This window comes from Lagenorhynchus albirostris, chromosome 1, assembly GCF_949774975.1.
Source record: "Lagenorhynchus albirostris chromosome 1, mLagAlb1.1, whole genome shotgun sequence".
Classification (NCBI taxonomy): domain Eukaryota; kingdom Metazoa; phylum Chordata; class Mammalia; order Artiodactyla; family Delphinidae; genus Lagenorhynchus; species Lagenorhynchus albirostris.
The window spans coordinates 12,231,863-12,520,220 of NC_083095.1; the positions used below are offsets into that span (position 1 = coordinate 12,231,863).

The following is a 288,358-nucleotide window of genomic DNA, read 5'->3' on the forward strand; positions in this document are numbered from 1 at the left end:
TTAGCAATTCAACATTACTAAATATTGCCAAGCACTGTTCTACATGCTAAATGAACAAAACTATATGGTCCTTTGGGGTCATTTACATCCTAATAAGCAATTAGTCACTGCAGAGAGTTGGATCATTACCCTCCAAAATTCAAGTCCACCCAGAACCAAAGACCTTATTTGGAAACAGTCTTTGCTTATGTATTTAGTTAAGTATCTCAACATGAAATTACTCTGGATTAGGATGGAACCTAAATCCAATGACTGGTGTTTTATAAGGGGAGAGGACACAGACACAGAAAGAAGAAGGCCATGTAAAGAAAGAGGCAGAAATTGGAGTTAGGGTGCCACAAGCTAAGAACACCAGGAGCCACCAGAAGCTGAAAGAAGCAAGAAAGGATTCTCCACTAGAGGCTTTGGAAAGAGCATGGCCCTGCTGACACCTTGGTTTCAGACTTCTGGCTGCAAGAAGAATAAGAAAATAAATTTTGTTGTTTTAAGTCACCAAGTTTGTGGTAATTTGCTACAGCAGCCTCAGGAAATGAATAAAATCACATATTTTTCTGAATTAGTAATACATTAATTAGCTCAAAAAAAAAAAGACTAGGGACTCCCCTGGTGGCGCAGTGGTTGAGAATCCGCCTCCCAATGCAGGGGACACAGGTTTGAGCCCTGGTCCGGGAAGATTCCACATGCTGCGGAGCAACTAAGCCCATGCACCACAACTACTGAGCCTGCACTCTAGAGCCTGTGAGCCACAACTACTGAGCCCACGTGCCACAACTACTGTAGCCCGCATGCCTACCTGTGCTCTGCAACAAAGAGAAGCCACCACAATGAGAAGCCCGGAAGCCCGCACACAGCAACAAAGAGTAGCCCCCGCTCGCCGCAATGAGAGAAAGCCTGCGCACAGCAACGAAGACCCAACGCAGCCAAATAAATAAATAAATAAATTTATTTAAAAAAAAAAAGGACCAAAATTGTATACAGTGAAAAGTCTCCCTCCCACTCTTTCCCCATTTGCCTTAGTTCCCTTACCACTCAAACATGTAACCTCTGGGTTTTCTGTGTGTTCTTCCAGAGATTTGTAATGCATATGCATGAAAAAAGAAATACATGTTTCTCTATACAGACACATTTTCTTTAAAAAAAAAAATCAGAAAAACTGGTTTGCATATTTTTTGCTTCATGAGACCATGGTTTCTTTCCCCAGTTAGGCCACAATTTCTTAAGAACACAGACTATTTCCAATACAGGACTGTATTTCCAATACAGGACTGTATATGCAGAGACATTGGATAAATGGTTACTGAATCCTCCCCTTGAGAACCTGGTCCTCGCTGGCAGTCTCCTTTCCTTCCCTCCCACTGCCCCTTCTGTCCCTCTGGACCTGCACTCACCAAGGTCACCAGTGGTCTCCATAGCAACACAGTTCAGTTGGCTCTTCTAAGTCCTTATGTTGCTGGACCTCTGGGCAGCAACTGACACTGACTGCTCCTTGAAACATTTCCTTCCTGGGGCTTCCATACGTTACACCTTCCTGCTTTTCCTCCCTTCTCCTAGGCTATGCCTTCTCTACCCTCAGGGCTCTGTGAGATCCTCTTCTCAGTCTCTTCCTTTTCTCCAAGATGATTATATCCACTCCTGTGGTTTCAGTTCCCTTTTTTACGCCAACAGCTCTCTGTTCTACAGCCAAACTATCTGTCTACATATCTAGTTGTGCTGTTCTTAATCTCTTCATGCCTCAGCTTCCTCATGTATAAAATAAGGATAATAACGCCTACATCAAAGTTTGCTGTATTAAATTCGTTAATACATGCAAAGCACTTACAAGAGTGCCCACCGACAGTAAGCCCTACGTAAATATTAACTCTTATTTTTACACAAGTGCTCAGTATTCAGGGATGTAATGAGAATTTCTGCGCAGGAGGAGGAGAAAGATATTAAATAATTGTATGCAAATGCGATAAAAAGAAAGTACAAGGTAAAATAGAAAACAAAAAGAACATAGAATTCAGGTGGTCCTTATCCAATCCCCCTGAAGCCTAAGAATCCACCGCAATGAGTGGGAAGCGGAGATGATCCTCCACACGGCAGGGGGCGCTGCATCATCCTCCAGCCGGGGGGACAACAGGAAATGGGAGGACGCGCTACAAAGGTCACGTGCTCCGGAGTTTACCGCCCCGGCGTTCACGCCTCTTCGATCCACGTGACTCGCATCCTCGGGGGTGATTGGTCTACACGAGACACGTGGGCGGGGGTGGCACGAGGCAGGGCGGGGCATGCTGGGTGGAGGGGTCGGGCTGGGGGCGGAGCTGGAGGGGGTTGGTTCGGCGCGGGGGCCGTTGGCTCCAGACAAATAAACATGGAGTCCATCTTCCATGAAAAAGTGAGTGTCCGCGTTCGGTGGGGAGCTGTCTGCAGCGCGGTGGCGGGCGTGGGGCGCGGCATCGCTGCCTCCCGGGGAGCTGGGTGGGGCCCGAGATGCCCCCATCCCGATCTCGCCGGGCGGGAGGAGCTTCACCTGGAGGGGAGTTTCACCGATGCCCCCATTGCACCCTAAGGCCCGTGCCCGAGGAGCCGGAGGAGACCCGGGCTTGAGATGTCTGGGAAGCCCGCAGGGAATAAGGGCAGGGCCGGCGGCACGAGAGAGGAGGTGGCTTCCGCGCTTTCTCTCCACTTTCCGTGGGAGTCCTCCAGTTCCTCTCCCCCACTCTCCCTAGGTTCTAGCTAGTCACCTCTTGGACACGTCCCTCTACCCTTCCCAACTCCACCCCGCTCTCCCAGTCCTACCCGTTGGAAGAATTAACTTTTCCTTCTCTGGGCTCCTCAATTCTAAATTGGAATTTCTCATACACTCAGATCCTTCTGCACCGGGTCCGTGAGCATCCCGGGGGCAGGGACCTTGGCTCGTCCCACGGAGGGCGTGACCCTTAGGGAAGTGAAGTAGGAAACCCAGTGCGCCCCTGAACTGGGAAGTCGTCACAAGAGTTTTTGTTATGAGATGTTTGGGTTTCGTTTCTTTTGGTAGTGGCATCTTTCCGGATCAGGAGGCCAGCTTTCTTATTAGGTATTAAGAGTGGGCAGGAATAATTCTGTTTTTGTCTGCCTAGCCTGTTTTGCTTTGATTCTTCCATGACTATGCGCTTGAAGATAATGTTTGTGGCATGTGGAGAAACTCGTCTTTTCTCGCAGTTATCAAATCATTTGGGTGTGAGTGAAACCTTCCTCAGGACAACTTTGTCACATATCTTGTTTCATAATAGTTTCGTGTTTAGAAAGGGTTGCTGGTGAGGCTGTTATTTAGTAGGAGCGAAGGGGTTTTGTTTTGTTAAATACTTGTCCATTTAAAAATACACACACAGCAATCAGATAAAGCAATCGAAGACAAAGGAAGTGCAGTATAAATCTAACCAAATTGTTATGGAATGCTTTTCTTTATAGAAAACATTTCAGAAAGTTTGGTACTAGAATAGACCAGTTTTTATGTGTGGGTGAGGATGGTCTCAGTGTACAGTTATCACCAATCTTTTGACTTGACTGACATGTTATATGAATCCTGGACAAGAGAAATTTAGCTGCTTGGCTAAGGAGACTGGATGAAGAGAACCTCGAGTGGGCATATTTTTATGACTGATTTTCAAAAGCTTTGCTGTAGGACCAGATGGTTCAACACTGAAGATTTTAAATTTGTGCACATCACTTCCTGAGAATTATACAATATATATTTTTTAACAATAATGATTGGTACCTAGTTTGGATAGAGTTCAGCCAAGGTAGCTGCTTAACCATGGGATCAAAAGAAGCTGGACGCTAGCCTAATGAAAATCTACTTACCTGAAAGCAGTCACTCTGAATTATCAGCATGAATGTAGACTTAAACCTACTTCAAGAACACATTTACCCTTATCAACTTATAGATACTGAGCAAATGAAGACTTAAAGTTCTTCAGGCATATTTCAATAGTATGGAAAGCACCTGTAACCATAGGGCCCATTGTCCATCTCATACACTGTCCATTCTGGGAATGTTTGAGCTCAACATGACATTTTCCAGAGTACTCCCTTCCCCTCCTCCACATACATTTAACTCTAGGTCCTGGGTTTGGAGAGCCGGAGAACCAGCTTTGGCCCTAGGGAAGCTGTGCATGTAGGGTTATCTGACTACAAAGGACTTTGCAACCACTTCCTCTTGGAATTTTGGTTTCTCCATTTTCAGAATTGTCTCTTGGAGTGCCCTTTGTTAAATTAAAATGTAAACTCAACAGTTGTTTATTGATATATCCCCAGTGCCTGGCACATAGCAGGTGCTCAATAAATATTTGAATGAATCAAGAGTGTTCCTTGAGCATCTAAGATGTATATGGTGCTATTTATCTAAAGTAAACAAGTTTTTCTGTAAATATTTTATTTTTTAAAATAGGATTTTTTTGGGCTACATTGGGTCTTCATTGCTGTGCGGGCTTTCTCTAGTTGCAGTGAGTGGGGGCCACTCTTCGTTGCGGTGTGTCGGCTTCTCATTGCAGTGGCTTCTCTTGTTGCGGAGCACGGGCTCTAGGCTCACAGGCTTCAGTAGTTGCGGCGTGCGGGCTTGGTAGTTGTGGTTTGAAGGCTCGGTAGTTGTGGTTCGCAGGCTCTAGAGCGCAGGCTCAGTAGTTGTGGTGCATGGGCTTAGTTGCTCCGTGGCATGTGGGATCGTCCCAGACCAGGGATCAAACCCATGTCCCCTGCGTTGGCAGGCAGATTCTTAACCACTGCGCCACTAGGGAAGTCCTTTTCTAAATATTTTAGACTTTGCAGGTTTTTTATGTTCTCGTGTGTGTGTGTGTGTGTGTGTGTGTGTGTGTGTGTGTGTGTGTGTGTGTGTGTGTGTGTGTGTGTGTGTGTGTGTGTGTGTGTGTGTGTGTGTGTGTGTGTTTTCCCAACCATCTAAAAATGTAAAAACCATTCTTAGCTCCTGGGGCAGGTTGAATTTGGCCCAAGGGCTAGAGTTTGCCAATCCCTAACTTAAACCCTAGTGCTATATGGCCACCAACTGCTGGAGTTTTTTGTTGTTTGGGTTTTTTTTTTTTAGTTCTGATGCCTGATTTCTGTCGTTTTTGTTATCCCTTCTGTTGCTGACTGCTCTTGGTGAGGTTACTGTGCCATCTGAATTGGTACTTTTATGTGTTTACAGCTGTGAATGATGGCCAAACTTGTTGGGATTATATTTAAAATTAGTGAAAATACTGGAAAGATGCTGAGATTTGACTTTATGACATTCGTTATACTTTTTTTGTGATTGGTGGTTCTTAACCATCTTCAGGATATTTGAAGTTTAAGAATCACCAAGTTCCAAATAAGTGGCTTAAGGAAGTGGTAATAGTACAGACTTGAAACCTCTGCCCGGGTTTGAATCTCAGCTCTGCCGTTTACTACCTGTATGATCCTGGGCAAGTTACTTGTTATCTCTGTTCTCCAGTTTCCTCCGCTGTATTTGAGGGTTTTGAAGTGTCTGTCTCAGCGTTATGAGTGCTTAGAATGCTACTTGGCACATAGTGCTGGACAAGTGCTGGCCACTGTTGTTATTCAGATGCTTGTGCTTGCCAAACTTCATAATAAGGGGTGGGACCTTATTCTTACTAAGATGAGATGAACAAGTGCTGCTAGGTTGATTGTGTGGCCCCAATTAGGCCATTTCTGAGCACACCTTTGGGTTTATGCCTAGTTTCAGTTGGAGGCAGTAGTGTCTCTGGGAATTTGAACTAGTTTCAGGGAGGTCCTGAAGACTCTGGGGACAGTGAGGGAATGATTTGGTTGAAGTTACCCTTGGTGGTTTTGTAAGATATCTTGGTAAAACTGAAGATGCATTTTGTTCATCCTTGGATCCCAACACAATAAAGTCTGGGCTTGAAATCATGGAATTTCAATACCACTGAACTTTGACTATAGCAAAGTGAACTTCTGTCCAACTTTGGTTAAAGTTTGATGAGAAAGAAGTGGTTGGGGGACTTCCCTGGTTGCACGGTGAAGAATTCACCTGCCAATACAAGGGATGCTGGTTCGAGCCCTGGTCCTGGAAGATCCCACATGCCGCAGAGCAACTAAGCCCGTGAGCCACAACTACTGAGCCTGCGCTCTAGAAGTCCGCAAGCCACAACTGTGGAGCCCACACGCCACAACTACTGAAGCCTGTGCACCTAGAACCCATGCTCCGCAACAAAGACAAGCCACCACAATGAGAAGCCCACGTACCACAAAGAAGAGTAGCCCCCGCTCACTGCAACTAGAGAAAGCCCGCACACAGTAACGAAGACCCAGTGCAGCCAAAAATAAATAAATAAACTACTAAATTAAAAAAAAAGAAGAGAAATGGTTGCGGGGACTTCCCTCGTGGGCCAGTGGTTAAGACTCCATGCTCCCAATGCAGGGGGCCGAGGTTTGATCCCTGGTCAGGGAACTAGATCCCGCAACTAAGAGCCTGCATGCCACAACCAAAAGATCCCACGTGTTGCAACTAAATATTCCACATGCCTCAACAAAAAAGATTCTGCATGCCGCAACTAAAGAGCCCGCACGCCGCAGCAAAGATCCTGAGTACCGCAACTAAGACCTGGCATAGCTGAATGAATGAATGAAGTGGTTGGGGATAGTTTAGGGGGTGGGATGGGCAGGCAGGGAAATGCATAATCTTAGATGGGACCATTTTACCATTTTTTTGGTCCATGTAGAATTTGACTCATCTTGTGACTTTAAAAAATAATTTTATTTAAATTTGACTGTACAATTTGTTCTTTCCTTCTATTAAATCATCTTAGAAGTACAGAACTTGATATAATTTCCTAAAGCAATACAGTATTACTTCAATTAGGTTTAATTTCAAGTGCTTATTTTTTGTATTTTAAAGCTAATTTTTTATAGAGAGAATTTTAAAATCAAATATTTGGATTCACTGTTTCTATGTATGTTATTACATATGGTGACCATAGTCTGAGAGCCCCAAACTGAAGCATGTAGCCTGACAGCAAACAGAAAATTCCAAGATAATCCAGTGTCTGGTCACTGTATTAGGTAGCTCTTAATGTGAAGTACCTGTATCTTAGTAGAGACTTTTTTATCGTTGTTTGAATTTTTTATTAAGGATAACACGTGTAGGCGCACACAGATCATAAGAGTATAGCTTAATGAATTCTCATGAAGTGAACACAAGTGTGTAAATAATACTTAGATCAATTAACAGAACATTTACCTGCATTTTATAAGCCCCCTTACATCGTTCGTCTTCCAGGATACTAACTCTCCCTCCACCCCTGCAAGGGTAACCACTACCCTGATTTCTAACGTCATCGATTAGTTAGTTTTGTCTGTTTTTTGAAGTTTTGTAAATGGAATCATATAGAGTGTACTCTTTTGAGTCTGTCTTCTTTTGTTTAACATTGATTGAGTCATCCATATTGTTGCAGGTAGTTGTAGTTAACTCACTGTCATTGTTACATAGTAGTCCTTTGTGAATGTAACACAATTTAGCCATTCTACTGTGATGAGCATTTGGGTAATTTCCAGTTTGGGGGCCAATACAAATAGTGCTTCTATGAATGTTCTTATACATGTCTTTTGATGAACACAGGTTTACATTTCTGTTGCTTATGTTATGTACCTAGCGGTGGGATTGCTAGATCATAGGGTGGGTAAATGTTAAGCTGTAGTAGATATTTCAAATAGTTTTCCAAAGTGGTTAAACTAAGTTACACTTCCATCAGTAGTATATAATAGTTTTGACGTCTCTAATCGTCTCCAACATTTTAGCCATTCTGGAGTGTGTAGTAGTAACACATTGGTAGTTTTAATATAGGTTTCTCTGGTGGTTAATGAAGTTGAGCCCCCCTCTGTGTTTTTTATCCATTTGGCTATCCTCTTGTGAGTTCTTGTTTGTCTTGCCCACTTTTCAATAGAATATAAGTAGACATCTGTGTATCCCTCCAATTCACATTATATTGTTCAGTGAGACTGGCTTTCTGGCAGGAGGAATACAGTAGAAGAAAAAAGAAGTGGAGACAAGTACTCTCTCACCATCGTAGTTATGACTTGAGGGATGGATAGTGTCTTCTTTACTTCAGGTTACTTATTCTGTACCAAAATATGAAGATAAACTTGTCTCAGCCCCCTTTCTCACACTCAGACTGTCTCAGTGCTGCATTCCTATTCCATTATATGCATATATCCTGTATCTTCTTCAGCAGCGGAATTTTGTTCCTAGAAAATTAACTCAGGAAAAAGATGTATCTTGCAAGGTGTTGGTCTTTGGGGTCTGACCTATTGTGTGACATAGCTCGAAACAAACTGCAGGATGTTAGACAGGTTGGGTTAATGAACAGACGTTACTGGGGAAATGGAGAACTTAGAGGGCCAGAGTTATTAGCAGGAGAAGAAGGTGTTCTCCCATCTGCCATCATACTACAGAAAGACCAACCCGGGGCTGGGTTCACTGGGAGGGATCTCATCCACCCATTAGTCTCCCTTATAGGGAAACAGGAAAGCAGCAGTGTTGAGGGGAGAGGGGTGATACACGGGCTGCTTAGTTGGAGGAAGCCTGGATTTAGGTTTCGGGTGCCAGTTGTGTGAGAAAGCCAGCTGCCCAGCCCGCGAAGGGCCTGTGGGAAGTTATTTTCTCCCCACCCCCATAACAGGAAGCCAGTGATCCCAGTTCCCAATTGGAGAACTGAGCTTGGATGCAGACCCCTTGCTGTTTGTCCAGAAGTGAACTCCAGGGGTGGTTTTTGGACAGTTTTGCTCATGCACCAAAACTGTGTACATTATCTGCAGAGTTCTTGAAGAGAACCTTGGCTCTGTAGCTATAAGTCTTCATAAACATCGAACATCTTACTATATCAATTCTTGAGATTCTTCATCTGTTCATGGATTTGAAATTCCATGAACGAACATTTAGATGGATTAGAGATTATCTTGTTAAAAGAAAAAATGTTCTAGGGATTAAAATTCCTTTTCAGCATTAGTAATTTACCATGGAATCTCCAAAAATGTATTTATTTTGGCCACTGAAAACAAAGGAGGCTAAATGTTTATTATAATAGAGTAGTTTTTAATAAAAATCGGATTTGGTGTGTTTGACAGATGATGTTTGTTTAGTATAAATCATTCTTAAATTTTTGATCGTATAGCTAAATAATTGTAGTTTCATTAATGGTAGAATTATAAATGTTAACAAATGAAAATGCATGTACCCGTGTTAGTCATGCTTGTCTAAAGCTAAAAATGTTTGGTTTGGCTGTGTTAAATTAATGATTAAATTTCTGTTTCGGGGAAGATACTGTACAAATCTGTTTTACAAATCCCATTTGAATTTTTTCTTTTGGAAATATTAGCAAGAAGGTTCACTTTGTGCTCAGCATTGCTTGAATAACCTGTTACAAGGAGAATACTTCAGCCCTGTGGAATTATCTTCAATTGCACACCAGCTAGATGAGGAAGAGAGGATGAGAATGGCAGAAGGAGGAGTTACTAGTGAAGACTATCGCACATTTTTGCAGGTACTGATTTTAAACTCACTAAATCACACTTCTTAAAGAAATGTGGGTGCTGTTTAGAAAAGGATGAACCGCTTTTCCTATGGGGATCTGACTTGTTAATTATAAATCGGCTCTCGTCTTTGTAGATGGGAATGCACGAGATGTTACTTTAAATATGCACACTAATGACACTATCCTTCTCTTCCCACCCTCAACCCCTGGCCCAACTACCTATCCAAATTAAACAGCAGCCTTCTGGAAATATGGATGACAGTGGCTTTTTCTCTATTCAAGTAAGTAGTCACAGGCATCTACTAAGTGTTGTTTATGTCCCAGGCACTGTTTAAGCTCAGGGTATGCTTTTCACAGTCTTTCATAGTCACTGTAATGATGTAACCTTCAGAAGTTCCTCCAGTAGATTATGTCTAAGATTCTATACCAGAGTACTAGATTTTTATGCAGATAAACATGACAGTTAGGATGACAGGATCTTCATCTTAGAGGAGGGCTTCCTCAAAGGAGGTTGTTAATTTGCATCCGGATGCTAATAACCGTAATTCCAGTAAGTCGCAGGATTTCAAACTTACCATCTCCTGTGTAAATTTGAGAAAATACACTTTCCTACCTTCCATTTAAATCAGCCCACTAGGATTGGATTCCTTCATTATGGTCTGTGGCTTTTGCCTTCTTCCTTTTTTAAATCTTATCACTCCCCTTGAATTCTGTGGCTGAATATATGTGTACTTGTGAGATTGATTCTTTCATCCGTGGATCTTTCATTCCATTTCTAACACCTGTGAGGCATATCCAGCGTTCTTTAGAACTTCTCTTGGGGGAACGTTTTCTGCAGGTATCTCTGCTGTGTTCTGCTGTGCTGTCCTCCTGGACTCCTCAGTCACCAGCGTTTCCAACCAGTGCTTTATTGTGGACCGTTCCAGGTGACAGCTACTGCACGGCTTGGAGCAGAGGCCTGAGCAGGCCCAGTGCTTGCCATTTCCTGTTTGTGCAACGCTGCTCTTGTTTTTTTGGTTGTACCACGTGGCCGTGACATGCGGGATCTTATTATACTTCCCCAACCAGGGATGGAACCTGCATCCCCTGCAGTGGAAGTGTGGATTCTTAACCACTGGACCACCAGGGAAGTCCCTGCAGCGCTGCTCTTGGTGCCAGTTCACATTTGCGCACCTCATAGCCTTCACTTTTTGTCTGTATTCGTGCCGGGTTCACTTACTGCTTTGTTGGCTACCTTGGAGGGAAGGTAGTGAATTTTCAGAAATTTCCCTTTTTTTTCTCAGTTTGAAATAATCAGGTTTATCTTTTGTTTTTTTCCTACAAATCACAAACCCATGATAACAGAAGTTTAAAATTTATGAAAGCTTCAGTTTAAATCCCCAGAAATAACTCATTTTAATAGACATAAAATTATCATTATTACATATCAGGTAGTGAGTTGACTATCAGTTTCCTAAAGCAGGACCCGTAGCAGCCAAATTATCACATGTTTGCAGTGGACTAGTTTTAAGAGTAGCACTTACTGGATAGAAAATACATCTGGGGTTTTGAGGCAGTTTTATCTAGGAATTGTGTGGTTCTCTGGAACATTCCAGAAACTTAGTGTAAAAAGTACTCTTTTAATGTTACGTTTGTATATTATTTATGGACTTAGTGATATATTTAGACACACACACACACTTTAAAAACCATAACCTTCTGGGGAAACTTATATATGAACTACAATTGTGTATACAACTAACATGGCTACACTACTTAAATTTGGAATTTTTACAAGTTGTTATTTTTTTATAACAGGTTATAAGCAATGCCTTGAAAGTTTGGGGTTTAGAACTAATCCTGTTTAACAGTCCAGAGTATCAGAGGCTCAGGATCGATCCCATGTAAGATTTTATTTTGCCTTTCCTACATTTGATTTTTAAATTTACACTTTCTTAAAGGAGAAAAATACATCTTGCATGCTTTTGTTTTGATATTGCCCGTTTCAATCCCTCAGGTTTTCCTAGTTCACCTTTTGCGGCTGTCTGTGAACATCTGCCCACTGAGCCCTCCTGACCCCTCAGTGTCTGGCAGTGCAGAGCTGATCCTTGAATGGGGTGTGGTGCCATCGCTTTTGCACGGCGTCACTTATCTGCACAGAGATTCATACTGTTTTGTAATTTTTTAAAAATCAGTGATACTTAAAACTGTGAATATAATCCTAAATCCTCATAGGTTTTGTGTAATACTTTCCAATAGACAAACTAAATGAATATGAACTCTAGTATTTCAACTTAATATTATGTATGTTTTTTTTTCCTGTTTCTAGAAATGAAAGATCATTTATATGCAATTATAAAGAGCACTGGTTTACAGTTAGAAAATTAGGAAAACAGGTAATGCTTCCCCTCTTCCCCTGTCTTTTTCCTCATTCTGTAGCTCACTTGCAACTGAAGTGTAAGGGATTTGTGCCTTCGTCTTTAAGGCACCTGTCCCTTTCACTTCAGTTGCAAATGAAACTCACCAGTAATGTGTGTATGTGGCCTGGTTTCAATAGAGAGAGGACATAAGTAAAATTCTCTATTTAATAAGAAAATACAGCCGTGGTTACTTTTAATATGTTTATGAGTTTTTATGTTGTAAAGATGCTCTGTCAGTTAACTACTATTTTCATGGGTTTGTATTAAGCATAGCAATGTCACAAAGCCTGAAATAGTGTCTAACATGAATAAAAATTTCCAGTCATGTTTGCTTTTGCTTAACAAGGTTATTTGCATTCCAAAATGCCATGTAATATATGTATCTGCATAAATCATTTCTATTTTTTCTAAAAAAAGGACATGGAATGTGTCTTGAGCAAGGCTTTTTCTAAGATCAAGAAAAGTACCTAAAGTGTTATTTTTTAAAATAATTGCCAGTGATCTTTGTATACAGGATACCATTTTTGAAACAGAGTTAAAGTCCTTTTTCTTAGAATTTTGACACTTTGAAAGAGGATTATTATTATTTTTTGGCATTATTTATTTATTTGTTTATTTATTTATTTATTTATGGCTGCATTGGGTCTTCGTTGCTGTGCGTGGGCTTTCTCTAGTTGCGGCGAGTGGGGGCTACTTTTCATTGCGGTGCGTGGGCTTCTCATTGCAGTGGCTTCTCTTTGTTGCAGAGCTTGGGTTCTAGACACGCAGGCTCCATAGTTGTGGCACGTGGGCTCAGTAGTTGTGGCTTGTGGGCTGTAGAGCGCAGGCTCAGTAGTTGTGGCGTATGGGCTTAGTTGCTCTGCGGCATGTGGGATCTTCCCGGACCAGGGCTCGAACCCGTGTCGCCTGCATTGGCAGGGGGATTTTTTTTTTTTTTTTTTTTGGCAGGGGGATTCTTAACCACTGTGCCACCAGGGAAGTCCGGAAAGAGGATTATTGAAAACAGGCTAATGTAGTAAAAAGGAATGAATTATTGATACATGTAACAACGTGGATGAATCTCAAAATAATTATGCTGAGTGAAAGAACCTAGACACAAAATACTACATACCGTATTGTTCCATTTATATAAAAGTGTAGAAAATGTAAACTAATCTATAGTGACAGAAAGCACATTGACCAGTGGTTGCCTGGGGATGAGGAGGGCAAGGAGCAGTGAAAGAGGAGGACTACAAGGGGCGCAGGAAAGTTGGCAGTGACGAATATGTTCACTCTTGGTTATGGTGATGGCTTCATGGGTATATACATATATTAAAACTTTTCAAATTGTATACTTTAAATATGGCCAGTTCACTGCATGTCAATCATACCTTAATAAAGCTGTTTTAAAAAATAAACTAATACAAAACAAAAAAGGAAATGAAATCAAGAAAGTTGAATTAAATCAATACAAGATAATTCAAAAACAAAAGCCCTGCTATTATCTTTTAAGTCGGCTGCCTAGAAGCAGCTTCATCATAACTGATTATTTCTTAAGGTCTCTCCTGGGGGGGGCAAAGAGCAAGTAAGGAGGTGTGGTGTGATGCAGGAAAGACTGACCCAGGTGGGAATCAACTCTGGGAAAAACCAGGGCAGGACAACTGCCAAGGTTATTTAACCTCTGGGTTTTATTTAGATCTTTAAAAATATGATCAAGTATTCTTCACTTTCAAGATCTGAAGACTTAAATTCTAGAAATTCCTTTGTATTGATTTGCATGTAAACTTACGTTATTATTTTGAGGAAAAAAAATTTTTTTTTGTATTTCTTTATTTACTTTGGCTGCGCCGGGTCTTCTTTGTGGCACTCGGGATCTTTGTTGCAGCATGCGGGATCTTTAGTTGCGGCATGTGGGCTTCTTAGTTGCGGCATGTGGGCTTCTTAGTTGCGGAATGCATGTGGGATCTAGTTCCCCAACCAGGGATCGAACCTGGGCCCCCTGCATTGGGAGCGCAGAGTCTTACCCACTGGACCACCAGGGAAGTCCCCTATTTTGAGAAATTTTTAAAATTTTAGTTCTTCAAAATTGAATTTACACATTTCAAATTATCTTTGACAAATACAGGAAATGTCGAAGTATGGCTTATCATCTTTGGTTCTAATTTGTATTTTTGTTTAAAATTGTATTTTCCCCTATAGACTCTTGTCTGAGGTCCCTGTATAAAGAAAAAGATGACTGAGAAAAATATTATCTCTGTGAAAATCCAGGAAAAGTAGTTGGTCATGTTGCTGACAGTAACTTCTGAAACTTTTGTACCTTGTGGGTTAAACTAGGAGGCCCATGAAGTAGTGACCAAATGATGTTACTTACATGCAGTAATGGCTTACTTTTTAAAATGAGTTGGCAATTATAAATTCTCTTCCTGGAATGTCTGGCTTTCTCTCAATTGAACTATTTTGACCAAGATTATCAGCAGTGGGAAAACTGGGTAGTTTTCCTTTTTCTTCCACCATCAATATAATATGATTAGATGAGGATTTTGTTGGGCTGTTCCTTTGAAAAAAGATTTAATTGTCGCTATCAATAAAGATACTTTAAAATACTGGCTATCAGTTTCTTTTCTTTTTTGGAGGAGGGATTTAAAGCTTATGGCTTAAAGCAAACTTTTAAAACATTTAATAGTGATAAATTTGCAACATTCTATTTCAATTTTTTAGAATCACATTGTTTAATTACTTAAAAAAAATCTTGATTTGACATGTTTTCAGTCTTTAGACAGTCTTACTAAGTTTAGATGGGTTATATCTATTCTTAACATGTGAAACTTCCTTATTACTTACATGTGCACTAACTTAAACATTGACAACTTTTTTTCCAGTGGTTCAACTTGAATTCTCTCTTGACGGGTCCAGAATTAATATCAGACACATACCTTGCACTTTTCTTGGCTCAGTTACAACAGGAAGGTAAGTAAAGACTGAACATTTTATGTTACCTTTTGAAGTAGCCAAATAAAACTATTTCCTTAGAAGTGAGTGTAACAAGGGGCTTCCCTGGTGGTGCAGTGGTTAAGAATCTGCCTGCCAATGCAGGGGACACGGGTTCGAGACCTGGTGCGGGAAGATCCCACACACCGTGGAGCAGCTAAGCCTGTGCGCCACAACTACTGAGCCTGCGCTCTAGAGCCTGCGAGCCACAACTACTGAAGCCCGTGTGCCTAGAGCCCGTGCTCCGCAACAAGAGAAGCCACCACAGTGAGAAGTCCGCACACCGCAATGAAGAGTAGCCCCCGCTCACCGCAACTAGAGAAAGCCCACACACAGCAACGAAGACCCAACACAGTCAAAAATAAATTAATTAATTAATTTTTTTAAAAAGTTAAAAAAAGGAGTGAGTGTAACAATATTGTTTTCATGGCAGCGGCAGGGATATAATTTTTATGTTTTACGTGGTGAGCTTTAGGCTGTGATTTGGATGATAACTGCTCATTTAGCATTCTTGCTGACACTTGGCCCTCCCCTGGGGATGCTGATTCCTTTGCAGCCCTTCTACAGTAATGGTTCTTTTGTCTTCCGTACCCCACATACCACAGAGCCAAGGGGAGGTGTAGGTATTCTTCTTGCTCCTCTTTGCCCCTTCTTGGCCACTCTTCTTCCCTAAAAACTCCAGGTGCTTTGAAATACATGTCGCGAGATTAAACTCTACCCCATGCTCCTTTGTAGTCTTTTGCACTCTGATCTTCCTCCTTTCCACTGAAGATTTTAGGATCTGACTCACTGTCATCTCTCTACTTCAACTCCTTTCATCTTTCTTGGTGATTTCTACATCAAAAATCAATCCAGTTCAACCTCTTCTTACTTTCAAAGATCATTTTCTTCACTCTTGCCTTGCCATTACTAACTACCACCTTCAAATCCCAGTTATAAGCATCCTACTCTTAGACTATTGCCTCCTATGTTTACACCATATTTTTGTTTTTTTTTTATTTCCAACAATTCTTTAAACCCTACTACAAACCTAAACATTCCCCTTACATCCTAAAATCCTGTATTACCCTGCTTATTTCCAGTAATCCATCATTATAATAATTCTGTTGCATTTCTCAACTCCTTTGTCCTTCTCTCCCTCCATCATACTTTTTTGTTTTTGTTTTTGCGGTACGCGGGCCTCTCACTGTTGTGCCCTCTCCGGTTGCGGAGCACAGGCTCCGTACGCGCAGGCCCAGTGGCCATGGCTCACGGGCCGTGCCGCTCCGCGGCATGTGGGATCCTCCTGGACCGGGGCACGAACCTGCGTCCCCTGCATTGGCAGGCGGACTCTCAACCACTGCGCCACCAGGGAAGCCCCCTCCATCATACTTTTAAGACAAAATCCCAACCCTGGTTAAAACCCAATCTTGGGCTTGTGCAGTCTTCCATCAGAACAGCTGAACATGACTAAAGATAAAATATGATTTATTTTGCTTTAAATTTATAATCACAAATTTTTTTTTTAATTTTTATATGATCACAAATTTCAAATGAGCCTTTAGTGCTGCTTGACATCCCTACTATGTTCTCTCGGTTAGTTCACTTACCACTGTCCAAGGTGATGATTTCACAACTTCTGCCTTCAAACATCTAACCACTTCCCTCCCCCTTCCTGACTCCTAGCTTATGGCCTTCCTTTATATTCTACTACGAAAACAGGAGCAACTAAAAGAGAACGTCCTCATTTTTCTACCAGCAATCTATCACCTTGTTTCTATCTCTACCTGTGCTTTGAGCCTATTAAAATAGATGAATTGTCCCCTGTTCCTAACCAAGACCAACCTCTCCACTTTGGGGCTAGATCCCAGCTCCTCCCACCTACTCAGTATCTTTGCTTCTGCTTTTGTCACTCCACTCTCCTGTGTGATTAGTTTCCCCCTCTTTTCTGTATTATTTCTATCAGCAGAGAAATACACTTTTTCTCTCCATTGAGTAAAAAGAAAAAGCATCTTTAACACCAGGAAACTCCAGCTGTCTCCCATTTTTATTTTCTCCTTAGAATCATCTCTAGGGTGTTGTCTCCTATTCATGAACTCATTCCAGTTACACTGTCATAACCAATGTGTCACTGAAAACCCTCTTCTCAGTGTCACCAATGACCTCCACATTTGCCACTGCCAGTATTCAATTCTCAGTCTTCCTTTGACCTCATCTTTTTTGAGGGTATAGTTGATTATATCCTCCTTTAAACAGAACAAAACAAAAGTTTCTTACCAAGAATGTCAAACAAGTATAAAGTATGGAAAATAATGTGATGGATCCTCACGTACCCTTCTCCCCGCCTCAACAAATATCTCATGGCCAGTCTTGTTTTACCTTTACCCTACCTTTTCCAGTTTATTTTGAGAAAATACTAATTGTCTTATTATATTCTTTGTAGGTGTCTTTTTCATTAAAATCTTTAAAAAAACAAGGACTCCTTAAAAAAATATATAGTCACAATACTATAATGACACATAAAAATTTAATTACAGTTCTGTAATAACATCAACTAGCCAGCCAGTGTTCAAATCTCCAATCTCCTTGGTTAATTCTTCTGGTTTTTTTTTTTTTTTTTTTACAGTTGAAGCAGGTTGAAATAAAGTTAATTGATTCCATTGGATTGCTTTGTCTCTAAAATATATCTATAGGTTTCTTCTCCTCTTTTTTCCTTGATTTATTCTTTTGAAGAAAATGGATCTTTTCTTCTCTTTCCCACATTCTAGATTTTGCTGGTTGCATCCTTTTTTTGGTCTGAGCCCTGGATGCCCAATAGACTGGTCCTTATATCTAGAGGCTGGATCAGATTCCGGTTGATTTGGGGAGGACAGAATTCTCTTTACAGATGGTGGTGTCAAGTTAGCTCTCTTTTTGTGATTTGGGTAGCTATTGATGATCAATGCCTAGTCCGTTATTTCATTGAAGACTGCAAAATGGTGATATCAGATTCCTGTCATTCCTTCATTTATTAGTTGGAGGACTTCTATACAAATAAACTTTCCCTCATCAACTGTTTGGTTATCCTGAAGTATAGTTCATATAGAAAAAGCAGGATAAATATTTCTTTTATCAGTTTTTTAAATGAGTCGGTTTCATAGTATCCTTCCTCCAAAGGTAATTGGTTTGTTTCTGAAGGGTCAGTGTAAACAAATCCATTAAAACCATAGTTCATTTGGTTTAGTCCATTGTAATTATTATTCGTGTTGATACACAAAATTGTCCCATCTTGGATGAGTGGGAACCTTTTGAACTTGACTCCCAAGCTTCTGAAATGACCACTCTAGCCTTTTGAAGCCCTTCTTTCTCATATAATAAGAATTTTCAGTCTTATCTTGTATATTTCCTGCCCTTTTAGTAATGGTGGTTAGAGATCACAGTCTGGGCACTAGCATGCTTATTGCTACCAGGTTGGTTGTCATGTACCTCTCTCCAGTTTACATGTAGGATCATAGTGTTGTCACTTCTTTGACTTTATATACTTGTATCCCTTTTCTTTTATGCCTAAAACCTTTGTTCCTAGCTATATCCTCCCTTCTTGAAATACTGTCTACACAAGGCTTCCAGGCCTCTATGGAGGTTTACCTGCTGCTTGGCTGCTTCTTTCAGATTCCTTTTATGGATCTTACTCTTTTCAATCTCTAACTAATGAAGTGACCCAGAGTTCAGTCTTTGGACAACTTCTTGACTGCTCTCCCATTATTTTAAATATCATCTCTAAATAAAGTCTATCTGCCAATAATTCCTTAGACTTTTATCTTCTGCCTAGACATCTACACTGAACTCCAAACTCCTAACTTTAACATCTCCACTCAGAAGTCCAGAAAGCATTTTAAACTGAACACGTCTACAAAAGACGTATTTTTCTTCTCCCCATATATGCTATCCCTCAGGTTTTCCATTTTAGTAAGACCCACTCTTCTTGCACACTGGTTCCTGTATATTTTGTGGATAAAGCAGCCTAGAGTGCTTTTTAAAATGTAATGCACGTGATGGCACACCTTCATTCGTCAACCCTTCAGTGGCTTCCTAGCACACTTAGAATGAGATCTAATCTTGAATGAAACCCAAGATCCTTACAGTGCCACCTCCATAAGGCAGTTTCTGCCCTTCCTGATACTCTTCATGGAATAGCATCGCGAGCTGACATAGTTTATTCTAGAATCTAGAAACAATTTTATTGGTGTAAAACATGTTAAACCATCTGAACTCTGAGCACACTTGTCCTTGTGAGAAACAAATGTTAAGTGTATTATGATTTACTCTTTTGAGTTTTTCCGTTAACAGTCCTTTTCATCTTTGTTCATTTGTTTCATTATCTGTTAATGTTCACAAAGAATATCCATAACAAGCACCAAAGTTGAAGAAAATTTATGGTAGAAAAATGTAAATTGAGGGACTTCCCTGGAGGTCCAGTGGTTAGGACTCTGCACTTCCGATGCAGGGGCATGGGTTCGATCCCTGTTCGGGGAACTAAGATCCCACATGCCACGTGGTGCAGCCAAAAATAAGAAATGAAGAAAAACATAAATTGATTAGAGTGACTTAGGTGTAGCCCACCCTTATTTAGCTATTGTGTGGCGTATCCAGCTGGGAAAACCCTGGCTTTCTAGAATCGTATTTATAAAAAATTACACTGGGCCGGTGTAAGTTTTTCAAAACATGAACTGCATCTTCTACACCTTGACTAGATTTGGGATATTGGCTTTCCAGCTCCTGTTTTCAGTTTGGAGGGATGTGTATGTGTCAGTGTCAGGGTCAGGGGCAGCTATTTCCACAGATGACTCATTTTACCCATATTACACATTATTACACACATCCTCTGATTGTGTCCTCAAATAGCCCTCCGAGGAAGGTACAGTATAATCTATGTAGCAGTTGAAGAAACCAAGACCTAGATGGGTAAAGGGGTTTACCAGAGGCCAGGCAGCTAGGAAATAGAAGAGATAGGGGATTAAAACCCAGGTCATCTGATTCCAGATTCCTTGCTCTTCCTTATTCCTTTCCTTGCCTCTCTGGTGTCATTTAGTGTAACCTACTTGGTCAGGCACTGTTTTAGTAGATCCCTTCACGGATTCGATTACTTCTCATAGTCACTCTGTGAGATGGCTCTTCCCATTCTACAAGTGAAGAAAGCAAGGTTCAGAGACTATGTAATTTGTTCTAGATCACCCCACTAGTAAGCGTAAGAATCATTATTTGAACCCAGGTACTCCTGACTCCTCAGTCTGTGTCCTCACTCCACTGTTCTGTGCTGCCTCTCTATCTGCTGTCATTTTTAATCAATTTTGAATCACTTGCTAAGTGTTTTAGTTTATTTTTGCCTTTTTTTTTTTTAGGTTATTCTATATTTGTTGTTAAGGGTGATCTGCCAGACTGTGAAGCTGACCAACTCCTACAGATGATCAGGGTCCAACAGATGCATCGACCAAAACTCATTGGAGAAGAATTAGCACAACTCAAAGAACAGAGGTAAAATTGAGCTTGCAGTATGGAATATATGATAGTATTTCATTACAAAAATTAAATTTTCGTGCTTACACTGAAGATGAGGTCCTTTTATTATTGGTGATTTTTTTTAGACCTTTATGTTTTAGTGAAGTTTATTGGTTTAACCATGGATCAACTCTGAATTATTTAAATATACTTAGATTCACATCACAGTAAAACCTTTATATTATTAGACCTTGTCTGCCAGAAAATGTGTAAGTTTTGACTTACATAAAAATCTTTGGTTTATAAATGTCTCTGTTATATCTAAAATAGAAGAGTGGTCTGCAGTTATTTTTAGTGCTTTTTTTCTTTAGAGTCCAGAAAACAGATCTAGAACGCGTCGTAGAAGCAAACGATGGATCAGGAATGTTAGACGAAGATGAGGAGGATTTGCAGAGGGCTCTGGCACTAAGTCGCCAAGAAATTGACTTGGAAGATGAAGAAGCAGATCTCCGCAGGGCCATTCAGCTCAGCATGCAAGGTATGGACATTCCGACACATACTTTATTCATTGTTGAAGAACTGATTCAGATCATTCTTAGTTCTTCTGGAAGTTAATGTACTATTGGTAGAAGTTCTTGGACAATCACTGCAGAAGCAATAGCTATGTACAATCAGTTATTGTTTTTTAGATTTCTTTTAAAACAACTTTTTACGGCTTGTGTTATATTAGGACTAGTTTTATTTTTATTTCTGGTTATTCCACTTGGTTATAATACTGTGCTAACACAGTAGCAAACTGAGGTTAATCATTGTGAGGTCAGTGGGCCCTTACCCAGACCAACTGTTCTAAAAATGTATGCTAGTGCACGTGAAGGAAGGCCTGGACAGAGAAAGTAAATTGATTTTACAAAACTCTAACAATTAGTGGCTGTGCAGCTTACAGCTTAAGCCCACTTCGGTGAGCCCACTTTTTTAGTGATACAAGCCCATCAGCTGAGAGTAAAGATGCATCCCTCAGGGAATCCAAGCTGAGGGAGTTGTCTGGGATGTTGTTCAAAGGGGCTTACTTAAAAGTGTGAGGGGTTTTCTTTTCTTTTTTTTTTTGGTAGTTTTGTTTTTGTCTAATGTGAATTTGCCTTCTACTTTCTAATGACATTACTTGTCAATTGAATTCCTTAAATATCTAAATAAGGAATTCACAGGTGTGCCAGGAGGCTCATGAGTGGTCCATATGGTGTGCAGGCCCACTTTGGATTAGTAGAGCCTTGCTAGATTAGCCCAGTAATGGACAGACACCAGTTTTAGATATTTCTGTGTACTTTCCTTTCCTTTCCACTTTATTTCAGTTTGTGCAGAATCTCTGATTGGTGCAATAATGAAGTAAGAACATGGAAACATACTTAAGTTGTTGTAGTACCCAAATGTTTCAGGATAGAGGGATGCAGAGAATGGGTTTGTTTTATGATCATCCACTTTGAGTTGCTTCTAGGAATTCTTTGCCTTTGAAAGTGCAGATTCATTTCTAATAAGAGAGCACACAAGTGTGGCGTTAATTATTTCTCCTACCAAGTTGGTCGTTGGGCTTACCTCCTCACATCCACTACATCACAAATGGGTAACAGCTTTGGCTGCAGTGGACACAGGTTAGATTTGAACTGCCTTATTCAGATTCTCCCTGAGACTTTCCAGAGCCTTTCTTACATTTACAGAATGGTACAGAATATTTTTGAGAACAAAACTTTTTTCAAAAGTTCCTTCACATAAGTATAAACATATTATTGCTTGAATTGGTAAATAAAATAGCTTTTTGTTCTGTTTTATTTTGTTTTCAGGTACTTCCAGAAATATATGTCAAGATACTCCACAGACGTCAGGTACACATCTTACTTCAGAAGAGCTACGGAAGAGAAGAGAAGCCTACTTTGAAAAGTAAAGTAGTTGGTACAATATTAAAATTGCATATTTAATATTTACCTTGGCTGTTTTGTCTATTTGTAAACATACAGCTTTGACTTAAACCATTTATTTTATTGAGGGTTCTCTCCTTTTTTAAAATACTGGTTACTGCCTGACCCTATGAGCATTTGAATGTATTTTTTAAAAATTTGTAGCTAGGGCTTCCCTGGTGGCGCAGTGATTGAGAGTCCACCTGCCGATGCAGGGGACACGGGTTCGTGCCCCGGTCCGGGAAGATCCCACATGCCGTGGAGCGGCTGGGCCCGTGAGCCATGGCCGCTGAGCCTGCGCGTCCAGAGCCTGTGCTCCACAACGGGAGAGGCCACAACAGTGAGAGGCCCGTGTACCGCAAAATAAATAAATAAATAAAAATAAAAATTTGTAGCTAATAAACTGTGAAATCAAATATAGTTTTAGGGGAAAACTTTGCCCCAGTACTAATTAAATTTACATGAAATAGGGTGAAGGAAACCCTGTAAAATTCGTCATCAAAAGGAAAATGGAATTGGGTCAAGGCAAGAGCAAAGCCTAATGATCCTTTGAATGTACTTCTTGGTTACTTGGACCAACCCTGCGAAGTTCTCCTGTGAATTAATAGGAAAAACAGCATTTGCGGTAGGGGAACACACCCCCAAATAGAAGTGATGGTTAATTGCTCCACTCATTGCCACAGTAGCGGGGTACTGCAGGCCCATCAGCATCAGGGACATGAGGGTAACCATAAATCTGAATCATCAGCTCCTAAAACCAAACTTTGTGCCCAGGTTTATAAGTGCTTTCAAAATAGAAATTTCACCTATAAAATTATCCTTTCCAGTAACTGTCACTCACGTCTTCATCCCTTTTTCTTTTTTTAATGATATAACTTCATCTTAAGATCACAAGATCTATAATGATACTCAGATCCTCTGATCCCAGGGCAGAAAACAAAGGCCAGTGGCTGAGTCTGGCCTATTATTTACTATATTTCAACAATTCTAAGGTGCACATTTTTTCACGTCAACATATCTGCAATTCAGAAGACTTGTACACATCAGAGTTGGTAGTACTTTAGTAGTATATAGAATGTTAGAGCATTTTACATTTGATGGTATAATGAAGATAATATTTACTTTGTTTTCTGTTTTTTTTTTTTTAAGTCACAGCTCAGAAGTGTATGAAGGAAAGTTCTGATCAACTGACATCCTCTTAATGTGAGATATTTCTAGTCTTTATTCAGTGATAGATTAATGGATTTAATTATGTATAAAATTTCAAAATAGTGCTTATTAGTGCTTGTCACTCCCCTTTAAATTTTAAAATTAACTTTTTTTATTTTTTAATTATGATAAACTTCAAATTTATATAAAAGTAGAGAAACCAGCATAAGGAACCCCTATTTATCTGTTGCCCAGATTTAACAGATATCAGCACATGGGCCATCTTGTTTTTTTTTATGCCCCCATCTCCCATGCTTTCTACTCTCCCAGCCCCAGGGTGGGATTATTTTGTAACAAATCTAAATCATCATACTGCATCTGTATTAATTTCTGTGTGTGTCTCTAAAATATATGTTTTTTTCTTAATATAGCCAAATGCTCTTGTCATACAATAATGGAATAATTATCACATGATGATTATTAATGGTAGTTCTATAATATCATCAACTATCTAGTTATTGCTAAAAATAGCTTTAAATGTTTAATTCGATAAAAAATATTTTGGAAATTTTATTTTTAGAGATATCTAAATTAAAAAAACATAATCCTACCTTTAATAACTGATGTGAGTGTTTTGGCGGTCATACGCTTCTAGTCACACAAACGCCCATATATTGTATATCAGTTATACCCATTTTCCCATGATACTAAATATTCTTTGTAATAGTCTATGTTATATTTCATAAAATGAACTTATGTATCGCAGTTTATGAACCTTTTGATTTTTGCTATTATAATAATGCAATGAACAATCCTTGTATTGACCTTATGCCTCAAATCTCTCATCATTTCTGCTAATTATTCTGAGAATTTCAGATTACTAAGTTAAAGGACATGAACATTTTTAAGGCCTTGGTACAGATTTCTAAACTGCTCTCCAGAACAGTTACCAAGTGATACTTCTGCCGTGCTTTTTTTCAGACTTCAATTTTTTCCAGAATAAAATGGTCCAAACAGACATACTTTATAGAGAAACTATAAAATTCACAAGTACGTGTAAGAAAAAGAAAATGTCTTTAAAATATAAAAACAAATCCCTCTTTTTTTTAAAAAAAGGTTTTTAGATTTTTTTGGATTAAAAATGTAGAATTTCCAATGAGTTAAGCTTTTTAGAATATGAAGGATAATGCAGTAACATTCCATAATGACTAAGTAAGTTATAACAAGCGCAATGCCAGCTATAACTAATGCAGGTGTTTTATTCAACGTTGCACCCTTTTTTAAATGTTTGAGTCTCCTTTCTGACTGGGGGCAGTTGATTGGGTAAGAAAGTACTGTGATGGTTTCCAGCTTCGTCTTACTATCCTCTGCCTCCTGGTTTGGCCTTGAAAATACTGGTGAGAACTTGAGTAGAACTAGAGAATATTTTACAGTTACTTGTTGCTGACTAGAGTTAAGAGCTAACTTCTTGGGGTTTCTTTTTAACTTTGGCTAGCATTCAGAATCTTGTAGGACTCATTAGTGAAGGAGCTGAGAAACTAATTTTTGCCTTTCAGTAGAATTCCTGATAACTACACCTATATGGGTCCTTGTCTCAATACCTTCTATTTTGGAGAACTTGGCTCTAAGGTTATGGAGCCGTTTCTTCCCTCTGATTCTTTCCAAACTGACCCTGGTGCTAATTTGTTTTTCATTGAAATGTATAGGTTGTTTTTTTTTCCTGTAGAGTGTTTGAAGCTTCACACTTAATATAGTAGCCACAGTGTTCATGCATTAAGCATGAAAATGCTGTTGAAAGTCTACCTGTTGCAAATTCATAGTTTATGAGTAAGAGTTGTTAACTGATATTTTCGTAGCCATGATATTTTTTCCAGTGGTAATCTCCAAATCCATGGTACCTATCATAAAACCCTGAGCAAAACTCTGCTGTGTCAGCTATGTCATTGTAAAACCTTAACTCACATGTTATGTGCATCAGATGAGGCAGTGTGTAAAACTGTTCTGTAAACTGTGAAGTAGCCTACAGGTATATGTCAGTGTTATTAATGCCTTCTCCAGCTCTGAATACCACAGACCCGGACCGGGGTCCCTCTTAATCCTGTGTTTTAAATATAAGCAACAGGGCTTCCCTGGTGGCGCGGTGGTTGAGAGTCTGCCTGCCGATGCAGGGGACACGGGTTCGTGCCCCGGTCCGGGAAGATCCCACATGCCGCGGAGCGGCTGGGCCCGTGAGCCATGGCTGCTGAGCCTGCACGTCCGGAGCCTGTGCTCCGCAACGGGAGAGGCTGCAGCGGTGAGAGGCCCGCGTACCGGAAAAAAAACAAAAAAACCCCGAAATAGCTACCAGTGACTCCTTTTGTACAATGTATTATTTTTGTGGTGAAAATACCTACCCATTAATTCGAATTTTCTAAGTTTTCTAGGATCAGAACTGTGATGCTTTTCAGTAATTTATATGAGACTGATTGCTCTTTTTTTTAAATTGAAGTATAGTTGATTTATAATGTTGTATTAATTTCAAATATAGAGCAAAGTGATTGAGTTTTAGATATATATATTCTTTTTCAGATTATTTTCCATTAGAGGTTATTACAAGATATTGAATATAGTTCCCTGTGCTATCCAGTAGGATCTTGTTTATGTATTTTATATATAGTAGTGTGTATCTATGAATCCCTAACTCCTAATTTATTCCCCCCCCTTCCCCTTTGGTAACCATAAGTTTGTTTTCTATCAGACTGCTTGCTCTTGCCTTCTTTTGTGGTGTTCATGCCAGTGACTCTTCTGTTGTGTGGAACCGTTTATTTTCCACGTGAATATTTTTTCTCGTGGCATATTTATTCTTAGGTTTTGTTTTTTAAATACACATTCACTCTTGAATGTTTCAGGCAGCAGCAGCAGCAGCAGCAAGATCCCCCAGGACATCCATGTGAAAAGCCGAACACAAGTTCAGGAGCACTTGACAGTGATCTAGGTACGGCTCTCTGATTGCATATCCCATTTGTTACCTGCACGCTCTGTTTGACACCCAGACTCCATGTGATTTTTGGCTTTATAGGCTTTTTTTTCTCCTCGCTTTCATTATATTGAAACTCTTGAAGGAATTGGTAATGTACCAAACCTTCTTGGCTTAGGGAGTAGGCTAACTCCTTAGTGTGTATCCTTAAGTGCCCTTGAAGCACTTAAGCAATGTTTTGCTTTAAAATTGTAAACATCACTTGCAACTTCACAGTAATTCGTACATTCTCCAAAAGTTTCTCAGAGATAATGAATATTAGTAGGTGGAAAATAAGTTCATTTTACCACTGGGAAAACTGAAAACACCTGAGTGTAGTCCAGATTACAACAAAGAAATCTAGAGTTACTCCTCAGGCCTTGGTTTAATAATAGGTCTTAAAGTTTGGCCAATTATTGGTAGAAATCGAGTGAGAAGGAAACTGTACATGACAAAGAACTTTTAAGTAGAATATGTAAAGAACTCTCAAAACTAAAATAAGAAAACAATTCAAAAAGATGAGTGAAGGATTTGAACAGACACTTCACCAAATATATGGATGACAAATAGCACATGAAAACATGTTCAACATCACTAGTCATTAGGGAAATGCAAATTAAACCCACAATGAGACACCATTACACAACTACAAGAATGGCTTAATAAAAAATTAAATTAACAATACCAAATGCGGCAAGAATCAGAGCAACTGGGACTCATACACTGTTAGTAGGAACGTAAAATGGTACAGCAATTTTGGAAAACGGTTTAGTATTTTCTTAAAAACTTAAACGTACACTTAACCATGTGATCCAGTAGTCGCACTCCTAGGTATATAACCAAGAGAAAAGAAAATTTAGGTTCACACAAAATCTTGTACATAAGTCCTTACAGCAGCTTTGTTCGTAATAGCCCCAAACTGGAAACTGCTTACATGTTGTCCTTCAGCTGGTACATGCCACAGAAACTGTGCTACATCCAAACAGTGGAATACTATTAGCAGTAAAAAGGAATGAATGGGTACTTTTTCCTAATCATTCTGCTAAGTATAGCTAACAACCCCAGACATTTGTATAAAACAAATATAAGAAGAATCTGAAAGGTAGAAGACAGACTGGCTGAGAAGCTCAGGACTAGAGGAAGACATAGTGGTCAGTATTCTGGATTTTCTTTTTGCCCCAAGAAAAGCCTGCTCTATGGAGCCAAAAGGGACTACTTGGCAAGACAAAAACTTTTAGATAATAAACACCCTAGTCCAGCCAGCCTGGACTAGGTAAATAAACTGGTCCTACTGCCACCCTACCCCATTGACAAAGGCCAAGTAACGTAATGAGGCACATCTCCCGCCTCTCTGGGCCAGAGTGGTGTCAGAAAAAGCCAAGTGGAGAGCTGGGATTTTCTTTTCCTCCAGGAGACAATGATGCCCCCTTTCCCATGGTGTCAGTGGTCTTAGGGAGCCTGGACTTCCACCCAGCAATAAAGAGGCATCCTTCTGGCTTGTCGCCTGGGTGATGTTAGAAGAGGTGTAGTGGAGAATCAGGCCATCACTGATTTGAGGCAGTAATGAGGAGACCACCCCCACAGTGCCAGTGAGAAGCAGTAACGAGGCATTCCAACCCCTCCCAATCAGGCAGGTATCAGTGGGAAGCTGGAACTCCCACGGATGTTCAACAGTAGTGGTCACACACACCCTCTCCCTATCTGGAAGCAGCGGGGCACCACCCCTTTTCTGCCACTGGTGCTCATGTCAGAGGAGGCCTGCTGAAAGAGGAGATTTAAATAAGATTCACGGGACTTGCCTAGAGGCGCAGTGGTTAAGAATCCGCCTGCCAATGCAGGGGACACGGGTTCAAGCCCTGGTCCGGGAAGATCCCACATGCCGCAGAGCAACTAAGCCCGTGCGCCACAACTACGGAGCCTGCGCTCTAGAGCCCGCGAGCCACAACTGCCGAGTCTGTGTGCCACAACTACTGAAGCCCATGCGCCTAGAGCCCATGCTCCACCATAAGAGGAGCCACCACGATGAGAAGCCCATATGCACCACAACAAAGAGTAGCCCTCGCTCGCCACAACTAGAGAAAGCCTGCGTGCAGCAATGAAGACCCAACGCAGGCAAAAATAAATAAATTTATTTATTTATTAAAAAAATAAGATTCACATTCTTATAAGATAATACCCCAAATATCCAGGATTCACTTAAAAATCACTTGTCATATCAAGAGCCTAGAAAATTTCAACTTGAATGAGAAAAGACAATCAGTAGACACCATCACCAAAATGACACTGATGTTAGAATTATCTGGCAGGGATTTTAAATTAGCAGCCATCATAAAATGCTCCAGTGAGCAGTAATGAACATGCTTGAAACAAATGAAAAAAATAGCCTTAGGAAAGAGATAGAAGATATAAAGAAGAACCAAATAGAAATTTTAGAACTGAAAAATAACAATAACTGAAATTTTGAAACTCAGTGGACAGACCCAACACCCAACAGACCTTCCTCTGGAAGGACAGAGAAAAGAATCAGTGTGAACTCGACAGAACAGTAGATATTACCCATTCTGAGCAACAAAGAGAATTAGACTGGAAAAAATTAACAGAGCCTGAGACCTGTGGGGAAGATCTAACATTTGTGCCATGAGAGTTCCAGAAGGAGATGAGAAAGAGGGTATAGCTGAAAGAGTATTTAAAGAAATAATAGCTGAAAATTCCCCAAATTTGGCAAAAGGTACCAACCTACAGATTCTAAAAGCTGAGTGAACCTCAAACAGAATAAACCCAAAGAAATCCATGCCAAAACACATCGTAGTCTAACTTCTGAAAACTGAAGACGAAAAAAAAAATCTTAAAATCAGCTAGAAACAGCTTGCCTACAGCAAGTTGCGTGACATCAGATTTCTCATCTGAAATCGTGGAGGTCAGAAGGAAGTGACAGACATTTTTCAAGTGCTGAAAGAAGAGAAGTCTCAACCCAGAATTCATGAAATTTTCTTCAGGAATGAAGGGGAAAATAATGGCTAAAGGAAGTTCTCTAAACAGAACTGTTAAAAAGTAATTTTGAAACATCAAGAAGGAAAAAAGAACAGTAGAAAGAATAAAAATATGGGTAAGCACAACAGAATTTCCTTTTCAGTTTTCTAAATTACATTTGATAACTGAAGGAAGAATTGTAACATTGATTTGGTTTTTAGCGTAAAATATAGGAAGTACTTAAGGCAGTTATAAACAGGGGAAAGTAAAGGGAGGTAAGACTTCTAACTTTCATTTGAACTGGTATAGCCACTCTGGAAAATAATTTGGTAATTTCTATAAAAACTGAACATACATTGACCATGCAACCAGCAGTTATATTCCCATTTAATACCAGAGAAATGAAAACTTCCATCCATGCAAAAACCTGTACATGAATGTTCATAGCAGCTTTATTTGTCATGATCAAAAACTGGAAAAAAACAAACGTCCTACAGTAGGTGAATGGTTAAACACGCTGCGGTACCTCCATACCATGGATACCACTCGGGATTAAAAAGAAACCAACTGTGGACACATGCAACAGCTTGGATGCATCTCAAGGGCATTATGCTGAGTGCAAAAAAAAATCTCAAAAGATCTTATACTGTATGATTCTATGTGTGTAACATTCTAAAAACGACATTTATAGAGATGGAAAGCAAATTAGTGGCTGCCTGCAGTTAGGGAAGGTTGAGGGGAAGAGAAGTGGGTGTGACTAAAAAGGGATGGCAGGAGGGAGATCTTGATGGTGCCGTACAGTTCTCTGTCTTGATTGTGGTGGCGGTGGTTACACGAATCTACATGTATAACGAAGTCCCAATATTCAGATTTAGGTTTGAGCTGTAGTTATGTAAGATTTAATTATTAGGTGAAATTTAGCCAGAGTGTACACAGGACCTCTCTGAACTATCTTTGCACCTTCCTGTGAGTAAATAATTATTTCTCAGAACAAACTTTTTTAAACTAATTCATCATCGATAGACACAAAGTTAAAATTTCTTCCCCTTAGCTGAATGCTTTTAAGTGAAAGATGCCATGCTGAAAGGCTACATACATATTGATGATTCCATTTGTGTTGACATGCAGGAAAAGGCAGAACTGTAGGGCAGAGAACTGATCAGTGGTTGCCTAGACTTAGGGCTTGGGGATTGACTACAAAGGGGCAGGGCGAGGGAATATTTTTGGTCAGTGGGACGGTTCTGTAGCTGGGTGATGATAATGGTTATACCACTCTATGTATTTGTCAAAACCTACAGAATTATAAAAGTGGATTTTATTGTATGTAAACTTTTAAAATCAACAAAGGAAACTATAGTAGTCAAACAGTTTCTAAGAGCTTACCTTTTGATGACTTTGGAAATTTTCTAGAAATTTCTAAGAAATATGTGTTTTATCCCCAACAGGTGATGCTATGAGTGAAGAAGACATGCTTCAGGCAGCTGTGACCATGTCTTTAGAAACTGTTAGAAGTAATTTCAAAACGGAAGGAAAAAAATAATACCTTTCACAAATCATTTAGATATTCAGTCTTTCCAATATTGTCCTGTGTGTTTACAGCATAGGGTCCATTTTGGTAATGTGTCAAAGAGAACAATTTTCAACAGAGGAAATAAGACTTAGGTGGTTTGCAAACAAAAAGTTGAGAGGGTGAAAAATACATCCGTTGTAGGACTAAATAACGATCCTCCAAACACTAGCCAAAGAGGCATTCAGCAATTAAAGAAATTTAAAATAGTTTTCTAACTGTTCTTTTTTCTTTTTTGAGTGTGCAATATCTAACATGTTTAAAATTAGGGCATTTTTCTTGGCTCTTTTTGCAGACCAACTAATTATAACCAGCTATTGCCACAGAACTTTTCCCCCACATTTTATCTTCTTTTCCTCCCTTCTGCATAGGGAATTTGGCTGACTTTCATCATCTAAAAGTTGCTCTTATTTCTCTTTAACCAAATTAACCTTTTAGGACAGTGTCTCCTCTGTGTTGATTATAGTAACAGTTCCAGAAGGATAAGCTGTTTACCCTCTGACTATGTATTGTGCACTTGGGTGTTTTCTCATGTTATTTTCTCTGATCACAGTTTCTCTGCTACGTGGTTTTCATTACTTTCTACAACTCTTTTGAAAGATGGTAATGTTTCTTGAGGTTTTGCTTTTTAAGCCCTCTAAGATGGGATCATTATTTCATGATTCTGGTGCATTCCTAAACTCTGAAATCAGCTCTGCACAAGTATTTGAGAATAAATGAGAATTTTGTTAATGTGTGAGCACATCCTTTCCCAAATGCTTTGTGAATGTCTTCTCAGTTATGTCAGAACTGTATAGGTTTGCTGTAACCCTCTTTCCTGCACCTTGTTATTTCCTTTTCTTTTCCAATTGAGAAAAATAGGAGAAGCATAGTGTGCAAGTTTCCTACTGTTATAAAACAACATCCGGTGCCCACCATGAATGTATGATAGATAAAATTTGGCCTTCAATTTTCGTAGGAGTTTCATTTTATTTTTCCTCTTGTGACTGGAGCTGTCTGTTCTGTTTACAATTGAGTCATGAAGTGCAGATGTCTGCTTCTGCTGTACATCTTTTAGTAGGTATAGTTTGCCAGAGATAATGATCTAGAACATGAAAATAACTTACCAACAAAACTACATTTAAATTTATACTGTGATTTAACACGTGCATCATGTTTAAATAGCTTAGAATTACAGAAGTCACAGTACTTACTGGGTCTGTAAATAAGAAAGTCTTTAGTTTTGATAAACATTCTTTAATTGGGATGCAGAGTTTCTTGCTGGGTCAATGCAGTGGGGTGATTTCAGTGAAAATTAACCATGTCTCTCTGAAATGGGCCTTTTAAATTCTGTCATCTACTCCCCTTCATTCTCCATCCCCTTTTGAAGCCCCTTTGAATGATGACTTGTTCATAAGCTAAAATTTTAGAAGAAATTTCAGCGGACAACTTAGAAAATTAAAGTATGATATGTTGCCATATCCTGGTGTATGGCTACACACATTTTATCAGGGAAAAATTTTTGATGTAGGATTTATTGCTAACTGAAAAGAGATGAAAAACTGCCTTTTATTTATGATTATGAAATAGCTTTTTCTTGGATAGAGACAGATTTTTTTTAGTCATTATTTTGTGCCAAGTAAGTTTTCTGAAGTTTCCCTTACATAAAATTAGATGGTTTTCTTTTAAAATCTAAAGTTTTCTTTTGACAATTGAAAATGTTTTAGAAGAATTACAGAACTTTAGAACTACAAGGGATGTTGGAGTTTGGTACTACTCCCTAGTACTCCCTATGATTTACAAACCAAAATATTTTAAGACTGAACATTTCTGTAGTTATCCCAAGGATGCCAGTCATATTTTCCATGGATATTCGGCTTGTATCTTTTCCCATTGAAAAATTATGTTAAACTTTTCACATATTTGAATTGATGAGCTACCTAATAAAAAATGAGAAAATGAATATATATTTAAGTTTTAACCTTAAGAGTTAGGGTTAGTTCTTATATTACACACCCTTGTTAAAGCACTTAAAGAAATGTGGCATGTTGACCTTCGTTTGTTAGGGATTTTTTTAAAGCAGGGCCGAGCACACACTGGATATATTTGAATGTGTTTATTTAGTTGTGAAATTGTTATATTTGGCAGGCAGATTCAGAATCACTAGTGAACTGCCATCTTGTGTGGATTGGCATATATTTAACTGAACATTTAGATTCCATTTCTTAATCAGTTGGCCAGTATGAAAAGATGCCAGTGCTCATAACCACAGTAAGAAAATTTTAAATTTACACAAAGCTATAGTTCACACATCAGGAAGTGCTGTTTACTTTAAACCACCTGCAAGTCAGGAACAATGCAATTCACTGTCCTAAGAACTTTATTTATATAAAGATTTCCATTCTGTTTTACCAATTGGGAACACCTTAATGTTTAATATTTAAACTATTGGTATCATTTTTCTAATGTATAATTTGTATTACCGGGATAAAATACGTACCATGACAATGCTAGTATTATAAGTAAAGTTTAAACAATCTTTGGAAATAACACTTTCATACTTATAGATGTCATAGATTTAATAAGTAGTTATTTATGTTTTAAAAATTCAGAGAAGTTAACATCTGATCTAAACCATCAATGTACATTTTTATAGTAATTAACATACGAATATTTCAGTAATGTAAATTGTTTGAGGGGGCTTCCCTGGTGGCACAGTGGTTGAGAGTCCGCCTGCCGATGCTGGGGACACGGGTTTGTGCCCCGGTCCGGGAAGATCCCACATGCCGCGGAGCGGCTAGGCCCCTGAGCCATGGCCACTGAGCCTGCGCGTCCAGAGCCTGTGCTCCGCAACGGGAGAGGCTGCAACAGTGAGAGGCCCACGTACCACAAAAAAAAAAAAAAAAAAAAAAGAAAAATTGTTTGAAAAGGTTGCTGCAGGTAAACTGTATATCAGCTCTAAGATCTTGGCCAAATAGTTTACAATTTGCAGAATATTTAAGGAGGTGCTTTTTTTCTTTAAAACTTAATTTTTCTTAATTAAGACTTTATTCATGCCAAAGTTAACGAGGAAAAACTCAACTAGTTGAGGATCATTATAGGCAAAACTACCCATAGTCTACATTGTTTCATTTAATATTAAGTCAAATAAAGTAAATTTTATGCCAGTAAGAGCTTAAGTCACATTTTTAATGTCTGCATGTTTGATACTATTTTTAAATAGTATCAAGTTAGTGCCAAGATTTACTAAATGTCTTAAAATTGGCCCATTGGACCTGTGCAAATTCAAAAAAGATTGATTCTCAGTGCATAAGCAAAATATAATGATAATAATTGAAATAGCCTAGAATGAAAACTAAATCTTGATGTTTTAAATTCTTAAGAGGATTCAATTATTAATATTGATGACTTTCTATTAAAAACTTTATCTGCAATTGGAGAGGTCTATGGCCACTACTTTCAAAGTAAATTGTTTGTTGTAGCTGGACCCTAACAAGCATGGAGATGTTACAGATGTGACCTTAATTAAGAAAACTCAGATTGATTAATCATTCCAGCAATCTAAGTAATTTTTCATATTTTCAAAATAAAAACTTTGCTTCATTTCTGGTCCATTTATAACCGTCATCTTTTGCTAAAGAGATGAACCAACTTGTTTTTTAAAGTCTTATACATAAAATATTTTTGTTCCATTTTGCTCTCATGAATGAGAAGATTATTGACATGGTTGGTTAATTCTTGAATTTTTATCTTTTTGTTTTTTAATTTGAAGAAAACCTCTGCTATTTTAATTTTTTTGCAAAATGGTCTGGCATTTTAAGAATTAATGCTAGTAACCACTTCTAAATTTATAGCAACTGGCATGTTTAATTATAATAGTGTATCAATAAATATTTTAAGACTATGGATTCATAGACTAGGAATGGGAAGCATTAGTGAAATATATGTGGAAGTGCCTGATTCATTTAGGAAGCACTTCACTTGGCTCCTTCATATTTCAAAGGTGAATGTTTTCAGGAATTTTTTTTAAAGAGGAAAACATACATTTGAATGTGATTATCTAATTTCTACAACACTGGACTACTAGGAATAACTTTTTAAAAATCACTGTTCTGTACAAATAAACTTTGAAATTCAGCTACCAAAAAACATCTGAAGTAAAAAGCATTCTTTTGGCCATGACACAAGTGCACTGTGGCAGTGCCATTTCTCAGGACCCAACTCTGCAGCCCTTCTGTGTGTGCTCCTCTGTCTGAGTTGTTTTGCCGTTAATACACACACAGGCCTTCCTGTCTGGTCCTTAGAAAAGCCGGGCTTCCAAAGCACTGTTGAACACTGAGGATACTGTTGTTAATGTGGATGTTCGATGAGTTGTATTTTAAATATCAAAGATTATTAAATAAAGATAATGTTTGCTTTTTTACTTCTGTTTTTATTTGTGTTTATTGTTAATTTATAGCTTTGCATTCAAAGTATGGTTGGAGCATCTACACCCTCAGAGCTTCTGAGAAATGCAGAGTTTCAGGCCACACTCCCACCTACTGGATCAGAACCTGCATTTTTAACAAGATCCCCAGGGGATTCACATGCAGAGTGAATTTGAGAAGCATTTTTTTATGGCTGTGGTGATGAATGAAGCAGGTCAGGGGAAGCCACTGATTCTCCATTCCAGCTACAGCAAGTGCTGCCGGAAGGCCCATTGTTACTGGATCCTCTGATCTTTTCTAAGAGAGGCTAAGAAGTCTGTATTTTTATTTGAAATCTGATTTTAAAATGTTGGCTCAGTTGCTTTTTTAACCCTGAGAGCCAAGCAGAGCACATTAGTGACAGTTTTAAGCGTGCCATTTTTCCTCATTTTATCTAACTCCGGACACCAGACTAACAATTGGAATCCACCTGGACTGATTGAGGGTTATAGAACCCTCAGGTTTTATAATGAGCGTTGTATATCCATTTTAGCTTTACTTAGGGTTGGGCACGAATTTTGAAACAAAAATTTCAAATTGATCACATGCATCTTTTTAGCATAACTTCATAGCTTAGTCCTCAGATGGACCAATCCATTGAATTTGGATGCCACCAAATGACTCTGATGTCATCAACATCACCTGTGGGCCCTATGAAACGTACAAGTTGATTTGAATGCCCATTTTATGGTTAGCTAAAACTTTTATAAAGGATAGGCAAACTTTGGGTTGTCCTTATCCTGAAGATTTGCGTGTTTCTGGATCCTTTCATCCATTTTGTGTCTGCATCGCCAATGCTCATTGTTTAATTTTATAGGTAATTCGGGTCCAGCTGACCTCTTACGCCTCTACTCTTGACATTTCCCCTTTTCACACTATGGTCCTAGCAGGCCTCCTTATAGGTCTTCAAAGAAGCCGGGTTCTTTCTCACCCCCAGGCACCCTAACACTCTCGTTTGCCCCTTTGCCTTTGCCCCTTGGGTATCCCTGTCCCTAAAGGTCATTGGCCTGCTATGAGGACTTTCTCTTTCAACTGGACTGCCACTCTTCTCTGGACCTTATTCTCTCAAGATTGTTCCAGTTCTCCCTGGGTCAGGATCCCCAACCACCCTTTGTCTCATGGGCTACAAGAGAAAACCAATTCCTTATTCATTCACTCACTCAGCAAGACCTGTGCGCGTTCACCATGTGCCTGGCATGGTTTTGGGTTCTTGGAACAGAGCCATGATTAAGATACTCTGCTCTGCTGGTGCTTGCATTCTGATTGGCCATTAGGCAGAGGAAACATCTGAATTACTGAGCATGGCTTCATAACATGTTAAGAGCTATGCTTGTTCTGTGAGATAGGAAGACAAAATGATGATGTGATAGCATGTAACTGGGAGGGAGTGCTGCTTCAGACTGGTTTCAAGGAAGGCCTCTGCAGAGGTGCCTTTCAGACACCTGAAAAATGAGGAGGCGCTATACTGCCTGGGGAAACAGCAAAAAGCACAATGACTCGGGCAGACAGAGGTGGTTGCTTGTCTCTGAAGAACAGAGAGAGCTGGAGAGGCTAGCAGGTAACGAACAAAAGCTGGAACTGGGATGTAGGCAAAATCTTATGTACAGTTTTATAAAGATAAGTTTGAACTGTATTTATATTTTATTACACCAAACAATCTGATTCTAGAATATTCTCTCCTCTAGAATATCCTAAGCCTTTTTTAAAGAAAATCTTTTAAAAGGCCCATTAACTACATCTTCTACCAAAGAGCCTTCCATGCCAGTGTCCACCTTAAGCAACCCGAAAAACTGAATTTTTAACACTAAAGGTATATTGCTTAACCTCTCTCAGATCAGAATTTTAGGCAAGGCTCCCACTTCCCACTTGTGCATTTTGTTTTCCTTCCCGTTATATTTATGCAGTATTTTTCATCACTGTCAGAAACTACCGTTTTGAAAACTTAACATTGTATTGATATTTTGCTAGTCAATCCACATCATCAATTGTAGTGATTAATATCTGAGGAGCTCCCTTTGGTCTTACTCAGCCACTTCTAGTCCAGGACATCATCATGTCACATATAAGCATGTACCATAAAACCTTACCCGTTCACTTGGCCTTTGGCCTGTTTTTGAAACCAGCTTTCCCACAGCTCTTTAGGCCTGTCACTCCCATTACCTTTAAGTGAACCTTCATTACTGTCAACATGTTATCGTATGAAATGATGTGTAAATATTGGGAAGGATGATGCCTAATTATTTGCTGATATGATTGTACACCTAGAGAACACAAGGAAATTAACTGAAAAGCTACTGGAACTAATGAGGGAGGTCAATAAGTCAACAAAAACCAATAGCTTGTTTGTATACCAGCAATAACCTGGTAGAAAATAAGACACAAAAGTACCACGCTCAACAATGTCTAATCCTTGGAGCACCAGATGGGTCCTAAGTTCCAAGCAAAGGTGAGTGGAATGGCCTTGTCTCAGCCCCAAACCACACATTGTCACACAGGCCCTGAGAAGCTCTGCTGGTACCCAGAGTCCTGCTGAGTCTCTCAGAAAATCGTTCAGTGGGTTCTGGTATTCACCCCTCTAAAGTGGCTCAAACCCAGTGCCAGAGGCCAGGAAGGAGCTGATCCCACACCCTTCATGCCTTCTCCAAATAAGATATGTTTTCTCCAGAAGCTGTGTTTCTCTTCTGCACAAGGGTAGCCCTGTCTCCAACACTGAAAACATTCTCAGGCCCAAAGCAGATTTAGCTTTTTGGAACAATCATCTGAATCGTCTCCCAGGGACTTTTAGTTAAGTGCAGAGGATTACTGTGTGATTCTACTTATGAGGTCCTTAGAGCGGTCAAATCCATAGAGACAGGAAATAGAATGGTGGTTGCCAGGGGCTGGGTAGAGTAGGAACTAAGGGGTTGTTATTTAATGGGTACAGAGTTGCAGTTTAGGGAGATGAACAATGTTCTGGAGATGGATGGTGATGACTGCACAACAATGTGCATGTACTTAATGCCACTGAACTGTATAATTAAAAACAGTAAATTTTATGTATATTTTTTCACAATAAAAAATACATAGGATTGATCACTGTATTTACTCCCTTCCAAAATCCCACCTAAATGAAAGTAAAGGGACTTCCTTGGTGGTCCAGTGGTTAAGAATCCGCCTGCCAGTGCAGGGGAAACGGGTTCGATCCTTGCTCCAAGAAGATCCCACGTGCTGCGGAGCAACTAAGCCCGTGCACCACAACTACTGAGGCCATGTGCTGCAACTACTGAAGCCCACGTGCCTAGAGCCTGTACTCCGCAACAAGAGAAGCCACCGCAATGAGAAGCCTGCATACCACAATGAGTAGCCCCTGCTCGCCACAACTAGAGAAAGCCCGCGCACAGCAATGAAGACCCAACACAGCCAAAAATAAATAAAATTTTAAAAAAAGGAACTACATAAATGAAAGTAAAGAAAAAAATATAAACTCATAAGTACAGAGAGACCAGCAGAAGAGATGAATTCATTAGATTAGATTTGACTGTCATAGAAAAACCTAATATAACAGTGACTTTACATGCTACAAATTTTTTTCTCTCTCATCTTCAGGAAATGTAGAGATTGCCAATCCAGGGCTGATAGGGCATCACACAGTGTCAGGAATCTGCTTTCTGTATTCTTGCTTTACATACATGGCTTCCATTGCTAATGTCAATTCATGGATCTAAGACAGCTGCTATGGTGCCCATGCTTACATCTGCATTCCAGCAATCAGAAAGCAAAAGGAGGGTGGGAAAAGGCCATGTGCCCTTTAAGGTCACCTCCTTAAAGTTGCACACACCACTTCCAGTTATATGACCCCCAAGGATAGGTGTGCATGAAAACGGTAAAGGGGTGACAGCCTCAGAAGGGGCACTGGCATCTTTTACTGTACCACTGTCCAGGTAAAAAGTGACAGTTCGGTCTTCCCTGGTGGTGCAGTGGTTGAGAGTCCGCCTGCCGATGCAGGGGACACAGGTTCATGCCCCGGTCCGGGAAGATCCCACATGCCGCGGAGCGTCTGGGTCTGTGAGCCGTGGCCGCTGAGCCTGCGCGTCCGGAGCCTGTGCTCCGCAACGGGAGAGGCCACAATAGTGAGAGGCCCGCGTACCGCAAAAAAAAAAAAAAAAAAAGTGACGGTTCAATTACTATGCCCAAAGGGGAGAACAGACTTTGGGGAACAATTAGCAGTCACTGCCAGTTGAGGCAACAGCAGAAGAGAAATGCGAACTTTTCTCTGGAAGACAGAGAAAGTTGATACAGGAATGAGCAGAACTGAGGAAGGTGCATACCAAGTATTAAAGAGAAGGACATCCAGCAGTACCCAGGACATGAAGCAACACCTATCATGGAAGGTGGGGGTGAGATGTGGACTGAAACCAGGCGGATTGATTAAAAATAATCCGAAAAACAGCTGTTTCCCTAGAGAGGGGCCATTCATCAATAAAAAGTATTTAAAATAATTTGCATAACTAAAAGACATGGTTTTTGAAAGGATTTGCTGAGTCCCCAACATAATTAATGAAACAACAAACCCACCCCAAGGCACATCATTATTAATTTCAGAGCATCACAGATAACGGGAAGCGTCTACGAGGTTCCAGAAAGAAAAACAAGGCCCAGAGAATAGGTCAGGGGAGAGTGGAGCAGGGAAACAGAGGACTCCGGGTAGAAAGGACTGAGTCTAAGCAAATAATAGAATTCTTGATACTTTCTTGAAGAATTAGGAGCATGTTTTACAATTCTGTTGCTAAGTTTTAGAAGGATTAGTGATTCTGTAATAACATTGTGCAAATCTAAAAGATGGAATTTGTTAACTTCAGGAAGAACAGAAGTTTGAAAAATAAAGGAAATGTTATCTTAGCATACCATGTGGCTCAGCAATGAACAACACTTACGTAGTCATATAAAGTAAACTTTAATTAGTGATGTTACCAATAATTACGATATCACTCTATTGGGAGCTCAGAAGGAAGGGAAATAGAGGCATGTGGTAATACAAGACTGCTAAATCTTTTATGTTCTGTAATAGAGAGAAGGTAATGTCTAAAATTAATGAGAAAATGGCAATTATAAGCATAATATTTAGAAATTCAGAGGGAAAGATCAGACTAATATTTTAAATTCTACTTTAAAAAATGTGTTTTTTTTCCTTCACATTTGCATAAATAAAACATTTGGATGGTTTCATCAGAACAAAGGAACTGTTCTCCCTAGAGAAGTATTGGTGATGCTGCCTCGAGAAATGGAAACCAGTTTGCAGTTGGTAGTACTTTTTGTTGTTGTTGCTGTTAGCTTTTTAAAAAAATCTTCTACCTGTTGAGGTTACAAAAATCCTAAGTTCAGAATTTCAGCTGGGCAGCCTGGATCCCACCACGGGGAGCCATGCAGGTTCATGGGCTCTGTCTGATGTGGTATGTTTGATATTGCTGGGCTGATTTTGGTACTCATTAAGTGATGATGAACACCCTTATTAGCTACAGGGGTTTTGGGTAGGAAAAAGAAGAAGTGTCTTCAGCCCAAACTTCATCAAACTTGTATGTCTTTCAACTTTTGATTATAAAAACTTTCAAATCTATGCAAAAGTAAAAGACCACTTTAATGAACCCCTATGTACCCATCACCCAGCATCAACAATGATCAAATCCTGACAATTCTTGTTTCACCTACCCTGTCCCCATTTTTCTGAAGCACATCCCAAACATCATATCATGCTATTTATCAGAACCAAACTTTAAGTCTCTCAGACCATAGTCCATTGCACTATAAACAATTCCCCATAAGGAGGACTTCAGGATGTAGCTTTTATGTTAATAACTTAATACATGATGTGAAGACATATATTTTGTTTGTTTTCTTCATTAACTGCAGTATCTTTATGGCATAACATGAGTTTATGGAAATGGCACTCCAGAGAACTTACACCTGTAGGAAATAAGAGCTTGATTTACACTAAACTTTTCACTGTCATCCAGGAACCCAATTAGGTCCTAAGTTCACGTGGCTCCTTTTCTCAAAGCAATCCCTCAACCTCCTCTAAGTTCCTATACTGGCTTACCAGGTCCTATGTGATCTGCCCTCTCCTATTCTTACTCCTTGGTCCTCACTGCTTACCACCATTCCCCAGCCCACTCTCCTCCAGCCATCCTTGCTTTTTGCTAATCCTCTAACCTGGCAAGGATTCTCCTACCTCAGGACCTTTGCATCAGCTGTTTCTTTTGCCTGGACTGCTCTTTTCCAGATACCCACATGTCTCACTATCTTATTTCCTTCAAGTCTCTGTTCGAATATCACCTTACCAGTGAGGCCTTGCCTGACCACCATCTACAATATTACAAGTGCCATTTCTCCCCACATCCCTTCCATATCATTCTTACCCTGTTTTATATTTTCCCCATAGCAGCCATCACCACCTGTCTTATATTTATTACATTTAATTTCTCATCTGTTCCTTCCCAGTAGAACGCAAGCTCCACGAGATCAGGGACTTTGTGTGTGTTTTTTCTCCTGCTGTATCCCTGGTGCTCAGAATAATGGGAGACACATTAATAACTTGCAGGTCACCTTTATGTCACAATTTTAAAACTTTACACTTAATAGAACTCACCACGTACCAGGCACTGTTCCAAGCACTTAAAAATTACCTTACTTAATCCTCCAAGCAACCCTGCCCAGTCGATACTATTATTATCATTCCCCATTTCACAAATGAGAAACTGGTACAGAGAGGTTAAGTAACCTACCCAAGGTCATACAACTAATAAATGAAAGATCCAGGCAGTCAGGCCCCAGAGTCTGCACATCTAACCCCTGGGCAATGATTCCTTTCAAAAAACTACATGGAAAACATTTAATAAAAACTTCCAGAACGAGATGCAAATTTTATTTGAAAAGCATTCAGATTTCTGGGAGGGCTACTATTCCTATGTGCCATCAGAGTTCAAATACTGGAGGCATTCCCAATGTTCCACTCACAAATGAAATGAAATGAAATCTGTGGCGGCCCCTGCTGTGAATAAAATCGAAGAGAAAGATGCTGGTATATTTGGTGCTATGCTTAAAAGACCTGCAGACCTATCCTGCTCTTTTCAAAGTAAAAATTGTGGCAGTCTCTCTGGCCAGGTAGTGTGTGTCCACATACCACTGCAGCAAATGCCTGTAAGTCACGTGACTTATTTTCCTTTAGGGAGGAGACCAAGCAATTCAGGACACTGGTGTGTGCACCAACTTGTGTAACTGACGGCCGTGGGAGGGGTGGGGCCTTGCAGGGCTAGTGCCACCAATACCTTAGGAGAGTTCACATTAGAAGAGCTTTCCTTCTGTATTAAGTTGGCATACTGTCCTCTAAAAAGTTATTTTTAAAAGAGATTGTCTGTTTTTTCAACTTAATGGGTTAGGTCGGCTTCATGAATAAAGCTCTTCGTATATTAAAGAAGGCAGGGTATCAACTGTGAGCTGGAAAGCCAGCAGAGAACATTTCCATTATGAAGATAATCTATGTAAGTATGTTTGCTGCCTGGACACTTGAATTTGCAACCCATCCCTTCTGTGTATCCTTAGTTAATACCGTAGTGCCGGGCACAGAGCTGCCCTGGACAGGGTGTAGAATAATCGTTACTGTATACGTGTGATAAGTTATGTAAAGTCCACTTCCTGTCCGGTGGAGGGTCTCCGCCCAGTCTCCTCGCACCGCTGCCTTCGCGAGTGTAGTCAGAATTAAAGCACTCAGGTTTCACCAACAGAGTAGGAGTCCACGGGGTTCCCTTCCCAGGCCACGCCGGCTTTGGGGGGCACCCACCGAGGGTCGGCTCTACCTGAAATCCAGCCGCGGTCGGCCGAAAGCGCAGCGTCGCAGCAGGTTCCGGTCGCTCTTCCACCTGCTGCCAAAGCGGGCAGGCTACGTGGAAGACAACCTTGTCCTGGGCTGGAGGCAGCGGCCACCGCGGCCGCATTTGGTCCTCCGAGATCCCATGTTCCCTTGCGCCAAGGAGACGTCCGGCGGCTCCGCAGGGCCTTTCTACGCCATCGCAGGGCCTTTCTACGCCATCGCGGCGCCTCTCTATGGTCCATTGCTGCGTTCAAGGTGGGTGTCATGGTTGCCGGCGTTGAGTTGGCAGGAGTTGCCAACGGAACTGGGGAAAGTCACTAAAGCAGAGGAAGAAGTGGCCTAACCCGGACTGTGGGAAGTCGTGAGAATGAGCGGAGGCCCCGCGGGGGTGCCCATGTCACTGGAATTGGGCCCCTGGTAAAGTCCCAGGCCAGGCCTCTGCGTTTCTAGTCAGAGCCCGGCGGTTGGTGGGGGTCTCCGAAGCCGGCGTTGTCTAGGAACCCCTGTCTTATCAAATCCTGAGTGTTGTGATTTGGACCAGTCCCCCGGAGACAGCGGTTCAAGGACATTTGGCGGGGTCGTCCGACGACTCTGGCCGCCTTTCTCGGAGCGGAGCAGGTTCTCTAACCCGCAGCGATGTCGTCCTGGCTTGGGGGCCTCGGCTCCGGCTTGGGCCAGTCCCTGGGTCAAGTCGGGGGCAGCCTGGCTTCCCTCACTGGCCAGATTTCAAACTTCACGAAGGATATGCTGATGGAGGGCACGGAGGATGTGGAAGGTAACCGCTGGGGCGATGGGAGGGAGGGATTTACTGGGACCCTGGGAGCGTCCGTTTGGTCCCCAAGTCCATCTGTCACGAGACGCAGACAGGTCCAGAGGAGTGTCACTCCTTTTGCCTCTTGACCGATTTTCTCTAGTGAGAGACCATGGGGGTCGGGGGGTGGGGGAAGAGTTCTGGTTCTTCTCCTTTGAGTACCCAGGATAGTTCAGAGCTGTAGAAACTGCCCCTACGTCGCGTAGTTTATTTTTGTTTGGTTCATCCACGCCCACCTCTTCCTTTGCCCTTAACTTGGGGGCGGAACTGATTTTGATCCTCTTCCTTTATACTGACACAGTTTAAAAAATTATTTGTGTATGACACGTCACTTTTTGGGGGTTTTCTTTCTTCGATTTTCGTTAACAATTGAAGTAACTCATAATTAAGATATTTAGTGACTCTTACTCTTTCTCACTTGAATATATTGTTAGTGAAACATGGGTATGGTTTTCCTATTTTATAGTTTTGCTTATTCAGGTGACACATTACAGCGTTCCAGCTGAAAGTGTACTTTTGTGCCTAATTGCCCACTGCCTCCCCCCCCACACCATATTTCTACAGTAGAACAAGTAAGATAACCCTGTTCTTTGGGTACCCTTAGCAACCTTCACTCATTTTTGAAGTCCTCATTTTGTTTTACTAATGAATAGTGACCCAGAGTTACATGGTAATCGTTGATTAAGTTAATTACTCCTTTGATTTCTTGATATTTCTTTCAGCAAGTAGTATTTAGATCAAAAGACTTTTTAAATTTCATTGTGAGTCTGCCTCCAGAGAGATAATGGGTGGTCTTTTGATGAGAGCAGTTTCTTTGGCAGTTTGTTGTAAATAAATTAGAATTCTGGTTTAATTTTTTAATACTGATTTAACTGAGTTTTCGTGTTTATTTGGTTGAAATAGAGAACGATGGTTTGATTTAGAAAAATAGTATCTATATTTAGAATTTCTGTGGGGTCTACTTAGAAGGGAGGAAGATTGGGGAGCTGCCGAAATCCATTTAACTGCTTGGGGGTACATCAGGTGGGACAGGTTGGGGATGGGAGTTAAAGGGATTCTTCCTGTGTTCAGGAAAGGCTCATGTGACCCTGAGGGCAGTCAGAAGCAGAGAAGGGCTAGATAACATGGGAAATGCCAAGTCTCTCCTTGTTTCCTAGATAGGGGAAAACAGTTGACTATTCCTTTGACCCTAAGCCAGAAAATAGGCACCCCGCCTCCAACTTGGATGTCCTACAGGCTTAAGGTAGAATTCAGTTTGTTCTTCCCACCAAATGTGCTCCTGTATTCTCAATTTTAATGGTTTCACCATCTACCCATTCTAAACTTGGAAATCTTTGTCACTTTGTTTTGCGACTTTCTTTTTTTTCTCCTACTTCCAATTAGTCACCAGATCTTGTTCATCCTGTGCCTGAATTGTTTGTATTTGTCCTTTCCTTATTATTCCTACTTCCTTACTTCAGATCCCCATTATCTCTCCCACACACTATTTCTCTTTCATGTCCTGTCACTTGTTTCTCCTTACATTACTCCATTTCCTGTTGTGTTGCCAATTACTTTTCTAAAAACAAATGTGCTTTAAAATCTCTTGACTCTGTTACTTACAGGATAAAATCCAAGCCTCTCAATTTTGGGAGACCAGAAACCTATCCTATCTGGGTTCAACCTACCTCTTCCAGTCTTACCTCTTGTTCTCTCCCCTTTTCTCCCAATAGCCGCATATATGCACATTCATATACACAAGCATGCTTACACCCAGAGCTTCTGCACAGGCAACGTTGTGAGGTACCTACACAGCTCCAGGCCTTTGCATGGAAAGCCCTTCCTTTCTACTTCCTCCACTACCCTCCTTTGCCTGGAAAACAGTTTTTCCTGTATGACCCTGTATGACTCACATGTCAGGTACCTGGTGAAACCATTCTCACTCCATGGCAGGGTGAGTTGTGTCTAACAGAACTTTGTGGATCTCTCTCTGACAGCTCTATTTTATTTATCCTTATATTACCAGCATGTGGTCCCTTCCTTGGTACATAGTAGATGCTCAATAAAAAATTTGCTGAGTGATTAAAAATCTGCTTTTATTGTTTTCCCTTTGCATTAAAATAGGACTTGCTTAACATCCAATTTATTGATTTTGTGACTCATTTAAAAATAGGGTCAGAGTGCAGTTCATTTATTCATTCAACAAGTATTTATTGAGTGTCTACCCTGTGCCAGCAGTGAACAAGAACCGTTCCAAAATAGCACTGTTGATACAACTTGAAAATTATCCATCTTTACAATATCAGAAAGTTGCTCTTTAACCAAACACTATATTGATTTAGGAGCTTGGGCTTTTAAATCAGACATGGATTGAAATTCCACTTCCATGTGTTACAAATTGTGGGATCTTTGGAAAATTATTAAATACTTAACCTTTAAAAAGCAGAGTGTTCTTATCTGTTAAATAGGGATAATTATACCTGTCATGAAGTTGGGAGGATTAAATGAAATCATGAGTGTAAAATGCATGGCACTGTGCCTAACAAATAGTAAGCATCAATAAATGATAGTTGTTATTTTTGTTTTCCCTCATTGAGGAAAACTTTTTTGGTCTGCATAACATCTCCCATTTATTCTTAAAAAGACCAGGATTTTGTGGGGGAGGCTCTGGGGGGAAAAGTCTTCATGACTTTTTTTTTTTTAATCCCTCTTTGAAACAACTGCTGCTTCTAACAATGACCTTCCTAAACAGATTAGATTATAATTTGTTCCCTTCTGAATAGCAATTAGACAATCCTGTCAGAATTTCAAGCAAGATGTATAAACAACCACCCAAGCATCCCCACCTGATGATTTTCAAAAGAAGAAGAGTGGGTTTGTCACTGTTATTTATTGGATGCCACTTGTATTTTCTTTTGATTTAAACTAATTCAGAGAAATTATTTTATAGTATTAAAGGGCTGTGAGTAATGAAGAATACTAGTACTTAGAAAAGAAATCTAGCTCTGTGGATGATGATTATCTGGCAGCATCAGCTGTGCCATTTTGGTACTGTGGGCCTTTGACTTTCCTTTTAAGTGAAAATGTACAAAACAAGACTGAGCTCATTCACGTTTTAAATAACTTGTGTCCACGTTACTTGAAATAAGTGTTCTTTTGCTGCATTTTTATTCTTTGTTTGTAGGTCATTAATTTTTTGGTAGTATTGGGAGTAGAAAAAGGCCCTCTAAACCCCAGTTTCATAAGAGAAATACATCCTTGGGAATTCCGTGGTGGTCCAGTGGTTAGGACTTGGCGCTTTCATTGCCGAGGGCCTGGGTTCAATCCCTGGTCGGGGAACTAAGATCCCACAAGCCGCACGGCACGGCCAAACCAAGAAAAAAAAAAGAAAAGAAATATGCCCTTAAAACCCCAGCTGCGTAAGTTTCATCAAAATTTATACTAAGCCAACAGAGAGAGATTAATTTTCCATAACAAAATTTTTTTTTAATTTATTTTATTTTTGGCTGCTTTGGGTCTTCGTTGCTGTGCGCTGGCTTTCTCTAGTTGCGGTGAGCGCGGGTTTCTCATTGCGTTGGCTTCTCTTGTTGCAGAGAACGGGCTCTAGGCTCACTTTTTCAATAGTTGTGGCTCGCGGGCTCTAGAGCGCAGGCTCAGTAGCTGTGGCACACGGGCTTAGTTGCTCTGCGGCATGTGGGATCTTCCCAGACCGGGGCTCGAACCCGTGTCCCCTGCATTGGCAGGCTGATTCTTAACCACTGCGCCACCAGGGAAGCCCCATAACAAAATTTTAATGAACACTTCCATGGGGTAAAGGTAGATGCTCTAGGGTATAGAAGATAGGCAAAGAATGACTTACATGACGATAAAGAACATTTGTGACAATAGAAAGTTGTGATAACAATCAAGTGATGTTTGTCTTCTGAATTTGTTCTTAGATCAGCATACCATTCTGTTTAAAGCTCAGTGAAATATGCTTCCCTTAAAATGCCTGTTTACTTCACATGGTGTTGACTGAGTATATATTCAGTATATGCTGTTTCTTTTGTAGCAGAATTACCTAATGCTAGGAGAAAGGAAGTTGAAGCCATTCATACAATCTTAAGATCAGAGGTAAGGAAACGTTAAAGATTTAGATTTTTTTCTTTTTTGAAGCCATGAAAGTTATTCATACTTTATTTCAGTCCTCTCTTTTTAATGCACTTTTTCTCTTTCCCTTTATCTTAATTTTTTTTTTAAGCCCTGTCATCTTCATTTGATGAAGAATATATTTACATGTTACTGCACTTTGTTATTAAATATTCCCACTGCTGCTTCTGAATGCTGGAAGAAGGAAATCTGCCAAATTTAGAAAATAACATTGGCAAGTTTATCATTATCAAGGATTTACTGTGTTTTATTAGTATGCTAAACTGCAGTAGTACATTTATTTAAGTATAATGTGAAGAATGCAATTCTGTTTAATCTAGAGCTTTTTAATCCCCTAACATTAAAAAAGTGTGATATTTGTATACAGAGAATGTAGAATATAGGAGTAGCAAATTAATTTTACCATTTTTTTCATTATTAGTCAGTGCCTCATGGTAACTAGCTCTGGACATTGTACTTAATAGGGATGAGGAAATGTTGGAAAGTGTTCAAAGGAAAGCCGTAAAGAAAATGAAAGGTTTTAAAGTGGGATCTGTTGTAAAGTACTAAAGACACCCAACTATTTAGCCTTTGGATAAGAACAGCAAGGGAACACTTAATAGTATTTCAGCAAACAGTATTCTTAGAGGACTGTGGTAAGCATGTTTTCCCTAAGCCCATAAAAGAGAAAATGGAATTTAAATATAAGAAAATACTTTCTGACTGAGCTCTGGTCTAGATTATCAAGGTCAGATTGTGGAATTTGAAAGTAGAGGGATCTCTCAAGAGGGACTATTGAAGTATTCTGCCTCAATAGAAGATGGCAATTTGGTGGCACTTAAGAGACCTTAGCTGTAATTACCTAATTAGTAGATACTTCAGTGACAGATGAATGTAATAGCTTCTTTCTTTGTAAGGCTGAGATAGGAAATCGTCCCTATAGTCCCTAGAGAAATCCTTGAGAAAGCACTCAGGATGGGCCCACCCAGGAAAATTAGATGGCAGAGATGTGTGTAATGGTATTAATTAAGCTAAATTTGCCAGTATACATTTGGGGGAGGGGGAAAGCAAATGGGGTTAACCTGCTTAATGAATGACTGCTCTGTACTGAGGTTGAGAAGAGAGATAGAAATCTTCTGTCCCTCTGTTGATTTCAACTCTAGTCTCTCTCCTAATTTTATCTTTGGACTGTGGCAAGTATGGTTCTAGTGTTCAAAAATATTTATTTTTGGTATAACACATCCCCAAATGAAAGCCAACTTCCTTGCTTGGTGCTTATTCAGAATACCGTGAGCTACTCAAATACTGGGTTGGCCAAAAAGTTTGTTTGGGTTCCCGGACAAAGTTTTTGGCCAACCCAATACTAGAGGAAAACAGACTATTGGACTTTCCAAAGACTTTATTTTCTAAGGTGATTTTGACTATACATGATTCTTGCCTTCTATCAGCACATAAGCACTTCATAAAGGTAATGCCTTATGTGACTGCAATAGGAGAAAGTGAACATATGATTGAAACCACTAGGAGATTACAATAGAAAATTCTATTTATTTAGAAAGTTTTAGTATAGACAGAGGGCAGTATGTTTTCTAGAGGAAATTAGATTTGCTTACAGATGTTAATATTTGAAATTGACTTAATTAGTTAAGTTTCCTCAGTTGCAACTAATGGCAACCAATCTAAGCTAATTTAACCATCTGTGCCAAGAAAAAGTCTTCACATTTACCATCTCGATCCAATGTACTTTTAATTTTTTTGTTTTAAGTTATTTTATAAAAAATTTACAGAAGTAAGAATAAAGTGATAGTGAAAAACTTTATTACAAATTTTAATAAGAACTTATATATAGCAAATTCAGACTTTTATTCCATGTGTTTCTGCTTTTGAAAGCATATATGCTCAGAATAGGCAATGTTCTTTGAATGCAGTTAACTGCTTATTAACTCTTTTTGTGAACTGGAATGTATCTTGTGAATACTGATTCCAGATTTCAATTACATCTCTAATAGATTTTAACCTATTATTACTTCTGGTTCTTCTTCCTGACTTGTGTCATTAAAACCAATACTTATGAAAACTTTGACGGCTTATGATTTTGTTAAATGCATGGCTGTTTGCTCCATAATTACAAAGCATTTTTATTCTTAGATTTATAAATACCAATTAGAGTGATCAGTCCACTGAGTTTTTTCATTTTTATGTCATCTGTTTCCTCCTAGTCACCTGTGTATACACCTGCCTTCAGCATTTGTCCATGTAGGGACTGTATCAAGTAAATGCTGGTGTACAAATGTGTATAATGAAAGAATACTGTTACATATCCATTTAGTAAAGTGGCATGAATGGTTCAGGTTTTTGTCACAAAATATTGTGAGATAAAATCTTTTCTTATAGAATGACTAACTTCATGAGAACACCATATTTCCTTTTTGCTCTTAGAAATATGTTGTTCACTCCTCAGTTCTTGAGTTTGAGAAATTCATCTAGGATATTGTTATTCGAAGACTTGTCTGAGATTTTGCTCCTACATTCATTTTCACCATAACCATTAGACTCTAGAGTCTAATGCTGTTTTCTGTCTCTTTGCATTTATCTTCTCAGTTGTCTAATTGTGGAATATTTTCCTCTGTCAGTTTTCTTCTCTGTTGAAAAGTGAAAATTCTGAATTTTCAATTGTGTTCAATGAAAGTGAAAAAAAAAAAACCTCCCCCCAAAACAAACAAAAAAACCACTGCAAAGATGGTGTCTCCAGATTGGCTTTTTCCTTTTTAAAAGATGATGCAGTACTTTGGGTAATGCAGTCAGAAAACTGGTTATTTCACTGTTGCATCATTCTTCTAGGTGATTCCATCAGTTCTTCTGTTTTCTTAAGTCTTTTTTTTAACATAGTTGTAAATAATTGATGATTAATGATTAATTCTTAGGATGATAAAATAGCAAAACGTTTCAAGATACAGAAAAAACAAGATCATTGTGACCTCATGATTATTCTTAGATTTATATTGTAAAAGGGCCCAATGTACCCTTATGGTAATTGCAAGATAGAATGAGTTTTAGTCTTTTTTTTTTAAAGTGTATTTTCTCTTTGTTTGTTGGAAGACTACTAGGAAAGAATAAATGTTTTAAATATCAGTCCTTAATACTACTCAAAAAAGAAACTCACAAACTAAAATTGGTTCCAGTAGACCTTGATGATATAACAAGGGTTAAGCACAATGGAATAATTTAAGGATATGAGTATCTCATGGATTCCAAGGCATAAATTTTAGCCAGTCTTTAGGAAAGGGCTTCAACCAGAACTGGATGCCATCAGGAATCCATCTGTCTCATTTTTATTCCTCTCTGTTCTTTGTGTGTGTTTATTCTTTTTTCCTTTCAGACCAGCCCCCTCTGCTTCATATTTCATATAATAGAAAATATGACCACGGACAACTCCTGGCATGTTTTGGGTCAGCCACATGAAGAGAATCTGTCCTTCATATGCTTTATCAACCTGACTCTTACATGACTAGAGAGATGAGGAAAGACAACCAATTAGTTATTGGCCAAATTGAAAGTTTTCCAGTTCTAGTTATTCATCAGCGTTAAACAAGTAGCCTTAGGTATTTTTATGTGAAAAAGCCTAGAGTGGTCTTTACGACTAGGTTTTGACTTTAGTATATTCTCTTGCTTCAGTTATGTATGGTATTTTCATGTGAACAGCTCACAGAAAATCGTGCAAATGCAGCCAGTACATTAGAAGGTAATTAGTTGTGTGACCATTGATCCTGTTTCTTATTCATATTTCTGCAGGATAACCAAGGTCTGTTAGATTTCTGGAGATAGACTCCCAAAACTAGAGTTTGTGTGTGTGATAATTTTTCCTTTATTTTACACCATTGATTTTCTCTGGGAATTCATTTAATCTCCCTGGTTCATAATTTTCACATATGTTGATGTAAGAAATTCCTAGAATCTAAGAAGAAAACAGATGACATCCTCAAAGTGAAAAAGTCTTCACCTTCTAGCGGGAGCTTTCTTTCCCACCATGAATCTCCTTATTCTCAGTTATCATTGTTAAACTCTGCTTGCAGATACATTAGTAGAATTCTTAGTATATTATTATCTGTAATAATTTGTAAATTCCTTTTTGCAGAAAGTTTTAGTGTCCGTTTCTCTTGCTCCATTATACCCTTATTCATTCAAATGTCAAAGGATGATATTAGGTTAATAATTTAATACTTAGGTACATAAAATTTAAGTAATTTTTTTCAGCATCTTAAAACAAAAGACTGTGATGTCCAGATTCATTGAATTATATTTAGAGTATTTTTTGTACTTCTAACTGTAGTTTTCCAAACTGAGTTCTATTAGTGGTTTTTAAAATGGATTTTTCAGAGGTGCCTCACTCAGGAGCCTAGGGTTCAGTCAGACAAGTAATGTCAGTTTTTGTCCTCCTACCTATACGTCAGCCATAAGTCTTTTTTAAAAAAGGTTTCTTTAAAAAACTTCTACTGTTCAGGGAGAAAACAAAAGTTTAAGCATGTACTCTAGGTCATTCATTTACCAGACACATTGCCTACTGTATGCTAGACACTGGGTGTACAAAGATGGGGGAAACACTGATCAGTGAGTTTTCCTTAGCAGAAAATCAAACTGATCAAGATTTTTAAAAAACTTTGGTTCAGAATTATGCATAATCTCTATAAACATGCTTATTGCACTTGTAACTTTAATTGAAATTGTGGTTTAAAGGTCAGAATTCTGAGACCTACTATAGTACATCTTTTTTGTGCATGAAGCAATATGTTTTTCATAATGCCCTGCACATAACTGTTACTAACATGTTTTACTTTTAGTCTTTTTGTTGAAAACACTTTTTTCATTGCTTCTAGAATGAGAGACTCAAAAAACTTTGTACTGATCTGGAAGAGAAGCATGAAGCATCAGAGCTTCAAATAAAGCAGCAGTCTATGAGTTATCGAAATCAACTGCAACAGAAAGAGGTAAAGGTTATTACAGTTACTTCATGTTTACTTCACTGTAATGTATTTAGGATGGTTTCTAAGAGTTATAATATAAATCAAGCTCTGTTTAGATCCATGAAAATATCAAAAGGGTGTTGAAATTAGTAATTTCCAACTCAGTATGATATCACTAATTTAACAAGAACTCTGAAAGCTTTTACGTTTATATTACATAAACTAACCTTTGTGGAGTTTAATTTCTACTTTCCAAAAGAAGAAAAGTCTTTGTGTACAATATCTTCAGGCATTTGTTGCTTATAATTTCTGATTTTATGAAACTTATTTCTCATCTATTTACCTAAATTTGTTTTAAATCATTGTGATTGTTAATAACATTTCTTTTTAAAAAAATGATTTTAACTACAAGTGTTAATATATGCTTACTAGTGTTTACTTGATTTTCCATGGAAAAACAGAATATTAGGTATTTTATAGTTGACTTATACTGTTCTATAATTTTTCCCCCTTTAGTTTGATAGAAATGGTTATTTTGGAAGTAGCTTATCTTTCCTTTGCAGTTTTGATAATATTATATAATTTAACCAGTGTTACTACAAATCCTTAAAATAATAGACTATGTCCCTAATGTTTCATTCTGTCGTTGAATTCTCTTTAGTGTTTAGTATGTAAGTGGAATTCAGTAAATGATTCTGTGGAATTGAGCCACAGAATTTCTTGTTTAATTATCCAGATCACTGGGGTGTTCTTCAGTTTGTTGATTAAATGTTCATTTCTACCATCACTTTATATTTGGGTTTTTAAAATTTAGATGCATTGATTTCAAGTTCTTTTAGTGACATACTAAGATGAAAAATAAACCACATTGAAGATAAATATAAACATTTAAAGAAGAACTTAAATTTCCAATCTGGAATTGATTTCATAAAATACAATAAAAATGAATAACTACAAAAATAAAATGAATGTAAAAAAGCACAGTTACAAGTTCAAATTAAAGTTAAAAGCCCACTTTTTTTTTGTAAAGATTCAAAAGATGTAAAATTACTCTGTCAACTTGCTTTACTTTTTTAAACTTTATTTATTTGTTTATTTTTGGCTGCGTTGGGTCTTCGTTGCTGCGCGCAGCCTTTTCTCTGGTTGCGGCGAGCGGGGGCTACTCTTTGTTGAGGTGCGCGAGCTTCTCATTGCGGTGGCTTCTTTTGTTGGGAGTACGGGTTCTAGGTGCACAGGCTTCAGTAGTTGTGGCTCACAGGGCTCGAGCCCGTGTCTCCTGCCTTGGCAGGTGGATTCTTAACCACTGCGTCACCTGGGAAGCCCCTGTCAACTTGCTTTAAAAGTCTTTAAGCCTTACTCTTTCAGTTTCTTTACTTATCTTGTCATGGACTGGTAGCAAACATTCATGGCATTGGTCCACAGACCACACTTTGAGCAGCACTGATTTACAGATACTCCAATAGAGCAGTAGCTGAATCACCCAGGGGTTTACAGCTGAATCATAAAAAATACACATTGTTAGGTCCTCTAGGAGATTCTGATTTAGCGTACTGGGAAGGGGCTCTGGTATTGGTATTTTTTGAAAATCCCATAGCTGATTCTGATGCTTACATCCTAGTTGAAAAAACTGCTGTGGAATAATCTGGCATTTTATTTTCTACTTCACTATGGATATTAGAGGGCAAATTAAGAATTCAAGTTTAGGAATACGTCTTTGTTAGTAGAGTTTGTACTTTTTAACTCTACAACTTGATATAAATGTCTGTTGTATAATGAGAACTTTCTTTGCATTATAGCTACATTTGAAAAGAATTGTTGATTTCAGTACTTTTTACTAGAATGAAAGATAATATATACTTTAGATCTGCTATTTTCTGAATCTATTTGTTGCTCTCGTTGTGATGTTCATACTGCCCAGAGATGCAATTTGCCTCATGTCATTTATGGGAAAATAAAATTTGTACATTATTGTAAATCTCCATTAGAGAAGGGGCTCTGATACGAAAAAATGTCTGTTTACTATGACATTTAACATAATTGTATTTGGTTTTTGTTTGTCTAATTGCTTGACATTAGAAATACTGTTACTTGCTGACTGTCTCCTCAGTATCAAATTTTCCTCCGTTGTGGCAGGTTGTCTTTTGGACTAGCTTGAGTATTTTACAGAAAGCTTATTTCAGTTTTCTCTAGCTTGCTTTTATGTTTTGAGTAATCTTTTACTTGGAATGGATGTGGCATTATGGTAAGTCCTATTTTTATAACTTCTTTTGGACATTGACTTGGTATTGCAAGCCTTCAGTCAAAACTCTACTCGGGGTTTCACGGTTTTTATACTGTTGTCTCCCTGAATAGAGTCAGATTTTCATGGGCCTTTCTTTGCCAAGGCTAAAGCCAAGGCCTCTTTCAGTGCATGATTTCCTTCTAAGGCTAATGGGCTATTAATCATAGGCTTACTGTGAAGATCGGATTAATAAATCAAAGCTTCCTTCTAGCTGTGTTGTGTAGACCAGTACAGAGTTACCTGATTCATGGTGCATTTTAAGCCTAAATCCAGCCATACATAATCAGTTACCAAAGACTCTTCCAACAGGTGTTCTAAGGAAGCTTACAGTGCATAGACTGTTGCAGCTTTTATTTTCTCATCTCTTGAGGCTTGATAATCACAAACAGAACCCTAAGAAATTGCATATATACTATACTACCTGGTATGTAGAAGGTGGTAAACTGATGTTTAACTGAGCATTTTATTGCTTTAGTTAATGTATGAGTGGAATTCTGTTGCTCATATTAATCGGAACATTATGCTCTATGGTAATCATGGTTTTGAAACAAAAATGTTATGTTGGGGTGTTATAGACAACTTGGATTCAGTTGATGGAGTACTGTCGTTGGGTAATCTTAAACTATTATAACTTTTAACATTATGAATGTATAAAAGGGTCAATATGGTTATTTTGAAGTACCTTCTCTAAAATATGGATTATAAATATAGGTAGAAATCAGCCATCTTAAAGCAAGACAGATCGCGCTGCAGGATCAGTTGCTGAAGCTACAGTCAGCTGCTCAGTCAGTGATTTCAGGAGCTGGTGGTGTACCAGCAACCGCTGCATCTCCTTCATTCAGTTACGGTTTAAGTCATCATGCTTCAGCGTTCCACGATGATGACATGGATTTTGGTGACATCATTTCATCACAACGAGAAATAAACAGATTGTCAAATGAAGTTTCAAGACTTGAGTCTGAAGTTGGCCACTGGAGGCATATTGCTCAGGTAGGTAGAATTTTCATGAGTTTTTGAAAACTGTGAGTGAGTAAAAGTAACGATGCTGTGTGTAGAAGTCTTGGTATCAGAAAGAACCCTGGACTAGGAAGTCAGAAACCTGTATTCTGATTCAGCCAGTGACTTTTTAAATGGTTTTAGTCAGGTCATCTTTCTCTCTCAGCCTCAGTTTCCCCTTCTGTACAATATTTGGAAGAAATTTCCAAAAAATTTAAAGCAAGAGAACCATGCTTTAAAATAAAATTAAAAGCTACAAGTCCAGCACTTAAAGGAGACAAAAATGGAGTTGCTGTGGTTGAACCAGCACCTCTTCCCCTGGAGTCCCTGAGACTTCTCTGGTGGAACCAAGACACCAGATTTGAAACTACTTGCTTAGATGTTGTCTGAGGTTCTTCTTTGCATTAATTATATGTAAAATGAAAAATCTGATAATTGGTATTATAAAACACATAAACTATTATGTGTTGTTGCTCACACATTAGAATAGAAATTAAGTCCTTCCTATTTTGGGCTGTAAACTTTCTTCCAAGGATCCCTTTTTTGTCTTCTTTATCAGATTTTATTTATTACTGAGGTTGCCAATACACACGAGACCTGAAATAAACTGGAACATTGTTCATATAGACTTTATTCCATCAGTGTGGAGAAAAATAAAGTACATAAGTAAAGAGATTATTTTCTATCTTTTTGTGAGTGTAATCTTGTTGTGTAAAGGAGAAATCCTCCCAATTAAAATGACCTCCTGGGCTTCCCTGGTGGCGCAGTGGTTGAGAGTCCACCTGCTGATGCAGGGGCCGCGGGTTTGTGCCCCGGTCCGGGAAGATCCCACATGCCGCAGAGCGGCTGGGCCCGTGAGTCATGGCCGCTGAGCCTGCGCGTCCGGAGCCTGTGCTCCGCAACGGGAAAGGCCACAACAGTGAGAGGCCCACGTACCGCAAAAAAAAAAAAAAAAAGATCTCCTTTCTTGTTGAGCCAAGAAAAATATTCTGTGGTGTTTTCCTTCTTATTTTGTAAAAGTATTGTCTTCCCTAATTAGTTAACAAACTCTTGAATGGTATCTTGTATTTATTGTGTATTAGTCACTATTGGACTAGGTTTTTTAAAGGGTGCTTGGCATTCTTTAATAAGAATTTGGGAAATAAATGCCCCCCATTTTTTCTTACTTGTTTTTTAAATTTTTGTTAATTGAAGTATAGTTGATTTATAATAGTTTCAGGTGTACAACACAGTGATTCAGTATTTTTATAGATTACACTCTGTTTAAAGTTATTATAAAATATTGGCTGTATTCCCTGTGCAAATGCCCCTTTTTAAAAAAACGTATCTTCTAATAAAGTTAGTTTCTGACTTTCTCTTTTTTTTTTTTACATCTTTATTGGAGTCTAATTGCTTTACAATGGTGTGTTAGTTTCTGCTTTGTAACAAAGTGAATCAGTTATACTTTACATATGTTCCCATATCTCTTCCCTCTTGCGTCTCCCTCCCTCCCACCCTCCCTATCCCACTCCTCTAGGTGGTCACAAAGCACCGAGCTGATCTCCCTGTGCTATGCCCTGTGCTATGTGGCTGCTTCCCACCAGCTATCTATTTTACGTTTGGTAGTGTATATATGTCCATGCCACTCTCTCGCTTTGTCACAGCTTACCCTTCCCCCTCCCCATATCCTCAAGTCCATTCTCTAGTAGGTCTGTGTCTTTATTCCTGTCTTACCCCTAGGTTCTTCATGACATTTTTTTTTTCTTAAATTCCATATATATGTGTTAGCATATGGTATTTGTCTTTCTCTTTCTGACTTACTTCACTCTGTATGACAGATTCTAGGTCTATCCACCTCATTACAAATAGCTCACTGACTTTCTCTTTTATAAGAAAATCAGTACAACTATTTTCTAATTGTGTTTTTCTGATCTAGACTTCTAAAGCACAAGGATCAGATACCTCTGATCAAAGTGAAATCTGCAAACTACAAAATATCATTAAGGTAAGGTGGATTGTTGGAACAGTGGCTGTTATACATCTAAAATTTGCTTATTAAAAGTATAAGCCTAGGGGCTTCCCTGGTGGTGCAGTGGTTAGGAATCCGCCTGCCAGTGCAGGGGACACAGGTTCGGGCCCTGGTCCGGGAAGATCCCACATGCCACAGAGCAACTAAGCCCGTGTGCCACAACTGCTGAGCCTGGACTCTAGAGCCCTTGAGCCACAACTACTGAAGCCCATGTGCCTAGAGCCCATGCTCCGCAACAAGAGAAGCCACCGCAATGAGAAGCCTGTGCACCTCAACAAAGAGTAGCCCCCGCTCGCTGCAACTAGAGAAAGCCCACGTGCAGCAACAAAGACCCAACACAGCCAAAAATAAATAAATTAAATAAATAAATTTTTAAAAAGTATAAGCCTAAATTAATAAAAGGCTCAGTTATAAAAGTATTTTATAGATTATGATATTCACTTTTTTTGCTGTTTTTATATCTTCTCCATTTTTTATGGCACCTTAAGTATATAATAATATCTCTCTTTCCAAAATCATTTGGTTTTGAATATTTATTAGATAGTTTATATTTCATAAGTTTCTATCTTCTATTGTATCTCGTAAAACAGTCTTTATTAAAACAATTCTAGGGTCACTGAAATATCAAGATACTGACAAAATACAATGTTAATATTATTTATTGTAAACAGTTATTTTCCCTTCATGGTGGAATTTTGCTAGTTTGTGTCAGTTATTTCCTTCCAGAGAAGTCTCAGTTACATATACTTAGCACGGCAGTGAATTGTTTTTAGTATGTAAATTATTGTTATGTTAGAATTTTTTGGTTTTTGGTTTTATTTTTATTACAATACCAGTGTGGATGGGTTCCTCATTCAGACCTGGCTTTGAATCCTGGCTGTACTAGTTACCAGCTGTGCTGCTTTGGGCGAGTTACTTAACCTTTACAAGCTTCTGTTTATCATCAGTGAAGTAGATATCATAATACCTCTCTTGTAGGATTGTTTTTGAGGTTTAAATGTAAACTTCCTTGTCAAGTACTGGCACATAAGTAAGTGTGTAGGACTAAAGAATAACTTTATTTCTCTTCTCAGGAAATAGAAGCTAATTTATTGATTAGGATTCTTGGCTACAAGCAACAAAAACGGTCTCTGGCTAAGTAAAGCATAAGAGGGTTTATTAGAAGGAGCCAGGTACTCTGTCCACAGGATTGAAGGAAAAATTGAGCATTTTGGCCTCAGGAAGGGTAGAAATTAGACCAGCATCAGAGATCTAGGTAGCGGGACACAGTGGATAGGCTCTCCAGGGTGCAGCTATTATAATGCTTCTGGTCTAACCAGTTTCCCTCTTTGAAAGACGCAGCTGAATATCCAGGTTCCTAGGAGAGAGATAGTGGTCTCAACTTGGGTAGCGAGATACCTTGGTTGACAGTTTAGGGGTCCTATCAAAACTGAGAGAAGGAAAGACTGAGCAAAAAGATAGGTATAATAGGACAACAGGAACAGATTGGCCAGAAGGTGGACACTGATATTGGTGGAATATGTCATTAGCAGAAGTTCATGGTCACAGATACTAAAGAGAAAAAGATATTTTTGCTTGCATTTTGTTTCAGTTGTTTATTGCTGGTGTTCCCTCATTAAAAGTAGAAAAATTGCTTTTAAGGCCCAAGAAAGGAAAGGGTGGGGTCTTTTAGAATTGTCCAGATTTGGGGCCTGTACTTAAATTTTTTCAGCCTGAGCATGTTCAGAGAATTATTTTTAATAATATGGACTTTTGGACAACAATGAAATAGTTTAGTTAAATTGATTTATTTTAAATATGGTTAACTTCGTTTTTATTTTTTAAGGAACTTAAACAGAACCGAAGTCAGGAAATTGACAACCATCAACATGAAATGTCAGTATTGCAGAATGCACATCAACAGAAATTGACAGAAATAACTCGTCGGCATCGAGAAGAATTAAGTGACTATGAAGAACGGATTGAAGAACTGGAAAATCTGTTACAAGAAGGTTATTAATTTTGTTAGTTTAGTGTATTAAATGACATAATTAAATGATAGACTTAGCTGATGTAAACTTGGTCAAAGTTCTAAGGAATGAGTAAATGACTGGTTCTGCTCATCTGCCAGAAATTTACAGCGGCACCACTATTGTCAAGATTCTGCAAAAATGGAAAAGTCCTTTTACCTTTGTGGTAAATAGTTATAATACAGAGATCTCTTTGCATTGTTTGGTGTGTTTTTACTTTATTTCAAACTCAGATACAAAGGCTTCTTAGTATTTGATTCAAGTAATATCTTTCCTTAACTATTTATTTAAAAATGTTTTGTGTATTACGGTAATTTAACTTTTTTTTAAAAAAAGACTTTATTTTTTTAGAGCAGTTTTAAATTTATAACAAAATTGAGGAGGTACAGAGATCTCCCTTATACCCCATTCCCCCACATGCATAGCCTCCCCCACTATCTACATCACTCATCAGAATAGTACATTTTTTTACCAAGGCACATCATAGTCACCCAAAGTCCATATTTATCTCAGAGTTTACGTTTAGTGTTGTACATTCTATGGATTTGGACAAATGTATATCATCATAATATCATACAGAGTATTTTCACTGCCCGAAAAAACCCTCTGTGCTCTGCCTATTCATTCCCCCCATCCCACCCTTAAAACCACTGATCTTTTTATTATCTTCATTGTTTTGCCTTTTCCAAAATTGTCATATACTTGGAACCATATAGTATGTAGCCTTTTCAGATGGACTTCTTTCACTTAGTAATATGCATTCAAGTTTCCTCCATGTTTTTTTTTAATTTATTTTTTATTGAGGTGTAGTTTTTTTTTTTAAATATTTATTTATTTTAGCTTAGTTGCACACACGGGATCTTTGTTGCAGCATGTGGACTCCTTAGTTGCGGCATGCATGTGGGATCTAGTTCCCCAACCAGGGATCGAACCTGGGCTCCCTGCATTAGGAGCACGGAGTCTTACCCACTGGACCACCAGGGAAGTCCCTATTGAGGTGTAGTTGATGTACAATATTATATAAGTTTCAGGTGTACACTTCCTCCATGTTTTTTCATGGCTTGATAGCTCATTTCTTTTTAAGCGCTGAATAATATTCCATTGTTTGGATGTGCCACAGTTTTTTTATCCATTCACCTACTGAAGGACATCTCAGTTGTTTCCAAGTTTTGGCAATTATGAATAAAGCTGCTATAAACATTCTTGTTCAGGTTTTTGTGTGGATTTGCTTCCTGCTCCTTTGGGTAAATACTAAGCAGTATGATTGCTGGATCATATGATAAGAGTATCATATTTGTTAATTTTGAAAGAAATCATTAAACTCTTCCAAACTGGCTGTATCATTTTGCATTCCCACCAGCAGTGAATGAAAGTTCCTGTTGCTCCACCTCCTTACCAGCATTTGGTGGTGTTAGTGTCTGGATTTTGGACATTCTAATGAGTAGTTTTATCTCACTGTTATTTTAGCTTTTCTTTTTAAGCCTTCCAAGTTCTGAAGTCTGTTAAATCTTCAGTTGTATACAGCAGGCTATTTGTCTCTTGGTACTTGACATTTGATGTGTCCCTGATTTTATGTTTATGTTCTAGGTGGCTCAGGAATTGCAGTAACTGATCACTCTAAAATCCATGAGATGCAAAAAACTATTCAAGTTCTACAAGCTGAAAAAGTAGAGTCTACAAAAAAAATTGAAGAACTTGAGAATAAAATAAAAGGCATAAATAAAAAATTATCTTCTGCAGAAAATGACAGAGGTGTTTTGAAGAAGGAACAAGAACGACTAAGTGTGGAAAACAGACAATTACTTGAAGAATGTGAAAGCTTGAAACTGGAATGTAGTAAATTGCAGCCTTATGCTGCGAAGCAAAGTGATACTGTGACAGAAAAGGAAATAATTCTTCCACACAGTTCTTCAGTAGAAGAAGAAGTGTTCAGATTGCAACAAGCACTGTCTGGTATAAAATGTTTGGAACTTATTTCTGATTGGTGTTTCATTTCATACTAGTTGTTTTCAGAGACAAACACTTGAATAATTGAACACTATGGAAATGACTATGTGGAATTTGAATAGAATTGCTTGCTCTGGATTCAGTGCCATAATTAATAGATCACAAATAGGATATTTCTACTAAAAGGGTTAAGAATCGGCTAGGTTTCTTTCAGCCTCCCTTCTTCATCCTTTAAGTATTTACATGGAACTCATTGACTTAGGATATGTAGATTTCTGAGAAATGTTTATGTAAACATTTGTTGCGAGGAGGTTACCAAGTACTTCCTGTAACTCGTTAGGGCCCAGACCCTCCAGTTAGAGAATGCAGTCTATCTTCTTCAAAAGTCTATATTACCTTTCAAAATGATCTGTACCTAAGCAGACCTAAGAATAATAAGAGCCGTAGGTCTTCCACCACTTACTATGCTCAAGATGATATTTAGTTACCGTACCAGTGTTGTAGCTTACAAAAAAAAAAAATATTGAATGAAATAGGCCTAACACCAGTATTTATTTATGCCAGGAAAACATAATGGGAGCTCTTCCACTGAAAAGATGCACTTTATTTTTCACTCTGTCCTCTTCTCACAATATGAACTTTCACTTTATGAACTCATTCCTGCTCTAGAGGTTTCTAGCCCTTATGTGCTTGTGATACCCCCTGCCTGCCCCTTCTGTGTTCCTTACTTAGTTGTTTATTGTGAGCTCCTGACCTGGAGTAAATTTAGAGTTAGGCTCAAAGTAGAGTGACCCTCTTCCTCCCCTCTTCCTTTCCCTACCTCGGTGATTGGTAGCATTTACCACTCTCCCAAAACAGAAAACTTGAAGTTATCACCTTGCAAGTCCTATAGGTTCTATTTCCTTGACTTCTCTCTGGCTCAGTGCTATTTCAGGATTGTGTCCCAGAGGAGCTCTAGGGTTTCTCATAGGTGCCTCAGTCTTGGGACTGCCATGAAGACAAAGGGAAGGCTGTGTGGTGGGGTTCTGGATGACTTTGTCATTTGGCTTCAGAGTAGCTCTGTTCTTCTCAAAATAAATTTATTTTCTTAATATATTGGGTGATCCATATGAGTTTATTTGCTTTAAAAACAAACCTGCTGCCCTAGTCCTTCCCCTTTTCTCCATTTCCACTGCCACTGAATAACTTCAGCCAATTATAATTTCTTTTTGCCTGTTTAACTATAGCAGTCTCTTAGTAGAGCAGAATAGCATAGTGGTTAAGAACATGACTAGGTTGGAATCCAGCTCCAGCACTAACTAACTGACCTTGGACAGTTAATTAACATCCCTATACTTTGGGTTTTTCATCTCTGTGGTTGGGATAATAATACTATCTCATTCGTGGTTGTAGTAGTAGGATTTTATGAGTTACTAGCTGCAAAGTTCTCTCTAGAACAGTGTCTAGCCCATAATAAGCATTATAAAAGTGTTACCTATTATTCTCTGGTGTCCATGATTCCTTCTTCAATCAATATGTTTTCTTTCTGCAGCCAGAATGATTTTTCAGAAACGTAAAGCAGGTCACTTCCCTGATTTTAGTACTTTGTGGCTCCCTGTGAATTTCAGGATACAGTCTAAACATCTTAGTTGGACATACGGTGTCTTTCATGATCTGGTCTCTGTCTACCTCTGCAGTTTCTTCCCATTTTCCTAACATTCTAAGCTTTAGCCGTGTTGAACTTTCTCTATAGCTCCTTAAAGCCAGCAATGTTGTCTCTAAGCTCTGTTGCCTTTGCATTTGTTGCTTTTTCTGTGTGGAGTGTCTCTGTTTTTTCCCCCCACTAACTCTTAGTATATTAAGCTTCAATAGAGGTGTTGCATCCACCGGGAGGTACCTAGCACTGCTGCTTCCCTGACCCCATTCACCCCACTCCCCCGGCCCTCCTAGTTTGGATGAGTTGTTTGGCCCTTTTGCTCTGGTAGCACCTGTGCTCCCAAATCACACTGTACTGTTCTCATGTGTTTCCTTTTTTATCTTCCCCTCTAAATTGTAAGCTTCTTGAGAGCAAGCATGGACTAAATTTTTCCATCTTGTTTAGCAACTCACAATATTTCTTGAGTGAACATGGAATGAATTACTTCAGCTGAACTCATGGTATTTTGTCTTTGTGTTCTTCTTCTAGAACTACTTCTATTTGTGGATCTGTCTCTAATACCAGATTGAATGGTCTTTTTATTAGTAGTCATGTCTAAGTCACTTTAGAAAATTGAGAGATTATTTTATTATTGTGGTATAACATACATATAGCATATTGGGGTGTAACATACCAATATGTGGTATAACATATTGTGGTATAATATACATTGTTTTTTCTTTTTCCTAATCTTAGTCCTTATACTATTTCCTGATACACAGACTAATCAGCTCATTTTGAAATGCAGTTGTTGTTAATGTTTTTATCCAGGCAAGAACTTATGACTCATCCAGAATACAGTTATAAATTCTTTCTTATACTAGTCCATAGAATTGGATTTTAACATAGTTTCTGACTGACATTTATATTATGACTTCTTCAGTATAGTCAAAATAGAAATACAAAATAGCAAAAATACATTTCACTGTTAGGGCTTGCTAATTATGCTTATAAATAACATTTTAATTGGATTTCATTTGTGAATTTAGTATAGGAGATAATTACTAAGTTATTTTAAAGAATTTTAATGTCAGATCCATTGTTGTTTTTACAGATGCTGAAAATGAAATAAAGAGACTGAGTAATTTAAACCAGGTAAACTAATTTTTAAGAGAGAAGGCTTTTGTCTTCGGTTTACCAAGAAAAAGGATTTTGGTTATTTATAATTACTTATTTTGTGTTTTTTACAATTCATGTGAACTTACCCAAGGAACTTTCATCTTAGTAATTTTATGTTTGCTGATTAGTAACAGAATCTTTTTGCATCATAAATTGATATAATTTTAAAAGTACATAATTGAAAAATGCAAGTATATTTCTTTGAAGGTTAATTTGACAAATGATACGTATGTGTAGACAGTGGAAGCAGATCCTCTACCAAAGTGAGGAATGCATTTTGATTTCCCTTAAAGAATTCAAGGAGTTTCTTTTTTTATTTTTTAAATGATTACAAGTTATTTTGTAAATATATTTACATATTTTTTCAAATATAATAAAGAAATCCTCTTTAAGAATGTCTATAAAATGATTGTTTTTAGATGGTCCAGTGTTTTATGCTTATAATTTTTATATATCACTGAAGAGTAGAAATGCACAATTGTATAGCTTGCCTGCTTTTTTGTAAACTTTAAATTTCTTGTTATTTGAAAACACAGTGTTTTAACATTTTTATAGGATAACAATCTTGCTGAAGACAATCTGAAACTTAAAACGCATGTCCAAGTTTTAGAAAAAGAGAATTCATTACTGAATCAAGAAAAGGTGGGTACAATAAATATGGAGGCAGAATTAAAATTGTAGGTCATAGCTAAGGGCCAGTTTATATCAAAATGGAATATTTATTTCTTGAGAGTCCTGAGGATAAAGCTGATCTCATTGATGCTGGTCAGGCCAGGTTGAAGTACCTGGGCAAGGTTCAGAGTATGAGAGGCTGGGCAGAGTTTACGTTTAAAGATAAGCCAGTAGGCATACAGATATGAGCAGAAAAGATAGGTAATAGCTCTGTTTTGGTTTCAGATGAGGTCCTATCAGCAGCAACATACACAGGTGGGTCGGGAGTCTGGAGTGGCATACTGTAGTAACTATGCACTACTTATATGCCCCAGAATATGTCGGGTGTAATGGACAGGAATTTCTTAATGGTGAGAGGTAAAGAGGGACATTCTCAGTGGTAGAAATATGTATACTAGTAGCAAGGATGGAATAAGATTCTGTAATGCAATGTTGGAAATGGGGAAAGATATTTTTATGTTTGTACCATTTAGGGGGTAAGTCCTTGGTTAAGGCAGCTTCTTAAATATAGAACAGTTGTAAGCTGGTGTTATTTATTATTATTACAGGCCAGTGTCTCAACTCAATTTAAAATCTTAATTTTTAAAAAAGTAACACATATTTCCTGATGTATATATTCAGTAATGCATCCTGAAAAACTTCAGACAGTACAAATATAGTATCCTTCACACTTCTGTTGGTTGGTCTCTTCCTCAGACGTGTTCTTGCTTACCAGTTTCTTGTGTATCTTTCCAGACTATATCTATGCATATATGATTTTATATATATAAATATCTTTAAAAAATACAAATATTAGCATACTATATATACTGTTCATACATACCTTAATATTATATTTTCAGTATCCTTGCACACTAGTATAGAGGCAGTGTTTCTCAAAGGGGCACTATTGGCATTCAGGTGGGAGAATTCTTAGTTGTGTCCTCTGCATTGTAGGTTCCTTGCCCCACTTTTTCTACCCACTAAATGCCAGTAGTGTCTCCCAGTCATTTTTAAATTACTATATTATATGTTTCCTCTGTTCTTTTCTGCTTCGACTGCATTCTGCTTATTCAGTTATTCCTTTCTCTAACTGGTCTAAGTGTATTTTGTAGTTTGCAAATCTCTGCATGTATTCTGATAGGGCCTGTAACCTCCTCATGATAATTTTGGATTCTGCAGCTATTCCCGATTAGCTGTTTCGCCTTTCTTTTGATGTTAGGTAATCCATTGCAACTCTTGCTTGAATTGTGTTTGCTATGGGTCTGCTCACTGGTTAAGAATGCCAAAAATACCTGCAAGGTCATGTGCATTCTTTTTTTTTTTAAATATTTTATTTTATTTATTTATTTATTTATTTGCCTGCGTTGGGTCTTTGTTGCTGTGCACGGGCTTTCTCTAGTTGTGGCGAGCGGGGGCTACTCTTGGTTGCCGTGCACGGGCTTCTCGTTGCGGTGGCTTCTCTTGTTGAGGAGCACGGGCTGTAGGTGCTCAGGCTTCAGTAGTTGTGACTCTTGCGCTCAGTAGTTGCGGCTTGTGGGCTCAAGAGCACAGGCTCAGTAGTTGTGGTGCACAGGCTTAGTTGCTCCATGGCATGTGGGATCTTCCCGGATCAGGGATTGAACCCGTGTCCCCTGTATCGGCAGGCAGATTCTTAACCACTGCGCCACCAGGGAAGTCCTGGTCATGTGTATTCTTAAGATCCACATGACAAAAAATTTTGTGGTTCTCTTCTTAGAATTTTATTTTTTTATTTGTTTATTTTTGGCCACGCTCCACGGCATGTGGGATCTTAGTTCCCTGAGCAGGGATGGAACTTGCACCGCCTGCAGAGGGAGCGCAGTCTTAACCACTGGACCACCAGGGAAGTCCCTTTTGTGGTTCTCTTTTTTTTTTAATTTTTAAAAATTATTTATTTATTTATTTATTTGGTTGTGCCAGGTCTTAGTTGCAGCAGGCGGGCTCCTTAGTTGTGGCATGTGAACTCTTAGTTGCGGCATGCATGTGGGATCTAGTTTCCTGACCAGGGATCAAACCTGGGCCCCTGGCATTGGGAGCAAGGAGTCTTAACCACTGCGTCACCAGGGAAGTCCCTGTGGTTCTCTTACTTGAACAGATAACTCTAGAAAGGCATAAGAGAATGATATTTCCATCTTTCGTTTGCGGTTCAGAATAAACTTTTGAATTGGAAGAGAATGAGAATTGTAAGGCAGATGTTCTAATATAGTTTTCATTGGTCTCTTTTGTAAGGTATATATTAGACTACTTATGAAAATTTGAGATTCTTATTTACTTTAAAGTAGATTCCATAGAAGTTTGCTTTTAAAATCTCTGTCGGGCTTCCCTGGTGGCGCACTGGTTGGGAGTCCGCCTGCCGATGCGGGGGACACGGGTTCGTGCCCTGGTCTGGGAAGATCCCACATGCCGCAGAGCGGCTGGGCCTGTGGGCCATGGCCGCTGAGCCTGCGAGTCCAAAAAATCTCTGTCAATGAAAGATGTCTTTACAGTGATAGAGGGTTTATCACAACCATCATAGTGATAGAGGTTGAAATAATGTTGAAGCATAGAGAACTGTCCCATGTCTGAGATTTTGGAGGAAAAGCATTAAATACAAATAGAACATAGAATGTGCTTTAAAAAATCACATACAGGTGTATCTTTAGGAATGTTAGGTCTGAGAGAGGGGAACCTAGTCTGTGCTTAGGTTAGAAGGTAAAGGAAGGAAAGGAGGGTTCTTTCTTGGGTCAAGAAAAGGTTTCATGTTCTGACAAGCCAGTTATAAGGGAAATTACTTTTATGAGGGAGAAGAAGCCTTTTATTTTCTAATTAGAGAGGACAAACTTCAGAGCAAATGGATATGGATAGCTTACATTTTTGCCTGGGGCTGTTGGTGGTGATGTTAGGGATGGAAGTGAAGGGAGCTGGAAGGCTCGGGATGTTTTGAAAATTATGTGTGTTGTGTGGGGGAAGGAGGAGATGGAAGGGAAGCAGCAGTGGGAGTGGGAGTGGGAAGGCTCTCAAATGGGAAAGTTTTTGTGTAAAGAAGTTGGAGCTAGAGGACAGACTTACAGTTGTTGCATCTTGTCTAGGACTATAGAAATGTTTTACTTGAAGCTGCAAATAAAATTGTACATGAATGAAGGCTGTGGCTTGTTCAATTTTATGTATTATTGCTGAGGTATTCTTCAATAATGTTTCCAACACAGAGCATCTAAAAATACATTCCCAAGTTTTGCTTATATATGTATATTTTTAAACTTTTGGTGTCTCTTCTTCCAATTGATAGTATGTGTTGTTTTTTTCCCCTTTTTTCATTTAAGGAAGAACTGCAAATATCACTTTCAAAATTGAACAATGAATATGAAGTAATTAAAAGTACAGCTGCAAGGGACATGGATTTGGATTCAGAATTATGTGATTTAAGACGTAATTTGGAGGCAAAGGAACAAGAACTCAATCAGAGCATTACTGAAAAGGAAATACTAATAGCTGAGTTAGAAGAATTGGATAAACAGAACCAAGAGGCTACAAAGGTAACAATATATTAAATTATATTTTATGATATATATATATATTTAAATTTATTTTATTTATTTTATTTTTGGCTGCGTTGTGTCTTCATTGCTGCCCACAGGCTTTCTCTAGTTGCAGCGAGCAGGCTTCTCATTGTGGTGGCTTCTCTTGTTGCGGAGCACGGGCTATAGGTGCACAGGCTTCAGTTGTGGTGCGCGGGCTCAGTAGTTGTGGTGCACAGGCTTAGTTGCTCTGCGGCATGTGGGATCTTCCCGGACCAGGGCTCGAACCTGTGTCCCCTGCATTGGGAGGCGGATTCTCAACCACTGCGCCACCAGGGAAGCCCTGTTTTATGATATATTAAAGACAGTGCAGCAGCATGTTCTACTCAGTAGACTGAACACTGGATTAATAAGCAAAACTGGCGTGATTTAATTTCGGTGATTTAATCAATATTTTAGTTAATTGATGCTCAAGTTGTAGAGGTTGGCAAACTTTTTTTGTAAAGTGTTAGATAGTAAATATCTTTGGCTTTGCAGGCCATGTAGTTGCAGTTGCAGCTACTCAGCTCTGCTGTTGTCATATGTAAACGAACGAGCCTGGCTCTGTTCCAGTAAGAATTTACTTACAAAAACAGGTGCAGGTGTTATTTGGCCCATGGGCTGTAGCTTGTTGTCTCCCTGCTTCAGTGTTTATTTGCTTTTAAGTTCTAATCTCTAAAACAATTAAATAGATTTGCTGTAAGATAATTAGTAAATAATTTTGTTGGGAATTTTTAAAAAGTTCCCAACAAAATTAGAAGGATTAGAAATGTCTGAGGATTATTCTTGTATTATGTGTGATATTTTATAAAGTTTCCTTTAGGTACTAAAATGAGAGAATGTTTTAAAGTTCATGCAAATTAATTTTTCTTTCAGCACATGATTTTGATCAAAGATCAGCTATCAAAACAAGAAAACGAGGGAGATAATGTCATCAGTAAACTGAAAAAAGATCTAAATGATGAAAAAAAGAGAGTTCATCAACTTGAAAATGATAAAATGAACATTACTAAAGAGTTAGACGTGCAGAAAGAAAAGTTAATTCAGAGTGAACTGGTACTAAGTGATTTACATTTAACCAAGCAGAAGCTTGAGGATAAAGTAGCAGATTTAGTAGATCAGCTAAATAAATTGCACACAAAAAATTTAAACATCCAGAAGGAGAACTTTGAACTTCAGGAACATATTAAACAAAAGGAGGAGGAGCTCTCTAGAGTCAGGGATGAGTTAATAACGCAGTCTCTTAATCGAGACTCTAACAGTAATTTTAAGGATGACTTACTTAACGAAAGGGAAGCCGAGGTGAGAAACTTAAGGCAAAATCTTTCAGAAATAGAACAGCTCAATGAAAATTTAAAGAAAGTTGCTTTTGATCTCAAAATGGAAAATGAAAAGTTGAATTTAGCATGTGAAAATGTAAGACATCAGTTGGAAGAGTCTATTGCTGGTAACAATCAGATTTCTCAGGAAAAAAACGCTATTGTGGAGGCTCTAAAAATCGAGAAGGAACAGTTAGAAGGAGAATTGTGTCAGGCTGAAAAGAGGCTGTTGGAAGAAGCAAACAAGTATGAGCAAACCGTGGAAGAACTGTCCAATGCACGTAATTTGAGTATCTCTGCTTTACAGCTGGACCATGAGCGTTTAATTAAACTCAGTCAAGAGAAAGACTTTGAAATAGCAGAACTCAGAAAGAATATCAAGCAGATGGATACTGATCATAAGGAAACGAAGAAAATTTTGTCATCTAGCTTAGAAGAGCAGAAGCAATTGACCCAACTTGTAAATGAGAACGAAATTTTTATTGAAAAACTTAAAGAAAGAAGTTCAGAGCTTCAGGAGGAATTAGATAAATATACTCAGGCCTTAAGAAAAAATGAAATTTTAAGGCAAACCATAGAGGAAAAAGACAGAAGTCTTGGATCCATGAAAGAAGAAAACAATCATCTGAAAGAAGAGTTGGAACGACTCAGGGAACAGCAGAGTCGAGCTGCACCTGTGGCTGAGCCTAAAACCCTTGATAGTATTACAGAACTAGAATCTGAGGTGAATCAGCTGAATATATTAAAGGATAATCTTAAAGAGGAAATAAAACATCATCAAAAGGTAATTGAAGATCAAAACCAGAGTAAAATACAGCTGCTTCAGTCTTTACAGGAGCAGAAGAAGGAAATGGATGAGTTTAGATACCAGCATGAGCAAATGAACGCCACACACAGCCAGCTCTTTTTAGAGAAAGATGAGGAAATTAAGAATTTGCAAAAAACAATTGAACAAATCAAAACCCAGTTGCAGGAAGAAAGACAGGACGTTCAAACAGAGAATTCTGTTATTTTTCAAGAAACAAAAGTTCAGGGCCTTAATATAGAAAATGGAAGTGAAAAGCATGATTTATCTAAAGCTGAAACCGAAAGATTAGTAAAAGGAATAAAAGAACGAGAATTGGAGATTAAGCTTCTAAATGAAAAGAATATATCTCTAACTAAACAGATTGATCAGCTTTCCAGAGATGAGGTTGGTAAACTAACTCAGATTATCCAGCAGAAAGATTTGGAGATACAAGCTCTTCATGCTCGAATTACTACAGCTTCCTACCCCCAGGATGTTGTTTACCTTCAACAGCAGCTGCAGGCCTATGCTATGGAACGAGAACAGGTACTAGCTGTTTTGAGTGAGAAGACTAGGGAGAATAGCCATCTAAAAACAGAATATCACAAGATGATGGATATAGTTGCTGCAAAAGAAACAGCTCTCAATAAGCTGCAAGATGAAAATAAAAAATTGTCCACGAGGTTTGAAAATAGTGGCCAAGATATGTTTAGAGAAACTATTCAGAATTTATCACGTATCATTCGAGAAAAAGACATTGAAATAGATGCATTAAGTCAGAAATGTCAGACCTTATTGACAGTTTTACAAACATCCAACACTGAAAATGAGGTTGGAGGTGTTAATAGTAATCAGTTCGAGGAGCTTCTACAGGAACGCGATAAGTTAAAACAACAAGTAAAGAAAATGGAAGAGTGGAAACAGCAGGTAATGACTACAGTACAAAATATGCAACACGAGTCAGCCCAGCTCCAGGAGGAGCTTCATCAGCTTCAGGCACAAGTTCTGGTTGACAGTGATAACAACTCTAAATTGCAAGTGAACTATACTGGCCTGATCCAAAGTTATGAGCAGAATGAAACCAAACTCAAAAATTTTGGGCAGGAATTAGCACAAGTTCAGCACAGCATAGGGCAGCTTTGCAATACCAAGGATCTTCTTTTAGGAAAACTTGATATTATTTCACCTCAGCTCTCTTCTGGATCGTCGCTTACTTCCCAGTCAGCAGAGTCTCTTAGAACAATTAAGTCTGATGTATTGAGTGAGTCTTCTAAACAAGAAGTAGAAGAGCTAAGAAAATCACTGCAGGAAAAAGATGCAACAATTAGAACTCTCCAGGAAAATAATCACAGATTGTCTGATTCGATTGCTGCTTCCTCAGAGCTAGAAAGAAAAGAACACGAACAAACTGATTCAGAAATTAAGCAGCTCAAGGAGAAACAAGATACCTTACAAAGGTCGCTTAAGGAAAAAGACCTCTTAATCAAAGCCAAAAGTGATCAGTTACTTGCTTTGAATGAAAATTTCACTAACAAGGTGAATGAAAATGAACTTTTGAGGCAGGCAGTAACAAACCTGAAGGAGAGAACATTAATCTTAGAAATGGACATTTGTAAACTAAAGGGGGAAAATGAAAAAATAATAGAAACATCCAGGGGAAAGGAAACAGAATATCAAGCATTACAGGAGACTAATACGAAGTTTTCTATGATGCTTCGAGAAAAAGAGTTTGAATGCCATTCATTGAAGGAGAAGGCTCTGGCTTTTGAGCATCTACTGAAAGAAAAAGAGCAGGTATGTTCTGGATGGCGTGTTGTGGAGGGAAGTTTGGGGTGGAGGAGATTTTTTAGTGTGCTACTTTATTGATATTCTTTGAAGGGGAAGATGCATTTGTTCATTTAGAAATATTTATTTCAAGGTATTGTGATTCATTCAAAATAAATTTTCCTCAGAGGCATCTGCAAGTTTCTCCCCCAAATTACTAGATATTTCCAAATATTTTTAGTTCTAGATTAATTTTTTTACAGTCTAAGTAGAAAAAGTTTAGAAGCAGTTAATGTTTTTCTTTAGAAAATAGAAATGTGATATAAGAACTCTGAGGTTACTGCAGTTTAATCACATTTTAGGCATATTTCAGTAACTGCTGGTTTTAGAGGTTCTTATATATAAAGGGGAGCTCTGTGAAATACATGCTACATCTTTGACAATGATCTGAAGTACGAAATACATTTTACATTGTGACACAATAAGCACTTGTGTGTGTGTGTGTGTGTGTGTGTGTGTAAAACTGAAACAAAAGTTTCAGGAATCAGAAATTACCCTTACTACATGTGATGCTCTCTTAAAAGAAGGAAGTGCTGGGTGACCCATTAAATTGATTTTTATGAATCATTCACAGCCTGGTATTTGAAAAGCGTTAGCTATGAATAGTACTTTTCACATAAGTAGACTCAATAAATATTCTAATCCCAGTTGTGTCATTGTGTGACTTTGGGTGTGTTTTGACTTCATTGGTTTGTTTATTCACCCATAAAAAGGAAGGTTGTATTGGTTAAAAGTGTCAGTAGTTTTGATATATTTAAATGTTTACATTCAGTTGATATTTGATTTTGATAAGAATGTTTTGAAGACCCAGTACATCATGCTGTGATCAAAGCTATGGGCTCTTTTGATGTAGTGCCTTTTTACTCTTATTTCTATACTTTTAGTGGTGGAAATTTAGCAAAGAAATGAGGCAGAACAATGGAATGTTAAACAACTGCTTCTTTTCTTTTCTTTTTTTTTTTTTGTGGTATGCGGGCCTCTCACTGTTGTGGCCTCTCCCGCTGCGGAGCACAGACTCCGGACGCACAGGCTCAGCGGCCATGGCTCACGGGCCCAGCCGCTCCGCGGCATGTGGGATCTTCCCAGACCAGGGCATGAACCTGTGTCCCCTGCATCGGCAGGCGGACTCTCAACCACTGCGCCACCAGGGAAGCCCCAACAACTGCTTCTTGAGGGTTTACATGCTGCGGGGCACGAGTTACAAAATGATTTAACTTCTTTTGCCAATTAAATTCTATTTTAAAAGTCTCGGATTAAAGTTTGTGAATGCTTGATGTAGTTTTCGCTTGATAAGAAAAGTCTTGCCTCATTTTCCCCTTCTTTGTCATCTGATTAAATAGGTACACTGATGTATTGAGTTGTGCTCCTCCTTTCAGGAATAGCTTCTTAGCTTCTTATGGTACTGATATATATTCAGTATGAAAAAGACTGGTAGAGGGTAGAAGCTTTCTATTGCTCACTAGCCAAAATTGGGTGTAGCATCTTAGGGCTTGTAAGAGTATAATGGAGGAGAGGAGGACAATAAAGTATTCTTTTTATATGTTTTTTCCTATTCTAGTTTTAGCATCTTGTACAGTCTAATTCTATTTCATTGACATTTATAGATCCAAAGTGTGCAGATTTAATTAAGGCTCACCTACCTTTCAGGAAGCTTTCCTAAGTTAGTTAAGTTGTACTTAAGTATTGTATTACTTGAGGGTAATTGGCATAAACTAATTGATTTCTTATAATATTCTATATAATTGAAGAATACCTTTATTTTGAATATAACAGCATTTTTCTTTAGGGAGACAGGAGTGTTCTCAACAGGAGATCTTCAGCTCTTTATTTGTCAAGCATTTCTCTGATATGAAAAAAATGTTTAACTGAAAAACTGTTTGGATGATATTGGCCTTCTTTTCCAGGAGGGGGTGTTGAGATAAAAGGAACAGATGGTTTTATGTTTTGGTTTCAATGATTTGTCCTGGGGGACGTGTTATATATTCTTAAAGAAATGGAAAGTTTACATGAAAATGTAAAAATGATACCAATCTATAAATAGATTCAGACGATACGCACTTCTCAAACACAGAAAAGAATTGGCTGTAAACAGTCTGACACTTTTTTGTGCTTTTTAGAATTCTAGCTGTCATCTTAAATTCATGGCCCTACTTCTGCAATGAAAGGTTATCTTTTTTTTCCTGCCGGCTTTAATATATTGTTCTTGCATGGAAGGCATTCAGGAATAAATTTTCCTAACAGTCTTAGAAAGATAACATTCCAGAGTTGCTTTCATTAAATTGTTGCCAAAATGTTCTTTTAAAATAGGCTGTGCATGTGAAATGACTTTCCTTTTTCTCCTGTGACAGCAACTCCACACTGTTACTTTCCCTAACAACAGTTGCATATGCCTGATGAATAGACACACACACACACACTCTCTCTCTCTCTCTCATTCTCTCTCTCTCTCTCTCTCCCCCCCTCCCTCCCTCCCTCTCTCCCCCCTCCCCCTCCCTCTCCCTCTCTCCCTCTCTCCCTCTCTCCCTGTCTCTCTCTCTCTCTCTCTTACTTTTGGGTGATTTGGGGGTTTGTGTATGCTTTGTTGTGTAGGGTAAGTTTGAAGAGATTGTGTCTTTTGAGTTCTTCTTAAAGCATTTTAAATAAACTTTTCCTTTACGAATACTTTCAGATTATTAGAAAAGCTGGAAAGATAGTACAGCATTCCCATATACCTCACACCCTGTTTCCCTTTTAACATCTATGTTACTATGGTACATTGGCAACAACTAATGAACCTTTATAGATACATTAATAGTTTCTTTGAATTATCTTAATTTTTTAGCAGATGTCCTTTTCTTGTTCCGTGGTCCCATCCAGGATACATTATAGTTAGTTGTCATTGTCTCTTTAGGCTCCTTTAGACTGTGATGGTTTCTCAGACTTTCCTTGTTTTGGATGACTTTGACATAGTTAACTGAATTTTTAAATTATTTAATGAAGAAATGTCTTTTTTTAAATGTGTCTTTCTTTAAAGCTAAAGTTATTTCTTTCCGAAAGGGCAAGACTGGGGAGTTAAATCAACTTTTAAATGCAGTTAAGTCAATGCAGGAGAAGACAGTTATCTTTCAGCAGGAGAGAGATCAAGTCATGTTGGCCCTGAAACAGAAACAAATGGAAAACACTGCTGTACAGAATGAGGTATACTTTCACTTTAAAGAAATAGTGATTCAAACACTTAAGTCTAATAACTCTTAAATAAGAAAACTATAAAGATTATCAATTAAAATGAATTTCTCTTAGGTGATTTTTTTCTTAGTCTTACTCTGATGCGCTTTAGTAGGATTTTGATCTCCCAAAGTGCGTTCTGTTTCAGTTTTCAAGCAAAAACCATGATCTAATCATTATGTTTTATACCTGAAATTAAATTATACCTCAAGAAAAGAAAAAGATGGCATATCTTGGATATAAGAAAAATTTCCTACCCACAAAGTATGAAAAAAATGAGATTTACTGAAAAAGTGGCCTGTCACAAAAAGCCTAGTACTTTGTACAATTATTATAGCCACAGGGAATGAGATCTTACAAAGTAAACCTTCCAAATGAATATTTAAGATGATTTCAGGAGCCTTTTCTCTTAGCATAAATATATCTTAGAGTATGAGAAATTAATATACAATTAATACACTTCAATAATGGGGAAAGACTTGATAACAGAGTGGCTTGTAGGAGGGAAAAGGGGGAGCATTTTATGGAAGAAAAATAAAAGAAATATCCTCTACCTAGGTTCAACATTTACGTGACAAAGAATTACGCTTAAACCAGGAGCTAGAGAGATTGCGTAACCATCTTTTAGAATCAGAAGATTCTTACACCCGTGAAGTTTTGGCTGCAGAAGATAGAGAGGCTAAGCTAAGAAAGAAAGTAACAGTACTGGAGGAAAAGCTAGTTTCATCCTCTAATGCAATGGAAAATGCAAGGTAACTTTTTCTTTTTTCTTTTTCTTTTTTTTTTTAGTATTAGCGTTAATTAAATACTTCCTGAGTGTCAGACTCAGAATTGTTCATATGCTACCTTATTTTATTCTCACAAAATTCATTATCTCCATTTTATAGACTAAGAAACTAAGGGTAAAGAGGTTTAATAACCTTCCCAAGGTCAGGCACACAAAGTGCACATGTAGGTTTCACACTTGGGTTTGTAACCCTTATCCAGATCTGGCATTCAAACTGAGGTTTCTCCAGATCTTAATTGTTATCCTAGATAATTGCTTCTCATCATTTTAGGAGGCTAGACTTAAATTCTTACTGATTTAATTAGCGTTGCCAGGTTCCCCAAGAACTAATTTAATTTATGTGATTTAATTTTTAATCAAGTGATATAAGGTTGAACAAAGTTTGGATATTATAAAGGAGAGAGTAAAGGAAGTAGCAAGGGAAAGGCCTAGGTCAATGTGAATTAACTCTTGGCTTGTTAGAACTTTTGAGTGACCAGGTCCCTGCTTATATATTTTTAAATTTTATTTCTCTCAATAAAATGTGTTGTTGTTTTTTTTCTTATTACAAAAACATATTTTCCACTTCAGGAAACTCACATAAACCAAAAGAACATAAAGCCACAGACTCTCTCATCCAGAGATAATCTTTTTTTGTGCCTTTGTATGCTTCTGTATATGTGTGTATATATTACATATTATTTTCTTAAAGCAAAATTGAGATCATACTATTTATGCTGTTTTGTAACCTGCTTCTATCAGTTAATAATATGAATATGAGTACACATTAAGCCATATGTTCCTGCAATATCATTTGTGGCTGCATAGTATACCATTATTTGGATTTGCCATAATTTCTTTAACCCACTCATTTATTATTGGACATTTAGAGTGTTTGAACTTTTCAGAATTACTAAGAGTGCTGTTTTGTTTTTTATATAAGTTTTATTTTTGGCTGCATTGGGTCTTCGTTGCTGAGAGCGGGCTTTCTCTAGTTGTGGCGAGCGGGGGCTACTCTCTAGTTGTGGCGAGCAGTGCACAGGCTTCTCACTGCGGTGGCTTCTCTTGTTGTAGAGCACGGGCTCTAGGCACGCGGGCTTCAGTAGTTGTGGCACGCATGCTCAGTAGCTGTGGCTCGTGGGCTCTAGAGCGCAGGCTCAGTAGTTGTAGCGCACGGGCTTAGTTGCTCCGTGGCATGTGGGATCCTCCTGGACCAGGGCTCAAACCTGTGTCCCCTGCATTGTCAGGCAGATTCTTAAGCACTGCGCCACCGGGGAAGCCCAAGAGTGCTGTTCTGATAACCCAAAATAGGTATTTTTGTGTTGATGACAGATTATTTCCTTAGTGTAAATTTTGAGAAATGGAAATTCTGATTGAAAGGCTGTTTTTAAAACGTTTGAAATGTACTGCCAAATAATCTTCCCAAAAAATCATGTCCATTTATCTTCCCATTAGTTGTATGTGCATCTTTTTATCTTTTTACTTTTTACTGTATGGTGCTGAGGGAAATATAAGGATATAGTAGATATTATCTCTGCAAAGAGATTATAGGCCAGTAGAGATAGTATTTCTGAGGGTGAACTCCTTACCCCCTTTGTAGGATGTATTATTGTACCTTCAGACTCAGAAGAACTTGTTTAAAATGAGAATCAAAACAGTGAGTGAACATTTGTGTATGTGTTTCACATTGGCAGAAATAGCAAAACATCCTTAGTCTATAAGATTGATCATCTTTCCTTTCAATTTTCAGGCCCTTATTTTCTCTAATTGAAATAGTTTCTAATCTCTGCCTATTTTTGTTTACTATTCATAGTATTCATAATAACTGCAGAATAACCTTCGGAAGGTAGGGCTGTGGTCTTGTTTCTCCTTTTTTCAAAACCAGGTTAGACTGTCATGATTTGGGCCCACTGTTTTTCTGTTAATCCCACCTATTCTTCAAATAGCACTTCATGATGAATTATTTGTTTAGCACCCCACTCCTCAAATCCAAAATCAATCCCTAGTGTGATGTTTTTCCTTTGAACCTGCATAATATTTTGAGTCTTTCATAGGGCACTTGTATTTTTCTTAGGGGTATTTGTAATTGTTGAGCTGTTTTACACTTTCTCCCACCCAACGAAGTGTAAGGCCACCAGTGGGTAGGAATGATGCCATTTATGTCACACTCTTCCCACAGTATACATTCTTACACATAGTTTCATAGATGTTCAGTAAATATTTGGTGTATAAGTAACTCAAATCTACAGAATCAGATTATGGTGTTTTGAGCCCTTAACAATAGTAACATCTTGTTGTATTTATTAACTTTTTGAATGACATCACAGTTCATTTCATCCTTACAATCACCCTTTGAGTGATTTGTTAACCAGCAAAGTTGAATAAAGTCCAGGGACATAAGAGGGGAGAGTTAAGTCCTCTGGTTATCAGTTTACTGCCTTTTCCAAAAGAGGGTGCTATTGGGTAAAATTTCTTCAAAGTGAGCTGCTCTTAATGGGTTTTATTGGCCTGCTCTGAATAAAAACTTAACTGGATATTAAAAACCCAGGAAGGGCTATTGCAGTATTTTGTATGTAATAATTGTACATTAAGGAAGTACCTCGGTGACATAAGCCTGGATAGATGTTCTGTAATTCTCTTAGGGATCTCTGATTTGGGACAGGTGTAGGGGTTATTATATTTAATGTAAGCAGAAAGAAAGATGACAGTAAAAGATGGGATAACCTTTGGAAAGTTGTGAGTTCACTAGGATTGTGAGTGCCAAAAGCAAGGCGGGTATCAGAATCCATTGCTTGTTGGGTTGGAGCTGGACAAAATGACTTCCAAGATCCCTTACAACTTACAAGTTTATGATAAATTACGTCTTAGAGTTTTAGCCTCGAAACACAAAGTTGCAGGCTATTTTTAAATTTTTCTTAAGCTGACATACCTTGTTTAGCCCAGTTCTGTGTTTAAAATGACTGCCATTTGTTCAAAGTCACCTTCACAGGAAGGATGATTGAATTAACAAACGCAGGGAGGACGAAGGTCAGAGGAACTCTTCAAGTTTCTTTGAAATCTAACTTGAATTTAATGCAATAAAATGTAGGGAAGGTCAGATTCATAGAGACAGAAAGTAGAATGGTGGTTACTGGGTGGAGAGGGGGTTATTGTTTAATGGGTGTGGAGTTTCGGCTTGGGAAGATGAAAAAGTTCTAGAGATGAGTGGTCGTAATGGTTGTACAGCCATGCAAGTGTACTTACTACCACTGAACTGTACACATAAAAATGGTTAAAATGGTAAATGTTATGTGTATTTTACCACAATAAAAAAAACATAGGGAAGAGGTTTCATCTTGTTAAAGTATCTAAATACTTTGAATATAACTTGCATTTAGTGCAGTAAAATGTAGGGAAGGTATTTCATCTTGTCAAAGTGTCTAAATAGATAGAAACAGTTTGACTTTTATTCTTTTTGTTTAAAGCCATCAGGCCAATTTACAGGTAGAGTCATTGCAGGAACAGTTGAATGTGGCATCGAAGCAAAGGGATGAAACTGCACTACAGCTTTCCATGTCTCAGGAACAAGTAAAGCAGTATGCTCTGTCACTCTCCAACCTGCAGATGGTCCTGGAGCATTTCCAGCACGGTCAGTTGTATGACCAGTCTTTCATTGAAGAAGAGTTATTGTACGGTTGACCCTTGAACAATGCATGGGTTAGGATGGATGCCTACCCCCCATGCAGTTGAAAACCCATAACTTGAGTTCTTCCGAACTTAACTCCTAATAGCCCACTGTTGACCAGGAGCCTTGCTAATAACATAGTCAATTGACACATTTTTTTGTATGTTATATGTACTATATACTGTATTCTTACAATAAAGGAAGCTAGAGAAAAGAAAATGTTATTAAGAAAATCATAAGGAAGAGAAAATACATTCACTGTACTGTATTTATTGATACTGTAAGTTTATGTCATCTGTTTACAAAATGAATTGTCTATTAGTACCTACATCAGTATTCTCTTATATGATAGAAAACCCTGTAGATATTATACATATTACTAACACTAGACATCAAAAATGAAATGTGTGAAAAAGAAATTCATATTTAGGTATAATGATTCGTGATTGATAATGAAGAAGTAGCAATATTATTGCTTTATGATAGCCTAACCTTTACACTAATGAATGGTTATAAAATTTTTATGGTATACAGTAATATAGTCATATTCGTAATATAGTACTGGAAACGTTACATTTTTTTAAAAAACCGCTTACTTGTGATGATAGGCTGATATGCAGTTTCTCCAATTACAAGAGAGAGAGGCATACCTTATGGTAATGTGATTCTTTGGAAGCAAAGTTATAAAACAGTAAGAAAACTAACATATTGTTAAATTTATATTATCACTCACCTTCTGCCTATGTTAGGATAGACTAGTATCTATATGTATTTCAAGCATTCGTCACATAACCTTTTTCTTAATGTTTTTGATATTTCTAGTCTATGTGGTTCATCTGCTTTTTCAAATTGTCTCAAATCTCCAAAAAATGTTTCCAGTATATTTACTGAAAAAAATCTACATATGGTGGACCCATGCAGTTCAAACCTGTGTTGTTCACAGATCAGCTGTAGTTTTGGGAATTTTGGCTTGAGTGCTGTTTTAGATTAGGCATAGGGAAATCTTTGAAAGGTTACCCACTTGTAGGGGGAGAAGATAAGTAGCCATCAACAAATTAGACTTTTCTTACAGTTAAGAGTAGAGAACATAAACTGTATATACTAATTATTAAAAAAATTATTTTAGTGTCATATTATGATACTTTAGTTAAGGCGAGAGGTGAGGGAAGTATGAGGGTAACATAGTAAGGATCACATGATAAAGGGGAATACAAAGGAAGAGAGAGGCACACATAGGAAAAAAAAAGATAGGTGTTGAGATGTTGGTTGGAGGTTGAATCCACTAAAGAGAGTTAATCATCAGTAATTACTCTTTTGAAGTATTGATTAATTTGTTCTTAGCTGTTCATCTATACTTGAAGGTAACTGCATTTTTCTAGTTCAGGTGGAAAGTACTCTTCTAGGCACATAGTAATAGTGACCAGAGCACACGTACCCCGATAACCAAATATGCTTTTTCACATCTACCTCCCATCATCAGATTTACCCCCTTTAGATCATTCACCCATCCATTTGTCAACTCGTACATTCTGTAATTACTGGCAATGCATGAACTGCTAGTGAGGGGCAGGCGGTTAGAGGATGTGAGGCTAATGAAGCTAAAGAAGTTACAGTTAAAAAAAAAAAAAAAAAAAGAAGTTACAGTTTTGTGCCTGAGCAAAACTTTACATTTGTACATACGTACATGTCAGGGTTACTCCTATGGTTGAAATTTTGAATTTTACACGTAAGAATTCTCTAGGTCTGCTCTGTATAATACTAGAGTAGACATGTGTACAAAATAGTATGGTACTGAGGCCATAGAGAAAGCTTTGCTAAAGAGGAAATATTTGAGTAGAGTTCTGAAGGGAGGGAAAGTTTGCAAGATGGACAAGGTGGAGAAGGATTTAAGCAGAGGAAAGTGATCTCATTACTTTAATTCCAGTTAACGTCATCACTAAGGCATATATAATTTTCTTGTTAAGACATTTGAACTATTTTTGTTGAATTATTAAAATTTCAAGTGGTTTAAAATTCTAATTTTATCACACAATTACAAAATACTAATATAACTTTTTTTTCCTCTTTAGAAGAAAAAGCTATGTATTCTGCTGAACTAGAAAAACACAACCAACTTGTTGCTGAATGGAAGAAAAAGGCAGAAAATCTGGAAGGAAAACTTGTATCATTACAGGTTGGTTGAAATAATTTACTCTTGTAAATTTTATTATGCACAAAACAGTTACTTGTAGAATTTTTGTCTTGGAAATAATCTCCTAAACAGTTAATTTTTTTTTTTCTAAACAGTTAATTTAGTAAATATTGTCACTGAGGCATAACAGTGAATAAGATATTCAGGATTTCCCTCATGTTACTTATAGTTTAGAATAGACACAGCAAATACGAGATTTAAATTTTTAGCACAGGTGGGCATTTTAGAGATCACTAAAAAAAATTAGTGTAAAATTTTAACTGTATAATTTTCTGTTTTCAACAAAATATATTGGGTATTTTATTTCACATGGATTAAAATAATGTGTATTATCCCATTAGATCTTTTTCTTTTGCACCCTTAATTCTTTTTTTTTTGCTGTATCTTTTTTTTTAACATCTTTATCAGAGTATAATTGCTTTACAGTGTTGTTAGTTTATGCTGTATAACAAAGTGAATCAGCTATATGCATATGTATATCCCCATATCCCCTCCCTCTTGTGTCTCCCTCCCACCCTCCTTATCCCACCCCTCTAGGTGGTCACAAAACACCTAGCTGATCTCCCTGTGCTATGCGGCTGCTTCCCACTAGCTATCTGTTTTACATTTGGTAGTGTATATATGTCAGTGCTACTCTCTCACTTGGTCCCAGCTTACCCTTCCCCCTCCCCGTGTCCTCAAGCCCATTCTCTACATCTCTGTCTTTATTCCTGTCCTGCCCCTAGGTTCATCAAAACCATTTCTTTTTTTTAGATTCCATATATATGTGTTAGCATATGGTATTTTTCTCTTTCTGACTTAATTCACTCTGTATGACAGACTCTAGGTCCATCCACCTCACTACAAATAACTCAGTTTTGTTTCTTTTTATGGCTGAGTAATATTCCATTGTATATATGTGCCACATCTTCCTTATCCATTCATCTGTCGATGGACATTTAGGTTGCTTCCATGTCCTGGCTATTGTGAATAGTGCTGCAGTGAACATTGTGGTATGTGACTCTTTTTGAATTATGGTATCTTCAGGATATATGCCCAGTAGTGGGATTGCTGGGTCATATGGTAGTTCTATGTTTAGTTTTTTAAAGAACCTCCATACTGTTCTCCATATTGGCTGTATCAATTTATATTCCCACCAACAGTGCAAGAGGGTTCCCTTCTCTCCACACCCTCTCCAGCATTTATTGTTTGTAGATTTTTTGATGATGGCCATTCTGACCAGTGTGAGGTGATAGCTCATTGTAGTTTTGATTTGCATTTCTCTGATGATTAGTGATGTTGAGCATCCTTTCATGTTTGTTGGCAATCTGTATATCTTCTTTGGAGAAATGTCGATTTAGGTCTTCTGCCCATTTTTTGATTGGATTGTTTTGTTTGTTTGATATTGAGCTGCATGAGCTGCTTGTGTATTTTGGAGCTTAATCCTTTGTCAGTTGCTTCATTTGCAAATATTTTCTCGGATTCTCAGGGTTGTCTTTTTGTCTTGTTTATGGTTTCCTTTGCTGTGCAAAAGCTTTGAAGTTTCATTAGGTCCCATTAGTTTATTTTTGTTTTTATTTCCATTTCTCTAGGAGGTGGGTCAAAAAGGATCTTGCTGTGATTTATGTCACAGAGTGTTCTTCCTGTGTTTTCCTCTAAGAGTTTTATAGTGTCTGGCCTTACACTTAGGTCCTTAATCTATTTTGAGTTTATTTTTGTGTATGGTGTTAGAAAGTGTTCTAATGTCATTCTTTTACATGTAGCTGTCCAGTTTTCCCAGCACCACTTACTGAAGAGGCTGTCTTTTCTCAATTGTATACTCTTGCCTCCTTTATCAAAGATAAGGTGACCATATTGCACCTTAATTCTTTAAAATATTTTTCTCTTTATTATTATGCTGTATTTCATGCCTATAAATATTATATATAAGAAATAAATAAAATGAACCCCATGAAGAGACACCACAGTGACTTGCTGTTTGATGTAGGATAAACTTTTCTGAGTCATAAGTAGACTCTGGTGATAGCTGGTAGAAAGTAATAAAATTTATGTATCTGTCGTTAGAGGTGAATATGCTGTTTAGGCATATTAATATTCTAAACAATTGAAGACATACTTCCATAATGTTTTAAAATTTTTACTAAATGTTGAGTGACTGGAAAACAATATTTAGATAATACGTATAAAATATAAGAACAGCAATACAGCAAATACCCACGTACTCACCACCCGGTAAAAGATTGTCACCCTTTGAAGTTCCGTAAGCACCCCTCCACATCCCTTCTCCTTCTTACCACCTTTTATGTGTTTTACCCCCTTGTTTTTCTTTATGGTTTTATCACATAGATTTGCATCTTTTTACAGTACATTGTTTGGTTTTGCATATTTTTAAACTGTATGAATGGAATTCTGAACTGTATGTAAATGGAATTCTTCTGAGGCTTGCTTTTTTTGCTTAGCATTATGTTCATGAGTTTCAGCCGTAACTGTGTAGTTACTGTGTTAGAAGTTTCATTATTTTCACTGCTGTATTCCTTGTGTGAATATGTAATTTATTTACCCATTTTCCTGGTAAAGGACATTTCCCTTATCTGCCATACAAACAATGTGGTTATGAATTTCCTTGTTTATATCTCCTGGTACACATGTATAAGAGTTTCAGGTGTGTATCTTGATTGGAATTGCTGAATCATGGGATATATATGGGCAATTTCAATTTTATTAGATTTGGGGGCAAATTGTTTTCTAAAGCACTTGTGCTAATTTTCTCCTACCAGTGGTACTAAGAGTTCTTGTTCTACATCCTTGGCAATGCTAGCATTATCAGAATTTTTTAAAGTGTTTGCCAATGTGGTAGGTGGGAAGGGCTATCTTATGGTTTTAATTTGCATTTCTAGTAATGAGGTCAAGCATCTTTTAATATGTTTTTTCACCATTTATGCTTACTTTCTCATTAGCTCATTAACACATTAAAAAGACATTTTATTTGACGCGCTTGTTTTCAGTGGGCCAAAATATCTAGCCGGTCATACTGTTAGAAGTCCAGATCTTCTTTTTAAACTAGCTCTATTTAAAAATTTTTTTAATGTAATATATATTTAGAAAAACAACAGAATAAATCAGAAGAAACTAAGAGGGAATTAGTAAAGGTAAAAGTTGAAATTAGTGAAATAAAAAGCAAAAATGTGGTAGAAAGAATAATTAAATCTAAACGTTAATTTTCAAAAATGTCTTAGTGTAGTTTTTTTAAGCTTTACTTATTTCTTAAATATAAATGCTATGAGGTTAACAAAGTCATTTGAAAGTTTATTTAAATTTCCTTTACACTAAATTTAATCTTGTTGCTTTTGTTTAAAATTTTTTGTTTCAGTCTCTCTTTGTATCAGTTAAGGTTCAACCTGAGAAGCAGAACCAGTAGGATGTGTATGTGTGTACACATATGTACACATACACACATACATATACATACACATATACATTGATGTATATACCATATATGGATACCTGTGAGGTTTGTTACAAGGAATTGGCAACATTGTGGGGCCTGGCTAAGCAAGTTAGGTAGGTTTGGCAGTCAAAATGGGAGGATCACATCATAGGCAGGCTGGAACTCATAGGCGTGGGCCAAAGCTGTTGTCCACAGGTGGTTAGGAAAAAAAATCACAAGCAGGATGGACTCTGTGGGCATGGGCTGAAGTTGCTGTCCACAGATGGAATTTCTTCTTTATGGAGAAACCTCAGTCCTGATTTCAAGGCATTTCAGCTGGTTCAATTAGGTCCGCCCTGATTATCCAGGATAATGTGCCTTCCTTAAATTCAGCTGATTTGAGCTTTGATTACATTTGCAAAATACCTTCACAGCAATACCTACCTTAAGTTTGACTGGATAACTGGGGACTAGCCTATCCAAGATGATACATCAAAAAAGCTGTCACACTCTGATTCAAGATGATGAAACTTGACCTGACATTTACGTGGGTGAATCCTCTAGAATAGCCAAGAAAATTGTGTGAAAGAATAATGATGAGGAGGGACTTGCCTACTAAATGTCAAAATAGAGCCATAAATCAATACCATATTGACTAGATTAGTGGAACAGAAGGAGAATCCAGAAATGGAGCCCAGGTTATATTTGAGAATTAAATTTAAAACTAAACCCTAAACTACTTTCAGTTCAGTGGGGAAAAGGGTAGGAGGTTATCTAATAAACAGTAGATACAACCGGCTGTCTATATGGAAGAAAATGAAATTGGACCCCTATCTTACACTATATACAAAAGTAAATTCCAACTGTATTAAAGCAAGGATTCTCAGCTGGGAGTGGTGCTGGAAATCTGGGGGGTCTTTTTGGCTGTTACAGTGACTGTGGGTGGGTCTTCTGGCGTTTAGTGGCCAGAGGCCAGGAATGTTGAAAGAACTCCTACTGAGAAATACTATTTTATAGATACAAATGTTAAAAAAGAAAAATACATTCCAAGAAAATCTAGAAAACCAAGTGTGCAGTTCAGGGCAGGGAGGAGCCTAACCTAGACTAAAACTCAAGAATCAAAGTAGGACATGTGTGACTGTATTTGTAGCGCTGATGACAAAGGGTTCATATCTACTATATAAGGTGCTCTTACAAACTGATGAGAGAAAGACAGCTCAATGGAAAAATGGGCAAGATATGCAAAGATTTTTGCACAAGAGCAGATCCAGCTGTCCTATTAACATGAAAAATTACTCAAATTCACTAGTATGTATTATAGTTAGAGAAATAAAAATTAAAGTAATAAAGTAATAATGAAACATCACTTTATACCCATCAGACTTGCCAAAATTAAAAAAGAACATTTGTTGGGACTTCCCTGGTGGTGCAGTGGTTAAGAATCCGCCTGCCAGTGCAGGGGACATGGGTTCGAGTCCTGGTCTGGGAAGATCCCACATGCCATGGAGCAACTAAGCCCGTGTGCCACAACTACTGAACCTGTGCTCTAGAGCCCACAAGCCACAAACTACAGAGCCCGCGTGCCACAACTACTTAAGTCTGTGCGCCTAGAGCCCGAGCTCCACAGCAAGAGAAGCCACCGCAATGAGAAGCCCACGCACCTCAACGAAGAGTAGCCCCCACTTGCCTCAACTAGAGAAAGCCCATGCGCAGCAACGAAGACCCAACACAGCAAAAAAAAAAAAATTTGTTGCTATATTTCTTGACTTTTTGTATTTTTTTTGTAGTTTTTATTCTTATTATTGTCATTTTTTAAACTTTTGTCACCATGTTGTCTTTAAATAGCATTCTCTTTTTTATTTAGTTTCTCTGAAAGAGACATTATTGTGTTGTGAAGTGTGGGTTCTATCTTTGATACTTATTAGTATCAAATGAACTTGCCCAAGGTCACAGAAATACAGCTTCTTTAGCTGAAAGGGGTTGACTGACGTTAAGATGTCTTCCAGCCCTATAGTTTGTGAAATAGTTTTTGCATGCTGCTTTTTAATGAACTTTTCTTCCTCAGGAGCGTTTGGATGAAGCAAATGTTGCGTTGGATTCAGCATCAAGACTTACAGAACAGTTAGATTTAAAGGAAGAACAAATTGAAGAACTTAAAAAACAAAGTAGGTTCTTTTCCTTTTCCTTTTTCCCCTACAACGCTAGTATTGAATCAGATGTAGTTTCCCCCCATGCATTGGTACAGTCGAGTGAGACCAACTGCCATTAGTTTGTGACTTCCATTTCCATCTCCCATGACCAGTTTGCTTTGATTTCAATCTGGTCCTAGTGAAACCAAAGTCATAAGTTGGCCCTGGCTGTCCAGTTAGTTTTCCGGAATATTGAGGCAGTCCAGTTGTGCTGTCTGTCACCCTGTTGACCATCAAAGGGATTGATTCGACTGACTCGACTTGTCATGGTATAACTTTTCCCTGTTCAGTCCGTGGTCATCTTGCCTAAAGCTGTCTGATATGCTAGAGAAGGCAGTGTTCTCAAGTAAAAGAGTAACTTTTTGTGGAATGAATGTCTGGCTATAACTAGCTGTTTATGATTATAGATGGTGTTTTACATGCAGGCATGTATTTTTTGATGCTTGTAAATTATCTCATAGGCCCTGTCAATTCCCGAAGGTGAGTCCTGTGTTTAGGATTATCAGTTGGGCCTCAGATAATCAGGTGGTTCATAGTGCTCTGGTAACTCTTAACTGCTGACAAAGATGGCATGCTCTCATTTAATCTCTGATGTAACAGTCCCCAGGAAGTTGAAGCTGTTCTAGGGCTACATTTAGTAGATAATGATTAAAGGTTATTGGAAAGGTGATGGGAACCTAGAAATGTGTCAACTTTAGGTGTCTGGGTTAGGCACAATAGTACCAAGGCACGTAATGAAGTAATTAAGAAGTACCCCCTAACATGAAATAGAGTTAGAAGTAGGAAAAAGTAGGAGATGGTACAGCACAAATACCGTCAGACAATAAAACAGGGACTTGGACATTACAGAGGCAAGTAGACAAATCACTGAAGTGTGGATACCAAAGGACAAGCTGAGGAAGTTGGCCTAAAACCAGCAGGAGACAGGAGATGAGAGATTGTTAGGAATAAAAAATAATAATAAGATCATGTGAGGTATTGTCCTCAAGAAAACTTGATTCTGCGGCAAATTAGTGCCCAACTAAAAGTCCTCTGCTTTGTAAGATTCGGCCAGCCTTAGAACTCTAAATGTAATAGAGGGGCTGGAAATGGACAATAAGGAAACTATTACATATTGAGTATCATGGGCATTTTATATAACATATACTGTATTATTTAGTCTTCTCATATTTTATTTACTCTTTACAGGAAACTCTAAAGTAGGTAGTATTAGTTCCATTTTATAAGTTAAAGAAACTGAGATTTAAACTGATCTTTTATCCTTGACCAAAGTTCATAATCTTTTCATGTTACTGTATTTCTTCTTGTCAGGAAAACAGTTGTTTATAATCTGACTTGTATTTTGTTCTGTATATCTCCTTTGAAGATAGGACAGTATCCACTGTGCTGTGCCCTAAATATTGAAATGGTTGCCCTTACCCGCAGGCAGTGTTTGTTGGGAAAACAGTCTAGTTAGGTTGAAAGCCAATGTAACTACAACATTATCTGGAAGACATACGGGCAACCTGGAGGAGACGTACTGAGCACCCAAGGTTTTAGCCAGGGAATTGATATCCTAGGGAAGGGCTAGACTAATGAAGGTAAAAAGGCAGTATTCTGAAGCAACTCCTTGGTCTGTGACAAGGTTGCTATATATGTCATGTTACTGTAATATTTAAGTTCACATACCTTTTTAGACAACTACCTGTGTCATTCCCAGTAGATGATGGTAAGATAAAAAATTCTATGACTTACTGTAGTTGCTAAATGTTATCAGAGTCCCTGCACTACTTAGTAAGTTGTTTAGGCACCCATTTAAATCCTCAGTAGTAGAATATTTTTAGATTTTGATTGTAAATGGCAAGGCTTAGGTGGCCTAGGCCCCTATTCATGTAAAAAGTTACCAGTAATAATTCATTGTAAATACATAGGAACTTTGGACTCATTTTGTAAAGTTAATATTAGCCACAGAAAAAGCTCTAATTATGCTTATACAACTGGTATTTGAAAGGGCAGGCGAGAGGCCAGTGTTGCACAGACAGGAAGTGGGGGTAAAAGGACAGACAGTTCTGTTATGTCTTTAAGTCATTCTTGCCATTTAAGCTCTTCTTAACAGTCTGTTTTATTTTATTACCTAAGTGCTTAATATTGCTTTTAGATCTCTAAACACAAATGTGATTTTATTTTATCAAAGCTGCACTCTTGATTTGATAATATAAATAAAACTTTGATTGGCTTGGTTGTTTCAAAAGAATCACTGTATATTTTCTTTCATAGATCATTAAGTACTTTAAATGTTGATTGATGTTGTAATACTGTACTTTATTTTTAATGCAAAACTTGGCCAGACAGCAAAAATATTTGCCAGGAGAAACAATTTTGAAAAAGACAGATTGGCTTTTGTTGCTAGAAAGTACATAGAGACTTGAATCGTAGAGGCAAAGTATTGTTTTATTTCTAAGCATCTGTAGACTGTCGATGATTAGTTGATATGCAGTTTCAACATTTAAACAATATTAGGAAACTCATTTTAAAAAGTGGTATTTTATTTGAAATGCTTGATTATGTAATTGCCACCAGAGATGAGATGATTCAGTCTGGTCAAACATAGGAAAAGGGAGTTATTGCTTATAACACCAGTATTAAAATAGTAAATTGTCGATGATTTCAATCATTCTTAGAGTCCATAACTGTCAGTGCCGTGTATGTGCAATTGTGGTTTTGAGTTCCAAGTATTTACAGACTTTGTATGAAGAGTATGAAGATGCCTTAATCAGGCATTAAATACTTAATGAGAACCAACTACTTGGCTTCATGTTAGATGCTGTGTGGGAGACTAGATAGGATCCCTTTTTTTTCAAGGAGCTTAGTTAACGAAGTAACACATGACATAGATACACCATAGGTTCATAGTTTAAGACAGTGGTGCTCAACTCTGGTCAGACAGTGCATATTTAGTTCTCCAAGAATCCCATGAAGGGTTAGGGACATTCCATGGAGGAAAGAAACTTGAGCAGACAGAGCTCTAAACTAGTAATAGGATTTTACTCCCCAAATGTAAGTAGTTCTTTGTCTTCTCCCCCTCATCCCCCCTGACCCACACACCAAGGGAAAGTAACAATGAAAAGAAACCCTAAGATCCTATAGGTGCTACGAGCTTCCCTGGTGGCGCGGTGGATAAGAATCTGCCTGCCAATACAGGGGACATGGGTTCGAGCCCTGGTCCAGGAAGATCCCGCATGCCGCGGAGCAACTAAGCCCGTGTGCCACAACTGCTGAGCCCGCATGCCACAACTACTGAAGCCCACACGCCTAGAGCCCATGCTCTGCAACAAGAGAAGCCGCTACAGTGAGAAGCCTGCGCACTGCCAACTAGAGAAAGCCGGCGAGCAGCCACAAAGACCCAACAAAGGCAAAAATTAAAAAAAAAAAAAAAAAAAAGATCCTATTGGTGCTATATTTTAATAGATAATGTTGGCTGGTAGAAGAATTACTCCTTCCCTTCCTTTTAGAAGTTATTCTTTCAACATTTTACCTGAAAGTCTTCTTTTTCAGTGTAGTTCCAAAGACTTATTTCACATGCCATCCTATATTTTATTAATTTTGTTCAAACTTAAGACATTCATTAGTCCTCTATGAAGCAGATAGGACAGTGCCTTTCATTAACTATTCTGAGTTGATCAGAGTGCAGAATTTCTATGGAATTGTCGTTCATGGGAAAATATACTACCTGTGGAAACCTGAACCATGAAAAGACATGTTATCTTCCTATATTCATGGCCAAATTTAACATTTTCTTTCTTTCGCTTATTATTCTCTAGCATCATCCTTGAGATAAATTCCTGCTTAAGTGAAAACGATTGGATAAAATTGAAATAGCAAGCACAAAAGAGTTACTGTTTTGATAATGACTTTTCAAAAGGGTGGTAAATTTTATGGCACACCAAGAAAACTAAATTTTCATAAGAATACAAGTTTAGCTTGTGGCACTGGGGAAGTCTTTTGGTCTGTGTGCCAGTTCATAGCCATATCTGAGGGGCCCCATCACTGATTTTTTCTTATTTTAAGAAGGTTCGGTGACTGCTTTTAAAAAAAAGTCTTCTATGAGTTCAGAATGGAAAATTTCTTTACAGTGTTTTTTTAAAGAAAATCTAGAAGAATGTATAAAATAAGCCCCAGTAAACCAACTGTAATATGAAGCATAAAAATGTATTTTAAAACTACACATATAAAAGAAGCTTAAAATGTTTTTCATGGAACCGCCTTTATGGTGTTGGATGGTAGAGTTTTTATTTTAAATAAAGACATTCCGTTTTCCAGGACACGATTTATACAAGAAAACATATAATGTCCTGTTGAACATAGGCCAGATACATTCCCAGACGCTTTGTTACCCAAACCTTTTGAGGGATTTCTTTATAGATGTTTTTGGCAGAAGTGGTGATTTTAGAGGAAACATATAAGAAATACCAGATGCAGTTTTCTGAATTGCCATAAATAGTTAAAAAATTATTTGTGATGATATAAACATCTGGGTATACTAGAAAATGTCAACATTTTAGTTAAGAAAAAAGCTATGTCAATTAGGTAAATAATTAGGCCCTTTTCAACTTAATGGTTGTACTTTTAAATGTATATTTTATTAATTCTTCTAGATATAAAGGGAAAAGCAAATTATGTAGATATGAGAATTTTTTGACTTTGTTTTGTGTATTTTTCCTCTTATGAATAATATGAGTAATTCATAATATAAATCATTTATTCTTTTCTGACCTGTGTTCTATTCTCAGATAGTCTCCCTTCCCAGAGAAAAGTCAGGCATTCTTTCATTTATCGCAGATTCATTGTTTTGTGCTGTGTACCAAGCACTATAATAAGTATTAAAGATACAAAGATACGGGACGAGAGTTCTACCTTCAGGAGGTTTATAGTCAAGCAGAAATAGGGGAAGACTACATGTAGTCACATACATGCAGCAAGCTATTTCAAAAGGAAGAAGCAATCCATTCTACTTCTTGATGGTGGTGTAGAAGGGTAGAAAAGGGTAGTGAAGGGTATACTTGCCCTCACTTGAATGGTGAATACGTACAGTGAAGCAGGCAAAGAGTTCGGGAAGAACATTCTAGACAGAGGGAGGAATTCGTATGAAACTGTCTGTCATAATTTGGAAACTGGCTGAAGATCTGGTGGACTAATAACATGTGTGTGTGTGTGTGTGTGCTGTATTGGCGTGGAGTGCCGAGAAGGCAGAGGTGGGAGTGAGCTGCTGTGTGAAGAAATGAAACTATAAGTATGGATCACAAACAGAAATTGTAAACTGGGGCCCAAATTATAAAGGAGCAATTAGGACTAAGTAGAGACTGGTGAATTGGAGAGCTTCTTATAGGGGGCAACAAATTCTCAGCTTCACTGAACTGTTGTTGTGTAGGAATGTGGGTCCAGGGTTGCCAGATCTTCAGGTCTTTCAAGAGTCACCAAAAATGTAGACTTATGTGAAATGTTCCAGTTTTTTAATGTGACGTGTAATTTAAGTTTTTCAAAAAACCCTGTGTGGTCTGAACAAAACATTTCTTTGTATCAGATTTAGTCCGTGCTAATTTGCAACAGTGAGCTTTCAGAAATGGGTTGAGGTTTAGTCTGTAGCCTAGAAAGTCTTTGTCATTAATAAATATCAGTATAAGTATATAGTGATGATGATATTCAGTAAGTGGCAAAATTATTATAATGACTTTACTGCTCACTGACCCAATTGTGGCCCTTTCTTTTGAGATATGGCAGGTCTGTGTGAACCTTTAAAAATTAAATATATAACTTGACTCATAAGCAACTGACAAAGGATTAATCTCCAAAATTTACAAGCAGCTCATGCAGTTCAATATCAAAAAAACAAACAACCCAATCCAAAAATGGGCAGAAGACCTAAATAGACATTTCTCCAAAGAAGATGTACAGATTGCCAACAAACACATGAAAGGATGCTCAACATCACTAATCATTAGAGAAATGCAAATCAAAACTACAATGAGGTATCACCTCACAACAGTCAGAATGGCCATCATCAAAAAATCTACAAACAATAAATGCTGGAGAGGGTGTGGAGAAAAGGGAACCCTCTTGCACTGTTGGTGGGAATGTAAATTCATACGGCCACTATGGAGAACAGTATGGAGGTTCCTTAAAAAACTAAACATAGAACTACCATACGACCCAGCAGTCCCACTACTGGGCATATACCCTGAGAAAACCATAATTCAAAAAGAGTCATGTACCAAAATGTTCACTGCAGCTCTATTTACAATAGCCAGGACATGGAAGCAACCTAAGTTGAATGGATAAAGAAGATGTGGCACATATATACAATGGAATATCACTCAGCCATAAAAAGAAACGAAATTGAGTTATTTGTAGTGAGGTGGATGGACCTAGAGTCTGTCATACAGAGTGAAGTCAGTCAGAAAGAGTAAAACAAATACTGTATGCTAGCACATATATATGGAATCTAAAAAAAAAAAAAGGTCATGAAGAACCTAGGGATAAGACAGGAATAAAGACACAGACCTACTAGAGAATGGACTTGAGGATACGGGGAGGGGGAAGGGTAAGCTGGGACAAAGTGAGAGAGTGGCATGGACATATATACACTACCAAATGTAAAATAGATAGCTAGTGGGAAGCAGCTGCATAGCACAAGATCAGTTTGGTGCTTTATGACCACCTAGAGGGGTGGGATAAGGGAGGGTGGGAGGGAGGGGGAGATACAGGAGGGAAAAGATATGGGGACATGTGTATATGTAAAACTGATTCACTTTGTTATAAACTAGAAACTAACACACCATTGTAAAGCAATTATACTCCAATAAAGATGTTAAAAAATTAAAAATAAAAAAAGAAACTTGATTCATAATATTCAGTCTTTAAGAAAATTTGTTTTGATATGGAAAAATGCAGTACAAATTATCTGAATTCTAATGTATTAAAGGATTCAGGGAGGACGGTGGAGAGGGAAAATAAATTTGATCTGGTTACATTAAAAATATTTACATAAAATCTCTTTCAAATGCACGTAGTAACTCTAATTTAACTGTACAAATAATCCAGTAGACTTCAACATTGATATTTCAGTTTAATCACAGATTCTAATCTATTGAAATTCAAGTTAATGAGGTTATACTGTATTAATAAAATTCTTTTCTGTGAGTTCATTGCTAGGAAGTGGAGTTTCAAAAATTACTTTTTACTCTGCAATTAATAATTATAATTATGGAACAAGAAAGCATTCACCATATACTCTAGACCTTAAAATTCCGTTGAAATGGTTGAAAGGAATTGAGTTAAAAGACAAAGCAGTTGCTAATATGTCTTTTTTTTTAAATTTATTTTTGTTTATTTATTTTGGCTGCGTTGGGTCTTCGTTGCTGCACGTGGGCTTTCTCTAGTTGTGGCGAGGTGGGGCTACTCTTTATTGCAGTGCGCAGGCTTCTCATTGCAGTGGCTTCTCTTGTTGCAAGCCAACTCTAGGCTCTAGGCATGTGGGCTTCAGTAGTTATGGTGCATGGGCTCAGTAGTTGCGGCTTGTGGGGCTCTAGAGCGCAGACTCAGTAGTTATCATGCACGGGCTTAGTTGCTCCGCGGCATGTGGGACCTTCCCAGACCAGGGCTCGAACCCATGTCCCCTGCATTGGCAGGCAGATTCTTAACCACTGTGCCACCAGGGAAGCCCACTAATATGTCTTAACTTCCAATATAAATAAATACAAGGTGCCTTTAAAAAATATCATTTGGATACTCTGGTTTCTCTCAAGAGCAAATAAATCTTTTGCCTTTTACTAAAGATTTCCGTGGAGAGAAACAAATCTGAGTGTTCAGTAAATTTTTTGAGGCCTTGCTTTGGCAGGGCTAGAAAAAAAAAATCGTTTGGTGTTATAATGAAAGTGATCTTGTATAAGTTGAAATTCTGTAATAAAAAGACTGTCAAATTTCTAGCCTTTGCTTTAATTATATTTAATTGACTGAAGAGGCTAAATTTCCTTATATTAGATTTAATATATCAGATTTAAATTTATTTTTTAGGTAGCCAGTCCAAGTAAGACACAAGACCCAGTTTATTTACTGACATATCTATAATAAAATCATATTTCTAACATTCTTTTTTCCTTGCGTTGACTTCTTTGCCATAGTTTGTAAAGATGACAAATAAGGTAAATGGAGGAAAAGTTATCAGTGTTAATGCTAACCAAAGTGGTACATATTATCGATAATGGTTAGGGCTAGGTTAAAAGTTGATATTTTAAAAAATCAGATGAATGAATACTAATGCTTTATATAGAACTTTACTGGTTAAAAATGTCACATTTAATCACTCAGTAGATTTCTCTCAAAATCCTTTGAGATAAGCATGCTCATTTTACAAAATAGGCATCAGAGTCCAGCCCTGGTGACAGGACCATGATTCACATCCAGGTCTTGTGACAAGACCATAATTCACACGCAGGTCTCCGGACACTCAAGTGCTGCTCCAGCCATCTTTCTTTTCTCAGTCAGGTGACTGTTAAATAAACTTGAATCTTGTCCAAGGGAGCTTAGTCATAAAATAGCCAATGACTTTGTAAGGAGTGTGACCTCACTGTACAATGCTCTGTGAAGACAGTATTAATAGTGCGGTGTTACTAATTGCAAATAAAATGTAAAATTATGATGTACTAATTTGTTGTAGTCACATTTTATGTTAAATTTTGATATTAAATCAAGTGATGAAGATCATGGTACCATCTCTAGGTATTACAGAGACGAGGCTCTGATATGGTTTTAGGATGTCAGATATTCAGAGTAACTCTTCCCCTAAACTAGACCAACCTCAGTTGCTTTATTGCTCAACTTTAAAGTGTACCCCCACTGCCCTTTCTTTCCCGCCTAACTTCCAGACAATTATTTTGGCATGTTTTTAGGTTATTTCACAGGGATATTGTATTTGGCTAAAACCCCATTTCTGAATAACTATGTTTTGCCTGCCCATATAAATATAATTCTGATTTCAAATTGTGGTTTGAATTAGTGTGCAGTCTTTATGGAGAAATATTGAGAATCTTTTGTGGGAGGAGAATAGGTGTGCCTGAGGAAAAAGAGAAATCTGTAGGGACCTTGGAAGTCAGTATTTGCCTTTCTTTTCTTTTCTAAATCTTTCCTAGTTAACCCATCCTTCCAGTCCCTTCCCCCAAATTCTGAGGTTGTTTTCTAGACTCAAATATCAGAACCCATTTAAACTACTGCTCATATTTGAAATAGCCCTCTACATGTCTGCAAGGATATGCACATTGTCAGTTCTCTTTCTCATTAGCTCAGGACTAACTTGTATTCTGATAATGAGTTTAAGAAATTTTACCCTATTATTTTGGCCTTAAGGATGTTTTGATCAGACCTTTCAGAACACAGAGATTTTAACAAAAGTTATACCCATATTAAAGAATTTTCATCAAGAAAATATTTTCTACTTGAACTTTATTAAGATGGATTTCCTGATCAATTTTTCATGGAGCAAAGTTAAATTTTTCCAATTAATTTTACTAAAATCATTTTTATCAGAATCAGCTCTGTGAATTTTACTCTGAAGATATCTATCATTCAGTTTTATCTTCCTTTTCTTTTTTTAATAAGAGACAGTACAGTGTAATGGTTATATCCTGGTTATACTCCAAAGCAGTGCTATCCTATAAAAATGCAATGGAAGCCACATTTATAATTAAAAATAAATTTAGTAGTCATGTTTAAAAAGTAAAAAGATACAGGGAGATTAATTTTAATAATATATTTTATATAACTCAGCGTATCTAGAATATATTATCATTTTGACATGTAATCAATATAAAAATCATTAATTTTAGAAGAAAGTAGTTAGGAGAAGGGAAGTCTCAGAGAAACGGAAGGTTGGGGATAGATTAAGTTTGACCTCTTCTTCTGCTACCTTTGTATAGCCTTGAAGAGAAGTGGAGGAGGATGAAAGAGAAGACTGTGACCATCTTTACTCTAGCTCTTACTTTAGTTCATGAGTGGGGTGGTTAATTCAGAACATCAACAAGAGATTAACTTACTTGCTGTTCTTCCTCTGAATAATTAAGAGTTCTACTTAATTTAGAAGGTAGTACTAGAAAAGGCCCACGTGGCACCATGGTTCGTAGTATATATGTGCCCATTAAGAATCTAAAAATGTCTTTTACTGACTCAGACTTTAGTAATAATCTTGTTCTCTCTGTCTCTGTCTGTCTTTCTGTGTCTGTCTGTCTCTCTCTTAATGTCCAAGCTTAAATTCCTCCCTGGAAAGACAGGAAAGGAAATGTTTGTAGTAGATTTTCCAGACACAAACCTTGCTTTTATAATATGGTTATGACAACCATCTCTGTTTTGGTAAAAGTTAGCCTATTACATTTTGCAGTTTAGATTTTTGCAATGTGGAAAAACCACAAACCATTGCAAACAGTTAAACTGAACATTTTGTATATACATTTAGTACTGTAAACCAGAATTTTAGTACTGTACAGACAGAATGAAAACATAAAGCAGATGAACCTGGCCTAATCTGTAAGGTTCAGAGAAAACTTCTTTGAGGAAGGGACTTGGGAACTGACATGTGAATGGTAAAGAGGAGTTAATAGGCAGTGCCGAAGGAAAAGAGCTTTCCAGGCAAAAGGAAAAACGTTTGCAGAGGTCTTGCAGTGGGAATTGAGAGTTCAGAAATAAATCATACATTTCTGGTCAATTGATTTTCAACAAGGATTCCAAAGGAATAGTTTTTTCAACACATGGTACCAGAACAACTGGATATCCACATGTACTCGAACGAAGTTGGACCCTTACCTCATACCATGCACAAAAAGTAACTCAAAGTGGGTCATAGACCTACATTTTAGAGTTAAAACTGTGAAACTCTTAGAAGAAAACATAGGAGTAAATCTTTGTGATGTTGAGTTAAGCAGTGGCTTCTTAGATATGACACTAAAGGGGCAAGCAACAAAAGAAAAACTAAATTGGACTTCATTGAAATTAAAAACTTTTGTGCTTCAAAGGATACCATCAAGAAAGTGAAATGACAACTCACAGAGTGTGAGAAAATATTTGCAAGTCGTATACTGGATAAGGAAACCTGTATCCCACTACCACTAGGAAGATGCTGCATAACTCAAAGAGTAGGTTTGTGGAAAGAGGTCAGAGTTGTCTCATGTTGGGATGTGAGTGTTTCTTGATTTGAAAAGTTGAGCTGTACTGCAAAGCATTCTCCTAATTTCTTTCAGAATGAAATTTGTAATCTAGCTTGATGTTAATAAGCATCTCCTTTGGCTCAGACTATCCATTTCTGAGGAAACGGGTGTAAACTCCATGGGTTTGCTGAGAGTTCCTTAGTCTAGGAATCCATGGTCCCATGGCATGGTTGATTATGAACAGGGTCTCTCCTGTTGAAATTCTAGACTTTGATTTTAGTACTGTTCACATTCCTAGTATTCTGCCAAGACTTTACAGATTTTGCTTCCTTTTAAAATAAATAAGAATTTAAAAATAAAATAATCTAAACATCTTTCTAAATCAGTCATAAGCTATAGTATCTTGCCTAGTGTGAGAACCAGTGATCTGAATTGTTTCTTGCAGCTTATTTACCCCAGGATACTCTGCCCTATCAGCTGCCTTCTGAGCCATGGTCTTGGTTGCGTTAGCTGCTCTTCCTCTTCTTAGCTCACCAAAAAAGATTCCAGCCGGGAAAATGGAAAAAGGAAAATCTAAAATTGTCCTTTCCGGTATTTTCCCATTAAAGAGTGGCTCTGGAGATGTTTCGTGCAAAGGAGCAGTGGTGAAAAATCTCTTCTTTGTTGTTAAGTTTCTGAAGAGAATGAGAAAACCTTTGGTTTTTAAATGTTCTGTTAAAGAATTGATTATTTTATTGGGGGCAAACAATGTGAATTAATGCATACGCTGGCTTCTAGGTAATTTCTATACCAGAGAACCTAATTCCCTGAACCAAAGAAGAGATGGACGCAATTGAGTATTCCTAATTAGAATAAGTACATATATTCAAAATTCTCACTAAAGATGTCATAAATCTCATTATATATTCATACAGACTATTTTAATCAGTTAATGACTCTCTTTATTCACATATTTTAAAACAGATGAACTCCGACAAGAAATGCTGGATGATGTACAAAAGAAATTGATGAATTTAGTAAATAGCACAGAAGGAAAAGTGGACAAGTATGCTCTGCCTTTTACTTTTATGTACTTTATGGGGATCACTTTTATGGTAAAAACAATTTCTACATGTAAATGTATGTGATTAAGGTTTTAAAAAACCTTTTCTTTTTCTTATATAATGATGAGCTGCAGGTAGTTTTAATGAGGGGTCAGTAACTTGTCTTGAGCTTTCCCAGCTCAAATTCTTTTTCTTAAAACCATAGGCAAGAGTTAAAACATCACCACAATATAAAGTACTTAGAAAATATAAAGTTTATTCTTACCATTCTTTTTTGTTCTCTTTACTGCCCTTAAGTGGATATATCTTGCTCAAATGCATTAGGTGTGAAACCTAGGTATACATGTAGTATATCTTTAACATTTTAAAGATTTAGATATTATGAGCAAATTTTTAATGAATGAGGAAATATAAGCATAACCGTTAAGCACAAGAACTATCATCACCATTTAGGATATGGAGGGAAAAATCTGAAGTGTCTCCTTAAGACAACCCAGACAGGCACTGAGAATTACTAATGAGGTACCATCTCAGTTGATTATTTGGTTGAAGAAAGTTGGTGACTAGTAAGTGATATTTTTAAAGGTACACATTTTGGGTTGTTTGCAATATTCTTTTTTTTTTTTTGCGGTACGTGGGCCTCTCACTGCTGTGGCCTCTGCCGTTGTGGAGCACAGGCACCGGACGCACAGGCTCAGCGGCCATGGCTCATGGGCCCAGCCGCTCCGCGGCATGTGGGATCTTCCCGGACCGGGGCACAAACCCGTGTCCCCTGCCTCGGCAGGCTGACTCTCAACCACTGTGCCACCAGGGAAGCCCTGTTTGCAATATTCTTAATTAGACTTGTCAAAAAATTTTTAAAGCTACTTTAAAATATTTTAGTGTTTTTTATAACTGTTATTTAAATATGATTAAATATTTGTATGTTTAGTGTTTATTGTTTGGATACACTAGATATTGAGACAACTGGTGCGTTAGCCTGAGCTGTTTCTGCCTCCGTTTTCATAGAGTCCTAATGAGAAACCTCTTCGCTGGACACTTCCACACACCAAAAAATCAGCGTCATGAAGTGTTACGATTAATGGGAAGCATCCTAGGTATCAAAAAGGAGGAAATGGAACAGGTAACTGAATATTGAATGCCATTTTGAATACATTTATAACTAAAATGCTTGGTATCATATAAATTTTTTTTTTACTGTGTATTGTATAACTTGCTGAATGCAATTTTCTCAATAATGTGGAAATGGAATCATGTTATACTACAGAGAAGAAGCAGATTTGTGCAGCTTGTATAATATTAGTTTAAATGTTTTGTAACTTATATGCAACCGTTCATATCAGAATGCTTCAAGTTTGAGACATGACAGTCCTCAAATTTTATTTGAAATAGTGCTTAGGATGACAGTGTATATGTAGCTTCTGTCAGTAGGAAACTAAGAATTGGACTTGGAAAACATGGTTTACTACCATCTGAAATCATGTAAAAGTGCTCTGTTTTCTTTTCTTGTGTTGATAATATTTTTCTGTTTTAAAATAATCTTTCAGTTGTTGAATGAAGATCAGGGTGGTGTTACCAGGTGGATGACTGGGTGGCTTGGAGGAGGATCAAAAAGTGTTCCCAACACACCTTTGAGACCAAATCAGCAATCTCTGCTTAATAGTGTAAGAGTTGATTTATTCCTGCTGGATATGAGCAGTGAAATGATTATGCATCATATTCATTTGCAAAGAATTAGACTTCTTTTTCAGGTTATTTTATACAGCCCTTTTATTTTGGGGTTGTGGAAACTGAGATCCAGAGAGGTGATTCGCTTAAGGATAATAAGCCAGTTTTAATAATTTTATTGCACATATCAGTAGGTTTTATTTTAACATTTTGTTTACATGGTACTTTGATTTTTCAAAGCATTAACTGTTCCTTCCTTTGTATTTGATCATGCTGCTATCAGCCCACAATCATTTATCTCTTACTACTAAGTTATGAGATTCTTGAAGACAGAGGCTCTATTTTATGCCTGTATGTATCTACCTAGTCATTGAGCCAGTGAATATTTATTGAGCACCTGCTGTGTACCAGACTGTTCTGAGCATTGAGGATGCAGGTGCAAACCAAATAGGTAAAGTGCTTTCCCTCAACAAACTTACATTCTGGTAGGAGGAGGCAGTTAATAAACACGAAAATATGATGCCTGGTATATAGTAGGCTTAAGATGAGTATTAATTGAATTGAGTAGCACTGTGAGTTAGAATGTGGAGTTTACGTCTTTATTTTATTTTATTTTTTTTACTAAAGAGGAAACTGAGGATAGGTGACTTACCCAAAGCTGGTGAAAGATAGAACTCAAATTGGATGGCATAAAATTTAATTTAAAGGAAAGTTCTACATGACATTATTTTAATCTGATAATATTACTGGTGAGCTTTTGCTGTACTCATTCATTGGGTGTTACTCTAGAAAAATAGGACTTTAATGCTTGTTTTCTGTTGATATAATTTTTTTATGTCTATGTAAACGGTTACTAAAATGATTTAAGACTTGATGTCTTAAGTGCCATTGATGGTGAGAAATCTGTTATCTGGTGGCTAATTCTCATTATGAGGTTTGTAACAAGTGTTGTCATCAAAGATTATTGATTAAATTGTTAAAGTTTTTGATTGATACCTGTGTATCAGAGTGCTAGCACTTTTAATTGTTCATAAGGCTTGTTCATAAAGAAATGATTCAGGTAGCATGACTAGTTTTTAGTATTTAATTAGAATAGCTGGTACAGTTTCTTAGCTGTAGTGAATATAATTTTATTATCTGCCTAATATATCCCAAATATTTTTTCTTAGTCTTTTTCAGAACTTTTTGTTAAATTTCTAGAAACAGAATCTCATCCATCTATTCCACCACCCAAGCTTTCTGTTCATGATATGAAACCTCTAGATTCACCAGGAAGGAGAAAACTAGATACAAGTGTACCCGGAAGTTTTAAAGGTAAAATCAGATACTTATTTTTTCTACAATTTAAAAAATTGATAATTTTTAATTATGTTTTACAGTGATATTAACTAAATTTTTAGTGTTTTTGAAAATGTGCAATAATGACTTTTCCAGAATTCCAGTAAGGCGTTAGATTTTGGCTTCATACATTCTTGTAGCAACCTGATATTTAATTAGCTTAGATTAATTTAAGCAATATGAAATATTTTCCCTTTATATATTGGAATAATTCTTCTCTCTCTGCATAAGACACCTTGAATTATTCGTGGAAGCGGTGGTTGAACTGGTAAACCTTTGCTTGTTCACACATTTTCCTTTCGAATTGTAGTTTATAGTTAGAGAAAGATTTTTCCCCTGTGATGATAATCTAAGTGTTACACTCAAAAACCAAAGTTAGTGTGTTAATAATATGTACAGAGCTGTTTAGTAAACTGGCCTACACATCCAAGAACATTATGAAGAGTTCTTATATGTTGAAAGGCCTGCCTGGAACCAAATGGTATGGTGGTTCATCAATATGTGGACATAGTTTTCTACCCCACTAGGTTGTAAGGATCTTATGCTATTTATATCCCTTATATTGGCATGTACTAAAGTTTCTTGAGTTCAAATTAAAGTATAATCCATTAGACTATATATGAATTCTTTATTGGAAGGTCTGTCTTTTATCTGAAATCTTCATATTTTAATACAGACTAACATGTTTGCTAGTTGGACTGTAAAGGAACATATTGTATACTGTCAAGTTTGTCACATGCCAGATACTTAAATTTGGATAAAATACTGAATTTATATTCTGAAATTTAAATAACTTCCTTAGTTCTCATTTAGATGAATATTTCTGTTTTCCTGAACTTTTATAGAAAGAGAAAGTGGTAAAATTATTTTAGATAAAAGATTTGTCTACTAAATTTAGTCTTTAGAAAAGTCTCAACTTTAACATGTGTAGACTATACTAAAACACTTTTTCTTGTTATACTAGATTTTAGCATCTTGAAGCTAAAGTTTATTCTATTTTATTTAAATTTATTTTATTTAAATTTTATTTAAATATACATTATTTAAATTTTGATTCCAAAATTTCTTTTGGCAGGGTCTCCCCTCCCTCTCCCTCCTTCCCCCTGTCTCCACTCCTTCCCCTTCTTCCCTCTCCTCCTCTTTCATATACCTCCCCACCTTCAGTTATCAAGTCACATGTGCAGCTTCATTTGTATTGATCAGAGACAAAAGCCAGAGCTTACCACATAGCACCAGAAGCTTTTTCAGAGTTTGGAAAATTGTCATTCACAGGAAAGTACAACTTGGGGACCCAGGGGTGCTCAATGATAAGAAGATTTGATGAATTTGTCTCAATGCTCCCTTTGTTTTGGAGGCCTCTTTTATTTGAGTTTCCCACTGCTGAAGTGGGTGCCTTCAACAGGTTGCTTGTCTCTCAACAATGAAGTTGTTAATGATCTTGGGTAATAAAGCAGAGTTCTGCCCACTAAGAAATGAGTACGTAAACCAAATGCCTGTTCCAGTAAAAACTTAATTGTTCAGCCTGACTTTACAGAGAAATAATCTAATGAGAATTATTTTCAGACTTTTGAACGTCTAAAAGGTGATCATTTAATGTAATGCGTAAGTTGTTTTTTCTTTTGGTAAACTAATATTAAATCTGATTGTTATCATTGCAATATGGATGCTGGTTTTTTTCATGACCATTATAATAATTTGGGCAAAACAAGTTCTCAAGTCCTCCCATCTTTCAGGTGGTTAGATAGAGTTTGCCTGGTTACATAGAAAACATCTTTTAAAAAACTGTTGTTATAGTAAATGACGTTAATCAGTTATATAAGTGGTATTAAGTATAAGACAACAATACTAATGTGTTTAATAAAGTATTAGCTCTACATACAAATATTTCTCACTTCCATTTCTTTCTCTATTTATTGCCTTATCCTCTTTCACCTTCTGTGTTTCATAGACCTGTTTATCCGATCCAGAACCCGGCAGCATATGAATTAAATTTATTTGGGGGCCAAATCTAGGAACCTAAAACACATGTATAACAGTGACCAAATAACATATGGGAGATTAAATCATTCATATTTTGTCATTTAGATACAACCGAACCCAGGTCTGGTAGAAGAACAGATGTGAATCCATTCCTAGCTCCCCGCTCTGCGGCTGTGCCTCTCATTAACCCAGCTGGACTTGGACCTGGAGGGCCTGGGCATCTCCTTTTGAAACCCATCTCAGACGTACTGCCCACATTTACGCCTTTGCCAGTGTTACCTGACAACAGCGCCGGAGTTGTGTTGAAAGACCTTTTAAAGCAGTAGGTGATTCTCAAGCCAGAGATGACATATATAGCACTTTAAAAAAACCCCGTGAACACTATGTGTATGTAGTTTATCACAAAGTGGCCTTTTGGAAAAAGTCATGTATTTGTTCACAGTTATACTTTATCTAAATTTAATAGCAGTATTCTTAATGCTTCTAGAAATTACAGGTGTTAAAGGAGGAAGTGTTTGCTATATTATCTGCTTTTTTTCCCTGTCTGATTTGACCTAACTTAAGCTAGAAACATTCACTCTTAATTTTAATTTACAAAAATAAGAAAAATTAAAAGACGAAAACACTAGTAGCTATATATCAGCTCTTTATTTCCTTTTCAAGCTCATTTAAGCTAGAGACATGTAGTTTATCTTTTAAAGATAATCAACAGATTTACCAAAAAGAGGGAAGAAGAAAATAGTGGTGGCTTATCTGCGTAGTGCAAAAAATTGATCTAAAGTATATATTAATCATCTGTAAGAGGACGTGGAGTAGACAGGTTAAGAACAAGGCTGTTCCTGGGAGGTCACAGGTGTCCTAAGGTGGAAGGTGTGTGTATTTGGTACTATGCAATTTCATCTCGTGTGTAGATTCATGTGATGACAGTGCAGAGACAGAGAACAGTTTCGTCAAGGACCCCTTGTGCTCCCCTTTCACAATCATAGCCACCTCCTTCCCTACCGTCTCCTTAACCTCTGGAAACCCCTCCCTACACTCCTTCTCTATAATTTTGTCATTTCAAGAGTGCCATTCGGTGGAATCCTACAGTATGTAACCTTTTGAGACTGGCTTTTTTCACTCAGCATAATTCCCTTGAGATCCTTCTAAGTTGCTGAATATATTGGAAACTTGTTCCTCTTTACTGTTGAGTACATACTGTGAACATATGGTTTAGTTTTAAGAGCTAAGGTGTCTCTTTAAAGACAGCATCTTAAAACTGTTTCTACACACCTACTCACAACTTTCATCTAAGTGTTAAATTCTACAGCTGCATTTACATAACTGTAATTAGCAATATCACTAGACGTGACACCTCCTGCCTCTATCTGAGGTATTGACATGAGAGGTACGGCCACCTTGGAGTCATCCATTCTCATCCTCACGGTCACTGAGGGTAGTGAAATCACTTCAACGACACCAGCACCAGGTGTTTGGAACTTAGCGGGAAGGGAGTATTCCTTTAATTTTTTTATAAACCCCTCATAAAATTCCTGACTTGGAATTTAATTACGTCGGGACACTCATGTTTGTATTAGTTGTTGAAGTTGTACATTTAAAGACATATCTTTGCAAATTTTGTAAATTTCGATATGCCTTTAAAATAGAAACATCTGTATAATAAGGAAAGGTGAAAACGATACTAATCCAAATATGTAAATAGACCTGGCTCTGACCAGGGCTAAATTTGGTTGTTTGTAAATTTTGCTGTGATTAACTGTATACTTTGTACTGTATTTAGAGGATTGGAAGTCTTTATGTGTTGATGGATAAAACTTGTTTTTCTGAAAAATCTAGTAACTTAGACATTGCTGCTTCAGAATATCCCGTCTCCTTTGCTAATTTATTTATATTGCCATTCTTTATTTAGCATACTTTAAAGGAAGTTGTCATACAAGTGCTTTATTAGAACTATCCAACTGTCTCCTGTCCGGTTTGCCCATTATTGTTTCTCTACGAAATTATTACTCTTAGGTTTTATAAGGTCCTTTCAAAGGTACTTTCACTGACCATCCTAAATTATTTGCTGCTTGCCATTGAATTTTTCTTTCAGTGTGGAGCATCCGAAATAAAAGTTTCTAAGTTAAAAAAAGAAAAAAAAAAGACAACTTGATCCTTCATTTTGAAGAAATACAGAAAAAAGTTCCCTCTTTTAATTTGAAAAGGAGATGCATGGTGGGTATAAGTAGCATGTCATCATATTTTAAATGCCTTTTATGACATTTTCAGTATTTCCTCCCCTGCTCCAAACAGCCTATCCCCCCCATTACCCCATAGTTTAACATAAATTGGAAAGCTGTTATGGGTGGATTGCATATTAAACATCCCAACATGACCTTACATGGCTGCTATTTTAAAAAGTACGTGACCTCGTCCTAAAGCTGTAGTACCTAATGTTTCAGTTGTATCTTCATCGAAACTATAGCTCACTGGTGTGCATACTAAGTGTTTGTTGATCTAAACCAGGCATAACTCATCTGCTTTTCTGAAACTAAGTTGAGTCAGAGATGAAACACCTGCTCAAAGAATCTTCTTAGGAACCATACAGTGAAGAAGCTTGTATTTCTAATGTTAGCAGTTGGACATTGCTAACACTAATTTTACTGCAGTATTTTAACTACAGTAATTTTGCTGTTTACTTCTCTATAAACTTACTAAAATTTGTGGTTGAATTTTTCCATAGCTGCCACAGTTTTTCACAGCATTCCTAATGGTTTTCAGCTGCTATATTGTAGTAGAAAATTCATCCAGTCATTGGATTTGATTTTAGTATAATACTGTATCTCATGATTGAGTTTTTAGTTCCTGCCATTATTGAGTTGAAAGAAAAAAACAAAACCAAAACTAAGTGACAAAAACATGGGGGAAAAAGGAATGACTTTCTTAAAACCATCCAACTAAATACTAAATATCCCCCCCAAGTAAAGCCTCTAGTTTATTGTAACCTTTTAATGGGTAATTGAAAGGGGGAAAAAGTCAAAATACTTTTCCAGTCAGTAGGTGGAAAAAAAAAACAACTATGCTTCAGGGACAAGAGATAATAAGAATTATTGATAAAGAGCTATTATGTGTCAAACTTAAGGCATTTAAATTTGATTTTTAAGGCTAATGAAGTTTTTCATATATCAAACTATTTAAAACATCTTCCTTTAACAAAAATTTATCTTTAGTTTTTTAAATATCAAGTTAAGTATAACATTTATATATTCCTATGGAAAAAATAATGGTACTTTTAATGATCTGACATTTGTGATTATTTGCCAGTCTTTACTTTTTAACTTATTAAGGTTTCTCTACTTAAAACTTATAATTTGTCTTTTGACTTTTAGGGAAATATCTAGTGGGATATTTACAGCCCAGCCTTAATATTGGGTTGTGTTTTATAGAGCTAAAGTCAATGCATTTCTGAATTTCTCAGGAGCACTGCAAGGCAAAAAAACTACTCCAAATAAAAATGATATATGTAAGTTGGCAATGTCTTCATCCACAATAAAAAAAAAACTTTTTAGCAAACAGCTGCTGACTTTTTCTTTAGAAGGGGGAGAAATGACTTACACATGTTGTTTATAGCAGAAGTTGATGAACTACTGAAGCTGATATCTTCAAATGTTCACCGGATGTCTGTTAGGATACTGTTTGAGCCTTGGAAATGTTAAGTATGAACGATTTAATAGATGCTTAAGATTACGTGTGAAAAGAGGGTCTGAGAGGTTTAGCCAGCCCTTTTTATTCTCCAGAGGTGCTACTATGCATCATTGGGCTCTTTGTTTTTCTGCAAAATAATCAGTTATGTATTCATTTTTTTTTAGATGTGGAACTTGTATATTTTTAACTGTTCATGTGGTAGGATTGGAAGGAACATGGGTTTTAAATTTGAGAGATGGATTGGAGTACAGATTTTGAACCTTTCTGTGTGACCTTTAACAAAATTACTTTGACTATGGGACTGATTTTTCTTGTCTCTGAAATAACACACACCTATTAAACTTATGGGTTATAGGGATGAAATGACCCATTCATTCATAATATTTATTAAATGAATAAATGTACCACTTGTGGAAATGCTTTATAAAGTCTATAGTTCTACACAGATATTAGAAGTTGTGGTAATTACTGCCAAAAAGTAGATAAGAATGTCAGGATGTTACTGAATCCAAGTGTTATTTCAAAAAGGTAAGGAGAGGTCAAACGCCTGAAGTTCTTGCCGCTCTGGTGGGCTGAGTTTTAAGAAGAATCAGTTGGATTTAGGAACTGGCTCAGGAAGTTGTTGGCTGTGACCTAGAGAAGTGTCGGTGGAATGGTGGGAGTAAAAAACATGTTAAGTAGGTCGAGTAGGTGCTGAGCAAGTGGTGATGGTGTTTATAGGCATCTCTTCTGAGAAATCAGGTTGTGAAGGGGAAAGGGGTTAGTAGGAGAGGAGAGTGGGGTCGAGGCACTTGCACGCTGGAAGACTTGAGCACGTGTGAATGCTTGTGCGAAGGACACATTTAGATGGAGGCTGAAGAGTGGAGAGAAGAGTTCCTGAGGGGGGAGCTGATAGAGTCTGAACACAGATGGGGGGATTGGCCTCAGTTAGGGAGGACTCCTACCAGGACAGGAGTGATAGAAGAAAGGGGACATGCGGGTAGCAAGAAAACTGCAAATTTTCTTCTGTGAGGTTGGCAAGGAGTTTTATCTGCTACAGATGAGGGAGAGGAGGGTCTGAGGCTTGAGGGATTCAGTCAAATGGGAGAGACAGACGCTTGTCCAGGTACTAGAGCAGTGCTCGTGGGCACATGCCAAGTGCCTGAGGGCCCTGACTTAGGCCTGACAGACAGATGGGGGGCGTGGTGGTTAAGCACATCTCAAAGGAAGTACCACTGGCGCACCCTAGAAGGGAGCAAGCTAGCAAAGTAAATGTCAGGTAAAAAACAGGTCTTGCTCTAACCAGTTCTAGTGGAATACAAATTATTACTAACCTGAACCTTGTTTTCCTGTCCTTGGAATTTAGGTCATGTGAATATATGATATATCTGAAAGTTTTACAGCATATTATTATCATAATTTAATACATCCAGTAAATTATTAATCCATTATAATTACAACAATATTTGTTTTGGAGATAGAGAAAAATTTAAGAATGTTAATAAATGGATCACTTGAGGCAAATATTTGAACCCTTAGTTGGTTTTCTGCCTTGGCTATTACTGTGTATCTGTCTTTTAGCCCTTCTCGGGTTAAGAAATTAATAATTTGCCCTATAATGATGTTATGACCGTGATCATTTTCAGCTGTGACTTTATTTTACAAGAGTACTCTCCTTTTCACCTCAAATATTCTTAGGCTTCAGTGAACTATTTCTGACCCTCAAAAATTAAATCTCAGTGATTGAAAATATTTGTGAACTTAATGTAACTTAGGAGCTGGGTAAAGTTTTCTAGATATACTTGGACTGTTAAGACTGGAAGATACATTATTCTACTTTGTAAAATATAACGCATTTTAGATGTTGAAAGACATTATATTGTGAGGAGGTTTCCTCCAACAATGGTGGATCAGTCTCAAGCCCTTATGGACCCATGGGTAAATGGGTGTGTATTTAAAGCGCATAGATTTCCCAAAGGGCAAGGGCAATCCCAGGTGGTGAAGGGAATCATGATTTCATTTAAAGAAAAGAGTTGGAAAGAAAGTAACATAAGTTTGCTCAGTTTCCTACGCAGCTCCTTCCATTTAGCTGTATTTAAAGAACCACGGGGTTATATGGGAGCTAACACATTAGTCCCTTTATAAAAGGCATTTTCAGGCACTCTCCTCAAATAAAAAGGGAATGATGGTAATAAAGTTACAAGTTGTAGACTAATGAGGTAATTTTTTATTTTTGAAAACTTATATGGAATGCACAGTCTTTGAAAAATTTTGGAATCATTTCAAAGTCATCTCTCTAAGGCATTTGCAGGGCCTCATGCAAATTTACTACTAGAGTAGCCTGAATACAGGCGTTCAAACTGTGTTGCTTCCTTTAGGACTGCACTTGCCAACTGTAGCTCCTGTGTTGAAACATATTGATGATGGTAAACATCAATTCTCCACAAAATTTCTACTTGAGATATTAATACTTCCATTTTTATAAGTCTTTTCACTTTTATTTTTTTCCCTTCAGACATTAGTTTTAGCGGGTGAAAAGTATTTACCCCTGCCGCCATCCTTTAATTTGTGTGTGTGTATATGTGAAATGTTTTAAACATTTAAGAATAGACAATAAGGATATTATGAGGGACCTCCGGCCAGGGCAGTGTGAAGAGGTCAGTCAATCCTCCCTACAAAAAACAAGTATAAAACTAAAATGGTCAGGGCTTCCCTGGTGGCGCAGTGGTTGAGAGTCCGCCTGCCGATGCAGCGGTCACGGGTTCATGCCCCGGGCCGGGAAGATCCCACATGCCGCGGAGAGGCTGGGCCCGTGAGCCATGGCCGCTGAGCCTGCACGTCCGCAATGGGAGAGGCCACAACAGTGAGAGGCCCGCGTACCGCAAAAAAAAAAAACAAAAAACTAAAATGGTCAAAAACAACCATTTGGGGGCTCTGGTAATTGACCAATGTTATGCCCTTCCTTGGCTTATGCACACCTACTTGCACTGTTGACCAGTCAGTGCCTCATGATAGAGAGAGAGAGAGGGAGAGAGAGAGAGAGCGCTAACCTTTGCTGAGAGCCTACTGTGTCTTGACACCTGCTAGGGGCTTTATGAATATTGTCTCCGTTACAACACCATGATATATTTTTGCTCCCATTTTATAGCTGACATCCTGAAGCCCAGCAAGGTTAAAAACTTGCTTAGGGTCCTGTATTTGTCAGGCTTCTCCAGAGAAACAGAACCTATATATACATATATATATATATATAGTTTTTAACGTCTTTATTGAAGTATAATTGCTTTACAACGTTGTGTTTCTTCTGTATAACAAAGTGAATCAGCTATACGTATACATATATCCCTATAAGTGTCTCCGAGAACCAATATTTTTAAAGGTCATTATATGTTTAACATAAGCATGACAATGAAGGCAGAAACCTTGAAGGATGGTATTAAGTCATCTAAATACATAAAAATGAAAACTGTGTGTTTCCAAAAATGTTGTGAACAAAATTAAAAGGCAAAAGACAAACTGAGGAAACTATTTGCAACATAAATGGCAATGGAGAAATATCCTCACTATGGAAATAAAGATGGGAAAAGAAAGAGAAATTGAGCATGAAATTGATGCTCCTAAGGGTTCTGGCAGAGGTTGCTGCTTGTCCTCTGATGTCCATTCTCTGCTTTCAGAGTAAGTGAACTCCAGATTTTTAGGTAAGTAGGTTCATGATCTCTCAGAACATAGACTACATCTCCCAGCATCCCTTGCAGTAGGTGTAGCTATCAATTTCTATCCTGCCTCCTGAATTGTGGGTGTGGTTGTGGTGTGCCATTTTGGACTAGGTAGAGGAAGGTCTAGAGACTGCCAAGCAACAAGATGGAAGGAGCTTGAATCTCTGGTACCTTAAAGAGACGGCTGCCATACTAGTTAGCCCTAACCACCAACCAACAGAACGTAGTGTGAGAACATATATCATTTTGCCATCAAACATAACTGTTGAGCTATTACTATTAAAAAAAGAAACCACAAACCACCACTCTTCAAAACCCCAAACCAAAAACCACATGAAAAAGAAAGGCTGGATCTAACTTTGGGGGACTCTGGTTATCAGGGAGGAAGAGAAACAGTGGGGGATGGGGGAGGGGCTGGAGAAAATGTAGTCAGACACATGGGGAAAAACAAGGTAACAGTCATGGACACAAGAGAGAAGATGAGTCATCAATGGTCAAACACTTCAAAGAGACAAAGGAACAGTTAGAATGGAGTAAAGGGCATTGTATTTGGCCATGAGATCACTAGGAAACTTAGGGAGCACCATCTTGGGTGACTGGTGGGGACATCGTGAGATTTCAGAGGGTTAAGGCGGGACTAGGTGGTAACTGACACATACTCACTGAGAGGCCTGATGGAGGGAGGAGGACAGTGGAAGCCGCTAGGGCATCAGGATAACAATTCCCGCCTTCTAGGGTGGGAGGACCTGTGTAGTGGAGCTTCTGCCCGATACCGTTCTTTGGCGTTGGCTGCCATTTTAGTTTTCGGATTGCTTTGGGCCAAGTTTGGACAATATAAGAAGTGAAAGACTTTATTAGTACTGAGGAAGTAGAAAGAGAAGGTAATGATGGAAGGGCCCAGGGAGTTCTGGAGTGTTCCTGAGGAGCTAAGACGAAGGGCGGGAACCAGCCTTGTAAGTCAGGGGTAGCAAGGCGTGGCCAGCTGGAGGCAATGAGGGCTCCAGAACCAGATAGGCTCGGTTTGGGCTTCCATCTGGACTGTTTATTGTCGGTGTCGCTCTGATCTCTCTGGGTCTGTTTCTTCCTCTGCCAAATGGAGAGTTTCCTCTTTGACAGAGTTATTGTGGGGGGTCAAAGGAGAGAGTGTGTGTAGACACCAGCATAACCGTAGACAGTTCATAGTCCCCTTCTGCGTTTTGCATTCACTGCTAGAAAGGCACTACAATGTAGTTATTTTTGGACAGTGAAAAAATTTAATATTAATCGTCAAAAATTTATTTAATATTAATCGTCAAAATCTATCATTAAAGGTCGAATTTTGTGAATTTTCCCTCCAATTTGAAGCATTACCTTTTTTAAAAAAAATAGCCCATCTGTCTTCCAACCCACGGCATTGTGAGCAAACTGAGTTTCATTGGAGCCAGGAAAGTCCCATTCAGCCGGTGATAACCTCTTACATTTATACTGCAATTTAGCTTTGCACAGTGGCAGTATCACAGCCAACGAGGTTTATCGGAGGCGCGATTACTGCTGATTGAAAACTTTTCCCTCTACTACAGTTTACACGTCGTAAGTCGTTCTTTATTTATGTTGTATTTGATTCTGATGCTGGGAGAAGAGGCAGAGGTTGGGATCCTTATTTTGCAACTAAAAACCAAAAAAGAAACAAAAAGCACTTAGGAAGGGAAGTGCTGAGAAACTAACCAGACTCACTGGTAGTTCATGCTCACAAATCGCATTTTCTTTTTTAAAACAGAGTTGCTAAATCGGGAATGCGATTAAAACGTGCATTTTGATGTTAGGACAGTTGACAAAGCCTCTCACCCAGTCTTTGTGGAGAAGTTGGGGAAATGTGATCTGAGTGGAGTGGGTGGCACCCTGAATTAGACAATCAGCAGTGGCCCCAAAATGTTGAAGAAAGAAGTGGATCAGTGCCAACCTGGACCAAGTGCTTCACTCCAGCGCCTGTCCCAGTAAATTTTTTATTGATAACTCTGATAAAGTCACAGAGGTCAAGGTCAACATATCTGTAGTTGTTAAAGCTGGGAGTGATACTTAATACTTTAGATAGGAGAATTCATCTTGAAAAAGATCTTGTGCAATGAACAAAAATTTAATAGGGATGCATGCAAAACCTGTTCTCCCTTCAAAAGAATTTGCAACCCAACCGTGGGATGGAGGAGATGGTGTTAAGCAGCCTGTGGACTCCAAGTTGCTTCATTGGTGCAAGTTCAGTGCAAACCAAGAACTGATGCAGCCCAGGGAGGAGGAGACAGACCAGGCTGCCGCAGGGTCACGTGACACACGGGTCACGTGACACCGGCGGGGCAGGGTTGGGGTTGGCGTTGTTCAGCCTGGGGAAGAGGATACCAGCCAGGTCAAGGGGTAGAACTGTTTTCACGAAAAGGCAGTTGGTTGCGTCGTAGAAGAGGGACTAGCCCGTGGCTGCTGAGGGGAGAATTAGAATCCATGGAAGGTAGTTCCACATAAGGAAGCAGATTTGGATTCAATACACGACAGAACTTTTCCAGCAATTTGACCTACTCAACAGTGAGTGGGGCTGTTTCGTCCGTGGAAGTGGATAATTTACCAGTTATTAAAGATATTTGGGACAGGAGTGTGTAGGGGTGGGAATTTAGACACAGTGACAATCACGAGGATAACTAACTTTTACTTCATTCCCACAGCTACCCTGAGAGGTAAATAGTATCTCCATTTTGCAGGTGAGGAAACTGAGATGCCTAGAGGTTAAGTGACTTGTCCAAGGTCACCCAACAGGTAAGTGGCAAAATCAAGACTCAGAATTTTATTGGAACTCTTATTCTCTCCCCTCTTCCAACCCTACAGTTTTAAGGTGGGAGCAATCTCTGGTCCAAGATGGGTCTCTGGACAGTTTTGCTTTCAAGGCTCTCCATTTGCTCATGCAGAGAACAGTCATACTGATTTCCTCTCCCTCCTTATCCTTCAGAAGGGTTGATAGTATAAGTGAAGTAATGGACTAAGTCATTTAAAACTTCCTAGGGACTTCCCTGGTGGCACAGTGGTTAAGACTGTGCTCCCAATGCAGGGGACCTGGGTTCGATCCCCAGTTGGGGAACTAGATCCCACATGCATGCCACAACTAAGAGTGCCCATGCTACAACTAAGGAGCCCACGAGCTGCAACTAAGACCCGGCACAACCAAATAAATAATAAATATTTTTTTAAAACGCCAAAAAACAAACAAAAAATACCTCTTCCTTACCCCACCAAAGAGCTGTACACAAATAGAGTATATTATTAAATTAACCTCATATTTTGAATAGGTACAAAATATGGTACATGGTACACAATTCAAATTATAGCAAAAGGTGAGCAGGGAAGGGCTAATTCTCCTCTCACATCTCTTCCCCAGCCGCCTACCCAATTTCCTTCCTAGGAGGCAAACAATGCTAACAGCTTCTCCTATATCCTTCTGGAGAGGTCTTCTCTATACACATGCAAGCAAGAACTTGTGTATATACATTATTCTCAAACGGTGGCATGCTTTACACACAGTCCTACAACTTATTGTTACACTTATTAATGTACTACTTTGATCGATGTGAAATTGCCGATATTCTACAATTTTGACCTACAAAATTTATTGCAAGTCTTTCAATACCAGCCCATAAGGAACTCCTTCAGTCTTTTTCTTTTTTTTTTGTTTTGTTTTTTGTTTTTGCAGTACGTGGGCCTCTCACTGTTGTGGCCTCTCCTGTTGTGGAGCACAGGCTCTGGACGTGCAGGCTCAGCAGCCATGGCTCACGGGCCCAGCCGCTCTGCGGCATGTGGGATCTTCTCGGACCGGGGCACGAACCCATGTCCCCTGCATCGGCAGGCGGACTCTCAACCACTGCGCCACCAGGGAAGCCCGAGTCTTTTTCTTTTTTAAAATAAAGTGTAACATACATAAGACTTCACAAATCTTAAGTGTACACACCCCTGTGGAACCAGCATCCAGATGAATAATTAGAATATTACCAGCACCCAGAAGGTCCTTTGTGCCCCCTCCCAGTGACTACCTCATTTTGACTTCTGTATCAAAGGTGTCATCCAGTATGTCCTCTTATATGTCCACTGTTTTGTATTGGTTGCACAATAGTCTATTTTGGGAAGTCCCTTACTTTAACCCTATCGATGCCTAATTGATGGATAAGGCTCTTTATACTCTTTTTGCTATTCCAAGCAATGGGAGCAAGGAATAACCTTGTAAATATAATATATTTTTAAAATATTTTATTATGGGAAACGTACAACACATATAAAGTAAATAGAATAGTATAATGGACACTCAGCTTCAACAACTATCAACAGTTTGCCTTTCTCGTTGAATGTATTTTCATAAGTAGGATTCCGTTTACTTACCAAAAAAAAATGCCCTTTAGGAAGGCTAAATATGCAGACTTTGGAGGCTCAGCAGAATCAGTGAATAGCTGTGTGACCATGGGGAAGTTACCTAACCTCTCTTAACCCCCTCCAGTACAATGGAGGTAATAATTCCTACTGCACAGAGTTATCATGAGGAGAAAGGACCTCACCAGTGCTTTTCCAGCTGGAGGTAGGGCTGTGTTGTGGAGCCCAAAGGAAGGTGCAGGTGGGGAAGCAGGGGCCTGGACTACTGCCAATCCATTTTCATCTTTTAAAGAATAGTGTCTTTGGTCAGATTTCATTTGATAAAAAGGGATCTAATGCTTTAAAAAAAGGAAAAGAAAGAAAGAAAAAGAAATAGTGTGAAACCACCAATACAACAAATATAAAGGACTTACCAAAGAGCTTTTGTTATTATTATTTATCCATCATTCTGGTTTCCCTGACTGTCCTTTTGTCTTTTCAAATCACCTTGTTACTTGTTAAAATCACTTTCAAGCCAAGGGACATTTTTTTTTTCAATTAAAAATGTTTGTCCAGCTTTATTGAGATATCATTGACATATAACATTGTGTAAGTTTAAGGTGTACAACATGTTGATTCGGTCCATGGACAATTCTTAAAGCAAGAACAGGCCCCCGAGAATCAGGGCCTGAGGGCGGGCCTGGGAGAGTGTCCTCCCCAAGGTTTGCATTGCACAAGCTGACGTCCTGAATAAGTGTCAGCCAATTTCCATCCTCCTCCTCTTTCCCATCCCCTCAGGCTCCCCACCCCTTCTTCTGGAAAATCGTGAGTCTCCTGCCGCTTACCCCAAGCCTCTGCTTCATTGGGTCTGGTTTCCCAATAAATCAAGACTCTAGTCCCTGTCGCTGTGTTTGTCATGAGTTCAAGTTCTTCCTCTCCCAGAGGGGAATAACTTTCATGGGTGTCCCAATGCCATGACCAAGTGCAGATGCTCTGGATCCCCACCCCCGCCTCAGCCACGACCGCCCAGCCTGGGGACCTCCTCCCCGGGTGGGAAGTAAAGGGTCAACAGGTCCTCCCAGCCGCCCCCCCCGCCCGCCGCACCCCACCCTCCTGCACTTGCCCGCCAATCGCCTCCCGTAGAGATGCTGGGAGCCTGAGTGTGGCTGCGCTGCCGCCCGGGAAAGGGCTCTCCTCCCAGCACTGAGCACTTGGTCCTGGCAGACGCCCCAAGATTGTTGTGAGGCGTCTAGCCAGTTGGTGAGTGCTGTAATCTGAACCAGCTGTGTCCAGACTGAGGCCCCATTTGCATTGTTTAACATACTTAGAAAATGAAGTGTTCATTTTTAACATTCCTCCTCCAATTGGTTTAATGCTGAATTACTGAAGAGGGCTAAGCAAAACCAGGTGCTTTCTCTGTCAGCTCTCCAGTGGCTCGGAGGACCCAGGCTCTCCCCTTGTCCTCTCCTCGCCTCGCTCGTCCCCCCTGGAATAAAAGTATCGGCGAGCCCCACAGGCCCAGAGGAGGCCGAAGTTCAGGAACTGCTCCGAGGGTCCCGCGCTGAGAGCTCTCCATCTTTTCCCCCTTGCTTCTCCTGCCCACGCGTCTTGGACATGCCAGGATTTAAAAGGTACGTTCTCTGCTCCGGACTTTTTCCTCCAGGGTCTGGAAACCTTACTGCAAACCCGATGGGTGGAAAATGGCTATGGCCGTGATTCAGGCTGTGTCAGGATGTTGGAAAAGGCATTAGCTAGTGATGCAATGATATTGTTAATTGTAAAAAGCTGCGCCTCTGTAATTTCCATCTTGAAGCCTTCTTTTGGGAGTGGGTATTTTATAAGACAGTTTCAGAAGCCAGCATCCGACAGAGGTCGGCAAAAATCTCAGAGCCTGATTCTTTCTTTCTTTTCCGAAAGGGCAGCAAATTTGTGTGCCGTTTAAATTTTTTTTTAAGTTTTTTTTTTTTTTTTAATTTGAGAGATCAATTACTAGTTCACTAGCAATTATTTTGCTGCATCGGCTGTTGGACAAGCGAACGGGCTAGCTGCACATCCCGGGGCTGGATTTGCTCTATGTCTGTGTGGGATTCTCAAAGGGCATGCGACCCAGAAGTCTCGAGCCAATGAAAAGTGGGGACTGCAGACAGAAATGCATGTAAGCAAACATTTTGATATTCCTTAAGGAAATTGAAGTTCCAGTCAAGGGATCGTTAAAGCTTAAAGAATTTTATCTAGATTACATCTGCAGTTTTTATCCAGCGCACTCTTGAAAACGTAGCTGCTTTAGACAAAGTGTGTGTGTGTGCGTGCGTGCGTGCGTGTGTGTGTGTTGTGTGTCTGTGTGTGTGTGTGCGTGTGTGTGCTGAAAACGAAGCTGTAATCCTGTCATCCTGGATCGGGGACCAGCACTTCTTGAACAGACAGCCCTGAGATTCAGTTGGTCCCCCACCTCCATCCCCACGTCCACCCCCGCCCAGCTTTCCTCCACTTGAGGATGGAGCCCAAAATGGGTGGACCCACCTGCTTTTGAAAGTTCCGGCGACCAGTTTTGAACATCAAAGGATCCCCAAATTTCTTATAGTTAATTAATTTTGGAGTTTTCTAGAGTTTTTCATGACAAAGTGCAGCTATGGGTGACGCTGTGAGAGCAGCAATGCTTGGATGTTATGTCATTTTTGGGAAACCGTCTCAGTTAAGCCTGGAGCTTACTTGGCCCCCAGGCCCCAGCTGTGGCCCTTGCAGGAGGCCGGGCTTGAGATGGGCTTTCTCAGAGGAGACCTGTCCCTAGCCAAAGAGGATTGCCCTCTAGCCAAAGGGAGTAGGGGAGGTGGGGTAGGGGGAGAAATGGGTTAGCATGCCTTTTCCACTAGGTCTTGAAGTCCACTGCGTTGTCAGCCTGTCCTGTCTCCAACAAAAACGAGACAGGGTTTTATAACCAACCGAAAGGAAACTTCATGTGAAGAAACAGGAAAACGTTGAAATTCATAATATACAGCCTGGAAAATAAATTTGTTATTGTTCTTTCATTCCTTCCAGATATAAATCTGGCTGTTGTGAATATCAAAAAGCCCTGGGATTTGGCTCTGCACTTTATAAGGTCAGAGCTGTCTCCAGTGTTCTAGAATCTGGCTCACACAGGCACTCAGATGAAAGGAAAACTTGTGGGCTTCCAGGGTCTTTATTCTTTGGATTGAGGACTCGATGAAGGAAGTGGGCTTGCCTCTCCCAACACCACATTAGAGTCCTGTTTCCTCTGGATGTCACCTTAATTCTGGGGCCCTCCAAGTACCCCAGCGTTGCTGATTCATATGCGCCTTCTGTCATGGATTGAGTGAGTTTTGCAGTCTATTGAACGCTCTTTTTCTGAAGGGAGGGACTGTCAAGTGAAGGTATACATTGACAGTAACAGGTCACTAAATCCAACCAGGTGCCAGGTCCACTGAATTACTGAAGAAGCCTTTGAGATCACCTCCTCCAGGAAGCCTTCCCTGACCTTCCATTCCCTACCTGCAGCCTGGCTCTCCTGGCACTCAGTGGGCATTTCTATCAGTGCCCTAACCAAAGGGTATAGACATTGTTGGTTCACGTGGCTCCCCCACCAGCTCTCCAGGGCAGCATCTGGGTCATAGTTTTGTAGTTTTTCTGCCTACCTAGGGTCCCTGCTCACAGCTAGTAACTACTCAGATAAACCCCTGTTGAACTCAATAATAACAGCACCAAATAAAGCTCTGTATTTGCATAGATTTTTTTAACCACCTTAACAATTTTCAAGTGTCCAGTTCGTAGTGTTAAGTACATTCACAGTGTGGCTCAGTCAACCTCCAGAACTCTTTTCATCTTGAAAAATTGAAATTCTATACCCATAAACACCTCCCTAATCCCTCCTCCCCCTGCCCCTGACACCCACCATTCTGCTTTCTGTTTATAATTTTGATTGCTGTCAATCCTTCATATAAGTGGAATCAAACAGTATCTGTCTTTTTGTGGCTGGCTTATTTCACTTAGCATAATGTCCTCAGGGTTCATCCATGTTGTAGCACTTGTCAGAGTTTCTTTCCTTTTTAAGGCTGAATAGTATTCCATTGCATGTATATAACACATTGTTTATTCATTTGTTGATGGACACTTGGGTTGCTTCCACCCTTTGGCTATTGTGAATAATGCTGCTATGAGCATGGGTGTACAAATATCTCTTTGAGACCTTGTTTTCAATTCTTTTGTATATATACCTAGAAGTGGGATTGCTGGATCATATAGTAGTTCCATTTTTAATTTTCTGAGGAACCTCCAGACTGTTTTCCATAGTGGCTGCACCAACGTACATTCCCACCAGCAGTGCACAAGGGTTCCAGTTTCTCCACACCCTCACCAGCTTTTGGCTTTTTTGGTTGTAGCCATCCTGTTGGATGTAAGGTGGTATTGATTTTTTATCTTTAAAGCTAATTGGCGACCGCGATTTTGTTGGATAGCAGCTGGTGAATGATGAAGAGTAGAAATCGCAGGATCAGGGCTCGGTGGCTTATGCAGAAACACAGTTTATTGACACCTCCTCCTAAGTGTCAGCTGTGCTCCTTCTTGGGGCTGCCCAGGTCCCCGCGTCCTCTCCTCCGTCAGGGTCTGTGTGAGGCGCACTCTGGGAGCACGTGCGTTCCTTCCCCCTGACACCTCTGTTCCATGGAGCTCACGTGCTTCACGTTTGTACTTTCCTTTCCTCTCATCATCCGAGGGCACGACGGCTTCTTCACACTGTGGTCATTTCAGAATGAAGACGTTCAAAACTCAGGCAGGTCCCCTGTGTCAGGAGTAAAGGCCAAGCGGCTGGTGAATACATTGTTAATACCATGGCGGTGGGCGTTAGATTTGGAGCAGCAAGACCCTTTATTTATAAAAATGCCACTGAACACATTATCCCAACATATGAAACCAGTGGAGGGGGCACGGTTCTGTTTGGGGTGGTTGGGGCATCTGGAGTTTCCCCGGCCTCTCTGGAGCATCGCCCCCCATCCCCCTGCCCAAAGACAAGCACAAGGTGAAGTCATCATTGTAAACACACAGGCAGCACGAGAGGCACGTGTTACCCCAGACCTGGGTCCTGGGAGCATCCTGAGCATTTATATTGACTTCTCGCTCCTCCACAGGATACTCACTGTGACCATTCTGGCTCTCTGTCTTCCAAGTCCTGGGAATGCACAGGTAAGACTTTTATTTTGTTACTTATCAGGAAGTGTGTTAAAAACCAGGGCGAGGGTGTCCAGCCACGCATTGTGTTGTTTACCTAAACCGAGCTCTTCATTGTATAGAGATTAAAGCTGGGGCTCAGGGAGGTTGAGACTTGCCCCCGGTGACATAGTATATAAGTGGCAGGGCTGGACCTCGGTGTCCTGGTTCCCAATCCAAGACTCTTATAATCAGATCATGCTGCCTCATTTCTGTCCCTTTGGTGGGGCTGGGGGTCTTGACTTAGTGTGTTAAAAAGTCAAGCGTGTTCTAGTGTTTCTGGGCAGTGGTGCCCCTTGGGTGCCTGCGTGTGGCCCACGTGGGTGTGTGTGGCCGACATGCAGTTGTGAGGCATCTCAGCGCCCAACCCGTGAGGACCCACCTCTGGCCCGGACCCCTGGGAGGAGCGTGTAGGGGGAGCTTGGGCTCCTGGGTGACTGTGCAGAGAAGCCTGCACCATCCCTGACTTTACAAAGTGACGGTTGTGTCAGCCCTTGAGAAATGTGGACAGATCCCTCCTGAGGAGCTCAGGGCAGCCCCTCTGCATCTCTAGCTCAGAAATGAGAGAAGCCCCACCTCTGAGCAGGGCTGAGGGGCCATGTAGTCAAATGGAAATGCACATTCATTTGCATGAACATATAGAAGACATTACAAAGTCACCAACACAGCCTCTCTAACAGTGGCTTACAGCTCAACAGTTCAGAGCCCTGAAATGGAACCAACAAAGATCTCACTAAGTAGACTGATGGTCTCCCAGACTTTCAGGGTATAGGAGGGAAATCTTAGAATTTCAATTCATATTTATTTTGATCACACCCTTTAAATGTTTCTTCACTTCATATTAAGAATTTTGAAATATATTTCATTGGAGGTGGAAAGAATCTTGGGAAGAGTACCAAAGACTTTTAGACCTTGGAAGGACCTTGGCGTCCTCTGATCTAGCTCTGTGGTGACAGTTAACATCTAGATCCAGAGAGGGCGCGGGTTATAGTATAGTGTTTATTGCACTGTAGGCACTTTACATGCACTAACAATTTAGTCCTTACAACCACTCAGAAGTAAGTAGTATCCTCTCCATCTTACAGATGAGGAAACTGAGGCATAAAAAAGTTATGCAGTGAACAGGGGCTAGAGTGAGAATTTGAAGCCAGGCAGTGGGCTTGAACCCACGCCTGCACGTAGTTGGTGAGCCAGGGCTGCAACTCGAGTCTCTTGGTTTCCTGAACTTCATGGCACTACCTCCTGGCTCATCCGCTCCATTTCTTTGGCCCCAAGGCCCCACTCCCAGGAATGCAGGTTAAATCCATCATCTCCACAAACCAGCGCATAGCTCAGGGAAGTTGAACCCCATAAACCGTAGGGAAGGCCAGGGAAGGGACCCCCACGGGCAAAACCACACCTCCTTGACTTATTCCTATAACATGTCAGCTCTAGGGGTGATTGTTGAGCCCATGAGATTTTTCTAAATGCATGAAGTTGTAACTCAAGTTGTATGTGAAGCCTGCAGCCCTCAGGGACTTTTGAGACCTGGCGGTCTCTGGAAGCATCTCATCTTTGTGTAATTGTCTTCCTGAGGTTAAAATGGAAGAATTTCCCCAATTCTATTTTTCTTAAAAAACTGACTACATCACTGTGCAGATTTATTTTACACACAGACCTCGTAATCAGGTCGAGGATTTCATGGGGGGCGAAGAATTCCTGCCGGGCGCTGCAAAGGGGTTAAATAGCACCCAAAGAAAGAGAGTGGTTGCCCTTAAAAGCAGTCCTATCCTCTCTCAGAAAGGGCTGAGCACAGGGCAAGCCTCACTGGGCAGATCAGATGCGATTAGTATTGCTCTTCATGACCAGAGCAGGGAGAAGTCCCCATAACCATCTGCTAAAAATGGGCATTCTGAAGCAATGATGCAGGGGCTTAAAAAGTAATGCTAAAGTGTAAAATGATTGTAAGAAAATACCCAAAAAAAGGGACAAATAGAGGTTATAACACAGATGTTGGTATTATAAATGCCTTGTTTCTTTACCCATTTTCCATACCTCCTGTGATGCAGTTAGAATACTTTTATAGTGAAAGAAAAAAAAAAAAAGGTAAGTAAGCAGAATGACCTCTCCTGTTTCTCTCTCTCCCTTCCTGCAGCAACAATGCACTAACGGCTTTGACCTGGACCGCTCATCAGGACAGTGTTTAGGTAGGAGGCCACTGAAGATCCTTCTCTGGGTGGGGTGCAGGGACAGCCCAATCACAGGACCATTTCTGTCTCAGCCGTCACTCAGTATTGTCAAATCTGTATCAGCCTTGCCCATGGAAGAAAACAGTGTCACGGGATGGTTGAAATCAACGACACCCTTCCATTGATCACCTTCTTTGTGCCTGGCACTGGGTAAGCCCTGCGACAGGGCAGAGATGAGGAAGAATTGATCCCCAGCCTCAAGGAGCTCTCCATCTGTATCAGTTTCCTAGGGCTGCCTTTACAAATGGCCACAAGCCTTAGTGGCTTAAACAACACAAATATATGATCTCACAGGTGCACAGGTCAAAAGCCCGATGGGAGTTCTACCAGGCTAACATTGAGGTGATGGCAGGGCAGTGTTCTTTTCTGGAGGCTTGAGGGAAGAATCCACTTTCTTGCTCATGCATATTGTTGGCAGAATTCAGTTTCTGTTTTTTAAAAATTGAGATGTAATTGACATACAACATTGTGTAAGTTTAAGGTGTGCAATGTGTTGACTTGATACACTTATATATTACAATGTGATGACCACAGTAGCTTAGCTCACACCTCCCTCACATCACATAATTACCATTTCTTTTTTGTGGTGAGAACATTCAGGATTTACTCTCTTAGTATTTTTCAAGTATGCAATACAGTGTTGTTCATTATAATCACAGCAGTGTGCATTATTTCCTTCCAGTTAGAAGTTATCTTCTAACTGGAAGTTTGTACCCTTACATCTCCCCATTTCCCCCACCCCCCAGCCCCTGATAACCACCATTCTATTCTCTATTTCTGTAAGTTTGGCTTTTTGGATTCCACACATAAGTGATATCATGTAGCATTTGTCTTTCTCTGTCTGCCTTATTTCACGTAGCATAATGCCCTCAAGGTTCTTCCGTGTTGCTGCAAATGGCAGGTTTTCCTTCTTTCTCATGGCTGAGTAATATTCATATGATTATTATTAATATTATATTATTCATATGATGATAATATTAATAATATCACATCTATCTATCTATCTATCCATCCCAAATCTTTATCCACTGATGCACATTTAGGTTGTTTCCATATTTTGGCTGTTGTGAATAGTGCTTCAATCAGCATGGCAGTACAGATATCTCTTCAAGATTCTGTTTTCATTTCCTTTGGATATATACCCAGAAGTGGAATTGCTGGATCACATGGTATTTCTAGATTTAATTTTTGGAGGGACCTCCACACTGTCTTCCATAGTGGCTGCATGGATTTACATTCCCAGAGAATTCAGTTTCTTGTGGTTGTAGGACTGAGGCCCCTGGTTCCTTGCTGGCTGTCGGCTGAAGGCCTTTCGCAGTTTCTAGAGGCCACCCTCTTCCTTGGCTCGTGGCCCCCTCCTCCATCTTCAAAGCCAGCAAGTTAAGTCCCTCACATGTTTCTGTTGCCTCATTTCTCTGACCAGTCCTTCTGCCTCTTCTTCTACTTTTAAGGATTTGTGTGATTTCACTGGGCCCACTCAGATAATCCTAGAGAATTCCCCCATCTCAAGCTCTTTTTTTTTTTAAGATGATTATTATTATTTTTAAGAGAACCCTTTTTTAAAAAATTTTATTTATATTTGGCTGTGTTGGGTCTTTGTTGCAGCCCACCAGCTTTCTCTAGTTGTGGCTACTCTTTGTTGCAGTGCACGGGCTTCTCACTGCTGTGGCTTCTCGTTGCGGAGCACGGGCTCTAGGCGCGCGGGCTTCAGTAGATGTGGCATGCAGGCTCATAGTGTGGCTCACGGGCTCTAGAGCACAGGCTCTGTAGTTGTGGCGCACGGGCTTAATTGCTCCATGGCAGGTGGGATCTTCCCGGACCAGGGCTCGAACCCGTGTCCCCTGCATTAGCAGGCGGATTCTCTTAACCACTGTGCCACCAGGGAAGTCCCCATCTCAAGGTCTTCTGATTAGCAACTTTAATTCCATTCCATCCATACCTAATTCCCCTTTGCCATGTAACCTAATGTAGCCACAGGTTCCAAGGAAGAGGACAGACATTTTGGGGCTGTTCTTCTAGCGCTCCCTCTAGTGGGAGAGGTAGCTCTAGATGGAGTAAACTGTACAGGGTAGAATAAAGTCACTGTCAAGATGAGGTAAAAGCAATCAGTCCTGCAGAAGTAGGGGAGAGAGTGATGCCTTACGTCTGAGGTCAATAAAGAAAGCCTTCACGGAGGTCACATTTGAATTGGGTATTGAAGGATGAATAGGATCCTGAGAAATAGCATCCCAGGTAGTAGGAACAGCATAAGCAAAGACCAGGGCATTGAAAAGACATTCAGAGTATAGACTAGTTTGTTGTGGATGGAGCATAGAGTATAGAAAAGGAATAAGGCTCTCCCCTCGGGGATATATTTACCTTTTTAACGATATTTGATTTAGGCCAAATCATTTGTAGTCTCTGAGCTTAGTTAGGGTTGAAAAGAATGATGGGTGGTGGGGAAAAAGCCTTGCCTTGGAAGCTCTAGGCTCATACTTTGACTTAAGGTGAAGGGGGTTGAGAATGTGCCAAGGGATGCAGAGAGGGACGGCAGCCGTCTTTTGTGGCCCACCAGTTTTAATGACACTTTCAGGCTTACAGTTAGAAAATGGGACTCCACACTTCCCTTTCCCGAGGCGGGAGTTGGCACGAGTCTCTCAGATGAGGTGGCTGGAGTGAGCGGTCAGAGTTCAGGCCTCTCTCTCCCAGCTTCCAGCCCCACATGGAGCAGACCCCAAGGCTGGTGGGAAGCCCCGGTGCGGGGGGTCAGGGCAGCTGCTCACGCTGGTGCCTCAGTTCAGGCCTCCCCTGTCCCTGGCCCCGCAAGGCTGATTTCCTAGAGAACCTACCCCCCTGCCACTCCCACACCCCGCTCTAGACACAACAAGCAGAGCACCAGCCTGGCTGGAAACGGGCCCTGTTTGTTGGCACGGTGTGAGCCGAGTCTCAAGTAAGTCTCAGCTTTCCTAATAAGAAACTAGCTCTCGGCCAAGCCTTGTCTTTCTGGATGCAGCGGACTCTTTCTCCCCGCCCAGCTGTTACTTGGAGTAGAAGTGGGTACAATTATTAGGTCCATCCCAGTGTTTCCCGAGTGTCATATGGACACAAAAGAATACCTGAGATGTTTTTAGGTGGTACATCCACAGGTAAACAATCTTTATTTTAATAGTTATATATTTATTTTTACTTACCTTCTATCTTTGATCATTGATAGGGTCTTTTTCATTTGCTGTCGTTGACGTAAGATGAAAAAAATATGTTTACTTGGGTTTTCTTTTTCTTTCTTTTTTTTTTTATGTGGCCCATTTTTAAAGTCTTTATTGAATTTGTTACAATATTGCTTCTGTTTTATGTTTTGGTTTTTGGGCCCCAAGGCCTGTGGGATCTTAGCTCCCTGACCAGGGATGCAAACCCACAGCCCCTGCATTGGAAGGCGATGTCTTAACCACTGGACCGTCAGGGAAGTCCCCACTTGGGTTTTCAGTGTGGGTTCATTTAAGAGAAAAGTATTAAGCATGTGACAGTACAGGTTTTGGTAGCTGTGACCCAAACATCATGATGATGGTATTTGATGGCTGACGTTTGGGTGACACTTGTCAGTTTGATTCAATGCAGCCAATATTTGGGGAGCAGCTGCCAGGCCCAGCCCTACATGTTTGGGAGCAGATGCTGGTAAAGAGTGTTTGGGTGTCCTTCATGGCGTTCTTGGTACAGAGCTCTGCTGAAATTGGCACCGTGTGGCCAAGGGGCCACTAACGCCTGTCCTTTCTGTGGCCCTTGCAGATATTGATGAGTGCCGGACCATCCCCGAGGCCTGCCGAGGAGACATGATGTGTGTTAACCAAAACGGCGGGTATTTATGCATCCCCCGAACAAACCCAGTGTATCGAGGGCCCTACTCCAACCCCTACTCCAACCCCTACTCAGGTCCGTACCCAGCAGCTGCACCCCCGCTGTCAGCTCCAAACTACCCCACGATTTCGAGGCCTCTCATGTGTCGCCTTGGATACCAGATGGATGAAGGCAACCAGTGTGTAGGTGAGTAGCCCAGCGTCCTAGGCTTCCTCTCCATTGGTGAAGGCGTCGTCCTAGTCTAGCAGGTCAGCCCCAAATGGGAAGTCAGTTCCCATGCAATGAACCAGTGAAACAACCTACGTGGTACACGGTTCTTTCACTCTTAGCAGCCTGTGTCTCTGGGTACCCTCCCACCTAGGGGGGAGTTTAGTGTGCTGTCTTATTGATAGTCCCCCAGAAAGCCAATTTGTTTTTTCTTTATTTTCATCTATCTATCTGTCTATCATCTATGTATCTATCTATCGATATATGTATCTACCTATCATCTATCATCAATCTGTCATCTATCTATTTCTATCTATGTCTATCTGTCTATCAATCATTCATCTATGTATCTGTCTATCTGCCTTTAGATCATATCTATCATCTATCTGTTTGAAGACCAAGGTCATGTTTTCTCTCTTCGATAACAAATATGTCTGGTCAGATGCAGTAAGTGAATCCCAGAGAGAAGCTCTAGAAAGGAGCAGCTTTCTAGGGTCTTCAGCATTACTCACCCTCGAATGGAACGTTTGCTCCTGAAACAAAAGAAGACTTGAGGGCCAGGGCCAACTGTTCTGGAAAGAAAGTGGGGTCCTTGGGTGGGGACCAGGGTTCTTTGGACCAAAAGGAGCCTCGCTGATGGGAGCTCATAGCAAGAGTGGACCTTGGGGAGGAAGGAGACGCCATATGCCATGATGTCCCCAGGCTGTTGGCAAGTGGTATGACAGGTGCCCTGGTATGCACTGGTGCTCTGTTGGCCAGTGTGGCCTTGGTGGAGGTTTACCTGGGATCCTCCCTTGTTGCTTCAGCTTTGGCTGGACCAAAACTTTGCGACTGTCTCCAGCTTTGGGAGATGGTCTAGAGTGATGACGGCTGCAAAGGTTTTGATCATGCACCCCATCTGCAAAATCTTTCTGAGCCTGGACCCTTACTATGTGCATGTTTATAAATTACATGCGTATCCTGTTATTGTAATATGGTTGGAGGAGTATAAAGTATATGTAAGAAATAGAAACATTTAAAGGATGTGATCAAAATAAATATGAATTGAAATTCTAATATTTCCTTCCTATACCCTGAAAGTTTGGTAGACCATTAGTCTACTTAGTGAGATTTTTGTTGGTCCCATTTCAGGGCTCTGAAGTGTTGAGCTGTAACCCACTGTTAGAGAGGCTGTGTTGGTGATTTTGTAATGTCTTCTATATGTTCATGCAAATGAGTGCATTTCCATTTGACGACATGGAAATAATATGCAAACAAGTATCTCTCAGAGCTAAAAGGGAAAATTGGATACACCTTAACTAAACTTCTCTATTCTTACTGGTCTCAAGGGGTGTGTGTGTGTGTATGTGGGGGGGGGGGTGGGCGGGGAGCTGACCGAGGGTCACTTTGAACATAGATAAGTGTTCACGGGAAAGAGTAGACTGAATCAAGCCGTGGACTGAAGCACTGGTGGGGAAGATAGTAACGTACTTCCTTAGAACCAGTAGAACAATAGGCCGCTGTAACTGGCAGGGACTTTAACAGTCTTTAACTGCAACCTCTTCCTTTTATAAAAAAGGGAGTGTGGACTCCACCAAGTTAGGTAATTACGGGAGTCCAGCTCTCCTGACAACCAGCCTACGTTTTCCTAACTCGCCCATGTGACCTCTCTCGTTCGGTAGAAGAGAAACGATCCCGAAGCAAATGCAGAGAAAGAGAGGTTGGAGGTGGGGTGATGCTCTTCCACGATGTCCTGTGGGGCCGGACAAGCTGAGTGACCATGTGCACGTCTGGAAGTGAGGAAGGGGGTGGAGTGAGCCGCCGAGTCACTCCAGGGTTTCGGGAGGGGCTTCGGATGGCTGTAGGGCTCCCTGATGTCTTGGGCAGTCCTGCAGGCCCCTTTTGGGGAACAGCCTGGAATGGCCACAGGGCTCTCTGAAGCACCCCCCTCCCTCCCACAGCCCTCTTTCCAGGATCCCAGTGCCCTCGAGAATAAGACGCGGCTGGGAACCCTGTTTATCTCCTGGTCCCTGTGACGTCATGCACTTTTTTACAGGCCCCCAACCTGTCACACGGGGGATGTGGAGTCTTCATAATGGCCCTTTTGTAAGGAGAATACGATCCAGGAACCCTAGGAGGACTGGCACCCGGCCCGTCCACTTCCAGAAAGTTCAGCCTTATGCATTCATAAGTCCCGGGTTCCTTCCAACCTCCCTTCACCCCACCCTGCCTTTTCTGGTTTACACAGGTCCTTCTGGGCATTATGAGAGGGGAAGTCATGGGGAGGGGGCCCCAGAAGGACGGGAACAGGGATGAGAGAGGCGGGCCTGGGAACAGGCCACAGGGAAGCAGGGCTCAGAGACGGGGGGAGAGGGGGAGGAACCAAAGGAACCAAGAGGGGGACATTGTTGAAAGGAGAAGCAGGTGATTGGGGTCGTCACTGCCAGAGAAGGAGTGTCCCTTTTTCCCAGAGTGTAGGTCTGATCCTGGGGAGGAAGCTGGAGTAAGCAGCTCCAGTGTGATGGGGAGAATTGGGAAACGCTTCTAAAACTTGGGTGTTCTGCGAGGGGAGGACCACATCTCCAGGGGGCCTTCTTCTCCTCTTCCTCTTCAATGTAGAAAATAATCAACGACAGTGATGATGGCAGCAGTAGGAATAAAACCAAACATGTAGTGCTGCGTGCCAGGATCTTTACCTGAATGAACATGTTGAATCCTCACCACAACCCCTGTGGTAGGACTATTGTTGTTCCTGTTGGCCCTGAAGCACAGAGAGGTTAAGAATCTGTCCAAAGTCACACAGCAAATGAGGGCCGAGCCAGGACTTGAACCCATTCGGGCTCTGGATGAGGAAACTGAGGCTCAGTGAGGTAAAAGTTTGTTCAAGCCTCTCAAGAGTCGGTCCTGGAGCCATGATGAAAAACTAGGGCCTTCTCTTGCCTTGTTTTTTTTGTAAATAAATTTTTGTTCTGTAAAACTTTGAACCTAGACAAAAGCAGAGAGATCATTATGAGCACTTGTCTACTTTTCACCCAGTTTGGTCATTCTCAACACAGACCCACTCTCATTTCTTCTTTACTCTGACCCAGTGGATCAATTTAAAGCAAATCTCAGGCATCAAATCATTTTATCCTTAAATACTTCAGAATGTATCTCTAAGAGATAAAGCTTCTTTAAAAAATCATAGTCACAATACCATTATCAAACCTACAAAATCAACAATAACTCCTTTTTATCATTAAATATCTGGGTGGGATTCAACTTTCCTTGGTCATTTCGTAAATGTCCCCTTTCTATTGTTTTCTTTTAGAATCAGATCCAAACAAGGTCTACAGATTGCATTTGGTTGACAAATCTCTTAACTATGTCTTAATTTTCTTTGTCTCTCTTACCACGTATTTGTTGAAGAGGCTGAGTCTTTTGTCCTGTAGAATTTCCTGCATTTGGGATATTGCTGCTTGTGTTGTCGGTGTGGTATATAACGTATTCCTTCAACCCCTCTACTTTTCCATAAACTGGTAATAGTTAAATCTAGAGACTTGATCCAGTTGAAGTTTAAAGTTGGGGGCCAACTGTTTCCTACGTAGTGCCCTTGCTCTTTTGTCCTTTCCATGCCCTGGTTTCTTCCCATAAACTGTAAGTAAGTCTGCCTTAAAAAAGAAAGTGGACACTTTTCACTGAGGTTTTACTCTTTCTGGGTTTTGGACCCACTTTCAAGGTAGCAATTTCCTGCCTTGTCCCCTGCCTCTGCAGGCTGGGCCGGGCCAGGCTCAGAGCCCGGGTCCCTTGAAGCCCTGAGCTTCCTTGTTGACCTCTCTGTTTGGTGTTCCACTTGGGAGGTGACTAGACCCTGCTCTTTCTGGAACAAAGTTTGGCCTCAGATTTGAGTCCACAAGCCCCGAGATGTAAGTCTGGATCACTCAGGACCTTTGCAGGCAGAGTGATGCGGGCAGTAATCCAAGAATTACAGTTCAGGAACCAAGAAGGTTTTTGTCATCAAGAAAACTGGCATCTTGGCTTGTGGGTGCTCAGCACCAGGGCAACTTCCATGAGGGTGGTGGACCCATGGCTGGTTAGACTGTGTCCCCCAGATGCTGGCCCCTTGGGTGATCTGGTGGTCAGCATCTCAGACGATGGAGAGCCAGATAGACATGGTTACTGGCAAAGAGGAAAGGGCTGTTGCAGGAAAGGCAGGATGCTGTGGAGTTAACAGTGTTGGTGCTGAAGACTCAGGGAGGGGTGAGCTGAGCGATTGGGCCCCTGGGATTTGAACCCCCATTAAGGAACCTTTCTATCATCATACTGCCTCTGAGAATAGGACCTCTGGCTAGGGTCCCTGAATGTTAATGCCACTTGTTTACGCGTATTTGTCCCGTTTGGGGCTCGACTCGTCACCACTCTGGGTGGACATTCTTCGTTCTGGCTTTGCTAATCAGCTTGGCGCAGTGTCAAATCTAGGGACTCCACCAATAACTGATGCTCATGAAATGTTTCACAACTGAGAAAGCAGTCTTTTACGAGAGCCGCGCTACCCCAGGGACTGAAGGAATTCCTCTGGTCATTTGTGAAGTTACAAGCAATATCTTTATACTCCCTCCTGGCCTGGGGTTTTCTCATTGATCAAAGTGCCTGAGCGGGCAGAGAGGAACACAAATGGATCCTTTTGGAAGATGAATGGCATTGGCCTGAGGCTTTCTCTTGAGTTATTTTTCCTGAAAGCCGGCCAATGTGTATTCAGTCACTGTTTATAGAGCACCTCTTTGGTGCCAGGCTCTGGCTTAGGCACTGAGGGCGCAGGGAGTCTGGGCACAGCCGTGGGGCTGTCTTCAGAGCTTACCGTCAAGGAAGGGAGATTAGTCACGGAACAAGCAGCCTCTGGGACAGGACATCAGTAAGAGCTGAACTCTGATCCCAGAGCAGCTGTGTACCAGGTGGCCTCTGATTGATTCCTGAGAATTTCGAAGAGAAGGCAGAGATGGGAAGGCCGTGTGTGCTGGAGTGGAGAGGGCTGGAACTGGGAAGCCATTCTCACCTTGGTTTGGCCACTTCCTGGCTGTGAGACTGGAGCCTCAGTTTCCTCATCTGTAAAATGGGTACAACAATGCCTACCGCACAGATAACTTGTGAAAATATCTTGCCCGGTGTCTGCATGGAGTATCACGTGGTAAATGTTAATTGAGAAAGATCCTAGGGTCTTGAGATAACCTGTAGAGAGTCATCGAGTCTGAAAATGTATTGAGGGCCTAGTTCTTGAAAACTTTTATAATGACCTAAAACCGAGCGTGGTACTCACCCACCTTGCAGACCTTGCTGGGCTTTGCCCAGTTCAGTGCTTAATGAGACTTCAGTCAGATGCTTCGAGATGCCGGCAAAGGCTAGGTTTATTTAATTGTGGAACAAAACAATTAACCACCCAGCAGGTAAGACAAGGGCAAGAGTGCTTGGATGGGGCAGCCGCCTGCAGGCTTTTCTTCTTACTTTTTTAACACAGGTTTGAAACCAAGTCCTCTGGATGAGACCGGAAAGAGAGCACAGGAAGCAGAAACCACTCGGTTCTTTAGCTGCTAAAGGCATCAGGACCAGGCAGGCCTGGTGAGGAGGGGGACCCAGCATTGAGGTGGGACACAGTCAGGTTTGCTCAGATGTCCCTGTGAACTGGGCCTCAGCATGCTGTTCACATGCGGCCCCCCCACTCAGGTTGTCCCATCTTGCTTCAGGTCTCTCCCTATCGTTGGCTGGGACGGTGAGCAAGCAGCTCAGCCTCTCTGAACCTGTTTTTCCATCTGTAAATAGGGATGACAGCATTAACTATTAGTGTAGGATATTTGTGAGAATTCAATGAGATAGTGCATGTGCCTGGTCTAGTATGGAGGCTGGCTCTCAGTAAGGGTTAATAACAGTGAGTTGTTACAATGTTATTTTTACTGTGTCAGATCTCATCATTCCGTGATGAATTCTCCTACTCCAAACCCCTAGTCCTGTTATTCTGTTATTGTTTATTCTTTCCTCTGGGAATCAGACTTAAGAATGCAAGGCTTTTGGAGGGTTGAGGGTTGAATTCTCGCCGCTTTCAGTGTCAGGGGTTGGGGTTACTTGTGCTTCCAAGGAGAATGCAGCAGAGAAGGGGCTCCAGGAGGTTGTTCACAGCAGCTCTTCTTAGACATGAATGTGCCCCTGAGTCACCTGGGGAAATGCAGAATCTGACTCTGCAGGTCTGGTCTGGGGCCCGAGGTTCTGCCTTTTGCAGAAGCTCCTGGATGATGTGATCCTGCTGGTCCAGGAAGGCTCTTGTCCATCTGTCTACTCTTAGATAGGCCTGCATTTAAAGAAAGGTAGAAACTTTATTTTTTAAATGAAATTCCCATATTATATGAATCTGTTAGAAGAATGTATTACTTTTGTTTAAAAACAAAAACAAAAAATCCAAAAGAAATGTTTTTAAAGCCTAAATTGAAGCAGCATGCTGTAGTGGTAAAGACAGGACATCAGTAAGAGCTGAACTCTGATCCCAGAGCAGCTGTGTGCCATTAAGAAAGTCACTTGGCTTCTCTGGCCTAAGGTTTATTATCTGTAAAAAGAAGGGATTAGGGGGTCTTAATATGGGGTCTGTGGATGGAATTTAGGGGATCCATTTTCATCTTTTTTCTCTACTAACTTCTAATGAAATTTAGTATTATTTTTCTTTATAGAGGCAGTAAGCCACAGGACTCTTAGCAATACCTGTGGCAGTATTAACAAGAGAAACACAGATATTTATACATCACATTACAGCTGTACCAGTTATTCTGACATATTTTGAAGTTTTTGATGTATTTTGAAATATTATTTTGAAGTATTCTCACTTACCGTTACTTGAAAATTGTAGGAGATATTAGACCTGCTGTCCAGTCTTGTCATTTCTAATTTTTGTCACTGATAAAGAAGCGTGTATGTTACTATACATATTACATATATGTTTTAAAAATATTTTGATAACTGTCTTTCAGTATAATTTGGTTCTTTCATAATCCTGTGAATTTAATGTATGCAATTAAAAACATTATTCTGAGAAAGGGTCCATGGCTTCATTGGTCTGCAAAACGCATTCCCTGGACCAGATGATTTCTTCAATTCCCAGTCCTTAGGAAAGATAATGTTTGTGTCCAGACAGCCTGGGTTTTCTGTTAACTCGCTCTCACCTGGATCACTCGTGACGTGGTCCTTCTCTACTCGTGTGTTTCAGCCAGCCCACACACTTGGTGACATCTTCTGCTAGGACCGTGTCAGTCCTCCATTTATGAGGAAGCCTGAACCACCCACAGTTGGAGCCAGCCACGGGGACTGGCCCCGGCCTGCGGTGAGGTCCAGGGCACTGGCCAGCCTCTGCGCTGGGTGGAAACCCACTGTGGGGCACGCCCGGCCCTGGGTGCCTTTGTGTGTGGAATAGGCACTTCCCCGCTGCCTAGCGTGGCAGTTTTCTCAATGAACCACAGCTTTTTCTTGGCTCTCACCTTATGTTCCTTGGTCTGGTCGTGTTCCTTTTCAATATATTCCATTCTGGGATTAGCCAGTTGTGTGTGAAGAGCAAGTGTGGGGATCGCAAGAGGATGGAGAAGCGGGAACTTTGAGCAGCAGCACGATCCAGCTTTGCTTTGGATGGTCCCAGTGAAAGCGGGTGTTAAGGCCAGATCTCCAGAGAGCCCCTGCTGGAGGGCCACTGCAGCCCATTCAGCCACGTGTGCTTGAAATTAGTGGGAGGTGCATGTGATGATGCTTCTCAAAGAGGCGCAGTGGTTCTGGATGTGTGGGAGGGTGTCTGTACCTCCTCCTTTGTCGTCAATACTGGTTGTAGATTTCTTTTCAAAGATCCTTTTGACGAAGGGGGGTGAGCACACCACTGGAAAACTTGAGAGCAGAACTGCTCGCATAGGTCCTGCGCCCGCCTTGGCAGCCTCTGTGGGAGCTCTGCGTGGCTCTGCTCTGAGTGTGTGCATGGCGTCTGCGGCTCCTGCCCCCACCCCAGCGTGATGCAAGAAACAGTGATCTGGGAACTCTCTGTGCTATTAGGAAAGGATTAAATGAATTAAAGAAGTACAAATACCATATGAAAGCAAAGTATCAGTGTTGTGGAGAGTGTGTGCATGCGTACTGATCGAAAACCATATGAAACTGATCAGTATGGTCAGTTTCAAAATCAGTATGAAACTGATTAAAACCATAAATTAGGAATCGTATTTAATGTTGCCAACAACAGCCTCAAGCAAATATCATCTGCGAGGCCCAAGTTATAATATCTGCTGTTACTCAAAGAAAGGGGATCTTTGTTTTCTCAAAGGCCTGGAAGGAGTCGGTGACTAGGCCAGGGAGTGGTGGAAGGCAGTTGGATGCGTGGGGAGAGCGTGGGCTCTCGATTCAGAGATGCTGGGGTTCGAACCCCACCCCTGCACAGGTGCCTGGCTCCGAGCGGTAAACCCTTTGAGTGGCCTATCTACCAGATGGGATGATAGTACTTGTTTTTAGCAAAGGATGTGCTGAGCGTCTGATAGTCCTGTCTGCAACCGCTAAGCAACAGCTGCTGTCACTCTCCCTACCCCTTCCCGGAGGGGCAGCAACTCTGTTGCGTCATATCTTGCCAATCCCTGCCCAGCCACAGGGGCAGACGGGACAGGTGCTTGCTGGCAGCTTATCCCAGGTGGGGAAGTTGAGGAGGGAGAGGGAAAGGGGAGGAATTCCCTGGCGGTCCAGTGGTTAGGACTCTGTCCTGCCACTGCAGGGGGCACGGGTTCGATCCCTGGTCAGGGTAATAAGATCTCGCATACCAAGCAGTGTGGCCAAAAAAAAAAAAAGAAGGCGAGGGAAAGGCACCGCCTTTGGGTTTGCGACCACGCGCTGATTCTTCTCCCCGGCTCCACTCAGCCAGAGGGCCTGCCTTTGAGCTGTTCTCTGGGGCCCTCTTACCCCTGGGGGTGTCTAGGAGGCAGATGGGTACATTCATTCTCTTCCTTTGGCTGCCAGCCTCTCTGGACACATGGACACGCAGACAGACAGACTCCAGGCCACGCTGGCCGAGCAGGCAGTGACTGGGAAGTGCTGGTGGGCTGGTCTGACCCGTCATCAGAGAGACCCCTGAGTCAGATGACCCCCGAGCAGTCTGGCTGGTCTCCCACTTGGAGGCAGAAAGGCCGCGGCTTCCTGGCATGCCCCAGGTGTGTGACAGAGGGCAGGCCGGTGCCCACGTGCTCTCACCAGGGCGTGGGTGTTGGGAGTTGGGACTGTGGCGGGAGGGTTCCTTGGACGCAGCCACTGCACCAGCATCCACTGTTTATCCTCAGCATCCGGCAGCGTGAATTCTCAGTAAGCTATTGACAACTAATGAATGAATGAGTGAAGGGATGAATGGAAGGAGAGTGTGGGCACCGTTCAACTCAGGCGAGTGGGGGTACCTTCACTCACTTCCATACTCGGTCTCTCATCACCCCTCAAAGCCCACCCCCTCGACCGGCCCCCACTGTGCTGAGTGCCAAGGGAGGACCAAGATAACCAAGCGTGTCTCTGTTCCTTGAACGCCAGGTCCGTGGTTAACTGTGTGTGCCCCCGCACCCGGCATGCTTCCTTGGACCACCGGCACTCAGTGGGTGTTGAACTGAATTGAATTTACACTGTAGCTGAGGGGCTGATGGGAAAAGATGCTTGTGAACAGCCATCTGTTCAGACTGATTTACAAAGAGACCCACCTCCACCACCCTTTCCGCTTTGGGCTGTGCCACAGGGGAAATCTGTGGAAGGCTGTGTTCTTTCCACCTTGGACCTGCGACTTTGTTTCTCTGCCATGGGAGGGATTGGCTCTCAGGGATCCGCCTCCAGCCAGGGTCAGCTCCTCGCAAAACTCCAAGGGGCTCCATTCAATTGTATGACACGCTGTTGGCATCCCCTGGAGCCCAGCAAGCGGCAGGAGGTTCCTGTTTGCCTTGGAAACAGAGGTGCATGCTTGGGGAAGGGTCCCCGGGCCATCTCCTTGGGGGCTGGCAGGGAAAGGACATTCACAGGATTCCTTCCCTCCAGAGAGACTCAGACATCAGACTGGATGTTAAGGACTGACCTCCCATTCCCCTCGGCTTGTCGGAGCCGGGCCAGAGGGGAGATGGGGACAGCCAGCCCTGGGCCCTGCCCCAGGCAGCCAACATCCACAGGCTCCAGGGGACGCGGGCGGGTCGGGGCTGGGAGGCGATGAGGCGTGGGGGACTTGTCAGTGTGAACTGACTTTCCTTCAAGCTAAAACATGTGCAGAAACCCAGCCAGAGTTGATTTATGAGCCCCACATATTTCACAGGTCTTAACGCATCCCCCAGGAATCAATGAGTTCAGACAGAACAGACTTTGCATCCGGAATCAGTATGAAATTGGCACCTTCAACAGTTCCCATGGGAAGCAAGGGATAATAATTTAAGGGAGATTATATTAAATATTGCAAAGACACAAAAAACCTGGACTCTGCTTCATTCCCGTTGGGGAGAAAGACAAGTCATCTGTTTTCTGCATCTGAGCTGGATGAGGGGTGGCCATTTCTGCTGAAGCCACTGTGACCAAAATGAAACATGATGGGAGGGGGGCGCTAGGGCGGGCGATGAACTCAGAGCCAACTTAGCAGTGACCACAGCATCCTGTACTGTGTCCTCTACTGCATGCTCTGTAACAGTGATAAATAGACGTTTGTGATTATTTATTTAATGTCTCTCTGTCCAGCAGGAACTTTCTGTCTTGTTCACTGTTGTATTTTTAGCACCTGATAAGTATTTGTTGAACAAGCAGAAAAGCGACATGCGGTGAATCGTATGTAGTGTTCAAATGAGTGAGAGAAACTGATTACACCTCAGGTACAGTTGTCCACATAGATTAATTTATTATCATTAACGGACTTCATTCGTTTATCATTTCCATGCTGGGGTCTGTGCTGTTCACACAAAGATAAATCAGGCATCATCAGTACCTTCGGGAATTCAGTCTCTTGCCAGGAGCTGAGGTAGGTTGGTAGGACGTAGGGACCCCAACACATACATAGTTATAGCCCGAGGTAATGGGACAGCAGCCAAAGCAGGTACGAGGCTCTCTGTTGGCCCTGGCTGCAGTGATCACAGAATCCTTCCATAAGGACAGGTGTTACACATCTGTGCATCTATTTGATTATACACGTATTCACTGAGCACGTCTCTGTGTCAGACACTGCCAAGTGCTGGGAGGGAATCTAAAGATGAATAAGAGTTGGTCCCTGCCTTCAGGATCTCACAGCTGAGCAGATGTGAGTGAGAGTTGGGGAAGGGTGGGTGCCCATAACTCATCAGTGTCTTTACATGAGCCGGAGTGTGAGGGGTGGTGAGAGCAGTATGGCTGGGTGCTGTAGGGGTGCCCGCAAGGGATAGAGATTCTGCTCTGGCAATGGATATGACGGCCTCTAAGTCGATGTTTGGAGGCGTGAGTAGAATGTTCATGTGGGAGATGGTGAGGGGCTTTCTGGGTTGAGGAAACAGCCTGGGCAAAGACATGGAGGCCAGAAGCTTCACGGCACATTGAGGACTACTGGTGAGGACCAGCCTTGGTCGTGAGCCCATTGGTCACCTGCCCATTTACGACAGCCGGTGCACGGCTGCAGCATGGACATGGGGTGGGGTTGGGGCAGCCATAGAGTGAGAGGTGAGGCTAAGGAACTTGGCAGGAACTTGGCATGGACTTGAATGCCATGCCAATCTCTTGGACTCTGTTCTGTAAACACTGGTTTTTAAGTGGTGTCTTGACATCTGTTTGAAGAAGATTCCTGGTTTAGGACCCCAGGAATTAAATCACGACTGGGGTCTTGATTTAGTCTCATCACTGCAACAAACTCAGTGGGGGGTCGTGGCTCCTTTTCCCTCTCTTTCGGGGCTTCATTTCCCCATCTATACAAGAGGGGCCACACCACAGTCTCCAAGGCTCCCTCCAGCCCTGACCACTCAGGATGTGGACATGCTTGTGACTACTAGGTGAGGGTACCTTCCGGAGGCAGGTAGATTCTAGAGATAGTATCTTTTCACTGGAGGCAGCGATTTTGCAGTAAGTCTAAACTAATGATTGGACCGCCTCTAAGGATATTGCCTCCATGCTCTCTAAGAGTAATGATTGGACCACCTCTAAGGATATCGCCTCCATGCTCTCTAAGAGTAATGATTGGACCGCCTCTAAGGATATCGCCTCCATGCTCTCTAAGAGTCCTGCTTGGAGCCTTCTTTTAAGCTTGAGGCAGAGATGAGCCCTTTTTTGAGTCCCTCCAGGAAAGGGGCATCAGTGGATGGTGATGAAATTAGCTCTGACTGTGATGATAGCACATGGCCTGGTCCTGTAAGAAATCTGGCGTTGCCTTTATAACACCTGGGGAGAATTTGCAAGCAGCCGGAGCAAAACACAAATTCCTTGCAAAGCCAAGAATCTTCTTAGATTGACCAATGGGCTAAGAATGTAAGAGTTCCACAATCAGACCTTTCTGGGAAATCCTGCACCTCAGACCTTCTAAACAGACCCTTTTTAAAGGATTGTCTCAATCTCATTTAGCTCTAGAGAGCAGGAGCTGGCCCAGGACCAGGTGGTGCTGGCCTGTGGTCTGATGGCTACTCACTGTGGGAAGCTGGATCCTATAGTTACATCCTTAAGGGACTCCCTTAATTATAATAATTCCCACTTGAACACTGCCTCTCGCTTTTCCAAATGCTTTCGCATCCACTGAATAGACAGCCCAGTAGGCAGGCTCAGGATCGTCTTCCCCATTTTAGAGAATACTTGGAAGGGCTCTGTGACTGTCCCAATATCCCACAGTTTATCCGTGGGAGAGGTCAACCAGAGTGTAGACTTGCTGTCTTTCAGACCCTCCTCCTCCCGTAAGATGGGCCAGATGCTCTTTACTGATAACGGGCTACACTGGCCTCCTTTGTCTTCTCAAACAGAGCATCCCTACCCCAGGGCCTTTGCACTTTCAAGTCCCTCTGTTTGGAGCTCTCTCTGGTTCATTCTCCTCTTTCAGGCTTCAGCTCAGTAGATGATACCTTCTTAAAGAGCCTGTCCCTGACCAACCTGTCCAAAGTCACCCTGCAATCATTCTCCGTCACAGCTCGTATCATTATTACTTGTCCCAAACTTGAGAGTGTGTAAAATCATCTGGAGGGCTTCAAACACAGATTGCTGGCTCCCACCCACAGAATTTCTGATTCAGTAGGTCTGGGGTGAGGCCTGGGCTTTCAAGTGATGCTAATCCTTCTGGTCCGGGACCTTACTTTGAGAACCACTGATTGATGACTATCTTTTTTTTTTTTTTTTTTTTTTTTTTTTTTTTGCGGTACGCGGGCCTCTCACTGTTGTGGCCTCTCCCGTTGCGGAGCACAGGCTCCGGACGCGTAGGCTCAGCGGCCATGGCTCACGGGCCCAGCTGCTCCGCGGCATGTGGGATCCTCCCAGACCGGGGCACGAATCCGTGTCCCCCGCATCGGCAGGCGGACTCTCAACCACTGCGCCACCAGGGAAGCCCAATGACTATCTTTTAATTAAATAGTTTTATTGAGGCATAATTGACATGTAACATTATATTAGTTTCAGGTGTACAGTATAATGATTCAATGTATATATCGTATCCCCACAGTAAGTTTAGTTAACATCCATCACCATACATAGTTAAAAAAATTTTTTTCTTGTGATGAGAACTTTTAAGATCTACTCTCAACAACCTTCAAACATGAAATACAGTATTGTTAACTATAGTCACCATGAGGTATGTTACATCCCTATGACTTATTTATTTTATAACTGGGTATTTGTACCTTTTGACTCACTTCACCCATTTTGTCCACCCCTACCCCCTACCGATCTGTTCTCTGTATCTATGAGCTTTTTTTCCGTTAAGAGTCCACATGTAAGTGAGGTCTGAGGAGCTGGTCTTTCTCTGACTTATTTCATTTAGCATAATGCCGTCAAGGTCCATCCATGTCGTAGCAAATAGAAAGATTCCCCCCCGCTTCTTTTTTTTTTAATTTATTTGTTTTATTTATTTTTGGCTGCGTTGGGTCCTCGTTGCTGGACACGGGCTTTCTTTTAGTTGCGGCGAGCGGGGGCTACTCTTCATTGCAGTGTGCAGGCTTCTCATTGCGGTGGTTTCTCTTGTTGCGGAGCATGGGCTCTAGGCGTGGGGGCTTCAGTAATTGTGGCACGTGAGCTCAGTAGTCGTGGCTCACGGGTCTAGAGAGCAGGCTTAGTAGTTGTGGCACACGGACTTCGTTGCTCCGCGGAATGTGGGATCTTCCTGAACCAGGGCTCGAACCTGTGTCCCCTGCACTGGCAGGTGGATTCTTAACCACTGTGCCACTGGGGAAGCCCAAGATTTCCCTTTTTTATGGCTGAATATTATTCTATATTATGTATATACCACCTTTTCTTTATCCATTCATCCACAGATGGACATGTGGGTTGTTTCCATATCTTGGCTGTACTTATTTGTTTATTATCTATTCCATCTCTTATCTTGTTTCTGCTCTATCCCTAGTGCCTGGTCCATCATTTGTATTTGTCAAATGAGTATTGACTGAAGACTCAGTCGGACTCCTTGCTTTATAACCATCCCACACCTAAGAAGGAAGGTCAAACATTGACAGAAACCCTGGGAGTTATTTGGTCTGATCTCTTCTCCCCATTACCTTTTTCTTTAACTTTTTTCCCACTCAAGTTTTTTCTAAGGGTCATTATTATTATTATTTTTTATTGAAGTATAGTTGATGTGCAAAATTATATGTTACAGGCGTACAACACAGTGATTCACAACTTTAAAGGTTTACTCCATTTATAATTATTATAAAATATTGGCTATATTCCCTGTGTTGTACAATATATTTTTATAGTTTATTTTATACATAATAGTTTGTACCTCTTGATACCCTATCCCTATCTTGCCCTCGCCCTTCCCTCTCCCCACTGGTAACCACTAGTTTGCTCTTTATCTCTGTGCGTTGTTTCTCTTTTTGTTATGTTCACTAGTTTGTTGTTCTAAGGGTCATTATTAAATTTATGTATAGATTTCATGGACGATTTTTATAAAATTCCAATGAATTGCGCTGTCTGGGTTCAAGGAGGGTTGTCCAAAATCCAACCAAGCCATAGGGCATCCGGCCAAGTGTGGCTCCCTGAGTCTGCCATGTCTCTGCGCTGTACTTAAACCTTGATACTCACCTCCCCTGTCAGCAGGTGGGGAAGAGCCCACACATCCTCACTCTTCTTCCTTTGACAAATTACAGGCGAGCTAGCTGCGATGGGGGTGGGAGGGAGAATATAGGTTGGGACTATGACTCAGGATTTTCCCTTTGTGACGAGCAGATTGGCACTAAGGGAAGAAACCTTGATCTTGGGCTTGTCAGCACTTTGTTCAAACAAACTGCAACCCAGCCCAGATGCCACAGCTGTAAACCTCTTGGGAACTTTCTGGGTAAATGAATTAGAATTTTATGACTGGCTTGCGTAGAACACTTCTCCTAACTCCCAAAGTGGTACTTTCAGAACTCTCAAGTGTCTGACGCCTCTCCTACCCTGAGGTTTCAAAAGAACAAAGTTGAGATTTTGCCAGACTGGAATTGGGGGGTTTTTTTGTTGTTTTTTTTTTCACTAGTGCATTTTATTTTATTTTATTTTTATTGGAGTATAATTTCTTTACAATGGTGTGTTAGTTTCTGCTTTATAACAAAGTGAATCAGTTATACATATACATATGTCCCCATATCTCCTCCCTCTTGCGTCTCCCTCCCACCCTCCCTACCCCACCCCTCTAGGTGGTCACAAAACACCAAGCTGAGCTCCCTGTGCTATGAGGCTGCTTCCCACTAGCTAGCTATTTTACATTTGGAATTGGGTTTTAAATGTAAAATTTGATCTTCCCTGTCTAAGGGGAGTTGAAGATGAGGTCTGAGGTGTTTATGGATCCTCCCAAGGTAGCACTGTGGCTGGGGGAGTGCTGAGGGTGGGCTAGGGCCAAGCTTCGTCCTTTAGTTGGGGGCAGGGCTCCTTTGAGGACCCAAGGGAAATGGAGTGTGTGTGTGTGTGTGTGTGTGTGTGTGTATCCCCGGGATGGGGGGTTGCCAGCTCTTTCGGAGACCACCACATGGCTGCCCTGGCATAAGTATTGTGGGGACAACTAACTCTGCCCAAGAGAGTCAAGGAAGTGTACCCAGAGACAGGATGGTCATAGTTGAGTTGGGAATCTGGAGACCAGGGATGGGAAATAATTTGTCCAGTGTCACCTTGCCTGTCATTTGCAGAGCTGGGATAAAGCCCAAAGGCGCAGGATTCCTAATCCCAGGAAACTGTGCTGTGCTGTGGAAAGAGACCGCATTTGGAAGCTGAGTGACCTTGAACAGGTCCCTTCTTCTCCGTGGGCCTCACAGAGGAGCGTGATCTATAGGATTAGTTAGGTGCGCTCACTCATCGTGGGGATAACAAATGAACAACACAGGATCTCAGGCAGACAATGGCGGGGGCTCTGATTCTGGTGCCCGTGTTAACTTTTATATTCTAAGCAGTTTGGTCAGGCTAGTGTTTGTTGGAATAAGGTGAGTCAGGGCATTAAATTGAACAGTCTTTCTAAAGTAGGCTCATTGCATTGGCCTCAGTTCCTTTCACTAGAGTTTGGTTTCACAAGAATTCTGCCCCAACCCAGCTGCAGGGGCAGGCCAAGCCAGATCTACTTTGTACGTCATACAGCTCTGTTCTTTCCACGTTCAAGCTCCATAAAGAGTTGTAAATGGAACAAATGTGGCTGTTAGCATGATCTCCCTCTGAAGATGAAAAAAAAATTAAAAGGAGATAGGAGACCCTGGTACTTCAGAAGTGGACGAATCACAGAAGGGTTAATCAAATAGAAAGCGATTAAGACAGTAGGAGATAGTGTGACTTGGCTTTTAGCTCTCATGAGGAGGACAGGATCGCCAGGATCATGTTCCAGGGCAGCCTACTGACCATGAGGAAGAACGTGTGCGGTTCCAGAGTTGAGCCCAGCGAGCCACAGCCACGCTAAGAACCCTGAGACCAGGTGGGGGAGGGAGGAGGGCAAGCCGGTCATGTCCCTCTGGGAGGCTGGGGACAGTCTCCAGGGTGGGAGGTGTTCAGGGCCAGGGCGAAGCACACAGAAAGTCCGAGTGTACTCGGGTTGCCATAACAAGCACCACAGACTAGGGAGCTAGGACAACAGACATCTATTTTCTCACAGTTCCAAAGGCTGGAAGTCCAAGATCAAGGTGTAGGCAGGGTTGGATCCTGCTGAGGGCCTCAAGGGAGGGTTCTGTTCTAGGCTTCTCTCCTTGGCTTATAAAAAGTCACCTTCACATCGTCTTCCTTCTATGTGTATCTCTGTGTCCAAACTCCCCCATCTTATGAGGATGCCAGTCACATTGGGTTAAGATCCACCCTAATGACTTCAGTTTAACTTAATCACTTTTAAAGACCCTATCTTCAAAGACAGTCACATTCTGAGGTACTGGGGGTTAAAACGTCAACATATGAATTTTAAGGGACACAATTTGACTTCAACATATGAATTTTGGGGGGACACAATTCAGCCCAAAACACAAGACACAGTCCCTTTTCCTCCGGGAGGGGGACCCATGTGACATGAGAAGCCACTGGGAATGCCATTTTTTGCTCTTATCCTTAATGACCCAGACCTTAGGTGATTTCCCCTAGGAAGCCTTCTTAGATCTTTACCACCCCGTCCAAGCCCATTGGACTCCCTCCCCACCTCCCTTGAGTTCTCCAAACACTTAGCTGGTACCTCTATTGGGGCATTTATCATCATCTACCTTAGACTTAATTAGAAATGTGTCTATGCTCCTGACTTATTGAAACCACATGTCTTAGGCATCTTTGTGTCTCTCTCTTATCCCCTGCCTCCTGTCTTGCATATAGAGCAGGTTTGATAATATTTGTTGGCTTGTTGACGGGCCGGCTGTCCAAGAAAGTTGGGTAATAAGTGCTGGATAAACAGGAAGATGCAGCTATTAATAAAACAGCAACGTGCCTTTCCTTAAGAGTCTTTGCACTCGCAGACAAAGTCGAGCTCCTGGATTTATAAAGAAAAGAAGCTCCTTCCACCCTTCTAACCTTGTTTGACCTAAAGGGTCAACGGAAGAATCTGCCAACTGGGTGCTCAGCGTTCTTAAACCCCCAGAGTTCAAAGACGGTGACTCCTCTGGCCAGTCTTGGAGAAACTCTTCAATCATTTCTTGAATAATGGCATTCTTTCGGCCCGGCTCTACGGATACTCCGCCTTCCACCCCCAGTCCAGTGACCTTCTGTCCCCTTGTTTCTTGGCTGAACGTCTGGGTCTGCTGTAGAGCAGAAGCAGTTTCATCAGAGCGAGGGTCCTTCCCACGAAGGCAGAGCCACACAGCCCAGAAAGCCTGACTGTGCGGAAACAGCTGGGTTTTGGCAGGCTGATTTTGAAGAACAATGCTAATAATTGAAAATCACTTTGTTTCAGAATGGTGTATGGAGGATGAGGAATGTACTGTTAGATAAGGCAGGTCACCCATCTTGTTAAGAGAAGACTCATTTGAGGATTTGCTCTGAAATCCCTACCTCTACTTTCCCTCGCCTCCTACCTTTACTTTCTTCTAGTGAAGCTTCCCACCTGGTCCCTGGGAGGCAGGGGTGCCTGGGGATTGGTCCCTTCAGCTCTTGGGATGGTTGCCAAGGGCTCGGGATGCTTGAGTCCTTGGGCCAGTTGCCTTTGCTTTCTCCATTGTGCCTTACACACTTCTGGAATTTTCTGTGTGTGCCCCCAAATGGAAAAGGTTGGGGAGGACTGCTTTAGACTGATGTATTCTGCAGAGATTTCTAGGATCCCAGAGCAGGTTTCTCAATATTTACCTTTTAAAAGGAAACACATTCACTTATTACTCTTGGTGCTCTGGCTTTGGACAAAATGAACGCCAATATTAGGACTCTGTGGTTCAGTAAAGTTGTAGGGAAATTTGATTACATTCAATGTATTAATCATCTGGACTCTGTGGTTGCAAGTAACAGAAACCCAGCTCAGAGTTGCTTAAGCAAAATAATAAATAAAACAACAACAACACAAACACAACTGCATGACCACATAATTTATTTTTTCATAACTGAGAAGTCCACAAGTAGAATGAGCCCTGGATGACTGGATCATATCATACGGACTTGGTTTTTTTCTCTCTCCATCTCCTGTCTCCAATACAAAGGCTTCTTCATTCTCAGGGCAGGCTCTCTCAAGAGGTAGCCCCTGGCAGCTGCAGGCTTTTCTCTTACCAGGTTAGCAACACAGAGAGATTGCCTCAATCTTTAGAGCTCTTTTAAAAGGATAAAGTCAGACTCTGTTAGCTAGTTTGGGTCACACGCCCATTCCTAAACTCATCACTGTGACCAGAAACGTGGGGTTTTGATTTACCAAACCTGCATCACAGGTCCAATGCCGGAGCCAGTAGTGGATGTAAAGCTATCTGGAACACACTTTCCACGCTAAAGGTGAGGAAAGATGGTTTCTCAAAGGAAAATCGGAATGCTATTACCTCCTGAAGGGAGTTTGGACGTTGAGTGGGCAAGAGCTATACCTGGCATTCCGGCTTCCATGTGGAAACAGGAAATGGAAGGATTCTAGTTTGTTCTGAGCCAACAGTGACAGATAATGGAGAATGCGCTCCCCAGCTGATTCGGTGTCCTTCATACATGCACTCTTCTGGGACACTGGGGGATGGTCACCAGTAAAGAAGGCAGGGGCCCGGAACTGTTATTTATGCTACCCATCTGTCCTCATGTAGGCAGCTATCCACACTGTCCCTCAGACACAGCGAACTCTCTTGTTCATTAAAAATTGTCAGGGAGATAATACCATGAAGTCTCTTTATAGAAATATCAGACTGTTATAATTCTTTGAGTCAAGAAGAAATGCCTAGTACCTCACTTGAATCACTTGTGCTATTGTCTTTCTTATCCTGCCCTTAGGAAAAACAAAAAATAAAAAAAACAAAGAATGGTAGATTAGTACTGTGTGTAGCCATCATCATCATCATCATCGTCATCATCTTCACCATCCCACATCAAAGCACCTGTGTGTCTCTGATTCCATTTTTATTTTAATGGCAGTGATACGTTAATTGGTCATGTACAGTAACTGCCAACACTCACATGTGCAGAGCTGTTGGTCATTCTTTTATCTCCTGGCCCCTTATCATAGTAAATCTTAGCAATGGCCTTGGTTCTCTTATCTATAAAATGAGGATAATACCTATCTCATAAGTTTTTCCGTGAGGATTAAAAGAATATATATAAAGCACGTGATGTTAAAATAAGTAAGAGGCATAGCTATATGTAGCCATATGTTCCCTAAGACATGCTTCATGACAGTAATTAACTTCTGCCCTTAAAGAAAAGCCCCCACTGGTCACTTACAAAGTGCAGATAGCTTCTAAGAGCTTTTGAACTGGAATGATGGCCCAGGGATGCACCACTGCTCCATGACCAAGAAAGAAAATCTGAAGAAATTGAATAATGCTTTTCTGGAAAAGGACCATAGTTATGCTCAGGGCATAGTACTGAGATGTCAGAAATAGACTATAATATTCCCTCTGAGTGTTTAATGGAGAAGCATCCGTAGGAAGACCTCAGGGCCAGGGCCAGGATATCTGGACATGATTCCAGTTCTGCCCTTCACTAGCTGTGTGACCTTGAATATGTGTCTTAAACTCTCTGAATCTCAGTTTTCTCTTCTGTAAAATGGGGATAACAATTCCTGACCTGCCTACCTCACAGCATTATTAGTGATGCAGTAGAGGCTTTAGTACCTATAAAAGCTGCAGAATTGTTTCCAGAGCATTAAAATAACTTGCTCCATTACATTTATCAGAATGCAGTGTACTTGTTGTCATGTTGTCTCAGTAAACCGTGAACTAAACTGGGAAAGGACTTATGCAATATTTTATATACACACAAAATTGAATGTAACATATGTAAGCCAGATGTTTATTAACTATGCATATGGGAGAACCCAGCACCCAACCTAAGAACCTGTGGGCTTCTCCACCATCACACCTTGTATCTCCTTTCAAGGTCTTCTGAGACTTGCTTATTTCATTCAATGTTATATTTCTAAGATTCCCATCCATGTTGTTGCGTGTAGCTGCAGTTTATTTTTTGCTTTTGTATACTTTTCCACAATGAGACTCTACTGTATCACAGTTTATTAATTAATTCTTTCATTAGAAGACATTTGGGTTGTTTTTAGTTTTCTGTTATTACAAAGGATGATACTGTGAACATTCTTCTGAGCGCTATACACCTGTGCTGTAAGGTATGGAAATTTCAACTTTACAAAACAATGCTTTGTTGTTTCCCAAAATAGTTATACTGGTTTACACACTAAGCAGTGATTAAGATTTTCTCTTGCTCTTCAGTCTCACCAACACTTGGTATTGATAGACTTCTTAATTTTTTGCCAATCCAGTAGTTGTAAAATAGTAGTTTTCGTGTTCTTAATTGCATTTTCCAGGTTACTAATGAGGATAATCATATTTTAATATATTTATTGGCCATGTGTGTTTCCTCTTCTGTGAAATTGTCTGATCATATCTTTTGCCTGTTTTCCTATTGAATTTTCTTTCCTTTTTGTACTTGTGATTTGTAGAAATTTCTTTATATATCTAGATACTAATCCTTTTCAATTGTATGGGTTGCAAATATCTTCTCCCAATTTATGGCTTATCTTTTCAATATCTTCATGGTATTTTTTGAGCTACAGACATTCCCAATTTTAATGTAGTTGAATGTTTTTGTGGAGGCTTGCTTGAAAAATCCTTCGCTACCCTAAGATCATAAATATGTTTTCTTATATTGTCTTTTAAAAGTTTTAAGACTTTGCTTTTCACATATAACTCTTGAATCTATTTGGAATTTATTAGTGTATATGGTGAAAAGTATAGATCCAGTTTCACTTTTCTCCATATGGATAATCACCTACCCTAACACCCTTTAATGAGTAGCTCCTCCCCTCCCCATTGCTCTGTAATGTCCCCTCATTTACTTATCAAGTGTCTACACCTGTGTTGTATCTGTGTTCTTGCTACTCTCTTCCATTGTTAGTTTTTGCACCAATACTACTCAGTGTTTATTATTATAGCTCATTAATAAGTCTTCCTATCTAATAAGACAGACTCCTTTTACTTTCTTTTTCAGGAGTGTCTTGGCTATTCTTGGGCCAAGTGCCTTAAAAAAAAATTGTTGAAGCCTCATTCTATTGAAAATGGGCACTGTTGTTCATGTGGCCCATAAATTGTTAATGTGGCTACATTGAGAACACAGGTTTTGCTTCCATCACTGTAATATTATTGCAGTGGTGACAGTGAGACATGTAACTTTTTTTTTTTAAAGAAAAAACTTGTTGAAATTTTGGTTGCAATTCAGTGAGTTTTTAGATAAATTTGAAGAGAACCGACATCTTCATTTTATTGAACCTTTTTATCCATGGACATTAAATCTCTTCCCTTTTTGCACATCTTTGTCTAGATTCATTCCTAGGAAGTGTGTATATATGTGTGTATATATATATATATTTTTTGCTATCTTTATGATATCTTTAAAAATTCAGTGTTTCTTTTGTTGCTAGTATATAGAAACACAAATTATTTTAATATATTGAGCTTATATCTAGATAGCTTGTGAAATTCTCATATTCTTTCGAATACTTTGTAGAGTCTTTTGGGTGATTCTGACAAACACACTGTCTGTGAATAATGAGAATTTTGTTTCTTTTCTTCTCTAATTTTTATACCTTTTATTTATTTTTCATGTCTTATAGCACTGGCTGGTACCTTTAGAATATGTTGAATATAGGTGTTGACAGTGGAATCCTTGTCTCTTTCCTGGTGGTAAAAAGACTGTGTCTAATGTTTCCTCACTAAGAATGAGTTTTGCTGAGTTTTCTTTTTTTTTTTTTAATAATTAATGGGTATTGAATTTTATCAAATGCTTTTTTACAACTATGAGATAATTATAGGCTTTAAAATCTGCTTTTTTGGGGAATTACAATGATGGATTTTCTTATTAAACCACCTTTCATTCATTCCTAGTATAACTGACTTAGTCATGATATAGTATAATTTGTTTAAAGTAAACTGCTGGATTTGTTTGGCTCATATTTTGTTTAGGATTTTTTTCACCACTGTCTATATATTAAAATGACATGTCACGTTTCTTTTTTAAAATTACTCTTGCTGGGTTTGGTATCAACATATTAGCTTGATACAGTGAGATATTCTTCCTTTTCTATTCTCTGGAAGGCTAGAATTATCTATTTCATGGAAAGTTTATTGTAATCTTTCTGTAAGATCATTGAGATCTGATTTTGTGTGTGTGTGTGTGTTTGTGTGTGTGTGTGTGAGAGAGAGAGAGAGAGAGAGAAGATTTTTAGCTACTGATATAATTTCTTTAACAGTTATGGACTGTTAGGACTTTTTACTCCTTCTTAAGTCAGTTTTGCAAAGTTATATTTTTCTTGGAATTTGTCCATTTAAGTTTTCAAATTAATTTGCATGAGCTTTTTCATAGCATTCTTTGCATTATCTTTTAAATCTCTACTGAATCTGTAGTTCTATTGCTAGTCTCATTCCTAATATTTTTGTGCTCTTTAAAAATATGCTAAAGTCATATCTATTTTATTAGTCATTTCGAAGAACCAGTTTTTGGCTTTGTTGATCTTTATTTTTTTTACTTTTTGCTTTTTATTTCATTAATTTCTGCTCTTATCTTTATTATCTTCTTTCTAATTTTTTTTCCTTTGGATTTCTTTGTTCCTTTTCTAATTTCTTATGCTGGATGCTTAGCTCATTAATTTTAAAACTTTCTTCTTTCCTAATATTTAAGACTATATATTTTTCTTTGTGTTTTGCAAATTTGGATATGTAGTGTTTTCATTGCTATTAAGTTCTAAGGATTTTCTGATTTATTGTGACCACTTCTTGTGGTCCATGATTTATTTAGTGATGAGTTTTTAAATTTTACATATTTATGGGGGTTTATCTTTTTTTTGTTATTGATTTCTACTTAATTGCATTGTCATCAGGGAATATGATTTGTGTGTAACTGATTCTGTGAAATTTGTCTGGAACATGATTTATTCACTTTATGTCCACAATACCTAGCATAATGCCAAGAATGTGGAAGTTGTTTGGTAAATGCCGATCTAATGAATGACAGATGAATCAATGTCTAGTGACCAGGCATTAGAGGAATTATCTCTTTATCCTCAGCCAAGATGTCCAATCCTGCCAGCTACATCTTATTCCAAAATACGCTTGCAAATGCACACTAGGAATATAATGGCCCGCCAAAATTGTCTTCTATCCTGCTCACACCCTTCCTCCTTTGGCCCCAGAAGCAGACACTGAGTGGCTGGGTGAGAGGTTGCTTGCAAAACTGATAGTGTGAGACTATCAGACCCAGTCTTAAGTGTAATAGAATTAGATAATTGCTTTGTACGTATTTCTGGAGAAAAACATTTCTTCTATAATGGTAATAGTTTAAAATATGTGTAAGGTGGCATTTCCTCCAAAGGAAACTCTTATCTCATTGAGTCCCTGAAAGTAGTTAGGCATGATACCCCCATTTAAAAAAAAGGGAAAACTGGCATAAACCTAGTTAGTGGTGAAGCTGGCATATGAAGGAGAAAATAATTAATTAATAGCTTCTCTGTCTTTTCCTAAGCCCCTGAGAAAGGCCTTTTGAAGATGCCTATTCAACAGGTCTTGAAAGAGGTCCGAAGGGAAATATGAAAACATCCTTATTACAGGGTAAATCTCAGGAAAGATGGCAATGTTTATACATTACATGAGCATTCGTATATTGTAACAATATTTGCATCATATTATGATAATGTTCATATGCTATAACAATAGTCATGCGTGATAATAATGTTTATATATTGTAATAGACACTTGACATGGGGCCAAACAGAAAGTAGAAGATATAACTCAGTTGTGCTCACCAAAAGCATCAGATAAGAAGCCCTTCCCCATTCAGCCTACTCTCTTACCCTGCGTTTTCTCCCTACTTTGTAATAGTCTGTTCTACAAGGTCATGTCCTCATTTTGTATGCTGAGTCAAATTGTGAGCAGCTCCTGGCCATGTTTATGTCTTTTCCTCTTGCGTCCTCCAGAGGGCCTCCACAGCCCTGCATAGGTAAGAGGTATAGACAGTGAGTGATGAGAGTAGGAAACTCGTCTGGAGCAGAGAGGACTCAGATTTATCAACCTTTCCAGATGGAGGGGACCTCAGACCTTGTTTTTCAGAGGAGGAAACAGGCTGAGAAGAACTTGCCTTGGGGTCACCATTGAGCTAGTGGGAAGTTCTGGACTGGGACCTGGCTTTGAATTCCTAGTTTTTTCTCTTCTTTTAGGAGGTGGGCTTCCTTCCTCCTCCCATCCCTCTCCTCCCCTTCTTCTTCCTCCTACTTTTTGACATGAAGCTGGAGCAATCAACCTTGACTGAGGGCCATTTCTGTGTCGGGCACTGATTTACAGGTTTTACTTACATAGGAGCCTCACAAAACCCCTTGAGTAATGTACCATCACTAGATCCTTTTACAAATGAGGAAACCAAGGCTTTTAGGGGCTAACAAATAAACAAAGAACAAGAAAAAGACTTGTTTAAAATCACACAGCTACAGGGAGATCAGCTCGGTGGTTTGTGACCACCTAGAGAGGTTGGATAGGGAGGGTGGGAGGGAGGGAGACGCAAGAGGGAAGAGATATGGGAACATATGTATATGTATAACTGATTCACTTTGTTATAAAGCAGAAACTAACACACCATTGTAAAGCAATTATACTCCAATAAAGATGTTAAAAAAAATCACACAGCTAAAAACCTGGGGGTGGCAGGATTTGAAACAGGTCTGACTCCAAAACCCATATTCTCACCAACCTCTGTTGTCCTTTGAACCTAGTTCACAGAAGTATGAGATGCCCCACATCATAGTCCAGACCTCTTTATTCCTGCTTCCCTACTTCCCTCCCCATCTCTCTATGCCTTCATTTTTCTCCCCCTCCATGCTTGTTCTCCTGATTCTCTACTCCCATCCAGGGACACTCAAGTCTTAATTCCGTTGTGGAGAAGGGAGCTACAAAGGGGATGCGAGCTGTTTGGGCAGAGAGTTAAGCTCCTCAGAAGCACAGGATGCTGCCATATGCGTATTCTCTGGGATTTTATTTCAGATCACAGGTCAAGTATGTCTTCAGGTAGGAAAAATTGATAAAATTTAGAATGGAATTCAATGAATATGCTTTGATTTGCAGATATTACCTTTATTGGGGTAAAAATACATAACATGAAATTTACCATCTTAACCATTTTTAAGTGTATAGTTGAATGGTGTTAAGTATATTCATATTGTTGTGAAACAGAAAGCCAGAACTTTTTTATCTTGCAAATCTAGAACTCTACACCCATTAAACACTAACTCTCTTTTTACCGCTCCCCTCAACCCCTGGTAACCACCATTCTGCCTTCTGTTTTCTATGAATTAGACTACATTTAGATACTTCATATAAGTGGCATCATCAATAGGTGTCTTTTTGTGACTGGCTTATTTCACTTAGTATAATGTCTTCAAGGGTCTTTCATGTTGTGGCACGTGTCAGAACTTCTTTCCTTTTAAATGCTGAATAATATTCCATTGTATGTGTAGACTACATTTTGTTTATTCATTCATCCATCAATGGACAGTAGGGTTGCTTCCACTTCTTGGATACTATGAATAATGCTGTAACCACCCACCCATAATGACTACCCATAATGTGTCCTGACCCACCCATACTGACTACCAGGATACACTTAGGGAAGACCCCAAACCAGGGGAGAGTGGGATCATGGAAGCCTAATGAAGAAAGTCTTTAAAGAAGAAGGGAGAGGGTGACTGCACCAAATGCTGCTGAGAAGTAACAAAGGATAAAGACTAAACCATTGGATTTGACCTTGTGGAAATCATTGGTGACCTTGACCAGAGCGGCTTTAGTAAAATCAAAAGGATGGAAGTCTGATTGGAGCAGGTTAAAGAGAGAGTGGGAGGTCTGGAGGCAGAGCAGCGACTGTAGACAACTACTTCCAGGAAGTCTGTGGCAGAGGGACCCAGAAAAATGCGGTGGTTATGGGGAGAGTTACATTGGGCCATTTGTTTTCATTATTTTTTGTTAGCACTTCCTCCACTACTGCTACTAACTCTTATCAAAAAACCTGATTAAGAATGCGGTTGAAGAAAACCCACAGGATGGGAGAAAATATTTGCAAACGAAGTGACCAACAGGGGTTAATCTCCAAAATATACAAACATCTCATGCAGCTCAATATCCAAAAAACAAACAACGCATCAAAAAATGGGCAGAAGATCTAAATAGACATTTCTCCACAGAAGACATACAGATGGCTGAGAGGCACATAAAAAGATGCTCAACATCACTAATTATTAGAGAAATGCAAATCAAAACTACAGTGAGGTATCACCTCACAGAAGTTAGAATGACCATCATCAAAAAATCTACAAACAATAAATGCTGGAGAGGGCATGGAGAAAAGGGAACCCTCCTACACTGTTGGCAGGAATGTAAATTGGTACAGCCACTATGGAGAAAGTATGGAGGTTCCTTAAAAAACTAAAAATAAAGCTACCATATGATCCAGGAATCCCACTCCTGGGCATATATCAGGAGAAAACCATAATTTGAAAGGATGTATGCACCCCAATGTTAATTGCAGCAGTATTTATAATAACCAGGACATGGAAACAACCTAAATGTCCATCAATGGAGGAATGGATCAAGAAGATGTGGTACATATATACAATGGAATATTACTCAGCTGTAAAAAAGAATGAAATAATGCCATTTGCAGCGACATGGATGGACCTAAGATTGTCATACTGAGTGAAGTAAGTCAGACAAAGACAAATATCATATGATATTGTTTATATGTGGAATCTTAAAAAAGTGGTACAAATGAACCTACTTACAAAACAGAAATTGAGTCACAGATGTAAAAAACAAACGTATGGTTACTAAGGGGGAAAGTTGGCGGGAGGGATAAACTGGGAGATTGGGATTGACATAGACACACTACTATATATAAAATAGATGACTAATAAGAACCTACTATATAGCACAGGGAAGTCTACTCAATACTCTGTAATGGCCTATATGGGAAAAGAATCTAAAAAAGAGAGGAGATATATATATATGTATAACTGATTCACTTTGCTGTACAGTGGAAACTAACACAACATTGTAAATCAACTATATTCCAATTTAAAAAAAAAAAAAGAACCCAACTGAGCAGACTCTTGACCCAACCATTTAACATCAGAAATTAAATTTTTTTTGGTGGGCGGTGGGGGGGCTTAGCTTATTGTGGCTTTAAAGAAATATGTACATTAAAATTTTCTGATCAAAGCTAACTCAGCTCATCAAGACATAAAACTTGATGCTAATTGCTACAGAACTGCAAAGGGCTAGGACTTTTTTGGGGGTTGACTAAGAACCAATACAAGTTCCCACATGCAGGAGAGGATGACTGGATTTATCTTTCCCTCTCTCTTCCTTTGCCCTCCTCATCATCTCTTCATTTTTTTCTTTTCTTTTCCCCTTTCCTGTTCTTTCTGCTCCCCTTCTCTTCTTCTTCCTCCAGCATCCTTAGCTTGGCACATGATCCTTTTACAAATGGGCTCCTATTCCTCCTTCCCTCCCCTTCACTCACCCACATATGTCTGCTTGTGTTAACTGCTGTTGGGTCTCTGAATGTGCTATGCCTCTCATGCCTCAGTGCCTTTGCACATGCCATTCCCAACCTACTTGTTTTGGCTAACTCCTACTCATTTGTATTAGGGTGCAAGCTAAGCTACTATAACAAAGAGACCTCCAACACACTGGTTTAGATAGGAGAGAATTAACATTCTCTCTCATGGTACAGTCCAGAGGCAGGTGGTTCAGGGATGGTAGGGTGGCTAGACCAAACTCAATGTGTGGCTTTCACCTCTGGATCCAAGACAGCTGCTCCAGCTCTCACCATCACACCTACATCCCAGCCAGAGGGAGGAGAGAAGTGACAAGGGAACCACACAGTCATTCTTTTAAAGCATGACCCAGAAGTTGTAACACATAATTTTTACTTACATCCCACTGGCCAGAATTTAGTCACATAGCCACACTTCACTGTAAGGGAAGCTGAAAAATTCAGTCTTTAGTTGGGAGAATGGATATTGGAGGGCAATATCCAATTGTGGCAGCCTCTGCCACATCATCTGTCTAGATTCACCCAAATATCTTCTATTCCAGAAAGTCTCTTCTTCCTGGAAGTACCCTCATTCTTTTCTCCGGGTGACACTTACCGTACTGAATTGGGATTATCTGGTCCCTTATCTGTTGCCTGCTAGACTGTAAACAGACATGGCCCACGTGTCATTTATCTTTGAATCCCTAGTACCTACCGCAGCGTTGACTCCCAGTGAATGGGCGTGGTGTAAATGAATCCTCAATAGCTGTGTTATTTGGCCCTGGGATTTGGGCGCTGTGCTCTTCATGGTGGGAGGGAGAGCTAGATTGGTCGGTAGGCCAGCTAGTTGGCTGGCCCCGCATGTAGCTCCTTCACCTCCCTGCCGTCTGAACTAGAGAAATCCAGATGTCTGCTAGTGACCACAGGGTGGGGGATGGAAGAGGGCAGCCCCTACTCCATCAGCTAGATGAACATGCAATCCTGAAAAGTGTTTAATCAGTTCAAATATTTATTTTAGGTTTAAGTGATACAATCCAACTCTTACCAAGTCCAAAGAGTGGTGGGGAGCATGTGTGGCTCTTTCAGTCCTGTGCCGTTTGGGGTGGGGCCCTCACTTCCAGACTCTCAGGACATGTGGCCCCCTCAGCCAGCAGACAGTATCCCTCAGACTCTCTCTCTCTCTCTGGCATCCTCTCCCCTACCTTCAGGGTCCCTACCTGCTTTTCCCCTCTTCCTCCCATCCCCTGGAGTTTCACCTCCTCTTCAGTTGTAGCCTCAGCAGTTATTCTCTGATGTGCTGAGGCCATCGGCTAGTGATGAGGAGCAGGGAGCTTTGGACCATAGAGGGTGGGGGACAGGAGAGGAGACCAGCAGGGGGGGCTGGTCTCAGGATGAAATATCTATATTCTTTTTTTTTTTTTGACCATTTTATTTTATTTTTAAAATCTTTATTGGAGTATAATTGCTTTACAATGTTGTGTTAGTTTCTGCTGTATAAGAAAGTGAATCAGTTATATGTATACATATATGCCAATATCTCCTCCCTCTTATGTTGGCCTCCCACCCCTCTAGGTGGTCACAAAGCACCAAGCTGATCTCCCTGTGCTATGCGGCTGCTTCCCACTAGCTATCTATTTTACATTTGGTAGCGTATATATGTCCATGCCACTCTCTCACTTTGTCCCAGCTTACACTTCCCCCTCCCTGTGTCCTCAAGTCCATTCTCTACATCTGTGTCTTTATTTCTGTCCTGCCCCTAGTTTCTTCAGAACCAATTTTTTTTTGTTTTTAGATTCCATATATATGTGTTAGCATATGGTATCTGTGTTTCTCTTTCTGACTTCCTTCACTCCTCTCTATGACAGACTATATTCCATTGACAGTAATATTCCATTGCATATATGTGCCACATCTTCTTTATCCATTCATCTGTCGATGGACACTTAGTTTGCTTCCATGTCCTGGCTATTGTAAATAGAGCTGCAGTGAACACTGTGGTACATGACTCTTTTTGAATTAAGGTTTTCTCAGGGTATATGCCGAGTAGTGGGATTGCTGGGTCATGTGGTAGTTCTATTTTTAGTTTTTTAAGGAACCTCCATACTGTTCTCCATAGTGACTGTATGAATTTACATTCCTACCAACAGTGCAAGAGGGTTCCCTTTTCTCCACACCCTCTCCAGCATTTGTTGTTTGTAGATTTTTTGATGATGGCAATTCTGACTGGTGTGAGGTGATACCTCATTGTGGTTTTGATTTGCATTTCTCTAATGATTAGTGATGTTGAGCATCCTTTCATGTGTTTGTTGGCAATCTGTGTATCTTCTTTGGAAAAAGGTCGATTTAGATCTTCTGCCCATTTTTGGATTGGGTTGTTTGTTTTCTGGATATTGAGCTGCATGAGCTGCTTATATATTTTGGAGATTAATCCTTTGTCAGTTGCTTCATTTGCAAATATTTTCTCCCATTCTGAGGGCTGTCTTTTTGTCTTGTTTATGGTTTCCTTTGCTGTGCAAAAGCTTTGAAGTTTCATTAGGTCCCATTTGTTTATTTTTGTTTTTATTTCCATTTCTCCAGGAGGTGGGTCAAAAAGGATCTTGCTGTGATTTATGCCATAGAGTGTTCTGCCTATGTTTTCCTCTAAGAATTTTATAGTGTCTGGTCTTACATTTAGGGCTTTAATCCATTTTGGGTTTATTTTTGTGTATGGTGTTAGGAAGTGTTCTAATTTCATTCTTTTATATGTAGCTGTCCAGTTTTCCCATCACCACTTATTGAAGAGGCTGTCTTTTCTCCATTGTATATTCTTGCCTCCTTTATAAAAAATAAAGTGACCATATGTGTGTGGGTTTATCTCTGGGCTTTCTATCCTGTTCCATTGATCTATATTTCTGTTTTTGTGCCAGACCCATACTGTCTTGATTGCTGTAGCTTTGTAGTATAGTCTGAAGTCCGGGAGCCTGATTCCTCCAGATCCATTTTTTCTTTCTCAAGATTGCTTTGGCTATTCGGGGTCGTTTGTGTTTCCACACAAATTGTGAAATTTTTTGTTCTAGTTCTGTGAAAAACGCCATTCGTAGTTTGATAGGGATTGCATTGAATCTGTAGATTGCTCTGGGTAGTATAGTCATTTTCACAATGTTGATTCTTCCAATCCAAGAACATGGTATATCTCTCCATCTATTTATATCATCTTTAATTTCCTTCATCAGTGTCTTACAGTTTTCTGCATATAAGTTTGTTGTCTCCTTAGGTAGGTTTATTCCTAGGTATTTTATTCTTTTTGTTGCAGTGGTAAATGGAAGTGTTTCCTAATTTCTCTTTCAGATTTTTCATCATTAGTGTAGAGGAATGCAAGAGATTTCTGTGCGTTAATTTTGTATCCTGCTACTTTACCAAAATCATTGATTAGCTGTAGTAGTTTTCTGGTAGCATTTTTAGGATTCTCTATGTACAGTATCATGTCATCTGCAAACGGTGACAGCTTTACTTCTTCTTTTCTGATTTGGATTCCTTTTATTTCTTTTTCTTCTCTGATTGCTGTGGCTAAAACTTCCAAAACTGTGTTGAATAATAGTGGTGAGAGTGGACAACCTTGTCTTGTTCCTGATCTTAGAGGAAATGCTTTCAGTTTTTTTTTTTTTAATTAATTAATTAATTTACTTTTGGGTGTGTTGGGTCTTCGTTTCTGTGCGAGGGCTTTCTCCAGTTGCAGCGACGGGGGGCCACTCTTCATCGTGGTGCACGGGCCTCTCACTGTCGTGGCCTCTCTTGTTGCGGAGCACAGGCTCCAGACACACAGGCTCCGTAGTTGTGGCTCATGGGCCTAGTTGCTCTGCGGCATGTGGGATCTTGCCAAACCAGGGCTTGAACCTGTGTCCCCCACACCGGCAGGCAGACTCTCAACCACTGCACCACCAGGGAAGCCCTGGTTTCGTTTTTCACCATTGAGAACAATGTTGGCTTTGGACTTGTCATATATGGCCTTTATTATGTTGAGGTAAGTTCCCTCTATGTGTACTTTCTGGAGGTTATTTTTTTTATCATAAATAGGTGTTGAATTTTGTCGAAAGCTTTTTCTGCATCTCTTGAGATGATCATATGGTTTTTCTCCTTCAATTTGTTAATATGGTTTATCACATTGATTGATTTGCATATATTGAAGAATCCTTGCATTCCTGGGATAAACCCCACTTGATCATGGTGTATGATCCTTTTAATGTGTTGTTGGATTCTGTTTGCTAGTATTTTGTTGAGGATTTTTGCATCTATGTTCATCAGTGATATTGGCCTGTATTCTTTGTGACATCTTTGTCTGGTTTTGGTATCAGGGTGATTGTGGCCTCATAGAATGAGTTTGGGAGTGTTCCTCCCTCTGCTATATTTTGGAAGAGTTTGAGAAGGATAGCTGTTAGCTCTTCTCTAAATATTTTATAGAATTCACCTGTGAAGCCATCTGGTCCTGGGCTTTTGTTTGTTGGAAGATTTTTAACCACAGTCTCAATTTTGTTGCTTGTGATTGGTCTGTTTATATTTTCTATTTCTTCCTGGTTCAGTCTCGGAAGGTTGTGCTTTTCTAAGAATTTGTCCATTTCTTCCAGGTTGTCCATTTTATTGGCATAGAGTTGCTTGTAATAATCTCTAATGATCCTTTGTATTTCTGCAGTGCCAGTTACTACTTCCCCTTTTTCATTTCTAATTCTATTGATTTGAGCCTTCTCCCTCTTTTTCTTGATGAGTCTAGCTAATGGTTTATCAATTTTGTTTATCTTCTCAAAGAACCAGCTTTTAGTTTTATTGATCTTTGCTATTCTTTCCTTCATTTCTTTTTCATTTATTTTTGATCTGATCTTTATGATTTCTTTCCTTCTGCTAACTATAGGGTTTTTTTGTTCTTCTTTCTCTAATTGCTTTAGGTGTCAGGCTAGGTTGTTTTTCTGAGATGCTTCTGTTTCTTGAAGTAGGATTGTATTGCTATAAAATTCCCTCTTAGAACTGCTTTTGCTGCATCCCATAGGTTTTGGTTTGTCGTGTTTGCATTGGCATTTGTTTCTAGGTATTTTTTGATTTCCTCTTTGACTTCTTCAGTGATCTCTTGGTTCTTTAGTAGTGTATTGTTTAGCCTCCATGTGTTTGTGTTTTTTACAGATTTTTTCCTGTAATTGATATCTAGTCTCATAGTGTTGTGGTTGGAAAAGATACTTGATACAATTCAATTTTCTTAAATTTACCAAGGCTTGATTTGTGACCCAAGATATGATCTATCCTGGAGAATGTTCCATGAGCACTTGACACGAAAGTGTATTCTGTTGTTTTTGGATGGAATGTCCTATAAATATCAATTTTGTCCATCTTGTTTAATATGTCATTTATAGCTTGTGTTTCCTTATTTATTTTCATTTTGGATGATCTGCCCATTGGTGAAAGTGGGGTGTTAAAGTCCCCTACTATGATTGTGTTACTGTTGATTTTCCCGTTTAATGGCTGTTAGCATTTGCCTTATGTATTGAGGTGCTCCTATGTTGGGTGCATAAATATTTACAATTGTTATATCTTCTTCTTGGGTTGATCCCTTGATCATTATGTAGTGTCCTTTTTTGTCTCTTGTAATAGTCTTTATTTTAAAGTCTATTTTGTCTGATGTGAGAATTGCTGCTCCATCTTTCTTTTGATTTCCATTTGCATGGAGTATCTTTTTCCATCCCCTCACTTTCAGTCTGTATGTGTCACTAGGTCTGAAGTGGGTCTCTTGTAGGCAGCATATATATGGGTCTTGTTTTTGTGTCCATTCAGCCAGTCTATGTCTTTTGGTTGGAACATTTAATCCATTTACATTTATGGTAATTATCGATATATATGTTCCTATTACCATTTTCTTAATTGTTTTGGGTTGGTTATTGTAGGTCTTTTCCTTCTTTTGTGTTTCCTGCATAGAGAATTTCCTTTAGCATTTGTTGTAAAGCTGGTTTGGTGGTGCTGAATTCTCTCAGCTTTTGCTTGTCTGTAAAGGTTTTAATTTCTCTGTTGAATCTGAATGAGATCCTTGCTGGGTAGAGAAATCTTGGTTGTAGGTTTTTCCCTTTCATCACTTTAAATATTTCCTGTCACTCCCTTCTGGCTTGCAGAGTTTTTGCTGAGAGATCAATTGTTAACCTTATGGGAATTCCCTTGTATGCTATTTGTTGTTTTTCCCTTGCTGCTTTTAATATTTTTTCTTTGTATTTAAGTTTTGATAGTTTGATTAATATGTGTCTTGGCGTGTTTCTCCTTGGATTTATCCTGTATGGGACTCTCTGTGCTTCCTGGACTTGATTAGCTATTTCGTTTCCCATATTAGGGAAATTTTCAACTATAATCTCTTCAAATATTTTCTCAGTCCCTTTCTTTTTCTGTTCTTCTTCTCTGACCCCTATAATTCGAATGTTGTCCCAGAGGTCTCTAAGACTGTCCTCAATTCTTTTCATTCTTTTTTCTTTAATCTGCTCTGTGGTAGTTATTTCCACTATTTTATCTTCCAGGTCACTTATCCGTTCTTCTGCCTCAGTTATTCTGCTATTGATTCCTTCTAGAGAATTTTTAATTTCATTTATTGTGTTGTTCATCATTGTTTGTTTGCTCTTTAATTCTTCTAGGTCCTTGTTAAACGTTTCTTGTCTTTTCTCCGTTCTATTTGCAAGATTTTGATTCATCTTTACTATCATTACTCTGAATTATTTTTCATGTGGACGGCCCATTTCCTCTTCATTTGTTTGGTTTGGTGGGTTTTTACCTTGCTCCTTCATCTGCTGTGTATTTCTCTGTCTTCTCATTTTGCTTAACTTACTGTGTTTGGAATCTCCTTTTTGCAGGCTGTATGTTTGTAGTTCCCGTTGTTTTTGGTGTCTTCCCCCAGTGGGTCAGGTTGGTTCAGTGGGTTGTGTAGGCTTCCTGGTGGAGGGGGCTGGTGCCTGTATTCTGGTGGATGAGGCTGGATCTTGTCTTTCTGGTAGGCAGGACCATGTCCAGTGGTGTGTTTGGGGTGTCTGTGACGTAATTATGATTTTAGGCAGCTTCTCTGCTAATGGGTGGGGCTGTGTTTCTCTCTTGCTACTTGTTTGGCATAGGGTGTCTAGCACTACAGCTTGCTGGTCATTGAGTGGAGATGGGTCTTAGCGTTTAGATGGAGATCTCTGGGATAGCTTTTGCTGTTTGATATTACATGGAGCTGGGAGGTCTCTGGTGGACCAATGTCCTGAACTTGGCTCTCCCACCTCAGAGGCACAGGCCTGACACCCAGCCAGATCACCAAGGCTCTGCCCACCACACGGCTCAGAAGAAAAGGGAGAATAAAAGAAGGAAAGAAAGAAAAAATAAATAAATAAAAATAAAATGCAGTTATTAAAATAAAATATTCAAAACTATTAAAAATAAAAATAATTAAGAAGTAATTTTAAAAAGAAAAATAAAAAAAGAAAGAAGAGAGCAACCAAACCAAAAAACAAATCCACTGATGATAACAAGTGGTAAAAACTATGCTAAAAACAAAAACAAATAAAAAAACGGACAGACAGAACCCTAGGAAAACTGGTAAAGCACAGCTATACAGCTTTACACAAAGAAGCATACACATACACACTCACAAAAAGAGAAGGAAAAATACATATATATCTATACATAAAAGGAAGAGAGCAACCAAATCAATAAACAAATCTACCAATGATAATAAACTCTAAATACTAAACTAAAATAAACATAAAACCAGAAACAAATTAGATGCAGAAAGCAAACCCCAAGTCTACAGTTGCTCCCAAAGGGCACCTCCTCAATTTGGCATGATTCGTTGTCTATTCATGTATTCCACAGATGCAGGGTACATCAAGTTGACTGTGGAGATTTAATCTGCTGGTCCTGAGGTTGCTGGGAGAGATTTTCCTTTCTCTTCTTTTTTCACACTTGGATTTGGACCCTCAGCCGCTGCGTGTAGGTTGCCTGAGGGCATCTGTTCCGGCTCAGACAGGACGGAGTTAAAGGAGCCACTGATTCGGGGGCTCTGGCTCACTCAGGCCGGGGGGAGGGAGGGGTACGGATGCGGGGTGAGCCTGCGGCGGCAGACGCCGGCGGGACATTGCACCAGTCTGAGGCGCGCCGTGCCTTCTCCCGGGGAAGTTGTCCCTGGATCCCGGGACCCTGGCAGTGGTGGGCTGCACAGCCTCCCGGGAGGGGAGGTGTGGACAGTGACCTGTGCTCGCACACAGGCTTCCTGGTGGCGGCAGCAGCAGCCTTAGCGTCTCATGCCCGTCCGCGCAGAAAGCCACGGCTTGTGCCCGTCTCTGGAGCTCGTTTAGGAGGTGCTCTGAATCCCCTCTCCTCGCGCACTCCGAAGAAATGGTCTCTTGTCTCTTTGGCAGCTCCAGACTTTTTCCCAGACTCCCTCCCAGCTAACTGTGGCTCACTAACCCCTTCAGGCTGTGTTCACGCAGCCAACCCCAGTCCTCTCCCTAGGATCTGACCTCCAAAGCCCGAGCCTCAGCTCCCAGCTCCTGCCCGCCCCAGCAGGTGAGCAGACAAGCCTCTTGGGCTGGTGAGTGCAGGTCGGCACCGATCCTCTGTGCGGGAATCTCTCCACTTTTCCCTCCGCACCCCTGTGGCTGCGCTCTCCTCCGCGGCTCTAAAGCTTCCCCACTTCCCACCCCTCCCCTGTCTCCGCCAGTGAAGGGGCTTCCTCATGTGTGGAAACCTTTCCTCCTTTACAGCTCCCTCCCACTGGTGCAGGTCCCGTCCCTATTCTTTTGTCTCTGTTTTTTCTTTTTTCTTTTCCCTACCCAGGTACGTGGGGAGTTTCTTGCCTTTTGGGAAGTCTGAGGTCTTCTGCCAGCGTTCAGTAGGTGTTCTGTAGGAGTTGCTCCACATGTAGATGTATTTCTGATGTATTTGTGGGGAGGAAGGTGATCTCCATGTCTTATTCCTCCGCCACCTTGAAGTTCTCTCGAAATATTTATATTCTTAATCACCTGCTTGCCTGCTGCTTGTTACTTGTTATGTTGAAAGAGCCATCTGTCACTCCCCTCCCTTGTCCTAGGGTTCCAGGAATGGGTGTATGTGAAGGAAGTGTTCCCCTATGTCACTGTCCATGGTCAAGACCTGGCCTCACCTCCCAGATGTGGGACACTCACTGTTATGTGTTCCCATAGCCCACTGCAGTGCTCTTCACACTGGTTTCTGTTCACCGCCTGCCTTCCCCACTAGCCTGCAAGTCCTAGGAGGGCAGGTGATGGTGGCCCCATTTCAGAGGCAGGGAAACAAATGCAGGCCAATGACATATACATGGGTGCCCTGGTTAGTTAGTGATGGAGTCAGAAGTGGTAGCAGAGTCTCTGACCCCGGCGTGGGGAGGAGAACACGTGCAGATTCCATTCTCGTGCTCTGGGAGGGACTGGCAGGGAGTGTTTGCTGCTGACGACAGGCTGATTGATTCCTTGGGGTGAATTTGCATACCCTGGTAATCTCACAGCCTGCACCAGGCCAAGGGTTTGGTCCTGAGCCTGCAAAATGGATTGGGCTGGTTGTGCCCTAAGGGGTCCTGCTGGTGCCCATTTTCAGGCCAGGAAAAGGTGTGTCTTTTCTTTCCTCTGATGTTCCTCCCTCCTGTGATTGTTGAGAATAAACTTCTTCCTCGTCTGAGATGTACGGCTCTTTATGAAGAAGGAGGAAGCATAACTCCCTCCATCAGGCCAAGCACATGGCGTGTCAAAGCCTCTGGAGGTTGAGGACACTCTCAAATCAGCCCTGGGCAAAGACCGGGACAGGGATGAGGCCCCGGGCACTAGAGGTGGGGGCCTGGGGCTCTGCTGGGCAGGCACTGTTCCCAGCTATCCTCCATCCCATGGCGTGAGACATGGGGCCACCGAAGAGGTGGTTGGCCCAACTGGCTTCCTCTCCTGTCCTGTGGTATAACTGACTTCCCCCTCTTGCCTTCAGAAAAGTCCAAGGACAAAGTATCTTCATTTCCAGTATCATTCACTTCCATGCTCTCCATCACACCAGGCGCTATGTTAGGTGCTTAGGACACAAATGTGAATGAGACCCATTTCTCGTTTTCCGGGAACTCGCGGTTTGGTGGAGGGAGATGGAGCCCTGCACAGCTAATTCTGTCATACAGTGTGAAATGCCATAAAACCAGATGTGTTTAATTAGCACATGTGTGAGTATAAAAGTAGGCTTGACGTGCTCTGTCGCCGAGGTGTAAAAAGAAAGCTGTGTGGTTTCTAAGGAGGGGAGTGAAGTGTTGAGCAGTAGGGCCCCATGATCGTTTCCACATCTTGGATCATTCTGGAAGTTGTGTTTCACTTGCTTCCAGCGGGAGAGGCTGGAGGCCGGCAGACTAGTACAGAGTTATTCCAACCGTTTAGAGAAAAGACAGCAAGGCCTTGGAATATTCGGGGGTAAGGGATGGAAAGAAAGAATTTGCAAAATTTCCGGGAGGTGAATTGTGTGAGAGTAGGGTTTGGGGGGAAGGATTTAAGGATGACTGAGCTTTCTAGCCCCAGGTTCAGGACAACGGTGACACCGTGAACTGTGACAGCATCAGGAGAGAAGGGTATGTGGGAGGAATATGCTCAGAGGGAATGGGGAGCCAGAGCCTATGGGGAGATGCGGTGGAGATGACGTGATTTAAGAGCTATGATATTTATAGACTGCGTTACTGAACAAGGGATGGTCGGTATTGAAGGAAAAACGTTGTCTTTGCTCCTAATTGGAATCTTTTGCACTTTTTGTCATCACTTTGGGGGCCAGTATTGCCAAGAACTTAGTTAAGATTCAGGGAACTGAGTTAACTCTTAGGCAATCAAAACACCACCAGCAAACTGAAAGGAGGAGAACCTTCTGAAGGTACACAGTGCTCTGGGCCCAGCCGCTGCAGGTGGACATGAGTAATGGCTGAGTCTGTAGCCCCAGAAAAGCATTTTTTAGACTGTGGTTTAGGCTGTGCTGAGAACTTCTTGAATAAGACTCTAAAAATCACAATACTATTGTAACCAGCAGGTTTGATCGTAGAGAATAATCTGGTTAGGGATTGCCAGCTTGATTTTTGAACCCTTAATTCCCTCCTAGACTCTCCTGAACAGCTTCTTAAACTCTGAGTAAGTTGCATGGATAGAGAACCAAACATCACCCACAATAATCTAGCACCTTGCCTCTCGAAGTGTGGTTCCTGGGCCAGCAGACTTGGAACTTAGAAATGCAGAATTGACCAAATTAGTGCCTGCATTTCAACAAGATCCGCACTGATTCATATGCACATTAAAGTTTAAGAAGTACTGGCCTGGCACAGCAAGTTCCAGATACGGTTTTACATTGGAATCATTTAGGTAACTTTAAACAGCTTCCCAAGCCTCCACCCTAGACTTTCTGATTTAGCCCAGTGATTCTCTTGTGTAGCTAGGTTTGGGAACCACTGACTTGTATAGTTTCAAAAATCCTTCTCTGTTGATGGGCAAACGGCAGGACTTTTGGTAAATGACAATCTAGTTTGAGCTCCATGTTTGTCTGGTTTATAATCACAATCATGGCTAAAGCCTCATGCCCTTTAAAAAAATACCATGTCGGGCTTCCCTGGTGGTGCAGTGGTTGAGAGTCCTCCTGCCGATGCAGGGGACACGAGTTTGTGCCCCGGTCCGGGAGGATCCCACATGCCGCGGAGCGGCTGGGCCCGTGAGCCATGGCCGCTGAGCCTGCGCGTCCGGAGCCTGTGCTCCGCAACAGGAGAGGCCACAACAGTGAGAGGCCCGCGTACCACAAAAAACAAAACAAAACAAAAAAAACACAAACATGTCTACATTGGCAATAAGCAGCCTTGTCCCCTTCCTCTCAGGACAATTTGAGGCATGATGCTCAAGAAGGAACATATATGTCACTAACCCCTCGCTCCCACCCCACCCCTGGAACTGCAGTAACAATTCATACGTTGTCAAAAGTTGAATGAGCAAAAACCTTTTAAAAAAAAAAAAAAGTTGAATGAGCTTAGCCAGTTCCCCGCCCAGTTTGAAAGCAGCTAGAGTCAGCTGATGTTTACCAAGCACTCTGGATGAAAATAATTACCCAAGAACCAAACAATGTGACCCCCATTATCTTCATACTTTGTTTCTGTAGAAGGCACGGCTAGAAGGGCCTTTCGGAGCTCTCCTCCAAGTTCTCGCTTTATGGATAGAAAAATAGAACCCGTGCAGAGGTTGGAAGCTACAGTCCAGCTGGTTTCATCCAGAAGGAGAGGATTTTTAGTTGTTTGGAAAATGGATCACATATTTGTTGCCTAATTAGAGGCACAAAACGAGCAAGCTTTGTATTCTAAGCTTGATATCAAGGACTGGGACAAATGCTGTAAACACAGAAAAATCTGGTTCCTGGTGACTGCCCAGGACCTATAAGACACGTGGAATGCAGACGTCCTGGGAATTCAACAAGCAAGTTCTCAAATGCTGAGCTCTTTAATTAAGCAGGTGTTTGGGAAGTCTGTCCTGTCTGTGTAGCTTCCAGCCTTCACTGAGGTCGTCTTGATGAAAATTGGCCCCCATCCAGCCCAGCAGCAGGCCTAAAACTGGCTTCAATTGGAGGCGTTGGAATGTGCCTTGTTATTTTCTTCTTTCTTATCAAGCCCCATTAGCTTGAGCGAGGAAGGAACAAAAACGGGCTGGGAAAACATGTTGTTTCACTGGGTAAAAATTTACTACCAAGGAAGTGATTCGGCCGTGTCCAAAAAAGGACTCATGGAGGACTTTGGAAAGGTGCAGTCTTCCGAACGTTTTTCGACAGTTTCTCCCCGTGTCACCCAATGAGAATGTTTCCCTTTGGCTGATGGCCGTTCTCACTCAAGAACGGAGACATTCAGCCGAGGGTGTGTACACAGGCTCACAAAGTCAGCCCTGCCTTATTGACAGTATTGGAAACCAAGCTTCCCCTATCTTTCTTGGCTGTTAGAAACAGCACCTCACCGGGGAAGGGAACTATAATTTCCTGGGCACCTCCTATGCGCCAGGCAATGGCGATGGGACCTGCGAACACGCTGATTTGTGAACTCTCATGGCAGCCTAGGAGGCAGGCTGCTGCAGCTCTATTTTGCAGAGAATCTGAGCATCCCTGAGATCAATCAACTTGTCAGTAATATTCAGTTATTAAGTGCAGGAGCCTGGATTCACACCCAGCTCTGCCTGCCTCTCAAAGTTCTTATTTTTTTTACCCAGTAGCCCTTTCTGGGGAAGTCACAGCCCTTTGGTCTTTTTTCTCTTAAGCTTTAGTGCTGGCAGAATGGCTTAGGAAATGTTCTCCCTGTGGGTGTGGCGGAACCATTAGTTTTTGTTTTGTTTTGCTTTGTTTTACCATTTTTAAAGGATATTTATTTCAATGAGAATTTGTGTTATGAAAACAGTTTAACTATTTTCCCTTGAACTTTTAGGAATGCTGAAATGTAAATGCGTGTAGGTATATAATATGTACATTCAAATATAATAAGTAGCTGGCATACATACGCATATTATTTGTATTCAAACATATTCATGCATATTTATAGCAGTATGTTGTCCATTATACCTGCCAGTAGAGATTTTTATATAACAACCTGTGAGTTAACCCTAAGATCATACTTGGAACCATTAGTTTTATGGGGGACAGAAAAATGGGTTGTATGCTGAGAACTAACCCACTCCCAAGGAAGGACATATAATAGGCATAAACCAATAGCATGATAGTCACGATGCCCTGTGAGAACTCCGTCTGACAAGAGAGAGGGGGGACCTGCCAATCACCACCTGCCTCCATCACAGAACTCCTGCTCCAAGGGCTAAACCTTCTAGCAGATTTGTAGGCTGTGGCCTTTTCTCATGTTGTCCCTTAAGTCAGCCTGGAAAGTGGCAGTGGGGTGGGGGGGAGTGGTGGTGGTGGTGGTATGAACTGGGAGATTGGGATGGACATGTATACACTAATATGTATAAAATAGATAACTCATAAGAACCTGCTGTATAAAAAAATAAATAAAATTTAAAAATTTTTTAAAAGATTCTAATTTTATTTTTTTTAACTGTAGTTGATTTACAATGTTGTGTCCATCTCTGCTGTACAGAAAAGTGACTCAGTTATACACATATAGACATTCCTTTTTTTAAATTTTCTTTTCCATTATGGTTTATCACAGGATATTGAATATAGTTCCCAGTGCTATGCAGTAGGACCTTGTTGTTTATCCATCCTATATATACTAGTCTGCATCTGCTAACCCCACACCCCTGGTCCTTCCCTCCCCCACCCGCCTTCCCTTTGGCAACCACAAGTCTGTCCTCTATGTCTGTGAGTCTGTTTCTGTTTTGTAGATAGGTTCATTAGTGCCATAGTTTAGATTTCACATATAAGTGATACCATATGGTATTTGTCTTTCTCTTTCTGGCTTCACTTAGTATGATAATCTCTAGTTGCATCCATGTTGCTGCAAATGGCATTATTTCATTCTTTTTTATGGCTGAGTAGTATTCCATTGTATACGTGTACCACATCTTCTTTACCCATTCATCTGTCGATGGGCATTTAGGTTGTTTCCATGTTTTAGCTATTGTGAATAGTGCTGCTATGAACACAGGGGTGCATGTGTCTTTTTGAATTATAGTTTGGTCTGGGTATATGCCCGGGAGTGGGATTGCTGGGTCATATGCTAATTCTATTTTTAGTTTTCTGAGGAACATCCACGCCGTTCTGCATAGTGGCTGCACCAACTTACCTTGCCATCAACAGTGCAGGAGGGTTCCCTTTTCTCCGCACCCTCTCCAGCATTTGTTATTTGTAGACTTTTTAATGATGGCCATTCTGATCCCTGTGAAGTGGTACCATATTGTAGTTTTAATTTGCATTTCTCTAGTAATTAGTGATGTTGAGCATCTTTTCATGTGCCTACTGGCCATCTGTATGTCTTCTTTGGAGAAATGTCTATTAAGGTCTCAGCCTGGAAGATTCTGTTCCTTTTGTTGTTCCAGTTTGTTGGGCAGGTGTATTCTGAAGTCTGAGCCCAGTTCCTCCATCTGGCACCTCTGTGAGATCTTGACGGGACTGGAAGGACGTTCTTCACTCACACTGCCTTAGCACACCTGCTGGGGACATGGGACACAGCTATCGGTATGACATCCTACATGAATATCCCTGCCGTGCAGGCTGCTGTCCCAAGGCCGGGAGCTCACTTCTGCCTTCTGGAAGGGTGTCAAGGAAATGAGGTTGACTGCTTTGAGGACTTTCCTACGTGAGCAGTTGTTGTTTGAGATTGAGAGTGTAATTGAAGGCCACCCTGGGGATGTCTGAAGGAAGGAGTGACAGCTCAGAGCTGCGTGGGGCAGCAGAGCTGTGCTGCTCAACATGGAGGATGATTTTTTCCTGGGTAGGCACAGTGCTGGGCTTTGATCTGGTTTTGGAGATGTCAGTGAGCACTTTCCTTCAGTAGCCAGGGTGCTGGTCGCCTGGACGGTGGGAGGATGTTGTCCCAGCTGGGGAGAGATGAGCCATGGCTGCTGTGCTGGAATCCTCGAAGGGCCCAGGCAGCTGCCCAGGGCCACAGCCCCCTGGAGGGACCCTCTGCTTCCGTGAACCATACAGCTAGAGGGACTGCACTCGACACCAGCTCTCCCAGTGGCCTAGAAATTTAGGAGGACACACACACACACACACACACACACACACACACACAGTAGAACATAAAGAATTAATAAGTGAATGAGTACATGAATGATTGAATGAACGCAGCATTCTTTTCTCTTAAGGGATGTTTCCTAAACATCCCACAGAAAAGGAAAGGAGTAACAGGCATGGTTTGCGTCCAAGGATAATGACACTTACTCAGGTTGCCGTAACTTGTACTTTTCCACTGATGCAGAAAAGGCCCCTTTGCCAAAGAATGTCCTTGGAGTGTTCAACGTACTTTTCCTTCTGTTATTTAAGTCAAATGTATTTAATGTAAGCAATTTAGCTGTGAGCTGGAATGTGTGATGAGTCTTTTAGCCTCGTGTGGAACCCACAGCATGAACTTCCCCAGTTTCAGCCCCACAGGTGTGCAAGCTGATGGGGGTTTTCTGTGGGGTGGTGGTTTTCAAAGTCCAGGCACTTGTCAGCAAGTTGGCTGGGAAAAGCTTGTCTGGGGGCTCAAAGGCCTTAAAGTTTGTTGCCCATGTGTTCATTCATTCATTCACCAAATAGTTATTAAACATTTACTATGGACCCAGGTTAAACCAGGTTTGTTTTTAATTTTTAATTTTTGTCTGTGTTGGGTCTTTGTTGCTGCGCGTGGGCTTTCTCTAGTTGTGGCGAGCGGGGACTACTCTTCGTTGCGGTGCGCAGGCTTCTCATTGCAGTGACTTCTCGTTGCAGAGCATGGGCTCTAGGCGCGCGGGCTTCAGTAGTTGCGGCTCACAGGCTCTAGAGCACAGGCTCAGTAGTTGTGGCTCGTGGGCTTAGTTGCTCCGCGGCATGTGGGACCTTCCCAGACCAGGGCTTGAACTCGTGTCCCCTGCATTGGCAGGCGGATTCTTAATGACTGCGCCACCAGGGAAGCCCCAGGTATGTTTTGAGGCTATAAAGATGGGACATACATCCACCAAAGACTCCAAACTTATTGAGTTCTCAAAATATATTTATGTTGACAATCCAGTGTCAGTTGATTGATTCAACCCATTCAATCATTCAATCAATCAATTCAAGGAGTTTTTTGAACGTACATCAACAGAAATGTGGTATAACTGAGTTAATTCTTTAACTCAGTAAAAGTGGTGGAGTTGTTTTTTTTTTTAAACTTTGGAGATTTTGTTTCTGGATTTCAATAGTTTGCACGTGCCTGTGTGTGCACATGCGCAAACACATTTAGACCTCACATGCCCTTCTGAGCCCAGTCTGGTCCCCTCCTGAGCGTTTGGTTCCTCTGTGCAGGACTTTGGGGGCACGTTGTGTGCACCCAGTTTACACAAGCACAGAGCCTTGGGAACTTGCTATCACCAAGTCTCTCTAACAGCTCTGTTGCCCCTTAAGTCTCCCTCACCCTGCGTTCCCCTTGAAGCAGGAAAAAGAGCACAAATTCCTAAGGCAATGTTGTTCCCAGGGTACAATTGCCATCTATCACTTCCCGCTGAAAAAATGTAAATATGTGCTGGCCAATAGTGGTGTTGTTTATTATCCCAGGCTTCGATATGGATTTGAGTAGGAGCGGCTGCTGGCCGGTTCCCCTGGGAGGCTTTGCTGGGTGGGCAGACCTGGGGCTGGAAGCGAGGCCCAGGGCAAAGGCAGGAGCTCTTGCAGCTGAGAACGGCGGCGGGTCTTTGCCACCGAGGCTGCACGTCGTCACGTGTCAGGGTGGAGCAGAGGCTGCTGCCGCCCTGGAAGCGGGTTCTTGGAGGTGGTCCATGTTTTGCGGGCTGGTCATTGAGGGTGGGATGGGAACGGACCAGCGTCATTGGTGTTGACCAGTGATGCAGATGGTGGTGGATTGTGGTGGTGTCGCTTGGAGCCTGGAGACCATCGCTTACCTGGCTGAACGTTTCACTGGACCAGCTGTGCTTGCCTCCTGAGGGCACACCTGTGCTACCCAAGGAGCTTACACTTTGGAATCCTAGGTGCCCCCCAGCCCCACCACAGTCTGCCATCTGTGATGTCAAGAGGCAGACAATTTTCCAGGTGGGGCAGGAAAAGGTAGCAAAAGCTCCGCCCTCTCTCCTCTGCTTGACCTGCCTGGGCCTCGCAGTGTGACTCTGTCACTCCTGCACAGAGGGGGTTGGGAGGCAGCAGGTGGGGAAGCCTGGACTTGGCTCTGGCCTTGGTGATACAGCATCTTCAGCACCGTTTTCCCATCTGTAAGTGGGGGTCACCAGCTCACCGCATGGAGCGACTGTGAGAAAAAATGAGGAGTCGGGCGCACTGCGCAGGCTCAGTGAAGTGCAGTTTTAAAGTTATTTCCGACGGCACGATGGTCCGTTCTGGAGAGGCGGGGAGACGGGGTAGATGAGTAAACCCTGCCTGTAGTGAGGAGGGGGCAAAAGGCAGGAGCCCTAAAGTGCAGGCAGGTGAGGGCAGGAGTGATGAGGAGAGGTGGGGCCTGGCCAGGCGGATCCAGGGCGCTGGGTGAATCCCTTCATAGCCAAAGGTCTAGGGGGTCTTGTCCTTTAGGTCAAAGTAAGAGCGTGGTGTCAGGAGGACCGCTTATAGTGTTGAGCACTCTTTCTAGAGTGCAGTGTGGGGAGAAAGGGAAGAAGGATTCGTTTCAGGTGAAACAGTTCTGAGTGCTGTGTACAACAGATGAGAAATGTGGCCATGAAAACAACTTGGTCTCTGTGCTCTGAGCTCCCAGTTAAGGAAACGGGACCGACTGGCTTGGACATAAGTACCTGTACACTGGCAGACAGATGGGGACACAGCAGCTTGGAGAAACCCAATGTAAGCAGAGGGCAGCAAGAGATGAGCCCTCGGAGCTCTGGCGTGGAAGGAAGACCGGAGGGCTCTGGGAAGCTTCATGAAGGAACAGGAGCTCTACGTTGAAAGATTTTGGGGCATGGATGTAATCAAGTGACTTGACTACAAGATTCCGCTGGCGAGGGACGTTTCTTTTTCTTCTGTTATGGTCTCAGTGGTGTTTATCATAGCTCTGTGCACACGGCAGGTACACAACAGACTGGTTTAATATGTGAATGGGTAAGCCTAATACAAAATGCGTTTCTAAACCAAGTAATGGTTGAACTTGCTTTCGGAGAATGATGGGCTAGGATGGCAGGAAAGTGCTTAAGGATGTGTGTTCTCTTTTTGGCCATTTCCCTTGTGGATTTCCAGGGAGCAGATTAGCTCTACCCATTCCGAAAAGGTCAGGGTCTCCTAGTGGTGCGTGTTAGGGAGGTGCTTCCGCCTCCTTGGCTATAACCCAGGGACATTATCAACTGCCTCCCGGCCAGACAAGCAAGCAGCTGGCAGCTCTAGTGGCTGCAGGGCTTTAAACATGTAAGTGACAGTCTTTGGAATATGTCTGTGTTACAGATGTGGACGAGTGTGCAACGGATTCGCACCAGTGCAACCCTACCCAGATTTGCATCAACACCGAAGGAGGGTACACCTGCTCCTGCACTGACGGCTATTGGCTGCTCGAAGGCCAGTGCTTAGGTAACAGCTCTATGGGCTACACAGAAACTCTTGAGAGTTAATGCTTGTGTCGGGTATAGTGAAATGTGGGCATGGCTGGTGGTCTAAGGGCAGCGGGCTTTTCTTTGGGGGTGGGGGAGGCAGAAGGCTGTTGAGCTTACGCGTAGTCCCACCCTTTAAAATCAGTTACCACCGTCACCGCATCACTGCATGTCGTCATCAGTTTTTGAACATACTTTTTAAGGGTTCATGTTTGATTCTACCTAGACCTTCTTTCTGCCTTTAGGAAGTTGATAACTGAGGCAGGAAGTGATAGGGGTGAGGGTTGTTCTGTCCCAGTTAGAAATCATACCAAGAGAAGGGAATTCTTGCTTAGTCACAGAAATGTCCCAAGTCTCAAATGTGGATCAGTGGCTTCTGGTCTAATATCATCTCCCCCTAATACCCCATCACAGCCCCTACCCCATGCCCACCCCACTAGCTGTGGTCTTTTTTTAAGGAGTCAGTCAGCACCAATTGAGAATTTTGTCCCTTGCGGTTGGCATCGGCTATATGATCTCTCTGTTTATTTTTACTGGAGGGCTGTTTTCCTTTCTTCTCCTTTAGTTTTTGGTTTAGCCAAGTGAATGAATTCATAGCAATCTCTGGCTGTCACTTCAGTTTCTCTTTGTAGGGTGAGATTTCTTTGCTGTTTTCTTGGAAAAGCCCTACTAGTTTAAATCCTCTACGACACTCTTCTGTCTCCCGGAAGTCAGTCCTGGAGGAGCTGAGAAACAAATCCAAACAACATCATGGAAACAAACAAACAACAAGGTTCTTCTTTCCAGGTCTTTCTTGATTGAGACTGAGCTGAGGTCTCCTCTAGAGCCCTGTCCAGAGCACCCTGGGGTCTGACAAGCCAGCCTAGGCTTGACTCGGTTCCCCTTTCCAGGCACCACAGAGCTGGCTGCACATGGGCTTGTGTAGATATGATGATTGCTTTGCATTTTAACCAACCTCAGCTATTATGGAAAATTTGATGCCACTGATTTGAACATAAGCAGACCCGTGTGAGTTATTTGTATGGGAAGTCAGTATGTAGAATTTCAGAGCTGGAAGGGGTGTTAGATGTTATGTCATCCAACTTCTATAGAGTTGGAAACTGAGACTCAAAGAAGAGCAACGTGTTGGACAAAGTTAGAGTGAGTGGGTCTAAAATCTGTCTCCTGTTTCTCAGTCCAGTTTTTTCCACCACAAGAAGGTGCTAGAGAGAAACAGGTGACCAGGACATACAGGCCAGATTTCAGAGACCTTGGGGCCAGGAAACCTCTCCCCATCTGAGTGGGGGCAGTAATTGGGACATTCCTCTACCAGGGGGGTTGTTCTCTTCCACAGAGCATGAAGTTTTGGGAGGGATGCTCCTGGAGGCCTGACGTGGTGCCGCATGCATGGCCTGCTTACACTTTACATCCAAAGTGAAGAGCTTTCCTCAGTATGGGCTAAACTCATGCCTTCTCTCAGCCAAACTCTTCTTTCTCTTTCAAAATGCAAATTCCATAGCCGTCCACCCCCCACCCTGTGCGACTTTGCAGGCATTGCTTTTGCAGAAAAATAAGGGGCTGGGAATCGCCTTTCTTCCAAGGTACCCCTAGGCAGAAGATGCCCTCTTTTCCCCCTGCTGCCTCCCTGGCTTGGGGACGTGCCCAACTGCACCCACGTAGGAGGTCAGGATCAGCAACTGCACAAGTCAATGTGCTTTATAAGCAGGAGCTGCAGGGCACTTGGTGGGCAGTGGGGTGAGCCAGGTTAGAAGTAGCTGCAACTCAGAGATGAAACAGAATGACAAGGGCAGGGCATGGTTCCTGAGGAGGGCTGAACAATGAGTAAGGTGGAGATGGGGTCCTTTTTGGCAGTAGGTGGTAGAAACCAGGCACAGAGACAAGTTCTGAGCTGGCCTTCGGAGCCCTTGGTGCACCCTGGTTCCAAAGGAAGTGGTGTACCAGAGGGGGAACGTTTAGGGGGAGGTGAGGATGAAATAAGGACCAGTTATAGCTATAGTCAGGTGAGACTCGGTCCCCACCTGGAGGCTTCATTCGAAACACCCTATCCTGCAGGAGTGAATTCTCCAGCTGTCAGCCCGTCAGCCCATCAGCTTGGGGTATTAAGAAGTGCTTTCCCAATGACGTCAGCCTCCCTGTTGACTGGTACATGTCAGCCTGGCTCTGCTAAAAGGAACCATTCACCCACATAGCTGCTTGCTCAGGAAAGGCCAATCATGGCTTGCAAGAGGTGTGTTCCTCCAGAGTTTTATGTCCACTCTGCTACAAGGAGGAGATCCAAGGCCAACTCTGGCGTCCTTGTGTTCCTGGATTCGTAGGTCTCAAGACCACAGCGCTACCCAGCTTGACCTGGCCTACACTCACTCTTGTTCCTGACAGCTGGACATATTCATCATTAGTGGAGCTGGCAAAGAGCCTACAGGAGCCAGGCTATGGATACCCCTTACACTTTAAGCCAACTTGTCCCTTTCCAGGGCAATGACACGTTTAAGTAGGATCTTAGGGTGACTCTTGGTGTTGGATAAACCTTAGCGTTAAATCTTAGATTTGCTTAACATCTTAGAGGCCATCTTGACCAATGTTCCACTCTAAGCAGAAATTTCTTCTACAACTTTCAATATAGGTTCAGGTGTTCATAGCACTGAGATGGGTCAGGGAGGATGGTAGAGAGACTGAGCCCGGAATCCAGAGGGTGTCACCATCCCTGACACTTCGTAGGTGCTGTTGTTGTGTTCGTTCCGCTGTGCTTCCCCTTGTGATGCTGATCCAGAAGAGACAGGCAGTAATGATGCTGGGGTGGCATCGGTGATTGAGAAGAAAACATATCTTACCTTGCTTGCAATTCTGTTTCCAGACATTGATGAATGTCGCTACGGCTACTGCCAGCAGCTGTGTGCGAATGTTCCTGGATCTTATTCCTGTACGTGCAACCCTGGTTTCACCCTCAACGAGGATGGGAGGTCTTGCCAAGGTATGTGATGTGAATGACAACTCGAACACAATGTGAAACCCTAGATGCTGTCTTCTTCAGAGTCTGACAGTTTATGTTGGTAGGAAACACTCTTGTTAAAGTGTATTTCCACTCATTGTCCCTGCCTGCCCATCCCATTGTTTACGGAAACCTGAGATCCTAACTGAGGTTATGTGAAACATGTCAGAGTGTCCTCTGAGTACTGCTGAAATTAGAACCACAGTCATCCACCAGCTGGGAGCTTATGATTTCATGGATTTGCTTCTCTCTGTGTATCTGCTATCCACAAGTAGCCTTGCCAGCTTTTTTGGCCAACCTGGAATGTTCTCACATGTCCTATAGCCTGAGTTCAATTCCTGAGGCCCAAAGAGAGATGAGGAAAGAGGGCTTCTGATTCTGGATGAATTGTGAAATATTCAGGTACACCCTATGCGGGGTTTTCACGGGCGACTTTGATGCCTCTCCGTACAGTTTCCCCTCACCCGTGTTAGGAGGGCCTGTTATTTAGCAGAGCGTCCGGAGGTGGTGGTCACCTCCCCTACAACCCAGCATTCCCCGCAGTAACAGAATGAAAGAAACAAAGGCATTTTCTGACTTTCACATGATCGCTTCAAATACTGATAAGTAAGAAAAACAAGTTCCAGGCCCATTGCCTCCATCTGAAGGCTTCTTCTGCTCAGGAAGTGAGTGGGGGACTTAAGACCCAAGAATTAGTGCAAGTCCTGTCTGGCCTCAAGCTCCCCGCCCCCAGCCCGCTGCCCAGGCCTCCAGTCCCTGGCAGCTGCCCCATCCAGGGTGGAGGCAGCGCCGGAGACTCAGAATGAGGTCTTTGTTTGGAGCCTGTCACCAGGTTTTGCAGGATCCATTTCCTTGTCACACCATTCGAGGTCTGGCTGGCAGGCTCCTGGCCAGCTACTTGGAGGAGATTATGTCTCCATTAGTTTAATCGTATCGAAATCATTGGGTAAACAGGAAGGCATCAGCGTTAAAGAGCTGGATCCTGGATTCTTTCTCAGTCTCTCTTCCAAAGTTGGTTCTGCTGCTTGTTCCAAGAAGTCTCGACTGCGTTCCTCTCGCCGGGAGAACTCATTTTCTTTTGAGAGCAGAGCCTGGGCTGGGAGGTTGAGGGAGCTGATAGAGCAGGGAGCAGGCGCCTGGCTCCTTTGCTGCTGTGATAAGCGGCTCAGAGCAGATGCAGGCTTCTCTGTGCCAGGGCTGGATGCTCGAGTTGCCAGCCCAGGTTGTCCCCCAGCGTCCACTAAGGAACAGCCACGCACAGAAGAGCCAAAAGGCCCATGTGTCCTTCAGGGACCGGCCTTTGACGAGGGACAGTGAACATACCTCTCAGTGCCAAGTCCAGCAGTGTGATTAAGCAGCAGAAACGGCATCCAGGCCTGGACACTGGGCACTTGGCCACTGGGATATTGCATCAGCAGGGCCCGCGGCAACACAGGATGTTACATACTCTGGCGAGCTTTTGTATTCCTGACACCTCAAGCAAGGAAGAGTGCTTTGCCCTCCCTCTTCAAAGCATTGTCACGTTTGTTCATTTCACTGAACTCCAACAATAACCTTATGAGGTAGGCAGGGCAGATGAGGAAATCGAGGATCAGAAAGGTTAAGCACCTTGGCCAGAGTCACACAGCTCTGAGATGAGTGTAGAACCAAGGATCCAGCTTTCCTGTCCAGCAGGTCAGAGTGGGATGCGGTCTTCTCCCAAAGGACTCCAAAGGGCATTTGGGCACGTGTGCAGGCCAGGGCTGGCAGGAGAGGGCAGCCAGGGCCCCAGGGGGCAGAAGCACAAGCAGCTGAGTGCTGTGAGAGGGTGGGCCGTAAGCTCATTCACCTTGCATGGCCAGCATCCGGCCGGAAGCCGAGGACTGCAGCCCTTAATGCTCATTAGTGCTGTTCTGCCTGAACTTGCACTCGACAGCCTGGCACCACGACATTTTCCTGGCCTTCTGGGTGGACAGCCTCTAGACTCCCATTGGGCACCAGTGGAGACTGGTATCTCACTGGACCCTCCATGCATGGCCATCTGTTTTTTCTTTCCCCTCTGAAAGTTTCAAAGATGCCAGGAAGCAGGAGCTGTGTGGGCATGGGATTGCCCTCTTCTGTAAGAAAAACTTCTCAAGCCACTTACCTTTTAGCTCTGAAAGCCCTCAAATCTCTGTTAAGAGTCTCCAGAGGTTAACCTGGACTTTGAAGGGGATAGAAATTCTCTCAGCTGGAACTTTGGTCATTGCCCTATGGAGCGTGGCAACAGGACGGGGGAGCTCAGAACGGGTCAGCTGATGCCGTTGTACACAGGGGCTCCCTCCTTCCCTCCCCCTTCTCCGAGCTGTGCGGAATGAATCTTGGGTATTGTGGAAAGACCCCTGACTTATGTCCCAGTTTCGACTGTGCCCTTGTTAGCTTGGGGACTTGGGCACATCTCTCAACCTCAAAACAGAGGTAAACATCTTTGTTGACATATAATTGACGTGAAATGAACTGCACTATTAAAGGTACATGATTTCATGCACTTTGACTTATGTATACCCCCACGAAACTATCACCACCTCAAGATAATGAATATTCCATCACTCCGTAAAGTTTCCTTGTGCGCCTTTTTGGTCTTCTCCTTATTCTACTGAACTTGTAACATGGGGTGATGGTCCTGAAACAGGGCTGTAAGTACCCTGTGAGTGTGAGATCCTTTTGTAATAATCAGCGACATTATTTCTGTCTAACTGTCTTAGTCAGCTCAGGCTGCCATGACAAAATACCATAAACTGGGTGGCTGAAACAACAGAAATTTATTTTCTCACGGGGGGAGGCTGAAAGTCCAAGGTTAAGGTGCCAGCAAGGTTGGGTGTTTGTGAGGCTTCTCTTCCTGGCTTGTAGGTGGCCGCCTTCTTCCTATGTCTCACATGGCAGAAAGAACAAGAGCAAGCTCTCTGGTGCTTCTTTTTTTATAAGGGCACTAATCCCATCATGAGGGCCCCACCCTATGAGTTCATTTAACCTAAATTACCTCCTAAAGGCCCCATCTCCAAATATCATCACATTTGGGGGTGAGGGTTTCAGCATATGAATTTTGGAGGGGACACAAATTCAGTCCACAGCAATAATGAATAGAGTTATTGTTTAAATTGTCATGATTATTTACCTCTTTACCTGAAACTTCAAAGTCAGTGGAGGTGAGGGAAGAGCTAATTGGAGATGAATTCAATTGGTGATGGGAAAGAGCAGATGTTGCCTAGAAATTCCCGTTGGTGAGCCTTGGAGAGTGGACTTCCTAGGAGGTGGTGTATACGTGTACATGTGTATACATGTATATGATATGTATACATGCCATTTCCACCCTTCCCAGCTTGCAACCCCAGAAGGGACGTATGAATGGAAGCCCTGGTTCTTCAGTGAACACCTTGGGGTCTGAGCTCTCCATCTGATTGGTCCTAGATGGAGACCCTTGGTGCCTGTGGATCTGGTCTCCTAGTGGTAGTAATTTTGTTGCTGGTGCATTTTACTGCCTGGTTAGTACAAATGTTCTGTTGTGGGAATGGTCAGTGATGTGCTTTGGTTTTCCACAGACGTGAACGAGTGTGCAACTGAGAACCCCTGCGTGCAAACCTGCGTCAACACCTATGGCTCTTTCATCTGCCGCTGCGACCCGGGATATGAACTTGAGGATGATGGAGTTCATTGCAGTGGTAATGGGCTTGGCATTAGAGATTTCCACCTGTACTAGGGGCACAGGGGCGGGGGCTTTCTTCACAGGTGTTTCCTCTCATTTCCCAGACACATCTCCAGTTTGGGACATTTTCCAGTGCAGTGGGTCACAACCACACAAAACAGAGATGAGTCACTTCCCGAAAGGTGGAGTGCAGTCCCCTGTCCTTGTCATTTGACCCTTAGTGCAAAAATCAGTGGAGCTACTTTTTAGGATCTGACATGACGTTGAAGAGGAAAAGGCGTTGCCTAATACTGCATGTTGGGTTGAGTTATCTGTCCTCACCCGGCACTGAGTCAAGTCTTGGGGATAGAGCAGATAGTACTAATAGAATCATAGCAGAAATAAGAGCAAGTCTCACAGGGTAGGGTTGGGAGGGGGAGTGTTGAATGAATGAGACTGTGTATGTAAACTATTAAAATCTCTACAATCAGTGCCTAGCTCCAGGCCTGGCACACTGCGAGCATGCAATAACTAGTTTGCAAATCAACTAATGAATGGTTGGATGTTGAATGAGTAAAATCTTAATTTGTTGTGAAAACATAGATGGCTCAGTTGACCTCTCGCAAATTCCTTCCAAGCCCAAGAAGCTATGACTCTGCCCAAGCTAGCGTATGGACACTATTATAACTTTCTTAGAAACGTGTAAACTCTTGTAAGCTCCTTGAGAATAGAGACAGCATCTTACTCATACTTGTCCCTGTAGCATCCTGCACAGAGCCATATACAGCTCATCTTTTGCTTAATGTTTCCTTCTTTTCTTTCTTGCCCTATTTTTTTGTAAATGTTGAATTAAACTCTATTCCATCCACTTTTAGCATCATCAGCAATTGCAAACGAGCACAGTACAAATTAATGATGCTTCCCTGTATTTTTCACAATGAGTGGGCCATACCCGAGGGTGTGAAAATCTTTTTGTCCTCCAGAGTGGAAAGTTTCCTAATCCTGGGTTTCATGAATGGGGCTTGTGTAATAGCTTCACTTAGGACTGGCGTGTTCTAGGGACAGAATTCTCTGAAACAAATGAACACTTCTCCCCAGGGCCAGGAAAGCCAGAGCTGCAAGTAGGCAGTTACAGAGAGCCTTAGATCGATTAAATGTCAGTCCCAGAAACAGCCATAAAATACCCTCAGTCATGAAAAGCTACTTTCTTCCTAGATTTCACCGCCCGCCCCCTTCCTCCTGCCATGGCACTCCTTTGGGGAATCTGGGCCAAGGAACTAAAAGGTGGAAAGTTTAGCATTATGAGATGGGAATATTTGTTTTTGGAGAATTGTCTGCCCATCCACAGATGGTTATTGAGCGCCTGCGCAGGAGGTATGGGAGAGCGACTGTGGAGTCAGACGGAGCCAAGTTCAAAGTCTGGTTCTCCTGTTTAGTACTTTCCCTGGCCAAGTCACTTCCTGAGCCTCAGTTTCCCCATTTGTTACAAAACAAACCAACAAACAAACACCTTCACAGGTGCTCATAAAGAGTAAATGAGCTGTAGTAACTAAGTGTCATTATGTGTTAACTTACTTTTTCTAAGTGTAGGTGTAAGGGACTTTATGCTTTTCAAGAAGCCATCCGTGGTGGTTTGCCAAAGATTTTCAGTTGACTCACTTTAACCAAAACGGCCATCTTCTGCACGTTCACCACGATGCCCACTTTCTTGTCCACTGCGGGCTTTAGGGCTGGCCCAAGAGTAGGCAGGGATGTTTTCAGGGAGTTTGCTGTCTGTCCCCTCCTACTTACTGCCTTTCTGTGCTGCTTGTTTCGCCCCCAGGAACTGTTACCTTCACTGTGTTATCCCAGCTGGTGGGGCCCCTCCGTGCAGCCCCAGACCCTTCCTAGCTGTGTCCCTTAGAGATTTGCTAAGTGAGCTGACCCTGGAAACCATGGTGGGTTCTCATGTGATTGCGTCAGAATGGCCTCATGTGGGCTCTCTGCCAGAACCAGCCTTGTATTTCAGCTTTTGTATTTCAAGTGGAGGATGGAGCCACAGCCCTTAGTAAAGTCTGGGGATTTTGACCGAGATAAACTGAGCGGGTCTGTTAGGTGGAGGTGGGTGCTACCCTCTCCACCTGCACCGGGGCTAGCCCCGCTCAGGGGATTTCCCAACCCTAGGACTCCCCAGATCCACCAGTTTCAAGTCCTGAGCATGACTTACATTTAGGGAGACATTATGGCACTGTGCTGACGAGTGTAGGATCTGGAGGGCCGCTGGCTGGGTTCAAATCCCAGCTTTCCTGCTTACTCAGTATCAGGAAATTTGGTTAAGTTACCTAAGTTCTGTGAGCCTCCATTTTCTCTCTGTAAGGTGTGGTTAGTAATTGCACCTCCTTCTAGGGCCGAGGTGAGGATTAAATAAAATGAGGCATGTAAGCATCTAAGCCAGGGCTTGGTACGCAGCGAGCTCTCAGGAAATGACAGCTTTTACCACTGCTTCTACTAAAGGTATGAATGGAATCTACAAGTTTAAGGGAAATAAGCAGGACACTCTGTTATGTTGTCTGGGGCCAAGACCAGACTCTCTGAAGCTCCCGGGGAGCTGGAGGCGGGCAGGACAGAGCAGATCTGACTCACTGAGTGTGAGTTTGTTTTTTTTTTAACATCTTTATTGGAGTATAATTACTTTACAATGTTGTGTTAGTTTCTGCTTTATAACAAAGTGAATCAGCTATACATATATCCCCATATCTCTTCCCTCTTGCGTCTCCCTCCCACCCTCCCTATCATTTAAATTTTCAAATCAGCCTCCCAATTCTGCTGGCTCATAACCTGTCGCCCAAAGGCCCCTGGGAGAAAAGGGAAGGAGTTTTTCCCTCTCGAATGTGAGAGACGTCAGGCATGTAACACCTGGAATTATCAGATGGTGGAGAAGGAGCCTCACGTGCGCTGACACCCTCTCTGGGTGATTCCAGAGAGCAATCCGAGGACACATCACATGGGGAAAACAGAGAAAGCAAGTTTTCGGGAAACAACAAATGAAAGAAAAACATGTTTTCTTTGGCGTACTTATCGCATGAGGCTCAAATGGGGGCTCTGTTGCCAAACGCTGTGTGTGATGAAGAGTTGGCTTTTCTGGAACGCCTGCTTCTGCATCAGCGGCCACAGTGTAAAAGTTCTATGGCTCCCCCTTCACGTCCCCACCTCTGCGGCTGGAGAGTTGGCCCAGCGCCAGGTCCCACGTCCCAGGGATCACCTGAGGCAGGAGGGCCACCCCATGCCCCTGCAGTTTTCTTTTTCAAGGAGGATTTTGGACACAATGAAGTTGTTTTTGTTTAGTTGGTTTTTTGTTTGTTTTTTAAATGTAATTTCTTTTTTTTTTTTAACCCCACATTTGTTTATTTATTTATTTTTGCCTGTGTTCGGTCTTCGTTTCTGTGCGAGGGCTTTCTATAGTTGTGGCAAGTGGGGGCCACTCTTCATCGCGGTGCGTGGTCCTCTCACTATCCCGGCCTCTCGTTGCGGAGCACAGGCTCCAGACGCGCAGGCTCAGCAGTTGTGGCGCACGGGCCTAGTTGTTCCGCGGCATGTGGGATCTTCCCAGACCAGGGCTTGAACCCGTCTCCCCTTTCATTGGCAGGCAGATTCTCAACCACTGCGCCACCAGGGAAGCCCTGTTTGCTTTTTCTAAAAGACTTTTTTGATGTGGACCATTTCTAAAGTCTTTATTGAATTTGTTACAATATTGCTTCTGTTTTATGTTTTGGTTTTTTGGCCGGGAGTCATGTGGGACCTTAGCTCCCCGACCAGGGATCAAACCCTTACCCCCTGCATTGGAAGGCGAAGTCTTAACCACTGGACCACCAGGGAAGTCCCTGGAGTTTTAATATAATTCACACCCCCTGGCCTTCTGGAGATGTCCCTTTTAGTTGCAATTTTAGGAATAATATTGTTTCTCAACTTGCAGGAGATTAGAGGGGAGTTAGCCCTGGTAAAGTTGCTCTTTCAGAAGACTGGGGCCAGTGAATGTTTTTAGGTCTGGGGGAAGAGCTCTGCACCCAGAAAACTCCAGCAGGCAAACAAATCTCCCCTCCAGAGGTGGAGGGTGGATTCACCTGTACAGCAAAAATGAGCCAGTGATGAGTAGATGACGTAGCTGAGCCAGAGACAAAGGGTGTTAGAAGCTTGATGGAGACAGATTCCAGCTCCATGTAGGAGAGAATTTTCTAACAATTAGAGCTGTCCAGATATCAATGGGCAGCCTTGATAGGTAGTGAGCTCCCCGTCACCAGAAGTGTTCGAGAAGTGAGTTAGCAACTTCTTGGCAGTAAAGCTATCCTATGTGTCAGGAGAGTGTGGAAGCTGGAATAAATAAAGCTGAAATAGCACTAAGCTCTCATCCCTGGGTAGTCTGTGATTATAAATAGCAGGTGTAACTTGTCTCTCCCAGATATGGACGAGTGCAGCTTCTCTGAGTTCCTCTGCCAACATGAGTGTGTGAACCAGCCTGGCACGTACTTCTGCTCCTGCCCAGCTGGGTACATTCTGCTGGATGACAACCGAAGCTGCCAGGGTAAGGCTGTTCAGAGGGACCTGGCTGTTCAGAGGGGAGGTGTGAGGTGGGGCTGGCTCGGGGGGGTCACCTGGATGTCTTCACCTGGGGAAGGTGGCAGAGGTGAGGGTGTGAGTGGGTGCTGGTGACTCCCAGAGTGGCAGGCTCTGGGCAGGATGTCAGGGTTGGTGCCTTCCTGCCCTGCAATCCATCCTTTGGCCTCAGAAAGGACAAGGCCACTCTCGCTTCTGGAATGAACTCTGGAGGTACAGGTGGCTGGTCGTGCCCTCCCAGGCAGATCTCTGCGGCCCCTCTGGGGACTGCTCCGGACCCGACCAGGACATCTTATGGCCTGGCCCTGGTCCATGAGCAGGTTTTCTCATGGCCCCTGCAGGGAAGCCTGGTCAGCTTTTCTCTACTGACTTCCTAGAGAATGGACGCTGGGGATACCTCTCACCTCTAACTGCTGTGTCCCTCCAAGGGTCAGGACCCCAGTCTGTGAAAGGGGTGGGTCTCCTCCAGATCGGCTGTTTGAGATGATTTCCCTCCCATGCTCCACTCACTGGGGCAAGTGGAGAAGGCTGGTAGCTGAGCAACAGACTCATTTTCAGCTCCTTGAACCTGCCTAACCCAAACACTAAGCAAGAATTCTCCACACAGCAGTGCCGGGCAGTAGAAATATATTGTGAGCTACAAATGTGAGCCACATATGTAATTTAAAATGTCCCAGTCACATGTCCTCGTCACATTAAAGCAGTAAAAAGAAACAGGCAAGATTAATTTTAAGAACATATTTTATTTATGCAATATATCCAAAATATTACCATTCCACTATGTACTCAGTATAAAAATTATTGATAAGGTATTTTACATTCTTTGGTTTTACTAAGTCGTCGAAATCTGGTATATAGTTTCCATTTCAACAGCACATCTCGGTTTGGACTAGCCACATTTCAAGGGCTCAGTGACCACGTGTGGCCAGTGGCTGCCTTATTGGCTAGCATAGCTCTATAGAAAGACCCAGGCAGCCCCCCTCGCCATTCCCACCCATCTGGCCTGTGACCATCCTCCTGTCTACCGTGCATTTCAGACATCAATGAGTGTGAGCACAGAAACCACACGTGCATCCTGCAGCAGACTTGCTACAATTTGCAAGGGGGCTTCAAGTGCATTGACCCCATCCGCTGCGAGGAGCCTTATCTGCGGATCAGCGATAAGTAAGTAATGGCTTCCCCTGGGAAATGGGAACATGGTGAGGGGCCTGGTTCAGAAGGCTGCCAGTGTGGTGTAAAGGAGAGTGTACCTCCAGGACATTGGGAGACCTGGCCTACTGCCTACTACACAACACACACACACACACACACACACACACACACACACACACACACACACACACACACACTGTTCTCTACCACTCCCCCACTCATGCCAGAGCTATATGAAGATTTTCTAGAAAGCTAACCAAAAGGAGAGGCAGCGTTCATGAACCTCCTTTTCTCTCTAGTGACTTTGTTCTGGATACACAGAGTCTTCTAGAGCTGGACTTCTCAAAGGTCACGTGCATAGGAACCAGCCAGGATCTTGTTAGCAGGCAGATGCTCATTCTGTGGGCCTGGGGTGATGCGAGACTCAGCCTTGCAGACAAGCCCCCAGGTGAAACGGATGCTTCCAGTCTCCCTGGACCTTGCTGGGAGTAGTGAGGGGTTAGAGAGGTCAATAGAGAGTTCTCAATAACCGAGGGTACCTAGCTTGCTCTAATCAAGTTTTTGATGTCACAATAGTGACTTTTAAAATTTATTTATTTATTTTTGGTTGAGTTGGGTTTTTGTTGCTGCGCGTGGGCTTTCTCTAGTGGCAGTGTGCGGGCTTCTCGTTGCGGTGGCTTCTCTTGTTGCAGAACACAGGCTCTAGGCATGCGGGCTTCAGTAGTTGCAGCACACAAACTCAGTAGCTGTGGCACGTGGGCTCAGTAGTTGTGGCTCGCAGGCTCTAGAACGCAGGCTCAGTAGTTGTGGCACAGGGGCTTAGTTACTCTGCGGTCTGTGGGATCTTCCTGGACCAGGGATCAAACCTGCATTGGCAGGCGGATTCTTAACTACTACACCACCAGGGAAGTCCCACAATAGTGATTTTACAAAGTCACCAGATGGCAAATATTAGAGTTGAGGAGAGAACTAAATTGAAGACAACCTCTACAAGGTGAATGCCCTAGGACAGTGTTTTTCTGCCCCTGGTGTATTAGGAATTCCTTTTCCTTCTCTTTAGCTCCTATTTAACCATCTGAGTTCCTCCTCAGCCCATGTGCGCGCGTGTGCGCACACACACACACACACACTCACATGCACACATGCATGGATGTCTTTTCTGCCCTTCTCTCTTCCAGTCAAATGCCCCGAGCATCGCCCAGCCCTCCCACTGGAGATAAAGGGATGAATGGACATGCCTATCATTCATTCCCTCTAGGGATGCAGTTTCTAAGAGAAATCCACAGCTTACCAGTGTGCTTCCTGCTCTGATCAAAAGCTGGACAGAAGAGGACAAAGCAGGGACAGGCCGGTCCCTTAGAGACGTCTTCACTTGTTGCTAAGAGCTGTGCTTCTAAGTAGCCTTTAGAATAGAGTTCTTTGATTTCTGGTTCCAGGGCACTTTGCAGCAGAGCAGAGCTTCAGGCTGCCCTCAGCTCCCATTCCTGGTTCTCCCTGGGTTTCTCCAGGCCACTGTTGTCTGTGGTGGGGACCTGACCTGCAGCTTGCAGCACTGAGCTGGTGTTACTGGCGAGGTTCCCAACTAGCCACTGAGAACGCTGGGAGACTCCCTGTCTCCAGGCCCCATTCCAGTTTCACTCCAGCCACCCCCATCCAGCTCATTTCCTCGTTCAGGTGTCCTGCACTCCCGCCAACCTGAACAGGACCAGCTCTCACCTTCACCCATGCCGCAGAGTGTCCAGCCTTCTGGCTTCCATGCCCACATTTTCTGTCATATGCAAGGCATTCCTGCCATTGCCACATGGACAGATTTGCCCCATCTTTCAGATCTGAGCTCCAGTGTCACCCCTCCCAGCTGTCTGTGATCCTCTTCAGCTAGGAGCCATCTCTCCCTCCTTCAAGCTTCTTTTAGGAAACAATTCTTTTCTGTGTGACACGTGACATTTTAATGCGACCATTTTGGCACCCGGGACATTTTGACTTGGATATTTTGATGGAGCCTTAAAAAACAGAACTTTAAAAATTCTTTCCATACATTCACTTATGAAAGGTTAGTTGAGCTCCTGTTCTGTGCCACATCTGCTCCCAGGTGCTGTGGTGTTTGCTCCTATGCTAGTGGAGGAGAAGACAGTAAACAAATGGTCATATAATGAATCCATGATCATAGATGGTAACAGGGGCTGTGAACAGGAAGAACAGAAATTTACAAAATGAAAGAGTAGGCTGGACCTGGTCTAGCCTGGATAATCCGAAAGCCCCTCTGAGGAAATGACCCTTGGGCTGGAATGGAAAGGGGAGTCGATGTTAACAGAGGGTGGATGAGCAAAGGGAACAGTGTGTGCAAAGACTATGAGACAAGAGTGACCTTGATGTCTTCAGGGACCAGAAGAAATGGCAGCCTCGTGAACGACATGGACAGTGACCCAAGAGGAGGTTAGAGAAACTGACAGAGACCAGACCCCACGAGGTTTTAGAGGCTGAAATGTGTGTTCCGTTTTTGTCCAAGTTGCGATGGGTGCCACTGTAGAACCTTGAAGCAGGATAGAGACGTAATCTGACTTACGTTCCACAAGGGGCACTCTGCCTGTGGCGTAATAGATTGGAGTGGGAGTACCTTCTACTCCATCACAGGAGGCTGTCACAGAGGTCCAGGTGAGACAGTGAGTGAGACAGTGCACTGACAGTGGAGATGGAGTGGTTGGATTTGGACTACATTTTAGAAGTAGAACTGATAGGTTTCGAAGATAGATTGGAAGTTAGGCAAAGTGACAGAAGCACAGCAAGGCTTACTCCCGGTTTTGGCCACCAAGGCATAGATCAACAGATGTTCTTATCTTGTTCTGCACTCTGACCCCCTAGGGGGAGTCTCAGGGATGAGGTGAGAGACGGGGGTGCTTAGGGATAAATCAAGGGGTGTCTATAACAGGCATACCTTGGTAATGACTCAACTTCATACTATGATAATGCTATTACTAGTGTTACAAATTAGATGCTTTGTATTAGAAGTATTTGTGTCTGTGATTTATTTCACCTGTTAGAGAGTGAATTTAAGATCAGGATCTTATTTATTGTTGCAATAATGTCCTAACATCTTAAAGTCATGTCCTAATGTTGTATCTTATACACAGTGAGTTCTGAGTGCTTGTTTAGAGAAAGAAAATATTGAATTATATTCCACACAGACTGGGGTAAGTGCAATAGAAAATGTAGAGTGACCACTCAAGACGTGTCAGTCTAATGTACTTTCTCACTTTTAAAATTTCTCAATGAGTATGGATGGCTGGGGAAGTGAAAGGCTATGCAGTCCATTTTTCTGACTAAATATGTGACAAATGTGAAGTGCATTAGAGGATGTCCCCAGTGTTCTGAAAACCAGACATCTCAGGTTTATGCTCTAGTAGCAAGAATAGCTGACTGGCCAGAACAGGCCATTCTCTAGGAAACAGAGAGCTCACCTACATGCTGGAGAGCTTTTAGACCGGAGCCGGGAGTAGAGAGCCTCTACAGTTACAGCATTTGGATGGTGAAAATGGGGTGGCCTCCTTTTCAGTGTTTTTTTTTTCTTTTTTTTTTTCTTTTTTTTCTTTTCAGTGTTTTAAGCGAGGAAGTAGGCACATCCAGCATCTGGAAAGGATTTCCTGAGTTCTCACATGATTTCCCTTTCCGACAGCCGCTGTATGTGTCCCGCTGAGAATCCTGGCTGCAGAGACCAGCCCTTCACCATCTTGTACCGGGATATGGACGTGGTGTCTGGACGCTCTGTTCCTGCTGACATCTTCCAAATGCAAGCAACGACCCGCTACCCTGGGGCTTATTACATTTTCCAGATCAAGTCTGGGAATGAGGGCAGAGAATTCTATATGCGGGTAAGAAGGGGTGCTGAGTGATGGTCACCATCTTCAACAAGGTGTTCTGTTGTCTAGCCTGGAACATGCTTCTAGAAATAGGCCAGAGTGCAGCCAGGAGGGGCAGGTGTAAAGGCAGGAGAGGGAAGCGGATGTGAGTCAGACTCCAATGTCCTGGCTCCTCTCACTTTCTGTGTGGTCTTGCGAAAGTTGCTTCTCCTCTGTGAGCCTCAGAACCCTCACCTGCAGTGAGAAATCAGGCCAAGATGCAATTGTAGGTCTCTTTCCTCCTGCAATTCTTCTTTTTTCTTTTTTTTAACCATTAAAAAAAAAATTGTAGTATAGTTAATTTACAATGTCGTGTTAGTTTCAGGTGTACAGCAAAGTGATTCAGTTATATTTATATAGATATATCTGTATCTGTAATCTACATATGTATATTCTTCTTCGGATTCCTCCTGCAATCCTGTGGGAGAGGAATTCACATATCCATTTTTTTCCATCCACTCATTTGACAAATACTCATCAAGTACCTACTATGGCCTTCTAGAAACTAGAAGGACTTCTAGTGAACAAAACAGTCCTGAATCCCTGCCCTCGTGGCACATCCATGGCAGTGAACTTAAAGGCATTCCTCACAGAAGTGGGCTGTAACCTGCGCTGTCCAACACGGTGGCCGCGTGGCTCTTTAAGTTTAAACTAATGGAAATGAAGTAAAGTTAAAAATTAGGTTCTTCTGTTGCACTATCCACATTTCAAGGGCTCAGTAGCCACAGGTGGCTGCTGTATTAACTCAGATATAGAATAATTCTGTCATCATAGAGAGTTCGATGGGGCAGCACCAGCTTATCCATATCGGGAAAAAAATTAGAGCACACACCCTAAAATAGATTTGCTTCTTTGTAAATTACATACACCCAATACTGTACCATTTCTATTATTGAGCTTCACCTCCTGCAACCTCTGGGGTGATCACTTGTCTTTACAGCCCCCTGGCTTAGAGCGATGTTTTTCACATTTCAGTGTGAATTTGGGTACTTGTTGAAAAAAGGAATTCCAGAGCGTCCTCTCTAGAGAATCTATTTCAGAAGATGGGGGCTAAGGCCTAGTGTGTCCGTTTCCAGTGGCTGCTGTAACAGATTGCCATTAACGTGGTGGCTTAAGACAACAGAAATTTATTCTGGAAGCCAAAAGTCTGAAGTCATTTTCACTGCCCTGAAATCAAGATGTCAGCAGGGCCATGCTCCCTCTGGAGGCTCCAGGGGAGAATCCATTCCTTATCTCTTCCAGTTTCTGGTGACTGCCAGCATTTCTTGGCTTGTGACCACATCACTCCAATCTCTGCATCCCTTGTCACATTGTGACAGAGACTCCTCCTCTTCCGTGTGTATCAAATCTCCCTCTGTCTCTTAGAATTGACAGTGACTGGGTTGAGGGCCTATCCGGGTAATCCAGGATAATCTCCCCGTGACCAGATCCTTAACTTCATCATGTCTGCAAAGATCCCTTTTCCTTATAACATTTACAGGTTCCAGGGATTAAGACCTGATACTCTGGGGGCCATGATTCAGCCTAGGAATCTGCATTACTAACGAATACAGTATGTGGTCTTCCAGGGTCCCTGTGGGGCGCTAGACTCAGAAGTTTACACACTTTCATGGGACACAGCCCACTGGCCTGTGAGGGAACCACATATCTGAGATCTTTCCCTGCCCTCTCCCCAGCCCCGGGGCAGAATCTTCCAGTCCTTGCCTCTGGTGCTGGGACTGTCGGAAAACAGAGAGGTCTCAGAAGCAGGATTAAAACAGATTAGAAAAGGCCCCAGGAGCTGGTATCGTGCCTGTTTCCTCACTAATACGTTTTTGGCAAGACCCTAACAGGGCTGGGTCATGTGTGATAACATACCTGTGGACCCAGCCTCTGTAGATCAGTGTAGTTAGGTCAAGGGCTTTGGAAGAAGATGGAATGAGTTGAGGATAGAGGAACTTCTCAAGATGAAAAAGATGAGCTGCGCCTCTGTCAGTCCTTTCCTCAAACCCGTAAGCCATAGCCACCCAGCACAGCCCACCTGCCTGAGCCTCTGGGGGCTTTCCACCCCCCGACGCCCCCCCCCCCCCCCGAGCATAAGCCTAGCCCACCAGGATTCTCTAATCTGGCCTCTGTCATTTGTACAGACACAGTGGGTCCCAATCACAGGGCACAGAGATGCCCCTCTTGGGGATTTAAAATACCATCACCCACATTACCTGCTTCCGGTTACCCTTCCACCCCCCCCCCCACCCACCCCCCAGCAGAATAGAGGATCTGCAGGAAGTGGCCTTGTCTTGGCAAGATTTCACTCCCAGGTCACCACCTCCTAAAATTCCCTAGACCCAAATGTTCCCTGTGAGGCTGACTTGTAAGAGCTACACCACAATGGTGTGTGTGTGGGGGCGGGGGAAGGGTGGGAAGAAGATTGTCTTCTGCTACAGGTGGAGTGAACACGTGGGAGGGCCCCTTCCTGGCAGCTTCCTCTAGTGCCTGGATTGTCACAGCGACTAGGGGACCCTTGAAACTCACAAAACTTTGAGCTGTATGTGTTTTGCTCTCTCTCTGAGAACATTGAGAAGGGCCCTAATTCTTTAGTATTTATTCAGATGAGGTTGTCAGGACACGAAGAGGGTGAGGGAACATAGACCTGCCCTGGGAATGGCTGAAGGAACTTAGGGATGGGGAGGTGGATCCTGGCTGGAAAGATCTCGAAGGCTGCCCCTGGGAAGAGAAAACAGGCTCGGTGCAGGGGCCCTGTGACGCCACAGGGCATGGGGCCAGGAAGACAGAAATCTGTTGGAGGAAGCAGGGCTTTCCCTTTCCAAGCTGTGCAAAGCTGCAGTGCCCTCCTCAGGAGGCCCCACGGAGTCATTCCAATGTCGGCTCTGGAGACAGGCTGACCTGCCTCGTTTGCGTTCTATAACTTACCAACCGTATGACCTTGGGCAGGTTACCTAACTTCTCTGAGCCTCAGTTTCCTCATCTGTAAAGAGGGGATAATGACAGTATCTACTTTAGGATTGGATGAGATCATCTACTTAGCACAGTGCCTGGAGAACAGAACGGCTGTTTTTATCAAACCAGCTGCTTTACGTGGAAACTTCAACTACCCAGTCTCTCCTTCAGTGTAAAGTTCCACCCCGCACCCCATCCCCCTCCCCTCCCCCTCCCCTCCCCTCCCCTCCCCCTCCCCCTTCCCCCCCCACCCGCCAGCTTGGCCTCTGTACTGCCTTCCTCTTCCCCTCCCCACACCGACCGTGCTGCCCTGGCTCCTCCTCCAGGGTTTTGGGGATGCAGATGGTGGAAGGGGCGTGGTTAGGAGGGATGGGGCCATTGTAGGCAGGCCTTCTTCCTCTCTCTGGGGCACAGCCCAAATGCTCTTGCTTTAATGGGATGCTTTGTGGGTTCTTTGGAGATTTCCCTGAGGACTTTGCACTGACCATTCCCAGATGTGGGCTAGGGCCTCTAGTTGGCTGCTTGTCACCGCAAACCTCTCTCAGAAAGTGTGTGTGTGTGTGTGTGTGTGTGTGTGTGTGTGTGTGTGTTGCCTCACGCTGGCGGGCAGACCTTACACGGGGCCTTCAGGACACCAACAGCCGCTCCCCTGCAGCCCCGTCTCCTCCCCGTGGTGCAAGGCAGCTCTGGGGCTCTCTTCCCTAGACTTCTCCGGGGAAATCTGATGCTGCTCTCTGCATCCTTTAATGTCAAGGGACCCGCAGTGAAAGCCCCTCTTGCTTGATTTTGGGGCTGGTAAGTGTTTAATACACTTCTATCGTATAACAACAGCAACAGGAACTACACAGACAGCGCTGGCAGCAAATCCTGTACGGGGCCGGACATACTCCAAGGACTTTTCATGTCTCACTCCTTTCATCTTCACCACAATCCTGTACTCTGGGGCCTGCTTGACCTTCCCGACTTTACAGATGAGAGCACTGAGGCACAGGGAGGCGAAGTAACTTGTGGAGATCTCACAGCTAGGAAGCCCCAGAGCAAGATTCGAACTCGGGCAGTCTACCACCAGTATCTGTACATATGCTCCCATTTCTCTTTAGGATGCAGGGTATCTTCACCTACTTTCCTAGCTTTGGGGTCTCAGCCGAGATTGAGGTAACAAGAAAAGTCTACCTTAACATCTGATCACAATAGAAAGTGTCCAATAAGCATTAGTTACGATTGTATCGATAGCATCGTTTCTGCTGCTGCTGCTACTGTTGTTAAGAGTTTGTGGGCTGCTGGGCCCTGGAGAGGCCAGAGATGCTCAAGGGACTGGAGCATCCTGTGAGGGGTGGGGCTTGACGGCTCTTCAGGCTCTGCCACCCTGAGAGTCACTGACAGTATTACGAGCACCTGGGAAGAGCTTCCTTTCACACAGCAGGCAAGCCACATGCATACAAACCCACACATGCATGCACACGCGTGCACACACACACACACACACACACACAGGTATGCACAGCTACACCCACCAAATGCACACTCAGTCATGCACACACACTCTCATGCACACACACTCACATGCACACACACTTGCTTGTATGCATAGGTACAGGTATGCACACGTGCACACAAATGCACAGGTGCATATGCAGGCGCATGTCCCTTTCATGAGCCCCGTTGGCGATCTGTCTCACACTGAGCCCTGGACAGAGGACTGGTGATTGGCTTTGGCCAGGTGACTTAGGGACACAAGTAGGGCCAGAAGAAGGAGCACGGTCACAGGGTACAGGCTGTGGCCAAGTGCACGGGGATCACGTGGCCGGGCCAAGGGAAGCTGACTTGCTGTGGCCTGGCTGCTTGCCCCATGTCAGACAGTGCCATCCCGCGAGTTGACTCAACAGACCCGAGCGTGTGTAGGAGCAGGGCCACGGAAGACAGACCGCCAGACAGCGGGTGGGCTGTTTGCAAGCTACTCCCATGCGGGCAGCTTCACAGGCATTCAGTCACTCACTCCTTCTTCTGTCATGGAGGTTAATTCAGCACCGCTGCATGTGCAGCTCTGAGTCAGGCATTGAGAGTTTAGGGACAAACAGGATGTGGCCTCTGCCCCCAGGAATCCACACTGTGGTAGGGAGGGGAAAACAACCAGGCAAACATTTACAATGCAAAGGAGTGATTCTCAACTAGAGCGAGTGCCACGGGACGTCAGGAAATTGAGAGACACTTGAGACCTTATCGTACAGCTTAGTGGCTAGAAGCTTGATTTCTGGAGTCAGATGCTCTAGTACCATGTGCTAGTGTACTTAACCTACTTACTTTATAGGGTTATGAGGATTAAATAAGGGATGTATGCAAGGTCATAACCAAATGCCTAGTATCAACCACCATCACCGTCACCGTCATCACTTTGTACCAGTGACCACCAAGTCCACCAATGACGAGAGCCTCTTGGGAGGCCTATTTCATTAATGCCTGGCTCTGCCCTAAAAGCCCAGTGAGGAGTGGAGATGTCGGTCCTTAGCTGTCTTGGCAGGCACTTAAGTCCTCTGAGTGCTTGTGGGCAGGCCTTTCTCAGGCTGCTGTAGATCTGACCCTGGTGGGGATCAGACTGTCTGAGCTCTAAGATTACTTCCAAATAGGAGAGGCAACGATGCTCTCACACTCTGGAGACATTTACAAGGACAGCCCAAAGGGACAACTGAGAAGTTTCCAGCTGTTCCATTCCCCGTCCCAGCCTCTGCAGCTCTCCCTCCAGAGGCCCGCCCTCAGCTCAGGGTCCTCAGCTCCTGGCCTTTGTTCATGCAAACAGTGAAAGCTGGTGAGGTATTTGTATATGTAAATGTCCTGGGCATTTCCCTGTTTGGCTGTACCCTCTGAAGTCCTGGCCCAGGGCTCCGAGGTTTTGCAAGAGTTGACAAGGAAGTGCTAGCGATACTCTGCGTGAGAGGGTGTCAATTGCGCGGATGCTGACGGGAATGGAGGGAGCTGATGCCAAGAGGAAATGGCGTGGCTGTAAAGCTGCTGATAGCCCAGGGGAGGTCCCACTACCTGGGTGACACCTGTCTGCCCGCCCTGCCCTTGTCCTACCTGTGGCAGCTCTTGGGGCTGTCCAGAACTTTATGGGGAGCCCTCCCTTCAAGGAGACAGATAAAATGCCTGGTGTGGCTTTAAAGAAGCCAAGTTTCTTGATTTTGCAGAGCTTGTTGCTTTCAGTTTCTGGGCACAGCATTGGACTCTGCAGCTTGTAGGAAGGGATTATCCAGATGTCCTGTTCCCTTATGCTATTTCCTTTCCAGGGACCCACTCTCTGGCCGTTACACTGACCCCCGACCCCAAGCATCTGTCCTTCAGGGCAGTGCTAGGAAGAAGTAAAATACGCATCAGTCTTTTCTGATAATTGTTGTGCAGTAAAAAAGGCCTGGGGTTTGGAGTCAGACAAAAGCACCAGAATGGTATCCCTTGTCTCTGCCCCTGACTGATCGAGTGACCCTAAGCAATGACTTAACTCATGGAGCCTCAGTTCACAAGGAACAGTGAAAAACAGAAATAATGAGACATACCTTTAGTATGGCAGTTAGGTTCCCCAGCCTGGGTCCTGTGCTTTTAGATGAGCACCTTTCAATTGTTAATGGGCCCATGAATCACCTGCAGATTGTGTTAAGCTCCAGATTCTGGCTCAGTGGGTCTTAGGGGGGCCTGAGATCCTGCATTTCTCATAAGCACCCTGATGATGCCGATGATGCTGGTCCAGGGACCACACTTTGAGTAGCCAGGACTCTCAGAGCTTTTATGGGGATTAAATAAGCACATATACATAAAAGTGGCCGGAAGAGCGCCTCACACAGGGCGGAAGCTCAGTTATGTCAGTCCTCTCTCCTTACCTCCTTGAAAGCTTCAGAAAAAGATTCAGAGGAGGAAAAAAGCTCACATGAAGTTATCAGGACCACAGCGAGAGGGTCACAGAGTGGTGAAGCTGTAGGTGAGTGCAGAGTGTCCAGCTGGGACCCCCAGCAGGGGCTACGCTCAGAACCACCTGGAGGCTGGTAAACAGGTCACACTTCTCCAGGCATCATCGAAAAATCCACTGAAGCAGAAAATCCTAGAATCGGCCCCTGGAATTGTTAGTTTAAAAAGTGTCCCAGGTGCTTTGGAGCTGTTTACTTGGGAACTACTGATCTGGTACAAACCCTCATTTTAGAGACGAGGCACAGAGAAGTGAAGTGACAGCCCTGAGTCACGTAGTTAGCTTGGACAATTATTCATTCTTTCATTTGAGATACAGTCACTGAACACTTAACCACATGCTAGACACCGTGCTGGGTGCTGGGGGGTTCAGGGGTGCAAAACCTGCCCCCGGTCCTTGCTCTTACAGAGTTCATAGTCTAGCGTGGACTATGACACATGGTAACGAACACCTTCCTTCTTAGGCGGAGGAGAGGGTGCACTGGCAGAGGGTCAGAGGGACCTGAATTAGATGGGGGAAAGCACAGAAGCTCCTCCGGGGAGGTGATATTTCAGGTGGGACCTGAAGGGACAGCAGGGAGAAGCAAGGTGGAGCATGAACGAAGTCGGGGGAAGAGCCTGGCATCGAGGGATGGCTGTCTGCCAGCAGTGGGCAAAGAGGAGCGCCCCGATTGGGGCCACAGAGGCCGGCTGTGGCCAGACCACCTGGCCTTCCGCTTTGGTGACTGTCCCAGAGGCCACGTCTCCTGACGGACAGCTTTCCTCACCCTCTCTGCCATTGTTCAACAGCTTCTGGGGTCAGGCTCACCCTGGTTCCTTAAGCCAGTCAGACTTTCTCTAACTGGTATCCCCGGTTCCGTCCACAGCAAACAGGCCCCATCAGTGCCACCCTGGTGATGACACGCCCCATCAAAGGGCCCCGGGAAATACAGCTGGACTTGGAAATGATCACTGTCAACACCGTCATCAACTTCAGAGGCAGCTCCGTGATCCGACTGCGGATATACGTGTCTCAGTACCCGTTCTGAGCCCTGGGCTGGAGCCTCTGACACTGCCTCTCAACAGCACCAAGGGACAGGAGAAGCGAAGGAACCAGAGGGAGAATGAGAGCGAGAAAGACGTGATGCCCTTCCTGCCGAATGTCTCCTGGGGAGTCAGCCCCGAGTCCTGACCACGCCTGTATTATTATAAACCCCATCCCGTCACTTTGAAGGACATGCTTCCCCAGTTGCTATGACACAGTTATCAAAAAGCATTACCATTGGCACCCTAACCTGAGATTGACGGTGATTTTTCAAGGCCTTCAGTTTATTTCCATATTTTTCAAAGAAAATAGATTAGGTTGGCTGGGGTCTGAGTCCACGTTCAAAAACTGTGAACCGCTTCCTCTCACCTCCTCCAGGCCTTCTTTCTATCTCTCGCTGATTGCTTCTTTGCCAAGGCCCAAAATGCTCCTGGGGATGCTGGGTGTAGCTAGCTTGCTTCTTGCATGTACAGAGAAGGCTATGGAAAGAAACCACAGCAGGATCTAAGGGTTTTTAAAGAGTCTATTTCAAAGCCATGTCTGGTATTTTCAGCCATAAAAGAAGTTTTAGTTGTCCTTAAATCTGTATAACTGTTTAATCCTTTCTTGTTCATTTGAGTATTTTTTTTTTTTTTAATCCACGGTAGAATTCCTTCAAAAGGCCTTAAGGCACGTGTTATGTTCTGTCTTCCCAAACCCAGTCTCCTCTCCATTTTAGCCCAACGTTTTCTTTGAGGACCCCTTCATCATGCTTCCTTTAGAATTTTTACACAACTGGGTTGGAAGGCAGAGGTCTCCAAACTGATTAAATATTTGAAGAGATCTTGTGTTTGGTTCATTTTGACATCATAGATGATTGAGCATTTGGGGTTGGTTCTTGTTCTCTTTAGTTTATTGTGTACTGGCTTGAAAAGCTCTCTGGAGAGTGAGATCATTGTCAACAACATGATAAGGAGTGAGGGTGGGGAGAGAAATGGTGCTGGAGGAGGGAGGGGAAAGCATGAAGCCTGAACCTTATTCCGTTCAATTGGAAGACAGCAAACAACCCCCCGTGATGTAGATTATTTCCAGGTACTTTTCCAGAACAGGAATGTATCAAGTTACTTTAAATCAGTGGCCCTCATCCCTGACTGCGTAGTAGATAACCAGTGGAGCTTTCTAGAAGAAAACCTGACTTCCTGGGCCTCACCCCCAGAGATTCTGATTTAGTCAGTCTTAGGTAGGGCCCAGGCATGGGGAAACTTAAAACCTTTAATAAGTAGGTGGAGTTGAGAGCTCATTGCATAAAGAGAGGGAGATAAATGTGGCCCAAGCCCTGGTCACCTTGCCCTCAACATCTTTTCTTACTTGTAGGGTTCATTTTCCTTTTCCTGGTCAGGGACCTGAATTCCCTTCAATCTTGGTACCCCAGGCAGGGACAAAGAGAGTCAACAGTGCAAATCACCGATGGGAGAACAGGTGGGGACAGCTACCTTTGCGTCCCATCCCAGGAGTCAACCCTGTTACCGAGTCCAAGCTCGTATTGCTTGCTGCACGACAGGCCAATAAATTGAGCAACTAATTATTGAGGCAAGGAATAGCAACTTTATTTGGAAAGCCAGCAGACCGAGAAGACGGTGGCCTCATGTTGCAAAGAACCATCTTGCCTGAGTTAGACCTCAGGCTTCTTTTATACTAAAAGGGGAAGGAGTAAAGTCAAACATTTCCTGGTTCCGGTCGGCCTCCAGAGGGGATATGTTAATTCTTCCTTCCTAAAACAAAGCTCTTCCAAACCATTCCCCACTGTGCCCTCTCTGTCAGGTTCAAGTGATATTAACAGTAGCACCAGCAACAAATCAACAACACACAGCCCCAGTTTCATAGCTCAGAAAAGAAAGGACAATTTCCTACAGACTTGCCAGTGTGCGGACCCAGCTCCACAGAGCAGAGAGCAGTGGTGGCCCTGAGCCCTGGGCTCCCCCTGGGTGGGGAGGCTTAGGTGTCAGGACTGGGTGTGGAGTTAGAATGCTGAAGGCTGATGTGAGCCGCTCCGAATGACTGACTCAGGCTCAACACAGCTCAAGGGTAAGGTTTCCTTTAACTTCTGAAAAAGAAGGAGGGGCAGCCTTGTCTTGGTGATTTGAGGACCCATGGGTTTCAGAGGTGCCACATTTGGAACCAGACCTGAGTCTCTAGGACTTGCATTTTATTTGTTCATGTCAAGACGTGGCTTCCTACTTCTAAGAAAAAGGGCACAGAAAGACTCATAAAAGCAGCCTCAAAGGACTTCTTGGCCTGCAGCTTGTTCTTTCCAAACACAGTCTGATGAGTTCAGTGTAAATGAATCAGAAGCATGTGGGATCAATTTACCTTAAAATACCCTAAACTGAAAACTTAAGGGAAAAATGCCCTGGGGCCAAGCGTGTACGTACTGTAGGGCCAAACCCCAGACATTTGGGAAACAGTTACAGAGGCTCCCAGAACCCGAAAAGCTGCTGCCTTCAGCCACCCCTTGGGAACAGTCGGGTGTTATTATTTTCACAAGACTGGGGAGAAGCCTGCTCTTCAAATCTCAGCATTGTGCCCCCTCCGCGGGAGTCTGCTGGGGCTGGCTGTCCCCTTGGACCCTGAGGTATCAGGCCGTTCCACACCTGTCCCCCCTCATCAGCGTTGCCCCATCTCCGAGCTGGGCTGAGAGCTTGTCACATGAACCCCGCTCCGTTCTGTTCCATCAGGGCTGGAAGAATGAAGGACTCTGTGGTGGAAGAGTTGCCAGATTAAGAGCTGGGACACCTGCAAAAGTTCTTGCGTTACCACCTAAGCTTCTGGGTTCAATGTGGATGAAACCTTCCATTCAGCTGCCTTTAATTCTAAAGTTTTGTGATTTCTTGAAATGTACTCTGGGGATGACAGCCAGCATTTCCATTAAACTGCAGCTCGAGAGTTTCACAGCCATTTGCCAATCATAACACTTGCTAACTGGCACAGAGTCCACCTACCTGTAGCCTCTCAGGCCTGGAAAACATACTTCGAAATTTTCTTAGGTAACTGTCTTGGCCCTTGGGGTGTTATTTTCCCAGATGGTGAAAACATTTCAGCAGGTCTGATTACCTCATTTTCGGTGGTTTCAATGTATGCTTGTGGACTGAGTGTTTACTGTAATATGTACAAACTCTTCATCTGGGTGAGCCAAGAGGGTCACCCAGAGAGAGATGATGCCATAAAGGAGCAACCATTCTTTTCTCTCCTCTCAGCGCATGAAATCCTGTTTGTAGAAGGTTTTCTTTGTAAGAGGAGAACACACTTTGGTTAAGCACCTACCCACCCCACTTTGGTTGGGCCAGTTTCTGGATTCAGAGAGATGAACAAGATAGATACAAGCCCCTGATAAGATATTTATCTAAGGGTTTATGCAGCTTCTGAGACAAAACTGGAATACAGTGTGGTGGGTGCATTTTAGCAGTGTGAACAAAATGATTTTGGTTAGATTTTCATAATTATTGACATGTCTATTTCATACAACAAAAATTCTTATGAACATTCTCAGAAACATGTTTGAAATTTAGAATAAGATGTCTCTGCTTAGGCTTACTAAATACACTGAAAGGAAACACAAAATCAATGTTAGCTAAAAATTTTCTTTCTTTTGGATACTGTTTGTATGTACCTTGAAATGCAATGTTTTAATCTCTATGGAAAAAGAAAAGCAAACTTTTAGTAAAGCTCTTCATTATTTGGAAATTGGCCAATGCTCATCAACTATCATAGAGATACACAGATTGTTCTTTCTTGTTGATATTTTTGTTCTCAATTTTCTTAGTGCCTTTACTTAGCAGATGGCTGATAGCTTCATTAGAATCCCTAACATAAGTAACTAAGAGATGTTTTTTAAAAAAAATAATCAAGAAGTTTCAGGACAAAAAGGAGTGCACTGAGGCAAGATTTATCACTTTGGTAGTTTTTTTTTTGCCGGGGGTGGGGAGGCAGGGGAAGTGACAGCATCCAATTAGAATCTTTGACTTGCTAATGCTTCCTAGCACTGAATCTTCACCAGCATCCATCAGTGAAACAGACCATTAGGCTAAGAAAATAGGTGTCAACACAGATCGATTATATTGTCATTGTTGGTGTTCTCTCAAAGAGGTAACGACATGTTGACAGGCAGTGACTAGCAACACTTTTTTCAGGAATTTGGAGTATTCTTGAGCAATAATGTAAGATGAATGTAGGAGTAAACTGGGCATGGATGCAAACACCAAGGTCCTTATGATACCTATTTATCAAGATTTGATGTTTTTAATTTAATGCTGACTTAGGGCTACCAGAGAGTCATTGGATAGCTGGATGCCATGAAAGTAGTTTTTGTTTGGGGAGGATTGTTTTGGTTTCTACGTAGCCTCTTTTCCAATTCTTGCTCTCCTACTTTCTACTGAGAATGCATTTGATGTTGCAGAACTGGCTTCTATCACAAGGTAGCTACTAGACTTCAAACACATGCCTTGAGTTCTTCTGAGCTTTAATGTACCAACCACTTATAATTTGTCCATAAAGAGGAGCATCGATTGCTCTTATATTTGTTAATGTCCTCCATCCTCTGCTCTTAAAAATTTTACCAAAAAAAAAAAAGTTATTGAAACCAAGCTGTGGTATTCGCAAATAACTTAGCTCTTTACAGTGATTCTGTAGTCTTACAATTTTGTGTTGTCTTATTTTGTTTCATTTTCTTCCAGTTCCACTTTAAAAAAGGCCCCCACAGAGATGTCCACCCCAAGCTTGGCATTTCCACACAGCATTTTCCCAGTCTTTCGGAAAAGCAGATATGTGGGCCAATAACACTGCTGCAAAGGCAGCATTTTTAAGTGCAAAGGCACTATTGAAATCATAATTGACTTTTTTCAGTAAAACCGCGGTTAGTCAAGAGAATCCTTTCAGCTCGGAATCTATGCACACTGGGGGAGAGCTAGGCCCTCTTGCTTCCTGCTTTTGTTGTTGGAACTTTCAATGTATAACCTCTTAGGGCCCTCAGTACAACTTTTAAAACTCTTGGCATCACTTTCCGTCATAAAAGCCAGGACTTTTCTCAAGTAGGTGGCGAAGAGCTCCCAGGTGTACTGCAAGAATTTTGTGACAATAAGACAAGTGGAAAAGGAGCTGGTTGCCTCATTTGGAGCAGCTGTAGAGAAGGGCCAGGCTCTGGAAGGAAAGGATGTTGCTTCCTCCAGCTAATACTGAGCCAGTACTCTGCTAATACTCAGCTAATAAATATTCTGCTCTTCACACTCACTCCCTCCAGCTGCAAGCTTCCATCTTGGGAGATTGCCTCAAGGCTACTCTGGTTCTTAATTTTCACCAGACTTCACTTAGCCCCACTCCATTCCTTTGTTGATTCCTCAACAACCTGCTGAAGGCTGAGGTGGGAAAGAAGAGGACGAGGATAGAGATGGAGCTTCTCTTGTTCCTCCTCGGGAATGTGAACTCGGTTTCCTTGCTTTACTTCTGAGTAAGCTTGTGGGCTTGGAGTTAGGAGCCTCCTTCATTCTCCTCCTCTTCCTCCTCTCATTTCTTCCCTTTATTCTCTCTCTTCTTTCCTTTTCTGCACTGTCCCCTGACCCCTACTGCCTGATCTCCATCCCAAAGTTGCGAGTTGGTGGTCGGGTCCTGTCCAGTGAAAGCACAGCTGGGTCTGAGGGGCAAAGTACAAGACTATGGATACATTTTGATCCCTTCTCCCTCCACCTCCTCTGCTCTTCTTTCCCAAGCACACAGAACCTCTCTCCAGTCTCCAGAACACCCCTTCCTGAGCAAAGACACGACTTCCCTTTTCTCATTTTTCTCCTGTCATTCCTGCTCAAAAAAGAAAGAATCTTTATCCAGTGATCTGACCCTGGGTCTTCCCTGTGGCTGTTCTTCCTGAGGACTCACTCTCAGAGTCCCTTCTGACCTGCAGTCTCCCCTTTCCAGGCTCGACTTCCTTCATTCCAACACCCCTTCGTCAGGAGCCAGGCTACCCCCACTCATTACCAGAAATGCACTTTAAAAAATCTTTCCAATACTCTCTGTCCCTAGTCCATCGTGGCATCTAGCAGCTTGACGTGGTGCCTATAGTCTTCGTGTAATCTGGAGCAGAGTCTGGGGAAAACTGGAGTCCGTTTAAACTCAGGACCGTGCACGGTCTCTAAAGACCAGGGTTTCTCTGCCAGTAACAAATCACCCTTAACTTTCTTTGTAAAATGTAGGCTAGCACTTTTCGTAAATTCACAGATTATAGAATTATTCATCCAAACTATTCCCTAATAGAACATACTGTGGTTTTATGGACAGTAACCTTTACGCAGATCCACCTATATCTTTGCAACCTTCACCCGTACACCCCTTTTTCACAGTGAATTGGGATTTAGTTGCGACTTAAAGGATGACCGTGAAGTCCTCAAGCATAGGAAGGAAAGGACGCTGAGAAGACCAATGTGGTTGGAGCAGAGGATTCAAGGGTGTGTGTACGGCAGGGAGCAATGGAATTCTTTACATTATTGATGGCCCTATTCATCTAAATGAGTTTGTACTTTATTGTAGAGACCAGAATTTCACAGAACACTAGCCCAGCGAGATGCTAACCAGTGCTCCAAGACTGAGGAGTTCGCTTGTTTACTAGATTGGGGAATCTGAATTATGAGTCCCTTTTTGAAAGATTCACAATTGATATTAGAAAATTAAAGCCTCTGAGAAGTCCTACAATGAAAAGGAAACCTGGTTAATTTTTGTATATAGGTGAATCAAACTTATTTGGAAGGGAAATGTTTTTTTCCCCAGAACAACTATCAACGTCTCCAGTAATAATTTTCCTTAGAGTTTGGGAAGTTCTACTGTCTGCTATGGGGGGAACTATGGTAGGGTTTGTATTTTATTTTGTTTTGCTTTTTTTTGTTTTTTTTTGCGGTATGTGGGCCTCTCACTGCAGTGGCCTCTCCCGTTGCAGAGCACAGGCTCCGGACGCGCAGGCCCAGCGGCCACGGCTCACGGGCCCAGCCGCTTCGCGGCATGTGGGATCTTCCCGGACCGGGGAACGAACCCGTGTCCCCTGCATCGGCAGGCGGACTCTCAACCACTGCGCCACCAGGGAAGCCCCTGCTTTGCTTTTTAATTAGGAAAGGGACGTTGTCTTATTTTTAGGAAGATCACTTTGGAAGTGGTGTATGGAGATGGGAGAAATGGGAATCAAGCAGAATACTGCAGGTTGTTCACATAAAAGATCATTACCTCTAAGTTGATCTTTCTGAAGAGAAGGCTGACTAGTTCCTTGCTTAAAAGTCTTTACTGACCCCCAGCCCCGCCTCTGCCCATGGGGTAAAGTTCAAACTCCTGAACGTGACTGACAAAGCCTTCCATGTTCTGGTTCTTGCCTTTTTCTCCAGTTCCATCTCCAATCATCCCCTCCTTCATAACAAATTCTCAAACAAACAACACCCCTCTCCCCTAACCTGAAAGGCTTGTATATTCCCTTCAGCTGCTCCTGCTAGAACTCCTCTCACTGGCAGCGCTTCTCTTCGTCCACTTGCCAGATGCCTCTTCATCTGTCAGTATTCCCCTCAGAGATCAGCTCCTCTCTGAGCTTTCCAGACCCATCCCTGAAACCCTGCAACCACACTGCCAACTCCGCCCTCTACTCCTGTGTAGAAAGAAACACTCCTGTTACCTGTGTTCCTGTGGTTGTGATTACCGTGCAGAGTTCTAAACTGCAAACTTCTTCAAAACACCATTTACACGTTGCTCATCACTATAGGCTTAAGGGCTAGCATAGCACCTGGCACAAAGTAGGGGGTCAGGGTCATTCAAGTGAATATGATGATGGGAACTGACAAGAGAAAAATGGAGAGAAGGGGAAAGAGTCAGGAGAACTGTAGTAGATGGAATCAATAGGTTTTGCTGATTTACTGGGTGTGGAGGCTTACGGAGCTAAGGCACACCCTGAACCAAGCCGAGAAATACCTCAGGAGGAGGGGTTTGGGAAGTAGGGGAAGATGAACTCCATTTTAAACTTGCTCTGTTATTTTTATTTTTGTGTGGAGGTATAATTTACATACAGGGAAGTGCATAGGTCTTAACTGCACAGTTAGATAGCCTTGGACAGGTAGAATCTGCTGGCTTTGAGGCGGCTGTAACACATCCAGGTGGAGGTATTCTGAAGATGGTCAGAAGTATGTGTTGGAGGAGAGATTTTGACGCTAGAGATTGAGTTCTGGGGTCCTTTGAGAAGTGGTCCCGGGGATGCAGATGAGGTGGCTCCTTGAGGATGAGAAGCCCAAGGATCCATTTTTTGATCTAAAAGACCAAATACACTCATGAAAGCAGTCATCCACTCCCTGAGAGTCCGTCAATTGCTTCCTGAGTGAGTGACGGGGCTCCTATTCCCGGTAATTATGGTCAGTACATACCACACCTGAGGAAAGAATGCTAAGATAAACAAAAATGACTCATGGACCAATATCAAAACTGAAAATTACATTAACCATGCCATCTATTAGCTTCCGAAACAGCAGAGTCATTTTCTTATTAACCCATTAGGCAAATAAATGTTTTTGGCTGGAGGTTAGCATTCATTTCCCCCTAAAGTATACTGCATTTAATTAAATGTATAGGAAAAATTCTATTGGCCTTAGGAGTTATGGTGATGTGGTGGGAATATCTCTAGTCTGGAAGTCTAGACATCTTTGGTTCTTTTTCCAGCTCTCTCTGGACAAAGAGAGAACTTTTCTAGGTCTCTCTTGACCTAGGGCAAGACACTTGGCCTCTCTGAGCCTCAGATTTTCCTTGTAACCTGAAAAAATATTAACCTCGAACCCTGTACTCACTTGACTCCTCAACAAATATTTTTCAAGTTTCTACTCTGTTCTTGGATTTGACCTGCTTAAGAATCCCTGCTCAAACAGTTCTTTGCTCTGGCCTCTGGCCAGATAGCCATCACTCTCAATTTGAAAGTATGCCTTTACACTAGAAAGTGTTCTTTACACTAGAGGATGAAAAAATGAGGTATGCACAACTCAGCTTCTTTACAGGAATTTTGTCCTGGCTCAGACAACTGGGTATAATAGTGTCAATCTGGGGATGCAGAGGGAACACTGGGATTGGAGTTGAATAGACCTGGGTTTGGGTCCCAGTTCTGCCACTTATCAGTCTGTGACCTGGAATAAGTTGCCTGGGTTCTCTGAGCCTTACTTTCCTCATCTGTGAAATGGGGTTAATGATACTCACCTCCTTGTTGTTTTGAGAAATAAGATGATGTATGTGGAAATGCTTCGTGATTTTCTTCCCTATTATCCTAGCAAGCAGCAATTGCCCCATGCCTTTCTTCACCTCAAATATTCCAAGTATCCAAGCCATTCACCCGAGCAATGACTCAGTTTATAAACAGTTCTTGGAACTTGAAGGACCAAAGTGGCCTCACTTCTCTCAGCATACTCTTAGCAGTTTCCTTCTCATTTCATTTCATTTCAACTTGAAATCAGGTCCATTTCATCTCAACTTTGTACAAAGTGGGAATGTGGTTTCCAGCCACATTTTCACTCTTCCAATACACTGTTGATGTCCTAAGGAGGTCATTTTAATTGGATTTTATTGATAATGCGTCCATATAGACCATGACAACCGAAAGGATCTAGAAATCATGTCATGAGGTCCAATTGCCTTATAATGAAGATTCCGAGGCTGAGAATAGGGAATTGACTTGCTCCAGGTAACCTGGTGGTAGATTGACATATAGGTCTCCCGATTCCTGGTCTAGTAGTTCTCTTTCCCCTAAACCACAGAATCTTTCCAATCCTGAGCTATTTAAACTGTTTGTATCTCAAGTGATCTGAAAGCTATTTGCTTAATCCACAAGGGTTCTCCTTGCCCTTCTGTGCTGAAGGACATTCACTAATTTAGACAACTGTCATGTCCTTTCATGGGAATTCAGTAAGGTAAACTGTGGCACAATGAGGGACAGCAAAAACCACAAGGAGATCACAAGTATGTGGCAACTCAAATTAGAGTTGAGACAGAATATGCGTTATCGGAAAAAAAGACTTCAGGGCCCTTGGATGGAAAATGGACTGCGAACTCTTTAGTCCACAGAACACTGATACAGAGAGAGAAGCAATAAGGGTTCCCACATGGTGCTCTCGTCTTTGAAATTGATCAGGGTCATGAGCAAGCCACCACGATACAGACAGCTCTGGGTGACAGTGGAGGCAATTTTGGTGACACTGTATGAGGCCTCCCATGCACATCTCTTCCTCCCTCCCTTTCTCCTTTTCTTTCTTCTCCAAACTTATCTTGAGCACTTTTTTTTTTTTAAAGAAGATGTTGGGGGTAGGAGTTAATTAATTAATTAATTAATTTTGCTGTATTGGGTCTTTGTTTCTGTGCGAGGGCTTTCTCTAGTTGTGGCAAGTGGGGGCCACTCTTCATCGCAGTGCACGGGCCTCTCACTATCGCAGCCTCTCTTGTTGCGGAGCACAGGCTCCAGACGCGCAGGCTCAGTAGTTGTGGCTCACGGGCCTAGTTGCTCCGCGGCATGTGGGATCTTCCCAGGCCAGGCCTCGAACCTGTGTCCCCTGCATTAGCAGGCAGACTCTCAATCACTGCACCGCCAGGGAAGCCCTATCTTGAGCACTTTTAATATACCAGGTCTTACATTAGTTCCTTAACCCTGCTTTCTTTTTCCTTGGTCTCCCTTTAGAAACTCGTCTGTCTTTCTTATTCATCTCCCCACCTTTTTTCCTCTTCCTCCTTCTCTTCCACTTGTTTCCCCCTCTTCCAGGTGTCTTTCTTTCATCGATAACCCGGAAGTCAGCTGTGGTCTCCTGGTACATGAGATCCAGATAATATTCATAATCCTCATTCCATGCCCTGTAGAATTCCAAAGCCTTTCCAGATTTCTGAACACTCTCATGGGAGGTGGTCACCTCTGACTTCAAACTCTGAACTTCTCTGAATTTACTTGGTTGATAGGCCATTTCACCACCAACACAGTCCCCCGACCCCCAGTCCCTTGCCAGTTGATTCTGACATGAAACTCTGATTTTTACGCAAAAAATGATGCAACAACACTGTAGTGGATTGAATAGTGTCCCCCGCAAATTCATACCCGTCCAGAACATCAGAGTTGGCCTTATTTGGAAATAGGGTCTTTGCACAGGTAATCTATCAAATTAAGATGAGGTCACAGTGGAGTAGGGTGAGCCCCAAATCCAATGACTGACGTCCTTATAAGAAGAGGAGAGGACATATCAAAGATATACAGAGAGAAAAAGACCACGTGAATATGGAGGCAGAAGTGTAGTGATGTAGCTATAAGCCAAGGAATGTCAAGGATTTCCAGGAGCCACCAGAAGCTGGGCGAGAGGCAAGGAAGGGTTCTTCCCTAGAGTGTCAGATGAAGCATGGTCCTGCTGAAACCTTGATTTGGGAATTCTAGCCTCCAGACTTGGGAGAGAATAAATTTCTGTTGTTTTAAGCCACCAGTTTGTGGTACTTTGTTACAGCAGTCCTAGGAAACTAATACAAACACTGTTTTCATTTGTGTATGGAGTCAAAATTTACTGAGGATTTGAGAGTGGAGGGTGGGACAGAGAGTGATTTACATTTCAGCTCTCCATCCCTGCTGTTTCAGTAGGTCCTCTGCCACCCCCTATTCTTCCTCTTCCATTCAACTTGCCTCTTTGTCCCTGCTTCCCATGAAGTCCACGAACTCCAGATTCATCTGGCTCTAGGATGCAGAATGCCTACTCTCAAACTCAGCTCCCAGCTCACCATTCAGGCCAAAACCCCTCCAGATACTCAGCTGCACAAAATACTTTGCAGGGAGTAGCGCCCAGTAGACACTGGCTAGTATTAGTATTACATCATTCTGAACCCCAAGACTCATCAGTAAATGGTTGGTTGATTGAAAATACTTTTCCTCTTAAAAGGGAAAGGTGGGTTTTAAAAACGATTTCTGTCCCCCTTTCAGAAGACATGTTCCTGCTTTACTTCCATCCTTCCGCCTGCCAGACACAATGGGATAGGTTGTTGGCCTTAACCGTAACCCTCACCCCACCCTTTAGAATGTCAGGATGTAGATGGTGGAAGCTGAGAGGGATGTGTTTGTCTGCCAGTCAGTGGATGCTGCCCTGGGCACTTCGGGGAGATACTAGAAGAATACAAGCCTGCCCTGAAGAACACTCCGGAAGACCACCCTTGGCTTCTCTTCTTTAAAAGCTTTGTTCAGCTTGTTTGATCTCTCGCATCTTCTAATAATAATCTCTTGCATTCTATTTCCTCCTTACAATATTTCCTCTTCTCCTATGTACCTATAGGAGCTTTTAAATGTTCTGTCACCCTTATTATTCTATTTTTTTATGCTTGTAAATTTCTAAGACCCATGGGGTGGTTGTTCTTTCCAATTTTTATGGGATATACAGGAAACTTAAGTCTAGAGGTAAAGTAAATTGCCCAAGATCATCTGTGTTTAAGTGACAGAGCTTGCCCCAAACTGCAGACTGGTGCCCTTCCTGCAAATGTCATGGACTTTCTTCGAGTGGTTGTGAACTGCAGCCTTTAGTCTAGAAAAATCCACTTAATTCAGACTAGCCATCTTCTTGTTGGAGCAAGAGCTCTGGATACGTCCGCTTGATTCCCTTTAGACACCACTTTGTGTTTTAGGAACTGATTTCTAGCCTGATTTTAAATTAGGTTTATTAGTTGGTTTGAAGAACTCTGTATTTTGACTCGGGCTTCAGAGAAATAGTTTTACTAGGTTACACGAATATTTTGAAACTCAGTCCTTACTTATTTTTCAATTCAATAAAAGTTTGCCCAAACAAAGCATCCCACAGGCGAAACTCGTGCCAGATCCCAGATGTTTAACACGTTTGCTTCAGATATTGGAGTTCATGGCCTCTTATAGTTGTTAAACCAAAAAATGTAAGACCATGGAAAGGATTTTTAATATCTAGGAGTGCTGCAAGGTCAGGCTGGATTCTGGTCAATGGCAGCAATTCAACAACCATTTTGACCACAGATTCTTCGATTTTTCGTGTGTGTGTGTGTGTGTGTGTGTGTGTGTGTGTGTGTGTGTGTGTATGTAATTTAAAAAACAATCCAAGCAGACAGTTCAATGAGGGGGAGCATGAACTCTTTAGGTTTGGTTCAATTCCACATCATTTTGGTTGATCTATGCAGAAATGTTAAAAAAAATTAAAAGTTCCTTTTCTAATCCTACTATTGACCCTCTAATTTGTAATCACTCACCTGGCTGTGCCATTCAATCAACCAACCATTTACTGATGAGTCTTGGGGTTCAGAATGATGTAATACTAATACTAGCCAGTGTCTACTGGGCACTGACTGTGCCAATCATGATGCTGTTTTCTGTGCATGTGTTATATCATTTAATCCTCACATCTTCACTACTGCCCTATTACCACCTTGGTCCCAGCGACCCATCTCCCTCACCTCTATTCTAGTTCATCAGCTAGCAGTTTCTCTGCTTCCACCTTTCCTCCTGCTCTCTACAATCTATTCTCAACCCAGCAGCTGATCTATATAAATGTTAAATCAGTTCATGTCATTCCTCTACTCCAAATCCTCCAGTGGCTTCTCAGTCTATTCAGAGTAAAAGCAAATGTCTTTACAATGGCCCACACTATCTCCTTTTACCCCGAATCCCACCCCATATTCCTCTGTCCCCAGTTTCTACTCTTCTTCCTCTCTTCTCTCACCCAGTGCCTCTGGCCCTCTCACTGTTCTGAGAGAACAGTGAGAAATGCAAACATGCCTTTCTTCTGTATGGCTTACATATTATATTACATCTATTAAGGTAGGAAAGTGGGAGATGATTTGTTTCAAACAATTAACAACAATTTAGTGATCTATTGGTGGGGATAAAAGAAAAATCCAAAGCCCACAATAATTCATTTTTTTCAACAATCTTTAACTGTAGGAAATTTGACCAAAGACAGATTTCCCTTACAAATTAAAAGTCAAGGTTAGTGAGGCAAAACATTTTTATCCCAATGGAATATATTTATTATTGTTGGGAGATTGTTCATTTTCACCTACTGTACAACGCTAAGTAGGGATTTTTATGTTATGGGCATCTAATGCTTACAATTAACTTACTGAACCATTGGATAAATAACGATACCCAAAAACTAAGCTTCTTTTGAATAATTGAAAAACGAATCATTTTTCAAATGTGTTTCAGACAATTCAGAACATACTTTCTGAAGCAATATACCTTTAAAATAATTTTAGTCATGTTGATGGATTTTTAAAATGAAGTATTGACCACTTTCTTGCCTCAGTAGCCAGATTATGCTATGTGCAAAGTTTTACTTGATGATGATTCAGAATTATCACTTTAAACCTTGTGGCTACACTTTGCTATATTATAGTACAGTGTGTAGGTCTGTTTGTCCGTACACTGAATGGCCCCGGGCAACTGTGCTTCTTGAGTCCCTGTGTCTTCTTTGTAAAGTTCTATGTGGGTGATTAGGAAGGGAAAAAGGAGTCACAAATGGGCAATTTGCATCCTGAGACTTTTATGGGAGCCTTAGATGTGTTGATGCTTTGAATGGAGAAGTAAGGTTATGTGCTAGTTATAAGTGAAAGGGCCTTAGATCATTTTAATAACCTCTTTCTTCACCATCGCCTCCATCTTGATGCTTCTGCAACAGCATCCAGTGGCTGCAGAGCATTGGCTACTTTTAGAACTTGGGATCAGACACACTCTGACACATTATCTGGACCAGAGGGAGCATAACCAAAGAGTGGATGGAGGGATGGTGGACAAAAGTTCCATTCACTTCACTTTTTTTTTTTTTTTTTTTTTGCGGTATGTGGGCCTCTCACTGTTGTGGCCTCTCCCATTGCGGAGCACAGGCTCCGGACGTGCAGGCTCAGTGGCCATGGCTCACGTGCCCAGCCGCTCCGCGGCATGTGAGATCTTCCTGGACCGGGGCATGAACCCGTGTCCTCTGCATCGGCAGGCGGACTCTCAACCACTGCGCCACCAGGGAAGCCCTCACATCTTGTTTATAGGAAGTTTTGTTCACAACACTGAAATTGTCATTCAGCCCAAGATCAACTCAACGTGCCAATGAAAATATTTATATATATACTCCGCTGTTGTGGCCTTAATCATATTAATTTACATTTAAATAGTATTTTGGGGCTTCCCTTAAATAGTATTTTGGGGCTGCCCTTCCATTTTTTTTTTCCATGTCATAAACAAAATACTAAGAGGTGAGCACTTAAAGCAAATGAAAATGTATGCAAATCACAATGGGATAAAAATGCCAAAGACCCAGTTTCAAAGAATCTTACAGGGACCTAGTTTTTTGAGAACTCATATCAAGTCTCTTGTGTTTAAGGGTCAGAAACTAAACATGCATTAATTTAGGCAAAGGATGCCATTTATGGGTTTATACCTGATGTGGCTTATGTACAAGGGAACAACAGGGTGCATCTTCCCTCAGGACTGAATGGAACCAGGAAGTCTAATGCCTTTGGAAGCATATCAACTTCACTCTCTTTTATTATATATTGACTTCTTCCTAGGAGACATGGCCACCGAAGTGTCTTCTATTGCTAAAAAGAAGACTAACTGTTCTTTCCTGGCTATAGTTTGAAAAAAAAGATTCTAGAGAAAGATTGTGATTGACACTGCTCAGGTGAGATGCCTTCTCATGAACCAATCAACTGATTAGGGGAGTGAAATCATGGGAAGATATAGTAGCTTCTCCTAGGAGTACAAGTTTGGAGTGGAAGGAGGTGTGGTTCCCATGATCAGACTCTGAATAGATGTCTACTCTGGACATCCTAAACTTAATCCACAAAATTATTTTTTTTCCAGAACTATCCTATTCAATTTTGGGAAATGAAATATTTGCTGAACTCCATCACAATGTTGTGCTGTGTTTAAAGGGGTCAGCACAATGTCAAAAGTGATGAACAGGAAAACTTCAGGTAGAAAAGTTGAGTCCTCATTACTTTTAGCCAGTCCAGGAAGTGAAGAAGGAAGGTGGAATCTGGAGATGGTCCAGAGCAGTGAAAGGAAACTAGTGAAGGATGGGGAGATAGTGACTAAGAAGGGCTAAGCAAGGGCTTCCCTGGTGGTGCAGTGGTTAAGAATCCGTCTGCCAATGAAGGGTACACAGGTTCAAGCCCTGGTCTGGGAAGATGCCATGTGCCATGGAGCAACTAAGCCCATGCTCCACAACTACTGAGCCGGTGCTCTAGAGCCTGCGAGCCACAACTACTGAAGCCCGTGTGCCTAGAGCCCGCGCTCCACAACAAGAGAATCCAATGCAATGAGAAGCCCATGCACTGCAACAAAGAGTAGCCCCCGTTCGCTGCAACTAGAGAAAGCCCGCGTGCAGCAAAGGCCCAAAGCAGCCATAAATAAATCAATTAATTAAATAAGTTAAAAAAAAAAAGAAAGAAAGAGGAAGGTCTAATTGTTCCTGGAAGCCATTCTATAAACATGAGGGAACTAGATTTAGGATGATGTTCACATAATCTAGAACAGACAAAAGGGAAGAAAAACAGTCAATAATAAATGATTGAATTGTTGAATCAATCTGAAATTGAATTGTTGAATCAATCATCAATCTGTTGAAATCTGATCTACCTTTGGGCTTCCTTTTAGGTTAGACATATCAATTACCTATTGCTGTGTAACAAACCTTCCCCAAACATAGTGACTTAAAACGACATGTTATCATTATTTAGTTCATGAATCTGCAATGTCAGCTGGGCTCAGTGGGGAAGGCTTTTCTCTGCTCTATGAGGTATCAGCTGGAGCAACTCAACTAGGGGCTGGAGAATCCACTTCTAGATGGCTCACCACATAGCTGGAGAGTTGGTGCTGGCTCAGTCAATGTGAGAGTCATGGCCCTTGTCATGTGGACCTCTCCACAAACTGCTTGGGCTTCCTCAAATCATGGTGGCTGGATTCCAAGAGTAAGCGAACAGAGAGAACCAAGCAGAAATTGTATTGCTTTTATGACCTAGCCTTGGATGGCATATTCTGTTATCTCCACATTCTGTCATCTCCACAGTAGTCTCTTGGTCAGTCAGTCACTATGGTTACCCTAGACACAGGGGAGAGGACATAGATCCCAACCTTGATGAGAGGAATTTCAAAGAATTACGAGCATGTTTCAAGCCACCACGCCAGCTATTACGTTTCCTTATGTTTATGACTATTCAAGCTGGGTTTTCTGTTATTAATGGCAGAAAACATTCTTATTGATAGAATTAGTGTCATCTCAGCTGTGGGCAGCAGAAGGTCTTATATTAACCACTCTCAATCACAATACCAATTGTAATATGTTTACTAATAATTAGTTACTAATAATTTAATACTTAGGTTTTGAAACTAATTTTTTTTTTGCAAAGCAGAGCGGAATAAAGCTTACCACTATAATAGTGTAAGAGTCATTTATTTTAATTCTAGTAGACTTCTCTGAATGGGTGATAAGAGGATGGCATCAGAGCAAGGATATAGTTCATGGGAGCGTTACTCCAGGTTGAGAGCTATTGGCCTAGATGCCTCTTTGAGGCATCTCCTTCTAAGATTTGGAAGGAGACTTGGAGTTTGTGTACTAAAGGGTCAAATTCATTTCCTTCTCTGCATGTGCTGTAGCTAAGCCAGTGAGGTTAAAGACTTGGGATCACATTTGATATTCTCTTTCTAATTCCGATGATCTTTTTGTGGGCAAAGGAAGGAATAAAGGAATTCTTCTTGATCATCTGCATTGTTCTACCCCACAATGAACTCTAATAAAACAAATCATTTTTAAGTGTCCACTGTGTTCTTAGCACTCTGCTAGGCGTTGCAGATATCATGATGATAAGATGTGGTTCTCTAGAAACCTAGAAAATAAATAGAAGGCAATAGAAGGCAATTGGAGAGCATCAGGAGGCTATTTAAAATTAAGGGCTAAACCTGGAGCTCAGAGACCTGGTAGGGACTGAGGGGTGTTGGGCTGCTTCAGGTCCTGACCTTTCTGAGGTCCACTTGTTCAGATCCTGAGTTCCTATATGTTTCCATTGTTCTCTTACCAGGATAGGGCTGGGACTAGGATCCCATCCACTTTCAGTTGAATGAATCTGAGTGGATTTCTATTACTTATAACCATCAGAGCTTTGTCTAGAACAAGTCAAGTATTTATAGATGAGGTGGTAATTTCCATGGGCCTTGAGGAATGGCTTGGGTTTATGTGAAAACAACTACGCCTGGGCTTCACAGTTTACCAATCAAGCCTGCGATTTCATAAAATAAGCTTGACTTTTAGCGTCACAAACAACCTTGGGTTAAATCCTGGCTCCTTGATCACTTCTTTGTGATCTTGGAAAGGTTACTTATCTGTAAAGTTTAGATATCTTCTCTGCAGGGTTTTTGCAAGAATTTTAAAAAGTGTATGTATATGAACCGTTAACACAGTGCTTGGCACATGGTAAGTCAATGAAGAATGGCAGCTAGTATCATTCCAAACATATTTGGATGGGAGATGAGAAGTAATTTTCAACCTTGTTTCCAGTAACGTAAAGTGGTTTTGATTGAGTCATTTTGTATTTCTCGACATTTTTAAAGTGACTTTCTATGTTTAGGGGGGTGTGAACCTGTGTGCACATGTGTTTGTTTGGCGAGGGCACTGTTTATCTCCTGTTTCCCCCTTTCCTTTTGAAGTTGTAGTCACTCTGTTTTTGGACTAGTTATTGTTATTAATCAGACAGGCAGTATGTGATGAACAGGAGCGATGAGTTGGTCAGACTGCCAAGCAAGTTCATGTTTTGCCGGAAACGCCAAGTTGTTTCCTGAGGGGATGTTTTTCAGGAATGGAAGGGTATGCTTCACTGGCCTTCACAGACCCTGTCCTGTCCCCTGAGTGCTGTCACCTCGCGGAGTGATAGGATAGCTCTTTAAAAGCCAGTGCACGGAGATGCTGTCCAGCTGTGCTGGAAGTGCGCTTGCATTGTTGTTGTTGTTTCTCCTTCTGGTAAATGAAACCCACATCAAGTGGGAAATGGATTGCTGACCTCCCACATTTCCTCAAAAAATATCCCAACATTTTGAGTCCCATCATAAACTAGCAGGGTGGGAGAGGCTAGTGAAAGGCAGGGAGAGGAAGGAATGTCTGAAAAAAATGGGATTGTAAAGTGTTTTGAGACCCCCCCACACACACATTACTAATTCGTATAAAGACTAATGCATATTTCAAACTAACAGATTAAGAAGCAATTATCGTAAAAATATGGTTCCTCTGCCAACCGCGTTTATTCATGAAGTCTCCTTATGGACTTGGAGCGGATTTAAAGAGAGGGGAAGAAAGTCTTGGCATTCTAAGCTGCCTGGGGATTTTGCTGGGCATATGAGTTTTCCTAAAACTCTGATGAAAGCAAAACTCACACATGATAGGTTTTCAATTTTATTTCAAATAATGATTTTCAGTTGCATTTGTAAACAACCATTAATATTCAGAAGTAGCCTTCTGAAGAGTTAAAAATCTTTCTCTCCTCTGCTGTGGCAAATATTTAGATTTTACGTCTAACCAGAAGAACAGAAACAGTCAAACAGGATTTTACCGAGGCTGGGGAACTGAATCCTCTGACTTACCATTGGTCCAGTTGGTGACCCCAAGTGACTTGGGAGGGGAATCCTGGGCATGCTGGTCTGGAACTCTGGGGCCACAGTGGGGTAAGAGCACCTCCTCCACCCCATCCCAGAAAATCATGGCTGGAGGGTATGTCAGGCAATTATTGCTGTGTAACAAATAGTCCCCAGATGCCATAATATAAAATGACAATCATCTATTATTTCTCACCTGTCTGCTTGTCAGCTAGGGATTAGCTCCTCTAGTCTGGGCTTATCTGGGATGCTCTGTGTCCCTCCTCCTCCTTGGACCAGGTGGCTGGCCCAGGCAAAATTTTCTCACAGCATTGCTAGAAGCACAAGAAGGCAAGCAGAAACATCTGAGGCCTCTTCAGGCCTAGGCTCAGAACTTGAACACTATTCAATTTCATTTTATTGGTCAAAGCAAGTGACATGGCTGAACTTATAATCAAGGGGTAGGGAAATATATTCCACTCCTTGAGTGGAAGGAACTTCAAAGTCATGGCAAAGAGTATGGATACAGTGAGGGCTGAAGCCAGTACTGTAATCTACTACAGAGAAGAAGGCCTGTAACCCTGACTGTACACTTGGTGAGTGGAATCACACAGCTTATCTGCAACTGTGACAGACCACTCTGTTCTGTGGTATTGATGATGGCAATCATAACTTGATGCTATTAATCAATCAGTATTCCTCCTAACTCTTCTAATTTTGGTTCCATATCCCTCCCCAGACAACCTTCTGATTATCATTTAGCTTCCTGTATGGCTGTTTCTGCAGGGTGTAGTATTTTCACCTTTAGATACAAATGTCTGGGACCTAGAATAATTCTATTTCTTATGTTATTTTAATAGACAGGCCCTATTAATATTAATAGGCCCTATTGTCTAGTTCACCCTCTAGTGAGCCTGGCTGAGTCTTCTTCTTTAACAGAGTTTAACTTAGTAAGCTGCAGGGGAGGAGAAACAAGTTTCTGAGCTTGAAAAGCTGAAAGTCAGTTTCCATACTATGATAAATTCACACTATGTAACCAGTGGGCAAGTAACCACCTTTTTGGGGAACCCTCTACCATGGTGTAATTTTTTGCCCAGATTTCCATAGTTCCTACATATAACCCCAGCACTTTGCCTTTAATAATGGAAGGAAAGAAAGGTCCAATTCACATAATCTTCCTGTTGGGCAGCCAAGCACATGCATGGTGAACCAGAGGGCTTCAATCAGGGGAGCACACCACTAGATATTATTGATATAGGAATAAGATCTCACAGAATTATGGGAGAAACTGGGAAGTAAAGGAGAAAAAAGGGAAAAAACTCATCCCGCCACAAATAGCCCCTAGTTTATTCAACTATGTGTCCTGTAGATTAATATACAGTCTCCTTGGTAAGATATTCAAGAGCCTTCAGAGCCTATCTTTGTATTCCTATCTTCCATCACTCCTTAGTACATACTCTGAGTAACACTGAACTTCCTGAGGCTCACAGGGAAACCCTTCAGAGCGCATGAAAGTGACTGACAAGGGCTGATAAAGATGATGATGATGTGACGGTGATGCCATGCTTGTTTTCATGTCAAGATGTCAGCATTTGGATCGGGTGGCCATCAGAGAGAGAGAAAAGAGCTGTGTATCCATAAGGATTTTTCGTTATCCATTTGGGACAAACTTAAAGTCTCTATGACCTTAATACTTTCTCTGATCAATTTTCGTGTTTCATGTTTCCCATGCAATGCCTAGAGCAGAAGAAGATGTTTTCTAGCGTTTTGTATAATCTCTATGTCATCATTTACGGCAATGTTAATCAAGGTAAGTAAAGCTAGCTGTTGGGGAAAAAATGCCCCAGTATTAGTAGTTTACACAAAAAAGTTTGTTTTTCACTCACAACACAATCCAATCAAGATTAGTGGGTGGTGGGTGGAGTCAAGCAGAAACCAGGACGTCTTCCATCTGGTTGCATTCTTAGCTTTAGCAATGGTTAACAATGGTTTAGCGATGGTCCAAGGTGGTCAAGGGATGGGAAGAGGGAGAGAGACTCCAAGTTTTTCATTGCATAGGGCCAGGAGTGAAACTCTACTCATGCTCACATTCCACTGATGAGAACCGGTCACACAGCTTTACCTAGATACAAGGGGAAGGGACAGTGTAACTTAGCTTTGAGGCCAGAAGAAGGAATTAAGGTTTGGTGGGCATCCATGACTCTTGAAATGTCACTTTCTCTCTGAGCAAGTGCTTGATATACTACAGGCACTCAAAAATCTTGTTGAACAAGTGAATAAATGAATGAATGAATGACTATGTATAGGCTTCTGCTGTTCTGTTTTTCTAAGGCAGAAAATGAGAAGGCAATCATTTGGAGGGAAGCCGAAATCCGTATGCCACACCCACTGTGTTCATATGACCATATATATTTGTAAAATTATTTCACAAGCACTCTAGGAATTCGTATTCTTTTTTTTTTTTTTTTTTTTTTGCGGTACGCGGGCCTCTCACTGTTGTGGCCTCTCCTGTTGCGGAGCACAGGCTCCGGACGCGCAGGCTCAGCAGCCATGGCTCACGGGCCCAGCCGTTCCGCGGCATGTGAGATCTTCCCAGACCAGGGCACGAACCCGTGTCCCCTGCATCGGCAGGCGGACTCTCAACCACTGCGCCACCAGGGAAGCCTGAATTCGTATTCTTTTAAAGATTTGTTTTTCGTTCATTCAACAAATATTTGAGTGCTGCTACATGTCAGGGGCTATCGTATGTGTTCAGAGAACAGGTGGAAGTCCTAATTCCTGTTTATTGGTAACTCACATGGAATGAGTTTAATAGAAAGAGGGGAAAAAAGCCAATAATCGCAGTTACTGAGTAGATGCCATGATGGAGATATGGGTGGATTATGGCAGGAATGCTGAGGAAGGGCACCTCATTCACTTTCGGCTGGGTGTTGTGGAGTTTCATCTTCCAGAAGAGGTGATACTGCAGCTGAATGAACATGGACTTGCCAGTTGATACGCATAAAATGGAGGTAAAGAGAACAGTAGTGCAAATTTGGCACCTTTGGGAATTGCAATTAATTCAGAAGGTCAAAAATGTGTGGTGGTGGGTAGTTGCACGGGAGGCTGGAGAGGTAGGGCTGGATAAGTCACAAAGCATTTACAAACTGTACTAAATGAAGGAAGAATGAAAAGGGATTTAGGACAGGGATTAAGTGATTTGTCTCCATCAAATGAAATAATACACACAGCAAAATCTAAGCAGCTGTTACCCACATCAACCGAAATTTCTTTTTCTCCTTAGATCTGCCTGAAATAATGACATTAAACATTAAAAACACTAATGTTTAACATTAAAAAACAAACAAACACACAAAAACCCACTCAGAAAGTTGCAACAACCATCATTCTATGGGAAGAGGGAACACAAGGGCACAAAGAAAGGTGTACAATATCCTCCATTTGTATCAATGTAGCCTTGCCTCTGAAAGTGGAACAGGAAGGAGGGACGTTTCGAAGAAAACAAAGGAAGTGGTTTCATTGTTTTCAAAGAACTATATCTGTCAGCAGAGTAGATTCTTCTAAGAAGCCTTTTTATTTTTAAATATTTATTTATTTATTTATGGGCTCCTTTTTGTCTGGATTCTTTTTTTTATATAAATTTATTTATTTATTTTTGGCTGCGTTGGGTCTCCGTTGCTGCGCGCGTGCTTTCTCTAGTTGCCGCCAGCGGGGACTACTCTTCATTGCGGTGCCGGTGCCGCGGGCTTCTCATCGCGGTGGCTTCTCTTTGCTGCGGAGCACGGGCTCAACGTGCGCGCGCTTCAGTAGTTGTGGCTCACGGGCTTATTTGCTCCGCGGCATAAGGGATCTTCCCGGACCAGGGCTTGAACCCGTGTCCCCTGCATTGGCAGGCGGATTCTTAACCACTGCTCCACCAGGGAAGTCCAAGAAGCTTTTTTAGATGGAAGAAAATTAGGAACAATTTGGGAAGCTCGTTTGGGGACTTCTGCATCAGTGAGGAGGTTGTTAAGGCTGTTCAGTCAGGGAACCAAGTACCCAGTCCAGTTCAATAAGGACTATTGAGCGTTCATTCACTCTGTTCATCCAGCACATCCAAGTGACACTTTTGTGCCCTACACCATGATGTCAGGTGCTGCAGGGAGTAAAAGATAGGTAAAGGTCCTTGCCCTGGAGAAATAATACAGGAATCTAGAGGTTTCTAACCAAGGATGTGCTGTACTTAAGTGTCAAATGAGAGAGAGAGAAAGTGTGTGTGTGTGTGTGTGTGTGTGTGTGTGTGTGTGTGTGTGTGTGTGTGTGTGTGTGTGTGTGTGTGTGTGTGTGTAACAGGGAAGAGCCAAATCGGACTACATGTTGGATCTGTTTCTTTTACTTTAACCTTTGCTTTCCGCTGCTTTTGTTCACTAAAAGGATACTGTCCATACATAATGGCCTGCCTAGGGGAACCCTGCCCCTCTGCCTGAGGGAAACATCCGGACCCTGTCCACCTGTGGATGGCTACATGAAAGAAGAAATTAACACATCCCCTCCCCCAGGCTGGCCATTCCAGGGAATATTTGCAAAACTTATGGCCCTTTTACTTTACTTCCTCATCTCCTTCCCCTCTCTGTGCTTTAAAAGAAACTGGCATCCAAACCCCAGTAAGATGGTTATTTTGAGACTTTAGACTGCCGGGCTTTCCGAATAAAGTCGTATTCCTTGTCTCAACACCTCATCTCCGATTTATTGGCCTGTCGTGTGGCGAGCAGAGTGAGCTTGGACTCGGTTATATATATATATATAGATATATATCTATATATATATCTATATATCTCACAGAGTTATTTGACCCTTAAATAAGTACATTGTCTACATACTTTATATAATATATATTTTTAAAGCCTTGGAGTCTTAAGTCCAGAGTCAATGTTGATTCTATACTTGGGTAACCACTGTTTGTTTGAGCCTCAATATTTTCAACTGTAAAATGAGGATAATAACTACATCACAATTGTGAGGCTTAAATGAGATGACTCACGTGAAAGCTTTGTGTAAACAGTACAGAACTTTGCAAACATTTGTAATAGAGTGAAAAATTATTGAAGGTGAATATACTAGGACTTAAAGCAGTGTTTATCAAAGTATGTTAGTTGAAACATTAAGGCCCCAGGATGGTAACTGGCATTTCTCAAGAAGAGAGTTGTACGGTCTCTAGGAGAGGCAAAAACTTTACCCTCTTAGGGGTTCTGGCTGGAACTGAGAATTAAATTGACATAGACAGATTAACAGCAGCAACACATAAAGATTTTTTACATGTACATGGGAGCACCCACAACTCAATGAAGACCAAAGAAGCAGTTAGAGCAGAACACATACTAAGTTGGACAAAGTAGTAAGTAGTGAAAATGGGACAAAACAAAGGGGCTTGGGCTAGGGCAGTTAATAGTGGAGAGTGGCTATGAAGATAAGGGTTAGTTTAACAAAGTTTGTATAGATTTCCCTCATCCTTGACTCCCATCTCTGGTGATAAGACTGTTTCTCTCCTCAGGGTAGTGGGAGGACATCGTTCACTTGGGAGTTCCATCTCCTGCTTTTGGGAAGAAAAAGGAAGATCAGAGATCCTTCTTCCATCTGATTCTCAAGTGCCTTTAGCTGAAAATAATCTTTATGCCAAAGTGGCATATTTTGGGGTGGCATATTCTGTCACTCCTCAGGTCCAGTAAATTTGAGAAATTCAGGATGATACAAAGTAAAACACAGTTCTTAGGCCTTGAATGCCTTGTCAACTCAAGGAGTAACTCTATTGTGCCTCTTTCCCCAGATTAATTTGTTCTCAGGATCTAGGCCTCCTCTCCACCCCACAACCATCCCAACCCCCACTCCAGCATCTAGGGCCTGGAGATTAACAGAACCCATTTTGGGAAAGACTACTCTCCAGGAAGAAAGTTATCACCTTCAATTTACAATCCAGCAGCCTCTCCAAAGTTTAGCCATTCATCAACAGATAACCTAGGAATTCACTCAACAGCTTTCCAAGTACAGTGTTGAGATTTCCAGCAAGGAAGGCAAAAAAGGGCCAGTCAACTCCTTGCCAGGGTGCCAGAGGGGATTCCAGCATAGAATGGGGGTGGGGCAGGTAGTGGATACCTTTGGGATTCCTTCCAACGTACCGCTGCTAGCAAAGCAATAGGAAATGTAAAGTCACAGAAGTGAAGAGTTGCGAGCTGATTCTCAAAGACTTTATAATTAGGATGTAAACCCTAAAGACCAGTAACACAACTAAGAAAAGTTTCTCTGCTTCCAAGAAGTTTCTCTGCGTGCAGAAATATCTTCTGGCAAGAGAAACTGCTCCTTCCTTCCCTATTCAAGGAGGTTCATCAGGTCACTTGCTTTCCCACTATACCCCTATCTTTTATCTCCCGTCTAATCCCGTACGATTGCTCAACACACTCCAAACTCTGCCTGGCTTCATTTTATTCCTTTCCAGAGGGAGCACCCGAGAATTGCGGCTGGGAGAGACGAGAAGCCGAGGGCGCAGGCGCCTGGCGCTCAGGTACACTGACGGGCGGCCCTTCCCCCTCCCGCCCCTCGGCTTGCGCCTCCCGACGGGCGGGGCGGACCTGGGGAGGGCGGGGCAGATCTGGCGGAGCCGACCTGGGGGGGAGGGGGGGAGACCTGGGGGGGAGGGGGGGAGACCTGGGGGGGCGGGGGAGAAACCTGGGGAGGGGGCGGGGCCTCGGGGCGCGGCCGCGCGAGGTGACCGGGTCGCGGTTCCCGCGGGCGGCAACGCCAGAACGCTCACTGCCTCGAGCAGGTAACTGGCCGCCTCAGCGCTGTGTGAGGCGGCGGCTCCCCGAGAGCGGCGCGTGGAGACCCCGGGGACACGGCGCGGGAGAGAGCCGGGGGTGGCGGGGCTCAGGTGTAGGGTCGCGGATGCTTCCCCGGGCGAGCAGCGTGGCGCGGGCCTCGAGCGGCCGCTTGCCTGCCCTCCCGGTGGGACTCGTGGACGGCCGTAGCCTCGTCGCCCCCAGCCTCGCGGGGCCGAGTCTCCTTAGCGACGCCTGCTCTCCGGAGGCCTGAGGGAGGTTTGGGGCCCCTCGACAGCCGCGATATCCGAGGCCGGCAGGACAGGGACTCGCTCTGTGGGAGCACGGTGGGCTGTAGGTCCGCTGGGTTCACCGGTCCGCTCGTTGGGACCCGCGGGCCGGACGGAGGGGAGACCCCAGCCCCGGCGGGGCCGGCCGCGCGCCGTGCTCCCCGCCCTGAGCGCGCGCTTGCGACCGCCGGGCCCAGGTGGGCTCTGGCCTCTGGGTTAAGAGGAAAGCGAACGCATTTCCTTTGCTTGGAGAGTCTGATGAGAACCGGTTAGCGGATGGTTTTCATCTGTGAAGTTTCTGAAACTTTTTGAAGCGGCTGAGGGGTGGTAAACATCACTTTGTTTTGGTTTTTGCAAAACATGAATTCATCTACCCAGCTAGGTTTTTAGATTTGGTTTATATCTATCTCCTCCAATTTCTTTTTCCTTCTTCTTTCTTTACTATGGTTTTCTTTAAATCAAGGAAGTACTGTGCATGAATCGTGGGTATGTCGCACACAGGTGGACGTGCAGGTATAGGCAAGATAGATGCCAAGCCCAAAACATTGATCCCTTTAGAGTGCTTAAAATACAGCATGTAAAAGGATTGCTTTCGCATTTAAAATATACTGATTCTCACTCCAGGTAGGCAGTTATTAGAGGTGTTTTCCCTGATTGATATAAATAGCCTGGAAATATTGAGTTAATAGCACCACCGCCTACTTACCAATTTAATATTTCGATATGGAACTTTATCATGGCTAAAAATTGCTCTTTCTGGAAGGAGAGATTTGTATTGCTTGCCTTTGAGAGCTGGGATTCGAGGAGATTTGGGTTTTTATCATACATTTTGTATTTTATAGTTTTTGCTAATGACTTTGAGTGTCTTCATAACTGGAGGAAAAAGCCTTCATAAAAATTTGCTTTTTTTTTTAACCCTTGAAGAAGGAACAATTTTAAGTTCCTCTTGTATTTTATTGGCTCCACTTGAGTTGTAATTGTGTATTCACAAATAAAAACTAACAAATTGAGGGGCTAATTGAGGTTGAGAAAGAATGAGTTTGTGATTCTTGTAGGGCCTCTGGCTGAGCTGCCTGGTTGGCAGTTAGATATGTTGATAGCGGGATTTTCTGAAGTCAGGATCAGAGTTGTGAATGTTGGAACCACCCATGGATTTGTGATAGTTCATCTTGTGAGAGTGGAAGAAAACTTTCCAGTAAGTAGAGTAAGAAGAGAGGAACACCAAGGATGGAAAACACCAGGACTTAAGGGACGGGTAGAGATAGCCAAGGAGACCAAGGCGGAACAAACATTCAGGAAAGAAGGAAGCAAACTACCAGACAGTGGTGTCCTAGAAACCGGGAGACGGAAGAGTTTTCAAAAGGATAGAAATCTATTTTAGGGTCAAATGAGTCACAGGAATAAGGAAGATTGGGGCTGATAAAGTGCCTATTGGTTTTGGTAGTTAGGAGTATGTCATTGAATTCAACAAACATAATTTAAGTAAAATGATAAGGATGGAAGCCAAATTTGAAGGACTTTGAGGAGTAAATAGAGGATGAAGAAATAAAGATAGTGTAGAATCCTTATTTTGAGACACAAAGATTTGAAGGAGGAGTGATAGGGTGGTAGAGTGATAGGGGAGTTTATAGTCAGATTGGAAAGAATATAAGGCCAATAGAATACTTTTATGTTAAAGTGCATCACCCAGCATGGGAAGCTGACAGCAAGTTGCTGCACATATTGACTAGAACTATAAGTGTTTAATCTCCCCAATTCAAATTATGAACACTATTTTAGTGGTGTTTTGGTCCTTTGGGTTCAAGTGATTTTATCAGTGTCAAAGTCACATGTTAACAAACTGTTGGATTGTATTTCTCCTGAGTTCCAGTACTTAGATACTTCCAGCTTACTTTTGTCATGTGATTTTTCTAGTGTGTATCTCAATGACTCTTCTAAAAATCTTATGTAGGTATCACACATTTTGGCTAAATCAGAATTCATGAGGCATACATCAGTTAGGGCCTTTGCTTCAGTTATTATTATGCATTTAAAAGAAAATGCTCTTAGATGAAAATTTCTTTATGAGTTTCACTCCAGTCTTCATTGAGAGCTTAATTTTTGTTGTTGTTCAGGCAGTAGTTTTATGTGTGTGTTCCTTAGGATATGAAAAGAATGGCTAAAAATGGAAAAGCAAACAATCAAGTGTTGATAAGGATGTGGAACAACTGGAACTCTTGTACTCTGCTGGTAAAAGTGTAAATTGGTGGCAGTATGTACTAAAGTGAAACATATGAATAAAGTATGCCCAGACTATACCTGAAAAAATTCTAGAAACTGCAAACTAAAGTAACAGAAGACAGATAAGTGGTTACCTGAGGCGGGGGGAGTGGCAAGGGAAAGAAAAGGGGGATGGATTCAAAGGGGGTATGACGAAACTTTTAGGGATGGTGGATGTATTCATTGGTATATTAGTTTTCTTGATTGTGAAGATGCTTTCACCACTGTATACATATGTCTGACTCATGTAATTGTACATTTTAAATATGAGCAATTCACTGTAAGTCAGTACCTCAATAAAGCTGTAAAAAAAAAAAGTAAATAAAAATAGAGAGTAAAATGTGAATTCCCTGGTGGTCCAGTGGTTAGGACTCCATGCTTCCACTACAAGGGGCATGGGTTCGATCTCTGGTCTGGGAACTAAGATGCTGCACGGCTGAGGCCAAAACCAAAACCAAACTAAAACAAAATACAGAGTAGAAGAAGACATACCATTTAAGTATATTTATTTCTTTTAAATATTATAGTTATCTCAGGATGATGGGGTTATTGATAATTTTAATTTTCTTCATATAGTTTTTATATATTTTTCATATTTTCTACCACGACATGTATTTGCTTAATTTTTATTTTTTTTAAATTTATTTTTTTAACTTTTTATTTTATATTAGAGTATAGTTGATTAACAATATTGTGATAGTTTCAGAGTGATTCAGTTATACATGTATCTATTCTTATTCAAATTCTTTTCCCATTTAGGTTGTTACTGTGTTTGCTTAATTTTTAAGTGAAAAATTCATATGTGCAGAATAGTACTTTTGACACATCTACAGATTTAGAGAATACAAATAAAATAAATGCCCGGTACCTATATCATGCGTTAGAAATAATACATAATATTTTTGAAGCCCTAATTGTATCTTTCTCTCTGATTCTGTCTTTCTCTTTCCATGTTCCTTGATTTTCTGTAGAGTTTTACTACATACATAGGTATTCATAAGTAATGTAGTGTTTAGTTTTGTTTATTCCATGGCTTTTTGGGTGCACAAATTATATTTATGAGATTCATCTGTGTTGCTGTGTTATAGTTCATTTGCTTTTTTTGCTATTCTGTTATATGAATTTACAGCTGTTTATCCATCCTCCTGTTAATGGACATTTAGGGTGTTTTCAGTCTTCTTTTTTTAAATTTAATTTTACTTTTTGCTATTGAAAGCTGTTTTGTTATTACTGTCCAATATGTGTTTCTCTGTGTCCATTTGCAAGAATTTCCTATGTTTTTTGCCTAGGAGTAGAGTTGTGGATCTTCAGTTTTGCTAGATAACGCTGAATTGCTTTGTAAAGTGGTTGTACCAGTTTATACTCTCACAAGCAGCTTATTAAGTGTTCACTTTGTTCCCTTTCTAAACAACATTTGAGACATTTGTACATTTGTAATTATCTGAATTTTTTCTTTTCAACAATCTGGTAGATGAGAAATGGTAGGGTTTAATTTACATTTCTTTAATTACTGATGATGTTGAACCTTTCATAGTTCCTATTCAGTGGGATGGCTGTTTATGTTTTTTGCCCGTTCTTAATTTTTTTGTCTTTTTGAAATTGATTTCTAGAATATATATATATAATTTAATTTATTTATTTCTGGTTGCTAATCCCTTGTCAATTATGCATGTGACAAATATCTTTTTCCCAGTAAGTAGCTTGTCGTTCACTTTCTTTACAGTGGTTTTTGATAGACCCATTCTGTAGTTTAATGTAGTTGAATATGTCAGCCTTTTCCTTATGGTTTGTTCTTTTGATATCTAGTTTAACAAATCTTTCCCTTCCCTGAGGTCATAAAGATACAGTCTGATATTTTCTTCTAAAAGCTTTAAAATGTTGCCTTTCATATTTGTGTCCTTAGTCCATGTGAAATTGATTTTTGTGTGGTGTGAAGTGGGGATCCAGTTTCATTTTTTTTTCCATATAGGTTGTCAGTTTTTCTCAGCATAGTTTATTGAATATTCTGTTTTTCCTCTCAGTAATCTCTAAGTATCATATGTCAAGTTTTCATACATATGTTCATATGTTTCTGGGCTGTTCTTTCTTTGGTCTCTTTGTGTATCCTTGCTGCAATCTTACTTTTACTTTAGTTGTAAAAGAGCCTCCATACCTAAGAGGCAGGTCACCCACCCATGCTTCTTTTAAAACTCAAATTAAAGTTTAATTTTTTTCTAAAGTAAACTTTTCATCTTAGTATACAGGAGTATGTTATCTAAGTCTTAAATATCTACTGTATTCATCCGAGGTCACAAGTACTTCTAAAGCTACTTTATTGTGGATTATATTAGGCTGTCTTTAGTTTTTGCAAATCCTGTCCTAACTCACTAGAGTTAACTTCAACTTGAAAAGTAAATATTGGATTTGTACGTTTGGAATATAGTTAAGACATTTGGAAAAACCTTCACACTGAATATAGCTGTATTTAGAAAAAGAATAGCTGTATTTAAAAAATTTTTTAAGGTACTTAGGATTTAATATGTCAAAATCTAAGAGAAAGATGAAAATCTGAGAGACTGTAGGAGCCCTTAAGTCTTATTTGCTTTGAGGGTATTTGCTAAACTGAGGGAACTTGATTGGATTTGAATAAGAATTTGGTAGATTTGTAGGACCGGAGGTATAATTAGAAGTCAGCCCAGGGCTCATTCAAGATTAGCTAACAAGAGACTTTCTGCCCATAATTCTGGGATCCCAAAGGTCTTCGATGTCATGGAAAGGATGAAAACTCAACCTCCTTCAAGGATCTGCAAGGAAAATTGTCTTGAGGCCAAGTAAAGCAGAAGGGAAAAAAACCTGTCCTTGGGCAGTCGTAACTACCAGATCATGAGGGAAGTACACATCACCTTGGTGGTCTAAAAAAATTTCAAGATGTGAATTTTAAAAAATCTTTTTTTCTTTAGATATAATTCATATGCCATAAAATTCACCCTTGAGAGGATAATTCAGTGTGTTTTCATATGTTCACAAAGTTGTACAACCATCAGCACTATCTAATTCCAGAACATTTTTATTACCCCCAGAAAAAAACCTTATACCCATTAACAGTCATTCCCCATTTCCCCTTTTTCCCTCAACCCCTGGCAAACTCTAATCTACTTTTGTCTGTATGATTTGCTTATTTTGGGCATTTCATATGAATGAAATCATACAATATGTCTTTTGTGTCTTATTTCACTTGGCATAATGTTTTCAAGGATTATTCATGTTTACCATGAATCAGTACTTCATTCTTTTTAATGGCTGAATAATATTCCATTGTATGGTTAATACCATGTTTTGCTTTCCCATTCCTTAGTTGATGGTTATATCCACTTTTTGGCTATTACGAATAATGCTGCTCTGAACATTTGCATACAAGTTTTTTTTTTTGCATACAAGTTTTTGTATGGAAATGTATTTTCCATTTTCATAGAAAATATATTTTCATTCTCCATTTACCTACAAATGGAATCGCTGGGTCATATGGTAATTCTGTGTTTGTTTTGAGGAACTGCCAGACTGTTTTCCAAAGCAGCTACACCAGTTTTCATTCCTACCAGCAATGTATGAGGGTTCTAGTTTCTCCATCCTCATCAACATTTATTTTTGTCTGTCTTTTTGATTATAGCTATCCTACTGTGTGTGGAGTGGTATCTCATTGAGGTTTTGATTTGTATTTCCCTAATAACTGATGCTGTTGAGCACTTTTTCGTGTCTTTATTGGCCAATTGTCTATTTTTTGGGGGGGGGCGAATGTTCGCATCCTTTGCTCATTTTTAAATTGGGTTATATGTCAAGGCATGAATTTAAAATGATAGTAAACAAATGCAAATATTCTCTGTAGTAGTACGCTTTCATCTTTGGCTTAAAAAAAGTCCTACCAGTAAAGTTTTGAGGTCAATGGATAATTTGTCAAAGATAACCTAGTGCACGTGGAAATAAGACAACCTGAACAAGAATCAGCAGAAACAATAGACATTTAGAAGAAAACTTGCAAAGGCTTATGTATTGTAATTACTAGTTATTATTAAAATAACCATGATGGGCTCTATTTAAGTAAGTAAAAGGCACGTTTGAAAATATATGCAGGGAGCAGGAGTCTGAAAAGTGACAGAGGTACAAAGCTGGTTGAAAAGAGGAACTGAATGTAATTTCTATTAATGAAAAATGCAGTAATAAAAACTCAAAACTCATTTGTTAAGTTTAACCACAGATAAGGCAGTTAGGCAAACCCCAAGAGAGAATGAATTAACTGGAATATAGATCAGAATAAATCATTCAGCATACAGCTCAAAGATACAGAAATGGAAAATATAAAAGAGATTAAGATACATGAAAATTAGAATGATCAGAATGAGAAGTTATAGTGAGAAAGTCTAGTAAGTGGAGTTCCTGAAAGAAAAGAAATAGGGAATGGGCAAAAGCAATATTTAAAGAGATAATGAATGAGAATTTTTTAATACTGGAAAGTCTACCAGTACAGGTGGAAAGACACTAATCATAGATTGGTTATTCAGGTATACCATAATTTGTTTATTCACCTGTTGATGGACATTTGATAGTTTCTGGTTTTTGGCTTTTGCAAATAGAGTTGCTATGAACACTAATGCACCAGTCTTTGTATGGACATAAGATTTCTTTTTTCTTGAGTAAATACCTAGGAATGAAATGTCTGGATCATAGGGTAGGTGTATGTTTAACTTAAACTACCAAACTATTTTATATTCCCACCAGTTGAATATGAGAGTTCTACTTGTTCTACATGTTTGTAAACACTTGGAATGGTCAGCCTTTGCAATTTCATCATTTCTCATAAGTGTGTAGTATTATCTCATTGTAGTTTTAATTTGCATTTCCTTAATGAATAATGGTTTTGAATATGTTTTTATGTACTTTTTATGTACTTTTTTTGCCACTTGGAGAAGTGTCTGTTCAAATCCTTTTTAAATTGTGTTATTTTCTTTTTATTATTGAGTTGTAATAGTTTGTTTATATTCTGGATATAAGCCCCTTATTGGATGTATGATTTGCACATATTTTCTCCCATACTCTAAGTTGTCTTTCACTTTTTTTTTTAATTTTAAAAATAAATTTTAATTTATTTTTTGGCTGCGTTGGGTCTTGGTTGCTGCACACGGGCTTTCTCTAGTTTCTGCGACAGGGGCCTACTGTTTGTTGCTGTGCGCGGGCTTAGTTGCTCCACGGCATGTGGGATCTTCCCAGACCGGGGCTCGAATCCGTGTCCCTTGCATTGGCAGGCAGATTCTTAACCACTGCGCTACCAGGGAAGCCCGATGGTGTCTTTTGAAGCACAACATTTTTACTTTTGATTAAGTCTAATATATCAACTTTTTCTTTTTTTTTTAATAAATTTTTTTATTTTATTTATTTATTTTTGGCTGTGTTGGGTCTTCATTGCTGTGCACGGGCTTTCTCTAGTTGTAGCGAGCGGAGGATCCTCTTCGTTGTGCACGGGCTTCTTGCGGTGGCTTCTCTTGTTGCGGAGCATGGGCTCTAGGTGCACGGGCTTCAGTAGTTGCAGCATGTGGGCTCAGTAGTGTTAGACCTGCGCGGTCTCCTAGGAGTTTCGACTCGCCCAGGAAACAAGAGTCGGAAGTCGATGCAAAACGCAAGAGGTTTATTGAAGGCCGGTGCACCGGGGTTCGTTGGTCCTCACGCAGGAGGTCGAAGAAGGAACCCTTTTGGGCGCGAATATGTCAGTTTTATAGGTTCCCACTTCCCCGTATGTAAATTATAGATTTGGTTGTGTTCTCCTGCAGATTGGTCCCGGCTTAGGCTCGGACCAGAGAGGGAACTTGTCCCCAGCTGCCTGATTGGTCTTTGACAGACACCTTTTTTACATTTTGTTATCTCCCTCCTTCTCCCCAGCTGCCTGATTGGTCTTTGACAGACACCTTTTTTACATTTTGTTATCTCCCTCCTTCTCGGAAGGGGGCCGGACATCCTGGAAATTCACCCATTGTCTAAGAAGCCCCTATTGTCTGGAGAGTTCTTAATCATTAGCTGGAACAGTGTCTCTCGAGTCCCACAGTAGTTGTGGCTCGTGGGGTTAGTTGCTCCGCAGCATGTGGGATCTTCCCGGACCAGGGCTCAAACCTGTGTCCCCTGCGTTGGCAGGAGGATTCTCAACCACTGCACCACCAGGGAAGCCCTCAAATTTTTCTGTCATTGCTTGTGCTTTTGGTGTCTTATCTAAGAAATCATTGCCAAGTTCAAGAAGAATTACTCCTATGTTTTCTTCTAGCAATTTTGTAGTTTTAGCTCTTACATATAGATTTGGATCAATTTTTACTTAGTTTTTGTGTAGAGTGTGAGATAGTTGTTCAAATTCTTTTTTTTTTTTTTTGCATGTGGATATCAGTTGTCCCAGCACCCCTTGTTTGAAAAGACTATTCTTTTCCCTTTAAAGTTTTTTGGCACCTTTGTAAAAATCAACTGACCATACATGTAAGGATTTATTTCTGGGTTCTCAGTTTTATTGCATTGCATATGTCTGTCCTTATGCTGATACCAGTCTTGATTACTGTAGCTTTATAGTAAATTTTCAGGTCAGGAAGTATGACTTGCAACTTTGTTCTTCTTTTTCAAGATTGTTTTGGCTATTCTGTGTCTTTTGCATTTCCATGAGTTTTAGGATTACCTTTTCAGTTTCTGTAAAGGAGCTGGAAGGGATTTTTATATGGATTGTGTTGAATCTGTAGACCAGTTTGGGGGAGTATTGACATCTTAACAATATTTTGTCTTACAATCCATGATCATGGAACGTCTTTTCATTTATTGATGTTTCCTTTTTTTTTTTTGAAGACTTTATTTTATTTTTTTAAATTTTCTTTATTTTTTTGGCTCTGTTGGATCTTAGTTGCAGCACGTGGGATCTTCATTGAGGCATGCAGGATCTTTCTCATTGCAGTGTGGGCTTCTTGTTGAAGTGCGCGGGCTTCTCTCTAGTTGTTGTGTGTGGGTTTTCTTTCTCTAGTTGTGGCGTGTGGGCTCCAGGGCACGTGGGCTCTGTAGTTGTGGCGCGTGGGTTCAGAGTGCGTGGGCTCTGTAGTTTGCAGCACGTGGGTTCTCTAGTTGAGGTGTGTGAGTTCAGTAGTTGTGGTGTGTGGGCCCTGTGGCATGTGGGATCGAACCCACATCACCTGCATTTGACTGGGGATCGAACTTGCATCTCCTGCATTGGAAGGTGGATTCTTTACCACTGGACCACCGGGGAAGTCCCTATTGATGTCTTCTTTAATATCTTTTAGTAATGTTTTGTAGTTTTCAGTGTACAAGTCTTGCATTTCTTTTGTTAAAGTATTCCTAGGTATGTTAGGGTTTGTTTTTGTTTTTGTTTTGGGTTTTTTTGCCTGTTATTATGAATGGAATGGATTTCTTAATTTCATTTTTAGACTGTTCATTGTTAGTGTATAGAAACATAACTATTGATCTTATATCCTGCTACTGTACTCAACTTGTGTATTACTTCTAGTAGGTTTTTAGTGTATTCCTTTGACTCTTTATTTACAAGACCATGTTGATCTGTAAATAGAGTTTTACACTTCATTTCCAATATGAATGCCTTTTATATCTTTCTAGCCTAGTTGCCCTGGCTAAAATATCTATTACAGTGTTGAACAGAAGTGGTGAGAGTGGATCCTTATCTTTTGCCTGGGTTGAGAGGGAAAGCATTCAGTCATTTAGCAATTACTATGATGTTAGCAGTAGATTTTTCATAGATGCTCTTGATTATGTTGAGAATATTCTCTTCTATTCCTAGTTTGCTCAGCTTTTTAAAATCATGAATGAGTGTTGGATTTTCAAATCATTTTTTGGTATCTATTGAGATGATCATGTAGTTTTTGTCCCTTATTCTACAATATAATGTATTATGTGAATTGATTTTCAGATGTTAAACCAATGTTGCAATCCTGGGATAAATCTCACTTGTTTATGATATATAATTCTTTTTATAATTTGCTGGATTCAGTTTGCTAGTATTTTGTTGAGGATTTTTGGGTCTATATTCATGAAGAGTATTCATCCTTTTACTTTTAACTTATTTGTGTTTTTATATTTAAAGTATGTTTAAGTAGCATATACTTGGGTCATGCTTTTTTTTATACAATCTAACAATCTCTAACTTTTAATTGGCATATGTAGAGCATTCACACTTAGTGTGGTTATTGATATGGTTAGGTTTAAATCAATCTTGCTTTTTTTCTGTTCATCCCATCTGTTGTTTGTTTACCCTTTCTTCTTTTTATGCTTTTATATCAATTGAGTATTTTAGGGGTATGATTCCATTTGATCTCCTTTGTTGGCTTATTAATTGCACCTCTGTTTTCTTACTTTAGTGGTTACTATAGAGTTTATAGTACATATTTTTAACTTCCCACAGTCTACCTTCAAATGGTGTTACATATACCACATCACATCTTCTACAAGGACCTTACAATAGAATATTCTTCCTTGCTGGCGTTTGTGCTGTTGATGTCATGCATTTTACTTTTACATGTGCTATAAACCCCACATCACCATGTTATTATTTTTGTCTAAGCATCAATAATCTTTTATAATAAATCTTACATATTTATCTGTGGTACTCTCAATTCTTTGTGTGTGGGTTTATATTTCATCTGGTATTATTCTTCTACCTGAAGGATGTCCTTGAACACTTCTTGTAGTATGGATCTGCTGGTGGTGCATTCATTCAATTTTTTATGTCCGAAAAACTTTTTGTCACTTCCTTTTTTGGAAGATTTTCTTTAGGTATCAAATTAGATGTTGATAGTTTTTTGTTTTTTCCTTTCAATACTTTAAAGATTTTTGCTCCACTGTTTCCTTACTTGTATTGTTCCTAATGATAACTATGTTCCTATGTATATAACATGTCTTTTTTTTTTCCAGCTGCCTTTAAGATTTCCTCTTCATCACCAGTTTTGAGCCATGTTAATATGATGTGCCTTGGCATGGTTTTCTTCATACTTCTTGAGCTTAGTGTTTGTTGTTTCTTAGACCTGAGTTTTGTAGGTATCATATTTGGAAAATTTTAGTATTATTTTTTCTGCCTCTCCCCATCTTCATGAATTTCAATTACATGTATATTAGGCTGCTTGAAATTGTCCCATGGGTCACAGATGCTCTTTTCATTTTGTTTTTATTCTTTTTTTCTCTCTGTATTTCATTTTGGGTCTCTTATTACTGTACTTTATTGTTTCTTTTGCAATATCTAATCTGCTATTAATCCCATCCAGTGTATTTTCCATCTCAGACATTATAGTTTTATCTTTAGAAGTTGGGTTTGCATCTCTTTTTGTATCTTCCATGTTTCTATTTAACTTTTTGAACATATAGAATCACTTATAACTATTTTGATGTCCTTAACTGTTCATTTCATTGCTGTGTTGGTTCCAGTAGATTGATTTTTCTCCTCATAATTTTTTTCCCTTTCTTTGAATGTCTGGTAATTTTTTATTGGCTGCTACCAGACAATGTAAATTTTACCTTGCATGCTATATATTTTTAGATTTCTGTAATTATTTTTTGCTTTGGGACATAGTTAAGTTTCTTAGAAATAGTTTGATCCTTTTGAGTCTTGATTTTAAGATTTGTTAGGTCAGACTAGTCTTTAGTTTAGGGCTATTTATTCCCCACCACTGAGGCAAGACTCTCTGAGTCCTCTCCTCAGTATCCTGTGTGAGGTTTTTCCAGTTTTGTTGGTGGGGACAGGCATTATTACTGACCTTGGTGAGTGTTGTTATGGTCTTTTAAACTTTTCTGGTGGTCTTCCCCCAGTCTTGTGTAGTTTTCTTGCATGCATTCTCTGATCAACACTGCTGAATACTTAAGTGGGACCCTCTACTGATGTCTGTGCTTCTCTCTGTGTACACATCTCTACTCTCCAGTAATCTGTACAAACTCTAGCTCCCTTATTCTTATTTATATAAACTTGTTTCCTTTTCTGCATCCCTCTCCCATCTTCTCCAATTCATTTTGGATGACTCAAGGCCGTCAGCTTTGAAAACTTTACCCCCAGAAGTAGTAATCATTTTTAACCAGTCCTCTCACATTCCCCTCATGATTAATGTTAAGTATTTGCAAGCTTACTGGGGTCAGAAATGTTGTTTGAGGAGTATGTTAGGAGTTTTTATATAAGCTAGTTATTATACTTTGTTTCCTTGTCTATCAACTACATATTTGCTGAGTTCCTGCTAAATTCCCAGCATCATACAAGGTTCTGAGTTTTAAGTAGAAAGTGAGTACAACATTGTTTCTGAAAAGTTTTTGTTCTAGTAGGGGAGATAGAACAGGTGTCATGAAATGTCATGAAAAATGTAAAACTTCTTTTTTTTTTAATTCACTAGATGTTTAAAAATGAGAGAAATTAGTATGATCCGGGTGGTCAGGGAATGCATCCTTTAAACAGACTGAAAAGGGCATTTGAAAAATTTAAAAAAACCCAGAAATCAGTTACAAGGTATAATGGAAGAAAAAGTACCATTTAGCCAAACAAATTTCATAAGCATACAATAAACAAGAAAAGTTCAAAATTTATGAGGAAAATTGTAAAAAAAAAAAACTCCTAAAGATACAAACATAAACTTGACTTGAACAAATACTCTGAATAGGAAGACTCAACATCCTAAAGATATCAGGTTTTTCTAAAATAATTTATAAATGTAACATGATCCCAATAAAAATGTCATCAGATTTTTTTCCTTCTAGGTCTGGACAGATTATAAAGTTTATCTGTAGGAACAGATAAGCAAGCATAGCTAGAAGAACTTTGAAATTGAAGAACAGTAAGGATGGGAGACTAGCCCTGCTAGATAATGAAACATATTATAAGCCATAATAACTTTTAAAATGTGGTATTGGTTCAGGAATACAGATCAACTGAATAGAAGATATAAAACCAAAACCCAGTGGCAGGACTTTCCTGGTGGTGCAGTGATTAAGAATCCGCCTGCCAATGCAGGGTACAGGGGTTTGATCCCTGGTCCCAGAAGATCCCACATGCCACGGAGCAACTAAGCCTGTGCGCCACAACTACTGAGCCCATGCGCCACAACTACTGCAGCTCACGCGCCTAAAGCCTGTGCCCCACAACAAGAGAAGCCACTGCAATGAGAACTATGCGCACCACAACGAAGAGTAGCCCCCAATTGCCGCAACTAGAGAAAGCCCGAGCACAGCAACGAAGACCCAACACGGCGAAAAATAAAATAAATGAATGAATTGATTAAAAACCAAAAACCAAAACCCAATGGCATGTAGAAATTTAGTCTATAATAAAAGCAGCATCCTAAAATCAATGAAAAAAATAGGAATTTTTAATAAGTGGTGTTTGTGATACTGGGATAGTCAATTAAGAAAAGCTAGGATTGGATTCACTTCTCATACTGTACCAGGATGTACAGTATTCACACACTTATATATGTATGTATATGTGTATATATGCATATTTGTATATACAATACACACTCCCCCTCCTTTTTTGCATAGAGGAAAACACCATCATCAGAGTAAATCAATTTCACTAGTAAACCAAAGTGAAAAGAGGACGACAAACTGGAATAATGTTTGCTGCTTCCATTATGGACATTGCATTAATCTCTCAAATTTATGAAAATCCTCTAAAACTGAGGAAGAAAAGGACCAATAACTTTATAGAGAGATGGGCAAGAGATAATGAACAGTGAGTTCATAGAGACAAATACATATTAGCCTTTATATGAAAAGGTGCCCAACCTGATTTATAATAAGAGGTGCAAATTAAAACAGCACAAGATATAATTCCTTTCCTATCATATTGGCAAAAGTCCAGCATTTTGACAAATATTCTCTTGGTGATAGATACAGGTACTGTCATACATTGCTACTGGGAATGCAGAATGGTACAACTTTAGAGAGAAATTTAGCAGTATTAAGCAAAATTACACATATATTTACCTTTTGACCCAGTAGTCCTTATCTCTAAGAATCTGTCTTACAGATATATACTGGGAAATATCTGAAAATATGTGTATACAAAGTTACTGTGTCACTATTTCTAACAGCAAAAGACTGGAAACAGTCCAAATTTTGATCTTGATTTGCAGAAAACAGCTATAAAAAATATTTCACCATAGGGGAAATTTGAACATTGGGTAGTTGATTATCTTAAACTTTTTAGATGTGATGATGTTATTATGGTTATGTTAAAAGAGAGTACCTTTTAGAAATACTTGACATGTTACAACCCATTACAGTTACTGTTTATTTTGATGCTCAAATTGATCCATGTTTAGCCAGTAGAACCCCTTGGAGTTAAGTCTTGAGTCCTTCAGCCACATCTTTTAGAGATAATTACTTAAATATTTATGAGTGAGATTATATGATTGGAATATTTTTCAAGATAATCTGAAGGACAGGGTTAGTAGAGAGATAAAGATGAATTAAGATTTGCCTTGAGTTGATCATTGTTTAGGTGGTGGGTGTTTTGTTATACTATTCTATCTTCTTTTGTATGCATTTGAAATTTCCCATGAAAAATGTACAGGTAGTAGGCATAAATGAAAACAGTGCATTTGGAACAAAGTCATTGAAGCCAAGGTAGGCAATTGGCTTCTTATACAATTTTATGTTCCTGGTAAATTTAAAACAGACTCTCTGTATTTCCACTATATCTTATTTGTGGTTTAGTTAGCTGGTGTGTGTGTGTGTGTGTGTGTGTGTGTGTGTGTGCGCGCGTGCGCGCGCGCGCGCGCGCACACGCAACAGAGAGAGACAGAGAGTTTTAGATTTTTCTGTTAGTGTAATTCTCAGTATTAAACTAACTCAAAAAATACGAAGTTGTTTGTTTATTGGCCCTCATTCATTATAGGGCCTTTGGATTACCAAAAGAATCAATTTGGAGGAAGTGAACATTTTCTCACACTTTCTATGAGTGTCATATTTTCTTGCAAATTTTATTTGGACATTGATTTAGATATATCAGTCGAAAGAGAAAATGGAGAGTGGAATTTTTTTCAGATTTAACATTTGTTCATTTAGTAATTTTTAAGCATGTCATTTTAATAGCTTATAAGGAGCCTAGGTTATATAAAATTGCATAAAGGAACAAAAATCTATTTTGCTCTAAACATGTTTGCTTTGGAGCCCTCATTATGTCTTAGACAGATTATGTGATTTATTTAATGATATCTAATGACATTAAGCATGATCATGTTAACTTGTTTTCTATTCTACCAACAGATTAATATTAAAATTGGAAATTTGTATCTTTTGCTGGATATTGGAGATTGAATGTAATGGCAACAGAATTTATAAAGAGTTGCTGTAGAGGATGTTTCTATGGTGGAACAGAAAAGCACAACTGTGAGTTTTGCTTTGTTTTGATTTCAACATTTATTTAATGTCTTCTTTATTTGTGACATTTTGTGATATAAATGTAAATGAGACATGTTTCCTAACTTCACGGGGGAGGCAGAAACATAAATGTAAGGCACACTAGCTCAGTATGAAAGTACCTTGGGGCATAGGGGAGAGAGAGATGAATTCAACTCAGGAGACACTCTAGGACATCACCACAAAGAAGATGATCCGTGGTATGGAAGTCTGAAGAGGATTTTAGCAAGCTGAGTGGGAAGCAGGGAGTAAGAGAATGTGAGGATTAGACATGAGTATTACAGGTGGATGAAATAGTATGGGCAAAAGTAGGGAAATATTTGGGGGATAACATACTCTGGCAAATGTTTTAATTTAAATACAGAGAATTTCCAATTTACGAACAATGCATTAAAAAGTGCCTTTCATGAATGAATGAACAACCAATAGAGAAGAGACCTGTAACTTTATCAAGACCCACATTTATCAAGGACTCCTGGAGATTTCGCTTTCTATTGCATGGTTTCCTCAGCTCTTCAAGGTTATGACTGGAACTTTATTTTTCTCTGGCTCTTTCTTATATTTCTTTGTCTAAAGCATAGCGTCTTAGTATGTTTTTGAGTATGAAGGCTTCTTTTTTGCAATAAAGCATTTCATAAATTCCAACACAATAGTAATTGTACTTCCATTCAGTCTATAGACGGTACTAACTGTACATGAAGATTAGCTCTAGGTGTCCCTTACCTCCCCATCCTAAGTCACACAGCTTAGGAATCAAGTATCTCTCAAGATAATGGACAAAATAGGTCATAGAAGCTAGTACAGGGAGAGTCGATATTATTCTAGGGTCAAAGTACATTTTATTTTGTGGTTTGGTAAAGATTTTGGTAAAGACTTCGAGACCTTTAGCTTCTTTTCAAAGTAACTTTTGGTATTTAAGACTGAAATTAACCGCTAGTATTGACAACAAGAATTGTTTTGTTGACAGTATTTTTATTTAAATGACTAGATTATTATTTGAATGCACTGTGGAATTAACTACAGTATAAACTTGTTTTCCATCTATGAGCTCTTTTGTGGAAATGAGACTCTTTAAAAACTGCTTTTACCATTATGATAAGTTAATATACTTTGGCAGAAGTATATTAACTTCTCAAATATTGGCTAGACAGAATTAATGTAGATTCCAGAGTGCTTGATAGGACCCATGAGTAGTTTATGTATCAGCAGTTTCCTTTAAAATGATTAAATAAGTACCAAAGCATGTTAGGTTTAGATTATTATATATAAATCTACATACATATTTGTGATTTTTTTCTCTTTTCTCTTCTCTTCTACGCAGTATCTGTGGAAAGAGACTTTAAAGCAGCAGTATCAAATAGCCAAAATACTGCTATCTGTATACCTCCATTGACGTCCGTTTCTGTAAAGCCTCAGGTTGGCTGTACTGAGGATTATTTACTTTCCAAATTACCATCTGATGGCAAAGAAGTACCGTTTGTGGTGCCCAGGTTTAAGTTATCTTATATTCAGCCCAGGATGCAAGGAACGCCTTCACATTTGGAAGAACTTGAAGGTAAACAGTAAAATGGCAGGATTTAAAAATCAACCTGCAGCATTTAAAAGCTGTTATTGCTGTTATTTTGCTCTTTTACATATGTAAAGATATAAAATATCTTTTATGTACAAATTTTACATTTCATTTTTTATATGTTCTGCTCTTTCTGTAGAGGAACTTACTGTACAGTGTTTTTGAAGTCCATTATGAAATCTGATCACAATCAACATTTGTGTGTAGATTTGACCTTTCTAATGGAGTAATATAATTGTAATATGTCAGTTATTCTTCACACATCTAGAAAGAAAAACAATAGAGGAATTATTCTGTTTTAGATCAGTAAATACAGGAAATAGTCTTATTATTTTCTAAAATTTAGTGTAAAGAGAAATAAGGAAGCAATGAAGTATTCTTTCTTCCTTCCCTTCTTTCTTTATTATTATACTTCTCAGTCTAGATACACTTCCCAGCCTAAACAGCCACTTGAATGAGGTAGATTCATTGGCTGAATTTTGGCTGATGTTTTAGAGGCCAATGAACTAAGGAAGATAAAAGGGAACAACATGTAACTCTTGTATTTTAGAAATATTTCATTTTAGTTCATTGAAACACTGTCATTCACAATGATTTATTCCCTGAAAAATTTCAAACATACAGAATAGTTGAAAGAACTTAATGGTGAATGCCTGTATATCCACCACATAGATTCTGTCATTGACATTTTACTATTATACTTTATCACATACCTATCTATCCATTTCTCTAACCATTATTAATCCTTTTGGGGGTAAGGGGAGAATGCATTTCACAGTAAATTGCAGACATCAGTACACTTCCCTCTAAATACTTAAGCATATATATCATTTACTAAAGTTCAATTGTCTACAGTTTTCTTCTTTTGACATAAACTTTAAACACAATGAACTGCCCAAATTTTAAGCGTGTATTTGTTGAGCTTTGACAAAGGGATATACCAATGTAATCCAAACTCCTATCAAGATCCACAGTATTTCTCTAAATATTTTTCCTGCCCCATCCTTTCTCTCTTCTCCTTCTGGGATACCAATTACACATATGTTGGACCTTTTGATATTGTCTTATGTGTCTGTGAGGCTTCTTTTTTTTCCACCTATTTTGCTCCTCTCTATTCTTTTTTTTTTTGTATAAGACATTTAATTTATTGGTCTTTTTGGGGAATTTGATGCATCACCAGTGTATTACAACTGAGCCATTAATCTTGTAGCTTCATCAACATTAACTGGTTCATTTTCATGATACTGCTGAGGAGTCAGCTGTTTCTGCAGAGATTCAAGGGAAAGGCCTTTTGAGAAGCTGCACGTTCTTTTGTATATCTACAGAAGCTTTATTCACTCTGTTAACTTTTTCTTTTCTTTTTAAAGATTTATTTATTCATTTTATATTTTTTAATTTTTGCTACGTTGGGTCTTCATTGCAGTGCGTGGGCTTTCTCTAGTTGTGGCAAGTGGGGGCTACTCTTCACAGTGGTGCGCGGGCCTCTCACTGTGGTGGCTTCTCTTGTTGCGGAGCACGGGCTCTAGGTGCACGGGCTTCAATAGTTGTGGCACGTGGGCTCAGTAGTTGTGGCTTGCGGGCTCTAGAGCACAGGCTCAGTAGTTGTGGCGCACAGGCTTAGTTTCTTCGCGGCATGTGGGATCTTCCCAGACCAGGGCTCGAACCCATGTCCCCTGCATTGGCAGGTGGATTCTTAACCACGGCGCCACCAGGGAAGTCCTGTTAACTTTTTCATCACTCACAATGTTTATCTTCTTAAGATTAGTGGTAACTGGTTTTGCTTTAGTTTCAACCTTTTAAGCTTTTTTGGCTGGCTATGTGGAATACATTCCTGGACTTCTGCCCTCTTAGTTTGTTCTTGGCCATTGTCTGATACTCTCATGCAGCTGCTCAAGTTCCCGGTGACGCCATCTGCATGCCTCTCCTTTCTGTTCTTAAGGCTGGATAATAATGACCTATTTTCAAGTTCACTGTCTCTTTCCTCCATTATTTCCATTCAGCTGTTTAGTCCATCCAGTGAGTTTTTAATTTTAGATGTATTTTCAGTTGTAATATTTACATTTGGTTCTTCGTTTATAGTTTCTATTTCTTTTCTGTGATTTCTTCCCCCCCACCGCCCCCATTATTGTGAACCTATTTTCTTTTAGGTCTTTGAGTTTTAACATCTTTGTCTACTATTCTGACATCTGGGTCATCTAGGTTTGGATTCTGTGGATTGTCTTTTTTTAAGAATGAGTCACATTTTCCTGTTTCTTTGTGTGGAGTAATTTTGGATTGTGTTCTGGATGTTGGATGTTATGTGGTGGAGACTCTGGAACCTGTTACATTACTCCGATGGGTTTTTTTTTCCTTCCTTCACTCCCTCCCTCCCTTCCCTACCTCTCTCCTTCCTTTCCTCCCTCCCTCCTTTCCTCCCTCCCTCCTCCTTTCCATCCCTTCCTCCCTCCCTCCCTAACTTCAGCAGGCAATTAACTTGATTGTACTGTGCTGCAGATTCTGTGTCTTTGGTGGCAGCTGCTATCTGAGCTTAGTTTTTTTATCCTTAGTTGGAGTCTGTCCCACACATGTGTGGTTCAGGGATCAGCCAGATATTTGAGCAGACTTTTAGTCATAGAACTTGAGGTTTTCTCCTTTCCAAGATTCCCACCTTACTTTCTAGCAGCTGTGGTTGCTCTGAACTCTGCGCTCTGTTCTTCAGGCCAGAAAGACTGGGTTTTCTACCGGAATTTTATCCACCCTGCACAGTGCCAATTTTGTCCTGCCCACAGGCTAAAAGTCGTTAAAAACAGGTGGCCATTCCCCTTTGTCCCAGAGTCAAGTGCTGTTCAGAATCCTCACTACTTTTGTTCACTCTCTAGTACCTTCAGGGTATTTTGTTTGTTTGGTTTGGTTTTGGTTTAGAGTTTATTGTAGTTATCTACAGGAGAGTTGGGTCTGGTAGCAGTGATAATTTTTTTTTTAAGCAAGGAAGGATGAACCCTAAGCCTGGCCTACCACCCTGTTTTGCACATATCAGCAGTGTCTCTCCAAAACAGTTTTTAAAAGTTCTGGCTCACAGGATACCCTGATCGATTGATCTTTCTCTTTCTCTCGCACTTGTTAACAACATTATGGTTAAACCATATAAATGGTCTTGTAATCTGTTTTATTCATATCATATATTGTGAAGCTTTTTAATGGCCCCATAGTACTAAATCACATGGATGTACCATAATTTAGTTAATAAATTCTCTATTTTTAGACATGTGGGGTATTTTATGTATTTTCATTATCAGAAGATAAGTAAGAAATACCTACCTGGCAATATGTTATAGTTTTTCTTTTGTCTTTTTTTTTTTTCATTGTATCACTGGAAAACAGATTACTTTTTGAGTTGAATGAGTGAGAAATTGGTTTACACTTAAATTATAGGCTCAATAAAGATCTGGTAAAGCCATCTGATTTTTAGCATATTGGAGAGAAAATTATTTTATTTAATTAGAGTCAGGAAAGTATTCTTGGTGCCTAATTATGGAAATCAAACATGTGTATCTTGTATGTTTACATGAATGTGTGAGTGATGGGCTGATATGGAGATTTTGAGAAGGTAGAGCAGACCACTATCAATAATGACTAAAATTATGTTTCAGATATTTTAAATTTGTTAAGTTGCATTGCTTACTTGCTGATGGATCTGATTATAGCTGCAGCTTACTGCTTTGATAACAGATTGTATTATTAACATTTTACTCTGTTTGCTTCATCCCATATCTATCTACCTATCCATTAAGAGAATGCATTTTGAATAAATATTGAAAATTTTAATTGGGCTTTTGAGAGGTATAAGCAGTTGTGCTACTTTACGTTTAGTTTTATAGCACTGTGATTCTGTAAATTGAGAGAAATGCCTCTTGAACTTTAAAACTGATATCTTTTTAAGGGGAAAATTGGAATTCTTTACTGACTGACTTATAAAGGAAAAATGGAGTAAGAATATTCATTTTTAGGGCTAGCCTATAAAGATAGAGAGTCATCTTTGGTGCTACTGCTCTTGACAGTGCTACTCTTATTACCATAAACAGACTTTTGTAGCAGTGTTTATGTGCTGAACAATTTAAGAGTTAGCTTATAAGGTGTACAGGCTCCTTATAAGGCTCTCTGGCATGATACCTCCCTCTTGGCATCCATCTGCCTTTGTACAGGGCTTGGATTGTACACATAGTTATTTGAACCAGAGTGTGAGGATAAGATCTCACTTCATAACCACATATTTTCTTTTTCTTTTCTGAACTCAGTGTGAAGCCACCTGTTTTATTGTTTAGCTTTTTCAGAAAATATTAATTTCTACTGTGGTTTCTATTTTAAATGGGATAAAAAGATTTAAAAGATGGTGATGATTTAAACATTTGAAAAACTTTATGTCTATTATTTCTAATGTGAGTCTTAACTTTGAAAGGAATTTGATCTATTGTTTTACCCTTTAAAAATTGTGAGATATAATACACATAGAAAAAAGGAACAAAACAGAAATTTACAGCCCAGTGATTTGCTACAAAGCAAAGTGCGTGTATGGTCACCACTCAAATAGAGTGTTACTAGTAAAACAAAAGCTTCCATCTTCCCCCTTTTCAGTCACTCTAGAGTAATCAGAATCCCAGTTGTAATAATCATCACTTTCTTGCTATTTTTACTTTTGACCACCTAAGCACATACCCCTAAATGTTGTGGTTTAGTTTTTTTCTGACCTTTATATAAATGAAATTATATATTCAATATATATTCTTTTGTTATGTGTTTTTTATATAAATGAAATTACATATACAATATATACTCTTTTGTTATGGGTTCTTTATATAAATGAAATTACATGTTCAGTATATATTCTTTTGTTATGAGTTCTTTCATTCAACATTATGAATGAGTGGTATCTCATTGGAGTTTTTTTTTTTTTTTTTTTTTTTTTTTTTTTGTGGTACACGGGCCTCTCACTGTTGTGGCCTCTCCCGTGTGGAGCACAGGCTCCGGACACGCAGGCTCAGCGGCCATGGCTCACGGGCCCAGCCGCTCCGCGGCATGTGGGATCTTCCCGGACCGGGGCACGAACCCATGTCCCCTGCATCGGCAGGCGGACTCTCAACCACTGCGCCACCAGGGAAGCCCTCATTGGAGTTTTAACTTGCATTTCCCTCATGACTAATGAGATTGATCACTAGGTCATGTTTATTGGCTATTTGGATAGCCTCTCTTCTGAAGTACCTGCTCAGTGTTAAGCCAGTTTATATTTGGGCTTGCCTGTCTTTTTCTTACTGGTTTATGGGAGTTCCTCATATATTATGGATATGAGCCCTTTGTCAGTTATATATGTTACACATATCTTTTCCCACTCTGTGGTTACCTTTTCACTCTCTTTAAATAGTCTTTTGACCAATGGGAATTTTCAATTGTAATGTAGTTAGGCTTATTAAAATTGTTTTTATGGTTAATACTATGTTCCATTTAAGAAGTGCTTCCCTGGTCTAAGGCCGTGAGAACTTTCTTATAAATTTAATTAAATATAGAAGTTTTATTGGTTTGCCTTTAACATTTAATTTAGATCTACAGTCCACATGGAATTTATATTTTGTTAATATGTTTTATTGGATTGAAGTGTTCTTTTTTTCTACACCAATATCCAATTTTCTTATCACCTTTTATTATTATTTTTTTTTGGCCGTGCTGTGTGGCTTGTGGGAACTTCCCCCACCAGGGATTGAACCCGTGCCATGGCAGTGAAAGCCCATAATCCTAACCACTAGGCCCCCAGGGAACTCATCACCTTTTAATGAAAAGACCATTCTTTCCCACTGTTACGCAGTGCCACATTGATTATAAATCAAGTGTCCATAAAAGGGGTTTCTCTTTCTGAGCCTTCTACTCTGTTCCATTGATCTTATTATTGTTCAAATATTCTATTCTTAATACTGAGTAGAGCAAATCTTTCAATCTTGTTTTTCTTCTTAAGGATTATATTTTGGTGTTTCTTGGTTCTTTATGTTTACATATACTTTTTTTTTTTTTGCGGTACACGGGCCTCTCACGGTTGTGGCCTCTCCCGTTGCGGAGCACAGGCTCTGGACGCGCAGTCTCAGCGGCCATGGCTCACGGGCCCAGCCGCTGCACGGCATGTGGGATCTTCCCGGACCGGGGCACGAACCCGTGTCCCCTGCATCGGCAGGTGGACTCTCAACCACTGTGCCACCAGGGAAGCCCCCATATAAATATTTTTTATTCTTCTTTTCGTTATTTGATTTCTAACTTTATTGCATTGTGGTTATAGAACATACTCTGATTTCAGTCCTTTCAAATTTATTGAGACTTGCTCAGTGTATCTCAGCATGTGGTCAGTTTTTATAAATGTTCTGTCTTTGTGAAAAGAGTGCATCTCCAAAAAAAAATGATTATCTTTTTTACTTAAAAGATGTTCTTTCTGCAGTAGAAAAATAAAGGAAACGCCTGTCACAAAATTTAGAATTATCTGTAGGGCAAAGAGGAATGCCAGACATTTATCAGACTGTCTTGAGAGCAAGGTTCATGACTGACACCTGGGAGAATACTCCACACAGTTAGGCCTGAATAAACATCTGCTCATTTTTTTAGATATCAAATGCATGTGATTTAGTATTACTTGAGACATTTTTTTCCCTTTGCCTTGGGTACACCAGTTGTTGGCTAATAACTCCAAGAAAAGGGTGTTGTAAAACTTTAGAAACACTTGCTTTCAGGATCTGCCAGAGCATCTTTTGGAGCTAGAAAGGTAGAACTTTCCAGTTCGTCTCAGCATGGACCCAGCTATGATGTATATAACCCATTCTATATGTATCAGCACGTGTCACCTGATTTGAGTCGGCGCTTTCTTCCTCGTTCAGAAACAACGAAACGATATGGATCGGGTATGAAAAAAATTTTTCCTCTTTAACAAATGTAGAAATCAAATTAAATCTAAATTCTGGAAGAAATGATTCATTTTATGAAAAGCAATTTAAAAATAAAGAGAAAAGCAGGCTTCAGAAGTGATATGATAAGCATCGTAACTTCTCTGTGGTTTATATCTAATGTAAAAACGAAAGATTAATGAGTTATGTATATTGGTAGTTCCAAGTTCCATTTTGTTTGTCCTTTTTTGAAAGAAATTTTATTTTTAGATTTTGCACATATTTTATATAACATCTATCCATTCATATTCTACAACAAGTATTTACGAGCTCTATTTATTTTCTGCTCTATTCAGTGAAAATGATGCATTTAGAAACTAATGATGAGATTAGAAATGTAAACAAAGAAAATAGAAAATGCCTAAATGATTACCAGTCTTCGTTAGTTTAATATTTGAGACTGTATCAATTATAGACTCTGATTCACAAAATTTTCACTGATATTCAGGAAAAATATATAGCTATCTCAACCACTGAATTCAGGCTGACGTACTAGAAATAAAGTAGAAATACTTATTTAAATATGTATTTCATCACTGTGCTAGACTATACAATTATTATACAGAATTCCATTCTTCAATGATCTTATAGTTTAGGAAGGAAACTACATATACAGACTCGAAATATAACAGTACATGGAATTCAGTATTGTAATAAGTGCTCATTAAATAGTTGAATTGCATTTAGTACAGAGGACTTACATCCTCTTAGATTATTCTTCTGGGATGAAGAATTGGATCATGTAAGCAAAAAGAATGAATTTTTCCTGCTTGATATTTGATGTGGATGTGAAAATGTATTGTTTGATTTGTGTTGGTTTCTGTTTCAAACAAAAGTAAAATAATTGAAAAGCAATTTTTAAACTTGATTAGAAGGCTTTGTCTCTTAAGTAGATTTGCATATAATATTCATGCTATATTTCCTATAGAGATTCAGTTCATGGTAATTAAGTAGAATTAAGTGTTTCTCCTTTTTTTTAATGTGTGTTTTTTTAAAATTTATTCATTTATTGTTTGTAAACAATTATGGTTTCTATTTTAGAAACCATAATTTGGCTGTGTTGGGTCTTCGTTGCTGTGCGTGGGCCTTCTCTAGTTGCAGCGAGTGGGGGCTCCTCTTCATTGTGGTGTGCGGGCTTCTCATTATGGTGTCTTCTTTTTGTTGCGGAGCACGGGCTCTAGGCACGTGGGCTTTAGTAGTTGTGGCACACAAGCTCAGTAGTTGTGGCTCATGGGCTCTAGAGTGCAGGCTCAGTAGTTATGGCGCGTGGGCTTAGTTGCTCCGCGGCATGTGGGATCCTCCTGGACCAGGGCTCGAACTCGTGTCCCCTGCGTTGACAGGCGGATTCTTAACCACTACGCCTCCAGGGAAGTCCTTCTTCTTTACTATAAAAATAAGTAATTTTCTCATGTCCCTTTGTAGTTTGTGACTTAAGGACCAATAGACTTCCCAATTCCCCTGGACTAAGCAAGTCTATGTTTGATGTTACAAGTTCATCTCAGCAGTTCATTCAGGTAAATTATTTATATGAATTTAATTATATGCAGTAATTTATTTTCAAGCTAAAACTTCAGAAATGTGTGAATTACATTAGGAACAACATGTTATGTATATTTTGTAGATGTATCTGTCCTAATAGCTAAAGAATAAACACTTGGCATTTCCTATGTGCGTTATTTCAGGAAGGTCTCAGTTGAATACTAAAAGGCAATAGTTTTTCTCTTGTTCTTTTATGAATCTTACTTTTCTCATGGTATGTAATGAGGCAGTCTTGAGGCAGTTGGAATTTAAAATGTTATACTTAAAAGTGCTTATTGATTTGACTTTTCTTATTGAACATAACTACCTAGTTAGTAAAACTTAGTATTTCTATTGAGATGTAGAACTTTAATTATTCATTAATATTAACACAATGTTCTCCTTTTTTTGAAATAGAATTGAGTTTTTTGATGTTTAAAAAATGTTTTTTTAAATAAAGTAAGCTGTGATTATTATTTTAAAAGTAGAAACCAGAATTAAGCAAGGTAAAAAGAAAATCACCTATGTTCCTATAACTGAGAATAAAAGTACTATGAAAATATTGTTATAGGTACCTGTGGACATTTTTCCATGTGAATGTATATGCATACATTTAAATGGAAATGTATTCTTAATAATCCTCGGTTGAGTTAATTTTTTGCAGAATTAATTCTTTATAGCACCAGTTTTTTTTTTACCGTATCAGAATTGTTTGAAGAACTTGTTAAAATACAGATTGCCAGGCCTCATCCCCAGAGCTTTTGATTCAGTAGCTCTGCATCAGGGCCTGAGTTTGTATTTCTAGCAAGTTCCCAGGTGAGGCTGAAACTGCTGGCCCAGGGGACTATGCTTTGATAACTGCTGTTTTATAGGTTTTTAGGTAACAGGGCACTTCCAAATATATTCTGATTTTCATTAGTATTTGCAAGTATGACATATAAACAGTAATCTCTTCCTCCTTATTACAAAGCCAAACCAAAAACAGCAAAGGCTTTCCCATATATTACCTAGTAAGATATTTACTATTTTCCTGGTAACACACACACAGAAAACCTTTTCCCCCTTTACTATCTAAAAGTGAAAAATTCTGACCAGTAACACTGTCAGAATGATTAGCACTCAGTTTGATATTAGGGTGGGTATTGGGGCATCAGTTTCAGAATCCTTAAAGTCTGATATGCAACATCTGACTAAAGAAGAATTTTATTTGTAGAGACATGATTCATTGTCCAGTATGCCCAGTAGTTCTTCTTCAAGGAAAAATTCTCAGGGGAGTAACAGAAGCCTGGGTAAGGAATAAAGTATTCTACTTTTATATTCTTAAGGGAATTATTTCTACCCAGTAGTATTTTGAATGTAGTTATGATAAGGTTAAAAAAAGTCTAGATGATTATATGTATGTTGTCAGTGTTATCTGCATGTGAATACTCAGATCAGATGGTCCATTTTTTAGTGTTCAGGCATAAAGGCATCTTTAAAATTAAATATCTTTCGTTTGTTTTAAAGTATGTTAGTGAGGGAATTTCCAGAAGCATACAGTATTAAGGCCATATCAGTGTTATTTGGGAAAGTTTTTCTTAGTTTTAACTTAAATTTTTCAGGTTATAATTGGGTTAAGTTTTTAAGCCAGGTACTTTTTATAGTATATCTTCCCCCAGCACTTCAATAAAAGCATTGAAGTGTGATTTTTGTGTTAATAAATTGACAACTTTAAAAAGTAATTATAGCAGTTTTCAGTTGTACTCTTAAAATTGGGTTGTATCAAAACTCAGTTGGATTGGAAGGATTGTGTAGTAGTTCAACCATCTTTGTTCTTTTACAATGCAGATACAATTACTCTATCAGGAGATGAAAGAGATTTGGGGAGATTAAATGTGAAAATGTTTTATAATTCTTCAGTAGAGCAGATCTGGATCACAGTTTTACAGGTAAGTTAATACAGTTAATACAAACTTTTCGTACATAATTGAATATTTAGACTATAAATTATAAGCATCTACTGTTGCTCTGTTCCAGGGAATGGGTCAATACCTTCTTTGGAATTTAGGGTTCTATAGGATTTTACAGAAAATAGTATTTAATAAAGAATCTAAAGAAAAATAAATCTATAGGCATGATGGAAATATGTTTGCTTTTAACCTCAAGAAGGAAATTGATATGATGTCTAAAACACTGTCAGATTATTTTAATGTTGATGAAACAGAAGATCTCAGTAGACTAAAGTTTACTTTTATAGTTTTTTTATAAATTTATTTACTATTTTTGGCTGTGTTGGGTCTTCGTTGCTATGCACAAGCTTTCTCTAGTTACAGCGAGCGGGGGCCACTCTTTATTGCGGTGTGTGGGCTTCTTGTTGTGGTGGCTTCTCTTGTTGCGGAGCATGGGCTCTAGGCATGCTGGCTTCAGTAGTTGCAGCACGCGGACTCAGTAGTTGTGGCTCACAGGCTTAGTTGCTTCGCGGCATGTGGGATCTTCCCGACCAGGGCTCGAACCCGTGTCCCCTGTATTGGCAGGCGTATTATCAACCACTGTGCCACCAGGGAAGCCCTATAGTTTTTATTTAAGTCATTAACTCAAGAAATGTATCAAATATTTGTATTGTCAGGGTCCTTTGTAAAACTCAAACTGTATTTTTATTTTATCTTTCTAGTGCAGAGATTTAAGTTGGCCCTCTAGTTATGGAGATAATCCTACTATTTCTATAAAAGGAATACTAACATTGCCCAAACCAGTACATTTCAAATCTTCAGTCAAGGAAGGCTCTAATGTAAGTGTTTGTGTTTGACTATCTTTTTATGTTTTTCTCCTATTTGTCACTTTAACCCATGTAAAGAATTGGAATAAGAAAGTGTTTTATTTTTGGAAAACTACAAATTATGTACCCCTTGCTTTTTTAAAGATCGTTTTGAGCCTCAGAAATACTTGATATTTCATTGTCCAATATTAAGATGCATTTATTTTTTATTTTTTTAACATCTTTATTGGAGTATAATTGCTTTACAATAGTGTGTTAGTTTCTGCTTTATAACAAAGTGAATCGTTTATACATATACATGTGTTCCCATATCTCTTCCGTCTTGCGTCTCCCTCCCTCCCACCCTCCCTATCCCACCCCTCTAGGTGGTCACAGAGCACCGAGCTGACCTCCTGTGCTATGCGGCTGCTTCCCACTAGCTATCTATTTTACATTTGGTAGTGTATATATGTCCATGCCACTCTCTCACTTTGTCACAGCTTACCCTTCCCCCTCCCCATATCCTCAAGTCCATTCTCTAGTAGGTCTGTGTCTTTATTCCCATCTTGCCCCTAGGTTCTTCATGACCATTTTTTTTCCCTCAGATTCCATATATATGTGTTAGCATACGGTATTTGTTTTTCTCTTTCTGACTGACTTCACTCTGTATGACAGACTCTAGGTCCATCCACCTCACTACAAATAACTCAATTTCGTTTCTTTTTATGGCTGAGTAATACTCCATTGTATATAAAAAGAAAACCTTAATCACTAAAATATATAGAAGATGAGTAATATCTAATGAAACTATTTACTTTTCTTGTATTTACTTTTCTTGTATAAATATATGTGTCTATATTTTCATCCTCTCTCCCCCACTCCACTTTTGCTTTGAGAAATAATTGCATGATTACAATTAATTTCTTTTAAATACTTTCAATTATCGTAACTGGAAGACTTATCATCCTGAATTTGTTTTATAGATTCTAGATTTCACTTTAAATATATCTTCATTTTTGTCTTCTGATGTGGGTTGAATGGTTAGTGTTTTTCCATACAAATGCAACTTCTACAAGAGCATATCATTTAAAAATAAGGTAATTCAAATGACTAATAAACATGAAAAAAATTTACTCTCACTAGTATTCATAGATATACAAATTTAAATTACATACTGCTTTCTCTTTTCTTTCTTTTTTTGCTTATTAAAATTAGGAAAATTTTACAAGCACTCTAGACCATAACACTTTCTGGAAATTATTTTGACAATATACATTAAAACCTTAAAATAAGATTATACTAAGTGAAGTAAGTCAGAAGGAGAAAGACAAATATCATATGATATCACTTATATGTGGAATCTAAAATATGATACAAATGAAATTATTTACAAAACAGAAATGGACTCACAGACAGAAAACAAACTTATGGTTACCAAAGGGGAAAGGGGTTGTGGGAGGGATAAATTAGGAGTTTGGGATTAGCAGATACAAACACTATATATAAAATAGATAAACAACAAGTTCCTACTGTTGTATAGCACAGGGAACTATATTCAGTATCCTGTAATAAGCCATAATGGAAAAGAATATGAAAAAGAATATATATATGTATAACTGAATCACTTTGCTGTACATCAGAAACTAATACAACATTGTGAATCAACTATACTTCAATAAATGATTTTTTTTAAAAAGAAAAAAACCTTAAAATATTTATACTTTTTAACATAGTGTTTCTACTTGGAATCTACTTCATGGCAATAATCTAAGATGCAAACAAAATATATATAAAGTATTCTTGGCAGTTTTGTTCATAGAGGAAAAGTTGGAAACTAAATGTTTCCCATAGGGGAATGGTGAAGAAAACTCTTGGTATACCATGTATTTGTGTATTTGTTTCCTATGGGTGCTGTTAACAAAGTAACACAAACTGGGTAGCTTAGAACAACAAATATTTCTCTCTCACTGTTTCAGAGGAAGTCTGAAATCAAGGTGTCAGCAGTGTTGGTTCCTTCTCTGAAGGGGAATCTGTTCCATCTCTTCCATGCCTCTCTCCTAGCTTCTGGTGATGGCCAGCAATCCCTGTCATTCCTTGGCTTCACTCTAATCATTGGCTTTCATCTTCACATGGCCACGTGTCTTTCATCTCCATGTGTCTCTGTGTCTTCACATGGCTATCTTCTTATAAGGACGCCAGTTTTATTGGATTAGGGGTCTGCCTACTCCAGTGTAACCTTATCTTAACTTCACAAATTACATCTTCAATGACCCTATTTCCAAATAAGGCCACATTCTGAGTTACTGGGGGTTAGGACTTCAACACATCTTTTTTTGGGGGAGACACAATTCAAACCATAACATCACGTGATAGAATACTAGGCAGCCATGAAAAATAATGTTTAGGAAGAGTTTTTAAGGACGTGGAAAAATGTTCTTAATAAGTGAAAAAGCAGTAATCAAAATTTATGTGTAAATATTAGGATCTCACTTTACAAAAATATGCATTGTAGAAAGTCTAGATGGAAATAAATCTTAACTCTGGTTTTAATCCTGATACTCACAGATGAATACTTAGTGAATTAAACACTTTGAATTTTTGATTTTCAAATAAAACTAAGCTAACTTAGGAAAAGTTAGGGGAAAATGTTCTCATATTAAAACTTGCTTGGAATCTTTTAAAATTTATTATTTATCAAGTTGTTTAGGAGTCCCCTATTATGACAAAATGTAAAGTAAACCAGTACACGTACTTCATTTGTAAGCTCACTGCATCTGAGTTTAAAAATTAAACATTTTATGCATACTGTATTATTGATGTGATCTATGGCTTGAGATTGAAAGAAAAAGAAAGCGCAGGTGGTTGGGAGGTTCTCAGAAACACAATTCTGACTACACAGACATAAGTGATTACCGTAAAAGTGAACATTTGGGCACAGTATCTAAAATATTGATGTTAGGAAGTTTGTAAGCAGAAAACAGTCTAGTGTCAAGAAGATGTTAGGTCACAGTAAGCCAAGGTTTTAAAAATATTAAAAGTAATAAAAAGAACATTTGAAAATAGTCTGGGCATGGAAAACACTGACTTGCTGCCTGCAGTGGAAGATTGTGAGAGAAGGTAGAACTTGGAACTCACATTTTTGTCTTCTCTTATCAAGGAGATCGATTTTCAGTTAGGAAAGAGTGGAACAAACATCACTAAAAGATAAAATGAACCCCAGATTAGATGGGAAGAACATTAGACAAAGAATATCTCCTTTAAAGAAATAATTCAAGTCTCTTATTAATGTGAACAAATTAGATTTTACATACTGTGAGAGCTTGCATGAGATTCTTGAAGTACTCTCATTAACTGTTGAAGAAGTGTGGTGAATAGCAGGAATGATACTCCAGAACCAAAGATGGAGAGCAACCTAATTTTTGAAAAGGGAAAAAGCTGTATTCTGGTGAACTTGGTGTTGATATTGACTAAATTCCTGACTAAGTAATTAAAAGGATTTGTGAAATTAAGAAGGGCAGTATCCAGAATAAATTTTGGAAAAGCAAGTCATGGCCATTCTCATTTTCATTAAAAAATATTTTTTGTTATTGTAAAAATATTAAATTTGCCTTTCCTAGATTATAAATGTTATTTTTGTTTATTTTGTATTGGTATATGACCCTTTTTTCAGTCATTCTATTAATATATTTTATATTTTCTTGATTTTTATTTTAGACTATTGAATTTATGGAAACGTTTGTATTTGCTATTAAACTCCACAGTCTACAAACTGTAAGACTTGTATTTAAGATTCAAACCCAAACTCCTAGGAAGAAAACTATTGGAGAATGCTCACTATCACTCAGAACTCTTAGCACACAGGAAATGGATTACTCTTTGGATATATCACCACCTTCAAAAATTTCTGTAAGTGATATAATATGTAAAGTATTTCACACTTTGAGAATTATTTAATGGTTGAATTTTTGTTTGTTGGAGTATAATTTGAAAACTAGAATATATTAAAGGATCAGGAAGGCTCTCAAGAAGCAATAGTAACATAAATGTAATGTAAAAAAGTTGTAATTATGTCATTATTTAATAATTTTTTTAAAAGTTGATAAAATTAACAGAGCCCCTTTTCTTTCTCCATTGGAAAATAACCTTAGGGTTACTTTCTCCTAGTACATGTTTAATTAATATTTCATACTTCAATGTAATAACCCTAAGTATGAATAATTTTAAATAATTTTTTAGGTTTTTTTTTTTCAGTAGCTGATAACTTAGGAAAAGCAAGACGGAATCAATAAACTCCAAACTCAATGAGAGATTGCCTTGAAATAGATTAGGAAAGTTTTAATCATGAGTAAGCACCGTGTCCATAAATTGGGTAGAATGGAGGATCTTACAGCTGGTGTTTTTTTGTAAAGAACTTCATTATCTATAGTGCTGATTGATTTTTGAGACCCAGTAGTTGCTTCTTTCAACTAGCCAGCTGAACACTGTTTAAGTTGTTTAGAAATTCCTAATGATTTAATTATGTAGTTTCTGTGTCAGGATAATATATATAGAAATCAGTCATAATGCTTTATACGGTTGAACTTATATGTGATTTTAAATTTACATAGGATTTATATTTTACCTACTTTCAAAAATATTTAAGGTGCTTGAAGTGGTTCTTAACCTGGCTACACATTAGAATCACCTGGGGAGCTTTAAAAACAAGCCCATACTTAAACCATTAAATCAGAATTTGGGGAGGAGTGAGCCAGAGGCATCTGTAATTTTCAGAAGCTACTCAGGTGATTCTAATGTGTAGCCTAGCTTGAGAACCACTGAATTGAGGGGAAATTAGGGATTAAAAAATAAAGAACAAAAGATTAATCAAGAAGAATTGAAAAATCTTGTTATTTCTTGTCTGTTATTTTCTGTCTCCATACCAAATGTGTTTTCTTTATAGCATTTATTATAACTTAGAATTAAGTTACTCGTTTTTAAAAAAAAAAGGCTTGAGCTTCCATCATTTTTCTTCATTTTTTACTGTGCCCGTAGTAAGGGCCCATCATATTCTTGGCATTGAATATTTGTATGTAGGTTGATATGAAAGAATAAATGATGAATGGAAGCATGCTAAATTAGATTGTTATTTTCTGTTAAAGTATAGCAAATTTGTTTTCTGTGACGGGAGTTTATCACTTACATCTTGTTTATCATTTACATCTACTACTAGCTTAGTAGACAGTAATCTACAACCATATTTTACAAAAGGCACATATTACTATTTAAATGGATAATTCATAGATTGAATCTTTTTTAATATTATTATAACACAGCATTTTATTATGATTGCATATCTGACTCCTCCAATAGCCTTGAGATTTTCTAGGGCAGTAATCTGCCTCATAGGTTTTTTGGTTTTTTTAGTAGATTAAATCTTTGAAAATTAGTATAGAGTATAGTAGAAGATAACTCAGCAAATGTATTTTCTGGGGAATTGAGACATTATAATCTTAATCTGCCTTGGAGAATCTGAATGAATGATTATGGCACAGTTTCTACAAAATTATATTTTGCATATCAGATGTTTTATAAACATTTGTCTATCTGTTGTATGCCACGTGCTAGGGATACAAAGATTGATGGCTTGAAAGAAGGGCTTTCAGGCTATATTGGACCAGTAAATTTATATTACTGAGTGTGAATGTTTCTTCTTATTGGCTAAAAGCAAGAATAATATGCTTTGTTTCCTGTGTTGAGGAGGAAAATTGATATTCTAATTGTGACATTGAAAGAGCCAGATTTACATACCCATCCTTCACACTGACAACTGTTTTATCATGAACAGCAGAATTTTCATACAGAGCTAATAATTTCCTGAGTACAGAGTTTTTGACCTTAACCACTAGCTGACAACTCAAATTTCTGTGTTGAATAATGTAGAAGACATAAGGTTTCCCTGAAGAAATAGCTGACATTTGAAGAAACTTAGCATATGACTGACTTGGTCCTAAGTGATTTAATGCTCACACCGAACTTACGAGCTTGCTGCTCTTGTCATCCTTATTGTGGAGAGCAAGACCTTGAAGCACTTGCCTGAATACAGCCTGTTGTTGGGGAATCAGGATTTGAACCGAGGTATTCTGATTCCACAGTCAGCTCTCTTTACCGTGTCGAAGAAAATGATCAATTAACAGTCTATAATAGGAATCGAAAAGAGTTTTATTTGAGCCAAACTGAGGACTATAGCCCAGAAAACAGCCTCTCAGATAACTCTGAGGAACTGCTCTGGAGAAGCATGGTTTTCAGCACAGTTTTATATCTTGTCAGAAAAAAAACATCAAACGAGTCAGGGATACATTCCTTCAAGGTTTACAGCATGTGCACAGCAAGTCAGTATGGCCTTGGCACCTGGGAAGGGAGTCTTATCCTGGATGGGGGACCAGCAGTGGCATCCCAGGAAGGGAGGCATTTAATATTTATTTTATTTTTTTTTGCGGTACGCGGGCCTCTCACTGTTGCGGCCTCTCCCGTTGCGGAGCACAGGCTCCGGACGTGCAGGCTCAGCGGCCATGGCTCACGTGCCCAGCCGCTCCGCGGCATGTGGGATCTTCCCGGACCGGGGCACGAACCCGTGTCCCCTGCATCGGCAGGCGGACTCTCAACCACTGCGCCACCAGGGAAGCCCTAATCTTTATTTTTAACATGGACATTCTTTACTTCTGGGCAGTGCGCCCTTTTCTTTAATAATTAAAGCAGATGTTCAATGTGTGCTTGATAGGCCACAAACAGGCTGTTTTCGTTATAGCATAAAATTCAAGTTAACTCATGTATAACCCAGAATGACTTCCCCAGACCTCAATATGTGAAAATATCTTTTATCAGCTATGTATTGTCCCCCTAAGAGGATATTCTCAAAAATCACCAGATAAGGGATTTCTTTAATTATGCTTAACATTTTATCCAGGAAGCTCAAAAAGTTCTCTTTTCTTTAAAAAATGATACATTATTCAGGAACAGAGGTCATATGTTTTATCTTCCACAGTTTTGTGCTCATTAAAAATGCTCTTCATGTATACCTACTAATTGATTAGAATTTTAATTTTTTGGTTATTATGAGATTGAAAACCACTTTGAATAGTTTTTCATGATCTGAATTAATATCTTGGAATATAAATTGAATTTATGAAATAACCTTGGCAAGTAAGAAATGGTAAATCCATTGCCAAGTGCTGCTCTGTTTTATGAGAGTGAAACTCTACAAGTGTGTAACACTAAGAGAAGTTTTGCCACCTTTAGATGTTTTCATAAGTGTTATTATATCGTGGGTACAAAACCGTAATGAAAGTAATTAATGAAAAAATGTTATCCATGGTTTCCTTTGTATCTTGTAAACAATAAATAACTGTATTTTTTTAAATGCCAAGGACTGCAACATTTGTTTTTTTAATCAGCAAAGGTGTTATATATGGATACCAAAATTAGTTCATGTAAAAAGATTTATTAAAAGCAAAAGCAGTACATTCACTTATTTATTAGAATTCAGCATTTATTGCTAAAATAGACAATTTTTATCATTATTTTAGATTTTTCAAGAGGGAGTGTAACCTCAACAGATGATTTTATACTTTTTTTTTTTTTTTTTTTTTTTGCGGTACGCGGGCCTCTTACTGTTGTGGCCTCTCCTGTTGCGGAGCACAGTCTCCAGATGCGCAGGCTCAGCGGCCATGGCTCACGGGCCCAGCTGCTCCGCGGCATGTGGGATTTTCCTGGACCGGGGCACGAACCCGTGTCCCCTGCATCAGCAGGCGGACTCTCAACCACTGCGCCAGCAGGGAAGCCCGATTTTATACTTTTAAGTGATTCACTTTTCACTTTGTATCTTTTGATTTCTTATGGCATGACCAATTTTGGCCATTTTGACCATTACAGAATATTGTATTAAGAAAATATCCAAGATTCAGTCAATGGCATGTACATAAGAAAGTTCTTTTTTATGATCCATGCTTCAGTTACTGGGGAATACTGCGTGATTATCAAATATAAATCGCTTGATGAAGTATCAGTCAGCTGTTTTATAGCTTTGTTGGAATCAATACTAGCAAAGACTTTTGTGTCAGTCTGTGCTGCGCCCTAGTGAGATCTGTTAACATTATGTTCTTTCTTTAATCCCATACTTACTCTTTTCATCATGTGAGCAGTAATGTTTTTGTATTTGGCCGACTTATGTTTCTCTCTTTTATTTTTCACTCCAAGGATGCTGGAATCCATGTAAATAGGTTGGCTTGTGTAAGACAAATTACTTTCTTCTGTTCTTAATAATACTGAAGAGCACATTTTAGCTTTTCCCCCTTGCTAAATCTCCTTCATTATATTGTTTGCCTCAGGTTTTCTTTGACCTTTTCCTTATTATTTACTGCCTCATCACTTTTGCTAGCTTCCTTCTTGCCAACTTTCATCTTTGGCTTGCTTTCATTTAGCATAGTAATTCAGCTGTTAATCCACAAATCTGTTCATTGTAATCCTTTGTCTTCTGATTTTGGTAACACTACCTCTGATTTCTACAAATGAAGAAATAATGATGCGTTTCATATATAACATTTTTATCATATTGCATACATTCTGAAAAAATAATTCAAATGACTACATTTAAGTCTTTTGAAAATATGCTCTTTTGGTGTTTAGTTCACTGACATTTTCTTTAGTAAAGCTTTTTAGGAATTTAATTTTTTTTATATAAATTTATTTTTGGCTGTGTTGGGTCTTTGTTGCTGTGCGTGGGCTTTCTCTAGTTGCGATGAGCGGGGGCTATTCTTCCTTGCGGTGCGTGGGCTTCTCATTGCGGTGGCTTCTCTTGCTGCACAGCATGCGCTCTAGGCACACGGGCTTCTGTAGTTGTGGCACGAGGGCTCTAGAGTGCAGGCTCAGTAGTTGTGGTGCACGGGCTTAAGTTGCTCCGTGGCATGTGGGGTCTTCCTGGACCAGGGCTCAAACCCATGTCCCCTGCATTGGCAGGTGAATTCTTTCTTAACCACTGCGCCACCAGGGAAGCCCTAATTTTTTTTTTTTTAATTTGAATTGTCTTTTGGTCTCCCTGATTTTGAAGGATCAGTATGTATGTGTAACTTATATAATCAGAATTTATGAAAGTCAGTAAGTACCTCATATTGACAGAATCCATGACATTTATCTTAACCTTCCCTTCTCTTATAACAGTTAGCTTTGTGTGTCAGTAAAAAGCAGTGCTTTCAAAATTTCTAACTTTAGCTCTTTATTATTGAATTTTTGAAATATGCCAAAACTTTATTCTTGATTAGCAAATGACACTCTTTTAATATGCAGGTTTGCCATGCAGAACTTGAACTGGGGACTTGTTTTCAAGCGGTAAATAGCAGAATTCAGTTACAGATTCTTGAGGCTCAATACCTTCCAAGCTCATCAACACCCCTGACTTTGAGTAAGTATGTCAAAGTGGTTCAAAGTGGAATCTTCAGAAAATATTTGTAAAAGGTAGTTTTTTCCTGTGTTTCTTACAGTGAAGATTAAAATCTTAGTTACATTTGTTAGTTAACTTACATACTTACCTTTTAACTTAAAATTACTTTATTGGATTTCAAATTACTAGCCACTGTGTCTACCTTAATCCACTGGTCTCTTGATTCTTACCCAATTGTGACCTTCTTGCATTTGATGCTATTCTTTATTTAGCTCATTAGTTAATATAGGTTGAGTGTCCAGAAGACTGTCAGCTATATTTCACCAGCCTAGATAATTTATCCTCTCTCTAGGTCTGTACCCTTTTTTGGATACTCTGCTAACTAGAAACTTAATTTTAAAAAAAACTGAAAATATCAGATACAAACCTCAAAATACTTTCTCGCCTGTGCCTTTGAGCACAGCCAGGGATTCTGATATTTTGGTTGTCTAGGGCTGCTTCACATGGCTGCTGCTGGAGTGGGATGTTTGAGGTCAGTCCTACCTAAAGGACTAAGAGTAGGACTAAGAGTGTTCCTCTTTCCTACTAGAAGAAGAGAAAATATCAGGAGGTAGGTAGAAGCAATGGATGTCCACTGTAACTACAAAGTAACTACAAAATAAATACAATTGAGCACAGTCCAAGAAGCTAGAAAAACAACAGCAAACACAAAGGAAAGTAGAAGTAGAAATTAAAGCTAAAGTTGAAGTTGATAAATATGGGGACAACAAAAAACCCACAAAATCAATAAAACCAAAAGATTTTTCTTTGAAAAGAATATTAAAATAGACAAACCTATAGTAGGCTGGATCAAGCAAAAAAATAAAGAAAACATAGACAAGGAAGAGGATATAATTTCAATTTTGAATCTCAGAATATATTCAAAAATAAGTAAGAGGGCTTCCCTGGTGGCACAGTGGTTAAGAATCCGCCTGCCAATGCAGGGGACCCGGGTTCGAGCCCTGGTCTGGGAAGATCCCACATGCCACAGAGCAGCTAAGCTCATGCACCACAACTACTGAGCCTGCGCTCTAGAGCCTGCAAGCCACAACTACTGAGCCCATGTGCCACAACTACTGAAGCCCACGTGCCTAGAGCACATGATTCGCAACAAGAGAAGCCACCATAATGAGAAGCCCACGCACCGCAACGAAGAGCAGCCCCTGCTCGCCACATCTAGAGAAAGCCCACGCACAGCAATGAAGACCCACCACAGCCAAAAGTAAATAAATAAATAAATTTATAAAAATAAATAAATACAGAAGACAATACCAATTATAACTGTGCCAATTCATTTGAACAGCTATATAAAATAAATGATTTTCTGAGGAAAAAAACTGTTGAAATTCACTCCAGAAGAGAGAGGAATCAATAGAACATAACCATGTAAAAGTAGTTAAAGAACTGCCTCTAGGACTTCCCTGGTGCCGCAGTGGTTGAGGGTCCGCCTGCCGATGCAGGGGACACGGGTTCGTGCCCCGGTCCGGGAAGATCCCACATGCTGCGGAGTGGCTGGGCCCATGGGCTATGGCTGCTGAGCCTGCACGTCCGGAGCCTGTGCTCCGCAACAGGAGAGGCCACAACGGTGAGAGGCCTGCGTACCGCAAAAAAAAAAAAAAAAAAAAAAAAAAAATGAACTGCCTCTAATAAAAGCAGAGGCCAAGATGATTTTACTGGCAGATCCTACCAAACTTTCAAGGAACATATAATTCCTATTCTATATAAGCTGTTCCACAGCATGAAAAAAAATGGAAAAAGTAACTTTATGAGGTTAGCATATTCTTGCTATCAAAACAGAAAGGACAGCATACACAAAAAATAGCTATAGACTACCATCACTTATGTAGATAGATGGAAAAATCATAAAATAAAAAGCAAGTAAAGTCCAAGTTGGCATTAAAAGAATAAGTTAAATTACCAAGACTATATAGGGTTGATTCTGGGAAACAAGGACAAAACAGTGCAATTTATTACATTAACCGGTATCTTCCTTTAATCAAAACTGCTAATCAGGATTACCAGTGATCTCCATTTTATAAATAATGGTCAGCCTCAGTTCTTACTTTGTGGCTCCCTCCTTTCTGGAAACTCTCTCTTTACTTTCTTGCTGTCTGGCAGCCCCAGCTCTGTACCATCACTTCTCAAATTAGTCAGACTGCACTTTTTGCTCGAGTTGTAAGCACTGTATGTCAGACTGGGGAGCAGGCTTAGGTGAAAAACTGTATAAACCTGAATTTTACTTAGTGAAGTTCTCATCTTTTAAGAGTTGACTCTCCTCTAGTTTCTTTCTGCTTTTCGTCAATGTTTAGCATCTTGAACAGTTGTTTTTCATATTTTCCCCAGAGTTTATAATTGTCATCTATGAGAGGTTAGTCTGTAAAAGCTATTCTACCATTACTGGAAGCTCTACATCTCAAACTTATTTAAAGAATAGGTTTTCTCTAGTGGGCATATGTTTAACTTCTGGAGTCTCAAGCAAAGAATTTTACCTATATAAATTTGTGAAATAAATTCCTCCAACTCTCCAAAGAGTTGGCACCTCTCTTTTGTATAATCCTTTTCAATGTGTACTCCTTTGCTGCTGATTGTTATTTATGTCTGCAGTTCCAGTCTTTAAGGGCATCCAGCTTAGAGGAAGAGTAAATTCATTTAAGGTTAGAGTAGTTACTTATAAATTATGATAATAATTATAAAATTTACTAGAGATATTTCCTGTTATGGCAGTTAGCTCATCAGATCTTTAAAAGTAGCTTATTGATATTTTTATGACAATATATGGATATATTTCTTTATATGACATTTAAAATTTTTTATTTATCAAAATTTCTTATTCTTTAGGTTTTTTTGTGAAGGTGGCAATGTTTAGCTCGGGAGAGTTGATTTATAAGAAGAAGACACGTTTATTGAAGGCCTCCAATGGAAGAGTAAAGTGGGGAGAGACTATGATTTTTCCACTTATACAAAATGAAAAAGAAATTACTTTTCTCATTAAGCTTTACAGTCGAAGCTCTGTAGGAAGAAGACACTTTGTGGGGCAGGTTAGTAGGGAGTTTTTATCTCATGTTCTATCCTTGCACTTTTCTATGCATTTAAACAGTTGGTTAACAAAGATAAATTTGAGGTTGAATAGAGTAAAATTGTTCATCATAAATTAAAAATCAGTTTCACCACGAAAATCAAATCTTGTCAGGCTTTCTGCTTTAATACAAAAATAGTTGGAATTTCTGAGCAGTCAGGCTTCTTATCTTAAAATAAGTTTTCTCCTGAGCTTTTCAACTTTAAAATCAGTAAGAAAGATCAGTTTTTCAGTACTCCTGACTCGTTCCTTGTGAAGGAGGGAACACTAAGTATTTCAGTCAAATTTCTTAAGGCTTACTTAAGGTATCCAACTTACTTTATTCTGTGTCATGTTCAATTTAATGTTTAACTCTGTATGCTATTAGCTGAATTGTGTTAGATTTGAATTCCTAGAAAACATCGATTTTAACAGTGGTTGTGATATTATTTAGTCAGTATTGTCATCTGGATTAATCTTATTGAAAAATTCATAGTAATTTGTATAAGACAACATAACACTTGCTTACTTGCCAGTCCTACAGGAACTTGTTTCCTTTCGTAGTTCTTTCTTTACTCTAAATGAGTTACTGGTAGCTGTCCAGTATCTTGTATCTTAATTACAATTGTTTGACTCACGCTTAAATTCCAAAATCTGTATTATTAGTCTAAAGGCTTCTACTTGACAAGATGTTATTAGCAGTCTACCTGTAATCTTCAAATTATATGTGAATTTTCAAAGATTGATACTCTCACTCACTTCATATATTTTACCTAAAATATTTGTCAGAAATACTATAGTTCTGTTGTTCTTCATCTATTCTTTTTTTTTTTTCTTCATCTATTCTTATTTGGAAAAGAGTTTGAACTCGAGACCTAGTATAACTAGCAAACTTCAAAGTCGTGAGGCCTATGAAATGAATTCAGTTAAAGTTTTCGCATATCGTCAAGCCTCAACTACCATGTATGAATGGAATAGATTTACCTGACACATGATTTTCAGGATAACTTTTTTGGTGATTCCACTTTCTTGGTTGAGATTTTAGTGAAGAGTAATAATTCTGGAAGGTTCCTGTTGGCCATCTGTTCCTTCTGGCTCCTCTGGTTAGCCTCAGGAGCCACCATGGTGGGGCAGGCACATGTGAAATCAAGGTCTCCCACTCCTCTATCCGCCAACGCACTCTTATGTTATCTGTTTCATATGTTGGGGTGTTTTGTAAGATTTTATTTGAAGGAAAAGTTCTTCAGACCAAGAAATTTAGAGAAAAAAGTTTGAAAACCAAACCTTTTTGGAGTGCCCTGCTCCAATTTCTTTATTTAAAAGAATTAGAAACTGAGTCTCAAAGAAGTTAACTCCAAAGTAACAGCATTTGTTAGTGCTGTAACTGAGTTGAGGATTCAGGTTGTTTTGTTTCCTTGTTCACCTTGTCTTCGTGATACATAACATACAATGTGATATCTTATATTTGCAAAATGCTTTACAGTTTTCCCAAGTTCATTCACATCTGTTATATAAAGTTACATAAGTGATAGGTTCAATGAAATTGTTTGGTATGAAGAATGACTATTAGATTTCAATTAAAATTACAGTTTTATTTAATGTAGAAGATACTTAAAATGCACATTCCTTACCAATCAGTTTAAATCATGATTAGTCTCAATTAATCTTTACAAAAATGTTTTTGAGTGGTTGGAATCAATTTTAAATTGAGCTCCTAGATTTATTGAGAAAGAAAGGATACTAATAACCGTTTTGGAGGAAGTGATTTTGTAATATCTCACATTGAATTTTTAAATTGAATTGGGTCATATAAAATAGTCTTCAGTGACTAAATAGGTTAAGTGTTTTAACATCAAGTTTCAAAGAGAGAAATCAGACTTTTGGAAAAATGAAAAGATGTTTAGTTGAAAATATGTAAACCAAACGTCCAGCTGTCTTTCATTAGTAAGAGTAATTAATGGTTTGAACTCAGTTACCATTGTTGTGTTAAGTTTAATGAGTGTACTGTTCCTTTACAGATTTGGATAAGTGAAGACAGTAATAACATTGAAGCAGCGAACCAGTGGAAAGAGACAGTTAAAAATCCAGAAAAGGTTGTTATCAAGTGGCACAAATTAAATCCATCTTGAAGACCCTGCACATTAATTTGGTGACAAACTTGACATTCTTTTAGAAGACTTACAATTTCCATTTGCTACCAATTTGAAGAGACAGATCAGTACATTTATCAATTTATTTATGGAGGCCATAATTATAGTATATAATGGATCTAATAGAAAATCAAACTTGGTAAAAAATGGGATGAATTTTACCAGATATCCAAAGTAAAGGAAATGCTTTAAAACTGGCCGAAATAGACAATAAAATAAATGGGTAGTATTACTAGGGCAACTAAATAAATTATAAAGTCAATGGGAATATCAATCATAGATAGTTGCTGCTATATTATGTTTATAGGCTTTTTAAAGCTTTACATAGATATTCAAAATCCACTATATCAAGTCTCTGTTAGTACTAGGCTTTACCACTGTTTCAGTGCTAGTCAAGATTGATTAGATCTTAACTCCACTGTTTAACCCCTCGCTACATATTTTCCCTCAGAAAGCAAAAGTGAATTGAACCACTTCAACTCTTCTCATTTGGGGAAAGTTTGTGGCCTGTGTTTATCATTACTTACCCTTAAGTCATCACATTGCCACTTAGTAAGCTATTTATCTCTAAGAAACTTCAGATATAGAAAACTACATTTTGGCAAGAATAAATGAAAACACCAGAAGGTTGAAGTTTAATTGGAAACCCAGTGTACACACATGTTGCTATGTTTCCTCCTTCACATCCTCTTTGTTTTAATTGGAGTTGAAATGAGGTTATCATCCATATGGCCCATCCTAATTAGCAGAATTAAATGAGCTTAAGTAGCAAATTTAATATTTTATGATAATCACTTCCTTGGTTTTCGTTTTTTAAATATAAATTGCTTGTTCTATAATCCACAACATTAGAATATGTTCCTGTATTTTAAAACTGGCCATACATGATAACATTATGTAGCAAATAAATATTTTCTGTTGCAGTTTCTCTCGGGTACTCATTACAACTAAGTATGTAGGGATAATTTCAGTTTAGTTGGTCAGACAAGCTATGACCAAAAAGCACAGTTGTTTGGAGAAACCAATAACACCATCCCTGATCTTGGAAAGTAGTGACTTTATTTTTGCTAATGGGTAGACTAAGTGCTTCATCTTCCATTTTTCTTTCTCTCTTACCTTGTACCACACGTGCCAAGAGATAGTGATATTTCAGGCCACAAGTATACTTTGCTGTAACTTAAGCATGCCTTTTTCGTTTCTTGTTCTGTGTAGCTCATTAAGATTTTCCCAAATAAACACTAATTCCCCTTTTCCTAGGTACCACCTTCTCAAGCTACAAAATGTACATACTTTACATGCGCTTTGCTTCTGGTGCCTAGAGTTTATGGTGTACCGGGGATGTTGACAGGTACTCTCTGACACTGCATTTTGAAATAATTTTTTTTAGATTTGTGAAAAATGGCATATTAGTGAGTACTCACATGGACTTTCAAGAGAAAAATCACCTTTTGTGGTGGTATTTTGAATCTTTGAGACAAATGGCAACTATTTTAAAAGATTTTTAAAAAATAGACTTTGTTTTTTAGAGCAGTTTTAGGTTCACAGCAAAATTGAGAGGAAGGTACAGAGAGTTCCCATATACCCTTTACCCCTGCATTTATACAGTCTCCCCCACTATCAACACCTTCCACCATAGTAGTACATTTGTTAAAGTCACTGAACCTTCATTGACGCATCATCACCCAAAGTCCATAGTTTGTATTAGGGTTCACTTTTTATGTTGTACATTCTGTGAGTTTTGACAAATACATAAATGACCTGTATCCACCACTCATATCATACAGAGTAGTTTCACTGCCCTACAAATCCTCTGCAAACACAACCATTTTAATAGCTACCAAAGAAAGAAGTGTACTTACTGGCTTTTAGATAAGTAACAGACTTTATTGTTTAAAAAAAGCTAGAATTTTATTTGAGCAGTTTTTTTGTGTTCTAGTAATGCTTTCAATTCCTAAATTTATTATAAGTAGTCATGTATTTAATGCAATTTCTAATTATTTAATTTTCAATATTTTTACAATATGTGTGTAATGTATAATTTGAAGGAAAGGTATGACTTCTTGGTTTCTTGTATGCCTTAGAATCCTAGGTAAATAAAAAAATTAAAAGAAAACCTTTTTATTTAAAAGACTTCAGTTAGAGAAGTGTTGACAACTAAGATCCCAGATATTTTAATTAGTGTTTACTTAAGCCTTTTTCAGATGAAGAGGTACTGAATACAGGTGATATTGTTTCCTTAATAGCTACTCATGTTATGAGAAAAACATTAGAAACTGGTAATAAAAAATGAGATACTGTGCAAAAAAATCACTTCTCTTTGTACTTAGTTGGCATTTCTTGACCTTTACCCGCTTATAACAATGAGAGAGAACCAAAATGATACTTGGTAACCAGAGAAAGCCATGGAGAGCTCACACTGATAGCTGATAGTTTGCACAGTGCTAATCCCTAACAGTGTATTTATTTATAAGTCTTCAGATTAATACGATTAAATAGCTGCAGTCCATATCAAAACATAACATCTCTGTTTGGCTTTTGTTTGGTTTTGTATGATTTTTTAGCAGAACTAGAGAACTTACCACTGAAGTATATCAGATAAGCTCTTATCAGACTGTTCAGAGGGAACCAGTGGGATTTTGAAGTAAGTTACATAATTGTGGTCTGAAAATAACCTAAACTGATCTTCTGTTTGAATACAGTTATGTGAATTTCTCTGATACTAATGTACAGAAACTATATTTCCCAACAAAAATTTCCACTGTTTAATCAAATAATTGTTTTTTTATGAAGGATTTCGGAAATTTGCAATAAATTTCAACTCTTTATGTTATGGCAGTAATGGATATTTCAAAGCTGTATGTTTACTTTTGTTGTTTGGTAGGGTGTATTGAAGGAAGTTCCAGATAAAACGTCTGTATCTACAGTAGTTGTGAGAATGTTCACAGATGACCCTTGAAAAACACGGGGCTTAGGGGTACCACCCCCAACGCCGTTGAAACTTGAATATAACTTTATATTTGGCCCCCTGGGGTTCTGAATTCACAGATTCAACTAACCTTGCATTATGTGGTACTGGAGAATGTACTCACTGGAAAAAATCTGCATGTAAGTGGACCTGTGCAGTTCAAACCTGTGTTGTTCAAGGGTCAACTGTATTAGGGTTTCCAGAGAAATGGCACCAATAGAAGATGGATAGCTAGGGAGGGAGATATAAGTTTTCTTTTAATTATGAGGAATTGGCTTATGTTTACGGAAGCTGAGGAATCCCACAATCTGCCAGCTACCCAGGAAAGCCAGTGGTATAATTCAGTCCAAGTCCACAGGCTTGAGAACCAGAGGAACCAATAGTATAAATCCCAGTCTGAGGTCAGGAGAAGATGAGATGAGAAGTCCCAGCTCAAGCAGTGAGGCAAGAAAAAAAAAAAAAGGGCAAATCCTCTTTCCTCTGCCTTTTGTTCTTTTCAGGCCCTCAACAGATTAGAAGATGCCCACCCACATTGATGCAAGTGCTAATCTCATCCGGAAATACCCTCACAGACACACCCAGAAATAATGTTTAATCTGGGCACCCTGGCCAATCAAGCTGACACATAAAATTAACTGTAGCAGATACCTCCTAGTGTTCTTCTGGTATGTTAGTTGTAATTCTTGTTCAACAGTAAATTTCAAATGCTTGAAGTTCTTGCTGAAACACTGAGAAGAGAGTTATGAAAAGTGGATATATATGAAGTACCTGTCCATTTTGAAATACGGATTTAAGACTTAAAAAGGTATTAAAGAGTGTTGACCTGAAATAAATAGACTGTGTTGACTGAAAAAAAATACACAACATAAAAGTTGAGAATTATGTTTTTTTCAGTGGTTTTCTGAGGATTTCAAGCCCAGAAGACAGCCTCTCAGATAGTTCTGAGGGACTGCCCCGAAGAGGTAAGGGAGGAGCCAGGGTATATAGGGGTTGTTGGAGCGAGGACCAGGTAGTCAGGACATCAAAAGTCTACAGTTAACCAAAGAAAACCAGGCATCTCAAGGAGTTTAGTACTTTTCTGTGTGTGGAAAGACGCAAGGCTCATTGAATTCATTCCTCTGATGTGCACCTTAGCTCTCTGGGGCCAGTATCCTGTGCTTTCCCATCCTGAGTTCTCTCTAGGTGCAGCCCGTTTGTCTCTGTCCTGAGTTCCCTAAGGGCTCACTGTCTCGGGCAGCTTGATGGCAGTGTCCTTTGTTTACTGATATGACAACATTTTTTATTCAAAACTGCCAGATATTTCTCTAGGAAAGGTGGATTTATTTGGGATCAGCAGAAGATTGCAACTTGGGGTTGGCTACATGGTGAGTCACATGCAAGTCCCCGCCTGCCAGCAAAGGAGAACACTTTTACAGAGAGGAAAAGGAAGTTGGGAGGGCTACCATAAACAAAGAGTCCATGGCTTTTCATTGGCTGAGTCCTTGCCAGGAAAGAAGAGGAGTCTTCCTTCTTGTTGGGCTCTGCTAGCATTGCAGGGCATGAGAGCTCCCCCTTCTGGTCTTCCAACTCTATTTTATTGAGTTTCTGTTTATTTGTTTACAAGAATTAATGTAGCTCTATAAAATTAGATTATATTTTATGGGTGATGAATTATTTGAAGATGAATGCTGCCTACATTTTCAGTAATTTCCTCATGGAAAAATTTTTTAACTTAGTAGTTACAGATTTTTAAACCTTTTCATGTATAAAAAGTCTGATTTCTAAAATAACAGTATTTTATTAAAATTGATAACTAAGTTAAATCATATAACTATAGCAACTATATAGCTATATTAAACCATAGGACTCTGATAATAGCAGTAGATGTCTAGAAAGAAAGGTCTGTATGCATTCTCAAATGGCTAAAAGTTGCCTGATTCCATGCTGGGATAAATCACTGAATGAGATATGTCTTTTAGAATATGATGGTTTTCATTTTCTCATGATGTGGAATTTGTTTTCTTGATGTGGAATTTGTTTTCTAGGTCACCATTCTTTAGTTTCTGAGGCAGGAGGATAAAATAGATTTGTCCTTAATTTTAACAGAGAGAAATTTGGTTGACTGTGACTCTGAGTTGTCTTTTAGTTTAATTCTAGATCGTTAATCTTTCTTGATTATACAATGTATGGACTAAATTAAAAACAAATTTTAAAATTAGTCATTTTTAATATTTAATAAATACAAAAATATCTATATAGTACTTCATGCAAAGAACTGTTCTAGGTGCTTTGAGGGACACAAAGATGCTCTTTACTCTGGGGTTTAATTTAGGGAAATAAAACAATATAAAGCAGGATTGCAATAAGAAGCAGGATTTGAGGTATGGACAGAATGCCTTAGAGGCTCAACTAAAGAAATAATTAAATACAGCCGAAGGAATTAGGAAAGGTTTAAATCTCTGATCTGAAACACACGAAACCAGGCAGATTGGCAGCACTGTGAATTCGTGATCACTGACTCTGCCAAACTAGCAATCTTAGTTCATTTTTTTTATCAGCTGACTTACTGTGAAAAAGTTTGTACTTCCTTCCACCCTCTTCTAATCTTCAACCCACCTACTCCTGTCTTTACTTTAGTAATAGAATATATTATTTCATGCTTCACACAAAAAAACAATGTCAGGCATTCCTTCACCATCCCATTGTCATATCCACAAACTTATTCTTACTTGTATCCATCCTCTGTTATGTTAGCAAGTCAGTTCTTTCTTGTGAATTCTGAATCCAATACTCTGCTTTTTCAGGAATCTCATTCCTTTTAATATGCCTATTCTCTCATTCCTTGAGCCTGTCCTCTACTGGAGCCTTCTTATCATCATTCAAAGCTCCTTGGTGCATGCATGACTGTCTCAAAATAGGTTGGTGATAAGTTCAGTGTAAAGAACCCAACAGACATCATTGTGGAGGTCAAGTGTCTGTATCGATGAAGGAACCTATGGAAACATTATATAAAGCAAGGGCAATGCGGCATGCTCCTGGTGTGGATCTGTCTTCCCAGATCCCCTGGGACCCCCCTGGGCCATACTACTATGAATGAGTCTACATGTGGCCTGTGAAGATTCCCAGAAGCTCTGTTTTCATTATCACAGGAAATTTTATTCTTTCTTCACTTTCCTTCTCTCACCAGGCTATTCATTCCCAGCTAAAACCTTCATTTCTGCTTGCTTAACAAGTATTGTAACCGGTAGAAAACAATCCCAACGAATTCCTGAGTAATTATTAAGAACTTAAGTGTAATTAATGAGTAGGAGCATTAGTTTCTCAGCATAGTATGTTAGGTCACCTACACTTCTGGCCTCTCTGTGGCCTACTTCCTTCTTTTAAGAAATTCCTAGACCTCCCACCCTATTCTAGATTCTGGTTTATTTGGTCTCCTCTTCATAGGTAATTTCTAACTGCTCTGTTCTTAGCCTGTTTTCTTCATTCTTCCATCCTTGCCATGCCACTGAATCTCATGCTGAAGCTTTAAGTGCTTTTCAGCTATTTTTTCTTTATTACTCAGTTTTCTTAACAATAGAGCTCTTCCTCCTTGAAACCATTTCTTCCCTTAGCTTTCAAGCTTTGTGCGTTCTCTTACTACCTTTCTAGACTATCCTTTCCTTTGTTCTCTGTTGGCTCATCTTCATGCAGTTTAAAAATTGGGAATTCTTTAGTACTCAGTCCTAGACCATCCTCTCTTCTCCTTCTACATTATCTCTCAGGGCAATCTTATCTATTCCCATGGCTGCAAATGCTGTCTACTTGCTAAAGGCTGCCAAATTTATGCTTCTATACAAATCTTGCTAACGAGCTTCACTATCATTTGACTAATGTGGACATCTTTTCCTGAACATTATCCCAAACACAGTTTTTGATTTCCCATTCCTACCACAAATCTGGCCTCCATTGCTCCCCATCTAAGTAAAATGAACTATCATACACCTGGTTGGTCATCCCAGAAGCCTAGAAATCAACTTGGAACTCCTCTCTCATCTTCCATAGTCAATCAATCACCCTATTCAGAAATGTACATCGTAAGTAGATCTTGAATGCACCCACTTCTCCATCTCTACTGTAACTTACCTAGTCATCTTCCACCTGTAGTATTGTACTTTCCCCATAATCGGTCTCCCTCTTGTTTCCCTCTAATACATTCTCTACCCAGCAGCCAGAGTGGTATTTTTAAAACGCAAATATGATTGTCACTCCTTCGTTCCCATTGCTCTTGGTGTGAAGTCCAAAATCCTTCACGTAGTTTATAAGGCCCTGCATAGTCTGAGCTCTGCCTTCCATTCCAGCCACATCTTGAACTATTCCCACTGATCTGTTTTACGTTCTTGGAAGACAGTATTCACCTAGTTTCCTCAGGATCTTTGCACGTGTTTTTTCATCCGTGTGGCATAGTTTTCTTCTTTGGTCTTCCCTTTGCCGTATCCTATTTTTTTAGGTGCTAGCTTAAATGTCTGTTCCGCAGAAAAGCCTTTTTTTACATCTTAGGCAATGTTAGGTCCTATTTTCATATATAATTTTCCTTTATAGCTTTTATCATAGTTGTGATTAAATAATTGCATAAATTTTGTTTATTGTCTCTTCTACACTGCAGTTTCCACAAAAGCAGAGTCCTGTTTATTGTTGCATTCCTGAGGCTAGCACAGTTCCTGGCACATAATGGATACATAGTAAATGTTTGTTCATTCATTCATTCAACTGATAGGCAGTATTTTGGGTGTTAGGGATATAGCAGTGCATAAACAGAAAAAAATGAATGAGCACACTGAGTCATGTTATATTGCTCAGTGAAGTGATAGCTAAAGGCCTGTATCTTCCTGTGGAGAGAGATAATGCTGGATTATACACTATTAGTACATTTACTTTTAAAATTCATTGATGTATTTCTTAATTATAGAAAAGAGAAATACGATAACCTCACACTATGAGTTACAGCCTAGGAAAAATAGACCTAGAAAGAAAATAATTTCTGAAATTCTGAGCAGTATTTATAACATAATTGATGCTAAATTTCGTGTGTTGCTGAGTATTCATCAGATTTTATGTTATTGTTGCATGTTAACAGCTTACTATGTATCATTACCAAGCACAAAAATTGTATTAGTTTATTTTAAACTTTTTTTTTTGCAGGGAACCAGTTAAGTTTGGTTCCTGTATAAAATGGAAGGATACTTAGATTGTGTCCAGCTTTGAAATTTTCCTGTAAGATGTAAATAACCTACTTAAGCTATTTACCAGCCTAAACAGCATTCATAAGTCTTCTGTAGAAAAGAACCTGAGTAAAAGATTGGTTAGGTCACAGTTCTAATCCTCAAAGGACAGAATGAGAATTTTGAAGACCTTTTCTGATAGAATTTAAGAAAGGGATTCAGAGAAGAGGCTGTTCAGAGAAGTATACCTAACCCTATATACAGCTCAGTATTAAGGACATGTCCTCACAGATAGTAAGTCTGGGGATAAGGAAGGTGGGTAATATTTTCTTACTCATAATGATGTAGTCGTATAGTGATCTCTCAGCAAGGTGCCTAATACTGTACACTTCCTAATACTATACACTTTTTCTTTTTACATAAGACACCTTGTCATAATTTAGGTTTCCTTCAGAGAAATGTATACAAAATACTTATACTATCCTTCCCTTTCCTCCTTTCCTCACTCCCCTCCTTCCTCCTTCTCTCCCCCATCTCCGCTGTTTACCAAAACTCATGCTCAATTTTTGCTCTTTTCATAGAAAATCTGAAAACTAATTTGGTCAGTGATAATAAAATCATTGACTCTTGTGTCTGGACAAGACCTGAGGAGTCCTCTAGTGTAAATTCCCACCTACCTAGAATATAGGGATGTTTATTCAACAAATATTTGTTGGATAACTACCTTGTGCCACTCATTTTTAGATGCTGGGAATACACCTAATAAACAAAAACTGCCTTTATAAAGCTTATATTATAGTGAATATATCAGAACACACAGAATATTTCTGAGTAAAATTTGATGGATTTCAGTCAGTGAATGAGCAAATACAAGATCAGAAAATCTGTTCCTGGTCTTCCTTCCGTATGACTCTTTCATATACTAATTGTCATCATTTAATTTCCTTCTGTCTTAGGTTACTTCAAATGCTCATGTTCATAATATATTGATGAGTTATCTGGGGTTTTTTTTCAAAAGAAGTACATTCGGAAGTATTATTTTCCTTGAGCTACTCTGAGCTAAAACAGGATGTACGTATATATCAAGTGACCATTTGAAAAGAATTACCTCAGAATTCTTAACCTAGGGAAGTACTGTGGTTATTGTAAGAACAATACCACTTGCAAATCAGTTTTTATCTGGGTTACTTGTATATTTGGGTTTTCCTGGCTTTAAAAGATAGTAGAGATGAGGTTGATTTTCTTTCTTTCTTTTTAAAATAAATTTATTTATTTGTGGCTGTGTTGGGTCTTTGTTGCTGCACATGGGCTTTCTCTAGTTGTGGCGAGCGGGGGCTACTCTTCGTTGCAGCACGTGGGTTTCTCATTGCGGTGGCTTCTCTTGTTGTGGAGCACAGGCTCTAGGTGCGTGGGCTTCAGCAGTTGTGGCACGTGGGCTCAGCAGTTGTGGCTCGCGGGCTCTAAAGCGCAGGCTCAGTAGTTGTGGCGCACGGGCTTAGTTGCTCCGTGGCATGTGGGATCCTCCCAGACCAGGGCTCGAACCTGTGTCCCCTGCATTGGCAGGCGGATTCTTAACCAGTGCGCCACCTGGGAAGCCTTGAGGTTGATTTTCTAAATGTGATTTTTTTTTTAGTTAACTTTAACCAAAAAAGACAATGGACGTCTTTGTATTGTAAGAGATTATTTTTAGAGTATCTGGGAAAGCCAAAGAGAAAGTATGCTCAGTTTTCTGCATTTACTTTCTCCGTGTGTGTGTGTATTCATACTTATACTCCCCAATGTAGTCACATATGTTAATTATTTTCTGTCTTTTCAGACTGGAAAACGAAGGAGAGGCAAAAGGCATCAGAAACATTTTCTTAAAATGTTAAAACTAGATTGTTTATTAACTAAGCACAGTTTCTTCTCTGGGACATTGAAAAAGTAGTCTTTTCTAAAAACATTTTATTTCTTTTTTTTCTTAAAGATATTTTTAATTTTTTGAAACATATGGACAAGGCAAAAGGAAGAGTGGGCTAACGACAGGGGGCTTTTTCAGGGAAATAGTGTTATCGAGAGTCAAGAGAGTAACATTAAAATGGTAGGATTTGCCTTAAACTGTGTGTGTGTGTCCATGCACGCAACACACATGTCCTTTCTCTTGTAGAATTAGAAAAATGACATCTGTTTTCTTGAAAGTGAGGGGAATAAATGATTACAGCAGGGCTGGAAGAGTGATGGAAACATTATGACAGATTTGATCACAGTCAAGTTTGTTTCTTTTCCCAGTCCAGAAGACACTAAGCTTGAGAAAAAACAAAGGGGAAAAGTTTTCCTTTTCCTAGTCCAGAAGAAAGTAAGTTGCAGAAACAACAGAACAGGAAAATGTTTGGAATGATGTCATTGTTTTTTGGCTCAGAGTGTACAGTTCTAAGAGGCATGAGTGCTCCGTGTGTCTAGCATTTTGTCTCTGCTGTGGAGATAATAAATGCTCTGGGGGTTCCTATTCCTAGTTCTTTCTTGAAAGCTGACAGAATTTAAAAAATTTTTTTCCTAATGATATTACCTGGGTATATGAAACAAGATAATAGTTTTCACTTTTTTTCTTCCCCGGCATACCTGAGGGGTTTAACACACTTCGTCAGTAGCAGTGAGTCACAGTGGCAATAATTTGCATCCAGGTTGTGAATCTTGGCAGGGAAAAAAAAACCTCTAGGTGAATTTGTTATACCTATTATAGAATTTTAAGGGAACAGATTCTTTCACTCAGTGCTGTCTTTACCCGTTTTGTGGATTGAAAGTTACTGGAAAACAATTTATCATCCACAGCATTAACCAATATGGCAGGGTAGTCATCACCAGTTTAGTATACACAGCATTATTTGCTAGAGAAGTTACAAATCCTTAGAGCTAAGCTACTGAGGAATTTACTTAATCTGAGATTAACCTTTCTGCTTACTGTCTCTAGGATATGGTCACAGTTACAGAAACCATCAATAAAATTTTTTGAAGGGAGGAGGGTTACTATAGTGTACTTATAAAAAACATCTGGAAGCTTACATTTATGGAAAAGACTATATCTGCTAAGATTCCAGATAATTTCGTCATAGATGTGGAGTGATAATGAAGAAACAAATACGTAGAAACAAAGTTCTAGTTTCCAAGCATGGAGGGAAAAACAGGAATAAAACATGACTTACCATCACCAAGCCAATTGGTCATAAGTGTAATCATGTCCATTTGAAGAAGTTCATATTCATACCCAAAGAAAATTATAAGCACATGAGAAATGCTTTATCTTATGCAGGTAAATGACTTAAGTAAATGTAGCTTTCAAATCAACTGTGGGTACAGGGTATCGATTATATGTGGGTTCCAGAGAAAACTGTATTTCTGTATTTTTTTCTTTTTTATAATTAAATCTGTGTGCCAGTCATTTAAATTTTTAACTTTTAATTTTTTCAGTGTGTGTTTATATACTGCCTCACATGTATGTCTATGAGAAAGTGGTGGGAAGAAGTGCTCAACTGATTTTTGTGTAACTGAATGACCATTAATGGTTGGATGTCTTCCAAATTGAATCTGACTCAAGTTAAATAGCAATAGTTAATATTAACGAACAGAGATAAATTACATGCCAGAAGTCTCCTGAAATAGTCCTGAGAAAAAGAGAAGTAATTTGATGATATGTAAATCTATGGTCCTTGGGAATACTTATTTCTCCTTTTCTCAGGATACAGAGTAAGAGACAGACTCTGATAAAATCTCAATACCTGGTATCGTTAGCTTAGGTCTGGGGCTTTATGTGGGTGTCTCATATACATTCTTGCCCTTTGGATCTATGCTCATGTTGTTTTCCTTTGCCTAAAACACTTCAGTCAGTGCCTTCCGCTTTCCTTCCCACTTCACCTACCTAATTTCTACATATTGTGAGTGTCTCAGAATCATTTTCTCAGGAAACCTTCTGCTTTAGTGTTCTCTAGAGAAAAAGAACCAATAGGATATGGAGATATAGAAATACATATTCATAATAATTTATCATTATAAATTAATATAATTTATAAAATATATAATTATTTAATGTAATTAATATATTTAATAATTTTAAAATATGTACATACATATGCACACACAAACATAAATTGTAAGGAATTGGCTCACACGATTTTGGAGGCTGAGAAATCCAAAATCTGCAGTGTGGGCAGGCAGGCTCGAGCCCCAGGAGAGCAGATAGTGCAGTTCCAGTCCAAAGGCCAAGTAGGCAAGGACCCAGATGAGGTCTGAAAGTCACTCTGCTGGAGAGTTCCCTCTTGCTCAGAGAGCTTGGTCTTTTCATTCTATTCAGGCCTTCAGCAGATTGGTGAAGCCCACCCACATTAAGGAGGGCAATCTGCTTTACCCAAAGTGCACCAATTTAAATGTTAATCTAACCCACAAACACCTTCCAAGTTGACACATAAAATTCACCATCACACCTTGCCTCTTCTCACCCTAACCCAAGTTTGGGTTTAGGGCCCTGGATGCCTGAATTAATAATTATCAGTGCTATGCAACTTTTGCTTTTGAAGAAACATTAAAATAATTTATTTTATAAAATTAAGAAATTGCAGCATTTCTGGTTTGCAGTTAATACTAAATGTTCTAGACATGATCTGACCAGCTCATAGCACTTGCAAAAAGATGATTCCCTTCTGTGGTCTAGCTGCTATACTTCTGTTACTGTGACCCAGGATTTCATTCATTTTACCCCATTTTATCACTCTTTGGATTTGCAATAAAACCACTAAGTCTTAGGCCAATTTCCTTCCTCCTCTTCCAATCCTATTTTATACTAATTGATGACATTTAACATGAGGTATGTATTTTCAAATTATTATTCCTATTTTAATATATTAATAGCTACTTAGCCCATCTGATTGATCTTAGAATCATAGAACCTTAGAGACAGAGTGAACATTTTATAAAAAAAAGACTGGGATCTAAAAGTAAATGTTGCATAGATTTATCAGCTAATTTGTGACAGAGCTGAATCAAGTATTCATGTTTCCTGAAGTCTAGTCTGGTGATCTTTGACTCAACAAACATCAAGTACTTGTTACATCCCCAGGTAATGTGTTAACTGCCATATTTTGGCTAAAATCATTTTAGAATATATAATAACTTTATAACATAAGTTACTGCCCATTTTAGTTGTAGAAGAAATATTGAGATATCAAATATTATCCAGGTAATAAGCCTATGTCTTTGTATAATTCAAAATTTAAAAATCATTTTGTTATATCTTTGTGCCTTAGTTATTGATAAAGTTTTTAAAGCGGCCAAGGTAGAGATGTTGCTCAAATGTTTGCCACTAGGAGCTGTTCCTCTAATATGCATGTTTTAAATATCATTGATTTAACCATTATTTAACCAATTAGAGATCTACCTAGTTGAATTACATTCATTCCCTTCTTTTTTTTTAAATTTTATTTATATTTTGGCTGGGTTGGGTCTTCGTTGCTGCACGCAGGCTTTCTCTAGTTGCGGCGAGCGGGGGCTACTCTTCATTGCAGTGCGCGGGCTTTTCATTGTGCTGGCTTCTCTTGTGGAGCACGGGCTCTAGGCGCGCGGGCTTCGGTAGTCGTGGCACGCGGGCTCAGTAGATGTGGCACACGGGCTTAGTTGCTCCGTGGCATGTGGCATCTTCCCGTACCAGGGCTCGAACCTGTGTCCCCTCTACTGGCAGGCAGATTCTTAACCACTGTACCACCAGGGAAGCTCTGTCTCTTCTTTTTGAGTAATGAAATGGAATTATTTTGGCATGACTGGAAAGGAAACATAACTTACTATAAGCTTGTCCTTTGCCTTGACTTCTTGTTGTTTTTACATCAAATATTGACAAGTCAAACTGTGAAGAAATAAAGGAAATCTAGTTTTTGCGTTTATTATTATTTCTTAAATACCCCAAGTGGCCGTAAAATAGCCTTCATTTGAATTAGTACCCTCAGTTGCCTCCCTGCCTTTAAGAATAAGTGCATTTTGTAAAACATATTGGAAAATTTAGAGTTGAATCTCAAATGTTCATTCCATTCTCTCTGATGATATATAGTGTCCCCATGAGATGAAAGGTTATGGTAATTTGGGTTAAAAAACCATTGCTATTTCATTTTTTAAGTTTTGCATTTAGTAACTGTTAGTGTAAATCACAGCTTTAAATGTTTGCTTTGCTGCTGGCTAAAACATGGACAGTTGTATTATTGAGAGTAAAGTCTCAGCTTTGAGACCTTAGATCTGATAAGTCAAAACTCTGCCTTTCTGTTAAACATGTATTGGTTTGGCCATTGACAGCAGGTGTCAAAGTGCCTTGTGGTGTTATTGTGGTAGACAGAATCTAGGCCCTTCTAATGGGATCAATATGCCTCTCCTTGCCTGACTCCTGATGGGCAAGACTTAGGTGAAGTGCAGGGTGCAGGACATCCACCTTCGGAGCCAAGTGAAAACTTTGGGCTCCTTCTCAACTGTCACCCTACCTTGCAATTGACAGCAGCTAGTCTTTCAAAAATTTAAGCACCTTAGAAGCTTTTCTGATGCATATTTCAGTATATTATTTCAAAGATGAGAAAGAATTCATTATGTCAGACCTACTTCAAAAATTTTAAGTTTGTTCCTTAAATCACTTTCAGAGAAATAAACAACCCAGGAATGAATGTGTTCATTGTAGCCTACCTATTGTGGTGACTGGAATAGGGCACCTAACTAATAATGAAACTGAGAAACACTTTCATTCCTGGAACTTCCTGTTGGAAGTGTAGAGTTTTCTGAGCAATATGTAACATTGGCTAGTTATACAATATGTTGGATTTTACTGCCAGCTCTTTGTTTTAAAAGGGCGTGAGAGGTTTGGGCCAATAGGAATGTCAAGTCAAAGTTAAGTATGGAGTCATCGTACCACCTGTCACATGAATAGACCCGGATTCGTAAGCAAATATGTTGTACACTTAAATTTTTATCAACTCAGATAAGCCCGCTGTAGAATAATTAGTTTTCTCTAACTCTTACCTATGTATGATTTGGGGAAACTTTTTCGCTCTAAGAAAATGTTTAGAGGAGAAAACTCAGCCCCCAAGGTTGTATCCACAGGTTAATGGACACTTGAGGGAGGTTTCTTTGGTGGTTGCAGGGGAGAGGGATGCATAATCACAGAATATTTAAATCCCAATATGTGACTGAAAGTTGATTCTTCAGAATAATGTCCAACTTGCTGAGATTCAGGCCCCAGCTCTCCTCTATCTAGCTTCTTGGATAGGTGCTTAGTTCTGTCACATAACATTTCAAGATCTGTTTTGAATAAGCCCATCCAAATCTTAAATAGAAAAGAAGCTATAGTCTATGCTATTTTTAGGGATGTATTTAGAGACTATTCTATAGTTTCCTTCAATAACACATTGCCTCGTCTAATAAAGTCTAACAATCAGGAATGCCTTAAGTTTCCTAACTTCTCAGTGTCTTTTCCTACCATACCCCAAACCATGCTGGTTTGGCTTTAACATACTCGAACTCTCTACTTATGGATATGTCCAACTACATGGGTTCTGTTAGGGCAGAGCCAACCATTTAGTAACCTACCCCATAGTGTGTACATAAAATCTGTAGTTATCCTTACAACTTGTACATATTGTTTTGGGTTGTTTTCCCAAAGTAACCCTGAGATGAAGACTTGTGTAAATGGTTTATCAGGAAATATTCTGTGGAAAGGGCAGTAGGGCAGTGGGGAAATGGACAGGGAAGAGAAAGAAACCAAACAAGGATACAATAGCAGGCAAACTTCCAAGGAGGTAATTTTAAAAATATTTTTTAATTTTATTGGAGTATAGTTGATTTATTGGAGTTTAGTTGATGTTTGTGTTAGTTTCAGATGTACAGCAAAGTGATTCAGTTATATTCTTTTTTAAGATTCTTTTCTCATATAGGTTATCACAGAATATTGGGTAGAGTTCCCTGTGCTATATGGTAGGTCCTTGTTGGTTATCTATCTTATATTTAGTAGTGTGTGTGTGTTCATCCCAAGCTCCTGATTTATGCGTCCTGTCCACGTTTCCCCTTTGGTAACCCTAAGTTTGTTTTTGATATGTATAAGTCCAAGGAGGTAATTCTAGTTCAGTCTCACAGGAGTGCTCTGGAGACAGCATAGGTCATATCTCAGAAGTATCTAAATCAGGTCCAAGAGAACGGGAGTGTTTATACTTCCCCGCCAATCAGTCATTGTTTAAGGTGGAGTTTCTGATAGTTCTTTGTTGCAAGGGTCTGTCCTATGCAGTGTGGGTGTCCAGCAGCATCCCTGGGCTTCTGCTTGCTACGTGCCAGTAGTGACACCCCCTTCCCTACCCGGTAGTGACAACAAAAACTGCCTCTTAGACAGTTTGACCCCTGGAGGTCAGAATTGCCCCCAGCTGAGGACCACTGGTTTAAGTGTTGCCCCTGAGGTATGAATTCCCAGGAACCTCAGGCCATCAGGCAAAGTGGTCTTTGCAGCCTGAGAGCAGCCCTCAGACAGAGACACAGGTGCTGGCTGTGGAAAGTGAAAGCCCCCCAGGAGCCAGTGTGCAGGAAATGTAAAAGTATCGCCACATTTAGATAGGAAAATTCAATATCATCATCATATTGATTCTCCATAAGTTAATCTGACTAACCCCAGGAGGGTGTTTTTGTTGTTGTTATTTTGTTTGGAATTGGACAAGCTTATTCTAAAAATCATGTGGAAAAATTAAGAAGTAACAATCACAGTAAGTCCCCTACATACGAACCTTCAAGTTGTGAACATTCAAAGATGCAAACGTGCGTTCGCATGTCCAGTCTCGTAAGTTAGTTCACATGTCTGGCATACATTGTCATGTGTGTGCATCCTCTACAAGTGGTTGTGCTTTTGTGTACTTTACAGTACTGTGTAGAGTACAGTAGTACAGTATCTTTATTTCAAGCCCAGGATGTGAGTGAGTGAAATTGCAGCTCGCCCTCCATCTCCTATCGCTGACGATCCTTCAGCTCTACCGTCTCCCACCTCCTCTCCCTCCTCCAGTCAGTAACTCTTCTTGCCTGTTCACTCGATGCCAGCCCCTCTGTGCCGGCTGTTGTACTGTACTACTGTGCTTTTCAAGGTACTGTACTGTAGGGTTAAAATGTTTTATTTTTTGTGTTTGTTTTTTGTGTATAATTTGTGTGAAAAGTACTATAAACCTA

General features: G+C 40.5%; 4 protein-coding genes, 2 non-coding genes and 2 pseudogenes across 16 annotated transcripts; 7 read left to right on the plus strand and 1 right to left on the minus strand.

Moving 5' to 3' along the window:
• The first annotated feature begins 2,291 nt into the window (after positions 1–2,291).
• On the plus strand, positions 2,292–35,355 carry ATXN3 (ataxin 3). Of its 9 annotated transcripts, XR_009543928.1 has the most exons (12): positions 2,292–2,377; positions 9,351–9,515; positions 9,743–9,787; positions 11,304–11,389; positions 11,815–11,881; positions 14,764–14,851; positions 20,230–20,362; positions 20,698–20,864; positions 22,159–22,255; positions 23,422–23,475; positions 26,310–26,395; positions 30,832–30,885. XR_009543928.1 is itself a non-coding variant. In XM_060168198.1 (11 exons), the coding sequence occupies exons 1-11, from the start codon at positions 2,354–2,356 to the stop codon at positions 30,924–30,926; spliced, it is 1,053 nt and encodes a 350-aa protein (XP_060024181.1). In that variant the 5' UTR covers positions 2,292–2,353; the 3' UTR covers positions 30,927–35,355. The 9 variants fall into 9 exon arrangements, 8 of the variants coding, with proteins under 8 accessions (XP_060024181.1, XP_060024707.1, XP_060024265.1 ...); XM_060168198.1 differs by lacking the exon at positions 23,422–23,475 and having other exon boundaries at positions 30,832–35,355; XM_060168724.1 differs by lacking the exon at positions 23,422–23,475 and having other exon boundaries at positions 22,163–22,255; positions 30,832–35,355.
• Positions 35,356–43,321: 7,966 nt separating this feature from the next.
• Positions 43,322–109,461, plus strand: TRIP11 (thyroid hormone receptor interactor 11). The gene is made up of 20 exons (XM_060168084.1): positions 43,322–44,016; positions 48,083–48,144; positions 53,034–53,144; positions 56,113–56,391; positions 58,313–58,381; positions 60,231–60,396; positions 62,002–62,367; positions 65,091–65,131; positions 69,127–69,339; positions 70,237–73,260; positions 76,327–76,467; positions 77,053–77,246; positions 80,725–80,888; positions 82,994–83,097; positions 88,587–88,686; positions 100,842–100,923; positions 101,930–102,044; positions 102,469–102,585; positions 103,759–103,903; positions 106,013–109,461. Exons 1-20 carry the CDS (start codon positions 43,878–43,880, stop codon positions 106,231–106,233), a joined length of 5,853 nt encoding a protein of 1,950 aa, XP_060024067.1. The 5' UTR covers positions 43,322–43,877; the 3' UTR covers positions 106,234–109,461.
• On the plus strand, positions 96,472–96,587 carry LOC132505246 (U5 spliceosomal RNA). Its single transcript, XR_009535323.1, has one exon. It is a non-coding gene; the product is annotated as a U5 spliceosomal RNA (small nuclear RNA).
• A 5,298-nt stretch (positions 109,462–114,759) lies between the features above and the next one.
• LOC132505096 (U4 spliceosomal RNA) lies at positions 114,760–114,888 on the plus strand (annotated as a pseudogene).
• A 4,018-nt stretch (positions 114,889–118,906) lies between these two features.
• On the plus strand, positions 118,907–202,056 carry FBLN5 (fibulin 5). Of its 3 annotated transcripts, none has more exons than XM_060165861.1 (11): positions 118,907–119,270; positions 122,778–122,832; positions 124,991–125,042; positions 128,847–129,101; positions 176,922–177,044; positions 179,916–180,032; positions 183,608–183,727; positions 188,126–188,248; positions 189,318–189,444; positions 193,103–193,298; positions 201,077–202,056. In XM_060165861.1, exons 1-11 carry the CDS (start codon positions 119,254–119,256, stop codon positions 201,236–201,238), a joined length of 1,347 nt encoding a protein of 448 aa, XP_060021844.1. In that variant the 5' UTR covers positions 118,907–119,253; the 3' UTR covers positions 201,239–202,056. The 3 variants fall into 3 exon arrangements, with proteins under 3 accessions (XP_060021844.1, XP_060021834.1, XP_060021854.1); XM_060165851.1 differs by lacking the exon at positions 118,907–119,270 and adding an exon at positions 119,491–119,794; XM_060165871.1 differs by lacking the exons at positions 118,907–119,270; positions 124,991–125,042 and adding an exon at positions 119,491–119,794.
• Positions 151,378–151,512, plus strand: LOC132506255 (small nucleolar RNA SNORA1). The gene has a single exon (XR_009535765.1). It is a non-coding gene; the product is annotated as a small nucleolar RNA SNORA1 (small nucleolar RNA).
• Positions 202,057–227,575: 25,519 nt separating the features above from the next.
• On the plus strand, positions 227,576–273,798 carry TC2N (tandem C2 domains, nuclear). Its single transcript, XM_060165896.1, has 12 exons — positions 227,576–227,639; positions 243,441–243,563; positions 244,915–245,148; positions 251,904–252,071; positions 253,536–253,627; positions 254,845–254,920; positions 255,459–255,559; positions 256,282–256,398; positions 260,080–260,271; positions 265,684–265,798; positions 268,655–268,854; positions 270,890–273,798. Exons 2-12 carry the CDS (start codon positions 243,497–243,499, stop codon positions 270,998–271,000), a joined length of 1,473 nt encoding a protein of 490 aa, XP_060021879.1. The 5' UTR covers positions 227,576–227,639; positions 243,441–243,496; the 3' UTR covers positions 271,001–273,798.
• LOC132529422 (ribosomal biogenesis factor-like) lies at positions 246,348–247,029 on the minus strand (annotated as a pseudogene).
• Positions 273,799–288,358: the final 14,560 nt, after the last annotated feature.

Coding starts and splice junctions, on each gene's coding strand:
- ATXN3 (XM_060168198.1), top strand. CDS start 2,354: ATGGAGTCCATCTTCCATGAAAAA. Junction 9,516..9,742: donor ACTATCGCACATTTTTGCAG/GTACTGATTTTA, acceptor CAAATTAAACAG/CAGCCTTCTGGAAATATGGA. Junction 20,363..20,697: donor GCACAACTCAAAGAACAGAG/GTAAAATTGAGC, acceptor TTTTTTCTTTAG/AGTCCAGAAAACAGATCTAG.
- TRIP11 (XM_060168084.1), top strand. CDS start 43,878: ATGTCGTCCTGGCTTGGGGGCCTCGGCTCCGGCTTGGGCCAGTCCCTG. Junction 44,017..48,082: donor GGGCACGGAGGATGTGGAAG/GTAACCGCTGGG, acceptor TTTCTTTTGTAG/CAGAATTACCTAATGCTAGG. Junction 102,045..102,468: donor AAAAGGAGGAAATGGAACAG/GTAACTGAATAT, acceptor ATAATCTTTCAG/TTGTTGAATGAAGATCAGGG.
- FBLN5 (XM_060165851.1), top strand. CDS start 119,739: ATGCGACCCAGAAGTCTCGAGCCAATGAAAAGTGGGGACTGCAGACAG. Junction 180,033..183,607: donor GGATGGGAGGTCTTGCCAAG/GTATGTGATGTG, acceptor GGTTTTCCACAG/ACGTGAACGAGTGTGCAACT. Junction 193,299..201,076: donor GCAGAGAATTCTATATGCGG/GTAAGAAGGGGT, acceptor TTCCGTCCACAG/CAAACAGGCCCCATCAGTGC.
- TC2N (XM_060165896.1), top strand. CDS start 243,497: ATGGCAACAGAATTTATAAAGAGTTGCTGTAGAGGATGTTTCTATGGT. Junction 254,921..255,458: donor GGGGAGTAACAGAAGCCTGG/GTAAGGAATAAA, acceptor TTTACAATGCAG/ATACAATTACTCTATCAGGA. Junction 268,855..270,889: donor GAAGACACTTTGTGGGGCAG/GTTAGTAGGGAG, acceptor GTTCCTTTACAG/ATTTGGATAAGTGAAGACAG.